At 46.1% G+C, this 288358-nt stretch overlaps 1 protein-coding gene and 2 long non-coding RNA genes across 5 annotated transcripts; 2 read left to right on the top strand and 1 right to left on the bottom strand.

Annotated features, from left to right (window-relative positions):
* Nucleotides 1-8332: 8332 nt before the first annotated feature.
* On the bottom strand, nucleotides 8333-54066 carry RGMA (repulsive guidance molecule BMP co-receptor a). Of its 2 annotated transcripts, none has more exons than XM_077871008.1 (4): nucleotides 53827-54066; nucleotides 36239-36354; nucleotides 18402-18916; nucleotides 8333-10631 (listed from the first exon to the last, which is right to left on the bottom strand). In XM_077871008.1, the coding sequence occupies exons 1-4, from the start codon at nucleotides 53838-53840 to the stop codon at nucleotides 9960-9962; spliced, it is 1317 nt and encodes a 438-aa protein (XP_077727134.1). In that variant the 5' UTR covers nucleotides 53841-54066; the 3' UTR covers nucleotides 8333-9959. The 2 variants fall into 2 exon arrangements, with proteins under 2 accessions (XP_077727134.1, XP_077727126.1); XM_077871000.1 differs by lacking the exon at nucleotides 53827-54066 and adding an exon at nucleotides 37084-38533 and having other exon boundaries at nucleotides 36239-36350.
* Nucleotides 47956-53828, top strand: LOC144297203 (uncharacterized). Its single transcript, XR_013364287.1, has 3 exons — nucleotides 47956-48253; nucleotides 50128-50190; nucleotides 51960-53828. It is a non-coding gene; the product is annotated as an uncharacterized LOC144297203 (long non-coding RNA).
* A 38432-nt stretch (nucleotides 54067-92498) lies between the features above and the next one.
* LOC144297181 (uncharacterized) lies at nucleotides 92499-279691 on the top strand. Of its 2 annotated transcripts, XR_013364262.1 has the most exons (4): nucleotides 92499-92646; nucleotides 94722-95013; nucleotides 244625-244705; nucleotides 279220-279691. It is a non-coding gene; the product is annotated as an uncharacterized LOC144297181 (long non-coding RNA). The 2 variants fall into 2 exon arrangements; XR_013364261.1 differs by lacking the exons at nucleotides 244625-244705; nucleotides 279220-279691 and adding an exon at nucleotides 98327-102165.
* Nucleotides 279692-288358: the final 8667 nt, after the last annotated feature.

Raw genomic sequence — 288358 nt, 5'->3', positions numbered from 1 at the left:
AGCTTCCCAAATGCTCCCTGGCATGCCAGATGATAACCGTTTGTTGGCCGGATCCAGGGAAGCTCCAGGGGCCTGCGGGGAGCTGACTGGAAGAACGGTGGTCTGCAGAGGCAGCTCACAAGCCCCTGTGGTACTATCCAGGGTGGTGGTGTCTGGGGGAGCCGAGCCGGGGCCGGTGGCTGGCTTCACGGCCCCAGCTGCCTCAGCCCAGGCCCTGGCCCAGGACTCCCTGTACCAGGCCCAAGGGTGAGGAGGCAGGAACGGGTGGAGGCAGTGGCGGCAGGTATAGAGCCGAGTGGGCTCACGCAGGAGGGACCTCAGTCCCAGCAGGAGCCGCGGGGCTCTCACAGCAGCTGGGCCGAGATCGTGGGCTCTGGAAAGACCGTCTGCCTTCAAGTCAGGGTGCATCCCCGACTGCTGGGACCTGGCCACTTGTTAACCTCCGGAAGGGAAAGAGTCCCCCCCATACCTAATGGGGGAGCAGGGCCGGGCACATGCTAACGATGAGGCCAGGTGAGCCATCTGTACTGCGGCTGCCCGCTCAAGGCTACTGGGCCTCGCTGTGGCCAGGCCAAAGCCTGGTGACCTGTGCTGAGGTCAAGCCCCCACCCTGACCCTCCCTGCCCTGGAGAACCTGGAGATGAAGCCTCTGTGGGCCTCCTTGGCTCCTTCTGGGGCCACCTCTTCCCACGTTGTGGAATGCTGCTCCATCACCCACCACAGGGCCCATTTGCCTCCTCTGAACCCCATCCCACATGTCACCATGTCCTCACAGCCCTAGAGTGCTCGGTGCTTCCCTCACGTCCTCTCTGACGCCTGCTGTGACAGCGGGCGCACATAGTCATCAGATTAGCTAATTCCCACTCGACTGTGCCCTGGAAACCACTCAGTGTTTCCCAAACTTGAGGCCGACAGATGTATGATGGGGAGGAGAAGTCTTAGAGATATCTGGAAGAATTTAAAATTTTTCTGTTTTCATTTTTATGAACACTTTAAAGAAGTAACCTATGCAAATCCTGGATCATTTGGAATGGTGAGAAGGTGAAAAGAACCCAGGGCTTTCAGGTCGTCTACTAGGTGCCAAGGGGTCAGTGCTTCTTACCCAGGTGGACAGGGGGGCACATGGTGACAGGTTTCACAGAGTCCAAAGAGTGAAAAGTAAAGGGGACCGGGATCACTCCCTGGCACCAGTGACAGGAGCCTGGACAACCCCTTTCATCACACAGTTTTGTGGTTTTTTTTTTTTTTTAATTAAAAAAAAAATTATGAGAGACACAGAGACACAGGCAGAGGGAGAAGCAGGCTCCCTTTGGGGAGCCTGATGCAGGATTCGATCCCAGGACCCCAGGATCATGCCCTGAACCGAAGGCAGATGTTTAACCACTGAGCAACCCAGGTGCCCTCAGTTTTGTGGTTTTTGTTTGGCCTTAATTAGTAACCATGTCTGGGTTTCATAGTTGAAAGGAGCTATAATTACAACTTATTACAATTGAGAATTTATACCTAGCCTCATGAATTATAAGAACTCCAGCCATGGAGGGAGGGCCTGGAGAAATATTGGCCCCTGGGAGGGGTCTGTATGTCAGGTATGTTTGGATACTCTGAGCTATTTGTGGCCGAGACCTGAGAGTAAATGAAGCTGCCCATGGGATGCGCCTGTGAGCAGAGGCCACCATGTGCAGACGGCTACTGGGTGTCAGGCTCCGGGCCCGGGCCTTTACTGTATTGTAATAATCTCCTCCTCATGAAAATGCCAGGAGGTAGGATATATCCCCTTTCTCGGTTGAGGATCGTGAGGCCTCGAGACTTTAGGTAACGAGCCGAGCCGAGATCACATATCTAGGGAGTGGAGCGACTCACACTCCACCCCAGCTCCTCCCACCTCTCAAGGCCAGCTTGTCACTGCCTCCTTCCATGGCTCCTCTGCTGTCACCCAAGTAGAGTCATCTTATTCCCACAAACTCTCATCCTTCCCCTCATTGTGGATGAACAGGCTCAGAAGCCGCGTGTGACTGGCTCAAGGACCGAGAACCAGCAAGTGGGGACGGCCAGCATGCCATCCCCCAGGTCCTTCTGCCTCCCTTCCCCTGCTCTGCTCACAGCAAACTAACCTGGGCGCTGTCTGCCTCTCACTCCAAGAAGTTGGTCCCAGGGAGGCAGGCACGGTCATCTCCTGGGGTCACCGCTTTCTCCCCAACAATGAGTCAGTGCCTGACTCCTCCCAGGGTCTCTAGAATAAATAAACGGATTCCCCAACCCCAGACTGTGGTGGGACACATAGGGGATGCTCCTAAAAATGTTTGTGCAAGGAAGGGAGGGGAGAAAGGAAAGGAGGAAAGACTTCGCTGCTGTGTTAGACCATCAGAGTGGACACCCAGAGGGAGGAGGCCGTGGGCACTGGCCTTAGGGATTCATCCCCCGTCATTAGCAGGAACAAAAAGGTGTGTTAAGTCAACATGGTGGATGCCGTGGTTGTCCTGTGATGCCCAGGGGACAGGGGTCCTGGCCCTTACTTTGGCATTTGGTATCTGGTGGTCCAGGTCTGCAGCCTTGACCTGAAGGCCACCCAGGAGCTCTTTTGTGGATGGGGCCTGGGCTTTAAGCAACCTGAATTCCAGGAGGGAGGAATTGGAAGGGGGCACCACCATGATAAATCAGCACGGGGATCAAATACTTGGCAGGGTGCCGGACACATGGCAGGTGGCCAAAAAATGTAGCTGTCATGCTAGGGTGACTCCAGCCTCCATGTAAATGGGAGTGGAGTCTGTAGCAGCAGCTGGGTCATGTCTGGGATTGCTGAGAAGGCTTGTCTCCCACCTGGGGAAGCTGATGACCACCCCCAGACCATGGTGAGCCTGCCAAGAACCCACTGGCACCCTGGTGTCATCTCCTTCTAAAGCCCTAAGCCTCTCCGACTTCAGATCTCTCCCACCCTTCTTCTCTTTGCGGTCCAGGTGTGAAGTCCATCTGCTCACCTAGCATCTCAGCAGGGGTCTGGCCCCACTCCCTGCTCACCCAGGACCAGAACTCCTGATGGCCTCCACAGAGCCCCACCTGCACAAGCAGGTGACATGGGTGTGGATGTTCATCTTGAAATGAGCAACAGCATCTACTTTCAGAAGTGTCACAAAAATTGTCAAAGCATCTGTGAGACTCAAAGTCAGGTTTGGTGTACGTGGGTGCTCTGCAGGAGGATAGTGTGGGGGAGTGGTGTCATTGTTCCCTCCTGGTTGAGGTGGCTGGGGCTGAGAATGAGGCCGCATCTCACCCCTGCCATGCGGTCAGGAGGTCTGAGCACCACTTTAGACAAAGCAGACACATGAGGCCTGCCATGGGCTCTGGTTCCCAGGGGAGGGAGGAATGAGCTGAGCAGGAATGTGTTCGAATGTGGAAAAATCTGTGAGCCATCCCAGTGATCTTCTGGGCAGGTGATCCTGGCCTTGGGATCTAGGCTGTCTGGGATTGTGGCCCCACAGATTCAGGGGGTGGCAGTTCCTTGGGGACAGCGGGTGCCTCCATGGCATTAGAGGTCCTTAGATGGCTGGTGAGGGTGTGCGGGGTTCCCACTGACCCCTGGCCAGGACACCAAGCTTCTCCAGCCCAAGCTCTTCAATTATTTCAAGATTTTTTTTTTTTTTTTTATTTCAAGATTTTGACAAGTAAGGCCCATCAGACCCAAGAGATGTAATTTCTGGAGCATACCTAAGAGATGAACACATGGAACAAAATCAGGTCCCCACCCTTGGTGTCATGGGAGACACAGGTGTGGGAGACTAGCGGGTGGGACTCCCCAGATCTCAGTCCGCCTGGGAGCAAGCAGGGGCAGCGGCCTGCCTGGTGTGCTGGGGTTCCCCCCGGATGCTGGACCAGGCAGTGAGCCCACAAAGGCAGTGTGACCCGGGGCGGATGAGAAGGGACAAGGGAGTGGATGCTTGCTGGGGTGCAGGCCTGCTAGGGGCATGCTCCCTATTTCTTGCCCCGGTCTTCCCAGGCATCCCTGCAGGAGGGCTGCCGCCTTCACTGCACGGACAAGGATTCGGAAGTTCCCAGTCACACAGCCAGCAAGTGGCAGGTCCAGGAGTGAGCTGGGCCTCCTTGCAACTAGTAGCTGTGCCAGGGTTCCTTGCTATTCTTTGAATTTTCTGTTTTACAGTTTTAACACCCTTTTCATCATCAGGATCAGAACTTTGGTATTTGTGGTAAAGTCCTATCCTGGAAGCCCAGCTGTCTTTTCCTAAGCCTATGGCCTGCCCCGCCCCTGACCTGTGGGGCTCCTGAGATTCCGTGCTGGAGCGTGGCCTTGGGACTAGCCACCAAGTGACGGCCCCTAGATTTTCTGCCAATCTTACCAACCACGGCATTGCGACCAGCTTGTTCAATGGGAACACCTTCCCTTTGTTCTGGAAGTTCCTTTTATGAGCACTGTGCTCTGTAAACATTCGCTCCTTGAAAGTGTACATCATTTAATTTAAAAATTAAAGACAATCCAGGGACTCCTGGGTGCCTCAGTCTGAAGGGCACGCAGCTTTTGGTTTAGGTTCAGGTCGTGACCTCAGGGCCATGGGCTCAAGCCCTGCATCAGGTTCCTGGCTTAGCTCTTTGCAGGGAGCCTTCCTGAGATTCCATCTCTGCCTCAGCCTCTGCCTCTCCCTACCCTCGAAATAAATAAATGAAATCTTAAGAGAAAAATGAAAGACAGTTCAGCTGCATGTGTTTTCTAGTGGGGCCCAAAGTAAAATGTTCATTTTGGTGTCCCAAACCTGCCCCCCCAACAGTGGCTAAGTGGTGCCACAGTAAGGGTTAGTAAATACACACATATTGGAATCATGGTACTCTGTTCTTGAAGGGAATGGTCCCACAGAAAAAGCACAGGATACAGCACAACATAAGGGCACCTGTTACATATGAAGTGAGCAAAAACACACTAGCATTTTCTAATTGCATAATGAGGAAACCTGCATAGGTTAGAGGGCCTTTTATGCTCATTTAAAAGTCAGGCAAGTTGTCTGTAATGCATTTTTCAAATAATTTGGAGAGCACTGCAATCCACTGTAGGATATGCTGATTAGTGTTGTCTTTGTTGGCATTGACAGTCTTATGTGGTCACATACCAATATTTTTGCTGTAGCTTTTGAGTAAAAGAGATTTAAATGCATTTAGACAATACATATCGAAAACTGTTTACATACACTAAAGCACTCAGAGCACTCACACCCAGGTCTCCTGCTTGCCAAGCCCTGCCTGCAGTCCCCTCGTGTTATACCCCCAAGGGGGACATTCATGGCACCTCCAGCACCGCCCCCACCACCCCACGTCTGACTAGCTTCGTGCGGAGCCCCCAACTCCCTTTCTCCCTCACCTCACCAAGCCTGGAACAATGCCTTTATTTATTTATTTATTTATTTATTTATTTATTTATTTATTTATTTATAAAAATATTTTATCTATTTATTCTTGAGAGACACACAGGAAGGAGCAGAGACACAGGCAGAGGGAGAAGCAGGTTCCCTGCAGGGAGCCCGATGTGGGACTGGATCCCAGGACCCTGGGATCACACCCTGAGCCGAAGGCAGATGCTCAACCACTGAGCCCCCCAGGTGCCCTGGAACAATGCCTTTAAAACCCAAGCTGGACACTTTCTGCACCTGGTCAAAGCTGCAAATGGCTCCCTCTGGCAGCTAGAATAAAGCAGCAAGTCTCGCCTTACACACCTAGTTGAGGGCCTGCAGTGCTCCCTCCGGCCATTCTGCAGCCTCACCTGGACCCTGGGCGGTCCACCCAGTGCGGCCTGTCCCATGATTTTCTGCTGCCTCGCCAGCTGGGCTGCCGTTGGGCCAGGCTCTTTGCGCTCACTGCCCTCTCTGCACAGAAGGCTCTCCCCAGCTCTTTGCCTAGCTCGTCCCCCAAATCCATGCAGGTGATCTGGTCAGAGGTCTCCCTTGCTCCCTGCCCCCTGTGAAAGCTCCTCCCCACCCGCCTCCCATTCAGGTGGGTCTCTCTCAGATGAATCTGCTTCCCTTTCCTCTGTGGCGCTTGCCACCAGGGGATATCCTATTGTGTCACTGCCTATGGACTGGTCAGTCTGAGGACTCTGCTGTCTGCCTCCAGCGCAAGTGATCACGAAAGAATTATCGAATGAACATGTGAGGACACGCCACTGCAAGGGGAGGGGACTCATCCTTGTTGGCGGCCTCCCTGTCTGCTCGGGGGGCCCCCGTGCGAGGCCATTTATGAGCATTAGCTCATTGGAGTTCTGTAATGACCTCGGGAGGTAGGTACTCATAATTCTGTTTTACAAAAAAGAAATCTAAGCCTCCAAATATCCAAGGGAGACCACACAACTAGTGACAAGCAGAGCCAGGTTGGACGCCAAGCGGGCCTGTGGCCCGAGACCAAGTGCCACCATCCTGCTCTATGCGGCTCCCAGGCATCACTCTGAGACCCGGTCATGCCTGGCTTGATGGCATCTCTGCCCAGAGGTCCCCATGATGTTTTCACCCCAGAATTTGCCTCCTTCGTTATAAATGACCCTCCCTGATTTGTTTCTGGTTGCCCTTCCTCTCTTATGAATTTTGGTTCTCCACACTAAATCTCCAAGAGTTCTTGCCACACAGTGTGCAGGGGTGCAGTGAGGAGGGACGCACCCCCGTCTGCTAGTGCATTAACCTCCGGGCCGCCTGGCCTCCATCTCGCTGGCAGAGGAGGCCGCTCCAAACCCAGCCCGCGGTGCAAGATGAAGCCACTTCTTGGGGATCATTTTAGCTAAAGACTCTGTGTTCCATATTCATGATGAAATGCAAATTTCCATGTTCATGGGTAACCAGTAGCATGGTACTGGGAAAGAGTTCCAGCTGGTTAAATTTAGGGTCCTGAACAAATTCCAAACCAAGAATATTTTTTGGCAAGTGCCATAGCATTTTCATCTGATGGCAAGTGGGATTTTTTTTATTTTCAATCCTGTGCGCCCTGGCTTCTCAATAATCGGTTCTTCTGCGAGGGCCAAGTGCCAGTGGCTGTGCTGCCTCCATGGCGCCTCCCCTGTGAGTTATTCCATCCTGGCTGCTACAGAGAGAGAGAGCAAGAGAGCAAGAATGAGAGCAAGAGTGAGAGGTGCCTCTCGATCCTGACAGTTTGGGAAATGGGATAAGATGTGTACATATGTTCTGACTCCTTTCATCCCCTCCAGTCTGGTTCTTCCTCCCCATGCCCACAATGCCATGCTCTCTCTGGGAGCCTGTGTAAGAGCTGGGTTCTAGAAAGTTCTCCCTTCCTGCCTTTAACCTTCTCCTTTGGCTTAGACTGATTACATGCTCACCCTCTGGATTCCTCCGCTGGCTGGCCTTTCCGCTTACCTCCCTCCCAAGCTCCCAGAGTCTGTGTGACCCTCTCCCCCCTCATCCCGCCCACTGGCTCACTCAACCCCTTCTGGTCTGGGAAAACAGGGCTACCAGCCCCGGACACTCCCTGTGTGCCAGGCCCCTTTCCAAGCCCTTTATAAGACAAACTCATGGAATCTCCAAACAATCCTATGTGATAGGCACTCCCCACCTTATAGAGGAGGAATCAGAGGCTCAGAGACATTAAGTGACCTGCCCACGGTCACCGGGCTAGAGAAGGGGAGACCCCCGGGATGCGGCCTGACTTAATTAATGGTGCTGCTGTTCTGCTTCATGACATCTGGTGTTAAGAACAGGCACAGACAGGGCGAAACACACCCAGGTGTACGGCTAAGCCCCGCCCTGCTAAGGACCCTAGGCAAATCAGATCATCACGCCAAGTGTCTGTTTGTCTGTAAAATGGGCATGAATTTGTTCCTCTCTCATTGGGTGGTTTTAAACGATGAAATGTGAGGACAGCTAGCAGTGAACCTGGCGCCACGCAAGTCTTGGTCCTCTTTGCAGAGCCATCAGTGTGGCCCTGGGCTGTGTGAGCAAGGGGCCTGCATGGAGTGTGGGCAGCCACATGGCAGCATCCTGGATCTGAGTCCAGTCCACCCAACCTCTCACCCCACACCCCTGTTCATGTCCCTCTGCCACATGGCCATCTGTTCCTGAAACTGTTCCGGCTTAGTCAAGGCAAGAAAACTTGGGAGGCCTCAAGCCCCATAAGGAGAAAAAGCTGTTCTGGAGAAGTAGGAAGCTTGTGTTCAATGGCTTCACCCTCCACAAGCATCTGCGACGCCCCTTTTCACGGGCACGTGAGCACGCGTGCGTGAGTTGCATCCAGGTGCACACACTGTAGGTGGACTCCCACGACCGAAGCCTATTCTCCACCTTTCCAAAGGGGCCAGTCTAATCAGAAAGCAAATTCCAACACGCACTCCAAAAGAAAATAACAAAACAAAAAAACCCCAAACTTTACTTGCATTTAGCCGTTAATAAATAATTTACAATATGTACATGCGGTGACACTCGACACAGGTCGCAGACACAAGGACGCAGTGAGGAGTCCCCACTTCCAAGCAGAACGCGATCAAACACAACCAAAATAAAGTGCTTCACTTTTTACTTCCAACATAGGGACCATCTAAAAACCAGCAGGGCGGGCGGGGCCGCGCCTCCCACCTGCCGGCCCCTGCTGGGGCAGAGAGGGGACCTCTTGGAGGGGAGGCAGGGAGCCTCCTGGGCCAGTGTATGAGAGGTCCCTGGGGAACAGCAGGAGGGCTGCCAGGCTGGGGGGCCAGGTCGGTGTGGGGCTGTGGGAACCGCCCTCCTGGACCTTTGGGAGTGGAGCCCGAGCCGGCCTTGGCCCCTGGGCTCTCTGGAACAGCAGCAGAGGCAGGGCCTGGTTCAGGGCTCCTCGGTGGGGGCCAGGGCTCTGGGTGGCAAGCGTCTCCGGGCTGTGTGGCCACGGGCTGGAGGGCGGGGACTAGGGGGACGGGACCCTCCAGGGATGCTCAGGGTGGAGAAGCTCGCAGACCCTGCTCCTCCGCCTCCCCAGCGCGGACGTGGGTGGCCGGGCGGGGGGCGGGGCTTGGCGGGCAGGTGGGGAGGGGCGAGGATCAGGGCAGGCCAGCTGGCCCTGTCCGCCGCGTCTCCCGCCCGCGCCCTGCGGGCCCAGCTCCCTGCCCAAGGGCTCTTGCCACCTGCTGGAGAGAAGGGAACAGGGATCAAGGGCTAGAAACGAGGACGTGAGCTCCCGAGCACAGTGGACAACGGGGGGCCGGGGAGGCCCGTCCGGGGCCACGAGTGGCGTCGCTCAGACCTCGTGCTGACAGCACCGCGGCCCCTGGGGAGCCTGCGGCCCGGGCCCTAAGCGGGGACCCGCGCGCGGACACAGGCCGCCGGGCTGCGCGCGGCCGCTCTCCGGGCCCCGGCGGGCGCCACCTGCTGGTCAAAGGGGTTACAGCCCGCTGGAGGCGCCGAGCAGCCGCCGCCCCGACTCCCGGAGTCGTCCCAAAGCCCGAGGGGAAAGGAGGCCCTGCCTGGGTTGGGGGGGGGGGGGGTCCAGCCTCGCGGAGGCCTGGGCACCTCGGCCTAGTGTGTGCGAGTGTGCTCGTGTGAGTGTGTGTGTGCGTGTGGCGGGCGCGGGCAGCAGTCAGCTGGGCCTGATTCAGTGCATCGCTGGGGTGGGGGGGAGCTCGACTCTGATCGGTCCCAGGGTCTCCCAGTGTCTCCGGGGGTGGGGCGGGCGTGGGGGGCTCGGGCCTGAGGGGCTGTTTTGCACATTCACACTGGGGGCGGGTGGAGGGGAGCGGCTCCCCCCTCGCACAGCTCAACTGTCACGGACGGCACCGCACCGGGGCCCCCACCAGGCAGGGGGTGGGAGCGGGGGCTGGGGAGGTCACCCCGTCCACAGCTCCCAGCTCCCAGCTCCGCGGCCCGCCGGCCGGCGGCTCCCTCGGCCTCTGAGCTCCGCAGACGTGCAGGGCGCCCCCGGCCCCCGCCCCCTGCGGCCGCCTCCCCCCCCCCCGCCCCCCGCAGCCGCCCCGGGCTGGGGCCAGGAGCGCGCCCTCGGGCCTAGGCGGAGGCCACGGCCCGCAGCAAGGCGGGGAGCAGGGCTAGGAGCGCGAGGCTGCCCAGGCGCGGCCGGGGCGCGGCGGCCCGGCCCGGCGGCTCCCGCGTCCTCTCGTACAGGTGCAGCCTGTCCTTGTCGGAGTGCAGCATCTTGACGTCCTCCAGCGCGTAGTAGGCGGCCAGCGTGAAGTTGACGTCGCCGGTGGTGAGCAGGTCGAAGACGCAGGCCTGGTAGTAGAGGTCCTCCACCGGCAGCTTCTCCTTGCACTTGGCCGCCGCCGCCTCGTAGGGGAAGGTGTCCGCGGCGGCGGGCGCGGGGCTGCGGGCGCCGGGGCCCGGGAAGTCGATCTGCTGGTTGAGGGGGCAGCCCCGCAGGCAGAGGTAGAGGCCCTGGCCGTCGCGGTCCTCCACGGCGTGCACCACCTCCTCGGGCATGCGCACCGCGAACGTCAGGTAGCGGCCCACCTGGCGCACCACGATGGTGGTGCCGATGTACTTGGCCTGGATCTCCACGTGCTGGCCCGACACCTTCTCGGTGATCTTCAGGCTGTTGGCCCCGTGCTTGTCCCCGCCGTTCTTGGAGCCGTCGGCGAAGGCGGCCGGGAGCTCGTCCATCTCGGCCTGGTACACCTTCTGGTCCACACACTCCTGGAAGTTCTTGAAGATGATGGTGAGCTGGGGGGGGGGGGGGGGGGACGGAGACGGGGTTAGTGGTGCCGCAGGGCGCGTGCGGGGGCGCCGGACCGAGGAGCCCCCGCCGTGCCCCAAGCCCAAGCCGCCGGCCCGACCCGGTCACCTTTTGGTGCCACCGGCATTATGAAGCACTTAACATCCTTCTTTAAAGCAACGTGTTGGGATCCCCGGGTGGCGCAGCGGTTTGGCGCCTGCCTTTGGCCCAAGGCGCGATCCTGGAGACCCGGGATCGAATCCCACATCGGGCTCCCGGTGCATGGAGCCTGCTTCTCCCTCTGCCTCTCTCTCTCTCTCTCTCTCTGTGACTATCATAAAAAATAAATAAATAAATAAAGCAACGTGTTTTACTAGAGGACAAAGGGGGTTAAAGGAGAGAAGAACAGACCAAGAAACAAAACAGACTCTGAACTATGGAGAGCAGACTGACGACGACCAGACGGGAGTGGGGTGCGGGAATGGGGGGGACACGGGGAGGGGATGAAGATCATACTTGTGATGGGCACCGAGTGTGGTATAAAGTTGTCGAATCACTGTATTGCACGTCTGAGATTAAAATTACACCGTGTTGGGGGCGCCTGGGTGGCTCAGTGGGTTGAGCATCTGCCTTTGGCTCCAGGTGTGATCCTGCATCCCAAGATCAAGTCCCACATCCTTCTCTCCGTGGGGAGCCTGCTTCTCGCTCTGCCTATGTCTCTGACCCTCTCTCTGGGTCTCTCATGAATGAATGAATGAATGAATAAATAAATAAATAAATAAATCGTTTAAAAAAAATTACACCGTGTTGGAACGATACTGGAATTAAAAAACTTAGTTAAAACAAAACCAACTTGTTTTTAAAAAAAAGAGAAAACTGACTTAGGAGGGGAACTTTAGATCACTACCCTAAATAGAAAACCAGCTCATTTACTATATATAGAGGTGAACCATAAAAAGAAAAGCACAGCTAATTAAAAATAAAACTTCATTATCTATTGTAGTAGGCTGAGTAATGGCCTTCAAGATATCAGGCCCTAATGCCAGGAACCTGTGAAGGTTACCTTATAAGCAAAAGAGACTCTGCAGATGTGTTTAGGTTCAGGATACTGAGATGGAGAAGTTATCCTGGATTATTTGGGTGGGCCCTGCATACAAGCACACATGTCCTCCTAAGATGGAGCCAGAGAGAGGTTGGACCATCAAAGACGGAAGGCTCTTTCCATGGAGGCAGAGCCTGGAGGGGTATGACCATAGCCCAGGGATGCTGGCAACCACCAGAGGCTGGAAGAGCCCTGAACATACTCTCCTGGAAGCCAAAAGCACTGACCCTGTTAACACCTTCATGTTAGCCCTGAAAGACACAGTTTAGATTTCTCACCTCCAGAGCTACAAGAGAAGACATTTCTGCTTGTTTGAAACACTGACTTCGTGGTATTTGTTACAGGAGCAACAGGAAACTAATACGGTCCACAGCCATCTTTTTTTTTTTTTTTAATTTTATTTATTTATGATAGTCACACACAGAGAGAGAGAGAGAGAGGCAGAGACATAGGCAGAGGGAGAAGCAGGCTCCATGCACCAGGAGGCCGACGTGGGATTCGATCCCAGGTCTCCAGGATCACGCCCTGGGCCAAAGGCAGACGCCAAACCGCTGCGCCACCCAGGGATCCCGGTCCACAGCCATCTAACATGGGACTTACAGCTAAATGCCTTCAAAAGGACTGTAAGCCATTGGCTAAAGGTAACAGCAGGTGGAAGAGGAGATTTCGTGCCCCAGGAAAGAACAAGCAGGCAGAGGCCACTGTGGCAGGGCTGCCCTGAGGAGTCACCTGGCCAGGCCCTGGAGGGACGCAGGGGGGAGGAGAGGAGAAAGGCACCAGTCAGAGAAAGGAAGACAGGGGATGGAGATGGCGGGGGCTCCAGGCTGAGCACGCAGCCCTGGCCAGGGCAGGAACAGGGAGGCCTATTTCCGCTGGTGGCTGCAGCCGGGGGTGAGGGCCTGGGTGAGCTGCTTGAGGAGAAGCAAATGGCTGGGCGGCTCCACTAGTAACCATCCTCCTGTGAACCACAGACACAGGCACGGTTCCTGCATCTTCTAGTTCTGTGTGGTGCGGCAGGGGAGGATGACATTACCTCCCATTTAGAGTGGAGAAAATTTAGGCTCAGAGAGGCCAAGTGACTTGCCCAAGGTCACACAGCCAGCAAGAGGTAGAGCTGGGTTTCATTCTCCTGGTTTCCAGCCCCGGGGCGCTTCTTGGCCACAAGCCCACAGAGTGGGAGGCCTGGGAGAAGGATGGGAGACAAATAGCCTGGGGAGTAAGCATGCTTCCCCTTGTTATCCTGGGTGAAGTGCCAGGCTGCTTTCTCCCCCCATCATCATAACTAGGAAGACTGCATGGGCTGGAGACAGGAGTCACATTTGGGAGAGAAACAATACCCTCCTTCATTCCTCTTCCCAGGTACCAGCTTTTTACCACTGGTGGCTTTAAGGTCCCTGCCCCCTGAGCCAAGGGCAGCTGGGACCTGAACTCCAGCCCAAAGCCAGGGAGGGAGGCTGTCTCATGGGGCAAGTGGTGCCCAGGCCCTTTGGGGCTCCCCGGCACTGCCCCCACCCCCTGGGCCACCATTCCTAGAACTTCTCCCTGCCCCCAGGAGGGGAGAGGCCTAGCCAGCTGTCTAATGGGACCCCTGAAGGGTACCCCACGTCCTCAGAGAGTCTGCAGCCTGAGGCAGGTCCCAGATGTCCTGGCTGTGGCTGGATTTTGTGCCTGGGCACCCTGGGCGATGTGGCAGTTGGAGCAGCACAATGAAGGCCTGGGACAGTCCTCGGGGTAGAGAGGACTGGTGGTGCCACCAAGCACTAAAGGAGTTTCTGGCCAAAAGGCACAGGGTAAGACAAAGGCAAGGCCCAGGCCTGCTGGAGACTGCAAGTGGGTCCTGTAGGCAAAGGGAGCCCGGAGAGCCGTGAGGGACCCTCAGCTCAGGCCCAGGGTCCAGAAAGGCTGGGGCCCAGGGTGGGGTGCATGGCCAGGCCACAGGCCAGGCAGTGTGGCTGCAATTCAGGGGGCTGCAGGGGTGGCCAGGGGCACAGACAGGAGGACGAGGGGGTAGCAGGCAGGAAGAAGCCTCAGCCTGGAGCCTCAACCGTGGAGCTGAAGTTCTAGGCTGAGCAAACCAACAGGTCAGCGAGGGCCCGGCTGCAGGTGTCCAGGGCTGTCTCGTCACTGATCTCGGGTCCCTCCATGCTGGTAAAGTGTTGGGGTGCACGAGGGGACTGGACCTTCAGGGAGAAACTCCCCCTTTTCACCCTGATACTCAAAAAGCTGAGGATGAGAGACAGGCTGCAGCTGGGTTTTTGGGGACTCCAGGCTCTTCGGCCTTTGCAGGCCCCTTTCTCCATCAAAAATATTAAAACTACATTTTGCTGATTGCTTTGGTGCGAAGACTAATACAGTCGAGGTTGGATTACGCTGATTTTTTCCTTCTGACTTTAAAACAAATTAAGGTCTTTTCGTGGTTCCCTGGAAGTCTTGGGGTCCCTGGTGCTGTGCCCGTGGGGCCGCGTGAATGGTCAGGATGGACGGGGGCACATTCTGCTGTCCGCACGGGACACGAGGAGCTGGTGCTCCCAAGCTGGAAGCCGGGGACCCTGCCAGGAGCCTGGGGGTGCTACACGGGAGGCCCGGGCTGCACAGGGCAGCCTGGGCACTGGACTCCATTTCCCCATCCTTCCCTCTGGGGCCACCGCCTGGTCCCGGGCGGCCGGGCCCTTCTGGTTTGCTGTGGGATGTCACAGGTGGCCGCAGCCCCTCCATCCTGCCGCGACGCTGCCATCCCTGGCCTACAGAAATGGCCACTTATTAGTTCCACCTCCTGCTGCTCCCTTCTCTCCATCCCACAGCTCCCGCCCTGATGTGGAGGCTGCCTGCGGGGGGCGGGGGGGGGGTGCAGCCAGGGTGGTCTGGGCAGTGGGTGGTCCTGCCACTGGGGAGGGGGCGAGCGACGAGGGGCTCTGGTGTCCCTGCCTGGCGTGCTGGGGAGCGGGGCTGGGGGTGGGGGGTACTGCCTTCCAAGTGCATCAGTCTCCTGGAACAGGAAAGGCTGGTTTCCCTCTAACCGTCATCTCTCGTGGAGACAGGCTCCTGGAAGGCTGACAGCCTGCTAGACTCTTCTTGGCACCAGTGCCAGGGACTCAACCACAAGTAACAGCATGAAGGGGCCTGTCGAAAGCCGGGCGGCTGGCTGCCAGCACGGCCACGGGTGCGGCTGCCACTCCTGCCTTTGCCGCCCCCCGCCCCCCGCCCAGAGCGGCCTGAGGCCCAGCACCAGGGGCTGTATCTACACAAGGGGGCCAGAGTCCAAGACCCTTGTCCTCAAGGAGCTCACACTCCGGGAGTGGGGGTGACAGACCAAAGAGATGAGTCAGGCGGTGTGAACAGATGGGTGGTAATTTCTAGGCGGAACCAGCAAGGAGGTGGAGGAGGGGACGGCAGACACACGAATTCCTCTCCTCCCTGAGCCTCGGTCTTCCGATCTGTACAATGGGGTGCTCCCAGTACAGCTGGAAGGAGGGTGGTGGAGTGGGGGCTGAGCAAGAAGGAAGGCCCACGGCGGCGGGGAGCTGGCTAATGTTTCACCTTGGGCTGGAAAACACGACATCTTGCTCATCTATGAGGACAGAGGGCTGGGCTGGGCTGGATGATGCCGGTTTCATGGAAAAGGAGCTGAGGCCCCCTCGGGTGAGGAGGGGGGTACACAGGGCAGTGGGTTCAAGTGGCCAGAAGGGGCTGGCAGAGGGCTCTGGCGGGGAGGCACGAAAGCCCCTCAGAGGTAACAGCCTCCTGGCTTCTCGTGCTTCCCCCGAGGCTCCAGGCGGCTCCCCCACGCCTGGCCTGGCTCTGCTGTCTCTCCCCTGGTCTTCTGCTCCCAAGGACTTGGGAGGAAGCCCTCCCCAGTGCTCTGGGCAGAGCATCCTGCACCCACCACAAGCACACCCCTCTGCCTGCCTTCGTTCCCCATTATCAGCCTGGGAGCTGCCAGGAGGGCGGAAGCACCCAGCGCAGAGGCTGGCACAAAAGAGGTGTTTCGTAAATGTTTGTTGAATCAATGAATGAACAAAACCAACACACCTGCGCAGCAGAGGCCTAAAAGAACAGGTGTGGGCAGGCCAAGGGCTCTGGAAACCAGCCACTGGCGGTTCTCACCCGGGGAACCCAGGCTGCCCTGAGGCCGGAGACTGACTTGGCGACAGACCCACCCTGTCGCTGCTGGGTCTCCGGGGTCCAAGCCCCGTGCTGCCTCCTGGCCAATGGGGGTGTAAACGAAGGCCGCTGGGCAGGAAGGGGCTGGGTGGGTCAAACTCTGCAGCAGAGCCCCATGCTTTCTGGAACCTCCAGGCTGGGATGGGATGAGAGGGGCTCTCATCCCTGTGTGGGCACTTCTGCTGGCTGTGGCCCAGCAGCAAGCCTGGAGCAGAGTGGACATTGAAGAACACAGACAAGTGACTGGATCATTAACCCATTTGGTTTTGGGACAGTGTCGCTGGGCTCAGGGTCCCAGTGCATGCCAGTGAAGAGCTGAGGTTGGTATCCAGGGGTTCTAAGCTCAGGCACGTTGCCCCAGCCTGCAGGACCAGATGGGATGGGGCCTAAAGGCTCGATCCCCCTATCACCCCTGTACTCTTCTCCCCCTGGTCAGTGGGGGCAGCAGCCCAGCCCCGCTGGTCACAAGCCACACTACCTCTCAAGTCTGTGCTCTGCTCTGTTATCACATCTGCTGCTCACAGCACCCTGGGTGAAGAGGGGGCAGGGCTTCTAGAGTCCATGTCACTCTCATACCCTCAGACTTGTCTGTGTGCCCCTGCCAGGGTGGACAGGGAGGCGGGGTCCCCTCCCGCAGTATGTTTGCTGCTGGATTTAGAAGCTGCAGCCTCAGGCTCCCGGCATTCATTTATCTTGGCTCTAGGGAAGGAGGGAGGCGGGTAGGCTAAGGGCCCCAGGGAAGGCGGCTGGGTCTTTGACGTGGGCCCCCCTCATTCTGCGGAGGGCTGGGAGGGCGGACAGGGTGGAGAGCGTGCTGGCCATGATTCTGCTGCCCACTAGGCTTCATGGCCTGGTGCCAAGGGCCTGTAAGGGCGTCCATGGGGCCAAGACCCATTTGTTTCCTATCCTGCAGTGGGGCCCAGAAAGAGACCCTCTGGAGGCATGCAGGGCCACCAGGGCAGAGGGAGATGGCGGGGTTTTCCTGGCTGCCAGGTCACCTCACTGTCCTGCTCTGGGGTGTGGAGGGATAGGAAGGAACAGAAACAGCCTTGTGGACCAGTGTGGCGCTGCCCAATGTGCTGCCTTGCAACGTGCTTTTCCTAGGAAAACAGATGCACTGCCAACCCGGAAACCCAGGGGATCTGGTGGGCCAGACCCCGAGGAGGTCCATGCGTCCCCATCCTCTGCACCCTGAGAACCCACTGGCCTCCAGGGCTTGAGGCTGCACCCTCTGGCTGAGTCTGAGTATGAGGTCAAGGGAGACCCTCCTGGAAGTAAGTGATGGTGAGGGGAAGATGGGGATGTCCAAGAGCCTGGGCCACAGGCCACATCCGTGGCTGCCTCTGGCTATAGCCCCACGAGCAGGATTTGAGTCCTGCCACCCAGAGACTGAGGCCTTCTGGGGTCAGAAGATGACCGGCTCTCAGTGGCCCCTGGGGCTCCAGAAGGCAAATGAGAACATGCCCGTCTCCACAGCCACCCAGCCCAGGTCAAATGCTAGCTCAGCATTCCCAGCCCACTGCACTTTGGGTGGAGAGGCACAGCTCACTTTTGGGATGTGTCAAAGGGAGCTGCCCCAGCCAGGCAGGGCTGGCCCGAGGAAGGAGGGAAAAGCTGCATGGGTGGCCCCTCGGAGGCTCAGTAAGCTGCTTCTCTATCCTCACTTGCTCCATCTCCTTCTGCCCCCAGACACCACAGCCCGCCTGCCTTGGGCTGCAGCCTGTCAGTATAGGCAAAGAGAGGGCAGGATGGTACCCTGCAGCCTTGCTGGCCCCTTCAACATCCTACAGCCCTGGCATCTAAGCTGGTGTCCCTAACCCCTCCATGTGCCAGAATCACTGGGAACTTTAAAAAAAAAAAAAAAATCAACACATGCTGACCCCACCCAGAGACCTGGTGTTATACCAGCCTGTAGGGAGGCCCAGAATCACTATCCTCTAAAATCTATTCAGTTTGGGGTGTGTGGGTGGCTCAGATGGTTAAGCATCTGCCTTCAGCTCAGGTCATGATCCTGGGGCCCTGGGATCAAGCCCCACATTGGGCTCCCTGCTCAGCAGGGAGCCTGCTTCTCCTCCTTCTGCCTCCACTTCCCCTGCTCGTGCTCGCTCTCTCTGTTCAATAAATCAATACAATCTTTTAAAAAAGAAAAATAAAATCTGTTTAGTTTGTAAACGTACAGCCACGTGAGAACCCCCTGGATAGGACCGTCCCCTGCAGGGGCTGTCGAGTCCACTTGTCCACAGCGGATGGGGTTCGCCCTCCCTGAGGGAACGATGGAGACGTACCTGTAGAGAGGCTTCTCCTTTATCAAGTTTTAATACTGGAGTTCTACCAAAGACAGTTTGGAGGCAAGAAAAGAATATTCCAAAAGCTTGAAACTGAGTGCTCTGGCAAATGTTTCTAAAATTTGCGGACAATAGTCCCAGTAAGAAATCCACTTTACACCTGGCCCCAGCATTCGCACAGCGATGCAAGCACACATACGCGCATGCACACAACCCAAACTCACCCTTACCTTGCTGGTGGCGGTGGCGGCCGAGCCAGGCAGCACAGGTGTGTTGGTGACCTGCACGTTCAGGTAATTATTGTCGATGAGCGGCCAGGCGCCCTGCACCTTGCAGGTCTGGAAGCGGTCTGTGAAAGTCCTGAGGTGCGGGTCCCCGAAGAGGCCGCAGTGCGTGTAGTTGGGGGCCGCCGAGTGCTTGTGGAAGCTTTTCTCGTAGTGGCAGATCTCGGGGCTGTCGGAGCGCTCCTGGCTGTCGCTGGGCGGCGGGAGGGTGCGCAGGCGCGGCTGCGACGTGGGGCCATCCTTGGAGCAGTTGTACTGGCTCATGAGGTCCTCTATGCCATGGACGGCCGAGTGGTAGGCCAGGTCGCCCCGGCAGGTGCGGGCCGTGCGCCGCGTGCACAGGGCGTAGGTGCGCAGAGCGGCGCAGAACTCGGGGGCGTCGTCCGAGGCCGGGGAGTGGCTGCCCGCTGTGGCGCTCCAGAACTCAGAGTTGCACTTGAGGATCTTGCACGGGGACGTGGCTGTGGGGAGAGGAAGGGACACACGCTGTCAAGGGCAGCCAGCAGCCCAAGGCCTCCTGCCCCCGGGGGACATCTCGGCCCACGCTGCGGAGCTCCCCGAGTGGCACATTCACACCCTGATGGCCCGTAATCCCCGCAGGTGGGAGGGCTGGGCTGCACCTGCCCTTCCCAGCCTTCTGCTCAGGGTGACCCCCCAGTCGGCGTCGGGCACGCAGAGCCACCTGCTGCAAGGGCCAGGGGAGGCCCAGCCCACAGTTCCCAGCCTGTAAAGAGGACTGGTCAGTGTTTCTGGGCAGCAGGACTCTGGGAGCTGGGGAGCCACCCTTGGGTCTTTGACATCTGCTGACACTTTGACGGCTCTCCCCAAGTGTTTTGGCAAAAGCAACAGGCAGCAGCCTGGGAGTTAAGCCTCACTACTGGGTGACCTTGTACAAGTCACCAGACTTCTCTGTGCCTCATTAGATTTACCTCAAAAAATGGGTAATAGGGATGCCTGAATGGCTCAGCGGTTTAGCACCTGCCTTCGGTCCACGGCATGATCTTGGGGTCCCCGGATCGAGTCTCACATCGGGCTCCCTGCATGGAGCCTGCTTTTCCCTCTGCCTGTATCTCTGCCTCTCTCTCTCTCTCTGTTTCTCATGAATAAATAAAAATAAAATCTTAGAAAAAAAATGGCTAATAGTAGTATGGGCCTTATGAGGTTGGTCAAAATGTTTAAATAAAGGAGTAAGAATGGTACTGGCATAGAGAACAAGGTCAGTGCACACAGGTTAGTGTGATTACTCTATGAGCTTTGGTCACAGAAGGCCTGGTTCTGGTCTCCTTGTCTGCAGAGCAAGGGCAGCTTCCCCTTTGGTCACCATCACTCCATCCCTCCTCTGTCCTGCTCAGGGGAGGATGCTGGGAAGCAACTGAGAGCCATAACCTTGGATCTGCCTTAATTCGTGTTTTTTTTTTTTTTTTTTTTTTAAAGTCACTCACAAGCTTTGAGACATTAGTGACAATTAGCTACAAATGACCATGCCTGAAAACTGTGGCTCTGACACACCTGTATCTTGTACCTGGACACGTGGAACCTACCCCTTCCTGGCCCCCTAGATTCTTTTGCACCGTTCCTAGTGACTTCAGTGGCCAGGCATGCAGATGGGCAACAGGAAGGAAGGTTCTACACAGGTTCCAGGAGCAAAGGGGCTGGCTGGCCAACCAGCTGGGAGGCCTGGCCTCTGGGGTCATAGCCCAATGCTGGAATCATCAACAGGAGGATGGGGCTATTGCTCTAGGCACTCCTGATTGGGCCGCCAGCCTGGCTCACAAACCCTTGGAAAAGTCAGTTTGCTTCTCTGGTGCTGCCTCCTTTACCTTGAGTTTTACAAAATCAAGTTGCCAATAAAGCCAGGGACAGAAAGGGCAGACAGAGGGAAGAAACATCGGAGCAGCTGCCCTGAGCCTGGACACCTGGATGGCCTGTCTCTTAGAGATCTGCCTCCTCGACAGACACCTGCCTGGACCTGAAGCTGACCTGCCAGGTCACACACCTGGGCACGGGGGAGAGCCAGCACTTGTCCAAAAATTCACGCTCCTCCCCTAACTTCACCTGTATTTGTCACACTGCTGGCAAACCAGGTTGTTTCAGGTGGAATCTGGGTGGACATTTTTTTCTTTTGAGACATTACGTATTTGCTTAAATGTGTATTAGGAAAAATAAGGCAAATTTGATAGAAGAGTTACAGACTTCCCATTTTAATAGCTTTATTTTAAGTTGAAGAAGCGTGTTGACATAAGCAGATCTGGTTAGTCATCGGTGATAATTGCCACAAAGAGAAACCTGGGGTGAACGTGGGAAGAGCACTAGGTGAGACGCTCCCCCTGCCCGCACGGTCTCCCTCCCACAGAAGCGTGCTTCTAGGGGCAGGTGTCCCTGGAAAAGCAACTAAAAGATGCTCTGGCCCTTCTGTGTTCATATTTCACCAACCGACAGAAGACACCCAAGGCCCAACCCTCCTGTGGGTTGCAAAATGCTAATGTGACCCGTGTGGGAGAAGGAGGAGGAGTCCCTCAGGGTGAGGTGAAGTGAGGTGAGAGGGTAGGTGTGCGTGGACGGGGTGCTGTGCAGAGGAACAAGGTACAAAGGCACTGGCTGGGAGGGGCAGGGACTACCAACTCTCCCTCTCTGGTCGGTTGCCGCCCCCCCCCCCACCGCCCCCAGGCCGCTGCCCCCAGGCCGCTTGGGCGGCCTCACTAATTCCAGGTGCAAGGTGTGCAGACACGGGCCTGGGTGGAGTGGCAGCTACCTGGGCTCTGCCCACCAGCCTCGGGAGCCCTGCCTGCAGCCAGGCTCGGTGTACCCAAAGGGGCGAAAGGCCACCACCTGGCCCTTTACAGCTAGACCGCTGCCACCCTCGCAGGAGCTGTGCTGGCCTGGGCTCTGCCAAAGCTGACCTGGGACAGCAGAAAGCGAAGTCCCAGCTCCTTGCTCCGTCTCGGGCTGGTGCCTCAGTTGAGCCAGCCCCAGGGCCAGGCACCACTGGCCTTCCCACTCCCTGCGGGGCACAGCCAGGCTCGGCGTGGCTGCTTTTCTTCCCCAAAGTCTGGTGAAGAACCCGAAGCAGGATTTGCACCTGGCCTGTCAGACCTAAGAGTCCACGCCGTGGGCAGCTCCACGTCATTATACAATGAGCACATTCACGATTGCTTCTGCCAGCTGCTGAGGCTGCCTCTGTGGGACGGAGACCCTGCGGGGGTCTCACCTGGTGCTCTTCCCACATTCACCCTGGGTTTCTCTTTGTGGCAATTACTACCTATGATTAACCACATCTGCTTACGTCAGCACGCTTCTTCAACTTAAAGCTATTACAATGAGAAGTCTGTAACTCTGATATCAAATTTGCTTTATTTTCCTGAATACACATTTAAGTAAACATGGAACTTCTCAAAAGAAAAAAAGTCCAAGGGCACACCTCACCTCCACTGAGTGACCTGCAGCCTCTCCCTGAGGACCCTGGCTGCAAGAGTTCCCCACCAGCTGGGAGGCCTGTGGTCCCCGGGCTCTCCGGGGCCTGGCCCCCAGCAGACCAGCGCCCAGGGGCTGCTTTTCAGGGTAGGCAGGGGTCACGAAAGGGGCCTAGGGCAGGGCCAGCCTGCACACAGACAGTGGAGGGTATGCAGGGTGTTTTGCTCCTGACCCCCGTTTTTGGCTCTAGCCCCAACCATGGGTGACTCCCCAGGTGGTGAGAAGCATCTAATGTCTTCACAGCCTTAAAAGTGGCTCAGAGCAGTGTCCTGGCAGCAGAGCTCTCCAGTGTGTCTAGACTTCACAACCAAAATCCTACAGAGCTGCCCCAAAAAGGGGGTCCCTTGCGTGCTTTGAGGTCATCAAGTGGGATCTGCCAGCACAGGAGTGGCCCTTCAAAGGTCATTGTGCATACCGACCCCCTGGGCTGAGTCACCCGCCTCAGCAGGCCTGAGGCTCTGCATTTCTAGGCCCCCAAGGGAGGCCCACGCTGCTGGTTCCACAAGCCACGCCTTGGTAGAGTTGAGCCATTTTCTTTCCAATAGTCACAAAAGGGCCAAATTAGAACCTGCTGGAGCCCAGCCAGTGTGGAGTACGTGAATGGGGCATTTTCTCTGTAGTGGGAGGGTTGTAGAGGGACCAAACCCATCAGGGACACAGCTGCAACCCTGAGCAGCCCTCAGCCCTTGGAGAACTAGGCCTTTCATTTCTCAGTTCAAACTCCGAGGGGAATCCATTACTTGCGCTGCTCCCCCCCCCACCCCCGCCGCCCCAGCCTCCCAAGAGTGAACATGGCAGCTCTGTCCCTCACCCCCAGGGGACAAGTGAGGTCATTCTGGGGCTGCCCTTGCACCCAGGCAGGGTCCAGAGAGGGATGCACTCCTCTAGCCCCTCACTTCCCTGAAGTCCTGCTGATCCCATTTCTTGGCCATCTGGAGAATGTTCCTGATGCTATGACCCAGAACTAGGGATAGAACTGGACAGGTGTGAGGATGACATGGGTCAGATGGGGTGACAGGCAGTGGGCCCTGGAGAGAGAGTGTCTGATTCAAAGTCCCCTTCTTGTCCCCTACCAGTAGTTGTGTGAACTTGGCTCTGCCTCAGTTTCCTTATCTATGAACTGGGCGTAGCACCTGCCTTAGAGAGTTGCTAAGGATTGGATGAGAAGATGCACGTGGTCTGCCTGGGACACAGCGGGTGCTCAACAAATGGGGGCCCTCACAAAGATCTGAGGGCGATAAACACCCTCATCTATGACAGAAGAGGTTAGCAGTCACAGGCAGGGACAGGGGAGGGTCAGGAAGGGCACTGGACTGGGATGTGCTGTGTGTGCAGCTGCCTCAGTGCACCGACCACCCGCTCCTGCAGCGCACCTGGATCGATCCAGGACCATGACTGTCTTGGCACCACATTTCCCAAGGGCACCCGGGATAACCTCACCCACCACCTCACTCACCGTCTTTCACCGGGGAGGACACTGGTGGACTGAACACAATCCCTGTGTTGAAACCCCAACCCTTGCGTGAAGGTCCTTGGAAGTGGGGGAGGCTCTGGGAGATAAGGTTCAGATGAGGTCATGAGGTGGATCCCCTGTGATGGGATTAGTGTCCTTCTAGGAAGAGCCACCAGAGCGCCGGCTCACACTCGGCCACGTGGGGACACAGCAAGAAGGCGACTGTGTGCAAGCCAGGAAGAGAGCTGTCACCAGAGCCCAACCATCCTGGCACCCTCACTTTCAGCCTCGGGAACTAAAGGCCTTGCCCCATCTCTTTTCCCCCTCCCAGGCCCTCCCAAAACCCCCTGCAGAAGCCAGATCACTGCAGGTTCACTTGGCCAAGGGCCAGAAGACTGGGTGGACTGTTTCACCTGTTTCATTGTGCCCTCTCCCTAAAAGGACCTGTGGTCACGGAGGAGTGGCTCGGGCTGGGACGACTGTCAGGGCTCTTGAGTGGGGAGAGGGCATCAAGGAGGCGGTGAACCCAGCTCTGATCTCCTACTCGGTGCCCCTCCAACCCGCCGGCCCGTGTGACCCAGTCTCTCCCTCCGGCCACCCCTTCCTCCCTACTTTCCCAGGCACCCTCACAAGCCTCTTCCATCCACATTTCCGGGAAGATGGTAGAATCAGAAACTTTGGGTACCGAAGCACAATTTCAACAAGGTCGCCTTTGCTCTTCCTAACGAATAAAGGAACAGAGCTTGGGTTCCATGCTATAAAGAAAAATGAGAGCACTTGCAATTTCCCCACCCAGAGAGAACACCAGGTGAATTCAGTGTCAACAAGGCAGCTGGCGCCAGGTTTTGTGTCACCGGGCAATGGCACGCTGGAGATTCTCGGGAACTGGGGAACCTCACTTTGGGAGGCAGTGCTGACAGGGAAGGTTTAACGGTATGTGCTCTGGGGGTGGATGATTGAGGTCCAATTCCAGCCCTGTGCTCAGTAGCTGTGTGGGTACGAGGCAAATCCACTGGCCCCTCTGAGCTCAGGGTTGCTCTCTGTGCCACGGAGACACATCAGTACCTTCATCGGTACTTCAGGGACCAGCAGAGGTGATGCAAGCAAACCCTGAGAACAGAGGCACCCGGGTGGCTCAGTGGTTGAGCGTCTGCCTTTGGCTCAGGTCGTAATCCCAGGATCCTGGGATCGAGTCCCGCATCGGGCTCCCCGCAGGAAGCCTGCTTCTCCTTCTGTCTATGTCTCTGCCCCTCTCTCTGTGTTTCTCATGAATAAGTAAGCAAAAATCTTAAAAAATAAAAAACCCAGAACATTGGAAGGAAGCTCAGTGGAAACCCATTTTGTGTTATCAAGGTTTGCTTAAATAGTGATTCCTGGGACAGACTAAGCTGTACCTATCAGCTAATGTGTGCAGAGCACTTACTATGTGCAACACATTGTACGGGTATCCCCATTAACCCTATGACAGCCCTGGGACTATCTGTTACCCCCATTCAACAGACAGGCAAACTGAGGCCTAGTGGGCTTACATAGGCCCCTCCCCCCATGTGCTCTGATGGAGGGGGGAGGCAAACTACAGCTCTCAGGCTCCAGGCTGCTTACCCGTCCTCGTTCACCTCCTACTTCCGTTTGGACTTCCTGTGTGGACTGCAAACTACTTGAATGCCAAATCCTCACTGCTACTCTGAATGGGTGGGCAAGAATTTTTGTCTTCATCTGATAGGGGCACACACGTCTGGCTCCCACAGCCAACAAGGCTTTGAGGCTCTTTCTATGCCTTTCAAAGTGCGTGTATCATACCTTTCTTGGGACACCAGCTGAGGATGATCCAGGCCCTGAAATTCCCAAAAGCAAGATGTGTTTTCTCTGGCCATGCCAGGTCCTGACATGGGGCCATCACCACCCCTCTCTTCTCAGGGCAGTGGCCATCCTCTAAATGGACCATGAGCCCTTCTCTACAGAAAGGCCTGCATGGAGCCACCAGGGCCAAGTCCTACTGCAAAATGACCCCTCCCTGATTTGCCCCAAACCCCTGAGGGAGCCGGAGTCTTTCATATCCTCTGATAGTTTAAGGTTCCCCTCCAAGCCCTCCCACCACAGATGGATGAGCCAGACCTCAGGGTGCGTGGGGGGTGGAGGCCAGTGACTGGCTGGGACCAGACTTGAGGGCTCCCGTCCCCCCTTGTCTTCTCTCCAGGCAGTCTGGAGAGAAAGCCGGGAGAGGGGAAAACCCACCACCTCCTGGGCCTGTCTGCCTAAAGTGGTCACGCATGAGCTGTCATTTCCTGGGGGTCACAAGGAAGGGCTTCGGGCATGCCAGAGCTGGAGAGTCCCCACAGCTGGAGAGCCAAGAGGCCCATGATCCCCCCCTGCTGGAGTCATCCTGCCGCCCCATGTCTACTCCACTAAATCATGGGCTGGAGGCCACCCCAGGTCAGGAACCTGAATGTAACCTGGCCCAGCATCAAAAGGAAAGGCTCTTGGCTGTGGTGTCACCTGCCAAAGAAACCACAGAGGGGCTGATTTTTATGTACCGTATCTTAAAAAAAAAAAAAAAAAAAAAAAAAGAAAAGAAAAAAAAGCAAAGCACGAGACTTTAACTCCAGGCAGGAAACCTTGGACTTTTTCTGATGTGAACGTCCAAGGAAGGAAGCAAGGAGAGGGAAGGGGTAAGAGTTTGAAACAAATCTTACTGCAACTTATGCAGGGGGAGCCGCCCTTGGTGCTTTCGGGGTGACAGAAGGGCACAGCTGCCCCCTCCCTGCCTCGTTCTTGAAGATGGCAAAGTGGCCCCTTCCGGCCCTTTGGCGGATATGCCCAGAGCCAGGGGATCAGGAACCTGATTGGAAGTAAGTTCTCCTGAGCTCCATTTCCATCCTAGCCACTGTGTCCTTGGGCAGGGTGGCTCTGAGCCTCTGTTAAAGAAAGCCTCAGTACCTGGGGCCCCACCTCAGACATCCAGGGAAATGCAAAGGTGCCTCACAGAACTATGTTTCTTAGAAGCACATGATTTATGTCTGGTTTTGACCCGGGCCTCCTGAGACTTAAAACTTCAGGATTAGCTAGCAGGGGACAAACAGAGGGGAATCCAGAAGCGAAGATGGTGACTAGCTGGGACTCATGACAGAAAGCCCCTGTCACCGAAATGACCCATGAAGTAGGTGATGGCTTTAAGGGTGGGACATAGGCAATGCCTAGGTGGTGGGGTGGGCCCTCGGTGCTCAGGTGGGGGTACCCCAGGAAACACTGGACCCATCTGCTCCTGACTCCTGCAACTGGGGCCGGAACTCTTGGCCTCTGTGTGCAATCTACTTAATCAAGATCACTTTATCTAACAATCACTTTGTGACCAAACTATCTTGGCTCCTCAAGACGCGCCCAAGTTTTAGAACTTGGGATCTGAGGGACGCCAAGGGTCACTGGTCACCAGTTTCCACCTCCAGCTAGCCTCCAAGGCAGAAAACCTCCCTATAACATCCTAGACTGGGGGGCATCCGGCCTCCACCACCACCAGAAGTCTGCCAAGGCAGGCCTGGCCCTTGCTGCTCCAGGTATATCCCAGGGGTAACGGCTCTTCTCTAGAGCCACACAGAAAGATCTCACAGGTGACCACCCTGCAAATACTGAAGATGACCCCTCGGCTCCCGTGGGCCTCCCTGAAAGGTCTGTGACCTCCACTGACGCCCAGGCAGAGGGGTCACCTCCTGCCTGCAAATCCCCAGAGGTGGGGCCCCTCATCTTGCACACCCCACGCTCAAAGCATCTTAGCAGATTTGATGCCTTTTTAAAGCCCCCCCAACCAGTGCTCTGCTAGGTCTCTGGGGACTTTTGGGTGCTCCAGCCCCCCACATATGCAACATTGCACTTTTGGGGGGAGGTGGGCTCACAGTGCCTCTTTTGTGGGCTGAGACGTGCCCGCGAGAGAAATCTGCCTGACTTAATTCCTTTCAATAGCAACCCAGTGCCTCTTGGAAACAGCCAGCCGGGGGCAGGGAGCTCGGAGCATCAGCCGTACCCACCCGGGCAGGAGGAAAATATTTATGCACCAGCGCGGCGTTAGCTGCTTTCAGGGACCCCCTTTGAACTGTTAATCAAGCCCAATCTTTCGGAATAATAGCCTGATTATTACCGCCCTGTTTGCATAACAAAGAAGCCCAATAAAACTTATTTCACATCGCGCAGAGGGGGTGTGAAGGATCGCCCTGAGAAACGAGTCTCAGGAATGCGGCGAGCTGCTCCACAGTCAGAGCCCAGGAATAAAGACAATGCAATTTGCCACCAAGAAAAGCCCAATAGACCAATAAATTACCCGCGTGCAAAGGGATTAGATCGGGTTTCAGTGGCTGTGTGGGAGGGGTGGGGTGAGCCGGGACAGGGGAAAACCTGCCTTCTCTTAAAGGGGTAAAGGCTCCTTTTGAATCCAAGCCCCGTGGCTGCGTCGGTTTGGTCCAGCTCTGGGGCTACCAGGGTAACTGCCTGAAATCATTTCCTTGCTGAAAGTTCTGGAATCATGCTGCTTCTGCCACCAGCCTCCGTGGGTTTCTCTGCTCAGGTGGAGTCACCTACCAGACTTCTGGAAGGCAGAACAAACATGTTTCATTGGAATCCCAAGTCCCAAGAGAGATAGAAGCATGGAGGCCCGCCTGGGTGGCTCAGTGGTGGAGCATCTGCCTTTGGCTCAGGTCGTGATCCCGGGGTCCTGGGATCGAGTCCTCCATCAGGCTCCCTGCGGCGAGCCTACTTCACCCCGTCTAAGTCTCGGCCTCTTTCTGTGTCTCTCGTGAATGAATAAATAAAATCTTTAAAAAAAAAAGAAGCATGGAGGCAAGAGAAGGGATTTGGGACGTAGCCTTTCTGCCGGGTCTCAGGGCAAGTGCAATTTGGCAGGTGCACACCGGGAGGTTGGCTGGAGCTGACATGCTGGTTGGTAGCAAGTGTCGCGGAGCGCCCAAGTGCTTTCCTATGCTGCGTGTTTGGGGGGCCTGGGGGCTTTCCTCTGGTCCCCCAGTTCTGTTAGATTCCTCCACAAGGGGGCGCTGGCCCCAGGCTGTTTCTATCACGGTGCCCAAGTTACCCTCCTCAGACACCTGCCCGCCCCCCAGCTCCTCTTCCCTGTCCCCCAAGCCCCAAGGGTGGAATGGGCTTCCTGCAGTTTGTGTACCTCTGTGGTCCCTTGTGGACTTTTCGGTGCTCCCCAAAGCGCCCAACAATCCCCTGTATTAAAGTCCCTTGGTGGAAATACCCCAGCCAGTTTTGCTTTCTTGCCTGGACCTTGCCGTGCCAGCCTAAGGATTTCAGACTAGACGTGGCTGATCATGGGGAGCCCCCGGAAAATTTTTCAGTAAGTGCATGGCAGGAGCAGAATCCTATTTTTAGGAGGCGGTGGCTTTCGTCCGGGTGGAAGCAGTGAGAGCACACGCAGAATGGCTTAAAAGAGCAGTCACTACCCAGCCTCTGTGGAAAGGCATCCATCCACTGAAGCCCTGAGACCTCCTGTTCCCGTCCTGCACCCACTCTGGGCAGCAGGGGCACTGGGGCTTCCGTGTCATCATAAAACTCTATTGGGGGGCTTCTGAAGGAGGTAGGGAAGGCAGCACCAAGCCGGAGGGTCAGCCTGTCCCTGCAGCAGCAGGAACAGCAGGCCACTCCCCACCCTCCCCGTCCCCTAGCACGGAATCAAGGACAGGGCAGCCAATGGATCTGGTGCCAGTATGTGGCAAACCCTGGCCTGGGCAGGGTCCCGGAGTCTCCTTGAGTTAGGAGTTGCCCGGAAACTGCCTGTTTGTGCCTGTCCTGCAGGAACTGCACTAGATCACCCTGGCGTCAACATCCAGGTTAGCAGATGCCTGTAGGAACACACAACCTTTTCCAGGTGGGAGACTGGATATTCGGTCAGGTGCAGCCGACTCTACCTTACCTAACCTGCAAGAGGCCAGAGGTGATCATCTTTCCTAAAAAGCACTCCTGCCCTGTGCAGCCCAAGATCAATCCCAGGGAACCCACCTAGCCTGCCTTTCCCTTGAAGGCACAGGGACCTTTCTCGGAGCTTCCTCCAGGAGGTAGCCTCCAGGACAAAGAGCCGGGCAAGAGAAAGTTACAGAGACACTCTCAGCTGATCAAGGAAGGGGAGGTGGGTAGGCTGGGGAGCTGGGGGGTGAACCCACTGTCCAGTGAGGAAAGAGGTGGCCTGATGCCACCCACTGAGCTGAGGCAGGAGGCGCTGCCCCCCTCGTCACACCCAGCCAGGGCTGCTCTGCCCTGGCCACACATGCCAAGTTGCTGCAAGAAACCCCGCCGAGTGCCAAGAAACAGGGCACACCTTGGCTTGCCAAACTGGACACCCCCCCTCCCTCACACTGGAGCCATGCGGAGCCAAATCAGTGGCAAACAGGACATTGACAAGGCACCTGTGTTCACCTCGGGCCCCAGGCCCCTAGCAGGCCTGGCAGTCCGGTGGGTGAAGAGGGACCCATGCGGCCGAGGGCTGAGCCTGGAGCAAGATTCCATACCAAGAGCATCTTGCCTTAGGGTACAGAACTAAGCTACCCCGGATTCCACAAGGTCCACGAGGAGGGTGGTAATGGGCAAAGGCATCACTTTTCTGATATAAACAAAGCTTTCAGGTGAGCAATTTGTTCTCCGTGCTTTTGAGGCATAACCCCTTTTCCTGAGTCTAGGGCTTGGCTCTAGAAATGATAATTTTCCATCCTGGCTCTGCCTCCAGCAACCCTGGGCTCATCTGCTCAGCCGCTCCAGGTCCAAGTTCATTTGAAGTGGCTTTTTCTCCCTCACCGCCATCCGCAGGCCGGCCCCCCTCGCCGCCTGCCTCATGCAGTGGGAGGGCAAACGCACGCCAGCTGGGCACACGCCCGGCTGGCGCACACATGTGTGAGCCTGTGTTCATGGGACATTCCTTAGCATGGGGAGCTATAATGGGCTCCTTTCTGCAAGGACCTGGGTGCAGACGGATCACTTTAATAGGCGTCTCGGTATTCCGACTGCTTGGGTGAAATGGTGCATGAAATGAATAAATAAGCAAAACCCAAAAGACATAAATCTGACTTGGGAAAATTTGCACCATGACAGCCCTGCCAACTTGTTTTCCTGACCTATGGCTGGGTGGCATCTTCTTCTTTGAAATGCTCAGCCAGGGAGGGATAGGGAGCAGAGAGGGCCTTTGGGATGGGGGCAAACATGCTCTGTCTGCAGAAAATGTGGTCACTCTTCATTCTGCTATCTCCTATCTCTCCAAATTTTGTTCCTTGTTTTTTATTTTTTCCCCGCTTTAAAGCCTTATATGCCACATGGCACAAACTCTCATATGCCACAAAGCAAACTTAATGAGGATGTTTACTCAAAATCCGGTGTATGGGAAAGGGGGTGGTCCTGTGTTCTCCCCCTGGCTCTGTAACTACTTAGCTTTGTAACATCAGGGAACCTCTTTGACCCTCTGTATCCTCTTCAGGGCAGTGGGAGTGATGATGTTCGTGAAGAAGGTGTGGTGATCTCATGAGGTGTTGAATTTAAAGCATTTGGCAGAGCGCCTGGTATACTGTGTCTGCTCAATAAATGAAAAGAGCTTTCAAAATTATTGTTCCCCTTCAAATGATCAGATTTTGGAGAGAACAATATAAGGTATTATGTCTCAAAGGATGTGCATAATATTAGGTAGTGATGGCTGTCTACGGGAGGTGGGAATTTGAGTTATTTTCATTTACTTATTTATCCTTTTTGGGTTTTAGATGTAAAAAATGAGTATTGCTTTTATAACCAAAAGCAAGTTTAGAAAAAAGATTGGGGCAACTGGGGAAACCCCCCACCCCCTTGGTCTCCTGTCTCTTGAGAAAAAACAAAACAGAAATGCAAAAAGCCCAAGGGCCCTACAATTTCCAGATTGTGCCAGGTGTGTTCAGGGTGTGTAGCAAGGAGAAAGGTATGAAGAAACAGAAAATGGGCTCTTTCCTTATAAGCAGAACTAGTGATTGAGGAGAAGACAAAAACCCAAGACCCACAAAATAATGAACCTGGGAGGAAGCAGAGGTGTCTGCAGCCAAGGGAACAGGTGTCTAGGTCATTGGAGGGATGGAACTGGACTCCCACAAATGGCTCTGAACCTAGGCTTTGATCAAGCGGGCATTCCCATTCCAAACCAGGGAGTGGCACGAGCAAGGAAGGCCTGGAGGTGGCCCACAGGGAAGGTGTGGTGGGGTGGTGGCAGAGTTGGGGGTGGGGCAGCACTGACTTGGAGCCTGGGCATGTGCCAGAAGCCTGGGGAAAGTGGGTGGGGGGCAGAAGTCAGAGGGTCCTCCCCTTTTGGATGCTCCAAAGAGGACTATGAGGAGGCATGGGTTCCTGAGCAGGACTTTTAGGACAATTCATTTGGGGGTGTGCACGGGGGTTGGGGGACTGAGAGGCGGGTCCCAGGGCTGGTCAACTGTTTGTAGCCAGGAGACAATGGGAACAGACAGGAAGGGGTGTAAGAAAGAAGCCCAGCCCCAAGCAGCTGGATTGAATGGACAGGCCCGCCTCATGCTCAGGGCTTCACGGTTCTGGGCAGTCCCTAACAGACTCAAACCAGGCCCCTAGTCCTGGGGCCAGGATGGGGAGAATCTAAGGTGAGCAACAACCTTGGTGTGCCCAGGACTGAGAGGGTTTCCAAGGACACCAGACTTTCCAGCTTTAAAACTAGAAAAGTTGGGGGTATGCTAGGATGAATTGGTCACCCTAGAAGAAACAGTGCTTTCAGTTTTCCGCAGGTTGAATTGGGCCAAGCAGGAAAACGGCAAAGTAGCTAACCACTCAATGAAAACATAAAGTTGGGGTTCTCTGCCCAGTTCTGCGCAGGGCCTTGCATATTTCACTGAAGAGAGTTTTCGTAGGAACTGAATGACCCCCATTATATAAACTGGCCCCCACCTCATCCTCTTACCTCCAAAGGGTCCTGGGACCACCCTTCCTCTTCCCCATCTCACGGAGCATCCTCATCTGAGCCCATGGATCACCTGTCTCCACTTCTCCTTTGAGCTCTGGGGTGACTGCTAGCAATTGCTTAAACCTTACACACAGGTTTCCCTTCTTCACCCACAAGCCAGAGATCCTCTCCTTATTCTCTGCTCACGGGCTAAGGGGCAAGCCGTCCATAGGACTTTATGCGCTGCCCTCCCTGGGAGCTAAGGCCCTGCCCTGCAGACCCCTTGGTGTGTCACGTGCAGACCCACATGCTAGCTGGCTCTGCTGTCACCTGGCTCTTGCGACCAGACATCACTTCATTCTCTCCCTTTAGGACACCGAGTGCCATGGGGAGGACAAAAATGTGAGCAAACCAACTGGCTTGCACATTTCTAAATACCAGCTTTTTCTCATCTCTGCAATGACCCAGATGCGCTTGGACACCACAGAGAGCCTTGGTCTCCCCGAGCCTTAGCATCTCTCCTGAGGGCTAACATTTCTGTAACAGGCGCAGTTTCAAAGTTAAAGCAAAAGAAAGGAGTGGGGGGGAAAGACAGGCAGTAATGGTCCTCCCACCTAAGCATGCATCAGAACCCCCTAGAGGGCCTCGTGGAGTAGGGACTGCAGGTCCCACCCCAGAGCATGGGCTTCAGTAGGTCTGGCCTCAGCCCAGGACATATGTTTAGCCAGCTCCCAGGGGAGGCTGACGCTGCGGGTCCAGGGGCCACACTTTAAGAACCACTGCTAGAACACAGCATCCATATGATGTTAACGGGAGGCATGCCAGCGTATCTACAACCCTTTGGTGGGTTTCTCTTAGCAATCTGTTATTATTCAGTCACAATGCTTTCATTTTTTTTTTTTTTTTTTTTTTTTTTTCATTTTTTTTTCATTTTTTTTTTTTTTCACAATGCTTTCAAAGTTGAAGAAGTACCTATTAATTGTATTTTGAACAAGATGTTATTTGTGGAAGACTCCTCTAAGAAGTCTTTTTAGGCCTCCTCCCCAACCCCCCAAAACCAGCTAGACGTGGCCACTGGTCCATCCACATCCACTGTGGGCACAGCATCGTCCAAGCACACACCCTTGCGGTCTGGGGAACACTGCAGAGCCGTTTCCCATTCAGAGGCTGGGGATCTGCTGGCCGAGCTGGGAGGAAGGCCCCGAATGCCCATCACGGAGTCAGGAACACAGTAGGTGTGCCAGGGTGCCATATGCACTGAGTGAGTACATGTAAACACTCTCCAAAAACACAAACCCTCTCAGTCTACAGAGGTTAAGGCATCTTTCTTCACATCACCCGTTCCAACTTAATTTGCACTCCTATGGGTTTACTCCTGGCAGCCACTCAAGTTAACTAGCCCTGAACAAACCTATTCTTTCACTGGGCTGCTCTAGCCAGATTCCACTTGTCTTCAGCGGGAGAGGCTGAGGCCTTGCAGGGCTCCTGGGGGTCTCTACGGCTTGCACTTGGCCAATGCTCTGCGTTTTCTCCAACACCCACCTGGCGCTCCCCACTCTCCATCAGCCCCTGCCGCTTCTCTGCCACTGGGGTCTAAGAAGAGGACAGTCCATCTCTATGTGGCAAGAAGACAACCCACTTCATCTCTTCCTTAAGAAACTGTCTTTTGACCCTGATCTCTTGAGCATGCAGGGTTTTGGAGCTCCTCCCTTTTGGAGGTATTTGGTTTGGGGAGACTGGAAGCTCAGTTTTCAGTAAGGTGGGCAATTTTGACTAAATGCAGCTGTCAAGGCCTCATACTAGAAGAAACCCGAGCCAGTTGGCATGACAGTCCGGCGGCTATCCATTCCCTCTGCCAGGTTTTAGTTACCAGCCTTGAAGCCAAAAAACGAAATGGGCTTCTAGGAAACAAAAGTGATGGAATTCGCCCTGTGAATTATATAACCCACCAGCTTTCCTGGGACAGCGGGGGGAATACTTTAAAATAAAGTTCTTCAGATGGAGACATGAAATGAGCAACAAAGAAAACACCACCACCCCAGGGGCTGGCAGCCGCCCCTCTGCCAGCCCTCCTTTTCCTCTCCCCAATTCAAGAAGTTAACAAGTGCTGCCCCTTTAAGAGCGGGAAGGTGTTGTTTTAAGGGCCTCTAAGCCCCCCTTCTCAATTTCAGCTCAGAGCTGAGATCACATCCCCCAAGGCAGCCAAGGGACAAAAGCTATTTATCAACCCATCTGATAAAACTTCCAATGGGCCGGATCTTTATCTAGACCGAACCGAGACGCACACGCAGAGCAAAGTCCTGCTTCTCCAAAAGGTGGATTTCCTTTTAAGGAAGGCTGTCTTTTACATTTTCATTTTATTTTGTTGAGTTTTGGGAAGAGAATCAAATCAGCCTTTCGGGCGGACCGTTCGTTCTGTAGATGAGGAAACCGCCTTTTAAAAGGTGTGTGTGTGTGTGTGTGTGTGTGTGTGTGTGTGTGTGTGTGGTGGGAGGCGTAGGCCACCCTGCGGCGGGGCTCACTGTTTAGAGGTGTTCATATTACAGGCCGGGGGCGCGGGGGGCGCGGGGGGCGCGGGGCGCACGGGGCTCCGAGGGCTCGGTGGGTCGCTGACACCCCCGGCTTGTCCTCGGCCGGGGCCTCCCCGATGGACTCCAGGGCCGGGAGCAGGTCGCGGCTCTCCGGGACGCCCCGAGGGCGCGCAGCTGCCGAGGGAGCGGGGCTGGGGCGAGAAGGGAAACTGATCCCCGGCCGCCCGCCGCTGCCAGCTCGCGGCCAGGCCCAGCCCCGGGCTGCCCGGTTCCGCCAGTTCCCGAAACCCAGTTGGCTGCGAAGCAAAACAAACCAACCCCCTCCCGGTGTGACCGGGCTCCCTTCTGGCCGAGAGCCGGCGCGCGCGGGGCCGCGGATTCGCGTCCCGCCGCCGCGCAGCCCGGGGAGCTCGCGCCTCTGCAGAGGCACCTCCGCGCCCCGCAGCACACGGGCCGGCCCGGGTCCCGCCTCGCCACGGGGGCCGTTCGGCCCGTGACACTGGCTTTATTGGTACTCGTAGCAAGAGAAAAATGGGTATAAAGGGTTTAACTGGCCTTTCCAGGCTGTGAGTAGCATATGGCCAAAATAAAATAAAGTTTTATGAAACATTATAAAGAAAACAGACCGGGGATTTAAGTTTCGTGCCTCCCCCCTCCCCCCGAAAGGGAGGGGGGGAAAGTAAAGAAACTGGAGCGTTTGGGAAGGAACAAATGCTTCTCTGTGGAGCTGGTTTCCCTTCCCCCAACAAAAACAAGAGGTCCGGGCTCGGAGGAATTTGAAAGCAGCGATCTGCCAAAAACATTGTGAAAAACTATGGGGGATTCATTGGAAACAGATGGCTTTTTCAGCTTTAATTCTGAAATTCTCTCCCTTTCTGACACAATAAAAACAAACAGGGGGCGACGCGGAATGTTATCAAACAGGCACCCGAGCTCGCGTGAGCCGCGTGCGTGGGCTTCCCCGCGGGGGCGGGGGCGGGACGCGGCGGGGGCGGGGGCGGGGGCGGGGGCGGCTCCACCCCCGGGCACCCCAGGTCCGCACGGCCCTGGGCGAGTAGCCCGGGAAGTGCCCCCCGCCGCGAGTCCCCCCTCCCTCGGGGCCCCTAAGGGGCGCGTCCCCAGGACCCCCTTCCTCGGGCGCGTCCCCAGTCCCCCCTCCCTCGGGGCCTCTAAGGGGCGCGTCCCCAGGACCCCCGGGCGCCCGGCCCCTGCGACGCCCCCCGCCCCGGCTCCTTCCCCTCGCCCCCCGCCACCCCCCCCGGGTCCCCGCGGGCATCCGTCGCGCCGTCCGCGGGGCGCGGGAGAAACAAAGACCGGTGGGCGTGGGCGGCGGGGGCCGGGGGCCCGGGGCCCGGGCGGATCCAGGTGGACGCGCGCGGGGCCGGGGGCTGCGGCCGGGCCGCGGGCAGCGCCTTACCTGCCGGGAGGCTGCAGAGAAGGAAGGCGAGGGTCGGCCAGAATCCCAGGGCTGAACGTCCTGCCCCTCTCCCCATACCCATCCATCCAGCTCGGCCTGTGACCACTAGCCTCTCCCTGGAAGAAGAGTTTAGAAGAAAAGAAGAGGAAAATAAATCACGCTGCGGAGGAAGGGCAGCCTCGCTCCGCCGGCGGGAGCAGCGAGCCGGGAGGCTCGGTCCCCCTCGGCCGCGGGCGCCCGGCGCGCCCCCCCTCCCCGCGCCCCTCCCCGCGCGCCCCTCCCTCCCGGGGCCCCTCCAATGTCTGCGCGGCCCGCCCCCTCGCACTCGGGTTTCAGCGCGGCCCGCGGGGGGTGGGGGGGCCCAGCTGGGCGGGGACCGAGGCGGCGGGGTTCCGACGCGGGCCTCGGGGGACTCGGGAGCCCGGGCCCGGGGAGGGGCGCAGGGCGCGCCCCGGCTCCCCGGTCCCCGCGGCGGCCCAGGCGGAGGGGGCCCAGCGCCCCCCGCCCCCCGGACGGCCTGCAGAGGCCCCCAGAATCCAACCTGTAAACATCCAACCCGAGTAGAAACTGCGCCCGGAGACCGGCCCCGGGACCCCTTTCCACACCGACTGCGGTCCCGAAGCCGCCACCCCCGCCCCCGGGTTCGCTGCCCTGGCTCGGACGTGTCCCCAGGCAGGAGGCTGGAAAAGCCGCTTCGGAGATGCCCGGGGGTGTCGGGGTGGCCCGCTGGATCGCAGCAGCCAAGGCACCTCGCGGCTCCCTCCCCCGACACCCCAGGCCACCCACCCCGCCTGGGCTCCGAGCCTCCCGCACCCCCTTCAAGCGCCTCGCTGCTTCCCCAGTACTTGCCCGGGCTGCACTCCCGAGTTGGCGGCCTGTGAGCCTGACGGAGGCGGCAGGACGGCTGCCACCCCGGAGGAGGTGTGGACGCAGCGGTCTCTTCGGTGCGCCGGGGCCGGCCTCCTGGGGCTGCCACGGTAGGGCCACCAAGGCCGCTCTTGGGAGGGCATCAGGGTGGTGACTTCCCCTAACTTGGTCGCTTATTTTTCCAGGAGAAAAAGGTCTCCTCCCCAAGGTTGCCTAGGACCTGGGGCTCTTCTGCCGCTGTTGGGATATTTAAGAGACTGGCAACTTTCCCCAAGAAACATCTTTTGGATGGAACACAAATAGGCCAGAGCAAGTGTTTTGAGTCGAACCAATTCCTCCCTTGGCCCCCCCTCACCTCTCCTCCAAGCCGACTCATCTGGTTCTTTGGAAAAAAAACCTGAATTTTTATCCAATTTTGATGTTTCTCTTAAGCACTATCGCAGTCCTCACTTGCCGAAAGGCCACACAGGCTGCGAGGCTGTGCCTGCACTCAGGACTCCGCCTGCCAGGAGGGAGTGTTGCTCTGGAGGAGCAAGCTTTGGGCAAGGGGAAGAAAGCCCCAGTTCCCGTGAATTCACAACCCAGGCACTCGTACTTCTCAATCTGGCTTCTGCAAAAAAACAGGTGAGAAAGGGAGCTCACTGTTTCAGCCAGCTGTGCCATGGGGCAAAAGGAAGCTGTTGTTTCCTTGGGGCAAGATGCCACGAAGGCAACTGCTCGCCTGTAAAGTTGCACCCCCACATCTCCCCCAAAGAGTTAGGTCTGGGTGCAATGGGCTGTAATTACCATTCCCCCAAACTGGGGTTCATTTTAAGCCCCGATTTGCAAAATGCTAGCCCAGGGCTCTACTGGTATTTCTCTGGAGCGTGGCCCCATCCTTGGGCCAGACCTAGTGGTTTATTCTCCAGAACAGCCCTGGCCCGCTGAGGCAGGCACGGAGCCAGTCTGCACAGTGGTACCTTTGAGGTCCATCCGTCAATTCACACCATTTGCTGGACTGTGCCCTTCATAGTTAGTTCTGAAGCTTCTCACTAATGAGAGGGGATTCATCAGGATCCTCAGCAGCCCCCAACAATGAATCAACCACAGACACTGCTGTGGCATCTCCAGTGGGGAATGCGGCCCAGTGGGGAAGCCATGGAGGCTTCTGAAGACCTGAAAGCAGGCCTTTGCAATGCAGTCCTTGCCGGAGGTGGACCTCTGGAAGCAGGACTTGGAGCCTCTGTACCTCAATTTCTTCATCTGGAAGGGCAGACTGATAATATTGTCACTGCAAGACTGCAACAGTACAATTTGGGAGGGGCATTGACTGGGCCATGGGAATTCCCCAGAGTTCCTGCTACAGGATAGGGTGCCATTTTGTGAGGAGATCCAATTCTTAGGACATAAGAAATGATTTAAGAAAGGGACGCAGAAGGCTTTTTTTTTTTTTTCTCACTCACGAGGAGAGACGTGTGAGGCTGAATTTGGACACCATAAAAGTGGAGATTTGGCCTTTCTGTAGTTTAGACTATCAAGAGAAATCCAGCCCCTGCAAAAAAGCAGTATGGGGTTGTGTTGGCCTTGAGCAATCTGTCTATATGGGCCAAACCAACCAGCTTATTCCAACTCCACAGGTCTTTGCAATAAGAAATCTTGGAACACTGGGCTATGGAACTCAGCAGTCCATTCGCCAAAGAAACTCACTTAACTCAAGGTGTAGCTGACTTCATATAAACAGTTCGCGTTATAGAGGATGACCCTTATGGGTTCTCCTCCAGGCTGTACTCTGAGCCTCAGGTTAGAGATCTTCTCTCGCATGGTTCCAGCTCCCTTCCCCCCAACCCTGGCTGTTGGGCCCAGCACTGAACCTTGGACCCCTACCCCTACTCCTACCCCCTGACCCTCCCCCTTTAGGCAATGGGGCTGTGTGGTAGAGGGGCAGGGGGTTTCGGAAAGGCGAGGTTCTATATAAGGCTGAAGTCCTCCCAGGGGGTGACGGGTGTCAGAGACTCTAGCTTTCCTTGCCTCTGGGTACAAACAGGGTGCTCCCAAATCCAGGGCCTGAGTCATCAGTCAATAAATGTATAATCAGGACTATTGCATGGTAGTCTCTGGGAGGACGAAAGACCTAAATAAGACAGCTCCTAGCTTTGAACTGCCGGTAGAAACAGAGATTAGAGGAAGGTCAGGGAAGGCTTTTCCGAAAAGGTGGGATGTCTCTTGAGGATCTTTTGAAGGATGCATTTTTCAGTAAGAGTGACTGTAATAATGGCGAATATTACAATGTGCTCTCACATTATGTCAAGTGCTAGCTAAGTATGTTTTTAGACAACTTGAAGCTAAGGTAGGTTCTATGATCATCCCCATTTTACAGATGCGAAACTGAGGCTGAGTAAAGTTAAGGATTCACCCAATGACTGGCTGACAAGACTGGAGCTGAGCACACCAAGCACATGCCTGATGTGCAGTCCGGGGCCACTCATTCCAGTGATTGAAGTCTGCACTGGGCTTTAAGTCAAGGCTAGACAGGTGACCATCGCTTTCAATAAAGCAGAACACAGACTCTGACAGTGGAGACATCAGAACATAGGCGCCAGGGGCCTTCAGCCCAGACTCCCCACAGGACAGGCAGGGGGAGTGTTCCCAGTGTGGAAGAGTTGGGGGGGGGGGATGAGAGCCAGGGGAGGGGGGAGGAGGAGCAGGGCAAGGATTCCAGGCAGAAGGCGCAGTGAGTATAACACATCCCAAGGTGTGGCCTGCCTGTGGAGCTAGGAAAGCAGGAGGGTGGCTGTTGGAGATCAGGCCACAGGAAGACAGAGCAGGAGTTTGGGAAAGTGCATGGAGGGCCAGCAGTGCTCTGCTAGGGTGTCCATTCTTAGCACCTGGGAGCCCAACCAGAGATCTCAAGAACAGGAGGGATTTAGTCTTTGGGGACATCATTCTGAGGAAGTTTAGCAGGAACACTGCCCAGGACCCATTCCGGAGTGGCCGAATCTGAATCCCTGGGTAGGGCCTGGGCATCAGCATTTTTCATTAGCTCTCCCAGGTGACTAACAGGTAGGGATTTGCTAGGTTTAGAAGTCCTGCCACGCTTCATCAATCCTGGGTACATGTGAAGACTCAGGTTGAGTCTGTCAGTTTATCCTCTTGGACTTAATAGTCAAGGTGAGACAGATAACTTAATAAGCACTTCCGATAAAGCCGTGACTGGTGCATGACCCAAGTGGACCAATCAAGTCCTGAGACTTGCAGGGGGCGGGGGGGTGGGGGGCTGGCCTGGTCTCTGGTTCCTGCATAGGATAGGTCTGCAGGTAGCAACCTGAGGGAGAGTGTTGGCACCTGGAAGCTGTGTTGGTAGGGTCATACTGGTTTTACTAAAATTGCATTTTATCTGGTGAGCTTTTTCTGGGACTGGTGGAGATTTTCAGGGCTCCCTGCACCTCCTCCGAGCTCTGTGAGTACCCATTCCAGCTGTGGGAGCCAACAAAGTTCCTTATTCTGTTGAAACTGGCTTGATTTAGGATTCTCTCACATGTGTGCCCAGACTCCTGACAAGGAGGGAGCTAACGGTCCAACACTGGTCCCAAGAAATACTTTTACCAACCTCATGAGTGCGGGGGTATGTTGCCAACAGCTCCTAATCCATCAGTCGTTTACTGGTAAAATTGCTTGCACTTACTCTCATCACCTTAACCCCCAAATTTTTGCCTATATACCATGTTTTGAGGAACTTACTTGCTTCAATTTGCAACTGAGGGTGGGACCCAATCCTCTTTAATCGAAATAAAACTTAGTTTCAAATTCCTCTTTCAAACTTCAAGGGCTCCCGTGGGTTTGGCTGTCTCAGATTTGATGAACCAGGCCTTGTTCACTCTCTCCATAACTGTGTTGAGAAGCCGGAGCAGGTGTATTGCATTAGGAATATGCAGATTATGACCTGTGCGATGAGGGGGCACAAGCCCCCCACAAGGGGTCAGCAGGGGGTTCCCTCAGCATCCAAGCTCCTACTTTGGGCAAGCGAGACCCACAGGGTGGTTTTGACTGAAGGCGCAGTTTCGATAACCCACATAAGGGAACTGGAGTCACAAGCCTTCTTACTTACAGATCTCAGAAAGATCTCAGAAGGGGGGGCATGAAGTGAGCTAGGTGAGGGGCAGCCCTCCATCCCAGGATCCCAGGTCAAGAAAGAGCAGGAGACAGAGAGCGGGGTAGCAAGCACCTACTACTTGTAAGGCAGTGGGGGTGGAGGTCACTAACTTTTCTTGGGCTTAACTCTAAGGGTTAATTCAAAAGGTATCCTGGGAAAAGAAAAGCAGGAGCTACTGGAGGGAATGAACCCTAAACCTGAGTCCTGATCTAAATGTCCAGGCACTGGGTGCCAGCAGGGTTCTCACACTGTAAAATGCACAGGCAGCAACTTGGAAAAACTAAAGTTGTTTTTCTCATCATACTAACTTTTAAAAAAATATATTTTATTTGAGAGAGAGAGAGAAAGCATGAGCAGAGGGGAGGGGAGGGGCAGAGGGAGAAGGAGAAGAACACTCCCCGCTGAGCAGGGAGCCGATGCAGGAGCCCCATCCGAGGACCCTGAGCTCATGACCTGAGCTGAAGGCAGATGCTCAACCACCTGAGCCACCACCCAGGTGCCCCTTCATCATAGTAACTTGCAAGGTTTTATAGACTTTGACCATATCATCTTTTTGGCTTCATCTTTCCACTCTAAAGAACAAAGCATATGGTTTCACTCATATGTGGAATGTAAGAAATAATGAAAGGGACCATAAGGGAAGGGGGGAAGCTGGGTGGGGAAAAATTAGAGAGGGAGACAAACCATGAGAGACTCCTAACTCTGGGAAAAAACCAAAGGGTTGCAGAAGGGGAGGGGGGTCGGGGGATGGGGGTAACTGCATGACGGGCACTAAGTAGGGCAAGTGATGGGATGAGCACTGGGTGTTCTACTACGTGTCGGCAAACTGAATTTAAATAAAATAATAATAATAAAAAGAACAAAGCAGTCCAGCATCCCAGGAAAAGTCTTGTACCTGGCTGATTACTTTACTTACCCTTCTATGGTACCAAGGTGTTATTTTCCTAGGGGCAAGTCATAACACCGCCAGGTTTGGGTGGATCCCAGGGAGAATCCTATTTTTAGCTTAGCTTCCAATGCAGTTTCTGAAGGCTTTTTAGCACTTTCCGAACACTTGGTTGTGCACGGCCGTTAGCAAACAAACACTTTGCAAAGACCCCAAGATCCTGTCCCGGGCTGTAAACACGCTGGACAGAGTCCATTCTGTTACTAGTTGCACGATGTTCTCCGAAATGCACTGACGGAGACTTGTCCCCGCTAAAGCTTCAGTGTGCCCTTCCTTGCTAACTCATCAGCTTATCCTGCCAGTTATCCACTATTGGTCTGCCATCTGTCTCCAGACCCTTCATTTCAACCGCAGGCCTGGAAGCATCTGAGCATTCTCTCCTTCAGATGATCTACGGACATTTAAACTAAGTCTGGGAGTACCAGTGATCCTTGGGGATCCCCACTGTTTATAATTCTTCATCCAGAAAAGTACCTGTTTATGCTATCTTTTGTTTCCTGTCTCTAAGGACAGTTCCAATCCATGGCAATTTACCCCGCACATTCTAGAGCGACTCACTGTTGCAAATGATCCTTGGGGTGGAACTTTGTCAGGAGGAATTTTGAAAGTCTAAACATAATTCAGCCCTGGGTTTCTCCCTCGTCTCCAGGCCTGTTTCTCCCTCCTCAAAGAATGCTAATAGACTTCTCTGGTTTCATGTTCTCTTTTCAGAAAGTGTGTTGTGCTATGTCCAGTTAATTGGGACTTCAGAATGTGCTTGATGATATTACTTTTTAGTATCTATTCCACAGAGGGGCTGTGAAGAGTAACCCTTCCTAGATGGCTGGGCTCCCTTTGTGGCAGAGGATCCCAGGGTGTACACCCTTGGGTGCAGGCCCGGTGTGGAAGGCCAGTGCACATTCTGGCCACCAGGACATGGCTGCCATCTCTAATTACCCCTGCTCCCTTCCCTCCAGATGGCTGGGGGTAGGGGGCCGTAGAGTTTTCTTGACCTGTTTGTTTCCATGAGATTGAGGGAGAGGGCCTCTCCCTGCTTCTCTTCTTCCAGAGCATTTATGAGTCTTGTCCTTAGTGTGGCACAAAGAACCCCTTCCCTGTAGATTTCAGAAAGCCTTAACGTGCTCCTCTTTTGGCCTATGTTGTTCTCTTAGCTCTTGCCAAAGGTTTCCTTTGTCTCTGAGTACACCCTATTCCGTGAGGGATGCTTATTCTTAGTAATTGAAACGTGAGCTTTTATTCCAATATTTTAATGATGTTTTGAAACACAGATTTCCCTGGCATTCCTATAGCTCTCTGTAGAAACTGAAGAACTATCTCACTTTTTCTTTGAATTCTTTCATATGGATTTAAGACACATTAGCTGATTTTATTTACTCTTGACATGGCTTTAAATGTATGTGATCAGATCAATCCATTGTTTTGCCCCACAGAAGACAGATTTCTTTCCATTTATTTACTGCATTTCTGTTTTACTCATTCAACGAGCACTCACCGAGTTCTGGAGCACTCAGCTCCAGAGGTTTTGGGGGTTTGGGGGGTTCTCAGATGAGTAGCAGACAGTCCTCCCCCCCCTCCACCACCTGCCACCCCCTGGCAGCTCAGGGGAGCAGTCAGATGTCTGCTGTAGATTGACCCCTCAATGTAGATTGAGTCTATTGTCTCAATAGAGACAAATGACTTCCGCACCACATGCTCAGTACGTGTTTATGTGGTGTCTCGGGAACCCTACATTTACTCTCCATCGTTGTTACTGTAAATCAACCTGGAACTCTACAAAATTGATGAGTGTCTCAGAGTTGGGGTGCGGTGGGGAGTCTCTGTAACTTCTTTGACAAATGGGACCACTGACGGTGAAGACTGGTGACAACTACATTCTGTCAACCTCACACTGTCTGGAACACCTTCCATCAAAATTTCACCTGTCGGGATACTACATCAGACTGCCGCCTGGGTAAGCATTCCTGCTCATGAGTCCACTTCCAGGAACAGAGGCTGTTGACTCTCAGAGCCTGGTGAACTGGCTGGGCTTGGGACATCGGTATGAAGTACCCCCCACAGAACCTCTAGGAAACACACCCCTGATGGTGGGCATGGAAACATTCACTGTGCTGGGAAGATATAAAAGGGTTTGTTTGTTTTTTTAAAGGAAATGCCAGAGTAACAATTTTCTGCACTTTCCATGTCCTTCGGTCCAGCATCAAATTTCTTTCTTAAAAATGGAAAGAGTAATAGATGCACATGTTAAAAAAAGTCAACTTCTCATCAAGTGAAATTAGGTGACTCTCCCTGGAGGTAATAACTATTAAGAGTTTCATGTGCATCTCCCTAGACATTTCCATGGGCACATAGTCACATATAAAAAAGCAATCAATCTACCTCCGTAGCTATCATTTCACCCAAAATGATTAGCAACCTCCCAGTAGGCATTTCCTATTTTACTTTTCCTCTCTGTTAAATATTCCTGTGAACTCTTCCATCATGGTGGGAGCTAAGCAGTCAGAGAATTGAGCTCACAAAGGGGATTTACAGATGTACGGACAGATTTCATCCTTTCCTCTTCTTGGATTTCCATTCCTCTTGAAAGATGCTTATTCCATCCTCTCTCATTTGGAAGTCAGACCGCTTATGTTCACCCCCACTTACACCACAGAAGGTAGGTAAGCCGCCAGAGGTCACCTGGACGGCTTGGTGGCAGAGTGGGGTACGGGTGACTCCTGGCAGTCACGCTACCTCTGATGAGCTCACCAACTCCTTCCCAGGCACAGAGATGTCAGGTCTTCCCTCTGCCTCTACTAATCCTACTTCCCCTCCTGTGCTCATCCTCTTGCTCAGACTCCCTTGGTGATCCCTGCCTACAGAGGCTGGGCTGGAGCCCTCCTTCCTGCTTACCTGCTAACAGTTTCTGGGGTCGCATTTCCATGGTGTTTGGATCTGAGCATCCCCTCCCACCTTGTCTCACCTCCCTTCTTGACTTCTGAGTTTCTCAGTAAACTCTTGAGGCAGCCTACATTTTTTCTTTTGAGGCTTCTCACGTCTTTCCCTCTGGGGATTACAGACTAGCGTATAGTTGGAAGTTTCATATATTAAAGTGTCCCCTCACTTTTCTTGTGAGCCTCATGACTGTGACTCTGGAGCATACTTACCACCTGGTCTACAACTCACAAATTCTTCTGCCTACAAAGCCAGTATGAAAATGATAGCATCTGTGCATTGCTTAATTGTCAGTGTGCAGACTGAGACTTCTGAGACATTGCGGTGGATCTGGAGAAAGCAAGCGGCCCAGGCTTTGGGGCGGCTTCACCTCTGCATGCTCTGTCCTGTCTCTGGACCCTCAGCTCTGCACTCGGCAGAATCATGGCCCAGCTGCCCCCGGGGTCCCGGGAACCCCTGTTGGCTCTGTCACTAACTGGCTTTGCCCACACCTGACTCCAAGGAGCCATTCTGAGGCCTCATCTGGAACATTTCTGGGTTTTCCAGGTAAAAATGTGGCCAAGCTAGTAGGAAATGTTATTTGAAGAGTGACACTTTTATGTTTTAGTGTCACCATGAAATTCTTCAGCAAGGATCCTCGAGCAGTACCACTGTACACCTGAAACCATGGCTTAAAAACATTTAATAACCTTTTCTTTCTTTCCTTCTTTCTTTCTTTCTTTCTTTCTTTCTTTCTTTCTTTCTTTCTTTCTTTCTTCTTTCTTTCTTTCTTTCTTTCTTTCTTCTTCTTCTTCTTCTTCTTCTTCTTCTTCTTTTCTTCTTCTTCTATATTTATTTTATTTGAGAGAAAGAGAGAGAGTGGGGGGAAGGACGGAGGGAGAGAATCCCAAGCAGACTCCCTGCTGAGTGCAGAGACGCACATGGGACTCAGTCCCACGACCCCGAGAATATGACCTGGGCTGAAATCAAGAGCTGGATGCTTAATCAACTGAGCCACCCAGGGGCCCCAGTACCTTCTTGTTTTAAAGAAACTTTTGGGTACCCATACCAAGACACACCAGGTTCCTGTAATGGAGAACAGACCACCCAGTGTTTACTTCTCCCCATTCCAGTAAGTACTGGGGAGAAGAACCAGCTTGGAACCATTTATCCACCAAATGGCAACTGTTTGAACTGACAGTGAGTCTGTCTCTCTCAACCAGCAGAAGGCTGGAGGATTTGGATTAATGAACAATTTGGTGCCAAGCACAAATACCATAGACATTTAGCAATAGAAACAGATAACCAAGTTATTCATCAAATTCAAAACTGTTTAGAATGGCTAATGCAAAGCTGAAATAAAGAGGATCGCTGGCTGATGGGAGGTGGGGAAAAATGCCAGTGTAGAAACATGAACAAATGTGTCGCTTTATGGGACATCCTCCCCCCCCCCCCCGCATTGTTTTCTCTTTTAAATCTGTCAGAGGCTTCACTTGGACACGAGAGAGTCAACACAGCATGCCGGCTAAGAACACGCAGTCTGAACACCGGCTCTCCTTAAATCTCAGTTATCTCATCTGTAAAGTGGTGATATGCTTTAGCTCCCTCCAAGTATTACTAGGAGGATTAGATGAGTTATTATATGCCCACACTTTTGAGAACACATACTTGGCATAGAGTGAGTGCTGGTAAGTAGCTGACAATATTAGTTTTACATCACGGGCAAGAATTGGTGTTTGGATTAGAACATAGTGTCTATTGTGCACCAGATTCTGCTGGAGCCTTTGTCTGTGTGGGCACAGAGGGGAAATCTGCAGAATTCTCCAGGGACTCCTGGATACCCCTGACTCCTGCATGGGTTCTAAGTGCATTACCAGTGACACTCAAGTTCTCTTGAGTGGCCACTATGCGGCAGACTCCCATATAACTGTTGAGTTGTCTCAATTGTGTCATGGGAACAGCTGTCTTCATTTCATAAAGGAGGACATTGAAACTCTGGGAGATTAAGTGACTTGTTCAAGGTCACTAAAAAAAACAAAAACAAAAACAAGAACAAAAAACCAAGGGCAGGGAGAGCCTCACACCCTGGCCTTATGATGCTGAGTTTAGTGTTTTTCCCCACCAAACCAGCTGCTTCTCATCTTCATCTGGGGTTTACTTTTTTCTGTTAATCAAATAATATTTCCCACTTGTAGAATAGCTGGTTTTGTGTTTGAAATGAGAATATAGGCGTGGGGAATGTGCACCTGCTGGCTCAGTTGGTACAGTATGTGACTCTTGATCTCACGGCTGTGACGTTGAGCCCCACGTTGGAGTGTGGCCTACCTCAAAAACCAAAAAAGAATGAAAGAAATGAGGATGTATTTGGAGATAGCTGTTTTCCAGAAATAAACACAAATTTAAAAATGTTTTAAGAAAAGAACAACTTCCCTGAACAATCTCCTCCAGCCCCTTTAAGATTTAGGCAGTTGGAATAGTTATAGAATTCCTCTTCTTTCTTTGGGGTATTAAATGGTATTTTTAGGTCAAGTTTTCATAGAATGTTTACTTGGATGTAGCCTCTGAATGATGAAGTAAATATTACACAACAAGATGTTTAGGTAAAACTATCTGGAGTTATTAATTCATTGTTGTCTTTTCAAACCACAAGCCTTTCGAACCCTGTCTCAAATTCAAAACTAGTGTGCTTCTGCCCCTAGAGATTGGTCATTGCCTCAGAAAGGGAAGGCTTGGGTGTGCTTTATCCTCGTTGACTCCTGGCCCAGGCTCAGGAAAGGTAATATATTTCTAACTAGGCCTGAAGTAGATTCTGCCAATAGCATCCATTTACTCATAAAGAAATCAGACACTTGGGAGCTTAGAGATCGCAGCAGAGAAAAATAAAAGCAAGCTGAAACCCTCACAGCCGAGGAAAGGGTGGCAGCTGGCTTTACCTTACCATATGCTCTTGAGATACTTAAAGACACATTTTGAACTCAGTATTCTGAAATGTGAATATCAAACTGTTTGGCTGCACTGAAGGATGTGAAGCAACATAAATAATTAATGTCCCAGGAATCCCTTGTTCTGGAACAAAATGACCTGCCAAACGTAACAGTGAGGGGTTACTGGCAGGTCCGGACCCGCTGAGGGGAGGCCATTGTGAACCTCATAGTGCCTACAGGTAAGACTGGTCTCTAAACTCTACCTTTCTTGTTGCTTTGCCTCTCTTGCATAAATGGAAGCCAATCTGAGAAAATGTAGTATTTATTTATTATTATTATAAATATAATAAATTATAATAAATATAATAAATTATATTTATACTCTACCTCTTTCCATAATGGACATTAAATTAAATTTAACTGAAAGCATATTATATGCCCACACTTTCAAACAAACATTAATTCTTATTGTTTCCAAAGTACCAATTGTTTTGAGGAAACCCTACAGTGTTTATGATTCTGTGAAAGAGATATGCATTTCCATGTGTTTTTCTGTTATGAGACTCTGTCAAATTATCACTTGTTAAGGAGAGCACAGGGTGCTGGATGGTGAGCCATGGTTCAAGGGTAGACTACAGGAGAAACTGAAATAGAGAAGTTTATTATTAACAGATCCTAAAGGAAGAGCATGGCACACACTTGGAGGGACCCCATGGAGTCGGGGTCAAGGGAGAGTGCAGAGAGAGGCAGGACCGGGGCTCAAGCCTTTATTAGGGTCCACGGGTAGAGCGTTTGAGGGTTTCTGTGCTAAGGCCAGATTGGTCAATTCAAAACAAAAGAGTGGGTTTTTGGTGAGCCCCATGAGGGTCTTTTTTAAGAGGTGCATCAAGGGACAGCCCTGGGAGTCAGGGGAGACTCTTTATCACAAAGGCCATTGTGGAAGTCATTAGGACTTATATTTGCTTGGGACTCTGTGGCCGCTGTCTAGGGCATGCACTTGACCAAGGGGCTATGATCAATTTAAAATCCCCCCCCAAAAAAGGCTGCAGAGGTAGCAACACCATGGTGTAGCTTAAGCTCTCAGCAGCTCAAGGGAGACGTTCCTGTGAGAGCAGTCTCTTCTCCAGGATGCCAGCATTAGGAGCTGAAAATGCACACTGGCAGCAAATCTCAAAGTCCCTTTTGCCCAGCAGGTGTTTTCCCAGCAAGCCTCCCAGATTGCCAAGTAATATGGCATCCATCCCGTCAGGAGGTAACCAGCAACACCTTGTGATCGCAAAAGAGGATTAGACTTTGAGAGAGAGCATAGAACTTTGTGGAAGCACCTGGCACAATGAGGCATCGTGGTTTTTAAATAGCTAACTGGCTGGGCAGAGACACACCATGGCACAGATGAGCCAAATGTATAAAAGTAGAGTGCCTGTCCTGTGGCCGACGCCGCCTCTGACATGAATGTTTAGGGGGCCATAATGGTGAGCCTTTGTATGCTGGTGTGCTTCCACCTGAGCTCCTTTCAAAAAGTCACCAAGCAAGACAAAAGTCCTCACCGTGCCAAAAGAGGGTGAAAAAATTGTTTGGGCCCATCTTCAGAAGAATGGTGTGCTGAGAATAAAGAATAAATGGTACTGAGATGTTTCTTGAGGATGTGGCCAGGATCTCTGTGCTCAGGAGGGCAGAAGAGCTGAGCATTATCAGGAAAGAGGACAAATTGCTGCTATCAGCCAGGCAAGCTGCTGCAAAGACCTTGAGTAGGAGAGTTCCCGAGGATGGAAAAATAAAACCCAAGTTGCAGCCATGGGGGCTGGTAACCCCTAAACAATGCCTCCCAGATACAAATCAATACGTTTTAGGGCATTTTTACTCCTACCTGCTGATCTCTGCTCTGCCCTGTGGAGGCTGCAGAATCTATAGGAACTGGCCTTGATGTACCCGACAGGCGACGGAATCTTTTGTTTCCAAGTTTTTGCCAGATTTTTCAGACTCTGGCAAATCTAGTATCCCGATTCTAGAAAGTTCTTCATCTTGCAGCGCTGCTTTAAACAGACAATTGATAAACAAGAAATAAACTCACTGGACTCTTTGTTTTTTTTTTTTTTTTTTCCTGCATAAACAGGGTTTGCTACACTTTAATTCTTCACCCTCCTACTCTGGACGTGATAATAATTTTATAAGACAAGTAAGTACAGAGGGCATTTTTATATTCGTCAAAGTAGTTTAAAGTAAAATTTAAAGTGACTTTAAATTTTTTAAATGAGGCTATGAAAGGTATTTGCATTTGCTTTGTTAATTTCTGCCCCGGTTTCAAAATGCCTTCTCACTGCCCTTAGAATTAGAAAAAGTTTCACATGTCAGCAGGCATTCTTGCCTCAAGACCCCTCGGCTCTACTCATAGGGTCACACCTAGCTAAGAAACTGGGCATCCTTTTTATTTTATTTTATTTTATTTTATTTTATTTTATTTTATTTTATTTTATTTTATTTATTCATGAGAGAGAGAGAGAGGCAGAGGGAGAAGCAGGCTCCATGCAGGGAGCCCGATGTGGGACTCGATCCTGGGACTCCAGGATCACGCCCTGGGCCAAAGGCAGGCACTAAACCACTGAGCCACCCAGGGATCCCTGGGCATCCTTTTAAAACACGTTTATTCATCACCAAGGAAACTGACTTCGGCCTGACCTTGTATGCACAATCGAGTAAGGCAGTCCTTAGTTTTTCCACTGTCCTGTTCATTGCTCCTTCCTACCTCTATTGCTATGAAAGGATCGGAGGCTGAAATTACACTGTCATTTGGTCAAAAAGGAGTCTGTCCTTTGCATAGGGCTGGATACCAGACAGGTGGGGGAGCCTGGAGCCTCCCTTCTTCGGGGCAAATTTATGTTATGTCCTTCGAATGAATAAACAATGGCTGTTGTTTGAAAGGCAACACCATTCTCCTTAAAGAGCCACAGAAACACCCAGAGTCGCTTAAAAGTTATTTGAAATTACCTCTGGGATATTATAAGTCAGGTTCTAGAACAATGATCTTTATGGAGTGGTGCCTTGTTTTCATAGAACCAAGAGATTCAAATGAGCCTGCACTGGTTTCCAGTGATCCCAGATCGTTTATGCTCAGTTTCACTTGGGTACATCCCCGTCTCTTTTCCCTGGATGGTAGACTTCTCAAGAGATTGGTGATCCTACCACCTAAGGCATGACCACATTTGGGGGCCACACTTGGTAACAACAAGTGCTTTGAGTTTATTTTTTATTTATTAAAGATTGTATTTATTTATTCATGAGAGACACAGAGAGAGACAGAGAGAGAGGCAGAGACACAGGCAGAGGGAGAAGCAGGCTCCATGCAGGGAGCCTGACGTGGGACTCATCCTGGGACTCCAGGATCACGCCCTGGGCTGAAGGCGGCGCTAAACCGCTGAGCCACCTGGGCTGCCCAAGTGCTTTGAGTTTAATTCATTTGGTAGCAAGGTCAAAGGGGAAAGGCACTTTCGACTTGCAGAACCTGAGCTATCCTGCTCTGGACATGAGTGTCTTTAGAGAAATGGAAATGCCAGCACCTGTTCTGGTGAGCAGCAGTGTGACAGTGGCTTGAAAAAACTTCCTGTCTCAATGTTAGGGATGTTGAGTACCTATTCATTTTACTTTGCATCTTCTCATCTAAGAATTCCTGTATTTGGCCCATCCCAGGGTGGCCAAAGGGTCCTATCAAATAGGAGCTGTTCCTGGCTCCATTCTGTGTTATGACACACCCTGGGGGGAAAGCAGTCATGCCTTGTAAGGGGTTTCTAAGCAAAGGTCAGAGAATAAGTCATCCTTGAATAAGATGCCAGGTTACCGCAAGACCCTTTTTGTTACAAATCTGGTTATTAAATAGACACTTGCAGGGGTAGAGACAGCAACGGGGGAGGCAGATCCGCCACCCACCATTCCACATGTCTATATCCACAGATACCCAGGAGCTGTCTATCACCTGGGAGGGAAACGGTAGGCGTGAGGCTATTGTTAAAAGGAATCTGGGACCTCCCTCACCACCACCACCACCACCACAGCAAAGAGGACTGCAAGGGGGCAATGGTCTTCACCACAAGGGGACCACCATGCTGCTCTCCAAGGAACCAGCGTACCCCTTAGTACTGGGAGAATCCCCTCATTGCTAATATCATCCTGCCTGGAAGGTGGCAGCAAAAACCAGCCATGGAGACTGTGGAGTCCGCCTGGATGGGTGGGTGCCCCACCCAGAGCCTTTGTCCGCTCTGCTTGTCACCCAGCAAAGTCATCCCCCCTCATCTTTTACTGGGGACCCCCAGCCCTCATAGAGGGGGCTTGCCTGGCACCTGCTATGGCAGTGGAACATCAGGAGACCCTTTATATGTGTTTAAAATTTTTCATTTTGGTGTACTATCCTGTCCCTGCACAGATTGGCAGGAGGTCCTTTCCCAACTCGTCCTTCAGCTGCCCTTCACCGCAGATCTCTTTCCTAGGGGTCATGGCTCAAGATCTGCCTGAAAAATCACCCCTCTGTGATGCACTGGAGAAGAGAAAGAGGTCGATGCATCGTTTCTGTTTTTTTGTTTTGTTTTGTTTCTACAATAGATGGTCGAACGACGGGGATCCACTTAGCTGGCAGGTAACATTTCATGTTTTTGCTAGTGGACCCTAAAGCCAGATGGAGAAGGTGATGGATCTCCTGCCCCGCGGTACAACCTGCAGTGCTGTCCCTTGAGCTTGGCGCGCTGCGCTGGGGGTGTCGGGCCGCTCCCGCTCAACCAGACTGTGGAGACCCTCAGGACGACTCTTCCCAGGAGGCGCGCATCCCGCCTCTCTACCTGGGGCTGGAGTCTCCTCACTTTGAGAACACACAACTTCGTTGCCTAAAAGGGACGCGCGGCTCGCCATCCCCGCTAGATGGCGCGATTTCCCCTGCTCCGTCCGCGAGGCACCCGATTTATTAAATAAACACAATTCAACGCCTTCCGAAGCCACACCACATAATAGCAACTCGCAGGCTCCTATTAAAAATCTCAATCTGGGGGAACGGATTGTGCCTCCGAGCAAATCTAATGCAATTTCATTAACGGGATGCAACCAAGAATTGCAACCTAGCGTCCCTGCCCTCCCGTGGGCCCTCCCCCTACGTACACCTGTACCCCGGCTTCGGCCGGTTCCCTGGGGGAGCCACGGCGCGAGCCGGGCGTGGAACCGTGTCCGCGCCCCGCCCGCCACACCCTCGGGGCTCCGATCCGCGAGCACAGACCCAAGTCCCGGACCCTCCCGCGCTCCGGTGCGCCCGGTTCTAGGGACCGCTCGGACCCGAGTCCCGACCAAGCAGCGCCCAGGGCCCCGGGAGCAGGCGCTCGTCTCGCGACCGTGCTGCGGGGGCAGGCAGCCAGGCGGGAGCGGGAGGAGGGGACCCGGGGCAGCCGGGCCAATGGGGGTGCACGGCGGTCGGCCCTCCGCCCGCTCCGTCCCGCGGCGGAGAGGAGCAGACGCGCCGCAGGACCCGGGCTCCCCGCCCGCACGCGGCCCAGGAGACGCTCGCCGGCTCGGCCCAAGCACGCGCTGCCGGCGGCCCGCGGAGAGCAACGCAGGAAGAAAGAGCAAATACTAAACCACAGAAACTTTACTGCTGCCAAGAGCTAGAGCGATCGGGGCGCAGCAAAGCTCCGAGTCTGGGCAAGGCGGGCGCAAGGCGGGCGCAAGGCGGGAGCGAGACGCGGCGCGGGGCTGGCGGCTCAGCACTGCCGTGGCCCCGCGGGTGCCGGGGCGCCTCGGGGACGGCGGAGCCGGGTCCGCCCAGCTCCCGGCCCGCGCTTACCTTGGCGGCTGCATGGGCCCCTGCGGCCCGCGGGGGGTGGCGCTGGCGGGGCTGCGCGCGGAGAGGGGGTGCGGGGGCGCCGCTCGTGGGCCCCGGGGCGAGGTGGGAGGGGCTGGGCCGGCGCTGCTCCCCGCGCCCCGCGCCCCGGCCGGCTCAGCAGCGGCCCGGGGCGCGCCGCCTGCTCCCGGGCTGCATGCCTGCGAGCGCCTGGAGGAGCCGGCCCGGGAGCCAACGGCCCGCGCTTCCGCAGCCCAGAGGCTCGGGCGGCACAGCCCGCGCTCGGGAGACAACTGCGGAGCCGGGCAGCTCGGGCCAGCCCCCTCCCTCGCCCGGCCCCCGCCCGCCGCCGAGCGCGTCGCGAGCTTCGTTTGCGCGCGAGGGGAGGGGGCGGGCCGGGCGCCCCGGGCGCGGGCGGGGGGCGAGCGCGGGCGGGGCTGGGGGGCGGGGGCGGGGGCGGGGGTGGGGGTGGGGGCCGCGCTCTCGGGGCCCCGCCCCGCCGCGGCCGCACCCCCCGCACCCGCTCGGGTTGGGCGGCGGTTCACGCGCGGTAAAGTCAGGACCTGCCGAGATGCACCGGCAAGGCGGGCGCGGACCGCGAGCGCGGCGACCTCGGGGCGCCTCCAACTTTCCAAATTTCCCGCTGGGCTGCTGCGGAGGGCACGTTTTCCACCTTCAGTTCTGGGCTGGTCGATCTGGAGTTACTCTGAGCTTTCTGGAATGGACAGTTCCATCCAGAAGAAACAAACGCTTCTGCTCTCTGCGGAGAAGCACCTTTGTTCTGTTGAGATGTTAGTTTTGTTTATGATTTTTCTTGGAAATAACACACACGCACACATATGCATTAAATATATATGTGTATTGAATGTGTCATACACCAGTACGTCCTTGTGTACAATTCTACACAACCCAGGCGTGTGTAGAGTAAGAAGACCGTATCACATCCCCTCCCCATTGCAGCAGCTCCCCGGAGTAGCCTTGGGTCAGACTGTGATCCTCTGCGGTTCTTGCGAGTCCTTGCTTTTACGTGCAAGCGCACAGACTGCAAGTGGATTCTCACCGGCTTTTCAAGGCTTTTCAGAAGAATGTTTCACCGCGCAGCGCAGGCACACACATCAGCGAGGACAGCGGTAAATCCCCAGAAGCTTCGGGCATCCAGGAAAGATCCTCGCAGGGCAACAGTAAAAAGCCACCCAATCGCCATGTGCAAATCTGAAACCCCAGCTGGGGCGTGAAGTCAGCCTAAACACACAGCTCACGCCCAAATTGGCATTGCACGGTTAGAGAGATTTGCCAGTGCGTTTTAGACAGGGTTATGACCTTCCCGTTCTTACTGAAAACAAACTGTCTTGGATTTTGATATGATGAGAACTTGGATTTGCAAAATGAAGAGGTATCATCCACATTAAAACACGATCGTTATTTATGCTTGTGGTCTAGAAGGATGTGGTTTTAACTGAATATTCTGCGTTTTATTGGCCAAATGTATTGAAATAATCTATGGTGGGGATGTAAATAAAATCCATGTGATTTAACAGGAAGGGATTAGATATTGGGATGGCCGGTTTCTATAATTAGCCCTGACCTTGGGCAAGACATGGAGCTCTGCTGGGCCTTAGGTTCTTCAGGAATAAATGGAGTTGTACTAAGTGTGTATGTGTGTGCATGTGCCGGCACCCCCAGCTGGTGTGTGTGTGTGTATGGGGGGGGGGGCTCTAGACCTAAAAATGGGTGAATAATCTCTCCCCACATTCATATTTCAGCCCAACTCCAATATCTCTTCTTTAGGGAATGGCTCTCCCAGCACCCCATGCTTTTCCTGCCAAACACTGATCTCACTTCTCAGTAATGTATTCCTTAGGCTGACCTTTCCATAAGTGTAGGCCTCTCCCACCAGACTATAAGCACCGTGAGGGCAGGTCCTCATTGCATCCCCAGCGTCTGGCATGTAATAGCATCTACAAGAATCTCTGATTATCACCCAGATGGTGGATTTCTTATTGCTCTTCCAAATTGCTTGGTGTTGGCAAAAGATCTGTTAAGTGGAAATATCTTGTTTTAAAATGAAGCCTTTGGAGAGCACCCAGCAGGGTTTTCCCACGTTGGGGGACCAGCAGTTCACTGACTCGATGAGGACAGACAATTCTTAACTCAACCACAGGCAGTAGAGGCAGCCAATATTTACCTTGATGAGCGTGGGCTCCTATGGAGAAGACAACGAATATTAATGCTGCTCATTAAGTATTTGATTAAGTTGGAACTGTGCATAGGTAGTTGCAATACACACATGAGTGCTCAGAGGTAAATGAGACCATGGGGTGTGTTTAGGGTACAAATTAACAAATGTACATGCTTTCAACCAACAATCTAGCAGCATTCCTAATATAAAGCTCTGGGGAATGCTTGTCTTTCTTTACTGCAGAGGGCCTGAATTCTTTACAAATAGGAACAGGAGTGGATCCCTGGGTGGCTCAGCGGTTTGGCGCCTGCCTTTGGCCCAGCGTGCGATCCTGGAGTCCTGGGATCGAGTCCCACGTCGGGCTCCCGGCATGGAGCCTGCTTCTCCCTCCTCCTGTGTCTCTGCCTCTTTCTCTTTCTCTCTCTCTTTCTCTGTGTCTATCATAAATAAAAATAAATAAATAAATCTTAAAAAAAAAAGAAATAGGAACAGGAAATAGACTAACCTGGGTTCAAGTGTAAAAAAAAAGTAAGGCCATTGAGAAAAAAGGGGTGAGGGAACGAATGCCTAACGCAGTGCAAGAGCCATGTTCCTATTAGTTTCTCTATTGTCCTGTGCACAGACTTGCCAAGGGAAAGGTTACAATCTGGCCTCACATTTGTATAGGAAAATGGGAGAGCTGGGGCTTCCACCCTGTCTTGGCCACTCTTTCCTTTTCTCTCTCTCTCTGTTTCTGTTTTTTTGTCAGGAATATGTGCAGTGGCTGGATCCCTCTCCACACCCCTTCTGGAAGTCCTTACATTATGGGGCGAGCTTTCGCCTGGAGAGAAGGGCGCAGGGTCAGTGGGGCTGCTGGGCTCGAGCTGTAGGAGGAGGCATCACACCCAGTGCAGAGGGAGCCGGTACTACCAGGGTATGGGGCAGTTTGCTGTCTCTGGCTTCTTCAGATGAGGGGTGGTGCCTGCTGGCCAGGCATGCACCCTCAGAAGGTGGATTCCTGGTGGAACTGTTTGAGGAATTCTCCCAGCAGATGGCACAATGAGAAACCAATTGGCAGAACTCTTCACTTAGGGCTAGCAGTGGGGCTGTCCCTTTGGATTGGGGGAGGGGGATCACCCCATTATGTTTTCCTGGGTAAGTGCAGGTTCAAAAGTAAAAGACAGCTTAAAGGAGAAGCAGGTCAGAAGGTCTCAGAGTAGTCTGTTAAAGAAGGAGGGGCTGTCTTATGTCCCACACTTGGCCTCAGTGAGATGCCACAAGGGAATGGGTGCTGGAGACTTGCTTGTTTTGCACAGACAGAAAGAAGCTGCTCAGGCTGGAAGGCTCCCAGAGGCATTGTCTACTCTTACAAATCCGGCACGCTTGGTGTCAAGAAGCTCCTCCACAGCCGGTGTTGTGCTGGACCCTGTAGCAGGCATTTACTTAAGGAACATAGCCTCCACCCTTCAGGCATTTGCAGTCCGGTGGGAGGGCTGCATGGCATGGGCGAGGGGGGTTGTTGTGTGTGCCTGAGCATGGACATGTAGGAGTCGACACTGCAAGGTAGAGGGGAACAAGAAACAAAAAGAAAGTAAGTGCAAATACAAGGTCATGAGATTTAGGAGTTAGGTTGATTGCTAGTTGGAAGGAATACCTTGTGGAAGAGGTATCCCTTGAGATGGTCTCTGATAGATGGATCTGAGTTTCATGTGTGGGTAAATGGGAAAGAAGGTGAGTATTCCAGGCAGAGGAATCACATGAAAAAGGCATTGAGATGGCAAAAGGTGGGTAAGTTCAATAAGGAGTGATTAAATCTAGTTGGAATGTGGATACTGGAGAAGAGACGTGATAGAGAAGGGAGTTTAGGGCCATACTGTGGAGGACTTTGGTTGCAGAATGAGCAATAGGGAGCCAGCGAGGGTTATTGAGCAGATGCAGAATGATTCAGCTAAAGCTGCACTTTTGGTAGGTCAATAGAAGATGGTTTGGAAAAATAGGAGGTGTGAGGCCAGCAGAAGACCCTAATAATCTTGGCACAATGTTATCGAGAGTGTTAACTTAAGATGCTAAGGGGATATGGGAAAGTAGGGACTGATGGAAGACCCAGATGCTTCATTGGGAGACAGAGGGGTATCAAAGTGTCAGAGGGAGTAAGTGCTCATTACAGAGACCAGGAGGTCATGAGGAGAAGCTTGGAAGGAGTAGGGGTGGATGAACGTTGGACCAACCATCATAGTCTCAGCATGGGAGGGAGCCTCAAAAATGAAAACATTACTTGATTTTCCGTTTGATATTATGTCCATGTGTTGAAGCTAAAAACACAGTGCCTGTGCCCATCATAAAAAGAAGGCCTAATTAATTCACTGGCCTTCTTTCCTCTAGGCCAGTCATTTGCTGTCTAATGGTAATGGTCATAATCAACGCAAATGAAGGTTTTTTTTGTTTTGTTTTGTTTTTTGCTTTTTTTTTGGTTTAATTTTTGAATTTTTGTTAAAGAAGTGAATTATTAGCCTCAGGAATAAAAAGCAAATAAGGTAGTCCTTCACAGTCATTTATAAATTTGGACAACAGAAGAAGGTGACTGGAAAGCAGACTTTTCCATGAGGCCTTGACTGTGCTTTGCTGGCTGCTTTAGCCATGAGAATAGTTGGAAGGTTTAGACAGCCACAGTTGCAGGAGAACAGCTGGAATGTGGTCAGCGAGCATATCTACCCGCCCCACAACAGCACCCACAGAAGCCTGTCCTTGACAATTTAGAAACCTTGAGGCCAGCTGGCATGCTGTGTTCCTTCATGGTGACTTGGTGAAGAGGGCAGGCTTGCTGACTTCTTTATCTCGAGGCAGGATCGGCCTGGGTTTTGTTTTGCAGTCATTGACTGAGTGCCAAGCCTGCCAGAACATTCTCTATGTGTTTTAGGTGCTTCCTCAGTCCTCATAACACTCTATGGGGTGGGTATAAGTATCCATATTTTATAGGGAACTGAGGTTCAAAAAAGTTAAGCGAGTTGATGAGTGTATAGTAGAGTCAGGATTGGAATCCGCATCCATCTGAATCCCAAACCCAGTGCATTTCCCACTAAACATGTGGCCCCGTTTAAAAACTTACTGTCCTTTCCCTACCTTTCCTGATGGGCTTATGCCAGAAATGCCTACACTTGCCACTCTGGGGAACAAGCTTGTGCTCCACTACCTATAGCGCTGTCAAAGCTGGTGGAGTATGAATGTATGGTCACCTTCAGCCAAATGCACCCAGGGTCCACAGATTGTTCTCCTAGTGGACTTGGAGAGCTTTGTCAGTTTTGCGAACCACGGAGAAGTGTAGGGAGATCCTGGGCTTATTTCAGTATTCAGTGGAACTTACTATGAAGTAACTGAGTCATACATATTTCTGGGGATCTTAAAATTGGTCTCCAAATTTGGACCTTTTGGGAAGTAAGCTCACAGGCTGATATAAACAAATTCTAATAGTAATCAACTAGGGTTTTTGGCTTGCTCCCTGACTAACCCACCACATTTAAAAAGTAATTGATTCATTAACATATGAGACCCAGATCCCACAGACTGGCCTCTCTGGAACAAACTCAATTCAATAATTAACCCCCCCCCAAAAAAAAAAATCTTTTCCCAGCAGATTTAATATTAGATTGCATGATTTTAAAATTTTGCTCTATCAATTGTTAAACATTTAAAAGAAAGAATATAAAACTTAAAATATTTTTATAAATAATGGCATGTAAAACAAAATCTTTCACGCATGGTTACAGTCTTGTTGATTTTGGTTTTCAACTTAAACTCAGTTTTAATTTTTTTTTAAAGATTTTATTTATTTATTCATGGGAGACACAGAGAGAGAGAGGCAGGCAGAGACATAGGCAGAGGGAGAAGCAGGCTCCACACAGGGAACCCGATGCGGGACTCGATCCTGGGACCGTGGGATCACACCCTGAGCCGAAGGCAGATGCCCAACCACCGAGACACCCAGGCATCCCTAACTTTTAATTTTAATTTTTTAAAAAATATTTTATTTATTCATGAGAGAGAGAGAGGCAGAGAGGTAGAGACATAGGCAGAGGGAGAAGCAGGCTCCCTGTGGGGAGCCCAATGTGGGACTTGATCCCAGGACCGTAGGGTCACAATCTGAGCCAAAGGCAGATGCTCAACCATTGAGCTACCCAGATACTCCCTTAATTTTGAATTTTTTTAAAGATTTATTTTAGAGAGAGAGAGAGAGTGTGTGTGCAAATGGGGATGACGGACAGAGAGAATCTCAAGCAGACTCCCTGATGAGCCTGGAGCCCAACATGGGGCTTGATCTCATGACCCTGAGATCATGATCTGAGCCAAAGTTAAGAATCAGATGCCCAATCGACTGAGCTACCCAGGCGCCCCTAAACTGGGTTTTGAAGGTATTGACTCTAGTCCACAGACTACACAAATTCGACCATGGAACAGAGTGGGGAAACTCAAGCATCTATGTATTGTTTGGAGGTACTGTTTGAGGGGCTTAATTATTATTTAACAAAAGAAGCCACTGGTATTTAAAATATATGAATCAGGGATCCCTAGGTGGCGCAGTGGTTTAGCGCCTGCCTTTGGCCCAGGGCGCGATCCTGGAGACCCGGGATCGAATCCCACGTCGGGCTCCTGGTGCATGGAGCCTGCTTCTCCCTCTGCTTATGTCTCTGCCTCTCTCCGTCTCTCTCTGACTATCATAAATAAATAAAAATTAAAAAAAAAGAAAAAAATAAAATAAAATATATGAATCATGTTGAGGTGATGTATTAGTTAAAGCAAGGCTGCACTGCTGTACAAAGGGACCTGACAACAGTATGACTTGAAGATTAAAGTTGATATTTTTTCTCTCTCACATACCCAGGCCAGGTGAGCTTTGCAGACTTAGCACCACGTGGTCATTCAGGGATTCAGGTTCCTTCTGAGTCATTGTTCCACAATCTCTCCAAGGCCTTATTGTGATCGGCATAATTGAAGCTGGCTTACTGCCAAGCCTGGCTTGCAGCCTGTAGGAAGGGGAAAGAGTGCAGAGGAGCCACGGCTTCTGCTTGCATCATCATTGCTTCTAATGTTCCACTGGAGAAAGTTGTATGTCCACACCTAGCTGCAAGGGAAGCTGGGAAATTAATGTGGTTAGGCAGCCATTGTGCTCCTTCTGTGTTACAAAGAAGCTGAAATTTCGGGGCTTATCTAGCCATATTTGTTACTCAACTAGCATTTGGGTATATGTTGGTAATCCAGCATGGCAGAGAGGAGGGCATACTGACTCTGGACCCCGAAGACCTGGGCTTGAGTCTCTGCCACTCTGAACTGGGCGGGCTACCTCATCCCTCTGAGCTTTGCTTGTTTCCACTGCTGTGCCATCCTGAAGGGCTGCGGGAGGATTGTAACACAGCAGGTGCTTGATGGCCTCAGTTGAGCTAGCAAGGAATGAAAACTAGGTAGGTAGTTTGAGGAAAGGAGATTTAGTTTACAGTGCCAGTCATCCCACAGAACCCAGAGGCAGGAGGTACAGATGAACCTTGGCAGGAAAGGACTGGAAGTGGAGCTGGAGGCATCTGAGGGGAACCAGAAGAATGAAGGTGAAGTCTTCAGAATCATCCATCCATTAGCAAATACTGTTGGTACTAACTCCAGAATAAATTCTAATTGTGTTCATTTCTCTCCATTGCCATCTGCTATCCTGGTCCAAGCCACTCTTAAGCCTGGTGTGGATGATTACAGCTGCCCCAGTGACTGGTTTCCCTGCCTCCATTCTTGTGCTTTTATTTATTTATTATTTATTTTTTTAAAAGATTTTATTTATTCATTCATGAGAGACACACATACAGAGAGAGAGGCAGAGACACAGGCAGAGGGAGAAGCAGGCTCCATGCAGGGAGCCTGACGTGGGACTTGATCCCGGGTCTCCAGGATCAGGCCCTGGGCCAAAGGCAGGCGCTAAACTGCTGAGCCACCCAGGGATCCCCCATTCTTGTGCTTTTAAATCTATTTCTCACAGTGGCCAGAGTGAAGTTTAGTAACATTGATGCAATCATACTTCCTGTTTGAGACCTGGATTTCTTTCCATAGCACCTAGAATGACATCCCAGTTCCTTACTCTGGTTTACTAAACCCCACATGATCCAGCCCCTACCCCCTCTCTGGCCTCTTTGACCACCCTGCCTCTCTCTCACTTAGCTTTACCTACATGGTCTGGCTAGATCTAAACATGTCATCTAAAGCTTAGTCCTGCCTCGGGACCTTTGCACGAGCTGTTTTCTATGCCTGGACCACCCTACTTTATCCTTCTCTTATTCAGATTTCAGTTTAAAATTAGGAAACATCATTAGTATGTCAGCTACTTTAATTCCTTGCATAGCAGTTCTCACATTATAATTGTCTCACCAACTTATTTATTGTTATCCAATCCTCAGTCCCCATCATCCGAGTAAATGCAATCTTTATAAGAGTAGGAAATGATCCATCTTGATCTTTGATGCATTCTTCTTGCTTAGTAATATTTATTGATTGAAATGATGAGTTAACACAAAAGAATGTACATTTACTATTCTTTCTTTAAAAGATTATTTATATGAGACAGAGAGAGATCACAAATGGGAGGAGGAGCAGAAGGAGAGGGACAAATAGATTCCATGCTGAGAATAGAGCCAGACGCGGGGCTGATCTCACCACCCTGAGCTGAAATCAAGAATCGGATGCTCAAACGACTGAGCCACCCAGGTGCCCCAACACTTCCTATGCTTGAAACTCTTTTATAACTTAACAGTATATTTTAAACTGCTTTCCTTTTCAACAAATGAACAGCTACCATATCATGTAAGCTTCCCCTGTTCGATCACTTAGGTATACCAAAGCAGATTTAATCAACTCCTGCTGTTGGGATATTTAGAGACCATCCTTACATAAAGATATCTCTGGACATTTTTCTTTTTTTTATATGACATTTTTCATTATTTCCTAGAACACATTTATGCAGGTGAAGTATTGGAGGATATGCGGGTTCCTGAGGTTTGCCCTGTAAATTAAAACTGGCTTCCAGAAAAACAGCCATTGTTTCTGTTTCTCCTAAGGGGTGGGTTTCCTCAGAACTTAGGAAGCAAAATCTATTGTAACATTATTTTGCCAATTGGATGCACTAAAAGTGCACTCACTGTATCACTCACCAAATCTCACTGTGTCAATTCACATTTTTAAAAAGTTACTGGGATCCCTGGGTGGCGCAGCGGTTTAGCGCCTGCCTTTGGCCCAGGGCGCGATCCTGGAGACCCAGGATCGAATCCCACGTCAGGCTCCTGGTGCATGAAGCCTGCTTCTCCCTCTGCCTATGTCTCTGCCTCTCTCTCTCACTGTGTGCCTATCATAAATAAATAAAATTTAAAAATAAATAAATAAAAAGTTACCAACGGTGCTAAATATTTTAGATCTATTTGCTGGACCTTTGTATTTATGTCTTTTGTCTGTTTGATGGCCTGTCCACCCCCTTGTCCCCTTTTCAAAATGAGCTTCACCTCCATATGTTATTTCTTGGTGGTCAGTTTCCTCTTTCATCCTCAGAGGCACATATTCAGGTGAGAGAATATTGGCAGGAAGGAAGGAAATTGATTCTCGCCTTGCATGCCAGGCTCCCAAGAGGCCTCATCCTTCCTCCCATTAGAATTTAAATTGGTCAGGGCCCATGCTAGAAACGTGCATTTGTGAAGAAATTCAACTGTGACTAAGAGGCCAGTGTGATACAACTCTGGTCACAGGCACGTTCCCCTTTCAAAGGCTTCCAATCCCTTACAAATTGCTTTGGGATGACAGAGCCCTTCACCGCCTGCCTAGCACAGAGTTGGAGCATCAGGATCTTCATCAGAAAGAAGGCATCCATTTCTCCATTCTGTAGATCTGTGTCGAGCCAACTACACTGCAATCCGAGGGGTATCCATTGAGCACTGAAGTTTTGCAGACTGGTTGAAGTCTTGAGATGCCGTGCTGGGTCTTTGCGGGGCATTTGGAGCAACTTAGGCCTTATGGTAAGATGAAAGCAGGAGGCCTTCCTTCCACGGCTGACACCCGAGCCAGCCACACCACAGTGCTATGGCCAGGCCTCTGTCCCCATGGAAGTTAAAGCTTCAGGCGTACACCGGTCTGGGAAACCCACACTGTAGCGGTGCCCAACAACGGATGAGTAATGGCCACAACATTTTGGTCCTCAGTCTTTCATTTGTCTGCTTTTTCTCCAGGGAGGGGACGGCTTTCAGAGGAGTTGATTCCTTCTCATGGACATTTCCCAGAGAAGTTCACAAGAAAACACTGGGACCCTCAAACTGTCTAATCTTCGCTGAGAGATGATGGAGAGATAGGCTAGGTCCCCACACACAGCCAAGGGAGGGGAGACCCGAAGCTTCTACCCCAAGCCAAGGCTTCTGGAACAGTGGTTGGCTTTTCAGAAAGCTTGAGGTTCATTGTCAACTCACGGGCTGTGCTTTACTCTGGAGGGTTTCTCTTTCTCCATGTGTGTGCATGCACGTATGTGCCTGAGTTAAAGCACTCTTTCTTTAAAAATGTGCTAGTAGAAAGTAGTTGTTTCAAAAATATCCTTTCTTGGCACAATGAAGAGCTAGTGAATGTGTATTTTTCCTTTTTTTTTTTTCTTCTCAAAAGATCTGTGGGCTTCCAAATTAAATCATTGGATCTACTGATTTCATGGATAAGCTCTCCATGTAATCGTGCCTATGATGGTCTGTTTTAATGGGGAGCCCAGGGGACTTTTTGCAGTGAGCCCCAAAAGGATGACATCAACTCATTTCAGTTGCCAAAAAGGTCTTTTCCTCACCCACAGTGGGAGTGAGGCCTCCTGTGGCATCACTCTGAGGAGGCAGCAGTGCTCCCCACTTCTGGTGGGCCTCCTCTTGGCTCCTGGGCTGACACAGCTATGGGAGGTAGCACAGGGTGTGGGGGATGGTGGTGTGAGGTTCTCTGATCCCAGGCCTGAGAAGATTCCAGAAGGAAAACCAAGTAGGCAAAGTAAGAGCAGAATCTCCTCAATGACTGTTTCTCTTTCTTTCCTTCCCTACCTCCCAGCTTCCTCAGATGGCTTCATTTTAGGAATCTCAGGGCCTCCAGGGAAATTTTAGGCAGCGGAAGTTAACTGGCCTGTTTTTAAATAACCGGGGTCTGGACATTGGATTTTTAATTTTAGAAAACGCTGAAAATAAGGCAAAAAAATAAATATAAGTAAATCGAATCTTCCCGATTTTTCCCGTCGTTGGAAAAGCATGACAGAGCTGTCGGAGTCAGCTGGAAAACATACAGAACCAGTTAAATGGATGCAGAATGACGGCAGACAGGGGTCCCCTTGTCGCTCTCCGTGTCATCATCCTTGCTAATTCTCAGCGCGGAGACGTTAGGGGTGTTATTACGAGATAAGAGGCCGGTCTCATATTCCTGGGAGAACAATCCCCTTGGGTCTGCAGTAAGATCTTGGATGTGACCTATGGCTTCTGTGTCACAAAGGATCAGTGATTGCAATTCAGTAATAGAACAGGTCAAGCCCATTTTTTCTTCCCTCCCTCCCTCCCTCCCTCCCTCCTTCCCTCTCAAAGATAACCTCAATTTCTTTGGAATTATATTTAATCTTAGGAGATACGGGAGGCAAGGCTGGAATCCACAGTCACTGTGTTTCAGCCAACTTCCCCGTTTTCTGTGTTATACATCGATAGGCACCGCCTGGTGCTCCGTGGCGCTGAATCCTATGGAGACCCCATGGTTTGCTTTTCTGCCCGTCTTGGTGGCTTTGCTGGTTTTCATACTACAGAGCTGGGGGTGAAGGTAGGTGTGGGGGGCAGGTATATTTTGGAGATCAGAAGGTAATGTTACAGTCTTCGTAAAGGTAACAAAGGAGACCTCACAGCAGTGCAGAAAGCTCCTGGGATGCGTGGCTGGCAGCATCTTTCCCAGAGGGCTGGGGGCTGGCAGTGCATGCCTCGCAGAGGGGCGTCCAGGCACAACTCAGAGGGGTCAGCCCTGGGGCAGGTGGAGTTCTGCAAGGGGTAGACTGGGGAGGGAGATTCTCAAGTCCAACAGGAAGGTCTGCAGCCACCTGTTCCCTGCAGAGGAACAGGAAAGCCTGGGGGGCAGGTGAAGGGCAGGGAGTCTTCCAGGAAAGCAGGTGGAAGATTGCCTTCAGTGAAAGAATATCCAGGGGACATGGGAGTGCTTCAGAGCCGTGGAGACCCCCGGTGTCTGGGAAGACGAACTATCCCGAAGTCACGGCCGCTTCAGCTGATTAAACATTCTGCACACTTTTGTAGTTTGAGTGCTTTTAATATCCAAAAAATAGTCATAATGAAAAACTCTAAAATTAAATTCTTAAAATGATTTGTGAAAGTATAACCCAATCTACATATAACTGAAAAATAGCACTTAGGTGTGTGAGGTGTGTCATGTGCTCTGGGGAATGCTTGGTGTGTGTGTGTGGGTCCTCTGCCTCTGTCCCCAGATGCCCTGGGCCCACCGCCTGCCTACCAGGGCAACCAGTAGACTCGAAATTCAAAGACATCAGGCCCCTCCCCTGCTGGGTTCAGTGATGGAAATCGAGGAGCTTACAAATCCTTGTCTTCAGCCCAGATTCAGTCCTGATTTTGAACACTTACATCCAAATGCTCTGAGCTACATGGATATTTTGGAGGCAAAGCTCAACATTTCCAGACCAAATTCTATTCTGGATTTCTTCCTCTTCCTCAACAGGAAGTCACCTCCCCCTGTCCTGGTCAGTACGTTTGGCCCATTTTACTTCTGAAAGCCTTTTTGGAATCCCCCATGCCCACCTTTCTCTGTCCTTTGGCTGTCATGTACTGGCTCAGGCCCCCAGTGGCCATTATCAGGGACTATTGGAATCCCTTCCAAGAGCAACCTTTCGGAAGTGCCCATTTGCCACCCTACTCCTGTGCTTAACACCCTACCCCATGAAAAGATGGTCAACCTCCGTGGTCATTTGGGAAATGCACATCGGAATCACAAGGCACCACTACACACCTATCAGGATGGGTAACATAAAAATAGTGACATCACCAAATGCTGGTGAGAATGCAGCCAAGCTGGATCGCTCATACGTCGCGTTGGGGAATGTAGAATGGACCAGCTCTGAAAAACACACTCTGGAAAACCCTCTGGGAAATATTTGGGTAGTCTCTTAACAAACCAAACATGCTGGGGGGCGGGGGGCCAGGGTGGCTCAGTGAGTTAAATGTCTGCCTTCAGCTCAGGTCATGATCCCAGAATCCTGGGATCAAGCCCTGCATTGGGCTCCTGGCTCACTGGGGAGCCTGCTTCTCCCCATCCTTCGGCCCCCTCCCCTCTGCTTGTGCTCTCTCTCTCTCTCTCTCTCAAATAAATAAATAAAATCTTTAGTAAACAAATAAACAAACGTGCACTTACCAGAAAGCCCAGCAAATGCACTTCTGAGCATTTACCCTAGAAGAATAAAAACTCACGTTCACTCAGAAACCTATAAACAAACGTCGAGAACAGCTTTATTTGTAATAGCCCCAAATTGTCCTTCCATAGCCCAGGTGTCCTTCAAAAGGTGGTTAAAAAAACTGGGACACATCTGTGCCATGGAGCACCACCCAGGAATAGTAAGGAGCCAACCACTTAGACGTTTACCAGATTGGATGCACATCTCCAGGAAATTTAGCTGAGTGTAAAAGGCCAAGCCAAGAAGCTGTGTATGAATGAGATGAAGGTACAATTCCATTTACATACCATTCTTGAAATGATAACATTTTATAAATGGAGGACTGGGGTTTGGGATGGAGAGCAGGGTTGGAGGGGTGTGGGCATGATCACAAAAGGGCAGCATGAAGGGTCCCTGTAGCATTGAGATTGTTGCATAGCTTGACTGCGGGGGTGGATACCAGAACCTACATAGGTGATAAGATTGCATAGACGAACACATACACACATACACAAACACACACACAAGTAAAACTGGTGAATCCAAGTACGTTGATTTTATTAGTGTTAATATTCTGACTATGATATTGTACTAGAGTCTTGCAAAAAATTACCAGAGGAGAAACTTGGTAAAGTATAAGATTTTTTTTTTTTAATTTTTAAGTAATCTCTACACCTAATGTGGGGCTCGAACTCACAACGGAGATCAAGAGTTGTATGCTCTACTGACTGGAGCCAGCCAGGTGCCCCAGAAAATTTTCCATATTATTTCTTATAACTGTGAATCCATAATGATCTCAATTAAAAAATTGTTAAAATTTGAAAATGTACTGATATTAAAATTTATTTTGGTGTGGTGAAATATACATAACATGAAACTTATCACTGTAGCAGTTCAAAAATGTTCAGTCCTGGGGCATTGAGTACCTTCATGTTGTTGTGTAACCATCACCACTGTAAATCTCCAGAGTTTTTTCATCTTCCCTAACTCATACTCTGTGCCTATTAAATACTCATCTCCCATTCTCCCTTCCGCCATACATTTGAGAAAAACACCAAACCCTCTTGAGCATCTCATCACCCACAGAGCAAGCTTTGTCAGTGTCCTCGATCTGTCCACAGTCCTTTGAACCCTGTCTTGCCTCATCCCATCCTTGTTGGGATACCTCCTCTCCACCTTGCAGATTCTGTTTCAGGGTCCTTTTAAGGACCGGGGGGAGACCAATATGTTCACATAGTCATAGATTTTTGTAAATTTGCAAAAAATAATTTTTTTTTCACTGCAATCAGGAGTCTTGGGCATTTCTTGTCCATGTTCCCTGCTGCCCTTGACATGCCTAAAGTTGTTGACTACTTCCTTTGTTGAATCTGTTACATGTCTTCTTCTTCTTCCTCTTTTTTTTTTTTTAAAGATGTTATTTATTTATTCATAAGAGTCACAGAGAAAGAGTCAGAGACATAGAGGGAGAAACAGGCTCCCTGCGGGAAACCCGATACGGGACTCGATCCCAGGACCCTGGGATTATGACCTCACCCAAAGGCAGACACTCAACCACTGAGCCACCCAGATGTCTCTGTTACATGTCTTCTTTTCGGATTGGCCAAGTTTGGGTTTCTCTTTCAGGAGTTTAAGTGTCATGAGAATGTCTGCCCACGATGAAGCTGTTCGAGCTTTGCAGTATAGGATGTGTCAAGAGCCCTAAAAATATATTTTTGAAGACTTGGAAAAGGAGATTGAACATAAACGAAGGGCACAAAGCTTTCTCAAAACATTGACAAACCTTCAATATGCATTTTTCTTAGAATTTGGAAAGATGCTTTGGAACACTTCAGTAAAAGTGAGAAATCACAGACTTCTACTAATTTGGATGAAAGTAAATGTAGGGATCCCTGGGTGGCGCAGCGGTTTGGCGCCTGCCTTTGGCCCAGGGCGCGATCCTGGAGACCTGGGATCGAATCCCACATCAGGCTCCCGGTGCATGGAGCCTGCTTCTCCCTCTGCCTATGTCTCTGCCTCTCTCTCTTTCTCTGTGACTATCATAAATAAATAAAAATTAAAAAAAAATTAAAAAAAGTAAATGTATTGTGTCATCTTTATATTTATTAAAGAACTGGGAGCAACAAAAGTATAGAGAAACTGGATCCTTATGCTGCACACCCGAAACTAATGTAACATCATGTATCAACTCTACTCAAATGAACAAATAAAAAATGAAAATGCAAAACCAAGCCAAAAAAGAACTGAGAGCAAATTCAGGTAAACTTAATGGATTATATACAAAATATGATTAAAAAAATGAAATCAATAGAAATCATCCTGACATTAAAAATTTGTAAAACTTTAAAAAAGATATGTCAAAGGCAGAAATTCATTAAGAGAAAGATATTCTGTTTTTAATGGAAGTGATGACTAAATCCTCAGATTTTTTTAATAATCCAGTTAATAAGAGGAGTTAATCATTTGAACACACTGGGAAAAGATTTAAGTTTCTTGCTGATTTGCCTCAAAATACTGACATCAACAATGTAATTTAAACTTACAACACATTGTAATGAGGGAATCAACAACAAACTGGTTAATAACTTTCATCAATTCAGAGAATTTGAGGACTGCAAGATTAGTCACTGCCTAAGAATACTTGAAATATCCTGAAATCTCACAGCTCATATATAAACTTTTAGAGGTTTTCTCAGTTTTGACAAAAATCCTGAAATCTACATGACCACACCAGAAATTAGCGGGAAGTGCAAAGAATTTGTTCTAAACTGTTAAGAATAAAAATAAAATTTCGATCATCCATGTCAGAAGAAGGACTACATTATCCATTTTCTCTGTAAAAAAATAAAAATAATTGCATTGTCATAGGATGAGGCAGCCAAAGAGTGGGCAGGACAAATATATAGGGATAAAAGTATTGTAGAAGTGGATCCGAAAAATTATGAAAGAAGTAATTCTCTTTCTTTCTTTCTCTCTTTCTTTCTTTCTTTCTTTCTTTCTTTCTTTCTTTCTTTTTTTCTTTCTCTTTCTTTCTTTCTTTCTTTTTTTTTTCTTTCTTTCTTTCTTGATAGTGTAATATTTGTAGTAGTTGATCAACTTTTAAAAATTTACGGTGTGGTGTTTTCTTGTGCTAAGTGAATATTCATTTTGGCACCTATATTTGTGTTCCTAACTTTGTATTTTAAAGGACACTCCCCAGATTACATTAGTGTCAGGTCTCACAAAATCTGAATTTACCCACGCCCAACTTCTCTGCTCATGTGTCTTAGCTGCATAACTGCCAGGCACGTTCTAAGACTCCTGTCTCATATTGTCCCTCCTAACACATTAATAAAGCACAACCTGAAAGCCTTTGTATGTGCTTTTATTTTCCCTACTACAAACAGTATCATATGATGGACAAGAACATATACTCAGGCCCTTGCTGCCTGGGTTCAAATTCCAACAGCTGGCCTGATAGCTTTGTGACCTCAGGCAAATCCCCTATGTTCTACAGCTTACTATTTTCTTCTGGAAACCAGGGGCAATAGTTACATTCCTGAAAGTAGCATTGTGACTGTAGTGATTTTAAAAAGCCTGGCACATGTTGCCAGTACCTAGCAAGGTATTTGGCAGAAAACCTGGCATGCAGTAGGTGCTCAGTAAAGGTCGGGGGGCCTTGACTGTGTGGATTGGTTGCAGAGCAGCTGAGGCCCATGGCTTCACACGGTATGATCTTCAGTAAATTTCTCTCTCTAGTCCTGGATTTTGATGATATGAAAGAGTGGTTTCCAAATCAAATCTTCCTAGCTCCCCAAATCCTGTGGGTTAGTAAACATAAAATAATATGTGATTTTATTACTCACTAGAGTGAATATTCAGTGAAGCTCAATTTTAGTTCTCTTGACAATTTCTGGATTTTTGCTCTTGACTCTGATTCTTCAAATATTTTCTGTAAGGGAGCACGATATAAATAGCAACAACATCCCAACTCCAGACGTTGTGATTACAAGTTCATAGTAATCTTATTTTTAATAGTTGTCAGTCTTTAATATCCTTATTTCCCTCCCTTTTAGGAGTATCCATAGTAACTTGCATTTTTACAAATTTCTTGATTTGGGAGGTATGTGTTTATGATAGCTAATTTTGTGTGTCCTCTTGGCTAGGTTATGGTGTCCAGTTTGGCCGAACACTAGTCTAGATGTTGTTGCGAAGGTATTTTTTAGATATGCTTAACATTTGCATTCAGTTGACTTTAAAGAATGTGTCTTCCGTGATGTGAGTGGACCTCATCCGACCTCCTTTCCTTTCATCGAGAGGAAAGATGGTTTAGGGATAAGAAGCTTTGCCTCAATACTGAAACAGAGAAACCCTGCTTGAGTTTCCAGCCTGTTGGCCTGCCTGGTAAAATTTTTTGCTAGCCCTCACAATCATGTGAGCCAATTTCTTAAAATAAATCTCTGCTTGTATATATCCGGTTTCATTTCTCTGGAGGACCGTGACTATTGCAGCACTCAAACAGGTCAGCTCAAGACATATGAGGAGCACGCATCCACTCATCGATTCATCTAGGCAGTAATAATATACGTATGTAGCATTCTGAAGGGCTCTGGGCATGATTTGTAAAATATCACAGACCCCTACAGGATGGTTCCCTAAAAATGCCCTGTAGAATCTCATGAAGCAATAACGAAATAAGTATTATACAAGCTGGGAGACATACTGCAGGTTTGGTTAGACAAAGTCCCCCTTTCTAGGAACTCCAGAGTCTACGCTCCTCATGGTTAGAAGATGAGATGTTGAGCAGAATGTTCCAAAAATGATATCCTGACCCAGCATAGATGGACACATAGATGGCCACTACGCTAAGTGAAATCAACCAGTCGCAAAAGGACAAATACTGTATGATTCCATGTGCATGAGGTACCTGGAGTAGCCAAATACAACAGAGGGAGATAGGATGCCAGATGCCAGGGGGTGGGGGAAGGGAGAGTGGGGAGCAGTTTGGGAGGATGAGAAAGTTCTGGAGACAGATGGTGGTGAAGTTTGCACAACAGTGTGAACACACTTAATGCCACTGGACTGTATGCTTTGAAATGGCTAAAGTTGATAAATTAGGTAAAAATGGTAAATTGTATGTTATATGTATTTTATTACCAACCCCCTCCCCAAATTCGTTTTCTAGGGCAACGAATCTGGGAACTTAACATTGAGACTACTTCACCATCCCAAAAGCTTACTTTCCATTCTTTCACCCTAGCTTACCTTGCACCTGTCTCCCCAACATCACCATCTCAAGACATTCATTTAGACAGGAATGTGGCCATGACTAGGACAAACCCAATGGTGCCCAGAAGGACAAAAAAGTGCTGGAAGATGGAAAAGGTAAGTCAGGAGAGCTGGTGGAAGGCCTCCTTCAAGCCCCAGAGCCCCAGATCCTGTCTGGGGCAGGATCACAAGTAGTGCCTGGGGGAGGTGATCGCCAGACCTGCTTGGGTTTCTAAGACCACACTTCCCCATCAGCATAGGTGGGGCCCGGCCTTCTCTCTGCCACCTCCATCATCAGGCAGTCGAGATGACCATTCCTGGGGCGCCCCATTGTCACCTCCTTGGAGGACCAGAGGAAACCAGAGTTTGCAGCCTTCCTTCTGGGAGACAAAGTATGGTGGCCGTGAGAGATGGAAGGTTGAGAAGAAAAGGTAGGACAGGTTCCCAGGGACTTGCTGTCCTCTCAGCAGCCACACGCTGCTGGTTGGGGCTGCAGCCCCATTGTCCTACAGGCTTCTCACTTCTCCCAACTAGAAATGTTGCCCTTGCATCAACACAGTGGTTAAATACCTCTAAATAATTCATAGTTCTCTTGAGCTGGTGTTCTCTGCCTACTTCTGCTTTTCTGGTTGCTTTTGCTTGTCTTTTTCCTTTTTGATTCAAAGGTGGTATTAATAATTTATGAGCGAACGTGTGGTCACATACACTCATGCTGTCACGCGGAGGGAGAGGAGGCCCCCCTTTACTCTGCGTGTCAAAATCAATACAAGGGAAGTTAGAGCCTCCAACATCCAGCTCTTTCCTGCTCTTCTTGGAACAGAAAGGAGGGTCAAGTCTATGTATAGGTTTGGCCTGAATCAAGCTCAAGAGCTTTTTATTCTGTTCAGCAACGTTGACAGGCGCTGGGTCCCAGCAGACTTTAAATAGAGCAATCATACATTCTGTGACAAAGAGCACCGAGGGAGAGAAATTAGGAAACGGAAGATGGAATGTTATTTTTTTATTCAGCCAGGACTTCAAAAGATGAGGGAGTAAGGGAATCTAATAAGCTGGTACCAGGAGGAAGAGTGGCTGGAGAAGACTCTGGAATGTTTGGGGTCCTTGTTACTGAAGTATGTGGCCCCAGAAAAATGGGAAACAAAGCAGGCTGGGACCAGGCACAGGGGATCACTGATGAACATTTTAGGTGCACCAATAAGGGACATCCTAAGGAAAAGAGGAGCAGAACTGCATGTGCAGAATGCCCCATTTATAGAATGTCTGCGGGGACAGGTGAAAAAATGATAAAAGGGGTTGCACTGAAAAGGGCAGCAGGGACTGGAGACAGGACAGGCAGGAGATACACTTTTACCTAGAATGTTTCAGAATCTTAAATATTTGTGCCACTTGCATTTATTACTTCCTGCAAAAGCCAGGAAACAGAAAAATAAACACACAAGGACACGAATTGGGGGCAGATTTAAACAGGTTTTTTTTTCCCCCCTGGTCTGTATATGTTTTGATAAAATAAGAGTTTCAAAGACGTAAAGCATAGTTCCATAATGCTGCACCATATCAAATGACTTTACCTGTAGGTCAAAGATAGCAGAATATCGGTGATTTCACGTGGTCACATCCAGGATTTCTCAATCTTGGCATTGCTGACATTTCAATACCATTTCGTGGGGGTTGTCCTATGAGTTCTAGGATGTTGAGTGGCGTCCCTGGCCTTGACTCGCTAGGATGCTGGCCGCACCTCCCCACGTGTGACAATCTTTGATGTTTTCTATGTCTCCTGCAGGACTGGCCACACAATCTGTGGGGCCTGGTGCAAAACAGAAATGTGGGGCCTCTTGCATAAAAACTATTGAGAATTTCAAGATAGTGACAGCAGAGCATTAAGTCAAGTGTGGGGCTGGGGCCCTTCTATTTATGGTACCCCATTCGACTGTGCAACATATTCACCCACGAGGCTAACCCTGGTCTCCAGACATTGTCAAATTCGAGAACCACTGGTTTAATCGAATAGACTTTGGTCTACTTAGACACACACTCAGAGTCATAGAGAAAATCCTTCATTGTTTGTTTGGTTTTTTGGACCGTAAATGCACATTTATTATAAAATAATGTTTATTCCATGATAAGAGTAGAACAATAAAAGTGTGAGCTCCAAAAAGGTTTCAGAGCTTGGTCTCTGAGGACTGAGGTGAGAGGCTTTTGTGTCACTTCAGGAGCAGAGCATATGGGGAGCCTCCATGGTCCACACAAGATGCTCTGGCCTTGAGGATCAAAGAGAACTTGAGGACCGTAGGGAACTGGTTCTGACAAGGGCCGGGATAGGACAGCCTTGCTCCTCCCTGACACTGGAGTGAACAGTCTCTTAGACTGATGGTCCCGGTTAAGAAGATGATGCCTGGTGGTGTCATGCTCAGTTTGTTGCCCAAATGTCTGTGCTAAGGAAAAGCTGCACACTTTCAGGACAACTTGACCCATCAATTCTCTCTGGTGTGGATAAAGGCCAGAAGTATCTGTGGTCTCAGCCCACTGAGGGCTACTGGTTGAAATTTTTGTACTTCTAGTCCTGTCCATACTGGAAAGAGTAGTCAGGGTGAGCACCTCAAGCAGCAGCTCTGAAACACAGAAGAGCGAGATGCTGTTCAGAATGGCTTCCAGGCAGAGCACTTGGTTTGCAGCAGCAGATAATAGGAGGCCATTATGGCCGATGGGAAGGTCAAGGCCATGCTAACACCAAGTGGCATCTTTAATTGGCAGCCATTTCCCTTTGTATCAAAAGATAGTCGAAATACTTCAATTCCAAGGTAAAGAAGCATCACCACACCTCGTACTATATTGGCCGTTGGATATAGTAGCAGGAGAGCTTTATACAGAAATATGAAGAATTCCAGCAAGAAATGGGGTAGCATAATACCACCTGTTCAGAAAGAACAGGATTTCGAGTGGTGGGGGTGAACACCAGCCATTTCCCTCTGGAAACTCACCTCCTGGTGCCATCTTCAGTCCCCATGGAAACTACATAGGCCACTACAGTCTCTCCCAGAGCCTCTCTCTCCCTCTCTCTTTTTTTTAAAGAATAAAATTGGATGAAGTCTTAAGAAATGCAATAGAAGAACCTCAAGTACTAGAAAATTTGGATGGCAGTCAAATCTGGCCTGTTATCTGTTTTTGTAAATAAAGTTTTATTGAAACACAGCCATGTTCATTTGTTTACATACTGCCTGTGGCAGCTTTATCCTAAGATAGCAGGGTTGAGAAGTTCCAACAGAGACCATATGGACTGCAAAGCCTAAACTATTTATTATTTATCCTTTTATAGGAAAAGTTTGCTTACCCTGTGCTAAATGATTGGGTTTTCAACCTGTGATGATAGTGGTGGTAGAACAGATGGAAGTAGCTAGAAGCCCATGGATGTGTGATTCTCTAGCTCCCATTATCAATGTGAGCTAGGGCAGTTAGGGTTCTTGTTGCAGAGACAGTAAGAGAATTACTCTGGCTTAGGTAAGGGGAGGAGAGTTTATAGGAAGGATATCAGGGGTGCTCAGAATCGGTGGGTGGCTTAATTGATACATAAAGTCACATGGAACACAGGAGAAATAATGCCTTGCTTTCTTTTGGTGTCCAATTCCCTCACTCAGTTGGTTCTCAGAATACACAGGGGAGGAGAGGAAATGATCGGGATGGAACTATTTGCACGTTAGAGTTGCAGGCTGAGCAGATGTAGTAGGTCTAGGGTTAGTTTTTATTTTATCTGAACAGGTTCATTTCATTCCTAATAAATGTTCTTTTACATTTCCGCCCCCCCCCTCGCTTTTAAAAAATATTACATTTCTTGGAAGAAGCTTTGGCAAAAAACAATCGAAAGGAAGGAGGTCTGATGGAAATTCAAGTCGTTTTGCAGGAGTAATAATAATTATGTCGATAGGTTTCCTGCCTAAGCCTTCTCAGTGGGCAGTATTTGCAAATTAAACACACTATGAAATATTCAGCCCCTTGCCACATCTCAGTTGATTTGTATAATCCCCCTGCCCGGGCTCTGGGGTGAGTTATTCCCTAATTAATTATTAAATTCCCATCTGTACAGTGTGAACAGGATAATGAAATTCCAGCAGGCCCCAGGAAAAGCTGAGCACTGCCTTCTGGGGAAGGTTTCTGGCTTTCCCAGGTTTGGGTCCTTCTTCTAGCCAAGGGTCCCTTCCCCGTGCATCTCCCCCAAGGACTAATTGTAGATTTGGCTGGTGACCAAAGTAGTTCCGACCTTCCTATAACCCAGGATTCCATGATTCTGGTCTCAGCCCCATACCACCCACAGCTCGGCCACCAAGGAATCACCATATGGCTTTATAAGGACATTCTCAAACCCATCCTAGGCTTGCTTTATGGACAGCCCCTAAGGTTCATGGATATTCCCCTATTACTTCATTTTTGGGTGCATTTTTCCATGTGGCAAAAGATCAGTTTTTCTCTAGTTGTTCAGCAAGGAGTCTGAAAGCCATGACACCCTGCAGCTCTATGAAAAACAGACTCAGAGCACTTGCCGAAGGTTTGATGGGTGTGTTGGGTGTGTTGGGTAAAGGTTTGAGGCAGAGTAGCTGTGGGAGATGATGCTAAGGGCTGGGTGCAGGGCAATTGAGGGCTCAGGTTTAATTTGGGGCCCCCAAATTGCACTCACTCACCTGTAAACTGAGATTTCTAAGAGATTTCATTGTGATGTCCTCAGGCTGTTCTTGCTTGGGAGCTGTGTCAGTGGGTAGATTTTTTTTTTTTTTTTTTGTATTTAAAAACTAGCATTTTTGAGGCAGTTGGGTGACTCAGTTGGTTAAGTGTCTGCCTTTGGCTCAGGTCATGATCCCAGAGTCCTGGGATCGAGATGTGTGTCGGGCTCCCTGCTCAGCAGGGAGTCTGGTTCTCCCTATCCCCCCTGCTTGTGCTCTCTCTTTCAAATAAGTAAATAAAATCTTTTTTAAAAACTGGATAAATAAATCTTTAAAAAATGGATGACATTGACTAGTGAATGCTTTTTTTTTTTTTTTTTTTTTTTAGATTTTCTTTATTTATTTGAGAGACAGAAAGAGTGGCAGTGGAGGGAGAAGGAGAGAATCCTCAAGCAGACTCCACATTGAGTGTGGAGCTCTATGTGGGGGTTGATCTCACCACCCTGAGATCATGCCTTGAGCCAAAACCAAGAGTTGGGCGCTTAACTGAGCCACCCAGGCGCCTCTTCAATGTCATCTTTAGATACATGGAAGAGAATTATTCACAAAAATAGCTGACTTTTGACATTTCTTGGGGTCATATAGCCCAGTTCTCAAACTTTCCAGGTGCACAGAAATCACTTGGCAATTTTGTTAACGTGCAGACTCTGATGCAGTGAGTCTGGCTGAGGCCTAAGACCCCACATTCCTGGGAAACCCCCAGCTGCTGCTATTGCTGGTCCATGGACCACACATTGAGTAGCAAGAGGCGTTGAGGCAAGAGCATACTTGTAAAGAGAGAAGAAATCAGACTCACCAATGAAGGGAAAGAGCCAACATGTTAAGCTCATGTGTACCTTTTTGTAGCTTTTTAATTAAAGGCATGATTAGTAGGGATTAGAGCAAAGCCAGCATTAAACTTTTTTCTTCTGTTTATTGTAGTCCTTTTTTTTTTTTCATTTCAGCTAAGCCTGTGTTAAAATTTAGAAGTGGATGGAGAACTGCTCCTTGGGTCTGAGTTTATTGTTGACCTGATGTAATCGTGAACTCTGCTTTTTTGCAGGTTGGGTGTGATGTTTAGGAAATCTGTAACCTCTCTGACCTCTTTTGCCATCTGTAACATGGGGATAATCATAGCACCCATGGAGATTGTACAACTGGTGTCATTGGGGGTGGATTCTGGGATTGCTTTGACTTGGGTGCAACTCTTAGCTTTACTGTTTATTTTCTCCTTCTCTGGGCCTTGTTCATCCCATCTATAGGAGAGGACAGGCTGGGGCCTGTCTTAGAGGATTGTTGGGAAGATTCTATGAGGATTAGGCCCTAGGGCGTGGCAGGTGCTTGGTGATGGTAGGACTAGCAGAAGCCCGATTGGCCTGTGGAAACCTGAACTTACAGCTGGCCTAAGATGAAAATCCCTGCAGAGAGGCAAGGAGAAGGGAGTGCACTGAAGGTTTGGGAAGCCATTTGTTCTTTCATTTCACTTATGGAGTATTTGCCATTGAGTAAATACTGCGTGAGGTTCTGTAGGGCACTTGAAGAACCATTTGAAAAGGATTCTATAAAAAAGTTGTAGACTGATGGAAGCAAAAGAAAGGCCAAATCTGGGGTGTCTGGGTGGCTCAGTTGGTTAAACGTTTGTCTTCAGCTCAGGTCATAATCCCGGGGGCCTTGGAATGAGCTCCACATCCATTTCTCTGCTCTACGGGGAGCCTGCTTCTCTCTCCCCTGCCTGCCTGCTGCTCCCCCTGCTTGTGCTCTCTCTGTCAAATAAATAAATAAATAAATCTTAAAAAAAAAAAAAAAAAGAAATGCCAAATCAGACTCAAACTAAGGAAACAGTCTCCTTCTGGGACAAATCAGTCCATCTGACTGATCTATAGGCCCACTGGTTGATCACAATCATGAGGTTATTCGACTGTGAGCTTGAGGACACAGATATTGTGGGGGGTCAAGAGGATAAGTTGAAGTAGGGAGCTTGGTTGCCAAAGGTCCCCATTTGTGTGTTTGAATCCTCAGAAACTCTGGTTCTCCAAGAGAGATAGCCATCCAAGAGATGCAGGCAGCACGCTAGGAAACCTTGTGTTTCACCCCATTTTCTCCATGGCAAGATGGTGCCATGTGAATGGTGCTGGGATGGAATTAGATTCATTTGCATTGGTTGATCTGATGTCTGGGGAGTGGGTCCGGATCAGAGGTAAACTGGTGAACTATTGGCCACATTCAGCCTCCAGATGTATTTGGCCCTCAGGTTTTTTTTAAACATTTAAATGTTTATTGGCTGCCAACATTAAAAACACTGGAGATTTTATATTAAAGTTGAGATTTCTAACTAGAAAAATAAAATTAGTAATTCTGGGGCTGTGTTCCTGTGTAGTAGCAATCTGTCAGCTCTGAAGGAAGGATGAGCCCTTTAAGTGGGCATGCCTTCCTAGGTGGCTCACAGGCCCTGCTTGGCCTCTGTAGGCATTTTAATTTGTGACTATGTTGAGTTTGGGGCACCTCTGCCCATAACTTATCATCTAATCTTCTGTTTGAGGGCAAGGAAGCTATGTTCTAGATTTTTGCTTTCCTAATATCTTCATTTCCTTAAAGCCTTGTTACCTGCAGCCATGGCACAGTGAAAGGGACACCAGACTCCGAAGATCTGGGTGTGTGTATAGGTGTTGACCCTTACCAGCACTGGGCAGATACCATCTTTCCAAGTCTCAGCTTCCTTGTTTGTAAAGTGGAGGCTTATCATCATGACTAACCAGGTGGTAAGTGACAGATCTTTGTGAACTCTAGAGGGTGCTGGGGGTATAGAAAGCCTCTGTATATGGTGCCTCTAGGCTGGTGAGGAAGGTGGGACTGAGGCAGATAGGCATATAAAATCATAACTGCTATCATAGAGATGTTCATGGCAGGGCGTGGGGGGGAGGAGATGATTTAGCTTCAAGGTGAGAGGCAGTCAGATAGGGCTTCATGGAGGAGGTGATCAGCTGAATCTTGAAAGGAATATTTGGCTTTGCCAACATGAGACCAGGTCATCTAACGCTTCTAATAACTACAATGCACAAGCTTCTAAGAGGGACGATTAGGAAGCAATTCCAGAGCCACAGACTGCCCACTAGCTGTGGGCATAGGAGAGCTCTGGTCAACTTTCTGGAGAACCCCTCAGATATCCTGGTAGAAGCTGACCAGCTGAAGCTGGCTTGGAAGGTTCAAACTGATAGACTGACATTTCCCCCACCAAACCTCCTTTGTTCTTGGTGAGAAAGGAAAATGAGCATCTGGGAGAAAGTGCCTTTATGAGAAACTTCAGGCAATTGGTTGGTATGAGAGTCAAGACAGAGTTAAAAACAGGATTCTGACCTCTTCCAACTGGAACCATCACTGTGCATTGATGGCTGGAGAAAATAATGTAATCTGATTGTTCCATTGGGTCATTTCTGGGAATATGAAGACATTTTTCCAACACTGGAAGTCCGTGTGCATTGGGAGAGTATCTCGATGCTTTGTCCTGCATCCTCCCTTCCGTGGCCCCCTGCTCTGTCCACAGCAGACACTAGTTCCCCCTGAAACTCAACTTAATTAGATGTGACCCAGTTTTTGCTACATTGAACTCTGTTGGGGTTGAAGATGCATTTGGCTGCCCAAGAAAACCCCAGCCTGCTTCTCCTCACTGCATTGCATTTGGCAAATGTCTTCTGTAGAAGGAATGCTGAGAATTTCCCTTTTCATCATGTCAGATCATCTGGTTTGGGCTGGCCCTTCCCCAAGAGCCCAGTGGACACAGCTGGAGCAGGGCGGGGCCCAGGCGGATTGCTAAACTGGGAGCTGTGGCCTTCTCTTGGCTTGACGGCCACAGGGCTGACCAAGGCCAGTGTGACCAGCAGGCTTGGAGAGGGCACCCAGCCTGACACACAAGTGGAAGGAGGCTGGGCACAGGGAGGCCTCAGCCTGTGCCTCTGATCTAAACTTTAATCCTGAGATTATGACCTGTAAATTCCCCAAGAATGCCTCACCACTTGACTAGGAGATCTCTAAGAGAAGTTATTTCTACAGCGGAGGGTCCAGGTTTTGGGTGGCCTGGAGTTCTAACAATTTTTGGAGTTCTTTTTGAGAAAACAAATTAATTATGAATACAGAATTAAGTACAGGGGCCCCTTGTATGGGAGGGGCCGTATGCCTAAACCATGTTAATGTCACGGTGAATCTGCCTTTTCAATTTCCATTCTAATAGGGAGGAAATGCAGATATAATTGGAAGACACTTGGGATTGGGCTTTGGTTATTGACTTATGAACCTGTCCTTGCTAGCCCACTGTCAGTCCAGGGGAGCCCTGACAGGTGTGAGAGGGTGGGCATGAGGCCTGGAGAGTCTAGTACTTCTAGGGACATCCACGGGAGGTAGTCCATACTGGGGAAAGTCAAGGGGACCAGTCCCATGTCAGCCAACAAGGTCAACTAAAAGGCCAAGTGCAGAAGAGCAGGATGTTGTTCAGAGAGGCCAGACTTTTGTTGGCTAGATTTTGTACAATGGTTTAGAGGTCCAGAGTTATTTAAATCCAGGGCCTCACTGGCCTGGATTTAAATGTAGGCCCAGTGGCCTCTCTTTGCATAGGTGGCTAGAGCTTTTCTTCAGTTGTGGACATCAACTCCTGGAGGAATGCTTGCCTTTGAAAGCAAATAGTTTCCAATCCGGAGTCTGTTACTTCCCGGCGTTGAGCTTCATGTTTCTTCATCTCCAAGACTCCTATCATATATGTTTCTAAAGAGTTAGGATAAGCAAATAACTGACACAGATCAAGTCCAATTACTATAATATTAAGCACAATACGATTTCAATTATTTCAGTTTTCCTTAGAAACTAGATTAAATAGACACACAGTAGTAAGTGTATGCCACTTACGTGCTCCATCTAATAAGCATAAGACAGGACTCCATAAACAGAGACAATGCATGTTCTTGGGCCCACATGAGACATTTCCGTGGACTGATGGTATTCTAGGTCTCAAAACCTCAAGCCTTAAAAATACATATTGTACTGACTGTATTCCTTGCAACAGCCTTGTATTCCTTGTATTCATGGCATAAACTCAGCAATGTTGCCGAACTCGCTTATTGATCTACACTGTCAATACCCACAGTTCTTGAATACTCAATGTCAAATGAGAAAGTGAAGGGACAGAATAGAAATACAACTTGATACCAGTTATGTAAAATCTAAAACACAGTATTGTTTGTTTTTTTATTTTTTTATTTTTATTTTTTTATTTTTTTATTTTTTATTTTTATTTTTTATTTATTTATTTATTTATTTTTTTTTTTGTGTGTGTGTGTTTGTTTGTTTTTTTAAAGGAAATTTAGAAGAGCAAAAGCATGGAGAAATGGAAGGATTTACCCAACTATAGGTTAGTGTTTCAGAAGTTACCAAATTATATCAGAGATGTGTGTTTAGAAGATAAAAAGTCTGGGGCACCTGGAGGGCTCAGTGGTTGAGCATCTGCCTTTGGCTCAGGTCGTGATCCCAGGGTCCTGGGATTGGGTCCTGCCATCAGGCTCCCTTCAGGGAGCCTGCTTCTCCCTCTGCCTGTGTCTCTGCCTCTCTCTGTGTCTCTAATGAATAAATAAAATCTTAAAAAAAGATAAAGAGGTCTGAATTAAACGTGACCAGTCTATATATGTTAAATCTAGCCTGTGTCTATCTAGAAGGTTGCCTGATGTCTTACTTCATATCCCTTTATGCTCAGAAATTAAAAAGTAAAGGGGTCAATGTGGCATATCAGTGGTCTTGAGCAAGTGATAAGTTTTGTCTGGACCAGGCTTTAAGAGAGCATTCAATGAGCTAAGGTGGGTGAAAGTTCCCAGGGCAGGCACCTAGGGTGGTTCTGGACCCTCCTTTTCTGACTTTGTGTTCTGCAGCCTCTCACCTGTAGGGCACCTGCATTGGGGCCAGGCTCACTTCCCCGGCTCGCACAGCAGCAACAGAGCTGCTTCCACTGGTCTGCTCCCCCATGGGCTGTCTGGGTACCAGAAACATCAGAGACAACAACCAGCCTCAGAGGCTGGGGGAACTGGGCATTAGTCCACAGCTGAGCCCCCTGTCCCTGCTTCCAATGGGACAGTGAGACACTCTATTGCCCAGCCCCACATATCACCCCTGCTTGGCAGGTCTGGGAGAGATGGGCACTTCTAGTTGCCCTGTTCATCCTTTTGCTGGGCATAGTACTCCTTACTACTCACCCCGATCTCCCCCGGGCCAGTGGGCTTTCTTACCTTTTTAGGATAATTAGCAAACCTATTATACAATGAAAACATGGCTTGGTTTCCATGGTGATTTGCACATTCTGTCTCATGATGCTTTCTAAGGAGCCTATCTTAATCTCGTCAGCCCTATAGAGACTAGTCTCCACCGTATCTCATTACAGGGAAAGTTTCCTTAAGAAAACAATGTAATTCCTAATGCTTCTTCCACCAGGGCAAAAATCCCAAAGTACTGCATAATAACTAGAGTTAACAATTTTGTACTACATATATTTGAAATTTGCTTAGAGAGTAGATATTAAATGCTCTCAACACACACACACACACACACACACACACACATACGTATACACGATGCCAACTATTTGAGGTGATGGATGTGTTAACTGACTTTACTGTGGTGATCATTTCATGATCCAAATGTGTGTCAAATCATCACGTTTAACTTTATATCATTCCATGTGTCAATTATATCTCCATGAAGCTGGGAAAAAAAAATTGTACTTTGGAAGCAGAGATCTGTTGGGTTCAAATTCACTGATTTGCCTCTCTCTAATGCATCCCATAGTTGAGAGTAACTTGTTTCTGGTTGTGAGCTGGTGTTATCATCAGGAGATAGTAAACACTTAGCATCCATGCTGTGAAGCAGCTTGATGACACTGGGGATGTGTGTCTGTGTGACTGCTGCACGGATCTATGCATCAAAACCTTGAAACCTGTGTTCAGTGACTGGCAAGAAATCCACGAGGGATTTCAATCTCCTCAAATGGCAAGTTTTCAGATGGGCAAAGCACCAAGAAATATCAGGTTGGTGGGAACAAATCAGTTTGAGTCAGACTCAGTGGGATCCATGCAGTGTGGGCAACCTCTTAATGAATATAGGCTTGCACCATCCTGTGCATTATTTACCCAGCTGCGCCTATTACCATTTCAATAATTTAAGGCAATTTGTTACAGGGGTACCTTGATTGATGACAATCAATAAGCAAGAAGCCTAGAATCCAATCTCAACTGCATGAGGGCCCCAGCTGGTCATCTAGGGACACAACACCTCTCTCTTAACCCTTTCTGCTCCTGGAACATCTCCAAAGTGGTCTTACCAAGTGCCTGTTGAAGAGGCCTAGTGTCTTCCTGTCCAGCACTGGGATGCATTTGGCAGGTTCCTTTCATCATGCTACTCAGTGCGGTCCACAGATCAGTTGATTCCATTTTAGCATCAGTATCATCTGGCCCTTGTGAGGCCAGATGTAAATCCTGGGGCCCCACCCCAGAAGTACTGAGTTAGGAACTCTAGGATGGGGCCCAGGAAGCTGTGTCCTAATAAACCCTCTGGATGATTCTGATGCATGCTCACATTTGAGAACCCACTGGATGAGGGGAAAACTAGGTGTTAAGAGCAGAAAGTGTAAGTAGAATTCAGCTTTAATAGCCAGCAAGTCTACTTTCTCCTGGCCCCCAGAATTATGGGTGGCAAGGCACCCATCTTTTCCTCCTACAGCCAGCAAGCCTCGCCTGCACCTGCTCCCTGTGTGTCCAGTGCCATCTCCACCAGGGGAGGCCACCTCTCCCTGCCTCTGCCCCCCAGCCCACAGAGCACGGCGTCTCTTTCACACCCTGTGGGGAGAGTTCTGGTCTCGCACACATTGCAACTGCCAGAATTGACAGAAGTGACATTTATTATAAAACATGGATTTCATTTTATCCCATCTCCCCAACAACCAGCTGTGACATTCCTCTCCCCCTCCAGATAAATCTAGGAATAGAATGTGTTCAGCAAGTAGGTTTTGAAAGCAATATTTCTTGATTAGCCTCTGCCTTCCTGTGACAGAGGAGTGGCTCTTCAGTAATTGAATTAATAGTTGGCATTTCATCTATAATCACTTAGAACTAATCCGGATCTATACCCCTCCCCATCCCCACCCTGCCAATAGAACAAGAACAAGAGCCTCAGCGCACTTAAAAAATATATGACTGCTTTTGTGAGATGTAATTCACATAACATGCTATTTACCCTTAAAGTAGACAATTCAATGATTTTTTTTTTTTTTTTAGTATATTCCCAAAGTTGCGCAGCTATCACCACCGTCAATTCTAGAACATTTTCATTCCCCTCAAAGCACACCCTGGACCCTTTCATCATTCTCCCCACCGCCCCCTCCAATTCCCCTCTCCCCCACAGCCCCAGGTAGCCACGAATCCACCTTCTGTCTCTGTGGATTTAGCTATTGTAACATTTCAATTATTTCACGTAAATGGGCTTATGTAGTATCTGGTCTTCTGTAGCTGCTTGTTACGCTTTGCATAACGTCCATGGGGCAGGGGGAGCAGGCATCAGCCTTCATTCCTCGTGGTGGCCGAATCTCAGCCAGTTCTACTCCGCTACTCCCTCATCCTCGCCTTGTCACTCGTTGACTTGGAGTTCAGTTCCAGACGTGCGCATGCATACATTTATTTTATTTTTGAAAGAATCAATATTTATCATTAGTTTTAGCAACAGCACCTTCTCCCCTTCATCCCGCCCCTTCCCTCTCTCCTGCCTCCTCCCCCACTGTGGGGACCAGACTCTTACATTGAGTGATTATCGAGCCCTTTGGATCTTATGCCAGGCTCTGAGCTTAAGGAATCAGGATTTACTAGGTAATTTTTTTAAACCCTCCCCCGCTGGTGGACTTCGTGGTGGCCTTGCCTACAACACAGATCATAGCCCACAAGCCGCAGGCTCGTGTGAACCGACTGCTTCCTTGACACAGTTATGCTGACATCTCAAACTTCAGACATGACTAACAGAAGACTCTGATGGACCCCTTCCCCAAAACCATTCCTCCCTGCACTCGTTCTGTCCATCTTATACATAGCACCACTGTTCCCCTTGCTGCTCAAGTGAGGAGGCATTTCTGATGCTTTTAAAAAACTTATTGTTGAAGTATAGCTGACATACAATATTACCTTATTACCTAGCTTTAGGTGTACAACATAGCAATTGGACAACACTTCCTCTTGCACCTGATGCTTGTCCTCCTCTCACATCCCGCACTGCGTTCACTGGCATTCCCCAAAGGTGCACCTGAAATTCCTTCCCAAGCTGTGCATCTCCAGAGCCGCCCCCAGACTAACTTCCTTAGTTGCTGGATCTACAGTAACTCTTGCATCTACTATTGTCCTCCAACAACCCATTCTTTCCCTAACTGCCTGGTGGCACATTCAAAGTATAAACTAGGGGACTCCTGGGTGGCTCAGCAGGTTAAATGTCTACCTTTGGCTCAGGTCAGGTCTCAAGGTCTTGGGATGGGGTCCTGAGTTGGGCTCCCAGCTTAGGGGGAAGTCTGGTTCTCCCTCTCCCTTTGCCCCTTTCCCCACACGTGATCTCTCTCTCTCTCTCTCTCTCTCTCTCTCAAATAAGTAAATGAAATAAATAAAAAAAAAAAAGTATAAACCAGAGAAAGTCACTTTCTAGCTTAAGAGCCCCTGATGACCTCTGGTTGCCCCTAGAATGAAATCTATATTCCTCTCGGCTTTAGGCACCTCCTAGTTTTGTCCACTGTCTGCCACCACTCAGTAGAATCAAAGCAGGGACTCTTCTGACCCATGAGGCTCTGAGCCTCCAAGGCCTGCATGTAGTAGGAGCTTAGTAGCTATTGGTTGACTGATTGATCGGCTGGTTCTACTCCTGTCTCAGCCTCCCTGCTGCTCTCTCTGACCATCTGATTCTAAATTCACTGAAGGCCTTGGGTTTCCAGTGTTTTGAGCAAAGGCTGGTGGCATGTGGTGACTTCTGTAATGAATGCACTTATTTGAGAATATCATTTTAAAGTATGTGTGCTTTAGTTCAGCCCTACCTCTGGCTCTGCATTGGGTGTGGAACCTGCTTAATTCTCTCTGCCCCTCTCCATTCTCCCTCTGTTAAAAAAAAAAAAAAGGAAGAAGTGTAAACTGGTATGGATTTTTGGAAGGGAAGGTAAATAGTAGTCTGCAAAATTTCAAGTGCTCATATGCCTTAAGTCAGAATCCCAAATCTAGAAATCTATAAAACAATAATATTCACAGGAACACACAAGGATATATGGACAAGGATGTTTTTTTGTGGGCAATGCTTATAGAAGCAAAACATAGGGGAAAAAACCTAAGTGATTGTCATTAAAGGAATACTAAAGGCATATTAGAGGATGTAAATGCTTGTGGTTATATACACTGTATTCCATATATAATAAAGGTACTTATATATGATATATTTTATGGAATATTATGACTTCTTTAAAAAGCAAAAAAGAACATATAACTTTATATATATTTGTATAGAAAGATCAAGGCATTCTACTAAGTAAAAAATCAATATGTGGAATAATGATTCATTTTATGTTAACTTTATTTTTTTAAGATTTTATTTATTTATTCAAGAGAGAGGCAGAGACATAGGCAGAGGGAGAAGCAGGCTTGCTGCAGGGAGCCTGATGTGGGACTCTATCCCGGGACCTTGGGATCATGACATGAGCAAAAGGCAGACACTCAGCCACTCAGCCACCCAGGTGCTCCTTGTGTTAACTTTTAAAACAAACAAACAAAAAATCTATATAAATAATGTATGTTAATAAGCATAATTTTTTGGGAAGAACTGCATTCTATCATGTTGTTCTTTTCTGGTTTGTCAATTTTCTAGCCATGAATATTATTACTTTTGTTATTTTGAATATTATCAATAGATGGGAAGTAGGAAAAAAAAAGTATGTGTGCTTTATCATCATAAAGGATGATATGGATGAGGTATCACTTGGTGTTTTGGAATCTGTTGAGAAGCATGGATTCTTGCTCTTCTTCTCTTCCTTCATTTTCATCTGGGGACGAAGCTGTCTTGTGAGCTGGGGCTTCTGGGGTTTGAAGGCCACATCCTGGTGGCTTTTCCAGAGGTCAGGCTGGGGCTCTTGAACAGGCCATTCTGTAGATTACTTCCAGGTGAAGTGATCCTCTAGGAATGAAGTCAGGTCTTCAGGGTAAGTAGCCATTAACATTTCTGCATTTGAGAAGAACAGCAAGCATTAAATCATGTTTCTGGACAATAGAATAGAAGGAAAAAGACCTTAATAGTAGCATTCCCTGCACTCATAAATACTGAGCAGGGTTTCTAGGTGACCAGAGAGAATGAATGGGGATGGGAGGAGTTTTCTGGGGGGTATACTGGGCTTGCTGGGGGCTTGCATCATATTCTCTTCCCCTAAAGGGCAGGCTCCCCTGCTGTAAGCTTTTGGGGCACCTTCCTTCAGCCCGGCAATCTGAATTGCCCCAGGAGTTCTTGTTCACAGGGTCTATGCAAGTCTGGGGACCTAAAGACTGGAGGCATTTTAGGCCATTTCAGAGCCATCCTAAGAAGGGCAGCATTACTGATAAAGCAGAAACTCTCCTTCTGATCCTTAGTTGGAAGGGATTTTCTGAATGTTGCTTAGATGCTGGAGATCCACCCAGGGGTAAAGCACAGAGCTCACATTCCTAATGAGTGAGAGTGACCCAGAAGTGAAGGACCACAAGGCACACAGCAGTGTATGCCATGTTAGAGGAAGGCTTGAGTAATGGGGGACCCAGAGGGTGGAGTGACCAACACTGAAGGTGAGGACAAGTGTCAGGGAAGGTGGCCCAGAGAAGGGCTTTCTGGAGGAGCAGACAGCCTGAATGAGGGCTGCAAGCATGAAATGTCTTGGGGAACTGCAGGTATATCTATCCGACTGGACCACCAGGTTTGGAAGTATTGTTTATGCTAGCAGGTCAGCACAGGGCAGACTGGGGCTAGATTTGCATTTTAGAGAAGATCACACTGGCTAGAGGGCAAAAGGTGGGTTGGAGGGGAAATGAGGGATAAGTTGGAAGGCTGTGGTTCTAGCCCAGCTGTCGGGATGGAGAAAAGTGAGTGGCAGAGAGATGTCAAGCATCGAGCACACACAGGCTCTGGCGATGGCAGTTGGTCAAAGGAAGAGTTGAGAATGATTTTCATGAATATGCCTTGAGCTCACGTGTGGTTCAGTAGACTGAAACAGGAGACATGGATTGATGATCAGGTTTGTGGGGAAGATACTGAGTTTGGTTTTGCACAGACCGAGTCTGAGGTGTCTTCAGGTTATCTGAAAATGCTCTGAAGGTAGGGACCTGAAGTTTGGGGTTCAAAGATATTGTTACATCAGAGACATTCAGACCTGGGAACAGAGCTTCAGAGCAGAAATGGAATCCATGGTGGATGAGATTGTCAGGGAGGTTACAGATCAATGGACATGGAGCCTCATTGGACAATAGCATTTGCATTTAACATTTCTCACACACATTGCCCTTATGGTGTTGAAAGAGGCAGCAGCATCCCTTGTACCGAGGAGAGAAGCTGTCTCAGTGTCAGTAAGGGTCAGCCCCTGGACTTGCATGGAAACTTTGCTATGGGGTAAGATGCCTGTGTAAATTGGGCCATGGTTTCTGCGTAGATGGCTTAGGGTCTGAATTTGGTGTGTTTAGTATCAGAGCGGCTGTTTGTGGGTTCAACCTAAGCTGGGAGATTGTGGTGGCTCGAGCCCGTGGGATGCAGATAATTTGAAACAAAGCATTTAAAAAATATTTTATTTATTTATTTATTTATTCATGAAAGACACACACACAGAGAGGCAGAGACATAGGCAGAGGGAAAAGGAGGCTTCCTGCAGGGACCGTGATGTGGGACTTGATCCCAGGACCCTGGGATCACACCCTGAGGCAAAGGCAGAGATGCTCAATCACCTTGCTACCCAGGCATCCCTGAAACAAAGCATTTAAAACAAGGAAAATCTGTTTTATGTGCCACGTAGCCAACTCCTGTTTCTTTCCCAGGGTGGGAACTGCCCCTGTTCTCTTGGAGCAGGGAAGGGGGTAAGTTCCTCAATACTCAGGAAGAGGCACTGATGAGCTATTGATATGCTGGGATCCAGCAGTGTGTCAACAATCAATAGTTTTTCTCACAAGTTAAATGTCCCTCATCGACTCTGCCTCAGATGCCTCTGCTGGGAGTGACAGGTGTAGTGGGCAAACAGGGCTGTGCATGCAGCAGTCATGAAAAAAAAAAAAAACCACATTGAAAAAATGTTCCTGTTTGTTTTTGAGTGATTGTTTCATCCTGTCAGCCATCAGAGTCCAGGAAGACTGAGTTGGAGGGCTGGAAGAAGTGGCAATGTGGATCGTAAGAGGAGCGTGGCTGGATGAGGGCCCCAGGCACCTTTTGACAACAGCCCCTGGAGGATCCCCCCAATCCACAATGGCCTCGGAGGTAAGGTGCTGGGGACAAAGAGCTGGGAAGCTGCTTGGGTAAAGAAGGACACTTATTCCCCTCTAAGGGGCATATGACCTCTAAGCAAGGTCAGGGAGAGTCCAGCTGCTAGGAGGATTGGATTCATTGCCAACTCAAACTGGTTTAAGGGAAGGAAAGTAACGTTATTGGCTCCTATTACTGAGAAGCCCGGGGGCAGGCCAGCATCAGGCGTGATGGGATACAGATGCTCCAATGTACTGAGATGTCTCCCGTCATCTCTTTTCTCTTTCCTTTGTGTGACCCCCCTTGTGGGACAGGCTTTACTTATGCAGTGGCCACCAGCAGTTGTGGTTTCTTTCATGCAACCTAGCAATATCAGTTGGAAAAAAGTACTGGTTGACATCCCAGAACTGAATCTCATTTGGGTTAGAGGGCTGGATGCTCTGATTGATCTGGCTTGGGTAGGGTGTCTCCATGTTGAGATAGGGAGAGATGGAGATAGCCCTATCCCAATGATATGGAATGGGAATGGAAATGGTGGTGGTGGTGGTGATGGGGGGAGAATGTTCCTCCAAGAAATATTCTGAACCAGTTGAATCCGTAAAACAAAACAATAGGAGTCTTGCAATGAGGTAGAGCTTGGCAACAGAAGTTTTGGGTGGCATTATAATTCTGGGCAATCTCTCCATTCATGGTAGGGGCCTAGTATGATGAGAAGAGGAGACTGCCTGGGGCAGGTGGGGCCTCTGGGGCCCAGCTAGATTCCTGGGGTTCAGTCAGGACACTGGTTTTAGAAGAGCCTGTGATAGCCCGAAGGATGCCTGTGCACCTTCAGTGGGTAGGAGGAGGTCAAGTCTCAAGCCCAGACTCAGGACAAAGGCAGTGGATTTTAAACTTGCTGCCACAGAACCCTGTGGCTTGGCTTGGTGACATCTCAGGGTAGGAGTGGCTGCTCAGTGGGAAGGGGGGTGGATCTGGCAACTGTACCCAGCTTCATAAGAGGCTCTCATTTATTTTTATTTTTTATTTTTTAAACTTTGATATGACGAATTTAATTATCTATACACGTAACTAATTCAAAAGGTTGTATTACAGTTGTTAAAGCCTCAGGTTTATATATTTACATATCTTACATTCATATCCATGAAAATGCTGAAGGGCGAGGGGATGAGGAGGAGCAACCCTCGTTCAATGCGCACGGGAGTGGAAGAGGGTCCCTACACAGCTGAGAGGCTCTCGTTTATTTTATTTTATTTTTTTTTTAAAGAATATACTTTAAAGAAAAGGATTTTATTTATTTATTCATAGAGACACAGAGAGAGAGACAGAGACACAGGCAGAGGGAGAAGCAGGCTCCATGCAGGGAGCCCCATGCAGGACTTGATCCCAGTTCTCCAGGATCATACCCCCCGGCTGCAGGCAGCGCTAAACCGCCGCACCACCAGGGCTGCCTGAGAGGCTCTCATTTAAAAAAAGGATTTTGTTGTCCTAAAAGTCTCAGAAAAATCTATTGGACAAGGGTAGTAGGAAATCTGCCTCTCAGACGCCAGACCCAGGCCTGCCTACCTCACAGAAGTGGTGTCATATCACTGTCATAATGACAGGCTCAGGCTGTGGGATAGCTCCTGAAGGAGTAACCAGCTGAGAAGTAAGACGCCTGAGAGATGAACAGGGGCTGCAGCCATCTAAGGAGTGTCCCTAGCAGCGGGAGTGATGGTGCATGGCTGTGTGCCTGTGTTGGTGTCCTCTGTGCTCCCGGATACACATGTTGGAGAACAAATGCTGTAGGTGGCCTCTCCTAATTGCAGAGGATTTGACAAGAATGGTGATTTTGAGCCAGGAAGGTCAGGGAGGGAGTTAGAAATTGGGACCCCAACCCCATGGCACAGAAGATGCTTGTCCAATAGCTGTTTTTTTTTTTTAATTATTGTCATTGTTGTTATATTGTTATCTTACCTTTATTTATCTATTTTAAAAACATCAGAGGTGACTCTGAAAAACGATCCATCCATTTGTATATCCATTTATCCATCCAGCTACCCCTCCATTTCAAGTGTGTTTACCACCAGGCTAGGTCTTGGGCACATAGCGATGACATATTTGGGCCCCCAAGCCTGACCCTCCACCACCCAGAGGGGAGACCAACGTGTTAACAAACAGTTGCTGTGTGGTAAGATAAAGACAGTGATGATGGGGTTTAAAAACTGAGGGTTGCTGGAGAGGCGGTGAGTGGGGGAATGGGGTAACTGGGTGATGGGCATCAAGGAGGGCATATGATGTGATGAGCACTGGGTGTCATATGCAATTAATAAATTACTGAACACTACATCTGAAACAATGATGTACTAGATGTTGGCTAATTGAATTTAAATAAATACATTTAAAAAACCACCCTATCCTGGGAGTTTACCAAGCGAACCCATCTTACAACGTGAAGACTTGCAAAAAGCATCACATTTGAGTTCAGGCTAGCTGGAAGGAATGGGGGTAGGAAAGAGCCTCCTGGGTTTAGGGAATAGCAGTGCAAAATGGCTGAGGCCCCAGGAGGCAAACCTCACCAGAGAGCCTGAGTCCCTCTGCCAGGCTTTGGAGGGAAGAGGCTGAGGCTCACTTGTAAAATGCTTAGAAGTCAGGACTTCCTCCTGAAGTCCTTCCTTCACTTTCTTTCTCAGACAGTGGGGAGCCACTGAAGGTCTTGAAGCCAAGGAGTAGAACTGACTGGTAGAGAATAGGTTGTCTGGTGGCAGGAGGAGGGACTTGGGCAGAGAGTGTTGGCCTGGAAGCAGAGACAAGTCATGGGTTGATAGATAATGAAGACTGGTCTTTCAATAGGGGGAAGTGAGTCCTAGATTCCAGAGATGGTCAGGAAGGATGTGCAATAAATAAATGCCTTCAAAACCGAAAAGACAGAGGAGCAAACAGAGGGTTAGTGTTATTGAAGTCACTCAAGTGTGATCAACAGGGTATTACGATTGTCAACTCTACAGAGACTTCAGCTCCCATGGATGTTCCATAGCAAAGGGAAGTGCTCAGCTGCATCACTGATTTTTCCAAGCAGGCATTTGGGAATGCTTGCAGACTCCTGAGCCCCTCCATGACCTCCTGGAGGATGTAGGAAGATGCAGAGTCCTAAGGGGAGGGCTTGTGAGGTGGGTCTCCTTGAAGAGGGTCAAGAAGAGGTATGGGAGGACGGAGCTCTCCCTGTCTCAAGCCTGGCTGGAAAGGGCAGACCTCAGAGAGACGGGTGGAAAGTTCATTCTCCCCTGGATCTGAGGACACTGAGGACTGAGTTCTGAGTCCCGTCCCTGGAATTGTGGGGTGCAGGAGTGATGGCAGCTGGACAGCAGTGCCCAGACAACGTGACTAGGCCCTTCTCCCCTAACAGGCCTTGGCCAGGAGGGTCACCAACCAGACAGGACCCGGAGGAGGAGGGAAAGGCTGGACAAGGGGAAGAGGAAAGAAGGATCGTGCTTCCCTTCCTTCCTCCAGCCAGTCCAGCACAGGCAGGTGGGACAGGTGGCTCCGGGGCTGCTTGCTGACACGCGATTGACCAAAGCAGGTCACGTTAGGGGCAGGGCCTAGTCGCTCGTCGGCGGGCCGCACGGCTCTAAGTGCTGGCGGAGCGGGTCTATCTAGGAGGAGGGCACCTGGAATCTGCATTTTTTAAAAAGCTTTTATTTATTTATTCATGAGAGACACAGAGAGAGGCGGAGGAGTAGGCCCTTCTCTGGAGGCTAAGGTGGGACTCGATCCCAGGACCCCAGGATCATGCCCTGAGCCCAAAGCAGATACTTCGCCCCGGAGCCACCCAGGTGTCCCGGAATTTGCATTTTGAATGCGCTCCTCTGGTGCTTCTTAGGTTCACTGGTTTGGGGTCCAGTGCCAAGAGCAAAGTCAAGATTCTCTCTCGGCACATTCAAGACTCTCTCTGGAGCATCGTTCAGTCTCCTTCCCTGCAAATTAGAGCTCAATTCTTGCTCGGACATCTTGGGATCATGAAATGAGATAACGTGCATGAAATGCAGCGCCCGCGCAGTCGGACGTGTGGAAGGTACTACGTGATGGCAGCACCTCCATGCTGGTCATGGTGCTTGCAGTGTGCACGGCTCCTGGAAACACCAGCTCACAGAGTCTGTGGAGTAGACCTGCCGGTAGGTACCATTTGTGTCCTGGACTTGCGGGGTAAGCCACTTATGCATGTTGCTTCCCCAGGTGTGATTCAGTGTGATCTCTGTATTCCTGTCTGCCGAGGCTCTCTGAACCCTGGGTTTCCCCTCTGCTGGGGCACTACCTGGCTCATAAGCAGAGGCTTTTCCCTCCGACACAGCTCCAACTTCCAAAGTCATGCTGAGTCCTTTTTTTTTTTTTAAGATTTTATTTTATTATTCATGAGACACACACACACACACACACACAGAGAGAGAGAGAGAGAGAGAGAGGCAGAGACATAGGCAGAGGGAGAAGCAGGCGTCCTGGGAGGAGCCTGATGCGGCACTCCATCCCAGGACCCCAGGATCACAACCTGAGCCAAAGGCAGATGCTCAACTGCTGAGCCACCCAGGTGCCCCTCATGCTGAGTTCTGAGCACAGAAAGGACTCCTCTGAGCCTCACACTCAGTATCCAGGATGAACTGATGATTTGTGGCTAATCTTCCTTTTCCCCCTGTCCTGAGCCCCTATTCGTGCCCTGTCCTCTTCTCCTCTGCTCTGGCATCCAGGAGGCTGACCCCTAAGGACCATCTAGCCATGTCGTTTTGCCTACTGGATTCCAGCTGGGTAGCTGTATGTGCTTGCTCAGGCCGCTGTTAACGACCCACCCAGACCAGAAGGCTTAGACCATGGAGTGATTTTCTCCCACAGTTCTGGAGGCTGGAGATCTGAGATCCAGGTGTCCACTGAGTGGGCATCTACACAGTGTCTCTTGTTGGCCTACAGATGCTGCCTCTGTCTTCTCTTGTCTTCACATGGCCCCGCCCCCAGCCCCACTTGTATTCCTGTGTACAAATCTCCTCTTGCTATCAGGACGCCAGTCCTATTGCACTAGGGCCCACCCTAATGAACCCAGTTACCTTAATTACCTCTTTTGGCCCATCTCCAGACACAGTCCATTCTGCTGTGGTGCGGGTTAAGACTTTTACATATAAATTTTGCGGGAGAGGGGGGTAGGGTACAACTCAGCCCCCAGCAGTAGCCAATAGGAGCCATGGGCTGAGAACTGAGGGAGCAGGAGGGGCCCAGCCTGCTCTCCTCCCCTTCTGCACTTGCACCCAATGGGCAAAGGGAGTGTCTCTTCCTCCTCTGCTCCCCTCCCCCCCCACAGATGATAAGAGCGCCCCTCAGCCTGTCATTGGTATTTGCCTCTGGGTGCCTCAGCATCCCCAGTTTCTTCCCTAAACCCTAGCAGCATCTCTGAAAACCTCCCTCAGTAGTCTCTTGATCTGATCTACCGAGTTGGATTCTGTTTTCTGCTGAAGTACTGATGAAGTGCAGTTTGTTCATTCCTGATTTTTTTTCAGGATTACTTGTCTTCTTATCCCAGGCACCCAGATACATCACTCCCCTCTAACAGAGGGATCGGAACCAATGATCTTGTGATGCTGTGACAAACGCAATCCTAAAGGAGAGAGATTTGTTTCCTTTTCTAGTGTGAAGGAGGGCTTCCTGGAGGTGGCACTGCAGCTATAAGGAGTGGGTGGGTGGGGGAGCAGAGCTTGATGAGTGAAAAAGAGCCAGAGCCAGGAGCTTTCAAAGCAAATGCAGCTCTGCCCTTCCTGTGTCCACGGTGTCACCATCCACATGGTCACTGGGCTAGAAGCCTTGGCATGATCGTCAACCCTCCCTCTCCCCTCCCATGCCTGGTGTGTCCCCAAGTCTTCTTCTGACAGGTTCCTCCCTGGTTGGTCCTCTCTTCTGTGTCTTCTCTACCACTTCTGCATGGTAGCTGGCCTGTGGGGAGGGGCTGGTGGGGGATCTTGTCTAGCCATTGCATGACCCAAGAAAATGCAAAGAGATGAACCTTTTATGGGTACCTACTTGATGCCTCGCACTATGCTAGGTGGTTTAAGTATATTATGTTTAATTTTCATAACCTTCCCAGGAGGTAAGGCTGGGGACTCAGGGGTTAAGTAACCATGTGGTTCCCTCTGCTTTGAAGGTGTCTTTGAACTTTGACAGGGGTGGGGGAGAAAAGGAGGGGCCGGTGTCCCCGCTGCCCCATCTCTGGGACTGGACTAGTGAGTTCCTGGGGCTGAGGCATTGCTCCACTGCTTAGAAACAGGGCTTCCACAAGGAGTGCCACACCGAGTTCTCCAGAGCCAGCTGGGGACAAAACCTTGCAGGAGGCACGGAAGGTCCGTGAACAGAGGTTTTATTTCCCTAGGCCACTCTAGGTGCATTTTCAACCAGTGAGCTCCAGCAGGGAGACCGGAGCAGACTATATACATAAACACATACATATATTTGTCCTCACTGCTGGTGAAATTGAGAATATTTTTAGTGGATTTGAAAGCTTGGGAGACAGATCTCGTTCTTCAGTGCCCTGCTCATAGCAGGCACTCAATAAGCCTTTGTTGAATGTTGCTGAACATTACTCATTGGTACAAACGATCCTTCGGTGAGTGCCCACATTAGGGCATTTGATGAAGATCTCAGCCTGCCTGACCGTAAAAAGTAATCTTTACGATGCCATAAAAAGGAACATGGACAATAGCTCGAATGTCATTCATGAACACGATAAATATTTCCCTGAAGTTCCTCTGCCCATCAGGAAACCGCATCACCTGCACTTCCAAAACCAGTGGCCCGTTTCAGCTCTGTGTAAAACGCCAGCTTTTTATGGGAGCTGATTGGGTTTGCAATTAACCAAAGTGCACAATAATTGTGTCCACCTAGATTGATTTACAGGGCAGAGAGTGTGCTTTAGAGAGTTATGGAAGGGATGGTGGGCCATCAGGATTTTAAGCACTACCAAATGCAGTCACTTTGGCTTTAGAATACCAGTGGCTGCATGGATTTACAAAAGGGACACATCTACGCTGGGAGGTGTGGTTCCTTTTCCATCAGTCAGCCTGGCTTGCGGAGTGCCAGGCCTGGTGCAGAGTTGAGGAGACAACAGAGGTCCTACCCTTGGGGGCCCACAGGAGTGGGAGCAAAGTGTCATCAAGGCTTTGAGAGAGGCATGCCCAAGTCACTAGCAGAGAATGTGGAGGTAGCAACAAAATGCATCTTGAGCAGGCAAGGAGATGGCCAGAAAGACCGAAAGGCTGATTGAGGGGTTGCTGCAGAAAGCCGGGTGCTGGGGGCTGGAGGAAGGGAGGCTGGACTTGCTGAGAGTGGACGGGTAGCCAGGCGCTAGCTCAGAGTCTCTGACTGTAAAGGATCCTGCAGGGCACCGTCACCATTGACTTGGGAACTCTGGTGGCTTGATCCCTCCTAATTCTGGGCATGATCCTTTCATTACTTTAGGGGAAGTCTGAGTTGCTGATGACCCATAGGACCAATGGCAGCCTGTGCACCGAAGTGTCCCTGCAAAGTCAGGCTCCGTGGCCACTAACCAGAGCCATCACTTCCCAGGCACACGCAAAGTCCAGCTTCCTCCCAGCTGCTTCAGCTTCCTGAACGATCTCACCGTTCTACTGTGAAGAACAGAGAGAGACAAAGTTGTGCCGATCTTCCTCGGGTCCTTTGCAATCGAGTGTCACCTGGGCGCATGTTACCCTGCCTGGAGAAGCCTGAGGGGCCTGCGGGGAGGAGGTCTTCAGGGCCAAGCAGAGTCTCTTCCTTTTGTGCTGGAAGGTGGCCAGGGTCTGGTGGAGAGTTGTTTGTTGAAGGCTTTGAGGCCTGGCCTGGGGCTCTTATTTTCCCATGTGCTGATAAAGGAAGGGGGCCCCTGGGCCTCTCCGGGTCAAGCTTCTGATGTGGCCCAGGGGCTACTCAGCAGGGCATGGTGACCCTAGCTTCACTTCACAGAGGAGTGTTCCCAGCACCACTGGGTTTGGGCTCCTGTCCAGGCATGGGCATACTGGGTGGCCCTGCTGCCCATCTCTGGGGAGGAGGGCAAGTTTGCCTCCCAAACTTTTCCAAAGGCTTCCACTGCCTTCCCCTTGCCCCCACCATGCGCCATCTATCCCCGTGACCCCAAGCGAGCTTTTTTGGGATACCATATCCTACAAGCATATCAGAGTGAATATTTTAAATACACCGCCTCAGGTATGTGAGTTTGAGGTGATCTGAAGCCCCCACTATTTGCTGATGATGCCAGCTATGGCCTTGCCCTCCTCAGCTGGATTTAGCATTCAACAGCCAGCTGTAGGCCAGCCTGGTAGGCAGGAATCCTGGAACACTGGTGTTGGACAGACCACTGAGGCCATCCATTCTTTGGAAGCAGGTAATATGGCTTAGTATAAGACAATGGACTGACAGCTGATCTGTGCTGGGCTGCCCCAGTGGGTAGAAAATGTTCTCAAATGGAACTGAAATCTGTCTCCCTGAGGTTAGAAATCAGTGACTCTTGTTGTGGCATCTGAGAAATCCCAGAACAAGTCCATCCTTTCTTCCATCATTACTATTATCATTTATAGCTTACATTGGTATGGAGTCGATGGTTATGAAGGATACCTCTGTACATATGTGCTAAGGGCCTAAGTAAGTCTTCCCTGGGTGAAACATCACAGCTTCCTCCACACATTCCTTAAATGGCAAACGTTTCCTTTCTATACGAACCGCAGAGTCAGTTTTCATCTCAAAATGTTCTGTTTATAAAAGTGATGTATGCTCATAACGGAAATTAGGAAAACACAGACAATAAAAAAAAAAAAAAAAGAAAAAAGAAAAGAAAAAATAGGACCAGTTTGTTGGGCACTTCTTTCAGGCAGACTCTGGGATTGTCTGGACCCGCAGTGGCCTTCAGATCCCTCTGAGTTACCGATAGTCAGCCTGGTTTCATACTTTAATGTCAAATTCAGTTTAAATCCTGCTGCTTTGCCTTCTTCGGGACAGACTCCACTGGGGACCTCTGGCTCTTGGACCTACTACTCTCCCCCAGTGTCCCCTCCATTTCGAGGCAGCTCGTTCAGTGCATTGGGATGAGGAGCAGAGAGAAGACAGCAATCTTCCTTCTGTCATTTTAGTCCCTGTGTCTCTTTTTCCACCTGGCTGTCAGCGCTCCCTCTCTGGCAGGCATGAGAATCTTGGGCACACAGAGGAGTTATTCTGGGGGAGCCTGGGGAGCCCCTGCCCTCTCGGGGTGCAGGAGGTGCCTGTGTCCTTGTTGTGGCAAATGGAAGAGTGTGTGCACCCTACCGTGTCTCCCCAGGAGCTGCCACTGTCTTTTGTTGTACGGTTGAATTCAACGTGCTAATATTGAATTAGGGTTTAATTAGAGTCTTTGTGTCTTTATTTCTTACTGAAATTAATCCATTCACTTTGCCGCTATATCCCTTTTCTTTTTTTAAAGGTTTTGTTCTTAAGGCTGTGCTAGACTTATAAAATAAATTGGATTGTTTTCCATCTTTTTCTGTACTTTGGAACCCTTTACATAACGTGAGAATTATCTGTTCCATGAGCATTTGAAAGAACACCCTGTGACAAAAGTCTGACCCCAAAGCCTTTTAGGGGGAGGCAGTTTCTTTGAAATTGATTTGGTTTCTTCCATGCTTTTTGGTCATTGCAGATTTTTTTAAAACTTCTTTTTGAGACAAATTTAGTAATTTGTGTTTTCTCAGAAAATGATTCATTTTACTTAAGAGACTTTCAAATACATTAGCACGAAGTTGTACCACTGTATTCTCTTACAGCCAAAAAAACCTTCCTTCATATCTGTTATGACATCGTATTTCCCAGTCCCCTGTTTTGTGTATGATCTCTCTCACTCTTTTCTTTCTTTTTCAATCTGTATTAAGGTTTTCAGACATTTCTCTATTGAAATGCATGTTTGTAAAAGCTGGTCTTAGAATTTTTAATCATTTCTGCTGGCTGTTAATTTCCTTGATTTCTGCTTTATCTTTATCATACCCTCTCATCTACTCTCCTTGGACTTAGAAGTTCTCAAATTGAATGTTAAGTTTCTGTATTATTTTAATTAATGGAAACATTGAAATCTGTGGCTTTATTCTGACTACAATCTTGTTCCTTTCAATTGTCCCTGGCTTTCAGCCGCAAAGCTTGCACAGTCTTGTAGATTTTCCCCAGACTCAGCTAAGCCATTCCCCCTTCCCAGACTACCAGCAGGCCCTCACTCTTGAATCTGCATCATTTTAATGACCAGCTTTGGGTGGCTACTGCGGCACCTGGTAGGTGGCCTTGGGTGTACGTGAACTGCCTCTGCTGCCTCTACTTCTCCAGTTGGCTCCTCCTGCAAGGAGCATACTTTCACTTTCACTGTCCCGGATTCTGTAGCAATACTGGGTGGAACTAAATTCTCAGAAGGTGGCACACACTCTAGAAAATCCCATTGTGAGATGGAAATAGCATTTCCAATTAATGCCCCAGCCTGGCTTTAACCATTGCACAGACTGTTGCTAATGACCTAACTATATGACCAGGCACCCAGACATCTGGGATTAGACCATTACGATCATCACCCAATGGAGGCAATTGCCTATGGAAATGAATGCAAGGAACTGATCACAAACTTTATCTTTATGTTACTCATGTACACATTACACGTTACTCAGGTATGTGAAACAACTAACTGTACCCAGAGCTTCAGCATGTGAGACTACCGCCTCTACTCTAGCCCCCTGGATCCATGCTGGAATCCACTGGGGGAACAGAGCCCTCATCATGGACTGGGATGCTGAAGGAGAGGCCAGTGTTCCCCACAGAGGGGGCTTAGATGTCAACTTTGCCAGCATCTCTAGTGACAACTTCCAAGAGCCTGCTTGTCCGACTGACTCTGGCAACTGCATACACCCCCTTTCTTTCAAACAGGACACATTTAAAGAAGAACCATGCCCTTTTTGCTTTACTTTCTTTACCTACTTTGGCCTCAGGAGATAGATGGTAATTTATGTTATGTCATCTGAGGGTTCATATTGCTCAGATTCAGGACATCCGAATAGACATGAACTTGAAACTGACTTTGCCTTGGGTGATTCTGCAGTCCCCTCCCCAGTCCCTAAGATCACTTACTATGACAAAAGGTGGCACCTGGATCCTTATAGACTTTATCACTAGGAAGAAAGGAGAAACTGTCTGGCTCATCCCCTGAGCTAAGGAAGAGAGAACTTGATTAGAAAGATATGAGCATATTGTCCTGGGGAATTGTGTGAAGGGCTAATGGGGATCTATGAATAATTCTTGTTTTCCAGGCATGGATATGCACTGCCCCAAATGGCTTTGCCCCAGGCAAAGACTCAATGCCATCTGCTCATTAGTATGGCTATGTCCACCCTCCGTCTGACATCACTAAAGAAGCCACTAATCCGGGTGTCAGCCAGAGCCTATGGAGGAGCATGTAGTTAATAAATCTCCAAAAGCCCAGGAGTGGACAGAAGGGAGACATGTCTGCACAGCGGGAGACTCATTTCCTCATTTCCCTTTTGGCTGCATAGCCCGCTTGCTTTAGCAATGGCAGAAGCGCTGGAGCCAGCCTCTGAATTTCGGGTACTGTCTGCTTTCTCTTGCCACATAGTTCCCAAAGTACCTACCTGTAGCTGCCCATGGCCCCATGAATATGGGGAGCATGTGGGAGGGGTTTCTTTCCTCCTGGAGCTGTGGTCTTGGGACATGCAGTCTTCCCTTGATTGACCCAGGCTGGGGAGACAGTTTGTGGGATCCCCTGTGCTCCACCACTTCTCCTGTTCCTAAATTCCCCCCAAAGAACCCCATGTGATATCTGCACCACATGGTGCTAGTGTGCGTTGTTTGATTGTTGCTGCCACCCCTGCATACTGATTCTACTCTCGTCGCTGCCTTTCTGGGACTGTGAGGTTCAGTCTTGAATGGGTATATAATCTCTCACAGCAACAGCTCACAATTTACCATGCTTCTTGGAGCTTTATATGTATTAAGTCACTTAAGCAGATGGTTACAATTTTCTTTTCTCTGCATTTCCTTTCTTTTCTTCCTTTTTTTTTTTTTTTTCCTGTTTTTAAAGGACACAGAAGCACAGAGAGGTTAATTGTCCAAGGTCACACAGCTATAAGTGGGGAGGTCAGAATTTAAACTCAGGCTGTCTGCCTCTTCTAGAGCTTATGCTATTAGACTTTGTGCTGTTGATTTGCAGGTGGGCCGGAGGGAGGGTTTTGGGGGTAAAAACACAGTATTTTGGTTATCTTTGAAAACAGCACCCCAGAATCCAAGATTGTTGTTCTGTTTTCTGATCCCTAGGAAAGATCTCCTTACCTTATCTTAATCCACAAACTGCTTCTAGTGCAGGACAAAGTCCTCTGCCTGCCACCGATTGGGTCCCCAAGACACCCCCAACACACACTTCTTTCAAGATTTTAGTAGCAGGTCTGCTGTGCATTCCAGGCTCTTAGTGGTGCTATGGTTTCTGGATATTTTGTTGGCTTGTTTGCTTTTCTGTGGGTTCCTAGATACATAAGTGGTAAGTGGGGTGGGGCAGCTCCTGCAGATAGCACTGTTGCGTCCCTCCTGGGAGGCTGCTGAGCTGTAGGCTCTGTATTCACGTGGACTCCTTGCAGCTTGGCTCTGGCTAATGGATGCATCCCATGAGATGTGGAAGGAGAGGTTGACAGCATGATGCGTAGGCTGTGTTTGCACTTGCTTCTTCCTCATCGTGGAGGTGTTGGGCTTTCAATGATAGCCGCAGCAGAGGTCCCGGGGTCTAGCAGGTACATGGGAGCCCGAGTGGGGTGTGAGGTGGCCCTGGTGCCAGCAGCTGAGACAGTGGCCTCCTCCTTACCCGGCTTCTTAGTCATGACTGGGGCAGCGGCTGCTTGTCCGGAATGGTTCCTGGAAGCTCAGCCCTGGGCCTGCTCCTCCAGCCCCACCACCAGTTTCATAAGGACCCAACTCCTTTTCCATGTCAACTAGGTAGAGTGTGTCATGTTTTCTGCAACTTGTTGCTGATATATCATGATGGATCTGTTTGTTTTTAAACACTATTGGTTCAGACTGAGCACACGAGGAGCTAAAGCCCTCATATTTCTTTTCCCATGAGTATTCTCAGCATAGGGACCCTCTGTTCTGGGTGTGTTGTGATCAATATAACTCCCTTCCACTGGGCCCATCAACCCAGCGGCTGAGGTTCTCTTGAGTCCCCGTCTCTATGGGAAGCCTGCCACCTGCACTATTTTCACTGCCCAGGCCTTGTCCTGTCGCTCCATGATGCTGTCTCCCACTAGATTTCTGCAAGGATTTTCTTGGCTTGTTCTCCGCTCTTGGGCAGGAACAACTTAATCCCTCTAATACTGTGTTCACCATGGGACCCCGTTGGTATGTCTTTTCTCTTTGTCTCTCAAGTGACCTTGGAGAGACTCTTCCCTTCCTTTGGAGATTCACATGCACCCTCTTTCTCCAGAGGCTGCCCTGCAGAGCCTTGCTGATGCCAAGTGGACAGGACCTCGAATTATAGTTCTGTTTGCATTTTCCCTCAAAATTCTTTTTGGAAAAAGGTGAATTTTCTAACCCTGAGACCTGTGTGTGTGTGTGTGTGTGTGTGTGTGTGAAGTTTCACTATCATCATATAATTTTTCACACTGCAACTTATGATCCTTAAATAGGATATAAAATTGATTTAGCCTGTTGAACTGACATTGAATATAGAGTTCATTAGAAATAAGAAGAGTAAGTATTGTCTTGAGTATCTTTTGCTTTAGTTTTACTTGTGCATATGTGTAGTGTTCAGGGTTCCACCAGAGAAAGAGAACCAGTAGGAAATAGATCTAATTAGAGTCTATATCTGTATTTATGTGTAGAATATTTATACACACACAGATCTGGGTGCATGAATATATATGTATATATTATCTACAGATCTGTATATATGAGACAGAGAGAGAGAGAGAGAGAGAGAGAATGAAGGCTTTATTGGGAGGAATTTGTTTACGTGACTGTGGGGGCTGCCTAGGCAGATCCGTAGCACAGACCTGGAGGAAGAGTTGGCCAGACCTCTCAGGTCTTAAGCTGAAGCCTCTGTCTACAGGCGGAATTTTTTCTACTTTAGGTAAGCTTCAGCTCTGCTCGTAGAACCTTTCAACTGATCAGACCAGGCCCACGCAGATTATCTAAAATAGTCTGCCTTATTTAAAGTAAACTGATTATGGGCACCTGGGTGGCTCAGTCAGTTGGGCATCTGCCTTCAGCTCAGGTCATAATCTCAGGGTCCTGGGATCGAGTCCTGCACTGGGCTCCCTGCTCCATGGTGAGCCTGCTTCTCCCTCTGTCTCTGCCTCCCTCTTCCTCTCTGTCTCTCATGAATAAATAAAATCATTAAAAAATGATAAAGTAAACTGATTATAGTCTTTAATTACATCTCCAGAATGCATTCATGGCAATACTTAGCTTTGTGTTTGAATCTCTGGGGACTGTAGCCTAGACATATTGACGCATCAAAATGACCATCAGAATAAGTGTGAGTATATACTGGATGGTGATTAAAAGTGAATTTCTTGGTGTAAAACATAATTTGAAGATGCAGGGGGAAAATCATCACCTTCTCCCCCAAAGACAGAGGGCAGATACATTCAGATCTGCCCCCTTCCCTCTGTCACACACTCCAGGACTTTCAAGCCTTGGGAGAGAAGCACGTGGGCTGATGTTTATTTCAGCTGTGCTGGTCATGTCGGCCTACCCCTGAGGGCACGAGGTCAGCCACATGGAGTGAGGGCACCTGACACACAGGGAACTGCCTCCCTGGACTGTGGGCAAAGTGGAACTCAGTGAACACTCACATCCGAGCTCTAGGAAGGAGCCAAAGTGTGGTCGGTGCATGAAAGGAAAAATCTGATTCCTGTGTGTTCAGGGTGGATCCTGAAGTCCCAAGATTCTTAGTCTTGTAGAAGGAAATCGATGAGTAGTCCCTGGGTGGGGAAGTTTGCAGTCACACAAAACTTGCCAATCCTGGTATGTCAGAAAGGGAAGCATCACTAGGGAAGCAATTTGGGCACGATATCTATAGGATTGCTTCCCTTCCTGTGGTTTCTCATCTCCCCTGAGTTGTTTTATAAAGGAACAGCTTATTCATAGCTCCCAAGCCGAAGATACTTCTAAGGAAGGAATATATGACATCATGGATAAACACAGAAGTCCTAAGTTGTTAATGTATATAGTAGGAAAGGATCACAAGCAGGGGCTCTTTCGATTGTGTGTCTTCCTTAGGGACCAGTTCATCCTTCCGTAGCATCGGTGGCCAGGCAGCAGGCAAGGCGCCAGGGCCACGTGGCTGCCCGGGACCAGCCTGCCAATGTCCCACGAGGAGGCAGACAGGGAGGCAGAATCACAGCACAGTGCAGCCCTGAGCTCTGGGGAGGCGGGCACATGCTCAGGACGGAGGTGGCCCACGCCGGGCAGTGAGGGCGGGACACAGCGAACACCTGCCCGGGCCAGGCACTGTACTAGGTGCTGCCGGGGATTGAGTGGCAAGTAGGACAGAGATAAAGCTTAAGGTCCAGGTGGGGAGATGCTATGAGGCACCCAACTGATGGAAAGTGGCCCTGGTGCAGTCACACCCTCCCATGAGGCCATGCTTCGTGTCTAGCATGAGCCATCATGCCGAGGTTCCTAGTGTCACCTCGAATTCCCATTCTCTAGGGACCTACCAGTGCCCCCCAGACACTACCCTGATTAGGATCTTATCCGAGGGAGTAACAGTCCCCAGGTAACGTCTCCTGGTTAGGGACATTCCTCAGGTTTTCTTTGACAGTTGGTTCCTCAGGGTCCATGGGTTTAATTGATGAAGTTTGTGTGAACGAACCATTTCTGTGGGTTTTAGAAACACACCACTGATCTTTCTCTTCTTTGTCTCTCCAAAGAGCTTTCTTGGCCTATTGCATCTGAATACTTATTAGATTTTGCTTCTCAATCCTCCCTGCCCCCTGCCCCCCAACTGTCCTATTTATAACTTTCAGCTGTTGGCAGGTCTGCAGTGCTGGGCCTCTGGGGAGACATACGTAGGCCCAGATGCCTGTGAATTGTCTGGGAACACGGGTTGGGATGATGTAGACACCCAGGCCAGTCTTTTCTCTCAGAATTTATGGTGAAAACTTGGATTTGAGAGCCAGGGGTCTGTGATGGACAACAGTCCTGTGTCTGTAATGCAGGGAGGTGGGGAAGGCACATTCCATTTGTGCTGGAACTGGCTGAAAGCAGCTTTTCGACTCACCAGTTAGTCACTAACTTTCTAGCAAAAATTAGAGATCGTGGTTTCGGTTACAAGTTGCCTTAGCGAAAGCGACTTTGTTTTTTGAAATGCGAAGTGGGATGTTTGGGACAACATTTGAATAAGCGTTTTGGGCAAGAGTGTTTTCTGGACAGAAGATGGAATCAAAATTGGGTCATTTTGTGGCATGTAAACGGGTTGGTGAGAAATGTGCTTGGGCTGGGGGAGAGGGGAACAGTTAGCTTAGGGGAAGGGGAAACAGATGGATGTTTTGGGCTGGGTTTAGGTTTAAATCATCCACACTAGGCTGGCCTTGATTAGAGCATAAACACAGTAGTCTCCCCTGACCCCTGGTTTGCTTTCCATGTTCAGTCACCCGAGGTCAGGTGTGGTCTGGAAGCAGATGACCCGCCTTCTGACGTCAGAAGGTCACTAGTAGCCTAACCCTATGTCCCATTGCCTACGTCACTGTCCTCACTTCATCTCGCCATGTGGGCATTTTATTACCTCCCATCAGCCCAACAAGAAGAAGGGGGGGGGGAGTGCAGGGCAGTAAGATTTTTGAAAGAGAGAGAGAAAAGGCAGTATTCACATAACTTTTATTACAGTACATGGTTATGTTTGTTCTATTTTATTTTCCACTGTTGTTGTTAATCTCTTCCTGTGCCTAATTTATAAATTAAACTTTATGAAAGGTATGTATGTATAGGAAAAACATAGTGTCTATGGGGTTCATAGCATCCATGGTTTCAGGCACCCCCTAGGGGTCTTGGAACATGGCCCCTGCAGATAAGGGGGGTGCTACTGTAATTCCAGCGTGACTTCTGATTTGTTCCCAGGCATTCAGAAAGCTACCTGCTCATTGTCAAGGCCCAAAATAAACACCCTTTGAAGGGCACCTGGGTGGCTCAGTGGTTGAGTGTCTGCCTTTGGCTCAGGTTGTGTGGTCCCGGGGTCATGGGATCAAGTCCCGCATTGGGCTCCCCACAGGGAACCTGCTTCTCCCTCTGCCTGTGTCTCTGTGTCGCTCATGAATAAATAAATAAAATATTTAAAAAAATAAGCACCCTTTGAGGACTTGTCTCCAAAAGTCTGATTTCCCTCATCTGAAAAGGTGCTGGTAAAATCCTTCAAGTGTTTCATTCACAGTTCTAGCTGACAAGTCAATGTGAATCATGATTCTTTTTTTTGGACAATGAATGAAAAGATTCTAAGCAGCATTATTATCCTAACTTTGGGAATTTTTTTTTTTAAATTTCTGTTCTTGGGATTTATACTCAGGTTTGTTTTTTTTTGTTTTGTTTTTTTTGTTTTTGTTTTTTTCATTCCACAGAGTCTCAGATTGAAACATGTGTTTCTGATGCTCAGTATCTTGGCCCGTGAGGAGCCCACAGGGAAGCCTTTCTCCCCCAGATTTGTCTTTGGCTTTAGCACGTCAAAGCTAGTTGCTGTCAAAATCAGCAAAACCCCAGACCTCCAGTCTGGGAGAGCGGGGTGCGGAGTGTCGACTCATTTGGTGGGGAGCCCATGCACTACAGAGCAGCTTTAGTTCATAGATGGACCCGGGCAAAGTGGCTGAAGGTCAAAATATTGTATCCCAAAAGCCTTGTCAAAATGGACCTGTGTTTACTGGAAAGGGAGAAGCGGCAAAGTTTTATCTGCAATGGTATAGGGTCCCTGATGTGAACAAGAAAAGCATTTATTACTCCCTCTTTAGTGCTCTTTATTCATACAGCTTGGGTGAGTTTTCAACCCAGAGAGTCACAGCTAGTTTTTCTCTTCTGCTGGCTAATACTAGCCCCCAGAGTTCAGGGTGTATGTTTTAGGCCAATCCTCAGTTCCTAGCTGGTGAGTGAGGAATAGTTGACATTGACAGATGGTTGTTGAATGACTGAGTGAGTACATACATGATGGTTAATTTTATGTGCCAACTTGACGGGGATAAGGGATACCCAGATATCTTTTTTTAAAATTTTTATTTATTTATGAGATGCCCAGATATCTGGTAAGACATTTCTGGGTATGTTTGTGAGGGTGTTTCCAGAAGTGATTAGCATTAGTATCAGTAGAGTGAAGAAGATCACTATCACCAATGTAGGTGGGCATCATCCAATCCTTTGAAGACCTAAACAGAACAAAAAGGTGGAGGAAGGGTGAGTTTGCTCTCTCTACTCAGGCTAGGTCATCCATCTTCTCTTGCCCTTAGACATTGGTACTCTTGATTCTCTGACCTTCAGATTTGGGCTGAGTCTCATGCTATCTCTTCCCATCCCTTATTCCTGGGCATTTGGACTTGAACTTACACCATTGCTTCTTCCAGTTCTTAGGACTTTTGATTCTGACTGAAGTATACCACTAGCTTTCCTGGTTCTCCAGCTTGCAGATGGTAGATGATGGACCTTCTCAGCCTTCATAATGGCATGAACCAATTCCTATAATAAATATCCATTTGTCTATCCAATTAGTTGTGTTTCTCTGGAGAACTCAAATGGAGAGTCAATGATCTATCCCTGACCTGTGGGCCAAGGTCACTTTCATGCAGTTTTTCTCCCTTGGGACTTATCACAAACCAGAGAGGTTCTAAGTGGGCCAGGCTTCAAGGTGCCAAGGGCACAGACATGGGGGTTTCTAGGAGTGCACTGAGCGACATGTGCACTTCATCTTGACTTCATTAGTAAAAGGAGCTCATAGAAGATGATTTCACCAAATCCTAATACAGTGAGTTCTCTAAAGAGCTCATTAGCCATTTAATTTCTTTTTATAATATTCTTGTGAAGCAGAGAGAGAGAGAGAGAGAGAGAGAGGGAGGGAAATTATCCATCTATGCCCCGCAGTGGTGTATATGAGACAGTGGTGTTTGGCAAACCAGACAGGCAACCCTACCAGGCCAGCCTTCTCTTTCCATGGCAATCATGTTGCAATGCCTTGTCTACTCTGCTGAAATGAAATTCATAGTCTGTATTACCTATTTACCCGGATAATTAAAAAATATGGCTTTCACTGCCACCTGAAGGAGAAATAATGAGAAATATTTATAGGAGAATATTTTGTATTCAACAATGAAGTACAAAAGTTGCAGGAGACTGTAGCTTGTTTGTTTGAAATATAAGATAATATCCAACTAAATAATTTAGAAACTTTAATAATATTTGACCTTTTGAAGTAAGGGGTTAATATGTGTATTTGTGGACTTTCATAGGATTACTGTGAGTGTGGTTACTTCAGACTGTGGACCTGTTTCAAGTGTGTTTCCTGGTCATGGAGCTGCTGTGAATGGTGTTGCCAGAGGTGATAGCATTTTTCTAAAACATTTTAATGTTTTGGGATGCCTGGTGGCTCAGTGGTTGAACATCTGCCTTTGTTTGGCTCAGGTCATGATCCTGGGGTCCTGGGATCGAGTCCCGCATTGGGCTCCCCACGGGGAGCTTGCTTTTCCCTCTGCCTTTGTCTCTGCCTCTCTCATGAATAAATAAATAAAATCTTCTTAAAAAATAAAACATTTTTACGTCTTAACATTTTAGGTTGAAACATTTTAACATTTTCTAAAAAGTCTTAAAACACTTTTTATTTTTGGAAAACTGTCTAAAAAATGACCTTGTTTTTATATCTAAACTGGAGTTAGATTTTGTTTTAGACTTTTTAAATTTTTAAAAGATTTTATTGATTTATGAGAGACACAGAAAGAGAGAGAGAGAGAGAGGCAGAGACACAGGCAGAGAGAGAAGCAGGCTCCATGCAGGGAGCTTGATGTGGGACTTGATCCTGGGACTCCAGGATCACACCCTGGGCTGAAGGCGGCACTAAATTGCTGAGCCACCCAGGCTGCCCATAGACTTTAAAAATTTTTAAAAAAGCCATCTCTACACTTTGCATGCGGCTCACACTCACAACCCCAAGATCAAGAGTCACACGCTCCACTGACTGAGCCAGCCAGGTGCCTCTAAACTGGAGTTAGGTTTTAAGTTCAGATATTTTAAGTAGATTTTTTACTCACACAAATATCCATAAGTACATTTGAAAGTTGTGCAAAAACAGTCCCTGCACTGAAATCTTTAACATCTCAGTCTCCTGGCCACTAAATCATGGATGATAGAAAACCTCCCGCATTTCTAGCTCATCCCCTGGTAGGATTGTCTCCCCTGTTGAGAATATTTACTCTGGATGGGCACACAAAATGGTCTAGATTATGGATTCAGGATCATCTGGAAAAGAAAGCAATAAAATCTCCTGGTGAGAGAAAGTAGATGAAAAGGATGAAGAATGAACAAGCAGCAAATTGTGACGATTTTGATTGATGCACCATTATCAATTAGAATGCTTTGGGGGTACAAGCAAAAAAATTCACCTAGAGTCAGGATAAGCAATAAGGAAATGCATTAGCACATAGTAGGGGACACAGAAAGCAAAGTATTGACACCTGTGTGGTCGGCATATAGACTCTGGAGCCGGACTACCTGGGTTTGCACCCAGAGCCAGGATTCATTTAGCTAGTTGTACTGCCTTTGGCAAGTTTCCTGACTTTTCTCTTTTCTGTCATCTGTAAAACGGGCTCGGAATTGTAACTGCCTCATCAGGTTAAGTGAGTTCATATAGGTAAGAGTGCAGAATAGGTCTTGCTATCTGGTGCTATTATTTTTATATTATAATCAGCAGCAGCATCAAAGACAGTTGGCTTATTTAGAATCACTTTGATTTTAGCCTGGTAAGACCCAGAGCAGAATCCACCCCTAGTATATACCTAAAGTGAGACATAATACAGTGGTCTTCTAAGTTGCTAGATTTGCGGCAATTTGTTACACAGTGATAGGAAATGAATATAGATGTTTTCATGCTAAGGCTGTTCCTCAGGCGCTTGTAAGAGGGCTGCCAGGAGTTACAGGTGCCAAACGCACATCCAGGGGGAGAAAGAGTGACCCCTTTACTCTCTGATCTCCCTTAAGGACAAGAACACTTCCCCGGAAGTCCCCCCAAAACATCTTCTCTCCCAGCTCAGGGAAAGAGTTGAGTACATGTGCTTGCCCCTGAGCCAGCTGCCAGTGACAGGATGGGTCAGAGAAGATGACAAACCAAGACAAACAAATGGAAACAAACCAAGGTTTGTTATACAGTGTCAAGTCTTCAAATGAGACAACTAAAAATATACTTGAAATAAAAACCTTTTCTGTCTTTTTTTTTTCTGGAATTAATGCTATCCAAAAATAAACTCAGAAACATCGGGAAAAAAAAAGAAATAAAAAAAAATTGGCAGTGAAGTGATAAGATGAAAAACTGTCAGATATTTAAACCTCCTTGTGCATTCCCACATTCCCATTAGTGGTCCACTTTCCGGGCATACACAATGTACCCAAATCCCATGAAATATGGATCTTTGGATTTAATGGATGCTTAAGATGTTGAAGAAGGTCTGACAAAAACAGCTGCTTTGGGGGGGAGATCAGGGAGTAGGGGGAGAGATCAGGTTCCTGGCCAATTTTGTGTACGTGGCATTCTGAGGCACTTAGGAGATATTGAGGCAAAAATGTTCAGTGCACAGTTGGAAATATGAGTTATAAACTCAGTGGTGAATGTCAGAGATAGACTTGGAATCCCTATAGGGCTCTCTTTTCAGAGAGATTCTTTTTTGTGTGTGTGCTGACCCCCAGCTATGTCTGGGTTGGGGTATTGGCAGCTCTTGGGTAAAAGTACATCCTTTGTTTGAAAGGTTGCATAAAACAGATTCAAGATATCTTTTAGAAGTCATATATGTACCCAGGGTAAGGATATCCAATAATTTTGCAACAGCTAACATTTTTCTCTATTTCATACCTACCTTCAGGCCTGTGAACCAGTATTTTGTTTCTCACTGAGAGGAAGGTTTTGTTTCTAATAGAACAGGACAAAGTAGGTGCGGCTTGCAGATGATTCATGATATCTGTGTGCATCGTGTCTCGATCAGATTCCTGGCAAGGGGCATATGGCATATACCAAAAGGATGATTGGCAAGCTTTAGTGGAAGGAGTATTTAAGTGTGAGCAGTGCTGAGAGGAACCAGTTGGGAATGGTAAAGTACTCTGGGGTTGGCGGCAGCAGAAAGCTTTTAGCACCCAGAGGACATGGGTACCGGGACTAGAGTTCTAGCTGTAGGACACATGCAGGGTGCCGGACGGCAAATGCTCTGCTCTGACTTCTCTGATCTTTGACCTCTACTCTTAAGAAGATGTCCTTCGGAGTGATGCCATCTGCAGAGACCAGGCCCTGGGTATAGCACAGAAGGTGGATAGTGGGTTTGGAAGGGCCAGTGAAGACTGTCCAGCATAGTTTGTGCAAAACACATCTGTGCATACTCTTCTTTATGATTTTTTGACACAAAGACATTTATGGACTTTCTGTCTGTTCTCTATCTATCTATCTATCTATCTATCATCTGTATCTACCCACCCATCCACCTATATATTCATGTATTTATATATCATTTATATACATCCATCGTCTATGTATTTATATATACATATTATTGATATCTATATCCATCTATCCACTATCTATATCCACGTATCCTATATCTTTTTAAAAATGGTAGCTTTCTGAAATAAAAGTCACATAAAATTACCATAGAATTTTCCCTTTTAAAATGTGTACAATTAGGTGATTTTTAGTATATACATAGTTTTCTTGATTTTTTTTTTTTAAAGTAACAGATTGGTTCTATTTGTGGAAATAGAAGTATTCAGGTTAAGGAAGTTTTTTTTTATTTATTGTGGAAAAAATACACACACATATGATTTGCCATTTTAACTGTAAATGTACACAAAGAAGATTTTTAAAATCCTGCTGTGTGCCCTGAAGCATGCAGGCAGGGCAGGGAAACAAATGAAGTGGGGGATACAGCACCACAGCAGCGGTTCTGAAACTGAGCACAATGATCAGTTTTCACATTTCCAAATGTTGGCGGAAGCTCTGAGGTCTCTGTACATGGGACTGGTAACTGGTCGGACCATGTGCGCCTCCTCCGCATGCGAGTTCAACGATGCCCACACTGGTCTACACCCTGTTCGACCAGCCAGGTCCATGGATCTCATGCTGGCAGCAAGCAGTTTCCCATTACTTTCCACGTTCCTCAATGCTCATTCTGTCTGGGGGCTGGCGAGAACAGGGCTCACGCCAGCACTGATCCATGAATCACACTTCCAGTAACACCACACCAAAGACTTCCAGAGAATTTGCATCGATACAGTTTTCTTCCTTGTTCTCCTTCTTACGTACAGATTATTTTCTCCCAGATGGTTCCCAAGTGCCTTAGTCACTTCTTGGGCTCTGCTATGGCCCCGAGCTGCCCAGCAAAGCCACAGAAAGTTGCTTTTAGGAGGTAGGTCCTGAACCCTGATGGCCAGGGATGTAGAACTGGAGCTGGCCTGCAGCCGAAGCCTGCTCTGTGTCGACAGAGCCTGGCCCTCCTGCTCTGTGTTTCTCATCCGTGTAATCACTCATTCATTCTCAGATGCTCAGCAGGCTGCGAACTGGGGGAAGAAGCAGAGCAGGGAGCTTCCAGGCCCTAGGGCAGTAGTTAGAGGGCCGTGGTGAGATGAGGACAGCGGCCCAGTGCAAAATCGTACAATAATGGAGTACTGGAAAACCTTTATTGAGATGTAGTAGTCAAACCACAGTTGTTAAACGACCATAACTAGGTCTTAAATAATCAGTTCAGCTGGTCTCTATTTAATATAACAGCTGCCTATTAAACCTAAATTAAGTACAGAGTTAAATGTCTCTAGGATGCAGAAACCCCAAAGTGACTGCCAAACCCAGAACGAAACCTCTGGCTAGAACAGCTACGATCATGTCCGCCTGGTCTGGATGTGCTCTGGTTTGGAAAAAACAGGCGCCCCATCCCACTGCCCAGCTGTCTCTGCTTGAAGAATAATACTTCCCAGGGTTGGGGTGGGGTAGAGCACAGGCTTTGCAATACATTTCAGTCCTGATTATGTCCCATAAATTTTTTAGTTTCATAGACATTCTCAAATATGCCAGAAATATAGAAATGCCTCCAAAGAGCACTGAAAGGCCTCTGTGGCCTCGAATAAGCCAGAATGATAGTACGTTCTGTGCCTCGTCTCCCCTCCCATTCCGCTGCCACAGACAGGTTCCTATCTTCTGCTCAGACCGCAGTAAGAGACTTCCAGCCCCATAACCTCCTTCCAAACCACTCTGCACCCTGCTACTCTTCCTCCTTTCCCCCTCCCTCACTTTCTCCTTTCCTTCCTTCCAGAAATACTTCGCACCTACTATGCACTAACATTTGGGTTGCAATGCGGTAGCAGCGAGCTACTATTTCAGCGGAAGAGGGAGCCGTTGATGAGAATGCTCTAAGAGGCCATCTGACCTCTGACTCTGGTTTTTCTCCCCAGTCTCTTAGCCTCCAGGAATACAAGGCTCTGCTTCCCTCTCTACTCTCATTTCCTATGGCTTCCTCCTTCCTCCCTGGAGGACAGCCAGGCATGTCCACTTAGTTTTGTTTCTTGGGCTCCTCTTGGAGACTACCTGCATAGAAATTATCTGGGATGATAGCTAAAAATGCAAGTTCTCAGGTGTGTTCCCCCCCCCCATCCTCCGCACCCCATCCAGATATACAGAGCTGACTTTTGATGTCATTGTTGTCATTAGGCCAGAGAAGCAGGCTTTAATTTTTAATCAAGCTCCCAGGTGACTTTGCTGCATGCTAAGACCAGCGATCCCCAGTGCTTGCTGCATTTCAGTCTCCTTCTGCTTGGATGTGCCCCCTGTCTGCTAGATCTGCCTGGGGACTCCCATGTGTCAAGGTTCAACTCACTGCTACAATCTCTGTCTCTTTTCCTGACATCTCTCCCAGTGTCCTGCCCTGATTCCCTCCAGTGCACAGAACTGCAGAGATGGTGGGCAGAGGACCATTGAGGCTTTAATTCGTGCAGAGCTATGTTCTGCGGAAGAAGAGGAGTCCCGCCAGCCTGGATCCTCCCTGCAGCCCCAAGCCTTCCCTTAGGTGGGAAAGGCCCACTAGCATCTCCTTCGGTTCACAGTTGAGCAAGGCAAGTATGCGGTAATGAAGAGAAGTGGTTCAGATCCTGGCTCCTCCACTCTGTGGCATTGGCCATGTAGCCTCTTTGAACCTGTTTCTCCAAATGGGGATAACCCACTTGACTTCTAGGGTTGTCTTGAGGGATCAGGAATAGATGCCTATAAGGTGTTCTCCAAATGAATGCCTTCAGACTTGAAAGTAGACATGAGCCACCTGGATGTCTTGTGAAAGTGCTGCCTCTGATTCAGCAAGTCAGAGGCAAGGCCTGTGCTTCTGCCTCTCTGGCAGGTGACATCGTGCTGTTGCTGCGGGGACCCCACTTTGAGTAGCAGTGGCTCCAAAGGTTGGTTATTAGTAACCTATTGGTTATTGATATTAAAGGCAGTGGGTATATGAAAAAAGATAGTGAAGCTTGTCATTAAAATACAAAGAACCCAGTTTGGAAAGGGAAACCTAGAGAGGTCAGTTGGGCTCAGCCCAGGGGCCGACGTATGGCTTTCATTTCCTGCCAGTAAGGCACCTCCAGACGTGTGACTGTTGTGTCCTCTCTGCTCCCCTGGGGGAAGTGGGCTGAGAAAGTGGGAAAGGAACCTCTGTCTGCTGAAGACGGAGGACCCAGGACAGGGGTGCAGGGTGCAGGAGGCAGGATGCAGGGCTCAGCCATGCCACCCTCTGCATGCAGCTTTGCGCTTGTATGGAAACTCCGGAATGGCCCAGATTTAAGCACAGTAAGGAGGTATGGTTGAGAGTGCACTTACACCTTCATTTCCTTACTGCCCCTGTGCATCCTATGGCGATATTGCTCCTGCCCCCATTACACTGTGGAAACAGTTCCTACTAAAAGCATGAATGATCTGTCACTGTAAACACTGTGTTCTCTCTCTTGACAATTCCACAGTGTTGAGCAATGACGATCACTCCCTCTTGCTCGAAACACTCTCTTCATTTGACTATTGTGACACTTCCCCAATTTTGCAGGACTGCCCTCCTCTAATTGGCATTAAATGTTGGGAGTTCCTTAAGTGCTGGATTCTTGGTGCTATTGCCATCTCTATTTCTCTTAAACCGTGGGAGGTCTCCTTCATCCTACTGGTGTCTGGTACCATTTACATGAGGATGGCCCAGTCATTTGTATTTCAACTCAGACCCCTCTGTGGAAATCCTGACCAATCCCAACCACCTCTTGGTTCTAGTTCAGAATGTCCACAACCACAATTGTGATCTTTCTGCCTCAATCTATCCTTTTCCAAAATCAGTGACTGACCCCATTTCTATAGGTGGGCACCTACATGTCATCCTCAATGCTTCCATCTCGCTCACTTCCCACATCTTATGCATGCACACTCATGTTGATTTTTACTTCTTAAGTTTCTCTCAAATCTGTCCACTTCTCTTAATCTCCATCACCACCGCCTCACTAGGGCTGTGATTGTTATTTTGGTTTGAACATCACTTGGTTTCTCCTCTCCTGAAGGAGATTGGCCAAGTTAAATATCCTTCAAAGTCGAGGACCATGGATTTCATGGCCATGGATTTCATCATTTTTTCTATAAGGATAGTTTTATTAAGTATGGCAGGACACCATTCTTGTGGAATGGCTTGGACCAATTAGTCCAAACTTGGTTTTCTTTTGTGGGATGAGATCGGGGCTCTTCACTTACAATGAGTCCTAAGTTTAGGCATTGCTATTTCACATGGATGACCAGACTGCTAAGGATAGGAGTGAGAAATTAGCAGTGTTGGACATACAATCAGTTTTTCTTTCCACATTTTAATAGCGAATTCATTTGCTCTATAGACTAGATTGAACCCATGTTTTCTTTGTTCATCCATTTACTCACTTGGGAAGATCTATTTGAGGGAGTAATTCTTGTTTTGTTGAGAAGATAATGTAATCTGCAGTGATAGCTTTTCCACCTTTATGCTTGTGCTGAAGACTGCATGAGGGTAGGAATTATGAAGGGAGAATGGCGGAGTTCACTCTCATCCTTGGCTCTACCCCCGCTACCTGAGGGGCTTTACGTGGAACAGGCGTCATCACCTCCCAACTCAACTGTGTGGGCTGAAACCCTGGGTTTTCCTTAGCATTTTGTTATAAATGCTTGATCCAAGGCACAATTTTTAGTCTGTAGTTTCCTTTAACTTAGCTGGAGGGAAGAGTATAGTCTTTGTGGTCCAACCACTTGGTTTCAAATAGTAGTTGTGCCTCTTACTAGCTGTGCATTCTTGGATAAGTTACTTACCCTTTCTTTTCTGTCTCATCATATTACCTCCCTGTCAGTGTTGTGGTGAGGACTAAACAAGACAGTGTATATTGTGAAACTTCATAAGACCCTGTCCTTGGTGGCTCTTCTTTTTTAACAATGCTTTCTTTGTTTTTTCTTGCTTCTTCCTTCTCATTGCCCTTTCTTGGCATTCTGCTTCTTTCCGCCCCTTGGCTTTCCCGAAGCTTCTTCTATCCTTAATTTGTATCCAGCTCCCCACCCCCCCGCCACCCCATTCTACATGTCTATTTGGAGGTGATTTACTTTAATCTTGTGGTGTCAGCTCTGTTATTCCTCACCATGACCCTCCAATCTGGGCCTCCAGAGATGCATAGGGCAAAGTATAGGAGGAGGAGTGTGGAGTTACCATGCCCTCTCTGGGTGGGGTAGGGTGGGGGGGCACCAATCTCCCAGCACCTCCATGTGTTTAGCAACAGGGAAGCTCTCTAAACCTTTCAGTTCAGATTTTTCTTAATGGGGGCTTCATTACATGGCATGATTGATTAAATCATTGGTCATTAGTGATTAACTCAACCTTCAACCCCTTCTCTTGGGAGGCTAGAGGGTGAGGCTGGAAGTTCTGCCCCTCTAATCACATTGTTGATTTCCCTGGCCATCAGCCCCCTTCCTTCAAGAGTCACCTCCTAAGCATAAACTCAGGTGTGGTTGAAAGGGGCCTGTGAATAACAAAAGACATTCCTTGTACTCTTACCACTCAGGAATTCCAAGGGTTTTAGCAGTTCTGTCCAGGAACTGGGGATGAAAATCAAATATATATTTCTTTTTTTAATATATATATTTCTTAATGTATATCAATATCACACCTTCTTTTTGTATGCGAATTAAATAAAAACTCTTCACTATGACCTCCTATATGGTTTTATTCTATTGTCCTTTGTTGGTTGAGCATTGATAGATTCTATTGTTGAGTCATCCTAAGTGAAATAAGCAAATAGAGAAATTATTCTTTTCTCTAAAGAACAATGCCTTTCTGTCAAAAGTCAGAGCTTCCAAAGAGTTCACAACTGAGTACAGAGGCAAGAAATCACTGGCAATCAGAAGTCAAGGTTGCTTCTGAAAATGGATAGAGGCAGAGATAAATAGAACCATGGATAATGTCAACATGCCTCATCTCATAACTGATTTACATATCCAGTGAGTGAAGGGGATTCACAAAATTTCAGCTAGTGCTCTAATCCCTAATGTGAGAGTGAGAAGACTCTGAATTTTATCTTGGCTTTTCCTTGAACAAGCCACTTTTTACTCTTTGAACCTCAGTTTTTACCTTTATAACAAATTGGATTGGGCTAAATACTGGTGCTCCTAGGGGACATTTTGGAAATTACAGGAACACTTCAGATTGTCACTGTGATGGGGAATGGTTCTACTGGCATTTAGTGGGTACAGACCAGGGAGTGATGGTATCCTATAGTGTACAAGGCATCCTGAGCCATGTCCCAAACCCCTTTTCAAGTAGGTAAAAAAACTGGTTTGTGATCACCTGGGTCTCAACCCAACTCTGTTTTACATATAAGCTCACACCATTGTTTCATGGTTTTAATATGCACTGAATTTATGCAAGTAACATGTATATGGAAGAAGCATATACTTTGTTTGATTGTAGCTTTACCAAGAGTTGTTCACCATTTTGAAAAAATCATGTCTCTGATGCTCATGCTATTCTTAGTGTTTAGGGTTCAATATAGTATTCTAACTCTGCGCCTTGTAGGCGTTGAATTCTTGGTGAGTCTATATCTGTTGTTAGTATATTTATTTAGCTCTTACTTCAAAATGTCAACTAGAAAGAATGAATGTGGGTAATACATCAAAACTAGACATAAGCATCTGATTTATTCATTATGTCTTTTAAGTATATTTTTCATAAGCATTTGCATATTAAAATTCATCTTATCTTATTAGAAATTACTTTATTTCTCACTTATGTCATCTCTATTATGGGGCATTATATTTATTTATTTATTTTATTTTTTTCATTATATTTATTTTTAAAATTATGTGCTTGGGTCAGTTGTACATCTATGATTCCATTTAAGAATAGCAAGGGAGATATTTGCAAAATATTGACCACAAAAATGGAATGTTAGGTCTAACAGAAGTAGGAACCCTGGGTAGTTTTCAATCTGAATATTTTAGGAAATATTGCCATCAAGTAAGACAAATAAGACAAAAAGGAGTTCAACCTGAACTCCTAACGAAAGGGATGAGCTGCACGCTACCTAGAGATTGCTTATGCCCCTCGTAGGGGTAACTCCCCAGCCCCCCATTCAGACAAATACCAATTATTAATAGCCGTCTATCTATCTTCATCTCCAGTGGGGCTTGAGTCCACCCCCAAAATCTTGCCTGGCAACTGTTGCTAGGAAGATGCAGCCTCTCCAGCTGACCTTCCAAAGACTTGAAATCACAGCTGGTTGTTTCCTAGCTGCTGATGAGATCAAATTTGCTCAGACAAAGCAATGGAGAAACACATAAATGCACAAATAGCAACAATATGCAAAGGGGACTGAGGACAATATATAAGATGTGGTAAGTGGGAGCTGTTGGGCTATTGCCTTTCCTTCCTGGAGGCTCACGATGGAAAAAGGATCATTAAAAACCTATCCATTGTACTTTCTTGTTATTCCAGGGATAGAGGCACTACAACGCAATCTGCTATTCCAACCCCTTTCATGAAGTCTGTCTGCAATCCATGTCTTGCAGGCAGGCAGCATCCACATTTCACTCCTATTTTGGCTACTCCATTCTTTTGATACAGCTGAATAGTGATAATGATTAGGATAACGATAATAAGAGCCACTATTGGTTGATACTTGCTTTGTTCTTGGAATTGTCCTAAATGCTTTTCATGAATTCCCTCATTTGTTACTCATACAGCTCTTGGAGGGACATGTCACAAACTTACCTACTTTGTGCTCTATACTTTATTCACCAATTTTGATCATTCCGTCTGACACATACAGATAAACGACAGCGCATGCAGCAAGATTCATTCATTCATTCATTCATTCACCTACCACCTTATGTGGCCTAAGTGTATGTTTGCTGCCAAGCCTACTGGGAACTTGGGTGAGACCCCTCTTCCTCCCCCAGGGGACTGAGAGTCTGGTTTCGTACAGAATTGAGCTTTGGCTGCACACTCATTCGTGGAAGCACATAGCCTCTTTGAACCTGTTGGCTCTGTGAGTGGTGGGGTTGGGGGAAGTACCTGGGTGCACCCTACGGTTTGTGATAGGATGTTTGGCCATATAAGTGGTCATACAAAATGAGTTTATTGCTTATATTCTACCTTCTACCATGGCTCCCACCCCAGGATGCAGATCTTAGGATCAAGGGGTCAAACAAAAGGCACAGTGACAAAAGTCAGCACCCAACACTTGCTGGGTGCTGCTTGGGGCTATGCATTGAGTTTCATTTCACTGAACCTGCAGAATGCTGTAGGCTCAGCAGCATAGACCTTGAGCTTGGGGCTTGGGAAGAAGACTTCCGCAGTACCTGTTGTAACCTCTTTACACTCTACTTGGCCTCAGCTAGGCATTCAACCCTGGTTGCTGATTCTGCCATGAACTTTTAGCTTCTTTTCTTCTTCTCTTTCCATTTGCTTCTGGTTAAAAGGATTTAGGAGTAACAGAAGAGAAACAGAAAGCTCAGGTGCATGTGGCTGAGCCCCTGCCTACAGATATAGGGAGTTGCTTGACCAGACTGTGCAAAGGCCAGAGTCAGGTGCTGGAAGATACCATTCTAGGCAAATAATGCCCAATCAACTTGTCTAGTAGGACTTCGGCCTCCACTTACACCCATGCTGGACTCAGAGAGACTTGCTCTTTAGACCGAGCAGGACTGAGCTGCCCACCCATGTGGTGTAGGCTGTAGTGTTTATATTTTTCTTTTTTTTCTTTTGATATGGTTATTAAAAACTTTAAACAATTTTTATTTAAAATTTACATACAGTAAAATTAAATTTTTTGGTGTGCAATTTTGACCAATACCCCTATCAAGATAAAGAACAGTTCTATCACCCCCCATTGCCCAAAGTATCCTTCATGTCATCTTTTGTAGTTAATCCACCCCCCACTATACCCAGCACTTGACAACTATCCATACTCTGTCCCTATAGTTTTGCCTTTTCTATGTTGTAATATAAATGGAATCCTAAAATAACCTGTTGGGTGTGACTACTCTCACTTAGAAAATACATTTAAAATTCATCCATGTTGCTTTTGTCAAATGTCCCCTTCTTTTTTATTGCTGAATAGTATTCCATTGTATGGATATGTGACAGATCCCTTGTCTATCCTCCAGGTAAATGGCATTTGGGCTGTTTCCAGTTTTGAGGGATTACTGATAAACATTTAGGTATAGGTTTTTATGTGAACATACATTTTTTAATATACAAATATCTATGAGCAGGATTATTGGGTCATATGGTAAATATGATCAACTTTATAAGAAACTGCCGAACATTTCCAAAGAAGGCACAGGCTCATTTTGCATTCCCACCAACAAGGTATGAGAATTCCAGTTACCTCTTTTCCTCCCCAACACTTGGTATTGTCAGTTTAAAAAATATTGTTTCAGGGGCACCTGGCTGGCTCAGTTCATAGAGCATTTGATTCTTGATCTTGGGGCTGTAAGTTCAAACTCCATGTTCATTTACTGAATAATGAAATCTTCAAAATAGTTATTTAAGCTGTTCTGATAGGCATGGAATGGTATCTTATTATGGTTTTAGTTTGCATTTCTGTAATGACTAATGATGTTGACTATGTCTTCATGTCATTATTTGCAATCCATATATCTTCTTTGGTGAAGGGTCTTTAAATCTTTTACCCATTAAAAAATTGGGTTGTTTGTTTCCTTATTATTGGGTATCGAGAGTGTTAAAAAATATATTCTGGATTGGAGTCAGATATGTGATTTGCAAATATTCCTCCCTGCCCCCAGTCTGCCCTTGGAGTGCCATATGTGGCCATATCCACTTGAGATCTGTGGCCAGCTCTGGTCATGTGTCAGATGCAGTGTAGGGGAGCTGGCAGGTGCAGTGCTAGCTGGTGCCTGGAAAAGCAGAGGACTGAAGATATTTGGTGAACAGAACGATGATCACCCCACACACTGCTCATAATATTTTAGAGTCTGCTTACCAATAGTTCAGGAAGTTTCTCCCACATTCACCAGCGTTCCTCCTTAGTAGGGGTCAGCAGACTGCAGGCACAGGCCAAAACTGGCCTGCTGTCTGTTTTTCTTCAGCCTCTGAGCTAAGCATGCTTTTTACACATGAACATTTGAAATCAATTTGACAATTAGAAAAGCTGACTTTGAACCTCAGTTAAGCACAATGTTATTAGTCTGAAGAAAATTAAATTATTCTCACTAGTAGGCCTGTATTACAAAATAATCATACTCAATCATTCTTCCATGTTGAATTTGTCAATGAAGGTCTGTGGGTTTGCTCTCATTGAGATTAGTACTACATAGTATTCTTGATTTTGCTCTTGCCCCACAAAGCCGAAAATATTTACTCTCTGGCACTTGAAAGAAAATGCTGAATTCTATTAATAGAATGGCTTTTCAGAGCAGCATAATATTCTCTATATGTGCATATAGTAACATTCTTTGCTCATAATGTTCAACTGCATTGTTTCTAGATTTTTCCTATTTCGACGACACAGAGATATAGATCCTTGAACATATGTCACAAAGACAAGAATTTTTCATTTGTTTAGGATATTTTCCTAGAAGCAGAACTGCTGAATCAAAAGATGGTACATTTTGCAGAATTTGATTCAATATTTCTTTTTCTTTTTTTATTTCTTTTTTAAAAGATTTTATTTATTTACTTGAGAGAGAGAGAGAGCAGGATTGGGGGGCAGGCAGAGGGAGAGGGAGAAGCAGACTCCCCGTTGAGCAGGGAGCCCAGCATGGGTCTCTATCCCAGGACCCCAAGATCATGACCTGAGCCAAATGCAGATGCTTAGCTGACTGAGCCACCAAGGCGCCCCTCAATATTTAAGTAATCTACCAGAATGGTACCATTTCATATTCCTGCCTTCAGTGGATAAAGATATAAAGATATTTGTTTATGTATCTTTTTTCAGAACTGTTGGTATAATTCTGTAGTGTCGGTAGTCACTTGGTTGGTGATAAAATGGTTACTTATGGTCATTTTAATGTACCTTTTAAAGATTATTGATGAAGTAATGTATCATGTTATATGTTCTAGAGCCATTTGTACCTCTTCTTTTTTAATTATCTTCTTTAGGTGCTTTTTCTATTTTTCTCTGGGATAATCTTAAGTTCTTTATTCGGCATGCAGCAGTGCCCTGGAAAGTTGCCAAAAAATCATTTGCAGAGCTGAATTATATCCAGTCCAGATATTTTTCAGGGGAGCCATCGCATTTTCTGACTAAAGACAAACTGAGTCACTTTCCTCTGTTATGTTCTTCTGTACCTTTATTTTGTTTTATTTTATTTTATTTTATTTAAGAGAGAGAGACTGCAAGCACAAACAGGGGCAGAGGTAGAGGGAGAGAGAGAAGCAGGTTCCCCACTGAGCAGGGAGCCCAATGTGGGACTTGATCCCAGGACCCCAGAATCATGACCTGAGCAGACACTTAACTGACTGAGTCAACCAGGTGCCCCTCTGTGCCATGATTTTAAAAAAGACTGTCCTACTTGGTCAGTGGATGGACATCTACTGCTTAGCAAGAAGGCACAGGCTCTGTTTGCCTCACTGACCAAGACTTGGGGGTTGAAAACACAGCAGTAAGAACATAGAAAGGTGGTACAAAAAAATCTTCTGGTTTGGGATTCTTGAAGATTTTTTGGCTTGCAACCAGACCCAGCTTCTAACAGTGACAGTGGCAGGCACTGGTGGTTGGTGACAGGGAAGATTTTTGGGAACACCACCTGGCTATGAGAAGCTTAGGATAGTTCCCTATGGTTAGAGACACAATCCATCCATGTTTTCAAAAGTGGTGAGATAAAGATAGGGGATAGAAGTGAGGATCCCTGTTGCATTGCTGAGGACTCTCCAATGCTTTTAGGGGTCAAAGATCATTAGTGAGTTGAAGAAGGAAACCAAAGGACATCTGGATGGTTCATTCACTTAAGTGTCGGACTCCTGATTTCTGCTCAGGTCATGATCTCAGGGTTGTGGGATTGAGCCCCGAGTAAGGCTCTGTGCTGAATGTAGAGCCTGCTTAAGATTTTCTCTCTCTCTCTCTCTCTGCCCCTCCTCTCCAACTCTCTCTCTAAAAAAAGAAGGAAGTCAAGTGTCTTTGAGCCAGGCTGGCTCAACAGTAACCCGACCACCCTGTTACTAGGGAAGCCAGAGTCACTGCAGAGAAGTCTCTTGTTTATGTTTTGATCTTTAGGTGATCCAATTCATTCTCTTTTATGTTCCTTTGTGTTTAAGGCCATGCATGAGGAGAAGGCCTTTTCTGACATGCATCCTGGTCACCACTGATTTCTCGAATTAAATAAAAAAAAATTCCAGACAAAGGGGCACCTGGGTGGCTCAGTGGTTGAGAGTTTTCTTTCGGCTCAGTTCATGATCCCAGGGTCCTGGGATTGAGTCCTATATGGGGATACCCACAGGAGCCTGCTTCTCCTTCTTTCCTTTTTTTTTTTTTTAAGATTTTATTTATTTATTCATGAGAGACACAGAGAGAGAGAGAGAGAGAGAGAGAAAGAGAGGCAGAGACACAGGCAGAGGGAGAAGCAGGCTCCATGCAGGGAGCCCGACATGGGACTTGATCCCGAGTCTCCAGGACCAGGCCCTGGGCTGAAGGAGACGCCAAACCACTGAGCCACCTGGGCTGCCCCTTCTCTCTCTTTCCTATATCTCTGTCTCTCCTTCTGTGTCTCTCAGGAATAAATAAATAAAATCTTTTTAAAAGTTTCCAGGCAAAACGTCGACCTTTGTTTTGAGCTATGTCCCCATCAATGCAATTCTTAACCTGCAACATTAGGATTCTGAATTATAAACATGTCCTTGACACCAGTTAGCAGGTTCATCCCAGTTCCCTTGGGTTTGGTGACATGGAGGTATATGGAAAGAAGGCACATTGCTTTTAAGGTGCTCATAGTCATGTGTAGGGAACGTAGCTGAAGTAAGGCTTCCAGCACAGGATGAAAGGAGTCTAGAGATTTATGCCCAAGCTGTTCAGGCATCACTTAGAGGAAGTGGGAGAGGAGGCTGGTGGTAGAAGAAAGGCTTCCCAGAAAAGGGAAACGTGAATTGAGTTTTAAAAAAACCAAACTGACAGGTAAGGAGGGGGACAGGTGGAAAGTGTAGGTAGAGTGGAGAGTGGGTGTGGACTTTCAATGACTCAGTAACCAGCTAACCCAAGCATTTCACAAATTGTTATGGTGTTGCCCTCCATGCTATGTTACAACAATCTTTTCTAAATGAGACTCCGTTGAAATTGGTGGTGTTGCTCAGCCTTCTTGCTGCACCCTACCTCATACAAATTTCCTGGCTGGTGGCAATGGCATTTGTCAGAGAAGGGCACGGTAAATTAAAAAAAAGAAAAAAAAGAAAAATCCCTCCATTCCCAGTTTCCCTGGAAAGTTCCTCAGGAATAGACTGCCAGGCCCAGGACAATATACACATATGTGAGCAGAACGTTCGCTGGCCCACTGAAATCAATGCACAGAGGCTTCTGTTAATAACACTCAATCACAGGCCAGGATTCGCGGCAATGTATGGGCCTGCCTGACCCTCTTTCAGGGGAGTTCGTCACTGACCTCATTGCTACTTAAGTTTTCAGGAAGGGGCTTGAAGACAGAATGAGATTGGCTCTTGGACATTGCACTGGGACAGCTGGGAGCCACAGCTCTGCCCTGAAGGATGAAAGTTTGGTTATTCTAGAAAGATGCTTAAATGCCTCAGGAGAATAAAAAAAGGCTTATCTTTGCAGAGCTTTCAAACCAAGCCCTTCACCCGCATGGAGGCGCATGGAGATAAACTTCACATTTATCTCACATTTGCAGGTATAGAAATTGGGGCTTGAGGAGGGCTCATGATTTGCTACTAAGGAGCCAGGACCTGAACCCAGGCCTCTGGTTCTGGACCTGCTCTTTCCCCTCCTTGCATCAGACTCACTGAAATCTCCAAAGATGATATGTTTTCTGTAAAACTTGATGGGACAGTGTCTCTCCGGCTCATAAGAACTTTCAGTTCACTTAAGGGTAAAATGAGCTCTGGGTAAATATTGTCTTTTAAGGTTTGTCATTCAATTCAGAGGTAGAATTTAGTGATTCATCAGTTTCATATAACACTCAGTGCTCATTACATGAAGTGCCCTCCTTAATGCCCATCACCCAGTTACCCGCCCCCCTCCAGCGACCCTCAGTGTGTTTCCTAGAATTTAGTGTCTTTTATGGTTTGCCTCTCTCTCAATTTTCATCTTATTTTTCCTTCCCTTCATCTGTTCATCTATTTCATTTCTTAAATTCCATGTATGAGTGAAATCATATGGTATTTGTCTTTCTCTGATTGACTTATCTCACTTAGCATAATACCCTCTAGTTCCATCCACATAGTTTCAAATGGCAAGATTGCATTCTTTTTGATGGTTGAGTAATATTCCTGTGTGTGTGTGTGTGTGTGTGTGTGTGTGTGTCTGTGTACACATCATCTTCTTTAACCAGTCATTTGTTTATGGTAGACATCTGGGCTCTTTCCATAGTTTGGCTATTGTGAACATTGCTGCTCTAAACATTGGGGTGCATGTGCCCCTTCAAATCACTATGTTTGTATCCTTTGGATAAATACCTAGTAGTGCATTTGCTGGGTCATAGTTTAGCTCTATTTTGGACATTTTGAGGAACCTCCATAGTGTTTTCCAGAGTGGCTGCACCAGCTTACATTCCCACCAACAGGTTCCCTTTTCTCCACACCACTCCATTCTAGATACTTCTGTTCTAAATCCAACTTGGCTTTGCAATTAGGAGGCTTTCCTTGGTTCTTCCAGTTTGTCCTCTGAATGGGACAAACTGTAACTCTTCAGGGTAACTTCAGGGCAAGGCAAGAAGAAGTTCTTGTATTGAGAATATCTGTATTTTTGTCGTTCACTTTGGTTTCCCTGGTGCAAGATCTCAGGTACAACAGGAACCAAGAGATCAGGTCTTTGGAGCAGAAAGAAAGGTGGGGAGAAAGGTGGGGGAGCTGGTAAGGAAGCCAGGTTGTGGATGGGGGCAGGACACGGACAGGAGAAGAGCAGAGCCAGGCGAGAGAACGCGTGCATCTTTGCTCAGCTGGTCTCCTGGGTCCCACCCTGGAGCCTGGCTCAGTGATGCCAAGGGGAGGCAACTCATCTGCAGTGACCCAGAGAATGAGGCTGAGGGGCTGGGGATGCTGAACGGTGATTCTGGAAGCCTCCGAGAGAGAAGTGCATCTGGAGGGCAGGGGACTGTGGCTCACACAGTTGGCTTCTTAATGTGCAAGTAGGGTGTAGAAAGGAAAGGAACCAACAGGCAGGTTCCAGAACTACCACCCCCACTGACATGCTCTCCACCATCTCTCCCTCCACTAACAGCATCCTCATCCCCCCACCCACCGCGAACCACATCCAGCTCTGCCATGTTTATGGCTGCTGCTTCTGCCCCTGCCTCCAGCATGACCACTGCCAGCACCATCAGCACCAGGGTCTCCCCTGTCACTGTGGTCACCATTTCTTAGGTCCTGTAACAGGCCAAACACCATGCAAATGGCTTTCCAGGGACTTCATCCTCACAATACTCCTCCTCAGTGCGAGTTATTTGTCTTGTTTTACAGTGGAGGGGACTGAGGTTCAGAGAAGTTAAGTAATTTGTTCAAGGTCACATAGCAGAAAGCTGTAGAACCAGGATTTCAACCCGGGCCTGCAAGTTCTTCCAATGGGCAAGGCATGGCAGCTTGGAAAGATTCACTGTCAGGCACAAGGCACATTCTTGAGGCTTCCTTTATGTACTATTGAGCCACAGGATTTGGGTCTGAGGGGCTCCTGGTGGGCTCCAAGCCTGACAATCTGCTCTTCCTTCCTTTTTCTGACTTTCTCTCATACATTGTGGATCATATGGGTTTTCAGGTCAGAACAAATAAAAATGTTTTATGCCCCCTCTTTTTTGGAGCTTTGGATGTTGCTGTTTGCACACAGATCTGGGAGCAGATGGAGTCTGAGAGAGATCCCAGATGATAACTCAGTTGTGAAAGCTCTTTGAAAACCCCCACATAGCATAAATACCTCTGAGGATATGCGAGAAGGAGGAAACAGAGAGAGAGACAGAGAGAGAAACAGAGACACACACAGGGCCAGAGACAGAGACACACATCCAGAGATAGAAAGAGAGACAAGGAGAGAGAGAAAGAGCGAGAGTGAAAGAGAGCAAGAGCTCAAGCACATGGCTGATGGTACCATTCACTGTTTATGCTCTTGGGTCTAGTGGCGCCAGGACTACCCCTGGGTACCTGAGCCTGTGAAGTCCCTTGGTATACAGAAACAAAGCACTTAGCCCAGTGCCTGGCACCCAGTGATAGCTCAAAGGGCACCCATTCTTTGCACAAACAAAGCCCTGACTCTGCCTGGAGGGCACTGCTCCCTGCGACTCCTCACCCAGTTTTTGCCACCTCCCTGGAGGCTCCCTGGTGGCGGTAGCCACAGTGGCTCAGCACCCTCCGAGTGCCCGGCCTTCTCTTAGGGCGAACGGGACGTTGTCCCTCTGCAGGTCCGCGGTGATGTCAGAGTCAGGTGTGTCCACAAGGAGTCGAAGTGCGTTGCCTGGGGCTCAATGTGAACTTTGGGGACACCTGGGAGTGGGGAGTGGGAGGAGGAAGCATGCCCTGAAACTGTTATATCTTTTATTTTTTAAAAAAGATTTTATTTATTTATTCATGAGAGACGCGCAGAGAGAGGCAGAGACACAGGCAGAGGGAGAAGCAGGCTCTGGTGGGGAGCCCGATGCAGGACTCGATCCCGGGACTCTGGGATCACACCACTGAGCCACCCAGGTGCCCCCTGAAACCGTTATTTCAAGTCACTTCCCTGCTGCTTGTCGATGGCAGCTCAGAGCACTGGGCTGAAATCCCCCTGGTTCCGCTGAAATTGGAGCTGGGTTAGGGTTCTGAGCCACAATAAATCACCCGGGGAAGGGCTGTGCAGCTGCCTATTTGGACCTGGAGGAGAGGGCCCCAGCTGCCTGATTTTTCTGGAAGCATGTGGCTCTGAAGCCGCCGTGAGCGGTGGCGTGGAGACCTCGCTGCCCATACGTGGAGAAGGCACTGCCGGAGGGCTGCGTTTTCTGCTCTCCTCGCTCCGGATTTCCTGCGGGCCTTGTCTCTCACCTCCTGTTCCATCCATTACTCTTACTTCCTCCCCAGTCTGAGCTCTTTGGGGTGGCGGGTGGGGGGCCATGGGAGAAGGTGGTGGAGTTTAGAGGGGAGAACTGGAGTCGGCTTCTACCCCGCTTGCATCCGCGTGACTGGAGCAGAGCCTCATCTATAAAATGGGCACAATGGTAGCCTTTCTGCTGATCTCACAGCGCGGTTCGAAGGCCGGGAAGAAATATCAGGGTGGAGAGTGCTTCTCAAAGAGTAAAGCCCTATTCAAAAGTCAGGGGGTAATACTTCTGTTGTTTTTATGTGCGCTTGTTTTCGGGGGGGTGGGGGGGAGGCAGCAGCCATTGGTAGAAACAGTGCCAGTGGCTCTTCTGTATGACCTTGACCTCTATGACCTTGGCCAAATTATCTAGAACCTAGATACCTTCGCCAGTAACATTGGGAAATAGTACTGTCATTTTCAGTGCTTACGACCACATGCCGTCAGGATGCAAGGCAGGGTAGATGCAGGCTGGCATCAACCAGTGAACAAAAGCCACATTTGCAAGAGGGGCTGCTGCTCTCGGTGTGAGGGTGATCACGGGCTTTTAAACATTTGTTTATGTTGTACTTTCCAGATTTTCCGTAAAATTCCCATAAAGTGTTACCTTTACAATTGGAAGAGTTAACAATCAAATCTGTGTCTGTAGCTGCTTTCCTAGTCTCTTGCCTGCTTTTCAGGCACCCTTCCCCAGCTCATCCTGGAGTCAGCCTAGCCAGTTCTGCCTTGGGGTCACTTAGGGAGGCCCAGCAGAGGAGGATCCAGAGGGCCCTGGTGTCTGCCTGCTAGGAGCACCACCCTGCAGGAGTGGCCAGGCTCTCAGCTGAGCTCCTGCCTTGCAGCAGCATCTCATTGAATTTTGTCATCAGTCCCGGGGATGGGGGTAGGGTGGGGGGGTGAGGGTGAGGGGGTGTGGGGGAGTGGGCAGCCAGTTGCCACCAGCCCCACTGATTTTGCAGATGATGATATTGAGGCTCAGAGAGGTTAAGCAACTTCCCTAAGTCACACAGTCAATAAGGAACTGAGCAGGGATTTGAACCAGAAGGATTTGAACTCCATAAGGCCCAGCCCACCAGCAGGAACCTCTCAGGGGAGTGTTGCAGGAGAGATGCCTAGTGATTTGCACCAGGTGGAGGGAGTTTGTGAGGAAGGAGGGTGGAGGAAGGTCAAAGGCGGGAGCTTTTGAGGTGGGGAAGAACTACAGAACCCCCACTTTGATGATGCATCAGCAACACAATGTGTCTCCCCTCCTGGCTGCATGGAAGGAAAGTAGTCTAGTTTTCTGGGGAGGCAGGAGCAGGTGGGGGCTTAGCGGATCCTATAGCTTTGTGCCTTTCAAATCTCTTGCAGGAGAGAGTACCCACCGTTAGGGTAAAAATTTTATTAACAGATTAATATGTCTATATTTCCTGTCAGAAAGAGAATCTTATTGTTGAACCCAGAATGTGACAATGTGGTTTAGCTAATGAGTGGAAATGCAGAGCACAGATGTTGATGTGGAATGACCCAGATCCTACCTTCATGGGCAGCTCCCTGGGACGCCACCCCACACTGAGAATGGCTTGTCACATGTGAGCACGAGTGCTCTTCCTTGGGCTGGTTTGGTCCTTATGAGATGGGATGGGGGAGGCAGCAGGCATTACAGAATCCCCACCAGGCACCAGAGCCTTCCACAGGCTCTGCTACCCCATCCTGACAGAAGCCAAGCCATGGTGGCCATGCTGTCCTCACTCCCCTCCTGTAGCATCCCTTCTTTCTGGAGGAGGAAGGTTAGTGACATTTAAGACATAATGGCAGAGGATTTGAACCCACGGCTCTCTGGGCTCCAAACCACTTGGTGGTTCCATATCAGCTTGTTTCCCTAGGCAGGGCAGGCAGCCCCAGACAGGAGAAGTAGTCTTTCCAAAGTAAAAATAGTCCAAGGAGAGAAGTGAGCTGCCACCCGAAGCATGAAGCCATGAAGGAGCCACCGTTTCCTTTGACCACACGCCGGGGATGCGTTCCTCTCTCCCTGCTAGGACAGGGCACCACAGGAGTCTGCCTCTGATTGGGACGGGCCACGGCCTGGTAGAGACAGGACACATACCTGTGGTCTGGGGCTTCTCTCACACCCCAAGAAATGCCATTTGCAGATGGGGAAGACGGAGAAAATGTGAGAAGACAGGAAGGAGAAAAATCAACAGACATATGGCAGGCGTCCTGGGAGGTAGGGTCACAGCCCGAGGAGAGAAAATAGGGCCTCAACCACGGGTCAGGGCGTAAACACAGAGGCACCAAGGCCTGGTTTGTTGGAAGAAACCGCGCTGGGCTGGGTCCTGGAGAAGAGGTTTGCCATCTGTGCCATAGGAGCCTCAGAGGGATCCTGGCTGCTGAGAACCGGAGTTTCTGAGCTGAAAGCAAAGAAGAGTGAAACTTTCAGAGGGGGCCAGGCCCCCAGCGTCTCCCCATCACTGTGCTTCTTGGCTCTGGCCTCCTGCTGGGCGAAGCACAAGCCTCAGTGTGGGGGGAGCAGAGGCCTGTAAGAGGGTCAGGGGAGAACGTTCTGGCTGCGAGTGACCATAGGAAGAGCTCCACGGGGTCCTGACAACCAGAGGGCAGTGAGTGCCTCACGTCACCTCTTTCTTCTCTGCCTTCTCTAGTAAAAACAACACTGTTGATCTGCTGATACTTTGAGCTGCCCGTGTGGGTGTGGAGATGGCGTCTGGTGGCTTCTTCCTAGGCCTTGGGACTGGTGGACTGCCGTGTTGGGTGCTGTGTGGGGAGGGGACAAGAGGACCTTCTGGGGGCTCACTCAGCCCTGAGGTGACCGTCCCCCCAGGTGTGAAGAGATGTCTCCTGCTGTGGCTGGAAATGACCCTTCCCTGGTGAAGCTGTAGCCTCTCGGTCAGGAAGTGGGGGCTGAGGTGGGATGGATGATAATAACAGTAATCATCAGCATAATCCTCTTACTGCTCTCCTTACAGCCTGGGCTATAAGAGGTGTAAGAGGTGACAAGTGTGATTCTTCCCTGTGCGCCGAGAACCATGATTCCCACGTGTCAGGCTGATTATGCCCCCTCAAATTCAGGTGCTGAAATCCTAAGCCCCAGCTTCAGAGGAGGAGGCTTCATGGAGAAGACCAACTCAACTTTGGTTTTCTAAACGGTACAGTGGGAATGAGGATAGCTCTTTGTCAGAGCTGTTGGGAAGACAAATGAGGGCATCCATGTAAAATAGGCCCAAAGGATACATGTGGTGAATTTCACTATAATTTTTACTACGATTATTATTGATGTGTGCCAAGGGCCGGGGGTGGAGAACGGAGTGTGGGGGGAAAGGCATCAGGGAGGGGGCAGAGAGAAGCCCTGTTGGCCTGGGAAGGGCAGACCTCATATGGCCAGCCACGGAGAGTGGAGGGACAGGATTGGATTGTTATGGGCATCGGGAGGGTGGTGATTATGAATGTATTTCTTGTCGTGTGAACAGAACTTCTCTCAAGACCAGTTTTAAATACTCCTATCTGATCCAATTCCCCAGTGCCAGAGTCACCCATAAAGTCAGTAAGATCTCAAAAAGCAGTGAAAGAGGAAAGCCAGGCTCCGGGATTGGTAGTGTATAGGGGCAGATCTTTAACGTCTCCTCATTTGAGACTCATCTGCCATTTTATATGAGGGTCAGAGGGCCATGCAGCCCATTCATCACTGGGCTGGCCTTATACCAGTTCCTTCCTTCCTTCCTTCCTTCCTTCCTTCCTTCCTTCCTTCCTTCCTTCCTTCCTTCCATTCCTTCCTTCTCACTCCCTCCCTCCCTCCCTCTTTCTTCCTTCCATTCCTTCCTTCTTTCCTTCCTTCCTTCCTCTCTTCTCTCTCCTCCCTTCTCTCTTTTCCCTTTGTCCTCCCCTCCCCTCCCCTCCCTTCCCCTTCCTTCCTTCCATCTCTCACGGATATTTCTTAGTTCTTTTATGCCCTGGGCCTTTCAGCTGTGTGCTGGAGTTTGGACAGACAGATGTACAAGCTGGACACAGCTCCCTGTTTCAGGAGGCATTTATCTTACTTCGGTCTGTGGAGGAGCGTCCACCTGCCGTCTGGGTCCTCTGGCTGGGGGGATTCCCATACAGGGGCACGAGGAACAGAAAGTCTGTCTCACCCCCAGGCAACCCAGGCCCCAGGGCTGAGCTGCTGAACGTGCGCTCAGTAGGAGAATAATGTTCTCCGTGGGCACTCAGTGAGGAGCTGTGAAGAAGAGGCTGTGAAAAACGTAAAGGCAGGTCTGGGATGGTTGCCATCAATAACACTCAGGCTTTTAATCCTGCTTTAATCTTAATGACTGCTGTGACAAAAGTTGCATGATGCAAGCTAATAATAGTATCTAATGGGAGCAGTATAGTTTGTTATGGTAAGACCTCTTGCCAGAAGCTGTAGGAGACTAAGATCTTACAGTCTGGAAGGGCTGATGAAGCTCACCTTGGCCCTCTATCAGGGTCAGCAGATAAATATCAAGCATATCATTATTCTCATTCCTGCACCCATGGCTGGCAGCACTAATCAACCTGCCAATTCATGATCTCTCTCAGGAAAACCACCACCTGCTGAAATTACCACAAGGATCAAGAAAGCTGATTTATTGTCTTCCCCGGGTGCTAGGGGCTTGTCTTAGTCTCTTTGGGCTGCTACAACAAAGTATCACAGACCTGGCTTGCTTATAAATGGCAGAAATTTATTTTCCATGGTTATAGAGGCTGGGAAGTCCAAGATCAAATTGGTGGCATGGTTGTGTCCTGGCGAGAGCCCTCTTCCTCGTTCATAGCTCGCATCTTCTTGCTGTATTCTCACATGGTGGAAGGCACTAGGGAGGCTCTTTGGGATCTCTTATAGAAGAACACTAATTCCCTTCATGGGGGCTCCACCTTCATGACTGAAGCACCTCCTACCTCCCAAAGGCCTCATGTCCTCATATCATGGCATTGGGGGTTAGGATCTCAACATAGGAGTTTTGGGATATGCAAAGCTTCATGCAAAGCTTTATGCTAACCCAGACCCAAGGTCCCAGGACCTCATTTCTCAACAAGTCTATCAGGGGCCTGGGAACTCATTAAGATGCAGATTCCTGGGATTGACCCTGGAGCTATGGAATCAGAATCTTTGGGGTTGGGATCTCAGAATTTTCATTTCACAGAAGCTGCTCAGGTGACTCTTCTATACACCCTACTAACCACCACCCTAGGGATCAGGATTTCTACTAGGCTTTTTGGCTATGTGCTGGATGGCAGGTGCTGGGTGATGCCAGAGAGTCTTCTTGAGGCAAGAAGGTTACAAGGTTAGTTCTGGCAACACTTGTTCTCAGAGAATAGCTCTCATTCTTGCTGATCTAATAAATTGTTGACTCTTTACGGGTGTAAGGGGCAAGATCAAGTAGGAGTTAAGACCAGAGGCTCTGGCTGCCTTCTGTCCAGGTTCAAATTTCTGCCCTGCCACTCACTAGTGGTGAAGCCCTGGGCAGTTTCCTTAGTTCCTTTTGCCTCAGTATCCTCATCTGTAAAGTGAGAATGTCCACAGTACTCACCACAGGCTGTTATGGGGATTAGATGGATCAATACATGTGAAGCACTTTGTTATTTTTTTTTTATATATGAAACACTTTGAGTAGTATTCAACCTCACCTGAAAAGTGGTAGCACCTCTTTTTTTCCTCCTCCTCTTTTATTTATTGTAAGCAGAGAGGGAGGGGGAGGGGCAGAGGGAGAGGAGGAGAGAGTCTTAAGCGGACTCCATACTGAGCTTGGAGTCCAACATGGTGCTGGATCTCATGACCTGAGATCGTGACCTGGGCTGAAGCCAACAGTTGGGCGTTTAACAGACTGTGCTCCCTAGAACCCCTAGTGTTAGCTGTCTTTAAAATTATGAGAAGGAAAAAAAAAAAAATAAAAAAATAAAAAAAAATAAAAAAAAAATTATGAGAAGGAAAGGCCTTTTGTTTTCTCCATTCTCCAGCTTCCAGGAAACCTACCACATAAAGCAAAATGTGCCAAAGTTAATAGCTTACATGGTCAGTACATTCTTACCTATTTCTGGTCAAAAATACTGCTTAAGAAAACATCCTTAGGGGAAACGGAGAACAGGGAGCTCTAGACATGGTACGAACTCCCTTTACCTCAGTGGTTCTTAACCATAGTAGATTTCATCCACCCGTGGACATTTGGCTGGGTCTAGAGACATTTTTGGTTGTCACAGCTCACAAGGGTGAGAGATACTACTGGCTGGTAGTGGGTAGAGGCCAGGGATGCTGCTGAACATCCTGCAGTGCACAGGGCAGCCTCCATAGCAAAGAATTATCTGGAGCCTAATATCAATAGTGCCACAGGTGAGAAATCCCGCCACATCAACAGGAGGCAGTTTTTAGAGGGGAAAAGATGCAGGCTTTAGAGCCCATGAGTCAGGGGCTTACCTTCTGACTCTTCATGTGCCCACTGTGCTCCGGAAATAAGTTGCCACCCCCATGGACACTGCATTACCTATAGGAAATCATTAAGATTGCTACAGCCTGCTTTGAGGCATCACTGTAAGTGACGGGAGATAACAACGTACATACAATGCTAAACAGTGCTGAGCACGTGGAGCTCACTCAAGAAATTCCTCATTCCTTTCTTCAATGGCAAACAATTTCTTGTTCTCCCTTCCGTCTCTGACATCGGCAGGAAGATTCCTGGTGTGTGTGTCATCATTTATCTCATTTTTTAATTCTTTCATCATCATGAGGTGTTCTGCTAAATGCTGCCTAATTTTCTCACCTCCTCCTGTTGTGGACTTAGGTTCAGACCCTCAGGGCCAAGGAATGGGCAAAGAGAAAAACTCCTACTAGGACATTTATACACCTGTGTGTGCTTTCCGAATGGCAACCTCACCCTGCTGACACATCGTGATCTGGCCTTCCCTCTGGGCTTTCCACCTGCTTCTGTCTTTATGCATTCCTTTCAGTTATACAAGTTCTTGGTCTCCTGGCTTTCATAATGAAAACTTATCAACAATTATTGATAAGGAGATAGAAATTAAAAAAAAAAGTTCAAGAGACAAGTGTAAATGCAGAGGCACAAGAAAGCTATACTTAAAAGAAGAAAGACCCAGGGAAGCTTCTGGTAGGAAAGAGAAGAGAGCTAAATGAAGAGAGGAATATATAGGAAGTTCAAGGGCAACTTTGGGTGTCACTGACCAGCATTTGACATACACTGGAGAAGAGATGTAATGATGAGACAAGGGAGTCCTGTGGCTGGGCAGGAATGCTAGTCCACGCTGGGGACTCACGGCCAGTGGGGCTCTGAGGTCTTGCTCCCTGGCATGAAGCCGTAGGAGAGCATAGTCACCAGAGCTTGGGCTCTGTAATCAGATAGACCTTGATTGGATCCAGGCTTCACCACTAACTGCACTGAATAACCAAGGACAAATTATGTCCCCCTTCAAGACTCTAATTTTGCAAGGGCGAATATACAAAATTGGCAGTAGTAATGACATCTCTTCCTAGGAGTGCGTTGTAAAGTCATGCATATAAAACACTGACTATAGGGCTAAACCCATTGTAAATGCTCAATAAATATTGATGGTGAAGAAAATGATGGTGACATGAATGCCTACTCATAAGTATCCTCTCTGGTTGTCTTGTCTGGTTATATGTATATACACACACTCACGCAAGACTGCATGTACGTGAAAAGCTGAAACACATACAAATACATGTACACCTAGGCATGCATTTCCACGTACACATATAAGTATGTACACATATGTATATATTTTAGCCTTTCAGGCACATGCAGTTTTATCCTGGAGCTGGCTTATAGGCATCTCTTCTCACCTTTGGGGTTAGTGACATCATGTTGGTAGCTTGGTCATGGTGGGAGTATTTTATAGCACGGAAATTGTCAAACCCATACATCAAGTGTTCTTCCCCCCATAGAGAGCCAATTTACTGGTATACCACTGTGTACATGTCCTTTGCATCTCCAATTAGATTCTGAATTCCTTTAGGGCTCGGGATGTGGTGCACTCACCCTTTGATCCCCACAGGGCCTTGTGTGTGTCTTTTGTACAGTTGGCTTCAAAGGATAGAATGAGTCAATAGGAAGAAGGGTGAGTGCATGAAAGCAAAGGAGAGGATATAGCAGAAGTGGACTTCATAAAAGGGAAAGAAAGAGTGATTTCAGAAAAACTGGTAGATGAGCAGCCAGAAACGGAGTGAGGATCAAGAGGGGGAGCGTTTGAATGCATAACATGGTTTTGTGACAGGAAAGAAGGAATTTGGAGATTTAAAAAATCCAGAGAAAAAAATGAAATTTCAGCCAAGAGTGGGTGCCGCATGGCTTCAGACCACTGTTGGTAGTGCATCTTTTTTGAGTCATGTTCTTTGAGATGAGTGGCATTTGTTCAAAATGTTGAGACAATTAAGGAATTTTTCATAAGAGTGGAAAGTTGGAATCAATCTAATCTCCAAGAGGAAGGGATTGGTAAAGTAAATACAATACATTCATTTTATAAAATAATTCAAGGTCATAAAAAATGATGACAAGTCCCAGTAAAGTGCAGTCAGAGCAATGATAAGAAGCATCAAAAACTGGAATGATATTATTCATGATGTTAAAGCAGATTAAAAACAGTGTGTGTGAACATACTTTTGTGTCAATAAGTATGTCTGGAGGAGTGTACATTAGAACACTCAAGATAGTTACTTCTGGCAGGGTGATTTTTTTCTCCCCTTTTTGTTTATTGGAATTTTCTATTTTTTTCCAATGTATAATATTCTTTAATTAAAAAAATTTAAAATGTGTTTTTCGAACATGAGAGACTCCTAACTCTGGGAAACGAGCAAGGGGTAGTGGAAAGGGAGGTGGGGGGGGATGGGGTGACTGGGTGACGGGCACTGAGGTGGGCACTTGAAGGGATGAGCACTGGGTGTTATGCTATATGTTGGCAAATAGAACTCCAATAAAAAATATACAAAAAAAATAGAGAACAGCTGAAACCCTAAAAAAATTTGTTTTTCACTTTGCCTCCCATATATATATATATTTATTTTATTTATATGTGTAATAATACACACACTTATCTTTATTGACTTTCTTTTTTATTAACACACATATTCCCTTAATTTTACTAAAAGAAATTTAAAACATACATCCAAGGAGAGCCATTATGGTAATAAACCATATATATCCATTGTCCATCTTCCAAATTTAAAAACTTGGCCAATCATTTTTAAATTATAGGAATCTCTTATAGTCTTTCCATCTCTTCTTCTTCCTTATTAACTTTCAACGTCAGTAAGGCTTCCTTAAGATTGTTAGTCAAGTGACTAAGAAGAGATCTGTGGGCCAACAGAGGATTTTCTCTGACTTGAGAATTTATCTATATAAAATGTCTTATATTGATTTAACAAAACATAGTAGTAACTCTGGAACCCTTAGCAAATTGCTTTGATTGGGAAAAAGTCCCAATGTGGGACAGTCCCTAAACTGAGACTGTCCTAAAGAATTACTGAGTCTGCATCAGCACTGGGCATTTGATGGATGATGACTCCCCAGAGCAGCTGGAAAAGCTGGAGGCTTCCATCAGAATGACAAGACAGTTCCAGACACACCAGCCTGCTGACCTCCAGATCCCGGGACAGCTCCACCGGATTCAGTGTGTAATGGATGGCAGGTGTGAGAACACAGGCCAGAGTTCCCCGTGGCAGATCCTGATTCAAAATGGAAGAAGCATTTCTGCCCACAGGGAACTCGTTTAGTGGGAGGTAGACCAGTGAACTGTGATTTCCAGTAAACTGATTAGAGCCATGAATAAGCAGACACAACAGAGAGAGCCTAGTGGGTTTCTCAGTCTGTCTTCTAGCAGAACAATGGAAGAATGGGAATTTTCTTCATATTCCATTATTCTGAAAGGCAGAATGGGGTAGTAGCAAAGAGCCTGGGATCTGGAGCTGGAGGGAAGGTGTTTAAATTCTGGCTCTGTGTGCATCTTGAGTAGGTTACTTAAATATTCTCTACCTCAATTTATCAATCTGTGAAATGGACATAGTAAGAGTCCTGACGTCATAGGCTTTGTGAGGATCAAAGAACACAATGTTCATGAGGCACTTAGAGTAGTGCCTGGTACTCAGGAGGTGCCTTGGAAATGTTTGCTGTATGATTAATTCTTGAGCTTCTTCTCCCTTCCCCCACCATTCTCTTCTTTTTCCTTCCTCTCTTTCTATACCTTTCTGCCTCTTATCCTTCTCACCATGTTGATTCTATCATCACTAGATTAATCCCCACCTCTGAAAGAAAATTGAATCTTTCTCTGAGATTGTTTCTTTCCAGGATAGGAGGTCACCTTTTGATATTGGTGCTGGCAGGGCCAGGTTGCTTCTTCATGCAATTTGCCAAGTGATTTTACTAGCAAAATATTGACCTGTGAAGTCAACCCCTATTTATTTTCCTTAGCCCCTTGCATATGCTAGGCATGAGACTGTTTGCTCAACAGTATTTCATGCCATCACAGCCTCAGAGAGGTTTGGTGACCCAGTCGAGATCTAACAGGTATTGGTTCCTGCCGTTTGCAGTCATGGTGAGAGCTGGTGACACCTGGCTCTCTATGGGGCCAGATGACCTCCCTGCATTGCTGTGTGGACAAGCTCAAGGCTTTTTCTCTCAGAGCCCCTCAATGATGGCACAGTGGTGAGTGAGCATCCTGGCTTTCAGGGCTAGCCTATGTTGGTTTAGGGATTCACCAGCACATGAAGTAAGGAAAGAATATCCTCTTGAATTAGAAGAAGAATCTTTTTATTTTTTAACTGATCCATATATCATAAAAATAATCTAGCCAATGGAAACTCTATGTTGGCTATTAGATCATTTTTTAAAGATTTAAAAAATTTATTTACTCATGAGAAACACAGAGGCAGAGACATAGACAGAAGGAGAAGCAGGCTTCCTGCAGGGAGTCTGATGTGGGACTCGATCTCAGGATCCCCGGATCATTGAGCTGAGCTGAAGGCAGATGCTCAACCACTGAGCAACCCAGATGTCCCTTGGCTATTAAATTATTAACTAAGTGAAGGGGAATATTATGTGTGCTGGGTAGGTGGTGGGTGAGTGGGGATGTCATGGGGCAGTGAATGTGTGTGTGTGAGTGTGTGTGATGGGTTTACACCCTGGGGATACATGACTGGTGTTGGACCTAGGGATTATTTATCTGAACCCTAGGGACCTAGGGATTATTTATCTGAACCTGTGATGGATCCACAGGTTCAGATAAATTTCGTAATGTTGCTGATGATTTTGAGAGGGAGGGTTTGGCGGTGAAGAAGTGAAGAATTCCAGGAAAGGGATGCACCATAAGGTACACAGCCGTACTTTCCCCTTTCCTCTTCCCCTTCTTGTCTGTAACATTTCCTCTCATAAGTAGAAGAGGAAGGTCTGTATTCAGGTCCTAGAGACTCAGATCCTACCCTGAAAGGTTATTAGCAAAGCATTTACTGGCTGCTGTGACAGGAAGACGACGACAACAACAACAGCAAAAGGCCATTGTTACTGTATTTTTATAAAGCTTAGGAATTTATAAGGTATTTTTACATTTATCATTTGAGTCAACTATTAGGTGTTTTAAAAAAAGATGATCAGAGGGGCCTGGGTGGCTCAGTCGGTTAAGTGTCTACCTTTGGCTCAGGTTATAGTGCCAGAGACCTGGGATCCAGCCCTGTGTTGGACTCCCTGCTCAGTGGTGAGTCTGCTGCTCCCTCTCCCTCTGCTCCTACCCCTGCTTCTTCTCTCTCTCCCTCCCTCACTCTCTCTCAAATAAATAAATAAAATCTTAAAAAAAGAAAGATGTTTAGAAATGTGTCTTGCTCAAGATCATGTTCTCAGTAGGTGAAATAGCACGTGCAATTTAAATTTTGATGCACTCAGGCAAAACGCCTTCCCCAAAGGCTGCACCAATTTTCTCTCCCATATCCAGGGTACCAATGTTCTCATTTTCTTATACACTGGAAACAAGGTCTTTAAGTTCTGCTGATTTGATGGATTAAAAATATCTCCCCATTTTAAATGACATTTCTCCATTTACTGGTGAGATCGGTTGTCTTTTCATCTACTTATCACCTATTTATATTTATTTTTTTGAATATCATTTGGCCATTTTCCTATTGATGTGCTAAATTGATATACTTTCATGTGCCATTTAAATTCCCTTGTTGCTTCTTTTGTCATATATTTCTGAACTATTTTCTTAGAGGTTATCCTGGGCTTACCATTAACATCTTAATTTATAACAATGTAGTTCAGATTACTATCAGCTTAATGACAACTCTGTCTAAAAATTGTGCTCTGTAATGTCTTCATTCCTTTTTCCTCCTTATGCTACTATTACCACAAATTATATATACTATATGACCATCAATGGAGCACATTTATAATTACTTTTTAAATAAACTTTTTTATGCTACTATAATTTATAAACTTCTTATATGCTTTTATAAACTCTTAATATACTTTTACAATTTATAAAAACATTTATAATTTATTTACACAGTTGCCTCTTAAATCAGTAGTGGGAGAAAAAGGACTTGCAAACAAAAAATAAATTTATATTGTATTTGTATTTGCCTACATATGTGCTTTTATCAGTATTCTATATTTCTTCATGTGGATTTGAATTACTATTTGGTGTTCTTCCATTTGAGCCTGAAGAACTCTCTTTGTTATTTCATTTAGGGCAAGTCTGCTAATGAAGAATTCTCTTAATTGTTGTTTATCTAAGAATGTCTTAATTTCTCTTTGTTTTTTTTCCGATCAACCTCTGTGGCTTAATATAATGAAATCTCTATGGTGCAATATAATAAATGTTTACTTATTTTAGCATAATGAAAGTTAAAATTCCTATATGAATGTTTTGAGGAGGCAGCGCTCTCACTACCTAGGTTCCCTTGTGGTTCAGAGCCTTAGATTCTTTTGACCTTGGGGTTCTATGTCTTCTTAGGCTGCTTTGCCATTTTGCCTCAGGCTACAATAGAAGAAAGACCATAGAATTCCCACCTGGGTTGGATCTGTGTTACTTCTGCTCATCCTCAGTTTGCCCATGCTCAGGTGCATGGCCCCATCTGACCACATGGAGGAGTGGGCACTGTTGTCTGGTTGTGTGCCCAGAAGAAAGGAGAGAGAGTATGGTGACCAGCTGGCCAGCCTCTGCCTCTTATAGCAGTAAATAGAGGGTTTGTCTTTTATTCTCTTGTGTTGGCAATGATAGACTTACAGAGAAGGGATATCTGATGGTGCCTTTTTCTCTTTTATTTTTGAAGGATAATTTTCCCAGATAAAGAATTCTTGGTTGACAGTTTTTTTTTTTCCTTTCATCACTTTGGGTATCATTCCACTGTAGTCTGGCTTTGCTGGTTTCTGATGAGAAATCAGAGTTAATCTTATCGAGGGTCCCTTGTACATGATGAATCACTTTTATCTTTTGGGTTTCAAGATTTTTGTCTTTTTACTGCTTTATGAGTCTGAGTATGGATCTCTTTGAGTTTATTCCATATGGAGTTCACTGAGTTTCTTAGATACATAAATTAATGTTTTTCATCAAATTCGGGAAGCTTCCAGTAATTATTTATCCAAATATTCTTTCTACTTCTTTCTCTTCTTTCTTTCTGGGACTTTCATCATTCCTATGTTGTATGCTTGATAGTGTCCCATAGCTCTGTGAGGCTCTGTTTATTTGCCTTCACTTTTTTTTTTTCCTATTCCTTAGGTTGGATGAGTAGACATGACCTGTCTTCATGTTTGCTGATTCTTTTTTCTATCTGTTTAAATCTGATATTGACCCCTGTAGTGGATTTCCATTTTAGTTATTGTACTTTTCAAATCCAGAATTTCTATTTTATGGTTTTTGTCTCTTTTTTTAAAAACATATTTTATTTATTTATCTGTGAGAGTCACAGAGAGAGAGGCAGCAACTTAGGCAGAGGGAGAAGCAGGCTCCCTGTGGGGAGCCCAATGTGGAACTCAATCCCAGGACCCCAGGATCATGACCTGAGCCAAAGCATATGCTCAACCACTGAGCCCCCAGGTGTCCCTCTTTCTGTCTCTTAACTGATATTCTCTACTTGATGAGACACCATTAGCATGCTTTCTTTTAGTTTTTTAGACATAATTTCCCTTAACTCTTTGAATATTTTTAAAATAGCATATCTAAATCTTTGTCATGTTAGTCCAACATATAGACTGCCTCAGGGACAGTTTCTGTTTCTTTTCCCCTCTTGTGAATGGGCCATATTGTTTGTTTGTTGGTTGGTTGGCTGTTTTTCTAATTTAGTTTTGTTTTTGTTTTTTTGTAATTTGCACGTTTTGTAATTTTTGGCTAAAAACTGGACATTTAAAGTCATATAATGTGGCAATTTTGGAAATCAAATTCTCTCCCCTCCTTAGGATTTGTTATTTTTGCAACTTGTAATAGTAGTTGTTTGTTTATAAACTCTTCTGATACAAGTCTGTAAAGTCTGTTTTCTTTCTTACATGTGGCCACCAAAGTCTTGGACTCAGCTTAATGGTCAGATAATGGTTTGAATAGAGATTTCCATAAATACTTGGAATGAATAAACCTTCTGGTATTTACCCAAGGGCTCTCTGTGTGCATTGAGAGCATGCTTTAATACTCAGGCAGGACGTTTACCACCCTGTCTTCATCTTCTACTTGTGAAGAGCCTCAGGGCCAGCCAGAGGTGAGAGCATGCTTAGGTATTACTGGACATGTGCATGACTCCACAGGTATGTGCCCAATCCTATGCATGCATGTGGCCTTCCAGATTCCTAGGAATATATTAGGCTATTTCATAGTCCCTATTGACATCTTATTCCTCAGTTTTTCTGTTTAATTTTTTAAAATTGATTTTGGCCAGGTGGTTGTTTACTCCAACTGTTAATACTACCTTAGGCAACTATAATGTTAAAAAATTGCTGCTGATGTTTTTGATAAAAGCTTAGGGGAATTCTATTTTACTGGGCAAGCTCTGAGTCAAGTCAACTAAAGACAAACCCTGGGAGTGGGATTTACCAGGGAGGTATTAGATAGAACAAATTATGACAGTCTCTAGGAAAGGGCTTTGAGGAAGCTCCAATCTCATTCCATCTCTTCTAGTGGCTTGGGGCTACTGTGATTGCAGGCTGTTGGTCTTTAAGCCTGCAGCAGGGCTGGGGAGAGAAGGCTGGGAACAGGGCAAGTTGAAATGCTACATGGATCACCATTTGTACTGAGATTTAGCCATTTCTTCTTGAATAAACTCTCCATGGACTGTAAGCTGTAAGCCTTTGATATATTTTCAGAATTCCAAAAAAGTGGATTTTGATAATTTTTTGCCAGGTTTTCATATTTTTAATAGTGGAGAGGAAGTCCAGAGATCATCATTCCACAATTTCTGCTGATGTCTTTTCATATTAATTTTTAATTGTGTGTGTAGATATGAATAACTCTTATACAAGTACACACATTCACATGCATGCACATACATATGCAGAGATATATATTTTCTCCTAAGAACTGCCATAGCTGCACCTCATGAATTTTGATATGCTGTGTCTTCATTATAATTTCTTAATAAATAATTTTTAATTTTCTTAATTGTTTTAATTTTATCACTCTCCTCATCTGCTTCTAACTTCTCCTGTATAATAATGATCAAGGGGGTTTATTATTTCTCTTCTTGCATTATGCTTCAGTATTTATGTAGACTAAGTTACAAGTTTTATCCATTTACTTGTTAACCATTATTCCTTAAGCCCCACATCTTTCTGTTCTTTAATTATTTTTTCATCATTTTCAATATTCTTTTTTTAAAGATTCTATTTATTTATTAATGAGAGACACACACAGAGAGAGAGAGAGGCAGAGACACAGGCAGAGGGAGATGCGACTCCATACAGGGAGCCCAACGTGGGACTCAATCCCCGGTCTCCAGGATCATGCCCTGGGCTGAAGGCAGGCGCTAAACGGCTGAGCCACTGGGGCTGCCCCATTTTCAATATTCTTGAATAACTCTTTAGTAAGAGCCTGAATAAAAACATTCTGAATTAATGACTAAAAAAGGCTTTATTTTGTGGTATAGCCATTATTTTGCTGAATATATAATTCTAGGTTCAAAATAATTTTCTGTGATTTGGATGCTCTTTTCTTTCAAAGTCCAGTGTTGTTGAAGAAGAGTTTTATGTTGGTCTATTTCTTTTTTTTTAAAGGTTTATTTTATTTGAGAAAGAGAAAGAGAGAGAGAAAGCAAGAGCAGGGGGAAGGGGAAGGACAGGAGAAGAGGGAGAGCAAGAATTCTCAAGCAGGCTCCCCACTGAGTGCAGAGCTCTATGGGAGGTTCCATCCCAGGATTCTGAGATCATGATCTGAGCTGAAATCAAGAGTTAGATGCTTAACCAATAGAAATACCCCAGAGATCAATATTTTTAAATTATTTACTCTGTTGCTCTCAGGGGGTTATTTTAATCTGAATACTCAGGCTTTTCTTCCATTGAGCATTTTTTCCATTTCCTAATTTTTCTCTGCCCATTTCTATTTTTCCTCTCTGAGAACACAAGTTGGATTTTTCAGATAAACTCTCCAAGTGTTTTTCTCTTGTATTAAAAAATGTATGTTTTCTCTATGTACTAGGAAATTTTACTTTATTTTTTATTTATTATTTTTTTTTATTTTTTTGGAAATTTTACTTTAATCTTCATCCTTCACATGATTGTTCATCCTTCAGTGTCTAGGGATCTCATTTGCTTTCTATATTCCCAAAATTTCTTACTGTATTTAGTCTATGGATGGTGCCTTTCTATTTTCCAGAGCTTTTATGAATTTATTCTAAAACCAACAACAAAAAAATTAAAAAGCTGTTCTTTATGATTTAAAGAGATAAGAGCAAGAGTGTAAGTAGTTAATATCTTAAATCACCATTTTGATCACATCTCTTGCTTCTCTTCTTTCCCAAAGATAGTTTTGAGATGACATTTGCTTTTTTCATAGATTCTGAAAGTCATGTTCTCTGTGGAAATTTTGTAAGATTAAAAGAAACACAAGTGAGAAATAAACATTGCTATTAATCCCACCACCATTCTAAAGATAATATTAACATTTTCTTGTTTATCTTTCCAGTGTTTTATGCATATGAGAAAGTAGAACACTACTGTGCATTTGTTCTTGTAATGCGTTGTGTTTATGTTACATATATCGTGAATGTATTTACATACAAAACGTCTAAACATTATTTCTTAGTAAATGTATAGTATTACGTGTATGTACCAACATTTATTGACTCAATCCCTTCATTGTTGAAACATTTCTGTTTCATTAGTGCAACAATGTGCATCCTCATAGATAAATATTTGCACAAGTCAATGGCTATTTTCTTAGAATACATGCTGAAACCTCTTGCAGAGACTTTACCCTTATTATTCCAAAAGGATGTCCAGAGAAAGTCATATGAAATTATGATCCTATCAGCAATGAGGGCTGTGATTTAATATAAGAATTCCTTAACTTTGGTGGTAGATATGAGGAAGGAACACAACTTTACCCAGTACAATGCTTTCTAAGGCTGGTCAGTCACCAAAATCATCTGGGGTGCTTACTTAAACCACAGATTCTTGGACCCACCCTTGGAAATTCTGATTCACTAGGTCTAGTGCTGGCCCCAGGAATCTATATTTTTAACAGGCTCCCAGGTGATTCTAGTGATTAAATGAGTTTAGGAAACAGGATCTTATCCCCTGAAGAGCCAGGGGATGACGCAGGAGGGGCAGATGTTGGGGGGTGTCCTGGGTATTTCCCAGTAAGGGAGGCAGTGATGGTGAGAACAGAAAAAGGGCATTTTGAAAATAGGACTGACCCTTTTGGAGACAGTTCTGATGTGAAGAGCAAAAGTACAAACTCTCACTGAGGGCTTTTGGAGCATGTGACACTCAGGTGACCATGGATGTCATGTCACTGATTGGGGAATGAAGACAGCCCCAGAATTGAGACCTGGTTCCCATCAGCTCTGCAAAAGTGTGCCACGTGAGGTTGGAAACTCTCTTTCTATCTCTGGTTTGTAAATGGAAAGGGCTTCATCATATCATTTCAAGCAATGGGATCCCAATTTCACAATGATGGAGGGGTGGGCCAAGTAGGGGAAAGTCCAGGCTTTGCCCCAACACACCCTCCCTCAGAGCCACCGACTCTATCTGCTTTATACTGGAGTCATGTTTAAGATTTTATTTAAAACGATGTCTTTTGCTGCCAAAATGTCTGAGAATCTGCAGACTAGATGACCTTTCAGTTCTAAAAAGCCATATAATTTCGTGAACCAAGGTCCGAGGGAGGAGGAACAGTCCGGAACATGGGATTGAATGAATCAGAAGGGCAATCAAGAATGAACGTTCAATTTGCGGGGGAATGTCCCTCACTGCAGAGGACCCCAAAAGCCCAGAGAAATCATGGAGGTTCCTCTGCTAATCTTTTGGTCCTGTCTTGCCGGTTTCACTTTTTTCACCAGTGGAGTATGTCTGACCTTCTTTCTGCCTCCTTTCAAGCTGGGAATTTAAGGTGCTCTGCTGAATTCTGAGCAAACAAAGCTTCGGCTAACTTGCTGCTTTGATCTCTGAGAATTCATAGGAGCAAGAAGGGAGGAGAAGAGCCAGGGGCCCTGGAGGAATTAACTGTGAAAACCTGGCCAGGCTTTGTTGGACCGGGAAGCTGGGGTGGGGTGTCGGGTGTCTGGGGAACAGATGTGAGTTTGACTTGATCTCCTGCAGCTGCAGACAGAGGTTTGCCAGAGGTGAATGCGAGTTCCCGCAGCGGCCAAATTTCCTCTTGGTGTTGTCCACCAGTGGTCTACCCTCCCACCCGAGCTGGAGTTCAGTGCAGGATTTTTGCAATTTGATTCCCGCAACGAACAGGTTGGATGGAGAAAAGGTTTCTCTTGAGAAGCCAGGGATTTGATGGGGTTTATCTCTGTGTTATTATATTCATTTCTAAACATTCCAGAGAGGTGATGGAGGGACGGGGACCAGCCTTCCTTAGTAACCTTTTATTGCTTTCTGATCTCAATTAAGATGATGGGCAGGGCAAGGTGGGGCCGAGTGAGAATGAGGTGCTTCCTCCAGAGCAGCATGTCCCTGGGTTTGTGACTCAGGATGCTACTCCTGAGAGGTGCTCCAAAAGGTTCGCGGTCAAATCGGTTTAGGACATTTCGCATGTTGTGTTTTCTCCTCTGGGGAGTCACAAAAATGTGAATACCTAAGGCTCTGAAATGTTCCACAGTCAAAAGTATTCTTTGACTTTATCAAACCGAGAACTTCTCGAACTTAATTGGCCAGAGAGTCATAACCTCTTCTTGGTGGGGGAAGAGGGAGCAATGAATATAAAGTGGATCACACTTCAGGAAGGCCGGTCTACAGATCGGGCTAAGAGGCAGAGGATTTGGCTTAGTACCACCAGAGTGGGACTTCCTGAAGCATCTCCTTTTTTTTTTTTTTTTTTCCCATGGTAGCATCCTTTTTTTTTTTTTTTCTTTCCCATGGTGGCATCAACAATTCAGGAGTTCTTTCTTAGGAACTCACTATTCTGCATTATTCTAGATAGAATAGCTCTGCTTTCCATTTCATTTGAAGAAAATAAATCTATGAGCTGAAACAAGGTTGAGTCAAATTTTACATAGAGGAAGAAAAAATTCAGGGCTTAGAATGAGACAGTTTCTAATCCCCAGCTCCATATGGTCTTCCTCCCAAAGGAGCCGGAAGTAGCAAAAATGTGGCATCCTCTTGGCCACAGGAAATGTTCAGTAGTGGGTGGTTGACACATAAACCAATCAGACCCAAATAGGGCTTATCTCAGGACTTTTGTTTGAGCAACTTATAAATGAGCACCGTGTGTTTCACTGCACTTGGAGCTGTGAAGATGTGAGCCCATCGACACCCATCTGGCCACAAGACAAAGCCTGATGAAGGAACCAGCCAAGAGATGGAGAGTGGGTGCATCCCAACGAGTCATTTGAACGCCTGGATCCAGCCACACCTGAAGTCTATACTATTTGGTTTTGCCAATTTGAGTTGAATTTTCTATTATTGGAAATGTGAAGAGTCTTTACTGATAAGCTCCTCATCAGAGACCTTCTTGGAATTCAAAATCTGAGAGGACAAGAATTCATTTCCACACACTGCTTCATTTTATTCCCCCCTAAGAGTGGAGCAAGCAATATTTAAAAAAAATTAAGCTATGATAATAATCATGGATGAATAAGAACTCCTTTTTTATCTAGAAGTTACTTGAAAGTTTATCTGGTCCAAAGCCTCATCTGATCCCTCACCTACCTCTATCCACTATCTGCTATCTTCTACTCACTAGGAAGTTTTCTGGCTTCTGCTTAAATACTCTCAGGGTCGGACAGCCCAATTCTTCTTGATGAAACATCTGCCATTCTCAGGCAGCTCTAATCAGGCTCATTTGAATCTGTCTGCTTGTCATTTTACTTTTGGGGCTTCATTGGATGCAGACCTCCTCCATAGGAGAGGCTTCCAACTTTCTGCAAATAGTGGAGCCATCTTTCTGCCACAGCAAACACATCCCCAGCCTTACCCTATAGAGCCAGTTTTAGTCTTCCTCCCTGCTGCTCTGTGAACACACTCTACCTGGCTTAGAAGTTTGTTGGTTTCAACTTGGATTGCTTTTATGTATGATGTCTAACATGGTCCACATCCAGTGTAAAATATCCAGAAAAGTAAGAAGAAAATGAAATTTTTTTTGCTGACCTGCAGGGGATCACACTTGCAGCCGAGCTTCTGCGCCTTCCACCTCTAGGATTTAGACAGTGGGATGCTCAGGGCGCCAATCTGGCAGGGAAGAGAGGTCAAGGTGCTTATGTCCCCGATTCTTCCTGGTGATGTTGCCTGCGGCTGTTGTGCCCCTTGCTAGGTCACTGCTCCTTCTGGGACAGCCTACTCAACCCTTCTTTCTCTCCCTCTTGCCCATACTTCCTTCTGCCCTTGACCCTTTGCTATAAGCTCTGGGCTTCCGTGCTATCCTTTGCGGTCCCATGTTCCCACTTCTTTGTTCATAAACCATCTTCCAGTTGTTTTGAGTATGTCACCTACTGCCAGTGGGGAATTTGGCTGATAGAGTTATATTTTACAAATATGAAACATTCTTTGCAGGCTTGTTTATAATCTGCTCTGACTTTTTTTTTAACATTGAGAATTTATTTTATTTTATTATTTTTTAAAGATTTTATTTATTTATTCATGAGAGACAGAGAGAGAGAGAGGCAGAGACATAGGCAGAGGGAGAAGCAGGCTCCATGCAGGGAGCCCGACGTGGGACTCGATCCCGGGATTCCAGGATCATGCCCCGGGGTTGAAGGCAGGCGCTAAACCGCTGAGCCACCCAGGGATTCCCTGAGAATTTATTTTTTATTTCAACATTGAGGATTATAAATTTTTTTTTTCTCTAATTTTTTCTCCTATTAATTTGGAAGTGAATACTCTTATAGGTAAATCTTTGCATGCACTCACAATTACTTCCTTAGGATAATTTATAGAAATAAAATTTCTGGATTGTTAGAAATCAACATTTGAAAAACTTCTGCTCTAGGTTGCCAGCTTGCCCGCCAAAGAGTTTTATTACAACTTACAGTGTTTCCAGTGATGTGTAGGAGGATTTGTTTCTGCACTCTTTCTAACATTTAATATTATAGTAAAATAATACTATGTTTGCAGTGCAGTAGGCGGTCTGTGTTTCTTTTAAATATGGTACCTAGTAGTGAATATGCACACTAGAACAGAGAGGAACAAGATCATCACTTTCCTGGGCTCAATACATTTATTGGCATGGCCTAAGATGACAGTCACTATGATGGACTGAGTAATGATCCCTGGAGATGCTCTAATACCTGAAATCTGTGAATACATTACCTTGCATGTTAGAAGGGACTTTGTAGACGTGATTAAGTTAAGGAACTTGAAATGGAGGCAATTATCCTGGATTCTCCAAGCAGGTTCCACGCAGTCACAAGGGTCCTTATGAAAGATAAAAAGATGATGTGCCAGTGGAAGCAGAGAGAGGCTGATGGAAGCTGAGAGAGGCTTGAAGATGCTCTCTGCTGGCTTTGAGGCTGGAAGCACAGGTCATGGTAAAGAAGGCAGGTGGTCTCTCCATGCTGGAAAATGCAAGGAAGCAAACTCTTCCCACAGCCTCTAAAAGGTATGCAACCTGGCCAACACCTTGATTTTCAGCCTGTACCTCTAGAATAGTAAAAGAACAAATTTGTGTTGTTTTAATCCACTGAATTTGTGGCCATTTGTTGCAGCAGCAATAGCAAATTAATGCTGTCGCTTTTGTGTTTCTTGTTGGCTCATGGTGAGAAGAACATCTGAATCCAATGTTTTTGTTTTTGTTTTTGCTTTTTTTCAACACATTCTACTGCAAAGCCATATCAACCCTCTCTTCCATTGCACCCTTGGTTCTAGGACCTTGGTGTGAAACGACCTTTGTTTCGGTGTTTGAAGTTAGAGGCATCAGAGCCATCCCATACACACGATATTGGCACAGATGGCTGCAGGGAGCCAGGTAGAGTGTGTTTCGGGAAATGGATTCCAATCTCTCTACTACTGGAAGGAGGAGCCCTTGTCTGTAAAGCCTCTCAATTTTATTCCTAATTCATCTTTTCAAATCTATAATCTGAATTCCTTTCCCCCACTCTCATTCCTCTTCTCCATAATTTATTACTCTATTTGATCATCAGAATGAAACAAAATAATACAAACCTCAATACTTGTAGAAGGATTTTCTATTTCCAAGCACTCTCCTGTAAATGACCTCATTGAATTTTCCCAGCCCAGTGCTTAGCAACTAGTAGGTGTTCATTAATGACAATGCCCCTTTCCTGCAGAGAGACACATATTTACTCACAGGATATTCCTGTATATGACTCCAAGGCTCTTGGAATCAGTAAGAGCACCCATGTGCACACTCACACCCGGAAATACTGGCGCATACCTGTGAGTCTTCTCACTTGGATGTGCACATTACACGTCACTTCTCTGGGCTCAGTTAATATTTTAGGAGAGATCCCTTCTACAAAGACAGCCATCGCTTTTTGTAAGCCCTAGTACCGAAAGAGACGCAGCAAGTCCCTAATCTGTTGGTGACCTGAAAAAGGAAATCACGAAGTCTATCACCAGGACATGCACAGATCACATGTGCCCCCTGTGAGGGCTCAGGCTTAGCTTGGGTGAGTGTAGCCTGAGGCTGGCGGAGGCAGGAGCAGTCCGGCACCTGTGACCTTGGCCAGCTGCAATCTCAGCATCCCAGATGCTGAGCATTTCCAAACCTCCTCTCAGCTCCTGGAGCTTCTGACTTGAACTCAGAGCCCAGAGCTGACAATATAAATGAGAGGAGCCCTGGGAGCTGAATTTTCATCGTCTCTACCTAAAGCAATGCCTAAAAGCTACATTTTACTTAGCTTGTCTTGGGAATCTCTGAGATTTCCATACCTTTGAATTTAGGAAACTGGACATTCATTAATGATGGTTCCAGAGGGCTTAATCCAGACCTGGACCTCCCCATGAGCACTGAGGAAGGACCTGCTGATGGATGCCTTACGACACCCTGTCATATTCAATTTTCTGTTTTGAAACAGCTTTGCTAAGGATGTCAAGAACTCTGTTCTCCAGCTTTATTTTTATTGGAATAATCTGGGAATCAGATAATAATGCCGTTGGGTCCCCAGCAGCCTAGAAAGGCAGCAACCTGTGCATTTCTCATGAGCTACCCTTTGTGCGAGGCCTTGGCAAATAGACAGTGGGGGGGCCCACACCTATGTTCTATGTGCTTCCCCAGGGCTCCTTCACTGTGCGGGCTCTCCGCCAAGTCATGAGTTTTCAGAGGTGGAGAGGAGAGCAGCTTGCTGAATTTTCTGATACTCTTAACTGCTAAGCTGGCCAGACCTGTGGTCTGTTCAGAGAAGAGCCTTGCAGCTAAGTAAGAGCCAAGTACAACGGCTTTCTAACTAATAGGACTTTTTTTTTCGGAGAAGTTGTATGATGAAATGGAAAGAATTCAAAATTTGGGTTTGAAAGACCCTGAGTGCAACTGCTGTTCTCACCATGCTAGCTGTGTGATCTTGGGCAAGTGACTTTGTGCCTTAGTGTTCTCACCTGTGAAATGGGTATAATAAAAAAAAACCTCATAAGGTTGTTTGGAGCCTCAAATGAAAGACTGAATCTGAAAGCATGTGGTGTCTGAGTTTCGGCTTCTACTAAGGTTTGCTTTTTGCAGGTAGACATATCCTGCTTTGACCAATTACTCTATGGAGCATCTAGTTGAGTGCTCGCACATGATCTCTCAGTGGGATTTTACTGACTCAAGAAAATTCCAGATTAATGCAAAACTGAACTTAGGAGTTGATTATTTGGGCATGAGTGTTTTCCTTAAAGCTTCCCAGATGATTCTAAGTACAACCCCAGCTGGATGCTCTGAAAGATGACTTTGGGGCTAACTCATTGCAATGTGATGCTTGCTATTGGCTGAGGGACTCATGGAAACATGGGCAGGAATAAATTGGGAGAGAAGGCTCCTGGTACTTTGTTTTTTTAAAAACTCCTCTCTCAGAACTCCAAACTTTTGAGATTTAGATTTTTATTAGTATTCTTACCAGGTGTGAGAACCATATCCATAAGTGTCCCCTTGCTTTACTACTTTAGAAAAACAAAAGTAGCGTTTTGGTCACTATTAAGTTGTTGTGTTCTAATGGCTCTTCCGAAGAATGTGCTGTTGTTGTTTAATTTAAAAACACTTAGAGAAGCTTGCAGTACTGTGTTAATGTTTTTATCTGTACTTATTTGTCAATTGTGGGAGCCGAGTAGGATCTTGCATGCCAAAAATTATAGCACAGCTGTTTCTTACCAACCATATTGACATAATGGTGATCACTCTATCATGATTCACCACAGTTGATCAGCCTAATTGGTTTTAGCAACACGTCTGACCTAACTCCAGTTACATCACTGAGGCCAGGCTTGTTTGGGTGAGTTTCATGAAGATCTTTTGATTTCATGTCTGAATTTGCCAACTGGTTGTTTACATAAACCTGTCCTAATTTCGTAGTTGGGCATTTGTACTACTTTATCAGCTTACTCTCCTTATTTCCAGAAACTTAATGAATGATATTTGTTCATTTCACTTATTCAATCAACAAAACTATTGGGTGAAGCTACCCAGCCCCTGGCACCATGCTGAGTCTGATGAGCAATTAGGCTTCATTGTGCATGCCAACCCTGATTATTGATTGCATTGTGTTGAAAAGCATTCTGAATATCCTCCTCGGCTCAGTGGGGAAGAACATTGCAATCAATTAGTCATGTCTGCCATAGACATAGGAGGAGAGAACAGGGTCCCATGTGCAAGAAACTCAGGACAGAAATATAACTAGCATTTATTCCAGTAGAGTAGAATAAAAAAATTAGGAAATAATTTGATAAGCTGTATGAAATTGGTTTATAGAAAGTTCTGTAGCACACAGAGGAGGAAGCAATTGATATAGCCTCAGAGGGTGGATGCAATGGTGGTAGGGGATGAGGGGAATTTGAAGACGTTGTCACAAAGGTAATATTTCAAGGAGATCAGGAATTGTAGGAATTCAGTAGAAAATGGGGAAGAGCAGTCTTCGTGTGTGTGCTTTTTCATACTTTGATATGTTGCTATCAAAATAAGTGCAATTGATTAATGCTCTCAGTCAAGTTAGACACATCAAAAAGCATCGCACCTGATGTGAACAATCCAATCTGATGTCTGTTTATGAGAAATTCAAAGAACTTTGTGAATTCTGGTCCATTTTCATTGTCTTTTTTGTTTCCTTTTATTATATTGCTCTTCTTCTGCTCAAGTAACGAGGTTTATATATATAAACAGCACTGGGTGGCACCTCCTAGGCAATACATATGGGCTGAATCAATGAATGAATGCTTTTGTATTCATATTTGCATATTTCTAAGTAACTGAGATTCTACCTCATAGACAATTTTACATGAAAATTTAGATTCTGTGTATTTTCTACATCATAAATATTCTTTAACATAGTTTTTACTTATTATAACACAGTGACTAGTGAAGTTGCAGTAACGTGTTATGTAACCCCCTACCGCCTTCCTAGGTGCTTTCAATCCTTTGCTGTTTGAGTCTGTCATGAACCTTCTGTTCATAAGTTTTGCTTGTTTGTTTGTTCTCTATATTTCTGGAAGTGGTCTTGCTGGATCAAAAGGCATGAACAATTGAGTTCTGGTTCTACATGTCAGACTAGTGGCGCTTGGGGCACTTGGGTGGTTCAGTGGTTAAGCATCTGCCTTTGGCTCAGTGCATGATCCTGGGGTCCTGCGATCGAGTCCCACATCAGGCTCCCCACAGGGAGTCTGTTTCTCCCTCTGTTATATCTCTGCCTCTCTCTGTGTGTCTCTTATGAATGAATTATAAAATCTTTTTAAAAAATTAAAAAAAACCCAACTCTGTCCAAAGACCCCATTACTCAGTTTGCAGGTTTTGTCCCTGGGACCCCCAGAAAGATCCTGTTGGGATGGCAACAGTGGGGCACAGGGGGAGAGGGGATGGAGAAAGAAGGAAGCATTATTTTTTGGCTTAATTTTCTAGTTGAATTCTGTGTGCGTTAGGTCAGTCTCTCATGAATAAATAAATAAAATCTTTAAAAACAAAACACACAGAAAAACAAACTGTGGAGCTTTATTTTGAGGTGAGATTGCTTTTTTTCTTGTCATTTTGCCTACTGAGGGGCATGTTCTCAGTTTTGGGGAGGCACAGAGCACATGGAAACAGCTAAGGGATGTACAACCAGCCACTGGGTATACTGGGGCTGGTGACTAGGATGTGGGCCTTGGGGCCATGAGATGATGGACAAGCATGTAGAGGGGTAGGAGAGAATGAAACAGTGGGCTGGGAAGACCTAATGGTAGTCCATTGTGCCCACGGAGAAGTGGCTTTGGGGTGGAGATGGGTACCAGGCATCTTGAAAACAGCATGGATATGGATCAGCTCAGAATGCCTGGGTTCAAATCCTGCCCTCTCATTGACCAATGAGATCCTGAGCGAGGATACGAGCTGTGATCCTGAGTGAGGGATAATCTCTGTGAGCCCCAGTGTCCTCTCTGTGAGATGGCAGTCATCATGGCCCTGAGAACTGGGCATGGGAGAGGATTCCTTCATCATATTTGGCCCTGCCTGTCTGAATAAAAGCCCCAGTTACGCTTCCTATCTTAGTCCATTCTGGCTGCTCTAAAAAATGCCACAGACTGGGTGGTTCATAAACAACATAAACGTTTTGCTCACAGTTCTAGGGTCTGGATAGAATAGGTTTCTAGTATGGTGGGGTTCTGGTGACGGTCCTCTGCCAGGTTGGAAACTGCTGACTTCTTCCTGTGTCCTCATTCAGTGGAACAGATAGGGAGCTCTGTAGGGTTTCTTTCATAAGGGCACTAATCCCATTCATGAGGTCTTCATCCTCATGACCTAATCACTTCCCCAAAGTCCCACAACCCTAATACCATCACCTTGGGCATTAGGGTTTTATCATATGAATTTGGGGGGCACACCAACGTTCAGACCATCATGTTCCCTAACTAAGGAAGATCTATTTCCCAATTCTGTAGTTTAAAGATGAGTTTTAAGCCCGAATTCTTCATGTACTACATCTCTATATGTTAGTTGCAAATGCAAGCATCTCAGAAGAAAGGCCAAAGGTCCTGGATCCAGACTTCCTTGCTCTCTCCTTCTCTCTCTCCTGAGAGAGGACATGTTTCTACACCTCCTTTCAGTGTCCTCACAGGCTCATGAAAAGTGGGGTGTAGGAAAGGCTGTGGGTCTGGCCAGTGTTTGAATGATCAGCTTAAGGTCTGCAGGTGAACGTGGCCAATTGATCTCCCATGAGTCCCAGCATGTTAGGAGGCCTGGAGACGTGTTGATTACACTGGAAAACTGCTATTCTTAGTGGCAAGCTGTCATCCAGCCCTTTTGAAAAAGGAGAGAAACCACTCAGCCAGGATCTAAAAATACTTAGGGATTGACAACCAGCTCCAGCCAGCATTGGGCCTAGAGCCTGGTTTGGGGAAAACTGAGTAGACAAAGGTACTTACTTTGCTTATTAAAGCATATCAGTGGGACTTTGCAAGACCACAAAGGCCACAGCTTAAACAAGCAAACAAACAAAAAAACCCCAAACACTCTTCTGTATGGACTTTTAGTTATTATTTATCATAATTAAAAATAGCATTTGTAAATATCTTACAGTGATAATGATAATGAGAAAAGCTGCTTAGAGTATTTCCAATATGGTGGACGTTGTTTTTAAGTTATTATGCACATTATATGAGTGAACCCTACAGTATCTCTGTGGGGTGGGCAGTATTATTATGGCTATTTGCTGTGAGGAAAGTGGGTCTCTCTATTTAGCCTGAAGACAGAATCTAATACATGGAGTGATCTGGAATTGGCCTTCAATTTCCATCCCTCCTTTTTGGCAGGGGTGAGTTGCTTGATATTGTTTTCCTAGTTGTTCATAAACTGCTCCCTTTCAACATCTCCAGGGAAGACCTTGGTTGCTGGACCTCTCAGGAAAAATGCTTGGTGCTGACTTGACTTTGGGTGCCTTTGTGGAATTTATGCCTCATGGTCAGTTTAGCACAATGGTCTGGTTTAATGAGGGCTGTTTTGATTTGCATAGAAATGATGCTCCCTTTCCACTGGCCAAGAAGAAAGAGACAAATGTCAGCTCTGTTCATGTGGATTGGCTCAGTGTCAGAAGGTACCATTCTCTGTGAGTATGTTTATAGGCTTTATCATTATTTGAACCAATTAGTTTTCCCTTCCTGTATGCTAGGCCCCTAACATGGTGGAAGCCTCAAAAGTTTTAGGACTAAGCTGACATGGGTTCAATTCTAGCTCATTACTATGTCGGCATGTTCATGTCTGTCCTCATGCATTTCTATTTCAGAGATGTCTGGGAGGGACAGAGATAAGGAAGGCGTGGATCTCAGGCTGCCATCTTGAACTTCCCAATCCATCTATATTTGCTTGGCTCTGGTATTTTTTATTTATAATTTCTGCTTTATGGTTTTCTTGCTGCCACCTCAAATTCTTAGTGGAAATTGCTGGGCACCTTAAATAAATACTCCAACAAACACAAAAACGGCAACCATGGTTCCTGAGTTGAAATGGCTGCCTGCCACATCCATGCTTCTTTTCTGGCAGGAGGAGGGAGGGGGGAGGGAAGCAAGGGAGAAATACTTCAAGAATATTGATGATATTGGCAAGCCAAAGTCTCTAAGGAAGCCCCCTTCTCAGTGTCTCAGTGTGAATAAGAGCCAAGGAGATAACACACAAAACAAGATGAAGCCATTGAGTTGGTGAATGGCATCCTGTTTGGACTACCTTCTGCACAGCTGCATTTCTGCCTTTTCTGGGGTGTGGACAGAGCCTTTGTTGACAGTGGCTTCAGTTGGTTCACCCTGTGCTCTTTTGGATTATATTTTGGCTAGAGGAAATGGACTGAAACCCAAAGTACTCCATGGTCATTCTCTGCAAATCAGCCCAGATGAATTCTTCATCAGCCCCATCCCTCACTGGGAACCCATCAGCAGACCCTGAATAATTAAGATCAACCCATTAGGAAGGGGTTAGAGCTGAGAGGAGAGGACATACTTTCCTTGGGTCCAGCTACATCCGACACCACAGGGCTGCTCCTCTTTGGAATGCACATTTCTCCCTGAATTTCACCATCTGTAAATGCCTCTTCGGACAGGCTCTTATGTGCCTTGACCTCTTGCTTCTCAGAACTGTTAATAAACTAACTGCTTCAGAGGTGGGTTCCTAAGTGATGGCTCGGCCGAAGAGTACAGAGGTAGCCTAGCCTTTTCTTCTAGAAGAAAGAGAGGGCTATGGAGCAGACAAAGCCACCTCTCTGAAGTGTTGGCTAAAAGGGAAAGAAAGAATGCAGACATCTTTCATAACCCCCAGATGTGTCAGCCACCAGAGAAAAATGACTGTTTCTGGGTGACTTTCAAAGTTTCTTTCCTAAGAAGTAGGAGAAGATTTCCAAAATAAAGAAGAAGTGAATCTTAAATAGTTTAAGTATCCACTGACCTCTTTCTTGTAGCAACCTATAGGTCCAGAATATAAAAAGCACTCATTAATTCAGGACATTTAGGCAACTGATGGATGTTAGGATAGTTGGATATATGCACACAGTGATCATTCGGCATATCTGTTCTCTTAGCATCTTCAAGTGCTTTCTGTGGTGGGACATAAGACAAAGCCGATGGGGAAGAAATGCAGTGAGCTGGTGATGACTCTGGTACTTCTTATGGCATCCCTGGTTATGGTATTCCTCCTCCCCCTCCCCCCCTTTCCTACTCCTCCTTCCCCCTCCTCTTTCTTTTTGTCCTTTTGTTTTATTCAAATGCTCAACCTGCCTTCCTCCTTTCACTATACTTTCTGCCCCGTCTGCATCTTGAGGAGACATTTAAAATCAGATTCAAACATCTTGGAGAAAGTTGGTTTACACTTGGCACATTGTTGCTTCCTAGGTCTAAGACAAAAGAAAAGAAGGCTTTAAAATGTCATAAAATGTCTGGGAAGGTTTTCTGGATGTCAAGTAGCTATTTCCTCACACTATGTGAATGAGTTAAGTGTAGAAGAATCAGAAATAGACAGATTAAATTTCACTGAAACCCACATGTGTTGGTAAAATATGCTTGGGGCCAAACCTGATTTGGGATCAAAAGAGAATTCATACATGTTGGGGAAGATGGAAAAGTCCAGAGGCAGCTGGGTGTATCTGCTCATTCTTTACCAGGACTCTTGGGGTCACATGTCTTTCCTGGGATGACCAAAGCCAGGCCCTGTTAAAAAAAAAGGAATCACCCAGAATCACAGACCAGGAGAACTGAGGGACACTAGTGCCAGCCCTGTTCTAAACATGGTGCAAAGGAGAATAAGCCTGTGTCTGGGAACATTCTCGTCACATTGGCAGGACTAGCCCTGGGGCAGATGCATTCTTCCAAGTGTCCAGCCTAGTGCCATTAAATAGTTGAGGAATAGAGCCAGTCCTCAATGTTGTTATTCTGGGATCTCAGAGAATTCTTCTGGTGGCCCCACCATATGTGCAGAGCCCAAGCCAGGAGGAGCCTGGCAGTTGACCTTCATGCCTTTCTCTCTGCCTTCTCGCCCATTCCAGAAGCTATTGTCTGGTTGATTGTACTTCCCAAAGGCCCAAGGCGTCATCCCAGTTCCCATCCTCTCCACTACCACTCTTCTAGCTCAGGCCGCCATCATCTCTCACCAGACCACCAGCCCTCCCACCAACCTCACTTGCCTCTACCACATTTGCACATGCAATGAGCTTTCTACAACTCACACCAGCTCCTATCATCACCAACTTGAACCCCTTCAGGGGTTGCTTAGGTGCTTGCAAATTCCTTATATGATATGTATGAGCCTTCATGATTTGGCCCCTGCCTTCTTTTATATCTCTGGACAACCCATGCCTACCCCCTCCTCCCTGCTGCCTCCCGGTGCACCCCCACCCCCAAAATACTGCTATCATTTTGAACTCTGTTCAGCCACGCACTGGTTATGGGATCTTGGGGAAGTCAGTTAACCTCTGCATGCCTCAGTTTCCTCTTTGGTAAAGTAGAGATAATAGTAGCATCTGCCCAGAGTTGCTGTGGACAAAATAATTAACACAGTCTTCTTGATTTGATTAGAGCCAGCCAGGCATGGAGCATGCCACCTTTCCTGGCATCTTTGTGGGGTGTTTTTTTTTTTTTTTTTTTTTTTAGGATTTTATATATTTATTTGAGAGAGAGAGAGCACAAGCGGAGGGGAGGACAGAGGGAGAAGCAGACTCCCCACTGAGCAGGGAGCTCAATTCGGGGTTTGATGACCCTGAGCCAAAGGCAGATGCTTCACTGACTGAGCCACCCACGCATTTTTGTATGCACGAACTTTGTATCTTGAACTTCCTCCCACTTTCTCTCGCTCACTTCTGTTCGTTCTTGTGGTCTCAGCTAACCTGTCAATTCCATGAGAGGTAACCCCAGAAATCCACATCCACAACAGAGCCAGGATCCTGAGTGGCACAGTGATCACCGCTTCTGGAGAAAGCCACAGTCCACCTTCTGTCTTAATCGCCTGCATTCTAGTTGTCCCTACACCAGGCTGAAAGCTCTCTGAGGGCAGGGACCATTTCTCAGGCACCTCAATAATATTGTGGCCCCTCAATAAATAAATATTTGCTGACATAAAGAAAGAGCAGAACTGGCTGACAGGGAGAGACTGGGACCACCTTCAGATAGACATCGGTCGGCTTTGGGAAGGTCATTATTTCTTTTCATACATTCATAAATGGTTATTTTCTTGTAATGAGGCAAAGGAAAGACAAATTTGCCAAGCAGGCATTTTAGCAAAAGCCACTTTGATATCTAAAGATGTTCCCAGTCCTGGAACTTAGAATGACCTCACACTTTAAAATGTCATTGTCGGGTTGCCTGTGATGTTTCCTCTTTGACTCTTGCCTCCTACCCCACTACCACCATCCCCGCTCGCCCCCCACTTCCCATTTCCCGCCTCAGCCACTGTTCCTCCAGCGCACTTGAACTTTGGCTAGAAGGCCATGTTCCCTGCTCTCCAGTGGAGCCCCCGTGCTCCCCCCGGGGAGCAGCTGGGCCAATGCACTCTGCATTTAGATCTCATGCAGTTGTGACCAAACACAGGGTGGTAGCCCTGGGAGGAGGCAGCTTCTGTCACCCTGGGCCAGCTGTGGCCGCATTTGACATGGCTGAAGGATTCCGTCACCCGGCTGGCCGAGGGTCATTAAAATGCGTGGGCTTGCTGGGGGCTGGTATTGCCATATCTTGGCTGCTCACAGGGCCATGGAAAGAGTAGGGTGGGTGCTTGCCAGTGTGTCTGAATCTCCCGTGGTCCCAGGAGTTGGAGAGCAGAGGAGGGTATGTAATGCAGAGAGGTGCTTCTTGAGATTTTGCCCCTGGAACCTCCTCCTGGGAATATACAATCTCTTACCTTCCCTCATCCTGTAGGATTTACAAGAAAAACCTGTTCTGTCATTTTGGTGTGTTAGGTATTCTAAAAATTGCATTTAGGAATTTTTAAGCATTGTTTTCTCATCTCATAAGCGATGCAGGCTGTTTAATTTACTTTAAATTAATTATGGAAGAAATATGATTTGTCAACAGGCAGACTCACAAATTACATAGTTTATCATACTTGCTTGAGAAATACACGTTTAAAATGCAGATGGAAATTTAATTATGTATTAGCACTGAAAATAGGCAAAAGTGACTTTTGTGACCTCACGTGTGGACTTCCTACATTTTTTTAAAAATAGATTTTATTATTTATTTATTTATGTAGACTGAGCCTGAGCAGAGGAAGGGGCAGAGAAAGAGGGAGAGAGAGAGAGAATCCCAGGCAGATTCCCTGCTGAGCATGGAGCCCAACACGGGGCTCGATCCCAGGACCCTGAGATCAGGACCTGAGTCGGAATCAGGAGCCAGACGCTTAACTGACTGAGCCACCCAAGTGCCCCCGGCTTCCTGCATTTTGATTTTAAAAATCAACTGGTTAATTAGTGTGAACTTTGATTTTTATATCTAAGTGTTGGCATAAAGGAGGCAACTAGGCCATTTGCCATCATTTCTCTTTATTTACCCATTGCAGGAGTGGGTAGCTTCATTCCCAGTGAAGGAAGAAGCTAAAATGACCATATGGCTCAGTATGGTTTTCTCACTGTAATGCTGGCTTCTGAAATGCTGGAGCTAGCATGAAGGACTATGGAGAGTTTTGACAAGATAAATCAAATTTAGAGATTAAGTTCAGAGAACTGTAGGAGAAAATTGGCAGAATTATCATTTTTAGGCTCCCTGTGTGGAAGGCAGCTTCTAAGAGGGTTCATTCCCCTGGACTATGGGCCAGACTCCGTGACTTACTTCTAGTGAAGAAAGAGATGAGACCCCACTACCAAGGTCAGGTTGTAAAGGACTGTGACTTCTCTTTTGCCCCCTCTCTTTCTCTTTTCTTCCTTATTCATGCTGATGAAGCAATCTGCCATGTTGTGAGGAAGCCCTCTACCCCCCATCCTCCAGGGTGGCCCCCAGCCCTCATCTGTGAAGAACTGACACCCTGAGTCCAATATCCCATGAGCAGCTGGATCCTGCCCACAATTACAAAATGAGCTTGGAAGTGGATCCCTTCCCACTTGAGCCTTTCGATGACTGCAGCCCTGTTTGGGACCTTACCTGTAGCAGGTGACCCATGTAGAACAGAGAGGACTCAGCTAGGTTGGCCAGATTCCTGACTCTCAGAAATAATGGGGAACGATAAGCGTTTTGTTTTAATTCACTAAGGGTTTGGGGTAATTCATTATGCTGCAATAGATAATTAATACACCTTGTTACTTGTTGAATTTCAACATCACCATTCCTTATGTTTCCCATCTTTAATAGTGGATATACATTAAGGGGTACCTGGCAGCTTGCCTGGGCAGCTGAGCAGCAAATCACATGAGGGTCTGAAGCACGAATGTGTTCACCTGCTCTCTCAAACAATCACACTAAAAATGCACAGAGACTGTCACACAGTTTGTTTTAAAGAGAAAACCTGGTTATTTCCTTGCTTGACTTATTTTATTTTTAAAGACTTTATTTATTTATTTGAGAGAGAGAGAGAGAGAGAGGAAGCAAAAGAGGGGGAGTGGCAGAGGGAGAGGGAGAAGCAGGTTCCCCACTGAGCAGGGACTCTGATGACTTGGGGCTCCATCCCAGGACCCTGAGACCATGACCTGAGCAAAGGCAGACACTTAACCAACTGAGCCACCCAGACTCCCCTCCTTGCTTGATTAAAAAATGGTGCTATTCCAGGCACTCAGTGGAGTGCCTGCGTCTTCCTCTCCTTCTACCCTTCCCCCTGCTTGCCCTCTGTTTCATGCTCTTTCTCTGTCTCTCAAATAAAAAAAAATCTTTAAAAAAATAAAAAATCTTTAAAAAAAGTATGCCATTGCCAACTTTCATGCTGTGAACCCAGGCTGAGGGGGAAAAGAAGCATCCACCTGACAGCCAGGAAAAGACAGCATGGATGAGCCTAGGGGAGGTTTTATTTATTTATTTATTTATTTATATTTATTTATTTATTTATTTATTTATTTATTTATTTATTTATGATAGTCACACACACACACAGAGAGAGAGAGAGAGAGAGAGAGGGGCAGAGACATAGGCAGAGGGAGAAGCAGGCTCCATGCACTGGGAGCCCGACATGGGATTCGATCCCAGGTCTCCAGGATCACACCCTGGGCCAAAGGCAGGCGCCAAACCGCTGCGCCACCCAGGGATCCCTAGGGGAGGTTTTAATATAAGATCAGGACCAGCGGTGGCAAATATCCCCCCCTGGTCACTTTTGATTAGCAGAATTCAGTCACATGGCCACAAAATACTACAAGGGAAGTGGGGAAGTAATAGTCCAGGGTCAGACCCAGAAGGTGGAGGAGATAGGTGTTAGCAACACATAGCAGTACCTGCCAGAGTGATTAACTCTTAACTCTATTGCATGAAGTTTCATTGAGCACCTGTGATGTGCAGACACTATACACTAAGCACTACAGATATGGACGGTGGGGAAAAGTCTGGATCTCATTCTCAGAGACAGCAGAGTCTAGCTGGAGGAGTGAGTTGAGAAAAGGTGGTCTGGAAGTAAAGTCTTAGGCCAGCTTCCACCATCCCCATACAAAAAACAGCAGCTACAGAATGTCCTGTTCACGGGCTAAAGGGTACAAGTTAATCCCCAAAGCCCAAAGGAGGCCACAAAACTACTCATCTCAAGATTCTCTTTGTTGGAAGCTGTGCACATGACAAAACCTCTCCTAGCCCTGGTGGAATGTTTGCAACTGTGAACCTCCATGTGGCATATGTGGGAGGCGATCTGGCCAGTGTCCCCAAACTCCAGCAAACTCTACTTGCAGGAATAACAGTCTCCGAGGTAGTTTTCAACAGTTCTGCCAAGAATTGGGAAATCAGAATGGAAGCTAGCACAAACTCTTTGGAAATGTAACCTGGGACTACAGACTGAAGTAAAAAAAAATGCACAACCTGCCACCGAGCAGTGTTCTTCTGGCTGTGTGCCTCGGGGAATCTTTGATCCTGTACACCAACACATGAATGTTCATTTGCAGTGCTGTCTCGAATAGCGAAGAACTGGCGACATGACCAGCATCCCTCAATGGGAGAGCAAATTCTGCTACAGCTGCACAGTGGAATAGTATATGGTAGTGAGCATGTGTAAATTATAGCCTCATGCACCAACACTAGTAAATCTCTAAAATGCAATGCTGGGTGTGAAGAGCCAGTCATATAAGAATATATAAGGATGATTTCATTTATATAAAGTTCAAACAGACCCACGTGAACAATGTATTGCTTAAGTATGTGTGGGTAGGGCTGGCGATTCATGTTAGCACTCCCTTATGCTTGAGAATGTAAGAGGGCATGAGGGTGGCATGGGGAGATTAGGCCTGCATTACTCTGTCTCTGCCCGTTTCTGAACTTCTATCTGCAGAAGAATGAACTTTGTTGGTCATCCTCCTATTCCCCTTGCCAATCCCTGCATTACAGTATTGTCCCAGCCAAAGCTGGGAGACAGAGAGGAAGGGAGAGAGAAGAGATAGATAGATAGATAGATAGATGTGTGTGTGTGTGTGTAGGATAATATGGTTTGAGAATGGAAGAGAGATCCAGGTTTACTGGCCCCACCTACATGTTAAAGAACGCATATGTGGATTGGTCTTTTATTGAGCAATTACTGTGTCCCTCTCACTGTGCAAAGCAATTCCTCATATTTCCTCTCATTTCATCTTCATAGCAGCCCTGAAAATGCATATAGTTGTTCCCATTTTACAAATTAGTAATGTGAAGCTCTGGACTGGACAGTTAAGGGATTTACCCAAGGCCATTGTCATGGGGATGGGAACTTTGGTGTTCATGCTCAAAATATACAGGTGCAGAAGTTCAGGGACTGTGCTTGTAAAAATCTAACAAGGTATGACTTCATCTAAACCACTGACTCTTTGAATACTGCTCTCTTGCCCTAGCAAACCCCTTCCCCATTTTAATTTAAATATTTTTTTGCTCCAGGGTGCATCAATCAGAGTGCAAACAAAGCATTAGCAGCATTCTCCCTACATTGGTTTTGAGGCCCACGCCTTTAAGCAGGTGGCTTGGTGCTTGCAGATGTGGCCTAACTTGCACATCTGGCAAGCATTAGTTGGTGGGCAGAACATGCTATTACACAGCCCTAATGAAATTTGGGTCTGCTGCATTTTAATAAACCATTTAAGAAGCAAGATTCCTGGCATTTTGTTGGCAGTAAGGGCCTGGAAGAAATAGAAAAATTTCTACCATCATGATGGATTAGGTTATTTTCATCTTGTACAAAGTTACTCAGAGTTGAAAGGTTGGACAAGATAGCTCTTGATTTAATGAAACTTGTGTCTGACTAGTACATAAATTATGTAGTAGAGCAGCAGAAAAATCTGAGTGTGCTTTTATTAGCTCAGTCCTCATCATGGTTTAACTCAGACTAAAAGAAGCTTTTTTATCTTGCAGATATGTCAATGGCTACACAATTGAAACATTTCCTTGAAGGAATAGTCTAGTAGGAGACTGAGTTTTGGTAATGGGCATTATCTGCTTTGGTTTTTGCCCACTTTCATCCTGGCAATTGTACTGCTTTGTGTTGGGTTTATTAATCTATTAGTCCTGTCCCCTGCCATGCTTATATCCATGGGTCCTTTTTCCATATCTTATGGTTTATTTGTTTGGCTTGTGAGCCTGGGAATTGCTTTCCTCATGCTTCTATCCCATGCTTCTAGTCATATAGGAAGTGTAGAGTTTCCTTTCTCTCCACCAACCAGTGAGCTGGCTAATTTAAGCAGTGGGGGGAAAACTCAGTCAGATGGAGCCAATTGCATTCTTTTTCCTGGGAATTTGAGTTTAGAAGGTAATAGTAGTAAATAATGTAGTTCAAATATTCCTGGTTCTCTTCTGAACACATGGTAGGACTGCATGTCTTAGTTCCATTGTGGTGAGATAGAACCTCTCAATAGTTTTAACCAAAGAGTTGTGAGCAGAGGCTAAGTGGGTTATTCCAGGGACATACAAGACCCTCAGAAATCTTTTTCCCTTTGGCATGGCAACCTGCTGGAGCTCCATAGCATGGGTGATGAGTAGAGTCCCTGCCAATACACCATAGACAATAAAAAAGAGTAAGAAATTAAACTTTATGTTTCTAAAGCCTTTCAGATGGAATTGTTTGTTACTGCAGCGTAATCTAGTTTATAATAACTGATACACAGAGAGAAAAAGTATGAGTGAGCAAGAGAAAGAAGAGTGATTACAGAGTTCTTTGATGCCTCTGTGCTGGAATTATAATATATGAACTTGGGAGTTGTGGTTGTCTATTCCTACACTACAGAACTTTTGAGTCTGATTTCTTTCAATGAACATAATGCATTTGCAACTTACATAAGTTGCTGCATATATCAGTAGTTTGTTTCTTTTTATTTCTAATTTGGAATAAGTAGCAGAGGAAACTACCCCACAGGAAGCTCAGAATCTTAGCATTGTCAAATTTTCCACCCTAACCACTTGCAAACCCAAGATAACACTGATACTTTATCTTGCTGTTGATAGAATTTATAATTTTCTTTAAAAAACCAGGAGTCCAGAGGCTTCTGGGCAATCCATGGAGCATTGGACAGGATCTGTCATTTCCAGGAAGATTATGAGGATTAGTAAACATTGTAACTGTGTGTCTCAAACTGCAGTACATCTATTCATGTCAGGAGTTATCTGAAGCTCCCAGTGTATTTTCCAGGTGCACTTGACTTAAATATTTAGAATGAATGCTTAATAATTTTTTATTAAAAATTTTAATTTGACATGTAGAACATATATAGAAAAGTGTTAAATCATAAGTGTACATACCACTGAGTTTTCAAAAACTGAACATGCCCTTGTAACATAGCGCTCAGATGAAGAAACAGTTACTGCTCTCTCAAGAGAGACCACTACTCTGACTTCTGACACTGGAGCTTCGTTTTGCCTGTGTCTGTAGTTTATATGAATGAAATCACACATATGTACTCTTTAGTGTCCATTTGTTTCACTCAATGTTGATTGTGGGATTCGTCCATTTTTAAAAAAGATTTTATTAATTGATTTGAGAGTGAGAGAGAATGAGCGAGAAGGGACAGAGGGAGAGGGAGAAGCAGACTCCCTGCTGAGCAGAAAGCCAGATGCGGGACTTGATCCCAGGACTCCGGGACCATGACCTGAGCTGAAGGTAGACGCTTATGGACTGAGCCACCCGGGTGCCCTGTATTTGTCCATGTTTTGCGTGTAGCTGTAGTTTGTCTGTTCTTATTGTTTTATAGTATTCCATTGTCCACTCATGCACCTGTGGGTAGTTTCTGGGTTTTGGCTATGACACAGTGCTCCTCTAAACATTACAAAATTATATTCTTTTGGTGAAGATATGTAAGCATTTCTCTAGGTATCTATATCTAAGAGTAAGAATGCTGGGTTGTAGGGTGGGCATATACTCACCCTGAGTAACTATGACCAAACAGTTTTCCAAAGGGATATGTTTTCATTATTTAAAAAATTTACACACATTACAATTATATGGATGTACAACAGTTTGTTTATTCATTTACATAATGAGGGATACTTTGGTTGATAACTTTTGGTGATTATGAATAATGCTGTTACAAACATCTGTATTTTTGTGTGAATGTAAGTTTTCATTTCTTTAAGGTAAATGCCTAGGGAGTGGGATTGATGACATATATTCACCAAAAGAATATAAACATGTATTTAACTTTATAAGACATTATTTTCCAGAGTGGCCAAATACATCTCATTTCTACCAGCAATATATGATTTCAACTGCACCAAATCCTCATGAGCAATTGGTAGTGTTAGTATTTAACTTTAAAAAAATTTCAGCCATTATTTTAGTGTGAAATGGCATCTCATTGTACTAATTTGCATTTCCCTAATGACTAATGATTTTCAGTATCTTTTCATGTGCTTATTTTTTACTTGTTTGTCTTCTTTGGTGAGTAATATTCAAGTCTTTTGCCCATTTTTATATTTGATTGTTTCCTTATTATTGAATTTTGAGTTTTTAAATATATTCTGGATAGGATCTCTCTATCAGAAATATGTAGCATATTCTCTTACAGTATATAATTTGTATTTTCATTCTCTTAAGACTGCCTTGGAGGAAGTCCAATTTACCAATTCTTTTCTTTTCTTCATCGTGCTCTCGGAGTCAAATCTAAAAATTCTGTTTTACTCAAGGTCACAAAAATGTTCTGCTACATTTTCCTCCAAAGTTTTGTAATTTTATATCTCACATTTAATCTAATCCATTTTAGTGTATTTTTATATATAGAAGTCATAGGTCAAGGCTGGCTGGCTGGCTTTCTTTCTTTCTTCTTTCTTTTTTTCCCCTATGGATGTCCATGTGTATCAGGACCATTTGTTGAAAAAAGTATCCTTTCTTCTTTTTTTCATCTTTGTAAAAAAATCCACTGACTATATTTGTGTAGTTTTATTTTCTTTAAAGATTTTATTTATTCATGAGAGACAGAGAGACAGAGAGAGAGAGAGAGAGAGAGAGAAACACAGGCAGAGGGAGAAGCAGGCCCCATGCAGGGAGACTGACATGGGACTTGATCCCGGGTCTCCAGGATCACGCCCTGGGCTGAGGCAGCGCTAAACTGCTGAGCCACCCGGGCTACCCATATTTGTGTAGTTTTATATCTGTACTTTTCAGTCTGTTCCATTCATTTATATTTTACTAATTTTGCTAATGCACATTTTTTGGCTAATACATATCTTGATTACTATAGACACATAGTATCTTTTTATTTTTATTTTTTCTCATAGTAAATTTTTAAATTGGGTGGTGTGAATCCTCCAGGCTTGTTCTTTTTCCAAATCATTTTGACTATTCTAGCTCCTTTTCCTTTCCATATAAATTTTAGAATTGGCTTGTCTAAATGTATAAGAAAGTCCTTCTGGGATTTTGATTGTGGTTATATTAAATCTATAAGGTCAATTTGGGGAATATTGATAATTTCACTACTGAGTCTTCCCACCCGTGATATGACAAGACTTTCCATTTATTTACTTGACTTGGATTTCTTTCATCAGCATTTTTAAGTTTTTAGAATCCAGATTCTGTGCATATTGTTTTAGATGTATAGCTAAGTATTTCCTTTTTTTGAAGTATTGTGAATGGTTTTTAAAATTTTGGTTTCCAGTTCTTTGCTACTGTATAGAAATACCATTGTTTTATTTTGTGTTGACTTTGCATCTTGCAACCTTGATAAACTCAGTAGTTATGGGAGGCCTTTTGTAGATTCCCTGAAATTTCCTTTGCCAATCTGGTTGGGAGTGTATCAATTTTACTGAGCTTTTGAAAGAAATGGTGTTTGGTTTCATTGGTTTTCTATTTTGATTTTCTGTTTTCAGTATTGTTGGTTTTTGCTCTGTTTGTTATTTCCTTTCTTTTCTTACTTTGGGTCTATTTTGCTCTTCTTTATCTAAGTTTATAAGATGGAAGTTTAATAAGGTCAGGCCTTTCTTCTTTTTTAATAAATATATTACATAAAATTAATGCTATAATTTTCCCTGTTTGCACTGCTTTAACCGCATCTCTGAATTTTGATATATTGTAATTTCACTTTTAATTTAGTTGCTGATTCTCCTTGAGATTTCCTCTTTTGACTCAAGAATTACTTAGAAGTATTTTATTGAATTTCCAAGTATTTGGGGGATTTTTCTCATGTCTTTATGATATTGTTTCTACTTTATTTCCATTATGGTCAGAGAACATACTTTGTATGACTTGAAATAGTAAGAAGTACAGAGAGGTCCTAGATACTCCTTCCACAGCCTTCCCGTCACCAATGTCCAGCACCAGAGAGGTACATTTGCTACAATCAATTAGCATACATTGACCTGTCATTTTCACTAAAAGTTCATGGTTTACATTAGGGTTCCTTCTTGGTCCATTCTATGGGATTTGACAAATGTGTGACGCAATGTACCCACCATAGGCATACCACAATAGTTTCTATGTATATGAGTTTAGTTGCCAAACGCCCAAGTGCTAGTTGCACTACTTTGACCCTTCGCATTTATGTTCCTTCCAGGGACAAGTTCAGGACCTGAGTGATGACCTGAACCTTCATTCATTTCTCAAGGCCTTTGGTATGCTGTTTGAGGTTTGTCCACAGGGGCACAGTTAGAGATGGATGCAGAACTGTGTACACATCTTTTTGCGATCCATTTCTAAAAACTCCATCCTCCTCATGACTCCCCACAAACTCCCCTAGTCTCTGGATTCTCTTTCTTGCTCCTTGAGCCAGAAAGGTGAGATTCTAGCTTCCCAGCAGTTGTGCATTTCCTATGACTGGGTCTGGCCCCCGGGTGAAGCACCGAGAGGAAAGAGAGAAAGCACCATAATCAGGATTCCCTCTTACTTTTTCATTGTTCGCTAACCATAAAAGTAGGTGCCATTATGGCTGCTGCTGCCACCATCACTGAAATACAGATTTGGGACATTTGCCTGGGAGCAGCACACAGAGAGAAACAAATAAAAAAAGCAAACAAACAGTGGGCTTTCCTCATTCTGTTCTCTGGCCATAAAGAGGTGGCTTCTCTTGGGCTCTTTCCCCTCTGCCAATGCTGAGCTATTTTGGGATTTGACCTTTTTTCCAAGTATAAGCTGGGAGATATGGGAGCAAAGAAACAACCAGGGCACTCATTGCCATATCCATCTCTCGGAGTGTTTACTCTCCCTCCATCTGCCTGCTCACATTTCCTTTTTAGACTTCTCTGATGATTGCATCATGAATCCTGTCGGGGGTTCTTGGTTGTAATCATTGGGAGAGATAGTGAAGTGTGCATGCTCCATTTGACCAGCTCTAGAAGCTGGCTTCATAGTTGAACTGGAAAGGAATTTTAGACTTTATTTTCATACGAAAATATACGGAGTAAGACTACAAGATTGGCACGAACATTCCAGATAAAGCTTGAGACTTTGAGTACATTTAGCCTTGCAGGGGGTGTAGTCTCCTCTTCTTGGAGAGAAGACAAGCTGGAGAAAGGGTGCTGTCACTGGTACAGATCACAGGGCTCACCATGTGACCCACTGACCTTTCAGGGGCCTGTGGTCCCTCTTTCCCCATAAAGAATTTTCTTTGGAGATTCCCTGCTTCTCTCCCTTTGTGTGATGACTGGTCCTGTCAGAAATTTTACCTGATTGACTGGTCCCAGAAAATACCCCTGCCTGCATGGAACATGACATTTGCTGGGACCGCTCCCCTCTCCCGGCATAACCATCTGAGAGACAGGTGTCGGCACGAACTCCATCTCTCTGACATCTTTGCCCCAGGCAGGGAGAGGATCTCTTGCCATAACAGTGCATTCAAATGATGTTTTCAGGTGCGATTTCTTAGGGAACATATCATTTTGTTGTACAGATGCTTCTCGCCGAAAAGCAGGGAAGAGGTGGAGGATGCTAAGGGCTGACAGGTGCACCCTCAGGGCGGTAGCAGGAGTGACGGTACCTTGGTGACAGGTGACTTGGTGCTGAGACCTGGTGAGGGCAGAGGGAGAGGAAAGGACAGAGCAGAGGACACAGGGGAGATGAGGCGGCAGATGCCTCAGGGAAGCGGACACTTAGCGACCCAGTGAAACACAAAACAACATGGTGAATGCTTTGCCTTGTCCACCAGTTTCCGAGACAACTGGTGACTGGCCACCAGGGAGCCTCTACCACCCGATGACCTTCACGAAACCAACCCAGTGTACCTTGAAGCAGAATAGGCTTTTCAGGAGTGAAGACTTTCCTAGTTTTCATTCTCATCTTATTGCACATTTTTGAGGGGCTGGGGTGAGGTGAACGGACACCTGGATCTGTTCTCAGGCTACACTCAGCTTCTGGATATTACAGGAAAATCTTTGTCTCTCTTTTTCTTTTTTATGCCTGAAGTGCAGGGCTCAGAAAGACCCATGCCCTACTGCTGCTCCCAGACCCTCCCTCAGGAGGCAACGACACACAGCCACATGCACCTCAATTGCTCTGGTCGTTTGTGCGAGATGGCTATTCCTCAGCACCAGGGTTGTGATTTGAAATTGGATAATTTTAGGCGCTGGGCCTTTGGCTGCCTTTGGTATTTTGTGTTGTTTTGTGAACCCTCCAGGTGCGAGAATGTGAAGTTTGTCGCTGGTTTCTGTCTACAGCTTGCTCTACATCATCTTGCTGTTACTGTTCAAAAGCTGCTGTTTCTGTTCTTATCTCTAGATGTCAAATGATGCCTATCCCACAGCTCTCCATTTGTTGTGTCCTCCTCCTTTTCTCTGTCTTCATACCATCAGCATTCCTTCCATTTGTGTCATGTAGAAAGCCATGCACAGGGGAGGAGATAGCATTGGGAAGACAAGAGAAAGAAAAGTCAGCCCTTCTTTCATTCAATGCTTTAAAAAAAAAAAGATTTATTTATTTATTTGAGAGAGAGAGAGAGAGAGAGAGGTTGAGAACAAGCAGGGGGAGAAGGAGAAGCTGACTCCCCACTGAGCAGGAAGCCTGACGCAGGGCTCCATCCCAGGACCCTGATATCATGACCTGAGCTGAAGGCAGATGCTTAACCGATTGAGCCACCCAGGTATCTCTCAATACTTCTTGTTGTAGAAACACTTGTACCGAAAGTTTGCCAAGAAACAAAAATGGTGGAGGAGAGGCCAGGAGATGGGGAGGAGCTGGCTCCCCTGAACCAGATAAGAAGACAGTCAGCTATAGGAGGAGGAGAGGATGTGGGGTGTGAGGTTTAGAGGGAGACCAAGTTAGATGTGGTTGGCTGGGATGAGCCTGGGGGAAGCAGGACGGGGATGGAGGGATTTTCCATAGTCCACAATAGCCTCTCTTGTGAGGGGTGAGGTAGGGATTGGCTGGTTTGTGGCCCGGGAGTCTGGGCTTAGCAGTGGCCAGCAAGAAAAAGAAAAGATCACTCAGAGACCTTAAGTGAGAGTTTCTTAATCTTAGCTGAGCATTTGACTAATGTGGGGGATCAAAAACAATTCCTGGGCTCTACCCTGGACCTCTGCCATGCATTAGAATTATCTGGAGAGCTTGTTGAAATACAGATTCTAATAAATTAGGTCTCAGGTAGGGTCTGAAATGCTGTATGTCTAAGAAGCCCCGGTGATGCTGTTGCTACTCGTTCAAGGACTGTGCTTTGAGTAGCAAGGATCTAGAACAATTAAATCATAATCTCTTGGAGATGGATCCCAGCCATGGATGTTTTTAAAATTTCCCAGATTTTTAGGGTTGAGACCCATTGCCTGAAAGCCTAATAAAAGATAAGAATGCAGGAAGTTGGAGGGGCTGCCATGATTAAAGTTTGCCCTTCTGTGAGGACATGGCAGATCGTCTGAGAGTGAATTAGAAGGATCTGCAGGTTTGCTTGAAGAGTCACAGATAATTCATCATGGCAGATGGCATTGGCTTCTTTGGCAGAAGAGGTTCACTGTGTGGGCTCAGGGCAACCTCAGCTAAGTCCGTGTCAAGGACTTCTGAAATCAACATGTCTCTTGGTGGTGGGAGAGTGAGTCACAAATCTCCCCAAACTCTGAGTCCTCCTATTACTCTGGTTCTCTTTTAGAGATGACCCCAAAGGATTTTTTTTGAACTTCAAAGACTTTATTTTTAGAATTTATTTATTCATGAGACACACAGAGAGAGGCAGAGACATAGGCAGAGGGAGAAGCAGGCTTCCTGAAGGGAGCCTGATGCAGGACTCAATTCCAGGACCACAGGATCATGACCTGAGCCAAAGGCAGATGCTCAACCACTGAGCCACCTAGGTGACCCCAAAGACTTCACTTTAATCCTCAAAATGGCCTAGTCAGGTCTCTGTCCTATGTATAAAATGGAAGAAGAAACCGTATGTAGAACTATCAACCTGGAACTTAGACTCAAAGGAAAGTTGAAATAAAAACACTTTGGAAGGAAAGGAAGTAGACAATAACTGACCAGATGTGGCCTTTGGGGGTCAGTTGGTAGCCCATTGAATGTCCACCTAACTCCTTGGTCTGTCATCCATTTCTGGGCTTGTAACCCTATCATTATTCTTCAAGTAATTTAAACAACTGGCCTGAATATTATTTAATTTGCTGCATGGGCCTGATGTTGCTCCTCTAGAAGCCAGAATTTACCCACCCTCCCACCATATCCTCAGGCCCTATAATTCATTCTGATTTTGATTGCTCTGTCATTCTGTGAAGTTGGATAATAGGCCATTATTCTAGAAATTACCATTATATTTTATTAATAAGAGCCAGGAGAATTTATAGCAGTGAAATGTTGAAAGATTTCCAAGTGGAGCCCTCGTATCTCTTGTAAAATATGACTCCATGGGCCAGCGCATGTGATGTATGAAGACAGTGCAAGCTACCTTCCTACCTCCCTCCCTTAGTGGCCAGATCCTGGCTCTGGGGACCTTTGACTGAGCCCGGCTCAGCGCCTGCCGAAAGAGGACGTGTGTGGGATGGGAGTGTGACACGGAGGAATTAGTATGAAACTATGAGTGGCGTGGCCACTCTCATCTGCGGGTGAGGTCGTGGTCAAACTCCAAGCATGAGCCTATGAAGGAGAAGGCTATGCATATCTTCATAATTTTTTTAATAGCTTTTTAAATAGCTTTCCCCCAGATGATCAAAGAAAAATCTGCTTATTGTAACAGACATTTGGAAGGTAGTGAAAAGTGAAGAGTTGAAGACATGTACTATTCCGAGGCAACCACAAAGCTCACATTTTGGCATATTTCCCTCTCATTTTATATTCTTGCACAGTATTTTCTTTATATAGTTAAGTTCATTCTATCCACACAATTCTATATACTCTTCTGTTTCATATGGCATTGCACTTACCCAAATCATTAAAGAAAACTCTTCCTAAATATCATTTTAAAGGTTTATTTATTTATTTTGAGAGAGAGAGAAAGAAAAAGAGAGAGCAGTGGGGAGGCGCAGAGGGAGAGAGAGAGAGAGAATCTCCAGCAGACTCCACACTGAGCATAGAGACCAACACGGGGCTCCATCTCATGACCCTGAGATCATGACTGGAGCCAAAATCAAGAGTTGGATGCTTAATTGACTGAGCCACCCAGGTGCCCCCTAAATATCATTTTAGACAGCTGCATTAGTGTGCTATCATATGGTTAAGTAATGGTTTATTTACCCCTGTGTATAGTCACCACCTGTCAGTTGGGACCTGTTTTCCACTGGGGGATTCCCCTACAGCACTGTGCTTGGGGAAATTCCATCAGTCCTCTTGATCAGACTTCAGCTTTGTCTTTTGCTAGATTTGTGGCCAAATCCCCCGTGTAACTCTGGGTAAAATGGGAGTCATAATAATTTGCGATGCAGAGTTGCTATATCTTTGAAAGAAGATCATTGCCATAAAGTATCCACACTCAGCCAAGTACTCTTTAAATCAAATAAATCATTTGCCCCAGAACTTTGAGTGTCTTTGCACTTGGTGTTCCCTCTGTCTGGAATGCTTTTCCTCTGGAAATCTGTATAGAAATCTAGTTTGTGTCTTCATTGGAAAAGCTTCTCAGAACACCCAATAAACAGAGGTAATGTCCCCTCATTCCTAACTCTGCCTTATTCTTTGTCATAAGTCTTACCACCACTCTGCAGGTTTACCCAGTTATGGCCTGTGTCCCCACCCTAGAGGCAGAGTGCCATGATAGCCAGTTTTTTTTTTTTTAAGATTTTATTTATTTTTTTCATGAGAGACAGAGAGAGAGGCAGAGACATAAATGGAGAGAGAAGCAGGCTCCAATGCAGGACTCAATCCCAGGACCCCAGGATTACGACCTGAGCCGAAGGCAAATGCTCAACCACTGAGATCCCCAGATGCCCTGACAGCAGGGGTTTTGAGGACTTTTCTTATTGCTGTGTCCCTAGCATCTAGGATGCTGCCTACATGTAATAAGTGCTCAATAAACAGATGTGTAACAAATGAATAAGTTGCTTGGGTGCTGGGGATGAAAAGCGAAGTCTGGGCCTCAACTAGCCTTATCTCTGGGAATGTGACCCCCAAATTTGTTTTAAGAAACCCCATCCTGGAGATGTCTCTGCCCTCAGAAATCTGAGACCTCCCTTCTTGAATGACAGTGTAGCTCCATCCCCAGTTTCTTATTTATTTATTTATTTATTTATTTATTTATTTATTTATTTATTTGAGACACAGAGAGAGAGGCAGAGACATAGGCAGAGGGGGAAGCAGGCTCTCTGTGTGCAGCCTGATGTGGGACTTGATCCCAGGACCCCAGATCACACCCGAGCCAAAGGCAGGTGCTCCACCCCTGAGCCACCCAGGCATCCCTATCCCCAGCTTCTTTGACTGAAAGAACCTTCACGTACTCTGACTTCATGTTCCTGCTCTCCTTTCAAAACCTACTTGTCTCTAAGTAGGTAACAGTAATTAAAATGACAATAATAACATTCCTCACCTACAACGTGTTAAATATCTTGTCGTGTTTCCTACTCAGCTAATTTGCTGCAAAGATCGCAGTGACAAGATAGCCATGGCTTAGTGGTGAGGGGGACTCATGTGGGTTTTGTTCAGGGTGGTTACTCGGGATGGCCACGTTGTTTTGGCTCTCCAGAGGATAAAAATGTGAGGCCATCTTTTGTGTGACTTATGCAAACCTCTTCTCTTTCCTCTACTTGGCTCTCATTCCCTGACTGGCCCCTTCCTTCTTCCTCACACTTGGTACCAGCGCTACTTCCAGTGTGTTTTACTTTCTTGAATAGTCAGAAGAGCTAAGACTCCAGGCCCCCAGGCTGTGTGGACTCAGGCTCAGAGGTTAGGGCTGGGTTCAAACGGGAGGCCTGGTGCCCAGTGCTTGAGGGGACTTGCAGGGAGCTGAGCAGACCCAGGTCTTTTCGTTCCCAACTTCACAGCCTTGTGGCCTTTGCCTGCATTTATAAAAGAGGCACACTGTGAGAATGTTCCTCATAGCTTACCCTGAGGCTTGAGTCAGATCCAACAACTAGAAAGCTTCACTCTGTGTCTGCTCAGTGGAAACGTGTAATGAAAGAGAATGAGTCCTGTTTTCAAAAAGTGGTAACCCTAATTCTTCTTTCATCTTCTGGAAAAATCCGTCATGGAGCTTGTGTGGTTTCTGTGATTGCAAACATGTATGGCGGCCTTCTTGGGAATGAGCCTCGTGCTAGGTCCTGGGGGTACATGTCCTTGTTGCGGGACATGTTAGAATTTTTAATACAATGTATTATAACGTTATATTTCTATGGTTATAGTTTTTTAATACAGAGTTAAATCTTTCCATTTTTGGCTAACTGGGGAAGGACCCATCTGAATGATAGCATATTTCAGAGTAATCACTCTCATTACTTGACACATTATAGGAAATTCGATAAATGCAGATTTGAATTAAATTGAGCTTAATCTTCCTTAAATACATACTGGAGTTGAAACTAGGTTAACAAGTGTTATCTAATAAAGAGATCCTTGGTGAGAACCAGTTAAAATGACTATAATTAGTGATTGTTTATCATTGTCAATTTAAATCCTTGGTTATTCCTAAAGTACTTAGAGGGACTTAAAACATGTTTGCCCTCTTAAGAGGCTTTAGAAACATTTTCTCTACAATCTTGTTGACACAGTTAATTAACAGAACAATAGATACAAACGCTTTCTTCTCAGACTGTGCTGGGGTAAACCTGTCACAGCACAATTATTTCCAAAATTCCTGTGTGTGAAATGCAAGTGAGTGTGTATTGTACATGGTCTTGGTTTGGGTTTGTAATGAGCTGAAAAAACATTTACTTCATGTACTCCCCTGCCCCTGCCCCGGCCTCACCCCTACCCTCCCACCCAGGTCTACCCAGTGATTTTTATTCAAAATGTTTTAGTTATCTCATTTCTTTTCTATCGAATTGCTTTTACATGGCAATCTCCATCTTGAAATGAACCATTAACTAGGGAGCTATGATTATTTTTTTTTTTTTCGTGGCCTCTGTTCCTGACAAGGAAATCAGTTATGAGCTCAGATCTGTGGACTGGGATTTCAAAATATAAACAAACCTCACAGGCTGAAAATATTAATTATCTGGGTGGAACCAGCTGTAAATGATGCAAAATCTGTACCTTTTGTTTTCACACACCCGAATGTGCCTGAAGGATACGTGCAGATTTGTTCATAGCAGTTTGTTGATAGAAGCTGAAGGAAGAAGAAAGAATGGGGGAGAAGAGGGTTTTAAGTAGACTACAGGGCGTCTGAAAGTGAGACCCTGGAATCTTCTGGAAATCTCCAGGGTTGTGGGGAGGGCTGTGGTCTGCCTATTTCTCTCCAGGCAGCATTTCATGCTTGTCTTTTTTTTGGACCTGAGTGAGTCAGGTGTGCTGGGATAGAAGTCAGCCTGCCAGACCCCTTTGCCACTTGGCTGCCAATCTGTTGGGAGCCTTTGCCAGCCCCCTGGGGAGACCGAGCTTTGCCACGGCTGGGCTCTTTCTCTCAGCAGGGAGATGGGAGGAAGGAGGCCCTTCTTACAGCTTGGGAGAAACGCTGGATTTGAACTCTATAAATATAACCCTTTTATAAAAAGGAGGGGAAAAAAAAAAGGAAAGAAAAGAAAAATAGAGAAGATAGTTGTCAGATTAAAAGAGGATTTGAATTGACTTTGACTCTTCCTTGCCCCCAGTGCACCCAATGGCCAGGGAGGGAGCCTGAGCAGTGGTCCTCAAGTGTGGTCCCTGGATCAGCATCGTCTGGGATCTTGACAGTAATGCATATTACTTGGGCTGCTCCCCAGACGCTCCGGGGCTGAGGGCCAGTATCTGTGCTTACCAAGTCTCCCAGGTGGTGGGGATATAGTGGAAATGAACCCTTGGTTTAGAAGAGTTTTGATATTTGGGTTTGAATATTCTTCTGTTACACTCCAGCAGTGGGATCTTTATTTTATTTTATTATTTTAAAAAGATTTTATTTGTTTATTCAGGAGAGACACACACAGAGAGAGGCAGAGACACAGGCAGAGGGAGAAGCAGGCTCCCTGTGGGCAGCTTGATGGAGGACAGGATCCCAGGACCCTGGGATCATGACCTGAGCCGAAGGTAGATGCTCAACCACTGGGCCACCAAGGCGTCCTGGGATCTTTGTTTTAAAGTCTCAGCCTTCTCTCTACAAGGTGGAGGTGATGTTGACCATCCCTTAATTCAACAGATATGATTTGCACACCTACTAACCCCAGACAGTGTGCTCAATCTGGGGGCATGATCAAGCAAAGCCAGAAAGGACCTGAGATCAGAGAGCTTAGAGCCTGGTGGAAGAGACAGGTGTTGAACAAATCATCACAAAATAAAAGTATAAGGGCCAACTGCACTAAGTGTTCTGGAAGACAGAGTCACCAGCTCCAAGTTTGGAATGGGGCACGAGACATAGTTTGGTGGTTTGGAAAGACTTCCCTAGGACAGTGGGGTTTGAAGTGTCAGTTGAAGGATGGGAAGCTACTATGGGAGGAGAGAGTTTTGTGGGTGGGCTGAGTGGTGCAGGCAGGAGGAAGGCCATGTGTGAGATCCATGGGTGGGTGGGGAGAACACCACCAGGTAAGGAAACGGTGGTTCCCAAATTTGTCCTCCTAGAGTCACCCAGGGAACCTCAGAAATATTGATGCCTGCGCCACACCCCTAGAGATTGTGATTTTGTTAAATTTTAAATATTGGGGTCATTCTAACATGGGACATGTTTGGGAATCACTGAACAGGGAAGAAGATGAGAGCATGTGGAGCCCAGAATGGGGAAGAGGGGTGGAGAGGAAGCGTGGGGCTGCCAGGCTGTACCTCACGTGAAACATCTAATTTCTTCCTTCCTGAGGGCGGGGCTGGAGGGCTCTAAGCAGAAAGAAGACCCAAGAAGTTCTGTATGTGGGAGAGATCACTCCCTCTGGCACCTGGACAGAATATGAATGGATCCATTGGAGGAGGGGAGAGATGATGACAGATGTGAGATAATCGAGCCATCTCAGCAATGAGGACTAGCGATGGGGAATTCATGGTGGCCCTTGGTTCCTTACTTGCAGATATGTAAAGACTGGCAGAGGACCAAGTTTGGGGGAAATCACGCGTTTGGCTCTGCATATATTGAGTTGAGGGCAAGTGGCAGAAAAATGCAATAAACAGGGCTTAAACAAATAAAGGGTTTGTGTGTCTTATGTAACATGAGGGATGAGGTAGCAGGTCTAGGGCTGGAATGTTGGCTCCAAGACACCTTTACAAATTTAAAATCTTTGCACCTTTCTGCTCTGCCACCTTTGTGCTCAGGCTTGTGGCTTTGGGTCCCAGGTGCTGTACCCTCTAGCTCCTTATCCCCGCTGCAGGCAGGAAGAATCAGGAAGGGGAAAGTGGGGAAATAGAAGGCAGTGTCAGGGAAGCATGGGCTCTTCCCTACACCCTCTGCTGTGTCTTCTTGGCCATAACTGTGCTCATGGCCAACCCTTCTGGATAGGCAATGTGGGGAGCACACGGCACCCCAGACAAAAATCAAGGTTCTGTTCATAAGGGATGAAGGGGATGGATACTGAGTAAGTAGCACAGTGTATATACCTCAGATGCTTCTTCCAGTCAAGATGTTGGATAGATCGTCGCATATCTATTCCTCTAGCTCAAAGGCAGGTGAGGGATGAAGCATTTTATGGTCATGATGATAGGAATAGCTTTTGTGTCTTTCCAGTGAAAAAAGGAAGTTTTATTTGTGTGTGACTCCTGCTGTTACCTTAGTGAAGACTGTTGAAGATAAACAAATCAGTAATCCTGATGTAGTAAGCATCATTGTCTCGAGAATCATTTGATCCTTGGGCTTATATAAATGTCTGGCTACCTGACATTACTTGAATCTTACAGTAGAGGCAGTCATCAAAATAAATGTCTGAGTGTCTACAATGCTAAGCACTGCATTAAAGTTCTGAGCAGTGTCTGTGTGTGTGTGTGTGTGTGTGTGTGTGTGTGGTGTGTACCTGCACATGCTCACTCCTGGGTATATGTGGTAGACTATAAAAAATGGCCCCCAATGTCCCCTGTCCTGGCACGTGACCTGTTTGTGATATGACTTCCCTGATCCTCCCATCAAGGAGAGGAGTCTCTTTCTCCACCTATTGAATCGGACCTGGGTCACATGATTCTTTTTTAAAAAGATTTTATTTATTTATTCATGAGAGACACAGACAGAGGCAGAGACATAGGCAGAAGGAGAAGCAGACTCCCTTCAGGGAGCCTGATGTGGGACTTGATCCTGGAACTCCCAGGATCACGCCTTGAGTGGAAGACAGATGCTCAACCACTGAGCCACCCAGGCGTCCCTGGACCACGTGATATTGACAAATGTGATGTAGATAAAGGCTTACAAAACTGTGTATTGAGGCTTGCCCTCCTGTTGGAGATTCCTGGATCAGCCATGTGAACGAGTACAGGCCAGCCTGCCAGGTGTTGGGTTTGCTCATGTCACCCCAGTTAATATTAATCCAAAACCAGACCTGTAAATTGAGGTCATCCCTGGATCAGTCAGTCTTGGCCAAACCAGCCCATCCCAGAAAAATCATCCAATGTACACACAGAATCATTGAGGAACAATAAATGTTGTGTTAGCTGCTAATGGGGGTTGGGGGTGTCTTGTTACAGAGCAGAAGCTAAGTGATATATGAGTTTCTCATGAATATTTTCTTTTATTGCATTGTTACCACTAAGAGGCAATGTTTGGTAGAAGCTATGCATATGGGTTTAAGGGGCTTAACTCTCTGGGTTTGAAGTCTGGCTTACACATCTCCTAACTGTGTGACTTGTTAACTCTGTGCCCATTTTTCCTCATCTCTTGGGTGGAAAAGTAAGTCTTGACCTCTTAGGTTGCTGGGAGGATTAAGGGAGTTGATGGGGTGACAAGCCCCCTGCACTAGATCTGACTCCTTCAGACATTCCACAATGTCTAGCACATCACCACGCTGTGCTAGTCGTTAGTGGTGGCCTTGGTGTGTCCTGCTCAGTAGATACTCATGGTTGTATGGCTTTCTGTGACGCAGGGTTGATTCCAAGGTCAAGTTTTAAGTTCTAGGTTCTAAAGTTCAAAACTCTGTTCTCTTCCTTTCACACATTCACAATTTATCTTGGGGAGAGTGTTCAGTCATGGACAAGGACATCAAAGGTAGCTGATGAGGAAAAAGAAGTTGCAAAAGAGAAAGGAAGGCCCGATCTGTGGGACCCATAGAATTTTCCATTCCTCCAGCTACCCAGGAGTCAATGAAGGACAGAATAATGTGAGTCAGACTCCTTCAGCAAATGGATGAGGAAACACAGCCAAGGAGGTGAATGAAGTGTCTTACAGAGGATGCTGGCAACCCCAGCGCTGGCTCCCAGGTGCCCCTTCTCCCCAGCCTGGCGCATGCTGTCCCCGACCCCTCTGCCCCTTGCTGGGCCATACTCCCTTGACTAGGGCTCAAGGACAATGGATTGCAACTTTCTCCCCTTAAATTCCTAAAATCCATAAACCTTTATAGGCCATGAAGAATTATGCCGGGATCTGCAGGCAAAGTCTGGCTGGGAGTGGAGGGTGGGGGTGGGGGGGTGGGTAGAGCTAATCAATCAAGTATTGCCATTCTGCACATTTCACTTCCAATGTGGCTCTTGGAAGCAGCTTCCGACAGGCCAGGCCATTTTTGCCCATTCATTCCGTCCCATCTGGTGGGGCCTGAGGCCTTCTCTGTGCCCCCTGGTGTTTGTTCCTGTCCTCTGACATTTTTTGTCTTAAGATTTTATTTATTTATTTCCCACCCTCAAGGCACAACCGCCAATGGACCCCGGGGCCAAAGATGGATCCCCCCCACCCCCAGGACAGCCCTTTCCACAGTGTTCTCAGGCCTGACTGTGTGGGGCAGTCTGCTGGGGGGCGGGGTTCAAAAGATACAAGAGTCTGATCCCTCCTGGACCATTTAAAACAAATCCTTTGGGGCTGGGAGACCAGCTTCTGTATTCTTTGAAAGCTCCTCTGTTGGTATAAGATACTTGCATGTTTGAGAACCACTACCTTACATTCATACTTGAGGGCTCTTTAGATGAAATAAAAGTATTTATGGGAAGGCTTTTTTTTCCTGGATGATTATTATTATTATTATTATTATTATTATTATTATTATTATTGGTGCGATTGTATTTATTTATTCATGAGAGACATAGAGAGGCAGAGACACAGGCAGAGGGAGAAGCAGGCTCACTGTGGGGAGCCTGAAGTGGGACTCGATCCCAGGACCCCGGGATCACGACTTGAGCTAAAGGCAGGCACTCAGCCACTGAGCCACCCAAGCATCCCAGGACGGCTTTTAAAAAATATTAACATAAACATAAAGATGGTTTTGATTCCTATGGGATCATTTGGTTGGCAACCTTTGTTGAGCATGTACCAGCCAAACCCCAAAGATATAGAGGGGAACGGGACAGATGTGTCCCCAGCTCCTATGGCTCTTGGTCTGGTGGTGGACAGACACCTGGACAGGAAAGATTACCTGAATACATAATTAAAAGCTGTGACAAGAGGCAAGGATGAAAGACACAAGGTGCTAAAAGCAGAGTTCTGCTCCAGAGGGCTGGGCAGGTGTGGAGTGGGGTCAGGGGTCACGGCCAGGGAAACATTCCTCAGGGGCTGGGAGAGGAGGATGAAATGACCAGATGGAGGAAGTTGCTGAGGTGTTCCAGGCAGAGGACACTGTGTTGGAAACACCTGAGGGTCTAGAACACAAAAAGGGAGAGTGTTTGGGGATGAGGCCCAAGAGGAAGCCAGGATGAAGTTCCCCAGGCCCTTTTTGACACTATCCTGGCCTGCAGAAGGACTTTGGAGGATGTGCTGTCTGGGAAATTTACTCTGGCTGGAATAGGGAGAGCAGATGTGTGGGGACAGGAGTAGATGTTGCGGGGGACCTGCTTGGGGCAACTAGTCCAGGCATGAGGGAGTGATGTCTTAGGTCAGGACAGGAGAAGGAATTGGAAGCTCTTTAGGGGGTCAGATGGACTCTAGATTTGGAAGCAGACCAGGGAGTGGGACTGATGTCAGTCATGGCTTCCTGGGTGCAGAATCCTAGACGGGACGGGATGGGTACTGGTGCCACACGCTGAGGGAGGAACCCCTGGGGGGTGGGGTGGGCAGCAGAGTCGAGATGGAAAGGTGACCAAGGGCCTATCTATGACTCTTTACAAGGGCTTGTCTCTTTGTAGGGACTGATATGCATTAACTGCTCTTGTTGTTGGTAATAAGTGTATGAGGTTGGCCTTGGCCCAGCTCAGGGAGGCTGGAGGGATGGGTGATGGGTGAGAGCTGACCGTGTTGAGTTGGACTGGGGCTAGGCTCTCTTCTATGTGTGGTGCTTGTATGAATTTGGTTACCCTTCCTGACCGTGAGGAAGGTGTCTCTCTTACCCCGCACCCCCCCAACACACAAGTTACAGATGAGGACACTCAGGCACACAGAACCAGGACTTGGACCCCAACAGTCTGGCTCTAACAAGATGTTCCTAACTTCTATGTGGCGCTGCCTCTAAGTCAGGACAGCTGTTGTTCCTGAGCCCAGTCTGTTGTGGAGAATTTGGGGTCCCAGGGCAGCAAAGGAGGTCCGTCTCCTTGGGAAAAGCTGACGGACACGAAAAACCACAAGACGCTTGCTCACTTTTCCGATGACCTCACACCGAATGGAAGCGCATTGTGCTCTGTACAGAACAATTATTTCTGTCAGACAGGGATGGGTTAGCTGATAGAGGAATCCACGTTCCCTCCTCGATTTTCCCCGTGGTAGGCTTGGCCTTGTAATCCTGCCCTGCCCAGTAATTTAGAAGAATAGCAGTAATGATGACAACCAAAAGCCAGTTGGATCTGCAGGGAGAGTCCTAGGAGGCAAGCTATAATTATCCAAATTAGACTCTGAGGGGGACTTGGGTTTTACAACCTGATGATCTCTGCCACAGAAAGTACTGTTGCTAATGTCTCTTTTTGCTAAGGGTGTGGCTTGCAGCACCGTGCCTCATGGCTACCTTCCAGGTGATTCCTAAAACTGCTTTGTGTGCCAAAACCTAGTCAGGGAGTTCATTGTATCTTAGAATGGTGATGGTTGAGAGAGCAGCTTCTAGAAACTTCTGAGAGTTCCCATGGTTGTGAAGGACATATTTAGGTTTCCTCCTGAATTCTACTCCCATTTAGAAGCAAATAGTTATTGCATATCCTTATATCTTAAGTTAATTATTCCTTTAATATTCCCACAAAGTGACTATTTTTTCCCTCATTGGACAGCACATTTCTTTTTCTTTCTTTTTATTAAAGATTTTATTTATTTATTCATGAGAGATACAAGAGAGGCAGAGATGCAGGCAGAGGGAGAAGCAGGCTCCCCGCAGGGAGCCTGATGTGGGACTTGATCCCAGGATCTTGGGATCATGCCCTGAGCTGAAGGCAGACGCTCAACCACTGAGCCACCCAGGCGCCCCTGGAGAGCACATTTCTACAAAGTGATTTCTTTTCTAATGGTTTTTAATGCCCCTTTCTCAGGAGTTACCACTATGTCAGGACCAGGAGGGCAGCAGGGCAGCCTCATCTGCCTCCGTCCTGCTCATAAGCCTCCCCAGGGCTCACCCCAAATCAGCACCTCAGCAAAAATTCTAACTACCAACTGAAAACCGGAGTTGAACCTGGGCTTTGTAGTCTGGCAGGCTGGTGTTTAAGTCTAGGCTCTGCCTTGTTCATTGTACAGCGATGTGCAAGCTCCCTAACCATTAAAGACATGAACCGAGGACTTCTACCTCCCACGCCACACAAAGCCTGAACACCTGGCTTCCACCGGCAGTAGGTCGTTTCCCTAAAAGCGATCCCAGCCCCTGTGGTCATTTTTTTGCTCAAGAAAGTACAATACAATCACATCACAAAACTTTTTTTGTCCCAACCCACTTTGCTAAACCATCTCCAATAATTCTGCACTCACTCCCTTTCCATAATTTTCCATTTTCTCCATGGCCCCATGGTCCCTCCTTTGTTTCCCCTATTGCATGTCCCCAAAACCCTTTTTCTGTTCCATGTCTGTTGTTTCTATACATTTCCTTTACCTTTGTCTTAGCTGGAGTTAAGCTTGCTTTATACAGGAGTCTCTCTCCACTAGAGAAGTAGTGTGAATAAAATCTGTCTTATCGCTTTAATCATGTGTCTGGCACTGGTTTTCTTAGACAAAGGCTCAGCCTCTCAACCTGCAAAACAGAGATGTTAGTGTTGCCTCTTTTACTATACACTGCTCTCTGATTAGGATTATACGACAGTGACATGTCACAGGCCACTAGGATTGCCTCCCAAAGTGGAAACCATGTTTGTTGAATGTGCAAATATCAGTGGTGTACTGAGTAGGAAAAAAAAACCAACCCAACTATTCAAAAGAGAAAGTAATAGTTAAAAGAATCTTCACAATTTGCCTGCTAAGAAGAACGATGAGGGTATCTTTAAAATGTGGACATTGTATGCAAGGCTGACTTGTGGATGGATGTAGGGGCTTACGTAGCAGAAGGGGTGGAGGGTGCCTGGGTGGCTCAGTGGTTGAGTGTCTGCCTTTGGCTCAGGTCGTGATCCCGGGGTCCTGGGATCGAGTCCTGCATTGGGCTCCCTGCAGGGAGCCTGCTTCTCCCTCTACCTATGTCTCTGCCTCTCTCTCTATGTCTCTCATGAATAAATAAACAAAATCTTTAAAAAAAGAAAATGAAAAGAGGTGGAAAGGTTGAGATTAGGTTGTAAAGCAAGGGCCTTGCATACCAGAGTAATGTGCTTTGATTTCATCCTTGAGCCAACAGGAGAGCTGAAGGCACAGGGCAAGTTTTGCTTGTATATAGGACAGGACACTTGCAGTGGTGTAGGGGCAGCTGGGGTGTGGGGAGCAGATGGGGATATTAATAAAAATATTCTGAGGCACCCGAGTGGCTCAGTCAGTTAACCATCCTACTCTTGATTTTAGCACAGGTCGTGATCTCAGGGTCATGGGATTGAGCTCAGAACACGGAGTCTGCTTGAGATTCTCTCTCTCTTCTGCTCCTCCCTCCTGCTCACACTCTCTCTCTCAAATAAAGAAATAAATCTTTTTTAAAAAACAAGAGTCTGGTGGAAAGTACAAACCACAAGGCAAGAAAGAGATGGATTTGATTCCATCAAAGTGAGGTTCCTCTGGTCAAGTCGCCATGGATAAAGTTAACAGATGACAGAATGGGAGCTGTATCTGGGCTATGCAAGAAAATCTGCAAATCCACAGGAAAAAGATAACAACTTGTAACAAAATAGGAAAAGAATATGACAGCCAATTTTTAGAAGAATCCCCCCACTTCGGGTGATAAACATACAAAGAGGTACTTGCTATCATTAGAATTGGTTAGATGAAAAATCAAACAGCACAAGGTGTCCCTTTCTATCTCTATCAGAAAGTCGGATTAAGGCCTATGTGGTAGGACTGGGGAGTATGGGTGCCCCTGGGCGCCGTGGCAAGGAGGCTAGCTGGGAGAGTAAGCAGTAGTACGGGAGTACCGTGGGGCCAGCCTACACCTGGAGGTCGAACGAAGATGCTCGTTGCAGTGTTATTTGCTGTGTGTAGGGAGCACCCATCAAGCTGGAAGACCAGACTGGCCTCGTGCTGTGGATGCACATGAAGGACAAGGCCACAGTTAGAGGGGACAGAACAGGCACATACCAGCCCCACAGCTGGATCTTAAACTTAGTGACTATCTGGGATGCAAAACAAAACTTTGAGACCACTTACGATAAATAAAAATACGTATGTGCAAATACATATAGCTTTTAAGGAATATGTACAAAAGGCTATATATCAAACAGATTAAAATAGTTGCTCATGAGCAGGGAGGGGCAGAGGGGGGTGGGGAGTAGGGCTAAAGGGACATAAATCAGTAATAGGAGTGGACACTTGCGTGGGCCATGCTGATCACATTCCCTGGGCTGAGGAATGTGAACATTTCAGCACACCTGAGGTTCACACGAACAAAATAGATTGTGTTTTTGAGGGAAAGGGTTACTTTTTGTTCAATATGTGCTTTAGTGGGGCCTGACTGGGTGCCAGCATCAGCTTTGATTAATCGTGCCCTATAACGTTTATAGTGTTTTCAAAACTCTTACACATAGACCAGCACATTGAAGTGTTAGGACACTATGTAGGACTATATAAAGTAGTTGGGGGCTGGAGCTATTTTTAGAAAATGAGGAGACCAAGGCTTAGATGGGTAAAGGGACTTGCCTGGAGTTACACAGCTGGGAAGTGGCACACTCTGTGAGTCAGACCTAGGACTCTTGACCTGGGTGCTCCGTCTCAGGTCCCTGGGGAGCATGACTGCACCAAATGGGAGATCTTGGCTTCTTTGAGGAAATAAGAATGTAAAATGTCACTTGGCTGGGGTATATATATTTTTTTCATGTGTACTTTTCTGTTTCCACTGATTTCTTTTAATTTAGATTTTGTTTTTGTTGTTGAGGGAGAATTTTCTTATTCTCTAGACAATCCTAAATCAATAGCTGTTAGTTCCCACCAACATGGTGTAGTGAGCTTAATAGAACCAGTAGGAGATATTTTAAATTAAGAAGTATGTTTATTATTTTTTTTCTTATTTCAAAAATGATTTCTGCTCCAGTGACATCCTTCTTTATCCTCCTACCCAGGGATTATCACTGTTAAGTGACTTAAATTCTCCTAAACCCTGCTCCCCGCCAAAATTGAAAGTTGAATTTCCTTCTTCAGGAAAGTAGGAAAAGAAGTAAAATCTGTAAGTAGGTTAGAATCTTGGGAGTGGTATTTCTGAGAAGATAGGTCTGGTTTAGCCAAGTGGGAGGGTATGCCTCCTGAGGCTGGAGATTCAGAAATTGTTGATTTTGTCTTCACAAAGCAACTCTACATTTTTAGATGCAGCTGGGCTCTAAGACCGGAAGTTCGATTCCCTGGAGGGCAGGGCTCTCCATATCTTAGACATATGTGAAGCCAGAACAGTTGGGGAGGCTGAGAGTTTGCCTGAAGAGAATTGCAGTCTTCAGACTTGTTACAAATTTAGCTCAGCTTCTAAGAAGCATTCCCATCAAAGAGAGAGATTTCCTGGCTGCTGTCGGATTGGGTTCACTGTGGGATTTCTCATGTGCAGTTAACTAGGTATAGTTGTTTCTAGGCAGTGGGACCACAGATTTGCCTAAGATCTCTGTTTTGACGATTTGAGGACTGGTGACTTATGTGGTATTAGGAACATCTGTTGGCTTTGGATTTTGCCTGCCGAGCATCCGCACCCTATCTTTTCTGGTATTCATACCCTGTTTTTCTTCTGGTTTACCATCTGTACCAGGTTGATTGGTATCCCCCCATCCTCCACTCCCCATCACGTCTACTTGGAAACTCAGAATGTGACTTTATGTGGAGATAGGGTCTTTGCAGATGTAATTCATTAATATGAGGTCATACTGGGTTAGGGTGGGCTCTCCATCCAATGACAGGTGTTAGTGTGAGGCAGCCATGTGAAGACACAAGGGAAACAAATAGAATAAGATGGAGGTAGAGATTGGCTGGAAATGCAGAATCTAGGAGAAAGGCATGGAACAGATAGATCCTCCTCAGAGCTCCCACCAGGAACCAATCCTGCTGACACCTTGACTTTGGACTTCTGGCCTTCAGAAGTGTGAAAGAATAGATTCTGTTGTCCAAGCCACTCAGTTTGTGGTACTTTGCTATGACAGCTCTGGGACACTAATATACCACTGGGTCAGAGGACTGGGGGGCTGAGCTGCATCCTTGCCTCCAGAATGGCATGTAACACAGGACTGAACAGGGCATAGTAATTCCCTCAGGGACAGATGCATCACTTTATCTAGATCAATAAGAATCAGGTGTGGGAATTTTTCTAGATTATTCAGGAAAGAGGATCTCTTTTCCTTCCAGGTTTGTCAACCTAGAGCTCCTGGAGGTCTACTCAAGAATGAAGCTAGTACTGAGGAAAGCAGAATAAAGATGGAGACAAATTCAGGGCACTTGAGCACCTAGATCTGGCTATACCTGATTCCCACTAGACTGTTCAGTCAAGGCAGTTTTATTTTTTTATTTTTTTAAAATTTTTATTTATTTATGATAGTCACAGAGAGAGAGAGAGGCAGAGGCATAGGCAGAGGGAGAAGCAGGCTCCATGTACCGGGAGCCTGATGTGGGATTCGATCCCGGGTCTCCAGAATCGCGCCCTGGGCCAAAGGCAGGCGCCAAACCGCTGCGCCACCCAGGGATCCCAAGGCAGTTTTAATATCTTCAAAGGCCACTTTGAGCTGGAGTTCTTGTCACTTATAACCAAAGGATCCAGGCTAATAAGTATGATTTAGAGACAAGCATTCATGAACACGATCTTTAAATGACTTTCTATAAAAGACCTGGTTGACCCTGTTGGTTTGTTTTCACAGTTTCTTTGAGAAGATAGGAAAAGGAAAGCAATACAGGAAAAAGAAAACATTTATTGAGTGCCTCCTACCTGCTACGCCCTGTGTGAAGACCTTTAAAAGACTTAAAAAAAACCCAAAACACCCTAACAACAAAACCTACTTAAGACTTGTTGCTTATAAGTTACAGAGGCTTTTAGGTCTGTTTGGTTTTAAAACCCATGCTGTCACATGGCCTCTTGGAAGTAATATCACTGGGCTCTAAAGCCTCTTTGAACATCCTTGTGGGATCTTTTTTTTTTTTTTAAGATTTTATTTATTTATTCATGAAAGACACAGAGAGTGGCAGAGACATAGGCAGAGGGAGAAGCAGGCTCCCTGTGGGGAGCCTGATGCAGGACTCGATCCCAGGACCCCGGGATCATGACCTGAGCCAAAGGTAGACGCTCAACCACTGAGTCACCCAGGTGTCCCCCTTCTGGTATCTTTAGCTTCCTTTACTGAAGACAGAGCCTGGGGTTGTGCCCTGGCTCCTCCCCTCCCTCACTGGGGAGCTCCGGGTGCTCCCACCCTATGAGGCAGCTGCTGAATTTCATCCCATCTTGCAGATGAAGAAACAGAGGCTGAGTGAAATACTAGGCTCTGTGCCACCCAATCAGAAATGGTCAAGGGAAGTATTTAAAACTAGGTGTGCTGGGTCCTTGCTATTCAAAGGTGGTCTGTGGACCAGAACCTAAATGATGACGTGGAAGCTTATCACGCAGAACCTTGTCTCTGCCCCTCCCTTGTAGCCATTCTGATTCACTGCACCAAAGGCTCTAGGGGAGCCCTGCAGGTGAGAACACTCTATGCCCAGAAGGGCCAGCTTCCCCCAAAGCAGCTGGTCTGTATCAATGAAGGGAACAGAGTTTCCTCCTAGTGCCTAAGGCTAGCCCACTGCCAGCACAGCCCGGGCAGAGAACTGGCGAGCCCTCAGCCTCTCTCCATGTGGCTGGGAGAGTGGAGGCTTCTGCTGCCGAGCTGGCCATGCTGAAGGCCAACAGAACACCCTTTTCTCTTCCGCCACGGGTTCATCTCAGCCCACCTCGGCCTGTGTCCTCGCCACCTGGGTCCAGCTGGAGAGCCAGCTGCTTTTTGCGCCAGGGATTATGCCCAGAGAGCTTCCCACAGCAGCTCTGAGGATTCCTTGCTAAGCTGCTCTGGGAACAAAGGGCCTGCAGAATATCCCCAGGATGGAGGGGCGGGGGATAAAAGCAAGAGCCACATCTGTCACAAGGAACGTGGGAATAGCTCTTTGCCAGGAGAGATGGGAATACTCTGTCCCTGACTGGCTTTGGTACTCCACGGTTGAAATGCTTTCCTAGTCCACGGGGTCAATAGCTGCTGTTTGCCGAAGTCTACTGTGTAGGGGCTCTGGCCTCCAGATTGGCATGTGGGCAGCAGGCCACCTGAAGAGGTGCAGTATGGTGCTGGTATTCATCTGGCCTGGAACAGGTAGGGGACACTAGGTTAGAGCACTGATGTGATGGCCACACAGGCTGGGGTTCACACCCCGGACATCTGGCCCCAGTCTCTTGCTTCTTCTGTTCAGAGACATTATCTGATGTCATGGAGCAGCTGGGCAGCCAAGCAAAAAGGGCAGTTCCCTGGATAGTGACACTTTTGTGGATGACGAGGAGGGTCAAATAATTTTATTAAAGAAATCTGTGATCTATTTTTTTTTAAAAAAGATTTTATTTATATATTCATGAGAGACACACAGAGAGAAGCAGAGACATAGGCAGAGGGAGAAGTAGGCTCCCTGCAGGGAACCCAATGCAGAACTTAATCCCAGGACCCTGGGATCATTCCCTGAGCTGAAGGCAGATACTCAACCACTGAGCCACTCAGGCGTGTGATCTATTTCTAAGAAGCTTCCAGGAAAAGCTGTTCTTGTCAGGGGACCATGCTTCAGGAAGTGAGGGGACAGGCCAAAGCATGCATTTAACTGTATGGCCCTGGCAAAATTCACTTACCTCTCTGGGCCTTTCTTTCCTTGCTTGTCAGTTGGATGACAGTAATATCCCTGGGAGGGATCATGTTGTAGCTATTCCAAATGAACAGTGGCTCTCTTGTGCCCTAAATCTTTGGTTTTCAACCCTGGCTGCACACTCGGATCCTCTGTGGAAATCCAGAAACTACTGAGGCCTGGATCCCTCCTCCTAAAGACATTCTGATATAACTGTGCAAGGTGGTGTGAGCATGGAGATGGTTGAAGCTCCTTGGCGATTTCTCTCTCTCTCTCTCTCTTTTTAAAGGTTTTATTTATTTATTCATGAGAGACACACAGAGAGGCAGAGACACAGGCAGAGGGAGAAGCAGGCTCCATGCAGGGAGCCTGATGTGGGACTCGATCCCGGGACCCCAGGATCACACCCTGAGCCAAAGGCAGATGCTCAATTGCTGAGCCACCCAGGTATCCCTCCTTGGTGATTTCTTTTTTTTATTTTATTTTTATATTTATTTATTTATTTATTTATTTATTTATTTATTTATTTATTTATTTATTAGATTTATTTATTCATGAGAGAGACACACAGAGAGAGGCAGAGACACAGGCAGAGGGAGAAGCAGGCTCCATGCAGGGAGCCTGATGTGGGACTCGAACCTGGGACCCCAGGATCACACCCTGAGCCAAAGCCAGACGCTCAACTGCTGAGCCACCCAGGTATCCCTCCTTGGTGATTTCTATGTGCAGTTGAGAACCGCAGTTCCTAAGGCAGGTCTGGGGAAAGACATGGCAAAAATCCTCATCATTTTTGAAGGTTGGTTCTCCTCTAACCATGGCCTATGGATCTGTGCTGCTTGCAAGCTACTTGTAATTGGTTGGCAAGAGAACTGCAGACACTAAGTGTTAGGAGCTCCTGTGGCCTCTCCATACCTCCACACCATAAATTCTTAGGACTTAGCCCCAGCCTTTTGGAGCCAGAATCATTTGAATAAGATTTCCGGTGACTCATCTGCACATTAATGTTTGAAAAGTGCTGCTCTAAGTCATTTTCTTTTTTTTTTTTTTTTAAATTTTTTTTTTTTTTTATTTATGATAGTCACAGAGAGAGAGAGAGAGAGGCAGAGACACAGGCAGAGGGAGAAGCAGGCTCCATGCACCGGGAGCCCGACGTGGGATTCGATCCCGGGTCTCCAGGATCGCGCCCTGGGCCAAAGACAGGCGCCAAACCGCTGCGCCACCCAGGGATCCCCTCTAAGTCATTTTCCTGATGAATTAATTTAAATGGAGCCACCAGACAAATTATTTATTTATTTTTAAAGATTTATTTATTTATTTATTTATTTATTTATTTATTTATTTATTTTAGAGAGAGAGACAGAAGGCAAGGGTGGGGAGGGGCAGAGGGAGAGGGAGAGAGTCCTCAAGCAGATTCCCTGCTGAGTGCAGAAGCTGATGTGGGGCTCAATCCCAGGACCCTGCGATCATGACCTGAGCTGAAATCAAGAGTCAGGTGCTTAACTGACTGAGCCACCTGGGCACCCAGACAGATTTATATTTAAAGACTTCTGTTGACATAGGAATCTATACGTGTCCTACTTTAGGTTAAGGTTGGTGACCCTTCAAAACCTTGCTCAGTTATCTCCCTCTTGTTTGCCCCTCTCCTGATCCTCCCAGATAATCACTCTTTCCTCTTTGCTACTTCATCACAAACAAACTTCTTTTCTTTTTCATCACGTACAAACTTCTAATATTGCCTTATAAGCATCCGCTTACAGGCTAGTCTCCTTGATGGCAGAACTGCGTGGTCACCGTCTTGAACCACCTGCACCTGGTTCTCTGCCTGGTACAGTTAAGTCCTCAGAAAGTTTGTTGAGCTGAACTGATAGGTAGGGGAAAAAAAAACAAGCTTCATTTTTGCTTCTCTCATGGCCACAATGGGAGAAGCATAGAGAACATGTTGGCATGCTTTATTACTTTCAGAAGCTCATAATCTGGGTCCTACCGTAGCTGAATATTTGTTCATTTGCTGAGAGGGACATTCCTTTTTACCAGTCAGTGCTGGCTTTATACTCTTTCCGAGGGATAGCAGCCAATTCTCCCCACCTGCTTCCGTGCTGTGGGAACTCCTCTCCCAGTTATCACACGGAATGTGCATGCCTGTTCTCCCCACTTTTCCGTGCAAGGAACCAGTGGGTACTCTGGGCTGCTCACCCTAGCGTGAAAGCCATCTTGGGGTATACCTAATTCTAATGCAGGTGAAAAACAGCTTCAAATTTTCATGGAAAATGTGAGGCAAGAATAAAATTTAGGTATTTCTTTTAACCCTCAAAAATGTTTTTGTCTTCTTTTTTCTCTCTTGCTGTCTTTCTTTCTTTCTTTCCTCTGTGGGAGGTGTGCCAGATAGCATCTCTAACATTGACTAGAGTCTCTGCCACATTTGCAGGTTTAGAGGCCACTTCCTGTCGGGCTTTTGGACTAAAGGGTCAAGATTGAGGAGGAGACAGAGCTCTGGAGTAAAGAATATTGTTGTGTCTATGGAAACAACTCATTTTTCTTTCTTTCTCAGATGTTTTCATTCATCAACTATTACGGATTTCTGTGAATATTTATTAAACAATTATTATGTACCTGCTCGAGGGGTCAATTAGAAGGGGCTTCACACAGGGAGGGATACCGCAGTGGCGGCTTCAGTCAGGACCACAAGTTCACCAGGTGGAGGACTGGAAGGAAAGAGTTCCCAGCAGGGAGAACAGCTATGCGAAGCCTCAGAGGCATGAAATCCTATGGCTGTTGTACCAGATTTACGTTTAGCTGTCTAAAAGAGAAAACCAAGTAAGTGGCTTCAATTAAATGAAGGCTTACTTCTCTCTCATAAAGAAGCCCCAAAGCAGGCAGTTTAGGGATGATCTGGAGGCAACTTCTCGATCTCTGCTTTGGCCATCCTTGGCATGTGACTTCTATCCTCAAGGTCACAAGAAGGCTGCTGGAGCTCCAGCCAGGATGTCTATGTTCTAAGTGGAGAGAAAAGGAAGGGGAGAGGGGCAAAAATTATTCCTTCCATCTGAATCAGCCCCTTAGAGAAAGACTTCTCAGTCTCTGCCTAGAATCAAAGGAGGCAGTAGAATATAGTCTTTTCACTGAGCACATTGCAGCCTTGAATAAATCCCAAAGTCTGTTATTACAGAGGAAGAAGCAAATGGGTACTGGGTAGGCTGCCATGGTATGCCTGGAGGGACGTCAAGTTCTTGGTTCTTGATATTGCCAGAGCCTACGGTGCAGAGGGCATGTGGTGAGAGGAACATGGTGCTAGCTTGTCGGGCAGCAGGAGGTCGGGGCAATGGAAGGCACTGGCAAATCCTCATGGCTGAAGTGGGAAGAGAAAGTTCAGGGAAGTGACAGCTCTTGGACTGAGCCTGAAATGTGAACTTGCCTGGCACAGTCCATGGGACTGGAGTGCCCCAGTGTCCTCCCTCCCTCCATTCCCATCCCTGGCTGCCTCCTTTCCTCCCTCCTTCTTTCTCTTCTCTCTGCCATTCCCCACTTCACATTGCCTTCTTTCTTATCCTTTCCCCTCTCTCCTGGCAGGATCTGCAGGATTTGGGTAGGTCAGCAAGAGAAGAGGTGAAAACTTTGTAGCAAGAGATGGGGAGGAGCCCGAGGGCATGCCAGGAGGGCTATAGTGGGAGTTTCCATGGATAGAGAAAGCCTAGGATCCAGGCTAGAGATACTCACGTAGAAGTAGGGAACAGAGCAACGTCATTGGTCAGTGGAGTAACATGATAAATGCAGATTTAAGAAAAGTAAGTCTGTTGGGAATGGTGCCTTCTCTAAATGGCAATTTAATTTTATATTCTTGGCTTAGAGGGAAGAAACCACCATATAAAAGCTGCTAGTGCATCTTTAGGGAGTGATACTGCTGAGGACTTTGTGCCTAGCATCTCTCATTATCCCTGCATGAAATCCCAAAAGAGTCATTCATTTCTTGATGTAGAAATGGGAAAGAACAGCTTTCCTGGAGAAGTGCATGACTTTCTTTTCCATTAATGAAATTTACCTAACACTTCCTTTATATTGTGGATTCCAGGAATATCGAGGGAAGTGGCTGGATTGCTAGTGTTTCCTTTTTCTTCAGTTTGCATTTTCAATCTCTGCTAGTATTCAAATGCTTCATTGGATGTGTTTCTGTATGTGAAGCATGGCAGGAAACACAGTTATGTTTTAAACAGGTGAGAAGAGAGGCACATGCAGTGTAGCTGAGCAGATGGGTGCCAAGGAGTCCTGGCAGGGTGGGGACCCAGAGATGGTCATGGTCCAGGTGGGACATGGAGTGATCACATCAGAAGGAAAGTTTGGGTGAATCCCAGGGAAGTTGCAGAGAGCCCATAGCATGACACCTGGCTGTGTCAGTTTCACAAGGATGATGGTGGCAGGTGGCTAAGTACGTCCAGAGGTATGTGTATGCCAACTTGTATAGCTATTGATTTAGGGCCAGGATGGAGGCTTTAGGCACCCAAGCTAGGCTGTTTTTTGAATTCTTTTGATTTTTACCACTGGTATATTCTGTCTATAGCTACACTCTTTGAGAAGATATTTACTTCCATTTATTCTAAACTAATCCAAAAACTGCTTTGTTGGACAGTTATTGGTCACTGTATCACCTTCCAGGAAATATATGTACCAAAGAATGCTTGATGGGGACAATGCTTTGACCTAAAATAATGACAAAAATAATGGGGGTTTTGATACCATTGAAGTGTCTCTATCATGGCCATGGATACATGGAAAAAAAGCATTTTAGTCAAGTGAAGTTTCATGACCCCAGGACCAGATGAACTCACACCCACTCATGGTGTGTCTGATTGATTCTCCATTGCTAACACCAGCCCCACCTCCTGCTTGACTCCATCCTTCATGGACCCACCTAACCATCTAATCAGGCAACCAGTTACTTCAATGCATCTCCATTCAGGTCCAATGTTCAATGCTAAGAAATATAGAAAAAGAGTTTTATGTATTCTAGGGGCAGGGATTTGGTTTCTTCTAGTTCTGGGCCAGGTTTCCATTCTTATTCTGGCCACTCATCCATTCTTTCACCCCTTCACATAATTATTCACTTCTTATACATTTATTCAACACAGCAATACATTACCAAGCATCTCTGATGTGCCAGACTTTGGGCTGATGTTGGAGAGAAGAAAAGAGACATCATTTCTGTCTTCATGAAGCTCATGTTCTAGTCTAGCATTTTTCTATTATCATTTTTGAGTAAAGATAATTTACTGGGATGGTGTATGCATCATGGGACATTTAGCATCACTAGTCTCACCCTCTAAATGCTAGCAGCGTGCCCTCATCCCATTTTGACAACAAAAAATGCACCCACATGTTTCTGATCTTCATTGAGAGTCTGTTAAGATAAAGTGCGGTGGATTTTGTGATTGGCTCCTCAAATCTTCCTCCTTGTATTATTGTGGCTAGAAAGCTGCAAAGCAAGTTTCCCAGATTCCCTTGCACACAGAGTGTAATAGTTGGTAAAGCCTGTCATAATAAAATGCCACAAACTGGATGACTCAAACAATAAGAGTTGATTTTCTCTCAGTTCTGGAGGCTAGAAGAACAAGGTCTAGGAGTCAGCAGGTTTTCTTTCTTCTGTAGCCTGTAGATAGCTGTCTTCATGCCATGTCCCCACATGACCCTTTCCCTGAATGCACATATTCCTGGTGTCTTTTCTTCTTCTTCCATGAACACTGATCATATTGTATTAGGATCCTCCCCTTGTGACCTCACTGAATCTTTTTTTTTTTTTTTTTGAGAGAGAGAGAAAGAGAGATTTAGTTAGGTATAGGGGAGGGGAGAGGCAGAGGGAGAGAGAGAGAGAGAGAGAGAGAGAGAGAGAGAACTGCAGGCAGACTCTGAACTGAGCACAGAGTCCAATTCCGGGCTTGATCTCACAACCCTGAGATCATGACTTGAACCGAAACCAAGAATCAGACACTTACCCAACTCAGCCACCAGGCTCCCTGTGACCTCATTGAATCTTAATTACTACTTTAAAGGCTCTATCTTCATTTCTAGTCACGTTAGGGGTTAAGGCTTCAAACCTATGAATTTGGGGGGAGCACAATTTAGTCTATAACACTGAGGGAAGCATGCGACCTCACTTTGCCTGGCAGATGCTTCTGCTTGAGATCCGGATGCTGAAGTGAGCAAGGTGTCTGCGTGAACTTCTGCAGGTGTTCTGACGAGTATGGTGGTGGAGGTATCTATTCTAGGACCGCTGTGAGTTTTTAGATCCCGGCTAGTATTTTCAGGCATTGAATGGGGGATGGTAGTGGCAGTGCAGTTTCTCTAGAACAGACCCAGAGTGTGGTTGGGTGTTCCTCCTGGCTCTGTTACCCCTGTCATGCTGCATTCAATGTCATCTCAATCATATTCTTTCCCTCTGAAGATTCCATGCACTATTATATAAACCATCTTTTTGCTTAAACTAGTTAGAATAGTTTCTGTTGTTTGCAACTATGAAACTCTAGTACAAGGAAAAGATCCACAAATAGACCAAATAATAATGTAGAGTTCTGTCCAGGATTTTATGGGAACTTAGAAAAAAAAAATAACGTATCCTTTGAACTGTTATCCATTCATCTCCTAACATTTAACCCTACCTCCTACCACTTGGGTGCTGCTGTCTCTTCATTAAGAAGTTTCTTGCTAGATCTATCTAGTGATCCACTGATCCAAGAATGATACTCCAATTTAGGAACCCATAACTAGTGACTTTAGTAACTCATTAGCTAATCAACTAGTAAATCCATTTATTTATACATGAGAAGCTATTCCCATTACTGTGGTCTGAGACTTAGGACAACAGACGTCTAGAGAGAGCTCCACGTCTCTCTAGTTTCCTCACCTTAAGCTGGTGGCTTTTGCTCCATAGGTCACACTTTCCTCAATGGTAATATAAGAATCAAGCAATCCCAGAGGTCCTTCTCAGCATCACCATGCTATGTGACATAGCATTTCTCTAGTGGAAGCTAAAGCACATTTATCTGCATGTAGGGATGGCAGGAAAACTGCTGAGAGTGTGACCTGTAGTAAGAGTGGACGTCAATTCACTGTCTTAGAAGCACAAGTGTCTGGAGACTGCTCTGCTTTCTTGGTGAGGGAGAGTGAAGAAGAGAGAAGCCACAACTAAAAAGACCTTTCCAAAATGTGTTCTTCAGTGCACTCAGCCCCATGGATTCCATGGTGAACCAACATTGGGAAATTGCCATCCTGGATGTTCAGAGTGACTGCTGGTAGCTTGAGGCCCAAAGGAGACATGCAGTGAGGAAACCCATTTATCAATCATTTTCCAAATCTGTTTGACCATGATACCCTTTGTTTTCCCTATAGCACCAACTAGCATCCTGGGTAACCCCACTTTTGGGGCAACAGTGAACTGAGGTGATCTTGAAGTCTTTCAGACTAAGTATAGACCCTGAGAGGCCTTATTTGGGAGGATGAGTCCTATCTGTGGCTTCCCTTGCTTCTGACTAAACCAGGGCCCCTCAGTGTTCTCCGAAGCAGAAGGCAATGTTAGAGTCCCATATGTGTGGGGGCCACATGGTAGTGGTGAGTCATGAGGGCCCACATTTGAGGCATGACTTTTAGACATGAGTCATGGCCATATGGAAACCTTATTTACATCTACCTTCCTTTGGTCTCTAATCCTTTGTAATGCCCTGGTTTCATGATGTAACTTCAGGGGAATTAAGCTTGGACAGCAAAATGATGTAATTAATTTAACTCAGCTTCAATTAAAGTCTTCCGCTAGCATGACATCTGACCGTGTCAGTTTCACAGGCAATGGTAGCAGGTGGCTGGGCATGTCCAGACATGTGTATACGCGAACTGGGGGTGAAGTCTGCCACATGGGTTTCATCCGGGGGTTTAGCCTAGTCTCTGGTGTTGAGTGTGCAGGGCTTCCCTGAAGATACACTTTTCTAACAATTCTTGTGGTAGTAATAGCCCAGTTACTAACAAGAACCAGCAATCTGCAGCCCAGCTACTAATTTAGGACCAGTACGGATATTTTATGCCCCAGAGCCAGGCTGTTTTCTGAAGTCTTTTGAATCCCACAACTGGTCCTTTCTAGCTTCAGAAAGGAATCACCTTTTATTAATTCAAAAGTAATACAAGAAAAACAAAACCCTGTTTCTATGGACAGTTATTGGTTACTGTATCACCTTTCAGGGACCTTGCTAACCCTATGAAGAGGGTTTAGTGGGTGCAGTGCTTTAATCCAAAGGATGGTATAAATATTGGAGCTTGGGAGAGCACAATAGAGTATCCTCAAAGTTGTTGGTAAAAGTAAGCTATTTCTGTGACTTTTGGGGCCTCCAGCCCACACATTTTCTTATCTCTTTTGTCTTCAAATTTACAATGAAAGAACCTTCTGGAATAGAGAAACATCTCCTGATCCAGCCATCCCTGCTCTCTGTCCAGCTGGTTTCCCTTTGTCACCCCTGGCCATCTCCTTCCAAGTCTTCAGCCAGCCTGCCTCCTGTGGCTGCTGACCCTGTCTCTAGCTGGGGAGCTGGATAGCTCTGGTCTGGCTGGGGCCACACAGAGCTGGAGCTAACACCACCGAGGTTTGAGCTGGGTGTGTGTGTGTGTGTGTGTGTGTGCATGTCCTGCTTGCCCCCTGCTGTCTTTGAAGACTCAAAATGGCAAAAGCAGCATCAACTTGTAACCATGAGTTAAAGTGAGGGGCCCTGGGGCCAGCTCTGCCTTCTTGCCTGGCTGGCTGGGGACACTTTCTGGGTTGTACCAGAGGGCTCAGTGGGGGCATTCTGATCCATTCTTCCCTAGATATTGTAGCTTCACATCACCACCCCTCAGCATTATTCACTGGAGCCTACTTATTCCTTCTTTTTTTTTTTTTTTTAAGATTTTATTTATTTATCCAAGAGGGACACAGAAAGAGAGGCAGAGACACAGGCAGAGGGAGAAGCAGGCTTCCCGCAGGGAGCCTGATGTGGGACTCGATCCCAGGATCCCCAGGACCACACCCTGAGCCTAAGGCAGATGCTCAACCACTGAGCCACCCAGGTGTCCCTTATTCCTTCTTTTATAACTAACACCATCCATTTCTGAGCTTCCCAGAAAGCTAGGAGAATAGCTAATGAGAATCGCTAACTGGTACTGGGCCATGTTGGGCCAGGCCTGAAATTATCTGATGTTGATGTTCTCCTTAATTCAACAATCTGAGGAGGAGTCATTATCATCTCCAGTGTAAACATGGGGCAGTTGATGTCTCAGGAGGAGGCATACTTTAGCTATGGTGTCCCTGCTGATAAGCTGTGGAACGAGCCTTGCTCACTCAATGAACCATTTGTAGAACACCTACTCAGGCTGAGGCATGGAATGGGCTTCAGGGATAGAGACTGAGTACAAGCAAAGAGGGAACTTTAGTGGGAGAATAAGACCAAAGAATCAAGGATGGAAGAAAGCAAAATGAGCACTGGGTTGGAGAGCCCATGGGTGCAGCTCAGGGCCACGGGGGTGAGTCTGGGCAGGTGGGTGACCAGATTCCAGTTTAAGGAGACTCTTATGGGAAGGACAACAGCATAGCCCTGGAGGAGGAAGGAGGAGGAGTGAGAAAGCTATGAAGGAGGGCAGACGGGAGGACATGTGCAAAGAAACAAAAGTGGAGAGTGAGATAGGACATTCACAAAAGCACTGTGTCTCGTGCAGAGTGAATTCTGGCTAATGTTCATGCAGCAAATGAGCAGATGCCTGGCCAGATCTCTCATCCTATCTCCAGCTCCTCAGGGGCAGGATCTTTGAAGGGCATCAAAGAGGGGAAGGCACACTCAGATTTGGAGTTTGGAAAGATCACTGTGGCAGGATGGAGGAGAATGAGTGGGAGTGGCCAGGGAGGTAGCACAATCCAAATGAGTCTTTCTTCTCTTGCTGGCAAAAAGGACTGTGCTTTTCAAGAGTCCTCTTCACCAGAGTTCTAAAGTTGGAAGGAATTCAGGGATCTGTTGTGAAAAAAAATGGAAAGTTCTAGGACACCAAAAGTGATTTTCTGATTTTGGAATAGAAAATGTCACAGTAATGATGTAGAGAAAAGGGAACCCTTGCACACTGTTGGCGAGAATGTAATTTGGTATAGCCACTATGGAAAATGGTAAGGAGGCTCCTCCAAAAATTAAAAATAGAAATATCGTATGATCCAGCAATCTGCTTCTGGGAATCTATCTGAAGCAAATGAAAACACCAGCTCCAAAAGATATATGCACCCCTATGTTCGTTGCAAAATTATTTACAATAGCCAAGACATGGAAATAATAATCTAAGTGTCTACCAACAGATGGATGGATAAAGAAAATGTGAGATATATACATATATAAACATGTATATACACATGTGTACATATACATATATACACACATATGTATATGTCTCTAATGGAGTATTATCTAGCCATCAAGAGAAGGAAATCTTGCTATTAGTGACAATAATGATGGGCTTTGAGGTATTATGCTAAGTGAAATAAGTCAGACAGAGAAGTCTAAAACTAAACAAAACGAAACAAAAAACTGAGTCCATACGTACAGAAAACAGACTGGCGGTTGCCCGAGTTAGGGTCAGGGAAGGTGGATTGGGTGAAGGGGATCAAAAGGTACAATCTAGCTGTTATAAAATAAGTCGTGAGCTATAATGTACAGCACGGCAACTATAATTAATAATACTGTATTGCATATTTGAAAATAGCTAAGAGAGCAGATCTTAAAAATTCTCATCACAAAATAAAATGTTATGACCATACGTGGTGATGAATGTTAACTAGACTTACTGTGGTGACCATTTCACAATACATACAAATATTGAATTATTTTGTTGTACACTTGAAATTGGTTGACATTATATGTCACTTTTATCTCAAAAAGTGTGAATAGGGAGAAGAAACAGAAATGCTCTCCATATCTCATCCTTCAGTAAAGAGAAGTAATTAGTTTTGGAGTGTCCATTGGGCTGATAAAAAATCCCGAGACAGTATCTACATGACTAGCGCATTCCAAACGGTGGATTTCTGACATCTCATCATACTATATGGGTTTGGATTCAGGAGTTTACCAACCTGGAAAATGTTGCAGATTATGGACATGGTGGTTGGTTGTGGGGAGTAGAGCCACTGGGAGGCTCCAGGTGAAGGGCACTGACCCTTACACATCAAGGTGCATTAGGTCCTTGCTGTAGGGTTGGGAGCCTGGATTGGAATTAAGCCCGGGCTTTGGAGTCAGACCAACCAGAGTCTCTACATTCCTGCTTGCTAATCATGTGGTGTGGGCAAGGCCCTCAGCTTCTCTGAGTTTGTTTCTAATCTATGAAATGGAGATAAAATTAGTATCTTCTTTATAAGCAGTCATATGAGAAAGATATGAAATAGTGCTCATAGAACTTATGGTCCCTTATATTAATCAGGATTCTCCAGAGAAACAGAACCGATAGGAGATAGGTAGGTAGATAGACAGATAGACAGATAGATAGGAGAGGAAATTTGTTATGAGGGGGTAGGGGGGATTAGCCAGTCAGTTATGGAGACTGAGCCATCCCATGATCTGCTGTCTGAAAGCTGGAGAATGAACACAGCCAGTAGTGTAGTTCTCTGAAGGTCTAAGAACTAGGGAACCACTGTGAAAATTCTGGACTAGGAAGGCCCTGGATGCTGGAGAAAATGAATATTGGAGTTCTGAAAACAGAGAAAACTCCCTTTTTTCTGACTTCTTATTCTGTTTGCCCTCAGAATTGGATGGGTGAAGGTGGATCTTTTTCTCACAGTGTACTAATTTAAATGCTAATCTCTTTGGGAAACACCCTCTTGGACAGACACATCCAAAAATAATGTTTTACAAGCCAGTGGGGCATCCTGTAGCCCAGTCAAGTTGACACATAAAATAAATCATCACAAGTCCACCCGTTGTCAACTTGACAGCTATATATATCTCCTTAAACCATACTTACTCTTCAAATAAAGACAATAAAAAGATAAAAATTCCACTGTACGTGATACAACCATCCTGTGTATCACTAAAAGCACACTAATCCCTTGCTGGGAAGAGGAAGTAGAGTCCTCAAATAGTATTTACTCCTCTCCTGATAACCAGTACACCTGAATAGTATGATGTCAAATTAGCAATACTTAGATACTGATTTGAAGTCAGTGCAGCTTATGTTACATAATAAGGGAATAAGAGAGGAAAGAAAACGAAGATAGTTGCTTACTATATGTGTATACACCCACAAACATAGTCATGACAAAATAAAGAGGAAATATCCATAACAATTACAGTCATTGTCACCGTATAGCTGGCCAGGTAGTCACAGCTGGTATTTATCACTACCTTCTTCTCCTCCCCATCCCGTATTCCCTTTGCCCTCAGCAAGCACCTCACCTTGTGGTGGTTCTTTACTTAGTGGGGTGACCCAACCCTTCATTCCTGAGCATCTGGGCCTGGGTTGGGTTGTGTGGTTTTCCAATGACCTTAATCACAGGACATGGTAACATGATTCCCTGAGGGATCTCCTGTATTCAATAACTTCCTTACTCCATTAGGGGATAGCAGTCCAGTTCCCCCTTGGTGGTCAGGATCAATGATGCCAGCCAACAGACGCGTCCCTGCTGGCCTGTGGATTCAGAGGTGCAATGGGTGCAAAATGGCTCCGTGATAGTCTTAACTTCCAGTTCAATGGGATCAGTGTTGTATCTCCAGGTGGAAGCATTCTTCTGTCTGGAACTAAGATCCTTATGCCAGTACAACATCAAGTGGAGGGAACAAGAAGCCAAAATTTTGCTAGTGGGTCACTACGGATAATAGTGAGTGGTACCATTCTTACATCCGTTTCAGCTTCTCTGAGATTGTTTCTTATGTATAAAATGGAGATAAAATCAGTACTCACCTCAAAGATGGTGGCATGAGAAGGAAATTGAATAAAGCTCATAGGTCTAGCCTCTGGCCCATAGAAAGTGCTGGATGCATGTAAACCTTTAATATAGGCATGTCAGTGGAAAGTGGGGCTCAGAGGGGTTGAGGGCTTGACCCTGGTTTTGGGTTAAGTGGTAGAGGAGACTGGATGTGTCAAGAACAAGACAAAGGCACTTGGGGCCATGTGTCCTGAGTAGTGTTTGATTGCTGTGGTGGACAGCTTGGTGGTCCAGCTTCTTTTTTTTTATTTTTTAAATTTTTTTTATTTATTCATGATAGACATAGAGAGAGAGAGAGAGGCAGAGACACAGGCAGAGGGAGAAGCAGGCTCCATGCCGGTAACCCGACGTGGGACCCGATCCCGGGACTCGAGGATCGCATCCTGGGCCAAAGGCAGGCACTAAACTACTGAGCCACCCAGGGATCCCTGGTGGTCCAGCTTCTTCCTGCCATTCTTGTCTATCTCTTATGGATGCGATCATTCCTTTATTAATTGAGAGCTGACCTATTTACAAAAAAATAAAGAATTGGAGGTGACAAAGAGTTATGGGTGGAAAGACAATAAAATGATAAAGGAATGATGATATGAGAACAAGGACCAAGTGTTAGTAAGGGTAACTATCAAAATTCTTAACCAAGCAATTAGCTTTGAACTCTCAGAACTGAAGACAAAAGGGGTACACAGCAGTTTACCTCCACTTTGGGGGAGTTGTGTTTTAGGCTACTCAACATTTGAAGCCTTTAGGGAATTCTGTATCTCATGGGACCTGGAGGACCATAGAAATTGGAATGGCTCATACTCTCATCTCGGCTTCCTTTGCATGCTGAGAGCATTACACAATTAGACTCACCTACCCCTGGGCATGGCCCAGGAGCAACACTGTGACATGTAGCTATGATAAGATCAGGCTCTTATGCCTGCAGTTACAGGGGTGCTAGTGGCAGTGACAGGTGACCAGTGCTGGTAGGGCTGGTGGCAGAAGGCAGGTTGCTCTGGCTGACAGAGAGTGTCCCCCCCACCCCGACCCTCCTGCATCAAGACTGAGGGTGTTGATCCATTCACTCAATAGAGCTATTTATTTATTTATTTATTTATTTATTTATTTATTTTAATTATTTACTTATTTAAGAGAGAGAATGGGAGGGAGAGGGAGAGAGAATTTGAAGCTGACTCCATGATGCATGCAGAGCTTGACATGAGGCTGGATCCCACGACCTCGAGGTCATGACCTAAGCCTTAACCAACTGAGCCACCCATGCACCTCTCCACAGAGCTTTTATTCCTTCCGACTTTTAATTTTGAAAAATTTCAAATCCACAATGAAATTGGAAGAATACAACAGGTATCTTTATTCAGACCCCACAGTGCCGTGTTTCCACATTCAGTTTTAACATTTCATTATTTATTTATTTTTAAAGATTTTATTTATTTATTTATGAGAGACTTAGAGAGAGAGGCAGAGACATAGGCAGAGGGAGAAGCAGGCTCCATGCAGGGAGCCCAATGTGGGACTCGATCCTGGGACTCTGGGATCACACTCTGAGCCAAAGGCAGATGCTTAACTGCTAAACCACTCAGGCATCCTCAGTTTTAACATTTCAACATTTATGGGCACATACTCTCTCTCCACATACAAAACACATATGTTGAACCATTTGAAACTAGATTGCCCATATCACACTCCTCCCCCTCTAAATACTTCAGCATGTGTCTCCTAAGGACATTCTCTATGTACATAATCCCATTCCCACTCTTAAAAAAATTAACACTTCCCTAATATCATGTAATACCCAGAGCTTATTCAAATTTCTGCATTTCCCCAAAACGTCTCATGTCTTCACTTCTTTAATATTTGAACAGCCATGCCCCCCTTCCAGCCATTTTGTGTGTCTGGTGCATTTTTTCAAATACTTTTAATTGCAGATACTTTTGATAAGTTTTTTTTTTTTTCCTCAAACCAAGTCTCTTTCTGTCCTGACTTAAATCTGGTCTGGTCCACACAGCTCTCCTTACTCTCCACACACATGCACAGGAAGATGGTCTTCCCACACGCGCCAAAAGGAGTAGTGGCTCAGAGAATGGGCTTTGGAGTCAGACTTGGAAATGAGCCCCACCACTAACTGGTTGAGTTAGGGCAAGCTACTTAACCACTGGAGGATCAGCTTCCCAAACTGTGAAAACACAAAATAATAATAATCTCTGCTGAGTGGTTGGTTGGGAGGATTATTCAAGTTCATAGTTGCCAAGGGCACTGAACCATTGTCTGGATACACTGTAAGCACTGTGTAAGAGCTCTTCTCACTAATGCAACCTCTTCCCAGTAAGTTCTCCCAAGTCCTTGCTCTCTGGGTCACTAGTTTCCTTGGAAGGTAGCCCCTCATGAGAGACATTACTCTAAGACCTATTTTCCACTCTAGGATGATAGTACCAACTGTCTTCCTCATGAATGGTGGCTTAGAATTTTTATTAAGAAGGAAAAGCAGGTTGTTTTTTTATTTTAAATATTTTATTTATTTACTCATGAGAGACACACAGAGAGAGGCAGAGACATAGGCAGAGGGAGAAGCAGACTTCTCAAGGGGAGCCTGATGTGGGACCCAATCCCAGTACCCTGGGATCACGCTCTGAGCCGAAGGCAGGGGCTCAACCACTGAGCCATCCAGGCACCCCAGCAGATTCTGTAGAATGGTACACTTGGAAGGAACTTCCCCAACCTTTAAACATACCAGTAGCTATCATTTACTTAGTGTCTACCTTAGCCAGAGCCGGTGTTCCTATCTATACTCCTTGCTACCATTACAGAAAGTGGCCACGATCATCACCATTCTATACACTCAGAAACCCAGGCAATTAGTAAGTACTGGTGTTGGCATTAAAACTTCAATCTGGCTGCCAAGTAAAGTTCTTTCCAATAAACCATGTGACTCTCTGCCCAAGGGTGAGTGGGTTCTATTGCATTTGGCTAATTGCTCCCCAAATCATCTATTAAAAAGTGTGAATATAGCAGGGGATTTTCTCTGTAGACAGGAAAACTGAGACCTCATTAGCTTTAATTGGGGCAGCATCAGATCTTCTTTTAGAAAGAGACAGGAGAGGTAATTCCCAGGATAATACCGAGCTGGCTCTTTGGCCTGCATCATCCTAAATCTGGCACTTTGGAAGATCATGGTGACTAGTAATTGGGAGGGATTACTGTTGCCTGATGACACGTGGGTTTGCATGGAGACTTCTGAGTAAGGGGGAGAGGTTTTTTTTTTTTACCTATTGTATGTGCTGCTCATGTCACTTGACTCGATAGGAAATGAGATCAAGCAAGCCAAGGGCCTATGAGAGAGGCAGCTCTTCACGTGCACATAAAATGCAGGGGCACATCTGGACTAGCAGGTTTCAGACCTGAAGATGGCCTTCCCTTTGACCCAGTGTTTTCTCCCAGGAAAAGCAGAGGAAACACAGAAGTGTTCCGACAGGATATTTCTTTCCCTTTTTAAAAATGAGATTTAAATGAGAAATTTGTTACTTTGTAATAAGGTTGTTAGAAGTTAGGAAATTGGAAGTGATAGTGGCATTCACAGTCAACTGAGGCAAAAACGCTTTCTCTTTCAGAATGTTTTAAGTTTCTTTTTTATAAGTAAAATTATTCCCTCCCCTTGCTCCAATCCACTTTATATGGATACTCAGAATAAAAGCCTTTGACAGTGGGGCTGTCCTGCATGATATGAAATCAAAGACTGGAGCCCTGCTCCCTGCCTTCCTTTTCCAGAAGCCCTTACAATTCCTCCCTGGGATCCTATGGCTTTGTGGAACACAGTTTGGGAACTCCTGATATATTCTATTGTCTCTTTCTTTAAAAATGCAGATGGTAAACTAGTCATTTCAGTCTACATTTAAAAAATGATCTATTCCACATCTTTTTTTTTTATTCCACATCTTCTATGCTGAAGAATTCTAAGTAATATATGTAGATACACTGTGTGTTTTTTTTTTTTTTTTTTTGGTGCACTGTGCTCTTAATGAGGTGCGTCCTATCATCCCACTCCTGAAGTGTATGTTGTATGTGGTGATTTCTTTCCAAGGAGGAGAGGAAGAAAGAGTAACTTCACAGTAGAGAGACCTGACCAACATGACCTCAGCCAGGTGATCAAGGTCAACACCAACAGTGGTAAGTCATACTGGTCGGATCTACCCTTGGTGTGATTATCCCTCAACTGAGGGATAATCCACAAAATACCTGATCAGTATCTTTCGAATCCATCAAGATCATCATAAAGAAGGAAAATCTGGGAAACCGTCAGAGTCAGGGGGAGCCTCAGGAGACATGACAGCTCCGTGGGATGTGGTGATCTGGGTGAGCTCTCTGGACTGAAAGAGGACATGGGGCGCTCAGGTGGCTCGGTCGGTTAAGCATCCAACTCTTGATTTCTGCTCAAGTCATGATATCAGGGTTATGGGATCGAACCCCATGCTGGGCTCTGTGCTGGGCGTGCAGTCTGCATGAGAGTCTCTCTCCCTCTGCATCGCCCTTCTTTGCTCTCTACCTTAAAAAAAAAAAGGAGAATTGAGTGAGGGGGTATTCTGTACTATCATTGGCAATGAAAGAATATCCAAACCATTCTAACCTTAAATTTATTGAAAAAAAAGAGGTCCATTCCTTTTTTTTTAATTTTTTAATTTTTTAATTTTTATTTAATTTTATTTAATTTTATTTTTTTTATTTGTGTTCAATTTACCAACATACAGAATAACCCCCAGTGCCCGTCACCCAATCACTCCCACCCCCCGCCCTCCTCCCCTTCTACCACCGCTAGTTCATTTCCCAGAGTTAGCAGTCTTTACGTTCTGTCTCCCTTTCTGATATTTCCCACACATTTCTTCTCCCTTCCCTTATATTCCCTTTCACTATTATTTATATTCCCCACATGAATGAGAACATATAATGTTCGTCCTTCTCCGACTGACTTACTTCACTCAGCATAATACCCTCCAGTTCCATCCACGTTGAAGCAAATGGTGGGTATTTGTCATTTCTAATAGCTGAGGAATATTCCATTGTATACATAAACCACATCTTCTTTATCCATTCATCTTTCGATGGACACCGAAGCTCCTTCCACAGTTTGGCTATCGTGGACATTGCTGCTAGAAACATCGGGGTGCAGGTGTCCCGGCGTTTCATTGCATTTGTATCTTTGTGGTAAATCCCCAACAGTGCAATTGCTGGGTCGTAGGGCAGGTATATTTTTAACTCTTTGAGGAACCTCCACACAGTTTTCCAGAGTGGCTGCACCAGTTCACATTCCCACCAACAGTGCAAGAGGGTTCCCCTTTCTCCACATCCTCTCCAACATTTGTTGTTTCCTGCCTTGTTAATTTGCCCCATTCTCCCTGGTGTGAGGTGGTATCTCATTGTGGTTTTGATTTGTATTTCCCTGATGGCAAGTGATGCGGAGCATTTTCTCATATGCATGTTGGCCATGTCTATGTCTTCCTCTGTGAGATTTCTCTTCATGTCTTTTGCCCATTTCATGATTGCATTGTTTGTTTCTTTGGTGTTGAGTTTAATAAGTTCTTTATAGATCTTGGAAACTAGCCCTTTATCAGATACGTCATTTGCAAATATCTTCTCCCATCCTGTAAGTTGTCTTTTAGTTTTGTTGACTGTATCTTTTGCTGTGCAGAAGCTTCTTATCTTTTCTTTTTAATTTTTATTTATATTTATGATAGTCACAGAGAGAGAGAGAGAGGCAGAGACACAGGCAGAGGGAGAAGCAGGCTCCATGCACTGGGAGCCCGACGTGGGATTCGATCCCGGGTCTCCAGGATCGCGCCCTGGGCCAAAGGCAGGCGCCAAACCACTGCGCCACCCAGGGATCCCACAGAAGCTTCTTATCTTGATGAAGTCCCAATAGTTCATTTTTGCTTTTGTTTCTTTTGCCTTCGTGGATGTATCTTGCAAGAAGTTACTGTGGCTGAGTTCAAAAAGGGTGTTGCCTGTGTTCTTCTCTAGGATTTTGATGGAATCTTGTCTCACATTTAGATCTTTCATCCATTTTGAGTTTATCTGTGTGTCTGGTGCAAGAGAGTGGTCTAGTTTCATTCTTCTGCATGTGGATGTCCAATTTTCCCAGCACCATTTATTGAAGAGACTGTCTTTCTTCCAATGGATAGTGTTTCCTCCTTTATCGAATATTAGTTGACCATAAAGTTCAGGGTCCACTTCTGGGTTCTCTATTCTGTTCCATTGATCTATGTGTCTGTTTTTGTGCCAGTACCACACTGTCTTGATGACCACAGCTTTGTAGTACAACCTGAAATCTGGCATTGTGATGCCCCCAGATATGGTTTTCTTTTTTAAAATTCCCCTGGCTATTCGGGGTCTTTTCTGATTCCACACAAATCTTAAAATAATTTGTTCTAACTCTCTGAAGAAAGTCCATGGTATTTTGATAGGGATTGCATTAAACGTGTATATTGCCCTGGGTAACATTGACATTTTCACGATATTAATTCTGCCAATCCATGAGCATGGAATATTTTTCCATCTCTTTGTGTCTTCCTCAATTTCTTTCAGAAGTGTTCTATAGTTTTGAGGGTATAGATCCTTTACCTCTTTGGTTAGGTTTATTCCTAGGTATCTTATGCTTTTGGGTGCAATTGTAAATGGGATTGACTCCTTAATTTCTCTTTCTTCAGTCTCATTGTTAGTGTATAGAAATGCCACTGATTTCTGGGCATTGATTTTGTATCCTGCCACGCTACCGAATTGTTGTATGAGTTCTAGCAATCTTGGGGTGGAGACTTTTGGGTTTTCTATGTAGAGTATCATGTCATCGGCGAAGAGGGAGAGTTTGACTTCTTCTTTGCCAATTTGAATGCCTTTAATGTCTTTTTGTTGTCTGATTGCTGAGGCTAGGACTTCCAGTACTATGTTGAACAGCAGTGGTGAGAGTGGACATCCCTGTCTTGTTCCTGATCTTAGGGGAAAGGCTCCCAGTGCTTCCCCATTGAGAATGATATTTGCTGTGGGCTTTTTGTAGATGGCTTTTAAGATGTTGAGGAATGTTCCCTGTATCCCTACACTCTGAAGAGTTTTGATCAGAAATGGATGCTGTATTTTGTCAAATGCTTTCTCTACATCTAATGAGAGGATCATATGGTTCTTGGTTAAGAGGTCCATTCCATTACATAATATTTTCTACTGTAGGAGCGGGGTATTTTGATTCGGTCTAGTCCTTTCTGGTCATACAGGGAGGCTAAAGGGATTTAAAATAGCATGACAAGGGTCTAGACATTAACTTGTATAATCCATGTCTCACTTCACCAGCTTGGGGTACAGAATAAGGTCACATCTTTTTCAGCTTATGTGTTAATGGGCTCCCATCCCCCTCTGGCTGGCTGGAGAATCTTGTTGTCCCATGCTTGGCTACCTGCTGTCCTCCCCAGATGGGGGCCCTGCCTCCTCCAGCCCCTGAGAGAGCCTGGGAGAAGCACCCTGCCTGTGACATCTGTGTGGCTCAGCTTCAGGCCTGGGTCCCTAGTGACCTGAGTCCCTAATGCTCTGGGTCCCTAATTCCTGGGACTCCTCCAGTTACCCAGTTCTTCAGGCCGTGAAAACACAGGCAAGTCTCCCCACCCAGGGTCGTCAGGATTCCCGGTGGCGGTGAGGTCATGAAACCCCTCCAGCCTCAGTCATCAGAAAGCCTCGAGGACTGCAAAATGAAAATATTATCCTTTCCCCTTAATTTCAATCCTGCTCATTTCCCGCTCCAGCATAAGCGATATTCCTGCCCCTCCTTCCCCCAGGGGAGCACTTCACTAGATTTCCCTGCTATTTTTGTTCTGTCGTGGGTGGAGAAAGCCACTGCGGCCCGGTGGCTCTGTGACTTAGAGAGATGTGGCTCCATCTCTCTCAGAGGACCTGAGAGGAGGCATCAAGATGGGGCGCTCCTTGCTTAGAAGAGAAAGGACTTGGGTTCGGGGCCTGGTTCACCCAGCTCTGTGAGTTTATCATATTTCATCTTCCTGGACATCAGTTTTCTCATCTGCAAATTGGGGAGAGCACAGGAAGAATGGGAAGAATCAATTGTGGCTGTTAAGTGTGTTCTTTGCTGGAGTCCAGGTTCTGGGGCTCAGGGCTAAATTCCCTGGGTGGGGAGATGCCCACTGAGCCTCGGAGATCAGAGATCGTGGGGCGAAGCCAGCCTGGCTATGACCCCACCTTAACCCTAACACCCATTCCAAGGCTTTGTTGCTATTGTTCTCGGAAGTCCGCTTGGTAAAGAGCACTGTTCCTTAGATGCGCTGAGATCCTTTCCAAGGAACAAGGGGTCCCCTCCCCCACCAGAGAGCACATTCACTAGATGGGGTTAGAATTTACTTTTTTGTTTGCAAAATCCAAGTCTTTTCACTTTTCCCCTGCAAAGGGATGAAAAGGAATCCGGTGCCGGGCAAGTACCAAGGAAGATGAAAGCAGCTTTCCTGAGGTTCAATTCTTCCAGAAACAATCTTCCTCTTCCCTCCTCCCCCCTACTCCTCCCCAACTTTCAATAAGCCCAAGTGTATATTGTTTTTAAATGTCAAAGAGAAAAAGAAAAAAGAAAAAGAGAGAGGGAGGGGAAAACCCTCTTGCTCCTGAATGTCACATTCTGGGGAGAAAAGAAGGGAGAAAGAACATGTGGCAGAATTAAAGAGATGCAGATTCTTTTTTTTTTTTTTTTTGTCTCCTGGTCCCTATTCAGGTCTCTCCTTATCCCTCCCACTCCCCTCCCCGGGTCTCATTGAAATGTCAATGCAGAAGTTTGCAGCTGAAAGGGGGGGTCCCTGGTGGGAACAGACTGCCCTTCTAACCTGCAGGTCCGCTCTGTTCCCTTCTGCCCTCCTATTTGCTTTTGCCCTGCTTTTTCTCTTTCTTCCTGGAGGCTTTCTGCAGCAGATGTTGTTTGAGAAGGAGGAGGCGCAGCTGGGAGCACTGTGCCTGCCACCTGGGGGTGTGGAGGAGGCAGACTAGGACACCCTGGGCCCCTTCTTCCCCCGACCCGAGTTCCTCCAACTTCCAGCTGGCACTCAAAGACATCCTTTCCTGGGAGGGCAAAAGTGGGGGTTCATTTTCCCTCCTGGAACAGAAAGAATGGGCAGAGATGCTCTGCATACCCAGATACCTGGCGCCGTCTGGTCCTTTCTGCCCAGGCATGTTGGAGGTCGAGACACAGCAGAACAGTGATATGCTTTGTTGAAAATGTGTAAACTAAAGCTGAGATGCTTTACATTACTCAGAGTTGGTGAGGGTGTGGGGAATGGGTGTTTCTCTGAATTACTAGGGCGGAGTGGTGAGGTCGGTGTTCTGGTGATTGGGATCAGCAACCTTACAGAAAGTGCAGGTGCTAGACTGGGTAATTCCACTTCCAGGGATTTTTCCAAGAAAACTAATAAGTACGTGAGGAAAGAAAGCAGGGATATCTGTCCCAGGAGTGCTTACAACACAGCATGATTGAAAAACATCCTGCCTGACTTTCTCTCTGTAGGATTAAAAACAAAATGTTGGCACACCACTTAGTGGAATAGTATAGAGCCATTAAAAATGATCGTGTGGATTTATATTTGCTGATGTGGAAAGATAGCCACAGAAAAACGAAAGGAAATAATAACAGGTTATAAAATACTATGGGTAGTTCTTTCTTATTTCTTTATATCAAATGATAAAGGTGAGTAGAAAAAAGTCTGTAATGATTGGCACCCAGATTATATGCCTGGGGTGGTAGGATTATGGATGATATTTATCATCTTGATAATTTCTAGTGGTTTCTGATTTTTCAACATCCCTGATATAAGTGTTCTTGTTATAATCAGAAAAAAAAATAACAGTTATTTTTTCAAGTCTAAATGAACTTTTTCCCCTAAGGCACTGTAATCCTATTTTTTTCTTTATGTTGTACAAACAAAATTTTTTTTAGTAATTAAAATGCTTCCATTATAAGCCACAAGCAGAAATTCAGTGTTTTTGGCACCTCAGAAGCAAAGCAACAGGTAACTAATAGGTTGTAAAATACAGTAAAGTTTATAATTTTTTCTCTGATCACCTATTTAAACCTGATGGCTCATTAAGTAAAGAATGATCATTCTCTCTCCTGTGCTCCAAGCTAGACTATACCCACTTACCCAACTTCTAGCCGGTAGTCAGCCTTTCTGCTGATTTGCTTTACAACCACCTCCAAACTCCATAGTAGGATATATCACTCCATCTGTTTAAAAGGAGACTGACCTGGATAACCCAGGACACATGGACATTGCAGCCAAACATATCCTTTTTGAATATTGAGAGATTTCTATAAGCTTCCCAGCTTCTCCTACCCAACATTGCTTCCCAAATGCACTAAAAGTTATTTTTTGAATTTATGCAATTTTTGCTCTAAGAGTTAATACTCGGTCCCTTTCCTTACATGTCTCATAGTAAGGTAAGGTCTCTGCTTTGGATATCATATATCATGCAGGTCAAAGTCCTGACTCTTCTCTTCTAAATATAAATTGGTATTTCTGGGAAACATGCTGTCGGATTGACATGGCATTTCCAATTTGTGCTCAAGTGGGAGTGGCTAGAGGAAATAAGAGAAGAAATTCAAGCAAGGTCAGCACTCAGGATCTTAGCTGCCACCTTGGAACATTGGAGGCATGGCTTAAATAAATGGGGCTGACTCTTGGAGCCCATGCTCCTGCCAACCTTGAGCTGGGCAGTAGTTAAAGTGGTAAAAAACACATTCCATCACGGAACTCTTGCAATAGGGGGAGAGAGAATTCAGTCGAGAACAGGGCTCAGTTCTGAATACAGCGTGGGCAAGTGGGGATTTATAGTCAATGAGCAGAGCAGGGGTTAGTGGATGGAAAGTCACTGAGCAGAAATGTCAAGGTTAAGGAGGAATTCTTCCTGAAGGTGGGCCAGGATGATGAGATAGCTGCAGTGATCAGTTACCGAGGGTGCGGGATTTTGGCTAAACCGATTTACAGGTTTCTTGCTGGGCAATAGCAAGGCCAACACGGAGTCCAAAAGTCAAGGTCTAGATGAGAAGAAGATTGAGAGGAACCTGGCTAGAGTTTGATCAAGAAGAGCTTCTCTGTCAACCTTGCTGGTCTGGCCGTCTAAAGTTAACTTCTCATAGATGGTGAGAGAGGAGAGGGAGAAAGAAGAAAAGGGAAAGGCAGGTTGCATTTGTGCTTATTCTTCTGCTGGGGTGCATATCAGGGAGGGTTGTAGAACCATTTGGGTGACTTTAGCTGCCGTTGGCATGCAACTCTGCCCCCGTGCCAGCCATCACTTGCACAGAGCGGTATGTGTGCTTCAGCCCTTGCTGGGGCAATATTCCCTGAGGGCCACGGAATGGAAAGTGTAACCAAGGAAAAGTTCTTCATCTCTTGCAAGGATGCTGTGGGCTGTGACCCATTCAGGGCTCGGGATGATCCAAGGTCAACCAGCCTCCAGAGTGTCTCCCTGGTACCAGTACCAAGATTTGCCTGGTAATGCAGATACAGTTCGGTATGTGTGTAGTGGGGAGACAAGAGCTTGTGGTGGGAGAGTGAGGGGCTGCTGCTTCCCTGGCAAAGAATAGCTTTGGGGAAATGAAAAACAGCTGGGTAGGAAACAGCAAGGCGCTTCTATGGACGCTTTCACTTGTTAACACAGGCCATGCTAAGCAACAACTAGAAGGAGCCTTGGGCATCCGTATCTGGCCAGAGAACAATTCTTTGTCTTTCACCATAAATAAGGGACCTTTTTCTAGGACTGAGATGTATTCTTAAAATTTGTCTTTTGTTAGGGCTTTCAGTTGTCTTTTCTGATTCTCTGAGGTTCTTAGGTCTTTATAGTCCTGCAGATTGAGGAAAATCATAGTTGAAAAAAAAAAAAAACCCAACCCATTTCTAGTGATTGCAAAATATCTAGCTTCAGATCCTCAAACTTTGCCTGTCTTATGTTTTATTCGTTTTTCATATGGACTATAATACCTTTCTTAGGGGGTCCTGGGGTTCCTGTGGCTGATTATAAATGATGTGGTCCTGACTACCATTCTAACCCTATGTCATTTCCCCCAGCATCTCAAGCCACAGGCTTGTTCGCACCTTTGTACCTCTACACCTCTTCACTTTTCTGTCTGTTCACTCCCTGACTTGCTTACATCTCAAGCACTTCATCCTTCAATGGTTATCACAGATTGTGGTCTTCTTGGTGGGATGTGTCTGCCTCTCTTCACCCCTGCTGGAACTTATCATAGTCTCTGTTTTTTTGTTGGAAAGCTTTTCTGAAAATTGTCCTTCTCCTGGACTAGTCTCTGAACTTCTCAAGGATGTGGAATATTTATTGCCGAATGGATCAACAGATTATTTAAATGCAGTATGAATGGTAGCTGCTGTCTTTCTCTTTTTCTGCTTTTCTCCTGTCCCCATGCTAAAGAGTCCTTAATCCCCAGTGAAATAAAATGATGTGACCACATTCTCATAAAATGATTTGATCAGGAGTAGGTGGTCTGACTCCCTGTCTCCTGCTTCTAATAAAGCCCCTAGATCAGTGATCTCCAGAGTTCTTCAGGCGGAACGTTGGGAAGTTACTGTATTCTTTGATGGTGGTGGGACAATAGGAAATATTAATATACTTGTGTTCATTATGTAAACTAGAAATAACTGATTAAGGGAATATATGATGAATATAAAGCTATGTAAAATTGCACCCAAGGGCATGTATGTGTGTCTATAAGAAACAAGCAAAGAGCAAATTCACCAAAATCAAAGCCTTTGAATGAATCCTAAGTGTATTCCTCCAATTTTTAAAAATTAATATTTATATGCTGATTTTCTATTCATTTGATCTGTAAGTACTCATTAGTAAAGAAGCAAAAATAGGTGATGAGGGGCACCTGGGTGGCTCAGTGGTTGAGCGTCTGCTTTTGACTCAGGTCATGATCCTGGAGTCCTGGGATGGAGTCCTGCATCGGGCTCCCCTCAGGGAGCCTGCTTCTCCCTCTGCCTGTGTCTCTGCTTCTCTCTGTGTGTCTCTCATGAATAAATGAATAAAATCTTTTTTTAAAAAAATAGGTGCTAAGTCTTTAAGAAAAAAATTTTTGGAGGACAACTTAAAATCGAGAACATTCTATCCATTAATCATTACTCAATTCGGACAGCTTAATAGTCTTGCTTTGTGATGTGCTGGACACTGTGCGAAGGGCTTTGCATGGATTATTCCATTTATCCTCACTCCCTGCCCCCCACCCCCGATGAAATGGGCATTTTTCTTATTTTCATCATCCTGACGAAGAGGTGGAGAATTGGTGTTAAAGGTTTCAGAAAATAAAATGTCTTGCATATAAAATGAACACATGTCAAAGATTTTATTGAACTCATTAATTAATGAGAGAAGCAGTAAGAGGTTATAGTGGGTTCAAAGGAGAATCCACAGACCAGAGCACACACTGGCGGTCAGGAAGGCTGGAACACTTGTCAACTCGTCAATATCCATGGGGCAATAATCAATCAGTTGCCTTTCCACAGGACACATCTGCGGTTCAGTAGAAAACTTACAGTAATAAGCACAGGCTTGTCAAGTAGCTGTGAGTCAATGCAAGGCGTCCAGATGTAACTCAGGGGATACACCCAGTTAGTTATCTTTTTCTGTTCGCTCAAAGTCTTTCTCTGGTTTTCAGGGGGTTACAAAAAGGAAGAGATTAGTTTAAGGTCTCCTGGTGAGGATGCAAATCCCAGCAATCCAGAGTCTCAAAATTGTCCTGTTGCCACAAAAGTTTAAGAACAAATATTAACTTTTTTTTTTTTGTGAAGTTGTTATTCTGCTCGTTTGATTTCTCTCATGTACATATTCTTCTGCATAAAAACATTGCATTGTATATGTTTAAATTTTAGGAAATACAAGGAACTCGCAAGTATTGAGTTGTTAATGGGTGCCGCATATCATGGCAAGTGCCCGAAGTCCAAGATCTCACTTTATCTTAGCAACAGCCACATAAGGGATGTATTAGTAACCCTCATTTTACAAATGAGCAAATAGGTTGAGAGAGACTCTCAAAGTGGCAAGGCTAGCATTGTGGAGCTGTGATTCAAACCCATGCCCCTTCCAACCAAGGCCAAACCAAGGCCAAAACCCAACTTTTTTTGAGCTGAGTCAGTCACTTACTATTCTAACAGAAGGAATTTGCATCGTCCCATCTTTTGGAGGCTACATGGTTTGGTGTGGGGGTGTTGTGCTGTGGCCTGGGGGATGCTTCCAAAGAAGACAGCACTGAAAACAAACCACTTTTTTTTTTTTTTTTTGGTCCTCTGCTCAGGAGACCCAAATTTGTCTGTGTTCAGCAGTCTCAAAGTGACACATGTTCTGCGCCCAGCCCTGACTCATGCCAATCCTCAGATATCGAGTAGGACATTGATTTTGGAATGGCAGTGTGTTTTCTCAGCTGCACACAGGCTGGTTTAGCAGGACAAAGTAATTCTCTTAAGGCATTAGGAGTATTCTTAAAATGCTGTGGGCTGCTGAATTGACTGCACGACATCAGCTATAAGTTATCCCCCTTTCCCCACCAAGGAAATCATGCAGTATTTTCCAGCACTCACTATGCCATACCCTGGGGCTAACATTTATGAACCTGCACGTGGATACTTCCTTCGGGTTCTCCAAGCATGGCCCCTTCATCACCTTCACCGGAATGACCCGATGTTTGTATAAAATGCAGTTTTGTCAACAGCACTAGAGACTTAATGAATCAGAAACACAAGGAGGTGAGGGCTGAAAGTGTCTATTTTTAAGATCCATCCTAAGGGATTTTGGAGACCCCACAAGTATAAATTCTTGGGCTCTGGATTCGGACAGGCCTGAATGTGATACTGGCCACACTATGTGATACTGGGCAAGTTAATTCAGTGCTTGGAGACCTGCTTTTCTCATTTGAAAAATGGGGATAATTATAGTGGTGAAGAGTGAATGAGATAATCCACAGGAAGCATTTGGCACAGGGCCTGGCACCGGCTCTGTTCCCAGTAAGTGTCAGCTATTAATGTATTTCATTGATTCTAAGACGCTCTACACCCCCACCCCAATATTAACATCTCTGAAATCAGTCTGCTTCTTAAAATTGATGGCATGTCATGGTCTCAATGGTGGCATTTTTTCCTTCTTAGTGGTCTCTAAAACAATGGTGTATCTTACAATAGATGATGTCTCAGACCATGCAAATACAGAGTATCTAAGGGCTCCTGGGGGCACTGCGTTGTGATCACAAGGTCTCCTGGAGGAGTGCTGGAATTTGGGGAATCTCGGGTCTCTGTAAGCTCTGCTCATCTTCCCATTGGATCTTGAGCAGGAACAAGTCAAATGACAGCTGAATAAAAATGGCGGGCGGGTCCACCCTGCTCTGGAGGATCTCCCTGGTTTCAAATGGTCTTGTTCAGTCTCCCCTCTTGAGGTCATGTTTCCTTTTAGGACACTTGGAAGCAGGACAGTTTGAACTGGGTGGGGCTGGGCGGGTGGGGGCACTGCTCACCTGGTTCATCCCCTCCTTGTTTCCAAATCTGTCTTGTTGGATTTCTCTGGGCCTCTTGGCTTCCACAGCCCGCCTTTTCCTTTTCCTTTGGGTCCTCTTTTCAGAAAAGGATTTTTGAGACTGAACCCAGGGTGCCAAAGGAGCCAATAAAATCTAGACCACTGCTTGATCCAAGATAGCAAATCAGGGGGAAAGCAACTCCCCTCCTCCCAATGACCCCCTACTTTGCTCATGGTTCTCATGCTCTCATCTGTGTGATCAAAATGGGATTTGGCAGCACGATACTGGGGCAGTGGTGGTGGGGGAATGTTTGCTTGGTGTTGTCTATAAGGTGATCTATGCAAAGGAATAGGCTTGAGGAGTGGTTGGCTTCCTTAGAAAAAGTACCATCTGGGTTTGGATTTCATCTTTACTATTTAAAACCCTTTAGATGAGATCCCTCCCTGGGGTTTCCCAGGCCTGCCTAGGGGAGTCTGTCTTCAAGCTTCTCTTCCTTTCTTTTCCAAACCCTGGGACAAATGTTTGTTTTTCTCACATATTCATCGAGGCCCACGGCCTCCAGAAAGTATCCAGGGGCTCAGTAGTGGCATGGGAACCTGGTGCCTGCTTGGGGCGGGGGGTGTTTCACTGAGAACAGTGCTTGGCAGGCGCGCTTCCTGCCCCACACGGGCATTCACCATGGAAAGCTGGGGAGGGTGGTCTTGGCACATTTGCCAAGCCCACTGGAAGCCCTCAATTTTGAGAGGGAAAGGGACTTTCTCATGGCTTTTCCGCTCCAAGGGTATCAATCAGCCTCAGAGAAACACAAGCGAGGCAAGAAGTGGTTTCCTAGCAGGAACAGTGATTACAAAGGCCACCGGCCGGCTTTGTGTCTTTTGTTCCTGCTGGCGCCTTACTCAGAATTTCGGGGCCGCCCAAGTGCAGCCTTGGCTTGCGCGGGTCTGCGGATCCTGGGGGTCAGGCGGGAGACAGAGGACGGAAAGGGGGCCCCGCGAGCCCAGCTCCGCAGCCTGTGCTGCGGCTCTCTCCCTCTCTCCTGTCCGGTGGCCGGCTTTCCGCACATCTCTGGGCTGCTGATTCTTGGCGTGTCAACGCGGAACCTTCAGACCCTTCCCGCAGGGTTGTGAAATGTACATGGGTGTCACAGCAACCTGCAGGGCACTTAGCAGGGGGGCCCCCTAAACATCACTCTCTGCCTGCACTTGTACCTTCCTTCTTTCCTTGGAGGGTGGAATTCTTATCTCATGTCATTTACATGATTTTTGAAATGGTGGTGGAAGCAGGGGAGTGGAGGGGGATTTAAATAAGGAGGAAGAAAGTAAGTCATCCCCTACCCTCCCCCCCCACCTGTTTACACTTTGCTGGTATTATTGGGCAGAACGTGCACAGCTGTGGCTGGTTGCATTTCCTTGCCTGGAGCCGCTTCCCCTGGACCCCGCCCTGCTGGTCTGTTTTTTGCTCCGAGGAGCTGTGGGGTGTGGGGTTGAAGGCCCCTTGCCAAAGTGAAGAGTTTTATCTGGCTTCCTGACAACTGTGAGAAATCCTGATTGACAACAGGGCAGGATCCAGGCAGGGAGCTGGGAGGATGGCACAATGTGAAGAAGCCCTCAGGCGGGGGACAGGTCCCCGCGTGTGAGTTTTGAGAGGCATTATTGGTTTCAGATAGATTTCATTCCCATCTTAGAAAGGAGTGCTTCTTTAATATGGGGTCAAAAAATATCTAAGACTCTAATGAAGGGCAGGTGCTCCAAGGCAGAGAATGGTCTGTATAGAGACGATGACCCAACTGCTGGGTGGAATACGTGGACTTTGTGCTAATAACAGTAGGTGAATTTATAGCAAGAGCTGTGTGCTATGAATGGCTCTTGGAAGCCAGCAGCTTCTGGGGAAGAGGTGCAAAAGGGTTTCTAATATGCAAATGAACCTGGGTCTGAAGCCCCCAGGATACAAAAGTCACTTGAACCTCATTCATCATCTTTATACAGGTGAGTTCCTAGACTGATTTTGAGATTTCATCAGTGTGCAGATTAATTAAGCTATTAAAAGGTGATGCCGAAGCATGCACAGGCATCTTTGGCCTTCTCTGACAAGGAGCAAACTGCTCTGGGTCTAATTGTCAGAATAATTATTTTCTCCCCTGCAAACGACTGGCGGAAAATTCAGCACAGTGCACTGGTGTGCTTTTAATTATCCACAGGATCTGAGGATAGGGGGCTACATGGGATATATTTTTATGAACGATCTAGATTTGTATAGTGTAAAAATACCTATTAATCCCTCCCAGCTGGATTCATTTATTTTAAACAAATCACGGTGGCCGGATATAGGCTTGGGGCTTGGGGGTTCCGACGAGGGATATTTACCTTCATGGTATGTGTATTTCATCTTAATTTGCCTGAGTGATATAAAAAAAAAAATGTCAGCTTTTCTCAAACTGCACTCACTGCTGCAAGCCAGATTTGTGGTGGGCATTGTTGTCATAATTGACATTAACAAGACACTTCAAAATATAGGCCAAGGGCCAAAAGAGAGCAATTGAAGAAAATTAATCTGTTCTGTAGAAGCAAAAACCATTTGGACTAAGTATGTAAGGGGTATTTTAAACTGAAAACAACACAGGTGGCAAGCATTTATTAACTTGGTAAATTGTTGGTGGCTAGGTACTGGGGAATCTAGGGTAAAGTGTTGTCACGGGAACAGCTGGATAAGTATTTGTTCAAATGGCTGGGCATCCACAGTACAGAGTGCAATGAAAGGAGACCCAATGTGGATGGGCAGAGGTGTTTCTGGTTGACCCAGAAAATGGGTCCCTCAATGGTAGGAATTAACCAGAGGAAGTATGTGTGCACACACGTGTGTGTATGCATGGTCGTGGTGCTAGTGGTGTTGACATGGAAAGTGTATACTGGGATCCTGGGGTCGAAAGGTGATTACTACATGTATTAGTTTGGTAAGGCTTTCATAACAAAGTGCCACAGACAGGGTGGCTTAAACAGCAGATAGTTGCTGTCTCACTGGAGGCTAAAAATCTGAGATGACAGTGTTGCTAGCACTGGTTTCTTCTAAGGCTTCTCCCATTGGCTTGTAGATGCCATCTTCTCTGTCTTCACACAGACTTTCCTCTGTGCATGTCTGTGTCTACATTTTCTCGTCTTATAAGAACACCAGTCATATTGGATTAGGGCCCACCCTCATGGTCTTATTTTAACTTAATTACTTCTTAAAATATCTTATCTCCAAATATGGCTACATTCAGGGCTCCTTGGGGTTGAGACTTCAACATATGAATTTTGAGGGGGACACAAGTCAACCCATAACACTCTATGAGGAAACAGAATACAAACTTCTGAGATTCAAAATCAAATGCTATTAACAGATGTAATATGTGAGAGGGATTACAGAGTTTAAAGAAATTTAACCCTACCCACCATGAGTTATTATGAATGGGTTGCAAATTCCAGCTATAACAGAGAAACCGTGGAAGGGAGAAGAAACTGAGGTAATCTCCTGCTTACTGAGGGAAATGCAAACTTCGAAAGATTCATAAAATGAAAATCTTCCTGCTAAAAACTTAAAGGAATCGACGTGTACAACATTGCCAATGCACTAAATTGTTACTGAATTGTTTCCTTTAATTTTTAAAAAAGATTTTATTTATTTACTCATGAGAAACACAGAGGGGGGGAGGCAAAGACAGAGATGGAAGTAGGCTTCATGCAGGGAGCCCAATGTGGGACTATGGGATCACACCCTGAGCTAGAGGCAGATGCTTAACCACTGAGCCACCTGGGCATCCCTGAATTATTCCCTTTAAAATGATCATTTCATGTTGTGTGAATTTCACCTCAATAAATAAAAAAGAAAAACAAACACAAAACAAAGTTAAAGGCAGCCACTGATAGAATTTTTTTAAATTTAAATTCAATTAGTTAACATTAGATAGCACATTATAAGTTTTAGATGTAGAGTTCAATCATTCATCGTGGTAGAATTTTTTAAATGATGAATATAACGTTCACAACTCTAGAGTAGATTAAAAAACAAAACAAAACAAAATTGACCACAAAAGCAAATGAGAGCAAATAAATATAGCATGACAACCTCACAGCCAAAATGCACAAAATGATTTGACAGACACACGACAACTATGAGCTAAGATGATAAATATAAATGATTTACACTATTTACAAAGGCTTTCAAACTGTATTTAAAAAACCAGTGAGTGATACTCTGTTGACACGATATATCTATAATTCAAGACTGTGGTGAGATTGGAAATACAGTAACAAATGAAAGTTGGATAAGCAACACCGATTTAAAGAGAGCAGGATTGGCAACACTACTTTCACAAAAGTGATCCTTAAGGCAAGAAGCATTGAATGGGAAACAGAGTCAGAGTCATGTTATGTTGCTAAGTTGTACGTTCTACAATAGATGTACTTTTAGAGTGCGCACAGTATCCCAGTTACTATGCTGGGCACGCGTCATGCATTATTTCTTGAAAATCCTTTGAGGTATGTGCTGTTACTATCCTCATGTCAGATGAAGGGTAACCAGGATTAGAGCATTTCACAACTAATCGGAGATAGACTAGGAATCTGATCTCAGAGACTGATGCTTTGCCATCACAGCCCACTTCATGCACTCAGGAGCCTCACAGAATATGTATCAACCAAATGTTTAAAATAGAGGTTAATGGTAAAGTAGTATAATGCTTTTCACCATCTTTACCAACCTTTGTCAAGAGTGATTAAAACGTATGTGGCCACAAAGGAAATATCAGCAGATTCCAAATTGATTGTGGAAACTGTCCAGGCCACATTCTCTGACTCCAATGCGATAAAAATCGAAGCTACTAATAAAAACAAAACAAAAATATCCATCCAGCCAGCCACTTAAGAAATAAAACAATAAGACCTTCAAACCTCTCCAAAACTCAATCCTATTTTCTTAATAGTTTATTTGGAAATTAAAGGAAAAGGAATGCTTATATCAAAAACATATGAAATGTAGCTAAAGTTGTACTTAGAGGGCACATGATACCCACAAATGATTTCATTTTTTAAAAAGAAAGAATATAGAGAAATAGATGGCATACTCATCCCAGGAAAACAGGTAAGATAACAAGACTGCAAGTCAGTTGAAAAGAAAAGGAAATTCAATGAGAAATTCTGATTTAAAAAGGGGGGAGCTCCTCCCCCTACATCCAGTGTAATTGACTAATAAATCTAAGAGCTGGTCTTCTGGTTGAATTTCCGGAAAACTTGAGAAAACAAAAGAGAAACAGAAATTCAGAAAAATAAGCAGCTACAATCATAGATTTGGAGGAGGTTTTAAAATTGTAAGAGAATTAATACTATGGAAAAAATGGAAAATTTCAATGAAACGGATGATGGATATTTTGCTGGGAAAAATAAAAATTGATCTAAGAAAAACAAAACTTCAAACAAATCATTGTACTTGGAAGAAATGTAAAAATAAAGGATTTATTCTGAAATTTATCCTAGGGCCAGACAAGTTTCTGTTGCTATTTAAACTTTTAAGGAAGAGCTAATTTCTGTGCTGAAAAAAAAATCTCAAATAGGAAAATCATAAATGCATATTCTATATGATGTGGATGCAAAATTTGAAATCATGAAGGCTAAATTCAAAACTGGGATTTATGTAAAGAATTCAAGCAGTTTTGTATGTGGAAATTTTTCTCATTAGTTATGCCATGTGAGCTCAAACCAACCTGATATATCAATTAATGCTGAAACATGATTGATAAAACTCAGCATACACAGTTATGATCTTAAAACCCTAGTCCCATAAAATATACTAACATAAATAGCCAGCTTTGCCATATATATGTGGTCAAACAATAGGGAAAATGTATTAAAATAGCAACAAAAATCATAGGAGTAATACTATCAAGAAATGTGTGGAGCCTTTATATGAAAACTCCCAAATTTTATTAAGAAATAATAAAGGGGGCCCCTGGGTGGCTCAGTTGGTTGAGTGACTCTTGGTTTTGACTCAAGTCATGATCTCATAGTCCTGGGATGGAGCCCAGCATTGGGCTCTGCCCTTAGTAGGGATTCTGCTGGAGATTTTCTCTCTCCCTCTGCCACTGCCCCTCCCCCTTTCTCTCTTTTTCTTTCTCTCTCTCTCAAATAAATAAATCTTTAAACTAACAGATTATAAAGGACATTTAAATGATAAGGAGATCTATCATTTTACACGACTTAATGATGCCAAGAAATTGGTTTGTCCCAAGTTAACTATGGGCTTAATAAATATTGGTCACAATTCTCACTGTAATTTTTTTTTTTGGAGGAATTTGACAAATAAGTCTAAAGAAGTACATGGGCTGAGGAATATAGGAATAAAAAAAGGATGACCACTTATATAAAATGGTCGAACTAGGAGACCTGCTAGTGATAGGCTGAGTGGTTAGTCTTTAAACTCAAATCTGGGTAAGAGCTTAGTGTATAAGCAAGGACACATACTATAACGGGAAATAGATTGAATCTTTCAACAAATGGTATTGGTTCTTTGTGGGAAAAATCAAGTCAGAGTTGTTCCTTACTTCAAACACCAAAATAAATTCCAGATGGAATCAAGATTTAAATGCAAAAATATTCTGCTGCTTTTAGTAATCAAGCAATGCAAATTAAAATGAAATGTTAGTTTCTTTTTCTGTGATATTGGCAATGATTTTAAACACACACACACACACACACACACACAAACACTTGATTTTGTGAGAGTGTGGTGGGGAGGGCCCTTCACAGACTTCTGGTCTGAATTGAAAAGAATTCAGCTCTGCTGAAGAGGGATATTTATTAAAAATCTCTAAAAAAGTTCAAGCTCTGTAACCTACAGATTCTATGTCTTGGCATGTATCCCAAGGAAAAAGATAGATGATAGACAGGTAGATAGGTAGATAGATAGATATGGAGACAGAGATTTACCTACAACTATTTTTATTTTAGTCATATTTGTAATAAGGTCCAGTAACTGGGAATTTGTTAAATATCATATAGTCCCAAGGGTAAAATATTTATTTCTATTTTTTTTTTTAATTTTTATTTATTTATGATAGTCACAGAGAGAGAGAGAGAGAGAGGCAGAGACACAGGAAGAGGGAGAAGCAGGCTCCATGCACCGGGAGCCCGACGTGGGATTTGATCCCGGATCTCCAGGATCGCGCCCTGGGCCAAAGGCAGGCGCCAAACCGCTGCGCCACCCAGGGATCCCTTATTTCTATTTTTATAAATAAAAATTTTGAAGACTATGTAATGACACAATAAGATACTTATGACATAATGTTAAAAGGGATGGCACAGGCTCTATGTATCTATATAGGCATATATAAAACAAACTTAATTTTACTAAAAATATATAAAAGTATAAAAAATTGCAAATATGTACAGTGAAATATTAGCAGTGGTCATCTGGTGTGTGAGATTATAAAGATTTTTAGTGATCATATTTTTCAAATTTTCTAAATTGAAAATTCAGTAATTTTGTGAATAGAGAAACAATTATTAAAAAACATCAAGTCAAACAATAAAAAAGAGTTAAAGGTAAAGAAATGAAGTAAAAACAAGTGGAAGAGGGAGAAATAAATGTTTAACTCTTAAGGCATGCAGAATAATTTGAAGGTCAAAAAGAAGGAGAAAAATCATAAATACAGTTGTTCAGGGCAGCCCGGTGGCTCAGAGGTTTAGCATCGCCTTTGGCCCAGGGCGTGATCTTGGAGACCGGGGATCAAGTCCCACATCGGGCTCCCTCCATGGAGCCTGCTTCTCCCTCTGCCTGTGTCTGCCTCTCTCTCTCTCTCTCTCTGTCTCTCATGAATGAATAAATAAAATCTTAAAAATAAAATAAAATTGTTCATAATGTTTATAAATTAAAAGCTAATTGTCTGAAAATCTAGACCAAATTAAAAAGCTAGCACCAAGCTGAAAAAAAAATACCTGTGGCAAAATTGACAAGATTACAATAAATAAGAAAAAACAAACCCCAACTCACTTTTAAATATAGAAATGGTCAAATTATGTTAACAGATAATTTGATAGTAGAAAAAAATCAAAATCAAAATGTTTAGTATGCACAAGAAAAAAATGTTCCCAGAAATCAAAGAAACACATATTGAAACTAGATGGAAATATTATATCTACAAATATTTACAACATTGTATTGAGGATGAAAAGGTGGATGAACTATGTGGCTCAATTTATGAAAATATGAATTATAAAATGGATGGAAGGAAATATACCAGATATAATAACAATGGCTATTTCTAGTTAAGTGTATTAGAGGTTATTTTGAATTTCTTCTTTAATGAGGTCCTAATGGCTAGAACCTCTAATGAGGTTCTTACATAGCAAATATTACTTTATGAAGCAATTATGAACAAAGAATTTGGTCTTCTACAAATGTGTCCATGATCACTGTCTTTCATGGGAAAGACACCTCCTGAATTATGGACAGGCCTTCTAGAGAATAGAGCATCCACTCTTCTCACATGTCTATGCTGATTGAAATCTGCACCAACTGGGAACAAAGAATGGTTGACAAGCATTTACCACTGGCCTAAATTTTCGCTCTTCAACAGGGCTTCCTGACGTCCTTGCTGCTCAGTGGGGTTTCCCTGGGGGAACCGGGATGCAAAGGGAGCCCCACATGGACCTCCTCCACCTCTCCCTCCCTCTTGTTTCTTCCCTCCTCTCCATCCCTCCTCCAACTTCTTTCCCAGATCACCATCACTATGTGATGAGCACTGGGTGTTATACTCTAAGTTGGCAAATTGAATTTAAATTACAGAGAGAGAGAAAGATGAACATTAAAAAAATCTTTTAAAAAATGGGGTTCCTGAACTTTTAAAGAGAGGATCTGGAGCACCTACCGGTTTCTTTCCCCTTGGCAAGAATCTAAAATATCCCTAATGTGGATGTTTACTTTTTTCTTGGCCTCTTCTGGAAGCTTCACTTCTTCCCATCCTGTTATTCTACATCTCTGTTGGTAGAAATGAGCCGAGCCACTCACTGTTATGTATACGCATCAGTCCTAGCCCATGGAAACCCACTGAACAAACTTAATCCCTTTCCTCTTTCTTCTTTTTTAAAATCAATCCTTTATTTTAAAAATATTTTTTACTTATTTAATTGAGACAGAAAGAGGGAGAGAGAGAGAGCGAGAGCGCGAGCACAAGCAGGAGCAGAGGCAGACGGGGAGGGAGAAGCAGACTCCCCACTGAGCAGGGAGCCTGACATGGAGCTTGATTCCAGGACCCTGGGATCATGACCTGAGCTGAAGGCAGACTCTCAACGGACTGAGCCACCCAGGCACCCACCCCCCATTTCATGTTAGAACCTATTTATCATAGAAAAATACAGATAAACAAAAGGAAGAGAATAAGAACTAGTTGGAATCCAGCCATCCAAATATAACTCAGGTTAACATCTCTGGGTAGGCACACTTTCATGTTTGTACTTTGTACGATTCCACATAGGCTTTTCAAAAAATGAAGGAATGGAGAATATACTTTTTTTTTTTTTTTAATTAAATTCAAGGCGCACTTGGGTGGCTCAGTTGGTTGAGCATCTGCCTACAGCTCAGGTCATGATCCCAGGGTGCTGGTATCAAGCCCCAGGTTGGGCTCCCTGCTCAGTGGGAGAGTCTGCTTCTTCCTCTCCCTCTGCCACTCCCCCCAGCTCATGCTCTCTCTCTCTCCCCCTCTCTTGCTCTGCTATCTCTGTTTCTCTCTCAAATAAATAAATAAAATCTTTTTAAAAATTAAATTCAATTAACTAACATATATTATTAGTTTCAGAGGTAGAGTTCAGTGATGGTGAATATACTTGTTTAAACTTCATTTTTTTAAACTTGGCAATACACAGACATCTCCCACTAAACTTCAGTTATTGCCTAGTGAAAATCTGAAGTTCTGTATGAAAATGCTAATCAGGGTTCTATTCCTCATTACCTTCAAAGGGAAAAGTGGTACTGGTTATAGATCAGTGGCAAACTTTCAGTCTATCCCCAGGGCTGTTGTGAGGATCACTAACAACTATTGTGATAAGCATGAGTGATAGCTGAGTGAGATCAGTGCCCATTGGTAAGGTTTGGTTGGTTAAGGTTTGCCCTTGTTGCTTACACTTCTAAGGAAGAATGAGGCAAAATGCTTGCTCATCCATGGAGAGAGTCATGAGTTCTACAAGACCAAGCTGGTTTTCTCTAGCATGAAAGTGGGAAGTCTTGCCTTGTCCCTTCTTTTGTGACATGCCTTCCCCCAGCCCCTCAGGTGTTCACAGGTAAAAGTTTCCTCTCATCTTGCACAGATGGTTCTGAGCACAGGCTATGACTCCAGGGGCCGGCGTGTGTTAAGTCCAATATAAATGATAATAAATAATTTCCGAGTGTCTTGATAGTCCTCTCTATTATTGATACCTACTGAGAAAGGAGTATTGCTGCTAAGGAATGAGTAAAAGGAGGGGAATATTGCCACACTCATGTATTTCTGCAGTCCTGTGGATTTAGAAATTCTACTCGTAAAGCCCCGCTGTGATATTCAGTCAGAAAGTCAAGAAGAGCAGGAACCAGGCCTAGCAGGCTGGCAGGAAAGCCAGGTTCCCATGGGTTTTTATAACACGGGTGATAAACAATGCTGGCAGGCACCTGGCCCTCCTGGTGAAACACGCTTATTGTGTAAGCCGTGTGGGTGGTGGTGTGCTGTGAGAAGCAGCAGCTGCGGTGTGCTCGCATGGAATGCTCTTCCTGGCCAGGTCTGAGTCATCGCTTGAAACCATCTGAGGCTACCCAGGGGGACAAAAGGCACAAACTGTGGCACATGCTCAGCTAAGTCATTGCCACCAGCTGAAGTCCTATGAGTTTTAAGGAAGGGAGAGTCTGTGGGAGGGCCTGGCTGGTGGCTGGCTGGAAGGCCACTTGTCAGTCTGAGCATCAGAAGACATGTCACTCTCCTGGGAGCACATTGGGCCAATGCTTTGGGTGGGATCTAGCCTGATTTTTTTTTTAAAAGATTTATTTATTTATTCATGAGAGACAGAGAGAGAGAGAGGCAGAGACATAGGTAGAGGGAGAAGCAGTATCCCCACAGGGAGCCTGATCCAGGACTCGATCCCAGGACCCCGGACCATGACCTGAGCCAAAGGCAGATGCTCAACCATTGAGCCACCTAGGTGCCCCCTAACCTGATTTTTAAGGTGAAGTTTGCAAAGCTTGAGTTGAGACTTTAATGAATCATCTCTGTAGCTCTGGTTGGCCCGCTATATTACACGTTTTGTGTCCGTCCTGTTATAGAGGGTTGGCTCAAGGAGCAATGACTCTGCATCTGATGGTTGGAAAAGGCCCAAAGCAGCCATCAAGTGAGTCCGTTGGTCTCTGCACAGCCCTGCCCTCAGCATCCCAGCCAAATGTGCAGAGAGGACTTGCTTGGCAGTGATTCCCGACATTGGGCCCTAGGAGAACAATACTGAAGCCAAAGGCTACTGAGGGCTTGCTGGGTGCCGGGTACCCAGGCAGACATTAACATGAATGACAAATGTCTCACCATAGGATGTAGCATCAGACTGCTTCGATTCAGATCTGACTCTCCTGTTCACTGTTGGGTGATGGTGGGCATGTTGTGCCTCTGTTTCCTTTCCTGTGCAGTGTGTGTATTGTGTGTGTATGTGTGTAATAGGGGTAATCACATCACAGACTTGTCATTGGATTTAAATGGAATACACAAGGAGGATGCTTTGAATAGTGACCATAATGCCTTAAACACTGAGTCTTCTAGAACCTCATTCCAGCAACAATATGAGGGAGTGCCCGCCAGTGCTGTGACTCTCACGTGGTGGGTGAAGCTGCGACATGGGCAGCTCGTGCCCTGACCTAACATCAGGCATCTTGTAAGTGCTGGAAGCAGAATTTAAATCTGAGCAGTACAGCACTGTGTGAAAATAAGCCCCCGTCCTCTCTAGCCTAACTGAATTGAACTGATTTAACCTCGGTCATGCTTTCTATTATGATTGATGCTTAAATTCAGTATTTCTTACTATAATTTAAGACCTTTGTCACTCATCTTGCCCTTAATGGATTAAAAAAAAAAAAGGAGTCTGTTTGGGATTAATTATCCCATATTTTATTCTTGTGGAGAGTTTAATAAGGTTTAAACTTAACATTTCCTACCTCTGATACAGAGGGTTTGAGCTCTCTGAGCTGGTCTGGGAAGCAGACTTCTCCACTCGCAGCCACCTTGCCTACTACCTCCCCACTGTCTATCACTTTGCAGGAGAGAAATACCTGCCAGTAGCAAATGTGCTTGTGTGATACCTGGGGATGCCCCTTCCCACACAAATGCAACAGAGAGGGATTCCATAGGCAAGGTCCACCTAATTTGGCTTGCTACCTGATTTTTATCTGGTTCAACCTGATTCACTCAGGCTTGGGAAAGAGGGCTAGTCTTTGTGTATTTTATTGTGGTCTTTGGTCTTTTAGGGCCTTTCCCTCCTATCACAAGGCTCTTAGGTGTGTTTCTATACACCTGAGTTCTCTGTGTCAGACCTCAACTCAAATTTGGAGGCAGGTACTCCAAATCTGGGCTGACACTGAGCATGTAGGCAGGCACCTCACTATGTAGTGGCAAGGCTTCGGACACGCTAGCCTCCTTACCTCCAGCAGGACGATGCTGAGTCCCTTACAGGCAGTGGGAGTGTGTTAGGATCTCCCAGGATGACTCTAAAGTTCCTCTAGCTGGGAAAAAACCAGATGGCTATTTTTTCTCCATGCACATGATCTTGAGAATGTCCCCAGTCGAAACTTACTTACAGATTCTTCCTTCTGCAGCTGGAAAATTGATACTTGGTTTTGGCTGCATTTATCAAGATGCTAGAATTAATTAAATCTGCTCGTTCAGCATAGACCAGTCCTGTCAGCAGTCAGTGATGAGAGGCCCTTGGGAAGTCTCCGACCATGATGGGGGAGCAAGTAGAGGGGAAAGCACAACAGAGTGCTGACCCCCAAATTTGAGACCTGGGTTCTAGGTTCTTGCCAGTCACCTGTCAGATGTGTATTCTTGGTCAAGTCTGCTCATTGTCTTGGGCCTTGGCTGAACATGATGATTAATTAAAAAGGTCCTTTCCAGCTGTAAAAGGCCACACGTCTAGGATTTGGGAAGAACCACATTTTCCACTGGTCATGGTTTTTGAGACAGAGCTGGGTTCTAATCTAGCTTAGCCTCTCTCTGCTTTTGTGCCTCTGGGCTCTTGATGCTTCATCTTTCATGTGGGGATAGTGATGCTTATTTTGCAGAATTGTTGGAGGACCATGCTCATGCACAAAAAAGAATCTTGCACAGACTCAGCATATGGCAGACACCCAGTGCATTTGAGGGCTTCTGTTCCAGTGTGGTGTCCACCTGGCAACCCATTTGTATCTACAAATGCCCAGCAGCACAGGAGGCAGAGTGGCCAGTGGTGATAGAGACAAAGGCAACTTTAGAAAGAAAAAGAAAAGATTGTTCTCAGTGCCTTCCCATGGGACTCCTTAATCAAAGTTGGCCACTTTCTCCCACGTGTGCTGTTGTTGGGTAATTAGTGTCTCAGGCAAAGCCAAGGCCAGGGCACACTGAGTGCCTTTGTTTTAGTCTTGTAAATTTCAACACAGGTTGGAAGGAACAAAACCCCAATTCATTTGAGAGATACTCCAAATCTGGTTCCATGCACTGAGCCAAGGGAGAAACTGCCTGGCATCCCCAGGAGTGGATGTGGGGTTGGGCAGCTCTGGCAATAGAAGGACCTTGAGGACACTAAGAGATGCAGAAAGGTTGCCTTTTGACTATAATTGGCAGATGCTGGCCAGTGTCAGTGTCCTGACAATGTGGTCTGAACCCTGTTCTAAAATAGGCCCAAGTGCAATACTTTTTTTGGTTCCCCTGGACTCTTGCTATCTTTCAATCTGAATGCTTCGAGAGTCGTTGACTTGAATTTTACAAACACTGCAGGTCTGTTTCTCATGTCAATCCTGGAAGGTACAGAGCTGAATCTCACATCTTGATGGATGGGCAGGAATTTGCAAGGTGAAAGTGTTAGGTTGCAAAAGAGAGTTCTAGTAAAGACAGCAATGTATGAAAAATTCAGAAGTTTGGGACCTGTGAGGTGGCACATATGTATGAGGATGGCATTCTCTGTCCTCATGGATGGAATGAGCCAGTATGACTGGATCACAGATTGCAAGCAGAGGGGTAAGGAGGGAAGAAATTGCCTTCAGTATATGTGTTTGGCTGGATATCAAGTTGAGAGTCCCTGCTCAAGATGAGGCTGGACCACTGGGGTTCACAAATGCCTGGGATGCCCGACAAGCTGGTGAGTAGGTCCGTTCATTTCCATCCCCAATGGTTGGCTAGTGTTGATCACATAGTTCAGTTTGGTCTAATAAATGTGGAGGCAGGCTAGCTATGCACATTTGAAAAATTCATTTATCTGCATTCTCCCAGGACAGTGTCTAGAAGCATCCCACTCTTTTTTTCCTCTGGAAATAGTCATAGACCAACAGGGGGGCCAGACCAGCTGCTGTGCTTTCTATCTAGCAAGGAAGTAAGGGGAACAGGGCAGAGAATGGTTGGAAAATGTATGCAGAACCTCTGACTTAAGCCAACTCTCAAGATCGCTATTCTTTTGTAACTTCCAGGTATATGTGTCAATAAATTTCTGTGTTGTTTATGGCAATTTGACTTGAGTTTTCTATTATTTGCACCTGAAAATGTTTCCTGATAAGTGTGGTTTGGTAGATGTCTTTAGGGTTCCAGGAGAGATGTCCTGGACCAAAGGGACAGTTTCTTCTAGTCAAGGATATATATATTCTAACTGAGAAGATCCCTCCCTGTCACTCTTATGTAGGATGTTTCATTTCTCCCCTCAGAGCTTGGCATGGATAGGTTCCATGTTTGGTATAATCAGCTGTCTCTGGCCATACCCATGCTTCCCATTGAGACATGGGGTTTATGTTCCCTCTTTTTGAATCTGGATTGACTTTAATGATTTGGTTTTGATCAACACAATACAGTATAAATGATGCTAACCTCACTTCTGAGGTTAGGTCAGAAAAGGCAATGCAGCTTCCACTTTGTTCTTGGGATGCTTGCTCTGGGGGAAGCAGCTGCCATATAAGAAGTCCAGTTACCGGGATCCCTGGGTGGTGCAGCGGTTTGGCGCCTGCCTTTGGCCCAGGGCGCGATCCTGGAGACCCGGGATCGAATCCCACGTCGGGCTCCCGGTGCATGGAGCCTGCTTCTCCCTCTGCCTATGTCTCTGCCTCTCTCTCTCTCTCTCTCTCTCTCTCTCTCTCTCTGTGACTATCATAAATAAATAAGAATTAAAAAATAAAATCTTTAAAAAAAAAAAAAAAAAAAGAAGTCCAGTTACCTGAGGTGGCCATGCTGGAGGAGCCAGGCGTAGGTGCTTTGTTTGAAAGCCCCAGGTGAGCTCCCAATGGATGGCCTGCATCGACCACCAGCCATGTGAGTGAGCCATCTTGCATGTCCAGACCAGTGACGCTGGATTATGGTTATGTGATTGTAGCCCCCACACATCTAGCTGCAACAGCATGCAAATCCTCAAATGAGAACTGCCTGGCTGATCTTTACCTAAATTCCACAAAATTGTGAGCAAAATAAAATGATTGTTTTAAGATACTAAGTTTTTGGATAATTTGTTACAGCAAAGTAACCATAATATAAGCTGCTCATTATTTTGTTTTATTTTGCTTTTGATTTGTGTTATTAGCTTCTCAATAATTATGTGGAAAGGATTTCTTCTTTTCTCTCTCTCAGTGGTAGAAATACAGAGCATTAGCCCCAGAATTCCATCTTATTCCAGCTTCTCTTCATTGCAAAATAGAACAATGTAGAGTAAAACTTGCCAAATAGCTTAAGTAAGAAAGGAATATGTATTGGGACAATACAGAGTCTCCAGAGTCCCAAAGGCTAGTAGTTAGTCTGTTTCTTATCTTTGGGGAATGTCCTCCCACACTGCACCAAGGTTGGTCTGTGTGGCAGCCCTAATGGCATGTCATTCCAATGTTAGGGTATAACATGCTTTTGTTTTCGGCTCTCTCTCTTTCTCTTGGATCATCTACTCTGGGTGGGGGGGGAGCCGTGTCATCAGCAGCCCTCTGGAGAGGCCTGTCTGAAAGACAAGGCCTCCCACCAATGGCCACCTTGGAAGCGAATCCTCCTGCCCCAGTCAAGCCTTCAGATAACTGCTACCCAGTCCAACATCTTCATGGTAACCTCACAAGAGATCCAAAGCCACCCCCGCCCCCAGCTAAGCCCTTCTGAATTCCTGACCTTCAGAAAGCTGGGAGAGGTACAAAATGTTTTTATTTTCATTGCTCTGTTTTGGGGGATATTTTGTTATGCAGTCACAAGGTGCAGTGGATACAAAGTCTTACAACCCTTTCTGTCTGGCAAGGAAAAAGATATGGAAATCCCAAAAGGAGTTTCATCTGATGACTTTTATTCAGCTCCCAGTACAATTAAATGGTGGAGAAAATGAAATCTGTTACTTTCCTCACCTTGTCCTAGGTAGTGTTCTTCAACCCAATTGCATCCCCTTTACCCCCATACATGCTCTAGATAGAGAATTCCATTGCAGGCAGGTATGTGTTCCCACTCCCCATGTAGGGTATATATTGTTACATATTTTGGTACCTGTCTGTGTGTGTGGCTTTTTTTTTTTTTTTTTTTACAGGGGAAGTCATGGAATGAAAAACATTCATTTATTCTTTTTATGTGTCAAACAGCATGATAGATACTTTGTGTACTTTAAGGCAAAGAAAAAGGCAAATCAACCCCAAACCTGCTGATGATAGTCCTTTTGTCTTCTAAGGGCAAGGTGGTGATATAATTTATATCAGTGGGACACTGAACATATGTTTAGACATTGCTGGGGCAAGGAGAAAGTATGTCTGAAGCTCTGACAATTGTTCTGGGATCCTAAGGGTAAGACACATAGCAAGGGGCCTTTTGTTTAAGCAAAAGCATGGAGTCTATGACCTTGGAACTGTAGGTGTCAGAGTGGCAAACTAGATTGTTCTGCATCATATGGAAGTGAATATTGAACTTCTGGGGGCATCTTGTGGATGAAGGACTCCAGAAAACACAGAAGCAGGGAGATGTGAGGGGAATGGCAAGAAAGGATGGGTACCTATGGAGGGGTGGCTTGGCATGCAGAAGGTTTCGCACCTACAGGGAAGGTGGCCAGCGGGAGATTGCTGGTGGTGGGTCAGCCATGAGACTATGGAAATGAGAGAAGCTGGATGTTCATTTTAAAATTATTTGGGTTGGGACGCCTGGGTGGCTTAGCGGTTAAGCATCTGCCTTAGGTTCAGGGCGTGATGCTGGAGTCCCGGGGTCGAGTCCCACATCGGGCTCCCTGCATGTAGCCTATTTCTCCCTCTGTCTATGTCTCTGCTTCTCTCTCTCTCTCTCTCATGAATGAATGGATGAATGAATGAATAAATAAATAAATAAATAAATAAATAAATAAATAAATAAAACTTTAAAAAATTTATTTGGGTTGTAGCCATGTCTTCCCCTTCCCGTGGCCCCAAGCCAGTAGCGAAACCTGCTTCTCATACAATGCCTTCTGTGACTTTGTTCTGAGGGAGAGCTAGCTGAGCTACAAAGTCTTGATTGGCACAAAGCAGCAATAGCAGCTAAGGAAAGGAAAGATGAGCAAGATCAGAGTTTGGAAAGAGTTGGAATTTTAAGTCACAGTGACCAAGAGAATGAAAGGCTCTGAAACTATTGAAGAGGACATGGGACTTTGCCAGGACATGGGGTTGAATTTGAACCAATGTTATCTGAATCTCAGAGGTCAGGATGATCTCAGCTGATATGCTATTGGGTTTCAATGATACTGTTTCAATAAACGTGATCTCTGTTTTACAGATGAGGGAATCAAAGTATGGAGATGTTCATAAATTGTCCCAGGTCACAGCTCCTTAAGTGGTGGTCCTGGGCTGGAGTGTTTCAGTATTTGTGTGGGCAAAGTGGAGGACCTTATAGAGCTACCAATGCACATTGTCAAAGACTTACTTTCATGACGAAGGGTTGGGAGCCTTTCTTTTGTCAAGGGCCAGGCAGTAAGTGTTCTAGGCTTTGCAGACCATGCTATGCCCATTGCGTCTATTTGACTCCACTGCTGTAGCATGAAAGCAGCCTTAGACCACATGTGAATGCACGGTGTGGCTGTGTTCCTGTCAAACTTTATTTGTGGATATCAACATTGAATTTCATGTACTTTTCATGTGTTTTGAAACATTACTCTTTTTTTTTTTAAAGATTTTATTTATTCATGAGAGACAGAGAGAGAGAGAGAAAGAGAGAGAGAGAGAGGCAGAGACACAGGCAGAGGGAGAAGCAGGCTCCATGCAGGGAGCCTGATGTGGGACTCGATCCCAGGTCTCCAGGATCACGCCCTAGGCTGAAGGCAGGCGCTAAACCGCTGAGCCACCCAGGCTGCCCTGAAACATTACTCTTAAATTTTTTTTCAACCCTTCAAAAGGGTAAAAACTATTCTTCACTTGTGGTTCATACCAAACCAGGCAGTGGGTTGGATTTCACCCATAGACAGACCCTTACACTACACCATTTGGTTATTTATCAGTTTGTAAATGAATAGACAGATCAACAAGAGAGCTTTAGGGAGGAAAGAGGAATGATAAGTATTGACTAGATAACGAGTTAATTTTTCTTTATTTTTATTTTTATTTTTATTTTTATTTTTTTAAATTTTTTTTCTAGTTAATTTTTCTTATGAGATGTTTGCTGAAATTCACACAAGGTTCTTCCCAGGTATGTGAACACATTGTAGTCCCCACTCCTTTTAACCTATAGGTCTAAATGAAGCATCCGTTCCCTTGGACGATTTATACTTTCTCTCTTGATCTCATTTGCTCTGTATGTGTACGTGTGTGTACATACGTACGTGTGTGTGGGTCTGTATATGGGCATGTGTCTGTATACATGTGCACATATGTATGTGTCTTTGTGTCTGCATAGGTATGTATGTCTTTATGTGTGTGTATATATGTGTATGTGTATATGGATATGGAGGTAGGTGTATGGGTGCATGTATCTCTGTGTGTGTATGTGTATGTAGTGTGTATACATGTCTATATGCGTGTATGTGTGGTTGTGTGTACATTATGTAGGTGTGTGTGTTTAATTAGAAGCTGTGACTAAGTATGTTCAAAATTGCTTCTTCTTTTTTTTTTTTTTTTTAAAGCAGACTCCCTACTGAGTGTGAGGCCCTGCATGAAAACTCTCTGAAAACTCTCGGATTTCATAGAAACATAGCTGGTTTTTTAGGGGAGATTTTCTTGCTCTCTCCTGCCCCCTTGTTCTCTTCAATTCTGTGAAAATCCACTCCCCACCCCCACCTGCTTTGACCCTCCTCCTCCCTGATACTCTATTTCAAGTCTGGTGGGATTATCCTATCCAAAAGCATCCCAGGGAAAAACAGTCTGAATATCAAGGATAATAGAACAAGCCTTCAAGAGGTGAAGGGGTGTGTCACTGCGCTCTTTGTCTCGACCCTTAAAGCTGCATGCTTCAACCATCTCACCATGACAGGGATTTTCCTGTTTTCTGAAAAGCTGATGTAACACCCTCATGTTTTCCTTTTTTTTTCTTCCTTCTGGGAAAAAAATAAGAATTCATTTTCATTGGGATTAACAAATCTTTCTTCTCCTTTTATGTTGGCAACACGAGGTCTTAGCAGATCTCTGATCTGGTGCTGAATAAAAAATATAGCATTACAATGGAGCACCCAGGCTGGGGGCTTGAACCCAATTTGGATTATCATGCACAGCAGCTGGCATTCTGTAACTAATGGGGGTGGGTGTCTTTGGAGCTGGTCTGAGGGACAGTCCCCAGGGACCAAGCCCCACACACCCTGCCTATTGTTCCACTCTAATCTGGGGCCAGTCCTGGGGAGGCTGAGCCTACAATCAGATGCTTGGAGCACTGGGCTTGCTGCAAACTGTCAGCCCAGGTGGATATGAGGCTCTGTTGTGCAAAAACAGGATTGGCATTAAGCCAGGAGATTTAAGAAAGTTGGGGCATTGGTGAAGGCATTTAACCTCTCCAGTCTCAGTTTCTCTCTCGGTAAACTTGGGTAGATCTTTTAGACCCCAAGGCCTCACTAACCTAGAGGTACGGAAGGGATCATGGCTAGCCTGTGGGGTGGAAGGAGAAGGGTTGCCCCAGGGCTGGGGATATCACGGAGACTCCAAGGGCAGAGGAGAGAAATGATAAAGAGAAATGGGAGGTGGAGTGGGCTAGAGGGTGGGAGGTGGGGGGAAGGGGAGCATGGCCATCGTCTCTCAGAGAGCCACTTTTTCTCAGATGTTAGAAGCCACCTGTGTCAGAATGATTCAGGGTGATGGTTTACGATTATTTGGAGAGCTAGTTTAGAAATATGCCCATGGCAGGCAATAAGGCATTAAGGGGAGATAATAATTCCTACATTGAGGGGCGCCTGCCTGGCTGAGTCAGAGGAACACATGCCTCTTGATCTCAGGGTTGTGAGTTTGAGTCCCATGTTGGGTATAGAGATTGCTTAAATAAATACAAACTTAATAATAATATAATAATAAATAATAATTATTATTATTCATACATTGCAGGCCTGTTGTGAGAATCAGAGGACAGAGAACAGTGTGTCTGGTACAATGAAGACGGCGATGGCGATGCCAGCTCTTTTCTCGGTATCTTCTTACTGTGGTTCTACCTCCTTCATTCCCAATTCCACTTTATTTCTTAAAATCTGAAGGAAATCTGGGACGCCTAGGTCACTCAGTGGTTGAATGTCCTGCCAGCAGCTCAGATTGTGATCCCGAGGTCCTGGGATCAAGTCCTGTATCAGGCTCCCCACAGGGAGTCTGCTTTTCCCTCTGCCCGTGTCTCTTTCTCTCTCTCAGTGTCTCTCATGAATAAATAAATAAAATCTTAAAAAAAAAAAAAAAGAAAGAAAAAGGAAGACCTACCCCCAAATTCTGTCTTTATTGGTCAATAGCTGCAAGTGTATTTTCCCTAAATGGATGCAAGTAGAAAGTGGCCGTGCAGGTCTATTTCATTCTGAAATCCTGGGAAATACTGTTCATTTCATCAATATTTATTTTCTGTCTCCTTCAATGCTCAGCGTGCTGGGGGAATGAGTGCACTGATTGGAAGTTAAATGTGACATGATTATGGTCAAACTGGACAAAGACCCAACCACTGCATGCCAGCAGCCCCTGAACTCACTGCCCAGCTGCTGAGGAGAGGCGTGGGGCCTGGGACAGATGGGAAAAACCGAATCACCCTTGGAAGTCAGGTCATCTCCTAAAAAGGTTGATGACGTTTGTTCCAAATGTGCATAAGATACTGGTATTGGTTAGACCCACCCAACTCCTCCAGAGAGCCGGAGAGCTGCAGCCCACTGGAAGCCCAAAGTGGGCACAGTGCCATGAGCCCATGTTTGCCTTGGTCATCCAAGCACAAGTGGCCCCTGTGCTGTGTCCTGGGTTTCAGGCTGTGCTGTCAAGTGTTGGGAAGTGATGGTTACATGTAGGCCAATGGGATATCTCAAGAACACTCTGATTTCCAGCAGCAGAGTGGCCCGGCAGGCACAAACTGGGGGCCAGTGGCTTTGTCTGGTGGACCTTTATGACTTCCTTGGTTGGCACCCCCTGTAAATGTTTGAATGGATGGACTATTCAAACAGCTATACTCCCACTTGCTTGAGAAAGACTAAAATATAGGTCAGGAGTGGAAAGCTGAGTGTATAATGAGCATGTAAGTGTGTGTGTAGATATGGAGGGAATGAAGAGGCGGGCAAGCGCACCACCACTTTGACCAGGCCTGCTGTCAGCCCCGATGTGGCGTACAGTTTTTCTCACTAATCACCCTCAGCAAGCCTCCGTGTTGGGGGTTACATTGTGCATCTTCCAGGTGTGGAAGTAAGATTCAGGGAGATGAAGTGTGCTGCTCAGGTCATTCTAGCAAGTGGTGGAGCTGAGCCTCGACCCTGCCGTCATTAACACTGGCCACCTCCTCATCATACGGTGCTGATGGGCTCCGTGAGACAGGCCAGGGCCTGACAGCGTCCAGGGGGAAGAAACTGGGACATAATGTCTAGGAGGGCCTGAGCTGTATTCCTCCTGCCTGGTCTTAGGGGAGGAAGTGGGTATGGGGAGGGAAGCCACTGGGTGGGGTGTGTCTGGGAGACAGGGGTTTTGGGGAGGGCACAAAGCTCAAACTTTAGGCCCGTGTGTGAGCACTGCTGGGAGAATCAGGACATTGAGAGAGGAACACATTCAGCCTGCAACATAGAGGAAGGCTTTGGTGGCTGGAAATTTCCATGAATGCTTAGGCCTTAGTGTCTGGCATCAGAGGGAAATGGATTTTAGATCCCCTCCTCTCAGCCACACCTGTACCTCCTGGTTACTCCCCTTCTCCAGCCTCCTTTGAGTGAGACTCAGAATGGAAGGTCTTCAACCTGGAGCAAGTTAAATGAAAAGAGGCACGTCTGTAAAGCGCAAAGTGAAGCCTTTGCCCTTTCCTGTCTAAAATCCCGGTATCCATGACAACTGGACAGGGTGAAGAATATGGCTGTCTCCTCCCCATTTCATTAACTTGCAGTTGCTCCAGCAACTGAAGATCCCGGCCGGCCAGATTCTTGGGCCCTTCCTTGTTTCTCAGTCCCCTTTATGGTGGGGCCTCGTCGTCGGTGCCAGCTTTGCTTTGTCCTGCGTTGGAGAAGTCTGTGAGAACCAGGATGGGCAAAGTGTCAGGCTCTTGGTGCTGTTGAAAATCCTTTGAGATGGTTGAAGTCGCTGGAACAAAGGGGAAGGAGAACAAAAAGCCCTGAAATGCTTGGCCCCTGCCTCTCAGGGTCTTTATCATTCGAAACCCTGGGATTTGAGAGTGACTTGGCCTCTCCCAGGGATGGTTTGGCAGGGTTACAGACGCAGGGGGAGTTAGGACACTGGTTGGACAGCCAGCTCAGCAGAGAGAACTTCTCAGGCCCACAAAGCCTTGTTCATTTGCTTGGTGGTCTTTCTCTTCTTCCCTTCTTTGCCTCTCTTTCCTTCCCTCCCTCCCCCTCTCTTCTACCCTCCTTCCCTGGCATAGGCTACTGGTTAGTACTCTCCTACTTGCAGCAGCTCTATACAAAGAGGTAGAGCCTCATAATCTTTGAGCAAACAGTTCCTTCCAATGATTTGTCTTCAGGATATTTGCATAGAGAATCCTCTGGGATGCCTTGCAGTGTTGCTACATTTGTGAAACAATGGAAAAAGTAGCTGTGGCCAGAAATAAGATTGGTCAATTACATTAGGGCTTGTTTGTACAATGGATTGGTTTTTATTCATTCATTCATCCATTCATTCACTCACCCTGTGCTGGTTGCTGGAGATCAATGGGGCATCAAAAAAGATATGACCCCTGCCCCAGTAAAGCGAGAAGATATATAGTCAGAAAATGCAGAAAGAAATTCAGATGACAAATCATGACAAGTGCCATATGGAAAATGATGGGATGTGATAAGATACGAAGACAGGGTGTTATAGATGACACTTAATCTCATTCAGAGACAGGGGAAGATTTCTTTGAAAGTTAATGATCTCTGAACTGTGATCCAAAGGACAAGCCAAAGAAACATGGCGGATGGATGGAGTGAGGGAAACGCAGGCCAGGCAAAGGGACTGCCATGCCTCTTATAAGCTCCAGTTCCGGGAAGAGCATGGCATGTTCAGAAAGCAAAGAGGAAGTGGGCAGCAAGAATGGAGAGAGGGAGACCAGGGCAGGAGAAAAAGTCAGGGCCAGGGCCTGGAGGCCTTCTGGATTATCTCAGGAGTCTGCTCTCTACCCTAAAAGCAATGGGCAGTTTCAGTGTGGCCAGGAGTGAGAAGACAAGGGATTATAGGGCTGTGAGACAAAGTCAGATTTGCAAATAAATCCCTGTGGCTACAGCATGGTGCAAAGTTTATAGGAGGCTGAGGGGGTGTGCAGAGGCCAGTTAGGGGGTGGTTAGTTCAAGAGTGACAAGGGGCATTTGGACCGGTGGTGGGGATGGAGATTATAAGAGGTGGGTGGATTGGAGATATTTAGGAGGCAAAAGTGATGGGACATGGTGATGAATTGGATATTGTTGGGGGAAGGGGACAGACTAGGAGGGAATGAAGGGTCTGGAACTATGTATTAGGTTCTGAGGGCAGCTGTAACAAAACATCACAAATGGGGTGGCTTAAAACAACAGAAATGTGTTGTTTCACAATTCTGGAGGGCAGAAGTCCAAAATCAAGGTGTTGGCCAAGTTGGTTTCTGGTGAGATCTCTGAAGGAAAACCTGGTCCAGGCCTCTCTTCTAGCTTCTGGTGATTTGCTGCCAATCTTTGGCATTCTCTGCCTGTAGAAGCATCACCCAGATCACTGCCTTCATGTTTCCATGGCCCTCTTCCTGTGCCCAAATTTAAATGTATGTACCTCCATCTCCATGTCCCCCCCTCCTTTTAAGTTTTTTTTATTTATTTAAGAGAGAGAGAGATTGAGAGAGTGCATGAGCAGAGGGAGCAGCAAAGGGGAGGGAGGAGCAGACTCCCTGACAAGCAGGAAGCCCAACATGTGGCTCGACCCCAGGACCCTGGGATCATGATCTGAGCCAAAGACAGATGAGTAATGGACTGAGCCACCCAGGTGCCCCTCCATGCCCCTTTATAAATTGATGGTCACATTGGATCAAGGGCCTACCTAGTATGACCTACTCCAGAATGACCTCATCTGAACTAATCATACCTGCGATGACCCTGTTTCTAAATAAGGTCACATTCTGAGATATTGCGGGTTATGCATCAACATATCCTTTCTGAGGGGGACACGATTCAATCCATAACAGACTCCTTCTGGGCTTTGGACCATACTACCAGGTAGATGGTAGTGCTACTCTGTGAGAGTGGAGACACTGGATAGAAGCCACATTTTGGGGAGAAGTTGTGGAGTTGAGTCTTAGATCTTTTGAGTTTGAAGTACTTTTAACTCATTCATTTATCCTCAAGTGTTTAGTAAGTGGTACCAGGCACCAGGCTAAGTACTCGGGACATAGATACGAGCAAATCAAACTCCTGCCCTTGAGTTGCTCAGGATCTAGTGGGGATAGACTTTAAACACACAAACAAGTATAAAGTTGCAAGTGTACATGTGTTATGAGTGAGAAACTGAGAGACCACAACAGAGAGATTCAGCCCAGGAGGAGAGATTAAGAAAGGATTTCTTGAGAAAGAGATACTTAAAGAGAGGTGACTAGAAAAAAGGAGAGCAAGAATCTTCTAGATAGGGAGAACAGGTGAGTCTGAGCAGAAAGAGTATGAGGCATGGAAATGGCTAGTGCAGGGGATGCAGAGAAATGAAGCAGTGTAGGGTCTGGTGAGCATCTGCCAGGCTTTGCAGGGGCTGCGGAAGCCAGTTTGAAGGGCTTTATTTATCCTAAGAGCCTGGGGAGCCGCTAAAGCTTTGAGCCCTTCAAGGAATGGCATGCTTTAGCAGATGAAAAAGACCTTGCAGCCTGTAGTTTGGGGAGTGGCTAGGAGAAAGGTGCTGTGGGTGAGGGAAGACCAGTTAGGCTTACGAGTCCCTGGTAAGAGACAGAGAGGCAGTGGTAATGGAGACTGACCTAAGTAGACACATTCAGGAGATCTCTGGAAAAGAGATGTGAATGGACTGTAATCAACCGGACACGTCTGAAGGAGAGAAAAGCATGAGGCTGGCTTTTGGGTCTCCTGCATCTACGACTACAAGCAGAGGACACTGAATGATTGCCAGGCTCAGGGAGAAGTCGTGGGTTTGCTTTGGGAATGTGGGCTTTGAGGTACATCTGAGCCTTTCAGAAGAGGCTGGGAGGCTGCTGGATCTTTCCACCAAGAGCTTAGGGGAGAGTTTGGCCAGGTCGGGGAAGGTGGAACCCAAAGTAGATTCCGGAAGACCAAGTCAAGCTAGCAAAAGATGGCCTTCTCTATCATAGCAAAGGGAAGCATGAGAATGTGTGTGTGGCTGTGTGTGTGTGTGTGTGGGGGGGGAGGGTTGCAGGTTTAGTAACAGGAAAGTCAGGGAGTTTCTTCTTTCTGATGGTTTCTATTTTTTTCAGAGAAGGAAGAGGTGAAGCTGGTTGCTTCATGTGGGAAGAGAGGAGGTAGGATGGGAGGCTGGTGGGGGATTGGCAGAGAAGGTTTGAAAATGATGCAGGAGAAGAGTAAAATGGGGAAAAGTCTGCAATATATTAAATGCAAAACAAATTGCAAAATAGATTGTATGCCTGACTTCCATTTGGGGCAGAAAAAGTAGAATAGTAACACATATACACACTTCCTGATTAGTTGGACGACCAGTCATTTAGAATTCTTTGTGCTTTTCTGTACTTTCCAAATGTACTGAGATCCACACGTCTTGCTTCTGCAATCAGAAGAACTATTTTTGAAAAGGTTATGAGAATCCTTTGCCTTTATTCTTTTCCTTAAGAAGAGGCTTGGAGCTATTAACTTGAAAACTCCCTGTTAAACCTTTCATAAGCTTAAAACCACAAAACGCATTTGTTGACAAGAAATGTCCTTAGCTTAAGGTAGAAGAGCAGAGGCTGTGTTAATTGTAAGGAAGCATCATCTTTACCTGAAGTTTTACCTTCTCTGCCTGTTGGTCCATGATGGCAAAGTCTTGGCTTCCAGGTGCTGATCCTGTCAAGGGCATGAAAGCAGGGCAGCCCGAGGGCAGCAAGCAATCCTAGGCCTGCTCAGAGGGTGATGTTTCAAGCACCCCACTGGCATCTGTGATAACTCTGATGTCTTTGATTAGTAAGATAATTCCTTCAAAATTGTCCAGGTTCCCACTCATTATGTTCTTTGATGATATTCAGTAGTAGTAAGTTATTAAATATTGTAAACATTTTTTTCCTGGTTTTTAGTTTCAATACCTTTATGTCTTCAAATGAGTCAATTCATGGGTGTGGGGGAAAAATCCTTTGCTGTAGCTTGGCATATTGGCTGTGTGAGGATAAGGATAATGCTAAATGCAAGAGCAGAGATCCCCCCAACCCCCCCAATTTTGGTCCCACTTGAATTACTTAAAGCAATACAGGCAAGTTTAATAACTCGCCCAAGGTCACACGACAGAACTTAAAGTGCCAGCACTTTCAGTCCAGGAACACCTGCACTTTTCATCTCTTGTGTTGCCATCCAACGAGCTAGGACATCTCTGCAATGTTATTTCCTCCCTTCTTCCTCAGATGTGGGAGGGATATCTGTCTGTATTCTTGCTGCAGTGCGCACCTAACTGGGGATGTGGAGGTGGTGGCTATATTACATGTTATACATCAGATACCACGTTATATACATGGCTATGAAATGAGTCTTGTCCTAAGCAATGTCCATGAAATTACAGGTTAGCTGGGATACGCATCACTAATATGCATTACAATAAATACACAAACTGCCATTAACCATGTTTCCATTTGTACCACCCCAAATCGCCTCATGTGTGACATGCGTAGGGAGGCGAGGCATTAAATCTAGAGGCTGGGCCATGGGTGTACCCAGAGGGTGCTCTAGAGCCCTCCTCTGGGCAGGCACGCAGGCTCATTTTAGGCACAAGCTGCTTCTCTCAAAGAAGGCACAGGGTGGGTGGACCTCACAGAGGTTCTCCAGAGCAGCACAGGGTGACCAGGGAGCCCTGCTGGAAGGGCATCTCTAACTACACCTCCCTGGGCTGCCCCAGCCAAGCAGCAGAGGTGAAAAGAAGAGAAGAAGAGAAGATCCACTCTTCTTGAATGGCATGGGTAAAACAAAACAATGAGCTCTGTCATGAATGCCCTGGGTGGGAAGCGTCCTGGTGGAGGTAAAGCTTAGAATCGCATTTCTCCCTACAGAGGCCACAGGCAGACCCAGTCTGGATTGGCTTTGTCACTTGGTAGCTGTATGCCATTGGCTACAAATTTCCATAACCCCAGGATGCCTGGGTGGCTCAGTGGTTGAGCCTTTTATAAACTCAGGCCATGATCCTGGGGTCCTGGGATTGAGTCCACATTGGGCTCCCCACAGGAAGCGTGCTTCTCCCTCTGCCTCTGTCTCTACCTCTCTCTGTGTGTCTCTCATGAATAAATAAATAAAATCTTAAAAAAAAAAAACAGATTTCCAAAACCCCAATTTCCTAATAAGTTAGATGGGGCTAGAAACACCACATGTGCATGGTTCTGTGTCTAGCACTCCTGTCTCCGGACCCAGAATTTATTTGAAAGTAATGAAGAAGTGAGAATGAGTCAAATCATTCCACAACCCCGTGGTTTTATCCAACATTCTATGACCAAGTTAAAAAATGCTCACGCAGGAAGGTTTTCTGACTTTGGCAAGTGTGCTGACTGGGCTCACATTCTAGAGTGTTCCCATTTACAGAACACTTACCCGATGTCAGAGCTCTTTCCCTTAAGCCATCTCATAAAATAAGTCTATCATAGGAAGAATTCTTCTGTTGTTTACAAACCGCCCAGCCACAGACTAACCGCCCTCTTCCCACCCCTCCCAGTGGCACCTACTGCACAGGGACATTCATACCCAGGGTCCTATACACCAAATGAACACCAAGCCCCTCCCTCTTGCTCCTGTTTTCTCCAACTGAGTTACAAAGGGAGGCAGTGAAAGTATTGAAATGGGGGAAGGATGCCACTTGTCAGGTGGGTCCTAAAAGAATTCCAGGACCCAGGAGGAGGAGGGATTAGTGCAAGCTGGAAGCGCAGCCCCAGGGAGACAACTGTGTGCTGTCTATCACCCCACCTTGATGGATGGCATCTGATTCACTGCCTGCCCAGTCCCCGAGGCTCACCAGGGGCTGACATCTTCAGCAGCAAATCATGGAAGGTTCCTTGTTCCTTTCTTACAGGAAGCACGTGGGCCGAGAAATCCTTTGACAGTAAGGATGCGCTAAGCTGCTCTAATTTCTTTCCAAACATAATAGATGGGGGAAAATACAATTACTTGCCCGTATTTGATTTCGTACCTAACTGAACTAGAGTATTTGTAAGTAAGATCATTTTAAGTGGATCCAATAAATTATTAAAAGTTAGGGCCAGTGAAGTGATTTTGTGATCACTGGTAACTAGAACTACTTAACCAGGAGCTCCTGGGCTCCTCTTGGGAGGGTGTGAGATGGAAAAAAAAATCTTATTTTGTGTGAGGCTTAAATTCCTTTGGCCCCTGCGGCTAAGGAAACCTGGTGGACAGGAAATGGAAGTGGGGGCCTTTGGGGTTCCCTGAGTCGTAATAAGAGAGGGGGATCTTGCTGAGGGCTCCCGGTGCGCTGGGCTCTGGCCTCAGCACTTAGAAGGCAGGAAGGAGTTCACTGATTCTTAGGGCAGCCTCATAAAGAAGGTGCTATTACCCATTTTCCAGATGAGGAAACTGAGCTACATGGCAAGAAGATTGGACCCAGGCAGCCTGGCTCCATGCACCGGAACACTCTACGCTTTGCCCTTCTGTATCTAGTAGCTGGAAGGCAGGCAGTTTACATAGGAGAAAGGCTGGGTCTGAATCATGACTCAGGTGAAATGGCCAGAGGGTCTTGAATGCCACGTCCAACTGAGAACACAGGGACCTGGGCTTCTAGGCCATAGACAATGTTGCCTATACCGACACACAGTAGATTCTCAATAAATGTGAACTGAAATCAAACCGAATTACAGGAGCTGCATATCCTGTCTCCCCAGTTCACCCCAATTTTTCTTATTTCTTCGATTTTCTTCAACCAGGGAAACTTTAGAAAATGCGCTTTCCTTAAAAAAAAAGATCATCCAGGGGCACCTGGGTGGCTCAGTGGTTGAGCATCTGCCTTTGGCTCAGGGCGTGATCCCGGGGTCCAGGAATGAGTCCCGCATTGGGCTCCCCACAGGGAGCCTGCTTCTCCCTCTGCCTGTGTCTCTGCCCCCTCTCTCTCTGTGTTTCTCATGAATAAAGAGATAAAATCTTAAAAAAGAGAAAAATCATCTGGTTCGTGGAGAAAGACAGCTAGACATGTGGGAAGCACCCTTGCTGGGGTTTCAGTGGAAACCCCGAGGGGGGTTTGCTCAGAGGCTGGCACTGGGCACTGTGGCTGGTCTCCTGAGCTCATTGAAGGAGCTTCCTCCCCTCCACCACTGCCCATCCTGTCCTGACCCCCCCTCGCTATCCCTTCCACCTCGGGTGGAGCAGGAATATTTTTATGGTGAGGGGTGGTCTCACTGTGGCACTGCCCACAAAATACACAAGATTCCGGTGAGCAAATAGCCTGCCCAGCTATAGTCGACCCACCACCGGCCACAGGTATGCCAGCAGGAAGTCAGGGTGGTGGTGCTGGCCTCACAGGCATTCCAGAGGGGGGGCCGCTGCTGGCCACGTTACTTACAATCTTCTGTTTTCCCAGCGTCTCCATCCCCCCGTCACCCGGCTGTGGTCCAAGCATGGTCAGGGCAGCCTGAACCTGAGATGGAGCCGGGGCTCCAGTTGCCTTGTGCAAAGGTGAGCTGCGTTCCCGGCTACTCTCACCTTCCTGGTACATTCGGTGGATGCTTGGCCCATGAGTGCACGGACTATGTTCGGTTCTCTTTTCCTGGGTCTCAGGGAAAGAGGTGGGTGCCTTGGAGTGCTGACAACCCTCCCAGCAGAGAATTTCTTTCTCTTGCTTGCCCTCACTGTCATTGCTACCAGAATATGCCTCCTTCAAAAAGACAGCTTGTCTGAGAGTTAGGCTTTGATTTCTGAGCCCTGTAGACACAGACGTGCTGGAGCTGGGGCCCCTTGAGACATACCAGTTCCACCAGCGCTCATACCTGCAGGCTTGTAGCTGGGCCATCAGGCAGATTGGCCAATAGGAGGTGGACAAGTTTTGCACATTGGTCAGTACTCCTGGTGTCCAGCATTTGCATATTCCCACCTTAGCTTGAGCTTGGTCAGTCGTTCCCACAGCCTGTAGGACGAAGGTCAGCCTGCCACGTGTGGCATCCAAGCCCCTCAGTGCCCTGGCCTTGCTGAGCCCTCTTCTCCAGGGCTCCCTTCTCTCCTTACACCCCACGTTCCAGCTGTGCCGAGTGACACGCTGCTCTTCGACAGTGATCTAAGTAAGTGGCTCTGGGGCTCCACAGATGGGCTACCTCTGCTTGGATGCCCTTTCCTGGTTTCTTCTTCTCATTCACTTGTCTTCATCCTCAGGGCTGGCTTAGCCATCCCTCCATCTGAAAATCCATCCCTGACCTCACAGGCTAGATCTGCCCACTCCGCTTCCACTCTTGTGGGGCTTGTGGAGGTTGAGAGTCCTGAGAAAGTAGCATTAAGACATCAGACAGACCAGAGTTCAAATCCAAGCTCATGTCATCTTGGGCAAGTTATTAACCTCTTGGAGCCTTAGATCCAGCGTGTGTGAAATGAGGATATTAAGGGCGCCTGCCTTAGGGGGTTGTTTTGAGGATTAGGTGAGCTGAAGTACATCAAGTGCTGTAGTTGAACTGTGACCCTCCGAAGGTATGTCTACCTGGAACCTCAAGTTATCTTGAAGGTAGAGGACCTCAAGGTCTTTGCAACGGTAATTAAGGATCTCAAGATGAGATCACCTGGGATTTAGACTGGACCCTTGGCAGTCCAGTGGCAGGTTCCTTGTAGGAGCAAGGCAGAGGGAGATGTGAGACATATCAAGGGAAGGCCACATGAAGTCAGAGGTAGAGACGAGTGATGTAGCCACAAGTTAAGGCAGGCCTGGAGCCACCAGAAGCTGGGAGAGGCAAGAGGAAGGATCCCTCCCAGCACGGCCTTCCTCCTTCAGATGGAGCACGGCCCTGCTGACACCCTGATTTTGGACTTGTGGCCTCCAGAACCATGAGAGAATGCATTTCTGTGGTTTGAAGCCACTAGGTGTATGGCGATGTTACAGGAGCCCCATGGAACAGCATTTAGCATGCTCTATGGCGTGTTGTAATGCTCCAGCAGCAGGGCCTGCTTTTGTTACTACTGTTTTGAGGACCAGCGAAAGGGGCCCAGTGTGAAGGGCATCATGAGACAGAATTGTTTTGTTTCTGAATCGTTTTGAATCTTTGTTTGCCAGAGTTGGTTCCTTCTGAGAAAGAACTTTCTCCCAGCTTCTGGTGCCTCATTGGAGGTCTTTGCTGTTCCTTGGCTTATAGGGCATCACTGTTGGTCTCTGCCTTCATCTTTATGTAGCCTTTTCCTCAAGTGGGTGTCTGTCCAAATATAAGGACACTGTTCATATTGGATTGGGGGGCTCTCCTACCCCGGGATGGCCTCTTCTGAACCAATTACATCTGCAACAACCCTATTTCCAAATAAGGTCACATACTGAAGTGGGGACCCGGGTGGCATGGGAAGGGCTTCCACATAGGACTTTGGTATAGGGGAGGCTCACTTCAACTCATCATAGCTGATATAAAATTTTTTTTTGTGAACTGCATCATGTGCAAGGACTTGAACTTCAGGGATTTTGGTCTTGGTTTCTCCATTTTAGAAAGGACCTTTTTTTTTTTTTTTTTAGCCATGAAATCAACACCCTAGTTTCGGAGCTTTGGGCAAATCATAACTTAACGCAAAGGAACTCTGGGGATGTTGACAAAACTGGAAAAACAGATGTCTCTAGCCGACTAGAGATCAATCTGAGCCGAGCGGAAGCTTGGGAATTGCAGGTGAACAATCCATAAATAATTGGTCTTGGTTGTTCTTTCACTTGCTGTCTGCTCTAACTGCTTTAATTCACTGCTGATGCTTTTGGCAGACTTCATGGCCTGAGATTTCACAAGTGAACGCTCTCCGGATCGTGGCGAGGCAAAGAGATGATTTAAAAGAACCATATACATGCTCCTGACAAATTGTATGGGATTTCGGATTTCATCTTCCCTCCCTCTCAGCCCCCTTCCTTCCCTCTCTCCCTCCTTCCCTCCCTCCCTCCCTCCCAACCTTCCTTCCTTCCTTCCACTTTCAATTTTTGTTGTTTCTGGGCTCAATGGTTTGTGCCTGCCTTTGCTTGTTAATTGTTCTTTTGTGATTTTGTTTGTAGTAGTGGTTTGGGAATTCGCTGCCCAGCCTCCCCAGGGGAAGAGTGTTTCCCTTAACTCCAGTGATGGCCCGCCTGGAGGGGTTGCCTGTGGCCGTGGCAGCACGGAGCGCTTCCCGGCGGCGGCGGCCTCTGCTCCCGCTGGCACCTGGCCTCCCGCCTTCCCCTCTGAAGGCAGCTGCGAGCAGGGCTGAGGGACGCAGGGGGGCTGCTCCTGCCCTTCCTGACTCCCTCCCGACCCGCCCGGCCCCTGGGGGCGCGTTTCCGCGCTGGAATCTGGACAGCTTATCCCAGACAATCCAGTCCCTGCCAGAAAGGTATTGTCTCCCCAAAGGTTGTCTGTCTGCCTTTTTTCCTTTTTTTTTTTTTGGGGGGGGGGACAAAGGGACTTGCGGGAATTTTCAGTTTTTTTTAAAATATAGTTTATGTTTCAAATGGGAACACCTGTATCTCTTGTCAAAACAAAAGTTAAAAAAAAGAAAGAAAGAAAAGAAAAAAGAAAAGAAAAGAAAAAACACACTAAAAGAAAGCCCAAAGCCAAAAACACATGGATTGGCCTCCCTAAGATTTTCCATCTGTCCTGTCTCCCTATCCCCCTTTCCTTCCCCCCTTCCCCCAAATAAACCCTTTACAGACTTGAAATAAAACCCAGGTGAGGATCTCCAACTGACAATAGCTACCCCCTGATCTTACCCACTGGCATCAGCATGGAGGAAAAGCCGCACAGTGTTTGGAATCCATTGTTCCCAGAAGCTGAGCTTCTGGGGAGAAATAAAACGGTCTCAAGTTAGGATTTTGCTATTTCATTTTTCCAGTCTTGACTCCTCTTCCTCCTGTATCTTTGATTCGACATTTGCCTCCAAGGGACTGGAAGACTTTGTGATGCTCTTCTTGGGTTGGATCTGGTGACAGATCCAACTGGCTGGACTGAACTTGGAGCCCCCTGAAAATAGTGAGAGCCAGCCCAGCCCTGAGGTCAGCCCAGTGTGGATTCAGAAGTTCAGATTCATGTGTGGGGTTCTTCAAGTGCTCCCAGTAGTAGTGTGAATACCTGAAACAAGTCAACTTCTAACCCTTATGCCATGCCTCCCCAGCCCGAAGATCTGGGGAGGGGACAGTCTTATTATTTTTTTAATTAATTAATTAATTAATTAATTTATTTATTTATTTATTTTGAGGGGACAGTCTTAGAAGTGGTTCAGGTAAGGTGTGACTTTTATTCAGAATTATTATTTTTTTTAATTTAAAAAAATTCTTGTGAGTTTGGCACTCTGCTCACTGATATATCCATTTTGGTTTTAGGGGTAAGAGTGACCTTTTTTTTCCCACCGGATTTCAATTGCATGTCTCCCATGCAGACAGCCCTGTGTCTCCTAAGACCTGGAGATAGGCAGGTGTTTGGTGCTGACCAAGAGTTTGAATTATCATCAACTCTGGGCTGCTTCATGGAAGGGGCTCAAGAACCCTTTGGTAGCCCTCAGGATGTGTCAGATGCTCCTGTCTTGACATGCAATTCATGGGGCAGAGTGTTTGGTGAGGCTCCTGGTGGGTCCCCACCCCTGGGCACTGTAGACTCTTTTTCCTCAGACATAGGGGACAGTTCTGTGACTACCTGGCTTCATAGTGAAGACTCAGTCTACCTGGCCCTGAGTTTGCCTTGTTCTTCTTACCTCACTCTTGGAGTCTTGGAATAGGGTTCTTGAACTTGAAGAGCCTCTCCTCCCTCTAGCCAGCAGGCATCATTGAATATCTAAGGAGAGACTAGCAAGCTCCTGACCTTAGCTCCTCAAGAAAACCTAAGTGTTTGGTGATGATGTAAGCTCCTAGGGACAAATGGAGGATTGTCAAGGTCTTGGGAAGAGTAAGTTGTCTCTATGTATGTACTCCCCTAAATCTCTTACAGTTCAGGGGGCTGGAATGGTTTCCTTCTGTGAAGTAATACAATGAGTGGGGGGGGGAGTCACCACAGATTCGTAGACACCTGGTTGACTTACTGGGGTCACCATGAAACTAGAGGGAGAGAGGCACTCTGCCAGGAAATCTTGAACAAGCAACTCAGTGCAATCTTTTGTCCCGCCACCCCTCCCCCGCAAGTTCCAACCTTCCTTATAGGAAGATGCTTCAGGTTCCCACAAACTCCTTTCCAGACTCAGTTTCTTCCTTTTGCTTCCTCTATAATTCCTGCTTCTTCATGGAGACAGATTCCTCTTGCTGACTGAGTTATGATCTTTAAATTCTTCTTCCTTAGCCCACTTCATTTCTCCCCAAAATAATCATAAACAAAATGCTTCCAAATGCATGTCTCTCTCCAGTACCATTTATGTGTATATGTGTGTATGTATTTATTTTAAAGATTTTATTCATTTATTTGAAAGAGAGAGAGGGAGCACACGTAGGGGGAGGGGCAGAGGACAAAGGACAAGTAGATTCCCTGCTGAGCAGGGGCCACCCCCAATACCTAGCGGCCTAGATCCCAGGACCCAGAGATCATGACTTAAGTTGAAATCAGATGTTAGGGACACCTGGGTGGCTCAGTGGTTGGGCGTCTGCCTTTGGCTCAGGGCATGATCCCAGGGTCCCAGGATAGTCTCACATTGGGCTCCCTGCATGGTGTCCGCTTCTCTCTCTGCCTGTGTCACTGCTCTCTCTCTCTCTCTCTCTCTGTGACTCTCATGAATAAATAAATAAAACATCTTAAAAAAAAAAAAAAGAAATACTGGGATGCCTGGGTGGTTCAGCAGTTGAGTGTCTGCCTTCAGCTCAAGGTGTGATCCTGGAGTTCTGGGATCAAGTCCCACATCCGGCTCCCAGCATGGAGCCTACTTCTCCCTCTGCCTGTGTCTCTGCCTCTCTCTCTGTGTGTCTCTCATTCTTTTATGAATAAATAAATAAAATCTAAAAAAGAAAGAAAGAAAGAAAAAGAAAGAAAGAAAGAAAGAAAGAAAGAAAGAAAGAAAGAAAGAAAGAGAAAGAAAGGAAGGAAGGAAGGAAGGAAGGAAGGAAGGAAGGAAGGAAGGAAGGAAGGAAGGAATCAGATGCTAAGCTGCCTGAGCCACCCAGGCACCCCTCTCCATTGCCTTTTAAAAGATCTTCTCAAAAATCATATTTATGTAGAATTTCCCTCTCATTTAAGTACAATTGCCCCTTGAATGATGTGGGGGTTGAGGCACCGACCTCCATGCGGTAAAAAAATCCACATATAACTTTTCACTTCCCCAAAACTTAACTACTAATAGCCTACTATTGACTGGAAACCTTACTGATGCCACAACCATTGACTAACACATACTTTGTAGGTTATATACATTATATACTGTATTTTTACAATAAAGTAAGCCAGAGAAAAGAAAATGTTGGGAAAATCCTAAGGAAGAGAAAATACAGTTACAGTACTGTATTATATTTATAAAAAAATCTTCATATAGGTGGACCTGTGCAGTGCGAACCTGTGCTGTTCAAGGGTCAACTGTATAGCGCATTTTCTCCCCACATCAGTGCTACCCTCTGCTTGGTTTAGGGCTGATCCCTGGAGAATGTGCTAGCATACTAAGCGTACCTGTTTTGTCATTGCACAGACCTGAGTTCAGTCAGCCCTGCCATCACAGGGTTGAGAGGCTGAAGCTGTCTGAGGCTCAGCTGCTGATCAGAAAGTGGAGAACGATGTATCTCCCTCACAGAGACTTGAAAGATTAGGTAAAGGTGCTGACTATCTTTTCTTGAGTGATACCTGCTATGTACAAAGTTCAAAGCAATTGAAGATTCTCTACTCTCTTTGAAGGGTGATGCTTGCTAAATGTGTCATGCTTAGGCTTAGGATGGAAACAGACTGAAACCAAGAGTTCAAGGATTCAGCACATTTTACATTTTACAAAATCCAAACCCATTTATTTATTTTCGAAACACTCTGCTGCTGTTATCCAGTCTGAGTCATTATAACAGAAATGAAGAACCTCAGAGTGAGTACTGAAGAAAACATGTGATCTAGGTTTTAAAGCAATAGACTTAACCTGGGTGAAAAATCATGACTGGGTGCGTAACATTTGCTTTGTTCCACTCAGGGGTCTTACTTTCAATATTTCCATGAGTCTCTAAAATTTCTTCCTTCTCCAGTCTTCATGCTCTGCCAAAGACCTTAGTAACAATATACCTAAGTTAGAAAATTGTGAGGATTAAGTAAGAGTGGCAAACATTTAGCTGGCAACAAATATACCTCAAATTATTCCTCTAACTTGTTATAGAAGGGGAAGGGAACAGAATAGATTATGTTAAATGTATTTGAGGCTCTGATTTACCTTGATTTCCTTAGATCAGTGGTTCTCAACAGGGATGATTTTTACTCACAAGAGACATTTGGCAATATCTGGAGACTTTTTGATTGTCAAGACTTAGGGTTGGGAGGCACAGGGGAGGGAGGAATAATTGTGCATGTGTGCACACACTGTTGGCAGCTAGTCAGCAGTGCTAAACTTCCTTCAATGCACAGCCCCCACCTCAGAGAATTATCTGGTTCAAATGTCAATAGGGCTGAGGTGGAGAAACCCTGCCCTTTAGATGGATCCCGGTTTCCCTAGCCTACGTGTGTGAGGGGAAGGTTTTTCTTCAGTAAATTAGACTAGCCCTGAGTTTTGCAAGGCTATCTACCCATGATCTTTCAAGAAAATATATAGATCTTCATAAAAAGTTCTTGGGTCTTAGCATTTCAGCATTTTTATTATAATGGTGACAGAGTGGCCATGTTTTTAGGCTTTAGTAAAACAAAAAACAAAAAACAAAAAACAAAGAACCCAAGTTATTGCTGTAAAGTCTAACCTGTTTTCTGTGAACTTAAAAATGTTCTAAAATTAAAGTCTAACATGAATAAAATAGTGATTGTGGTCCATGGAGATTTGCGATTTGTCTCTGACTCTTTCCTACATGAAGAGTTACATAGTGAACACTACTGTATAATATACAAGAAAGTTGATGAGAGGAAATCCTACGAGTTTTCATCACAAGAAGTGTTTTTTCCCCCCTTTTTTTCTTTATTTTTATTTTATCTGTATGACAAGATGGATGTTGGGGATGTCTGGGTGGCTCAGTGGTTGAGTGCTGCCTTTGGCTTAGGTCATGATCCCAGGGTCCTGGGATCAAGTCCCTCATCAGGTTCCCCTCAGGGAACCTGCTTCTCCCTCTGCCTATGTCTCTGCCTCTCTCTCTGTGTCTCTCATGAATAAATAAATCTTTAAAAAAAAAAAAGATGGATGTTAGCTGAACCTATTGTGATGATCATTTCACAATATATGCAAATTAAACCATCATGCTGTATGCCTTCAACTATGCAGTGATCTCTGTCAATTCTAGCTCAATGAAACTGGAAAAGAAAAAGGCTATGGTCAAATGAGTTCCAGGAATAAAACTTATTTCTAATAAGATTCTTCAGATTCCTCACATCTTTTCTAACCATTGGATTAAACAAACAAAAAACAAACAAACAAAAAAAATCTCATTTTGATTTAATCAGATATGGGAATAAAACCCACAACTATCCTACTATTCAGGGGATTGCAAATCTTTAATATCCAGCACAAATTAAGATTCTGTGTCCTTAATCCTTTTGCTGTTCCCTTCCTCATTCTGTATTTACTACTTTGTTGATCACTTAATTAGTTGGATCTTAGTTTATTCATCAGAAAAATTAGGAGTCGGATAGACAACCTCCCTGGTTCCTCACAACACTGAGATTCTATGCTCTTGTGAAGAATTGTTGGGTGTGTATGTTTATCTGGGTTGGAGAAAAGACATATTTTGATTGGGGGTCACTGTGCGAGGTCTTGATAATAAACATGCTGGGTACTTGTGACCCCTAGGATCTAGGTCTCTGGGATTCAGAGGGTCCCCAAAGCTGTCAAGTTCCCTTTTTGCTTTTCCCAAATATCCACCAGGTCCCAATGGTTCAGTCTTCTCCAGCATCTTCTTTTTTCTTTTCTTATCCTGTGTCTGGGTTGTAAAGTATTGAGTGACCTGGGTCCCAGGTCCCTGTTTCTTGTGACTTTGGACAGGCAGGCTGTGAGGGAGCTCATGCCCCATCTTGACCCAGTGGATCCTGGTCCCAGGAGTTGGGGTAGGCTCAGAGGCTTTGGCTGTCAGCAGAGATGACTCCTGACTGGGCCCCTAGCTAAGCTTGGATTTCCTGTGAAGGATGGAGATAGGTGGTGGGGAGAAGCTCCCCACTCAAACTCCATTCTACCTCAACCGCATCTAACATCAGATCTGGGATCAGATCTAATCCCAATATACCAGAAGAGAGCTCTGGCAGATTGTAACAATAATTGTTCCTGTAAACCACACCTCTTCATATCCTCACCCTGTGTGGTTCCCCCACATCGTTCCAGGCTAGGCCAAATGGCTTGCCTTGGTCAATTGGACACTAATGGTCATGATGGAAGCAGAAGTGTGATAAACTTTTGCATTTGAAACTTGCTCTCTTAGACCACACAAAGAGAGAAACCCAGGAAACAGACAGTGTGAACAGTCAGACTGTGTGAACAGTCATGTGAGTTTAGCCACATTAGACCATCCCGCCCCAGCTGAGCTGCCAGATGGCTGTAGACGTGAATGATCCCCTGAAAGACCACAAAAGAACAGCTCTCCTAAGCCCAGCCCAAACTGCCAACCCACAAAATTAGAAGCAATAAGAAATATTTTGGGTGGCTCCCTGTAAATAAATGGATAACTTAAATTAGAGCTGATTGCTATTCAGCCCTTTGTATATGAGATCTGGAGGCCTGGGAAAATCAGCTCAGGCCTTTGTCATGCTCCCTTGTCTTCCCTATCAGCCTCTTCTTTGTTATGATTTATATACTCCTCTGTGCTCCCAGAAAGCTCTGGGCCCATTGCTCATTATACTGCATTCATTGTTCATTTCATTGCTTGTCCATTTCTTTCTTTGGCCTGATCACCTCAAGGACAAGGACTGTCTGCTTTACAATTTAGTATTTTCCGGGCCTGGAACAGAACTCAGTGGCACTCGATGGACAAATGGATAAAGAGGCCATGAAGCACAGCCATTTGTTCATATTACAGAAAACTTGTAGTGGCAGACATGGCCTTGATCCTTGAAGCCTTCCCAATGTACCAACTTGCTGTTGGCCCACCAAGTCAAGCTATCAGTATTTTGGAGCTAGTCATGATGGCTAATCAGGATTCTTTTAACTCTGATTCTCACCCAACCTTCATTCTGCTCAGTCTTTGCCAGCTCTTGACTTTTGAGTTTTTTGGGGCTTCCATCCTGATCTGGTGCTCCTGGCTCAGGTCATGGACTTCACCAATGACTTGCCATCTGGCTTCTGATCACTTGGGACCTCCAGAAGCCCGACACTGATTCTATCCTCTGTCCTCACTCTATCCCATTTCTCATCTCTCTTTGTCCCCTGACCTCTGCGATTTGGTGAGGGACTGTTAGGGGCAAAGTTCACTGGCAGTTGTGTTAAGTGGCTGAACCATGGGAAGAATAGTGACATTGAGACAAGGCACAAGGTGAAGGCTACTGTGTGCTCTGCTCTAGTCCTATTTATTTCTTTTTTATTTATCTTTTTCCTTCTCTGGAATGACAAAAATACTTAATTTTGTTAGGTGCTTTACTTGAATAGGAGCCTAAAATAATATCAGTATGGAAGAAAGTCCCAAGAAATGTTAAAACTAATAAATAGCCATAGACTTGTTTGATGTTTTATGTTTGAACTCCCCACTTTGGTGTTGTCTCTAAAGAGGGCGATGGTTTTGTATCCACCCAGGCTGAGAATGTTCAGGAGCTGATGGAATCCCTCTAGAACATTGAAGAATATGCATCTGGTCGCATTTATACTAATATAACCTATTATAATTTCTTCAGATGTTAAGTTTATAAAAATCTCATAAATTACTAATCTCTGGATCCATTATAAAATGCATGTGCAACTCTGCATAAAAAGACAGTAATTTATACACACGTGGATACACACACTCAAGGACATACATAAAAAATAAATCATGTCAACAAAGTAAACCAAGCCAAACAAATGTATTTTGCTTCAAACCTCAAAATTCTTTCAACTCGAGGCTTGTGGAATTAAAAGGAAGACAGGAGATTTAAAATATGTGTTTTTAGAGGAGAATCTTGTCTTTTAAATCAGCAACAAATTCTAATTTAACACTTGTTAGAATGTTAATTTTTCCATTGATCTTTAAGAAGACTGGTAGCAGCAGAGCTGGTATTTTAACTACCTTGCAGAAACCCAAAGCCCATTTTTAACTCCTATTACCTCCCAAAATTACAGTTAGCAATCTCTGGAAGATGTGTCATGTCTAGCCTGCTGCAAGGAGGAAATGTGCAGTTTGAGGAATAGGCACTAGGCTTTTAGAATAACCAAGTTTTAGACCAGTCCCTTGTCCTTGGGTAAGGCCCATGAAAATGCTGGTGTGATATCAGTGGCAGCGAGTACTCAAATTTGTCCACCCCAAATTCAGGGGACCCTCATCAGTGCAGGATGCTTCCTGGCAAGTGGCTGCTGAGGCAGGGATGTTACTTAGTTTCACTTGGGAATGGACATGATGTTGGTGGCACCTAGGCAGGAGTGGTTAAGTGGAGTACCTACCTTCCACCTACCTGCAGGAAGATGACCCCCTGGCCAAGTTTGGAAAATACCTGTAGGAGGTGGCATAGACTCTGCCCAGGTCCCTGGATAGACCCTTCATCCTCCACCCCAACCAGGAGCAAAGACACTGAAGTGTTACCAGAGTGAGGACTTTTTCCTGTTAAGCCCCCATTGTCATTTAGGGTTTTCTTTGTTACAACAGTTAACATTATCCTAACAAAAATATACTGTTCTTTGCATTTCTTTTAGGAGGCAAGGGTATAATACGAACTGAAATATAGTGGATAGAATAGCTGGAAAAAGGGGTGGGGTGCCTCTTCACTTCCCCAGAGGGAATATCTAGTTACCTAGTTAAGAAGAGCATATGGATGGCCAGACTTCATTTTAACTATGAGCCTGGAGCGAGAGGGGATGGAGTAGGGGACGGGTGGGGTTGAGGGGAGGCCTGAGTGGCAGGGGAGTGAGGTCTAGATTCTTCTCTTTTTCTCTATAGCCCGTTTGGCACACTTTCAATTATATGAGACTCTCTGGAGACAGAGGAGAGAACTGCAGATAAAGAGAAAAGTGAACAGAAGTAGACGTCTTTAAAATGTCTTGAAAATGAAGGAGCAGAGCTTTCCTGAACAAATGGCTTTTGGAGAGGCTTTGACCTCATGTCTGATTACTCTGACCAGACAAGGGTCTATTTGCCTTGCTTTATTTCTCCCCAAATCTTGGATCCTCTTCTCCAAAGAAAAAGATGAAAAGCACGTGTTTTTTTCCACTCCATAACATAAATCTTAAGTCACTTCCCTTATTCGTAGAAATATGCTTTCCTGGGCACTAAGGTGATTGAATATTGATTTGGTTAAAAATGGAGAATATCTTCGCTTAAACCCGGCTGTTCATCGTTCCCCTGGCTCTCCACCTAACTTCCATTACATTTTCTGAAAATCAATGGAGTTAAAAATGCCACCTATGGTTTACTGAATTTCATCTAAAGAATGAATAATAACAAGAAAGATTGTTTGGTCCCGTAACTGAGCAAATAGATATTTGGATATTTCATTTGGGGAGAAATAAAACTAGTTGTTTAAACATCACTTGATGAGAACATTCTGTTTTGCCACTGCGGTGGTAGAAAAGAACATATCTTTACTTGATAATGAAAAATACTGAGGATTACTTAAAGTAGTCTATTGAGGTAACTGCGTGAGATCTACAAAATTTTTGTGGGTAGCCATTGCTCCTTGTTAACAGTTAAGTGCTGCTCCCAGGTCTATTTCAGAGAATAGAGATGGGCAAGGTACGTTAATAGAAGTATATTTTGTATCATGCTGTGAATTTGTTAATGAAAATGGTACTTTATTCATTGATACAGAAAGAAATCTCTGAATTTTGACTCATTTCAGAGCAGAAAGTTCTTTGCTCTTAAGAGAGAGCAATGATTTCAGGATCCCTGGGTGGCTCAGCGGTTTAGTGCCTACCTTCAGCCCAGGGCCTGATCCTGGAGACCCGGGATCTAGTCCCACGTTGGGCTCCCTGCATGGAGCCTGCTTCTCCCTCTGCCTCTCTCTCTCTCTCTCTCTCTCTCTGTCTTTCACGAATAAATAAATAAAAATCTTAAAAAAAAAAAAAAAAAGAGAGAGACAGCAATGGGAAGCAGGCTTTTTCTCCTTAGACACCAATGAGAAACGTAAGGGTATAGGCAACCATCTTTCTACCATGAAGGGAAACTGGCCTTCAAAGGAACTAAAGAATGTCAATAGCAGAGAAGAGAATCCTCTGCAGGCAGGGTTTCACAATTTCAACCCTGTTGATGTTTTAGGCCAGGTAATTCTTTGTTTTTCAATCTGTTCTGTGCATTATAGGATATTCAGCAGCATCTCTGGCTTCTACCCAATAGATGCCAATAAGACTCCCCCCCCACCCAGCCTAGTCACAATGGTCAAAAATGTCTCTAGACGTTGCCAAATATACCCCGTGGGACAAAATTGCTCCAGTAGAAATAGAATGTGAATCACATATGTAATTAAAGATTTTCTTGGAGCCACATTAGAAAACTAAAATAAACAGGTAAAGTTAATTTAAATAACATATTTTAACTTCATTTATTCAAAATACAATTTCAACATGTAATAATATAAAGTTATTAATGATATTTTACTTTTCTGGGACAAAGTCTCTGTAGTCCAGTGAGTATTATACATTTAATAGAAACCTCAGTTTTCACTAGCCACATTGTAAGTGCTCAGTAGCCAAATGTGGACAGTGCAGCTTTAAAGCAACCATCACAGGAATTTGCCTTATCTTTGGACTTCTAGTTAATTGTGTTATTGAATTCCCTTTTTTTTTTAAAAGGCCAATTGGGGTGGTACTGTCTGTTGCTTCTGGTTGAAAATATCCTAAAACAAGCCCAGATGGCTCTTCCTGATAATTGAGCTATTAAAAAATTCAAGGTATGTTTGCTAGCATTTCTTTCTTTCTTCCTTCCTTCCTTCCTTCCTTCCTTCCTTCCTTCCTTCCTTTCTTTCTTTCTTTTTTTTCTTTTCTTTTCTTTAAGATTCAATTTATTTATTTGAGAGAAAGAGAGAGACAATGAAAGGAGGGGAGAGGCAGAAGCAGAGTCCCCGCTGAACAGGCAACCTGATGCGGGGCTCCATCCCAGGACCTTGAGCTCAGGACCTGAACCAAAGGCAGATGCTTAACTGGCCAAGCCACCCAGGGACTCTACTAGCATTTCTTCCTTATTATGCATTGGCCATTAGCGGGTTTTAGTGTTGTGTGCTGTCAAGGAGTTGTTTCTGCCCCGGAACCCGGGGCATCTGCCTGCATCCCCAGTGCTTGCAGACTCATGAAATCTTTCTTGTTCACAAACCATACTTGATTCTCTGCATTTTCTCGAGTCCTTTGGTCGTGGACTCTGTCTTCTGACTGCTAGGTCTTGGCTTGCGTCTTCCCCACATGCGGAAATTTTTTGCCTCCGAGCCTCTGCATGGGCTCTGCTCAGCATTATTTCTGGGCGTAAGGAGTGATAGCTGGACATATATGGGAGGTGGTACCTCTCAAAGTCTGAATGGGAAGAATCGAGGCCCCTTTGTTCACTGACTACCCCTGAAATCTCAGTACAACAAGAGGAGGTAGTTCTCGCAGCATCGTCAAAGTCAGAAACCAATGGGAACCTCACAAAGAAGTTTAAGGAGATTTTGTTTTTCAGAGGCAGCAGGCTTACCTAATCGAAAACACTTTTGGTTTGGAAACCAAAGTGTTTTAGGTGAGAAGTAGCAATTGTTAGGAAATAAAAAAGCAGTCTAATCCCCCGTTCCATTTTACAGAGGAGAAAACTAGAGTCTGAGAGGTTTGGTAATTTGCCTGTCTCTGCAGCATTAGGAACAGACTCAGGACCATAACCTGTTTCAGCTCACCAAGTGTGTCCATGTCACACCGCTGCCTCCTGTTTACTCAAATAAATTCTGTGTTCCTCCCCACGCTCAGGTGTTTTAAAAAACCAAAACCTTTTCTTCTGAAATCATTTTATACATACATAGGAGTTACAAAAATAGTACAGGTTCCATATCTTTTAGCGGGCTTCCCAATGATAAGATCTAACACAAGAGCACAATGATTCAAAACGTGACATTGACCTCAGATCTTATTCAGCTTTTACTAGTTCTTACATTAACTCCTTTATAAAAAAAATTTAGCGTGCATTCAATGAAATTTTACCACATTTGGATGGCCGCAACCACAATCAGGAAAGAGAACTGTTTGATCATCCCCCCAAAACCTCCTTGACCTCTGTATAGGCATAGCTTCCCCGGTTCAACCCCTACTGCTGATCTGTTCTTCAGTGATCATTAAACTTTCATCAGTTTGAGAATGTTATATAAAAGGACGACTATAGCAGGCTACCTTTTGAGACTGCGTTTTTTTCTGTTTTTTTTTTTATTTATTTATTTTTTTCTGTTTTTTTTTTTTTTTTTCCCTGAGCACAATGGCCCTGAGATCCATCCCAGTTGCTACCATGTATCAATGATCCGCTCCCCTTTGTTGCAGAAGAGCTTCCATTGTAAGGATGGGCCAGATTTTGTTTGACAGTTACCCATTGAAAGGCACCTGGCTTGTTTTTAGGTTTTGGCACCTTTCAAATTGACTTTTAATCATTTTCAAGGGTGGGAGGCTGAATTTTCAAAATTAGTTTCCTGCCACAACCCTTCGTTTGTAACAACCTTTATCTGCATGGTAGGGGAAAAAAGGAAAGAAAGAAACACTGGTTGCAAATCATTGATTCCCCCATTTGGGACATGTTAGTGATGAAATTAAGTTGACTGCAGGGGCTGGACCTCATACGCATGAAGAAATTGGTCATTGAGATCAGTGGTTCTTACAGAGGGTCCCTGGACCAGCGGCATCAGGGAACTGGTTAGAAACATACATTTTTGGGTTCCAACCCAGACCCACTGAATCTAAAACCCCTGGGGCTGGAGCCCAAGCAATCTGCTTTAACCTCCTGAGAACAGTTAGTTAAGCTAATAATAGCTGAGGGATTCCATGTTTTCACCAAAAGGGATGCTGGCTGGGTATACACAGCCTGATTCCATGGCAGTGTTTCCTCTGGGCTGGGTGGGCATGGTCTGGATGCCCTCTCTCTCTCTCTTTTGGCAAAAAGTGCCTAGTGGGTCCAAGTATTCAGGTATATTTTGGAATAACTTGTGTTTTAGTGTTTCTGCTTCCTCATTTAAACAATGTGGGAAGATGAACGTAATTTTAGACACAGTGGGGATGATCTGCCTATCAAAGGGAAGCTCGTGGAGAGGCCTACTTAGATCAGCAGGTATTTCTTTCCTTTTAAAAAACATTTTATTTATTTATTCATGAGAGACACAGAGAGTGAGGCAGAGACTAGGCAGAGGGAGAAGCAGGCTCCCCGCAGGGAGCCCAATGTGGGACTCGATCCCAGGATCCTGGGATCACGACCTGAGTTGTGAAGGCAGATGCTCAACTACTGAGCCACCTAGGTGCCCCGATCAGTGGATATTTCTCATTTGAAAAGATACGCTTGTAAATCGCACAAGGCTCTTGGGATCAATGGGTTTTTGAGCAGCAGATGTACCACGTTTAGGAGAAGTACTAGAATGAGCCCCATTCTGGTCTCTGGCATAATTGAGAAGCAGGAAAAGCTGCCTTTGTTGGCTTGCTTCTGCGTTTGATTAGCTTCTGGCCCTTGACTTCTTGCCGGATTCCTGAGAGCTTTTTGGTCTCCCTGCTGCCCTGCCTCACCTCTCCCAGAATTCATCAAAACTGGCTTTTTTTTTTTTTTTTTTTTTGGCAAGCTGTTTAGGCCTTCTTCTCTGCCAGGTGACACCTGATTAATTAGACAGGTGAATCCCTCAATTTTGTTATAAATTTGGCAGGTTATCCCAGAGACATGCTGTCACTTTGTTACATACTCCCTACTTTTCCTGGAATGAAGTCATTACAGGATGACAGTAAATGCCAGGTATTTTAGGCATGCTGTATGTAGGCAGCATATGGATGATATTCTTTGCATCGGAGTTACTTAAAATACTTCCAGTTACTAAGAGGGTGCCAACCGGTAAGGTTTGTCCTGTAAATAGTTCTTTTGAATGCCTAGGATTTGAGTGTGTGTGTGTGTGTGTATGTGTGTGCACGTGTACTGGGGGGGGGGGGGGGTGGGTAGTCCTGAACAGAGGGTAGGCATTTAGATGCTTTCCGCAGGATGTGAGGAGGCTGTTCATCGTCAGGTCTGATGTCTGGGGAGAAATTGTTTCAAGTAAGAGGATAAAGGCTCAGGTCAAATTAATCCTAATCATTTGTTTTCACTTTTTCCCCCAGTGCCTTCTGTCTGATTTTAATCACCATTCCTTTTGAATTCATTCTCCTCTGTTGAAAATAAAATGCTTATGATCTGGTGGTGCTTGCCACTTGGGTCCTACTCTGGAAGGTTCTCCTCCAAGCATTAAGGCAGGGGCTGCAGGGGAGGATGGTGACGTGTAAGGACCCTCGCCAGCTCGGGAATCCAGACGCACAGAGGGAGGAGGGACCATTGCCCTGGCTTTATCCTAACTCCCAAATAAACTTCTTAAAGAGACTTTTTGTCTGTTTGTGTGCCCCACTCTGCTCTGCCCCTTCCCTAGAGCACAGAGAATAGAAGGCACCAAACGATGGAGCTGCTTCATAGGACGGATTCTAATTTCTTTCTCTGAAGGCTGCCCTGAAATTCAAAGGAGCATTATTACTTCATCCAATTTAAAACTCTGCCTGCTGCTGAATGGCCAAGCACCTAATTTCACCTTTGGAGGCAAATGGGAAGCTTTTTGTGTTGAAAGACAGAAGAAGAGAAAAGAGGATTCTGGAGGATAATTGAATGGAAATCCCTTTAAGGTGCCAGAAAACAGCTTCCATCCAAAGGGATGAAATGAGGTCAAGCTATATTTGTTAAAAGTGTGGGGCATGAAAGCCTTAATTATTTCTTTGGAAAATCGTGTCTTGTAAAGACTTAAACAAAAGCTTCAAGAAGGTAGAAGCTGGGAGAAATTGCCCATGGCTTTAGAGGAGGTGGAACCAGAGGAAGGCAATTACTGGTGAACAATAGTATATTAGCAGGGATTATTCTTCCAGATTGGGGCCCCTGCATTGGGTTTAGGATGGGATCTAGTAAAAGAGATGGCCTGATGGTGTGCCTAGAAGTGGGAGGGAGAGAGGATGGGGTCGCCCTGACTGTGCAGGCTGGGCATGGGGCAGGGGAGCTGGGCTTACTGGCCAAGGAGGCAAAGAAATAGTCTTTACTTCTTTCTTATTTTTTTAAGATTTTTTTTTATTTGAGAAAGAGAGAGAGAGAGTGAGAAGGAGAGAGAGAGCATGAGTGGGGGAGGGACAGAGGGAGAGGAAGAAGCCGGTTCTCCGCTGAGCAAGGGGCTGGACGTGGGGCTCAAACCTAGGACCCCGGGATCATGACCTGAGCCGAAGGCAGATGCTTAACCCACTGAACCACTGAGGTGCCCCGAAATAGTTCTTACTTCTTATGCACTAAGGAAAACATTATTGCTCTTGGAGCAGAGTGGTGAGCTATTACAGTGAATGCTCTCTGGAGTCAGACAGATTGTGGGACCCAGGAAATTTAACAAAAATCCCCTACCCTGGACAAGCAGAGCAGGACTAACTCCATTTTGTGCTGCACCGGCCACCTCCTGTATCACCCCCACATGACCTGCTTATTGCTTAAGGCGCTGCCCCACCCTAGTCAGGCCTCTGGGCACACCCTTACCGGAAATCGGCTCGTGACAATGTAACCCTGCCTTGTGCCCGCCAAAACTGCGCCAATTCTGACCAGAGTGATAGGCCAGTTCAGATGGATACTATAGGGTAAAATGTCATTCATTTGGCCACCTGCGTGTGGACCGACATGTGTGGACCCACTTTTTTTTCTGCGTATGTTACAATCCCTTTGGCCACTGGCCCCTATAAAGCTGCTACTCCTCTCAGTCTCGGGGTCCAAGTCCCTGCTCCGCCGAGTCGGGTATACGTGGACCCAAGCTCGAGTTTGTAAATAAACCCTCGTGTGTTTGCATCGGTGTCGGCTCCTTCGTGGTTTCTCGGATTCGCAACCTTGGGCACAACAAGATGTGTTTTCAAATTGCTAGTCCTTCATTTACCATGATCTTAGGCACATTCCTTGTTGCTTGTGAAATAGGGGAAATATTACTTGCCATGGATGGTGAAAAAGCACTCAGGTAACGTGGGTCTGGTACATTATAGATGCCCCAGGGTGGCAGTCCTCGGGGTCATTTGTCACTCCTCTCCTTGGTTTGACTTCTGGGCGGGCTCCCTGCAAGCCCTATGGGTTCTTGCTCTTGAACTTACACTGAGTCACTGATGAAGCATGCCCCGTGTTCTTATCCTTGCGCTGCCCTTGGCAGTCTGCTGGCAAGGCTTGGGGGCAGCCACCCTCTTTCACCTCTCCCTCCAGACCCTTGGCTACCTATGTCTGGTTTCTCTGTGGGAGTTTGCTAACTACGGAAGGATCCATGATCACTCCCACAATTAGCAGCATCCTGGACTGAGTTTGCATTCCTGCCGCCCTTCAATTCCTTGGGTTCCAGGGCAGTGTCTTTCTCTAGGGAAGGAAGAGAGACAATAGTTTTGCATTGGCTAAAACAATTCATACTGTGCCTTTGGGTTGTTTCATGGCACGCAGAAGTCTGCTGTGAGGGTTCTAGTTTGTGTAGGTATTCTGCTCAGCAACCCAGCCAGGAACTCTTCCTGGCTTCTCATCAATCACTTTTCGTGGCAGGAACTGACAGCCCAGCCACACCTTCTCCATGTGCCTCCTTCTCTTATTGACTGACATGACAATTCTCAGGCCTGGGGTCCAGACAGTGTTTTGGGGTTTCCTGGTAACTCAGCTGGGGATTAACAGATCAGTGGGTAGAGGGGGGCAAGGAGCCCCTTCTCAAGGACCTGGGGGGCTTCTTTGAGAAGATTTCCTAGCCTTATTCCAAACAGGCACACCAGAAATTTAAGCAGGAAGGCAGGAAAGATTTCCCGAGCCTCTCTAAGAGTGGAGGATAAGCACAGCTTTTTATGGCACTGTTAACTCAGAGGCAAGAGCCTTGGCCTGGTTTGCTGCATGGGGCAGCATTTCTACAGTATATACAGGCTTTGCAGGCATCCATCTTCTTTGTCTACCCTTAGGAAGTCAAACAGAGTCCATTTTTTTTTTTTTTTTTTCTGACAAGAATTGGAAAGAAGTAACAACCTTGTCCTACTTTCCCAATTGACTCAGTAATGGAGGAATTCTGGGTATTTTGATTTTTTTGGGTCAGTTGAGGGGGCTGGACAGGGTATCAGAGATAAGAATGCAAAATCTCGTCCTAGTGGATACCCCGGGTTTTATAGGAATCAGGTGTTGGGCATCGTGTCAGAGGAAATGCAGGATATTAGAGCAGTACTAGCAGCTACTGGATTTTTTAGTTAAGTCCCTCCTTTGGATGCCCTAAGGATAGACATCTTCAATTCCTCGCCTTGTCCTTTTTACTAAATTGGCAGAAATCCCCTCCTGAGGTAGACATAAGTACTAGGTAAAAGAACAGTTTTGGTGAATTTTGGAACAACAGTATTCAGTATGGGATCTCACAGGCCTCTGGAGTGGGGCAGCCATTAAGAGCCACCATGACAATGGCCCCATTACTTTTCTCTTTCACCCTCTCTTGCCAAGGTATGGGTAACGTATTTGTACCAGTAAAATCTAGTAAAGTCAGATCATTATTGGTTACAGTCAGCAGAACCGACTACAGGAAATGCCTTTCTCTCTTTTTCCATCAATTTACTCGATAAGAATTTGAAAGCTGCTCACTAAAGACTTCTGAGTGATTCAGCTGTTATTTACAACCCTGGCCATAAAAATGTTGATGCCATTTTCATGGTCTTCAAGCTTGAGGTTAATTTGGATTTTGGTTGTTCATCTGGGGATGGCAATGGATTTGTGTTCACCATTGTATGGTGTCTCCATCAGCTCTGGCTGCTATAACAAAATACTGCAGAGTGGGGGCTGAAACAACAGACATTTACCTTCTCACAGTTCGGGAGGCTGGAAGCCCAAGATCAGTGTACCAACATGGTCAGGTTCTTGGTGAGAGTTTACTTCTTGACTTACAGATGGCCTTCTTGCTATGTTCCCACACAGTAGAAAGAGAGAGAGACACCTCTTTGGTGTCTCTTCCTCTTATAAGGGCACTAACCCTATTATGGGGACTCTGCCTTCATGACCTCATCTGAGCCTAATTACTTCCCAAAGGTCCTACCTCCAAATATCATCCCATTGAGAATAGAGCTTCAATATATGAATTTTGTGTGTGTGTGTGTGTGGGGGGGGGAATCCACAATGTGATTTCTACATGGTTTATTTGGCAACTCTCTCTGGGATGTAGGACGTAGATGAAAAATTCACTGGTTACCAAAATGAACTCTACAGTGGAATGGTAAACTTATAAATGGTAAGCCAGTTGTCTGCCATGCACGCATGAGTGAAAAACAAAGAGAGAGAGAAGAAAGAAGGGCAGAGATTTTATCCATTGCTATTGAGGAATGGGGAGATAGGCATGAAGCCACTGGTGGGATCACTGATTTGATCCACATAAGGAACCAAACTTCTGAGTTTACTCTTCTTAGCATCATCTTTAACCAATGGGCTTTTAAATGTTAGTGCATTTTAGGGTAGAAAGGCAAAGATATTTGAACAAATTATGTAGGAATTGCTAGGAATTGGCCTAGGGATATTGAATACATACAGGGCCATGTGACAGAAATAGCATTTGCCTTCAAGATGGAGGTGTGGATTCTTCATCAGCTTGACAACTTGTTGCTAACATGTCTTCATTCATGTAAGTGGGACAAGAAAGGTGGGCTCTGTTCTGAGAATTATATAAAGACAGAGGAGTGATACAGTGCAGTGATTCCAGAAGACTGTCAGCATGAATCTTGCTCTAATATGTGACAGTATTTTCTCTAGTTTGTGACAAGAGGGCAGAATAAGTGGTCAGGTTGTTATGTGATTGAGCTTAACTAACTCTAACCTCCCCTTGCATTTTCATTTCTCTCTTTTTAAAAAGATTTTATTTATTTGTTCATAAGGTATGCAGAGGAAGAAGCAGGCTCTTTTCAGGGACCCCAATCTGGGACTTGATCCCAGGACCCTGGGATCACACCCTGAGCCAAAGACAGATGCTTAGCCACTGAGCCACCTACACTTTCATTTCGGATGACATACTTCCTCTGATGCACTTTGGTTGCCAAAATCAAATCTGCACACACCAAGATTCAAATAGCCCAAGCCTGAGATTCGAAAACTCTTGTTATGCTCCCTCACTCTTACTCCCCCTCATACCTTAGTCTGTAGGAAGGGAGTGAACACACACACACACACACACACACACACACACACACACACACACTCCTTTCTTGGTTAAGGGCAGTATTATGTTAGTTCACCTTTTTTTTTTTACATTGTTTTCAAATCATTGCAGGTACCAAGAAAGAAACCACAACTGATGACAGCAAACTATTGAGTGACTGAGAGTCAGCAATGCATGTAATAAGTGAAGAAAAGCAGTGCAAGTCAGAGAGAGAAAGAGAGAGAGAGAGAGAGAGAGGTGGGGGAGAGGGGTCGGGAGGTGGTCTTGCTACTGAAGTGTCATCTTCCTTTTAGTTAGACCAAAGTGCTTTACCTTTTCTTTGCTTTTCTACTTTTGGAAAAAAAATATAGGGGTATTTGGGTGACTCAGTTGGTTAAGTGTCTGCCTTCGGCTCAGGTCATTATCTTGGGCTCCTGGGATCAAACCCCTCATCGGGCTCTCTGCTCAGAGGGGACTGCTTCTCCCCCTCCAACTCCCCCCACCACTCATAGTGTCTCTCTAATAAATAAATAAAATCTTTCTAAAAATTCAGTTAAAAAAAGAAAAATATGTATGACATAATTACAGAAGAAACATCCATGTTTTATGTTTCATAATTTATGCAGATGATTTATTACAGTTTTGAACACTCTATTACACATTCAACAGTTGTGAAATTCTTGTTTTTCCCTGAATGGGAGAATGGGAGGTTGGGGGATTAGAACACTTACCATCTCAGACTTGCTCCATGCTATCTATGTTCCTAGTTTCTGGGCATTGAGGAGCAGGGTTGCTTGTCGGGGACAAGCAGCTCAGCTTCCTAGTTTATGGGTTGTTGAACCAATGATTCTCCTGTGGTGGGATGCCCAGGAGCCCTGCATCATTCCCTGATTTCCCTGGCAATCTGCTTTCTCTTTGAGCCATGGCTGCTTGGCTGACTGTGACTAGGGCAGGGAACCTTGGTTAGCACCAAGGAGGAGAGAGGGCATAGAGCCCTTCAACACTTACGTCTGGACCCTGGAAAGAGTGGCAGGTCTGAAGAGGAGGGTAGAGGCCCATGTGTTGCACCATAAAATTCTAGGAACGCTCCATCTGCACTGCAGGCCTGAGAATACCCAGCGTGACAATGTATATAACATTTCTGGCTTATGCTTCTTAATACCAGTCTATAAAAATAACAGTCCAACTGGATGAGATCATGGCAAGGTTGTGCGGGGCCATATGCCGTGGGCCGAGTTGGTGCTGATGGATATTTGGAGGCTTATGCTCTGGCACTTGTTGATTTGGGAGGAAGAAGAAATCAGAGGGTGGGCATGGGGCCCGGAAATAGGAGAAAGAGAATGAGGAAGAGGATGAGCCTATCTTAGCAGAAGAGAAACCCATCAATTAAAACATAATGAGGAAGGGGTGGGGAAGATTACCACTTATGGAGCATCTATCATGTGTCAGAGAATGTTTATGTTGATGTTTTGTCTCATTTAATCTTCTGTACAACATGAGTCAGACTGTGGTAAGCCCCATTTTCTGAAGGAGGTAAAATGAATTTAGATATAAGTAAGTTTATCTGAGACTTGGCTCATGCCTAGAAGCGGGGGGCGGGGGGGGGTGGGTAGAGACAATATGAGCCCAGGGCTTTATGACTCCAAGGTTGTGATCACTGTTATGCTACAGGTTATTCACTTTGGCGTGAAGTCAGTTTTGTGGTGAATAAAAATCTCCAATTAGAGTCTAGATGGCTGGTTGGGAACTCTTTTAGCTGATTCTAGTCTACAGAACTGAGCAGTTGGCTTGGGATCTTGTGGATGAAGGATGAAGTTTTTCTCTCCTTTCCAGGCTTGGGTGATATGGAATGAGCTGTATGGACAAATATGGTTGTTGTTGGGTCAGGCTGTTGGGAATGAGTGGACGGTGACCAGGACCATTGATCAGACCCTGAGAAAACACCTCAGCTTCCTCAGGGGTAGTTCAGACAGACACATCTCTGACAGATGGACGTGTGTGGACTACTCATCAGGCTTGTTGTGGGCAGAAGATCCATTTGGCATTGTTTTGGAGGGACTCCTTCCTCTGGACAAAACTCCAAGTAATTTTAAAATTTGGTCCTGTTGCATCTCGTATTATATTCCAATAAAAATATAGCAGCTCCCGAACATCTTCTGCAGATGCTTTATAAGCCTGATGCTTTTTGATTTTCACAAGCACCACATCAGGAACATGGAATAGGCTCCATTTTCTGGAAAAGAAAACAGAGGCTCAAAAGTGATAAGAAAGCTGTCCTCAGGAATACTATGATAAGCTGTTGGTTTATGATTTAATCCCATCTGCTTGATTTTGGAAACACTGTCCGTCCCATCCCAAGAGAGACCAGGGAGGATCCTGTCTCCTTAAGTACATCGAGTGTGCCTTGGTTAAGACAGGGCTCAAGATCACATTTGTCACCAACTTAGTAAATTACATAAAGAATTTATTTAAAAAATCTTGCACAATCCAGCTGTTCAATGGCACTTACTTAAATTGGAAACAAACATTTTTTTTATCTCTTCATTGAAAGTGGCTCACATTTTTTAAAAAACAAAATAATATATTTCATAACATACTGTTGAGGTATAATTCACATACCATACAATTCTCCCATTGAAAGTGTCTAATTTAGTGGTTTTTCATACATTCACAGAGGTGTACTGCCCGACGTGGAGCTCGATCCCACGACCCTGAGATCAAGACCTGAGCTGAAACCAAGAATCTGCCGTTCAACTGACTGAGCCACCCAGGTGCCCCAGACATTACATTTTTAATCAGAGAAAAGAGATTAACATTAAACAAAGCTGAGAGAAAGAGGACCTCTCCCTTTCTAGTCTTTGTGTACTCAAGACACAGAGCAACATAGTCACAATCAACCTGCACATATTGTTTTATGTCTGCTTTTTTAAAGTGACATTTCCCATCTTGTTACTTTGCATTTATAGTGTCCCGGGGATATTCCCTTACACTGACAAGCAATAATTTACTAACTCACCCCTTTTTGCTGAGCCATTAGGCCTTTTTTTTCTATCATAAATAATGTGGCAGTGAACATCTTTGCACATAAAGCTTATTTCCCCTGTTGAATATATTTCTTGGGGTTGGATTCCCGAGAGTGTGTTACTGAGTCAAAGGGTATCAACCTTTTACATCCCTCTCTCTCTTCTCTCGTGCTTATTCCTAAAGAGGTGACTCTGTTTCACAAAATTAAAAAAACCCTATAATATATGTATCATAGACATACAATATATATATCTTATGCATATAGAACATTATACATAAACAGTCACTTAATCCTGCCAAGATTTTACTTTCATTATATAAATTGGAGACAGGCAAAAATCTGTAAGGTCAAATATCATCCATTTCTTGAGAACCAAGAAAGACTGTCCTTTATGCCTCCCACCTGGTGTCTTAACTTCACCATTTCTCTTAGAAAATTATTCCCATGGAAAATGATTCCCTCAACCCCCTGACCTTTTATTGGTTGCTGTCAGCCTGGGGCAGCACTTTGTTTCTAGCTGTTCTTAAAAGCTACTTGTCCAGCTTAACCCTTTGAAGGCTGGCAGGGGTGAACAGGGCTGGAGGATGGGAGTGGGGAGGGTGAATTTACACATCTGTACCCTCAGGCCTTCAGGTCAGAGTGAGCTACCCTTGACACAGGGGCGGCTGAGAAAATTAGAGCATCCCCAACTTGTTCTGTTGCAAATAGCAACAATTTGAGAAGCTCTAATGGGGGTCGAACTTTAATGTCCATACAAAAGGAGCTATGAGTAGTGAAAGCAATGCTGAATTACTGAGAGGAACTTTTTAGAGCTCGAGTGTGAGTGTATTCACCCCAGATGTCTCATCTCCCCAGAAACAACAATTTTGAATTTCAGGATTTTTGGCATTCTTAGATGCCACCTAAGGCCGTCTAGAATCCTACTGGATTCATGAAATTCTGTATTAGTGAGGGTGCTTTTGGCTGTAAGCTACAGTAGATCCAAATCAAATTAGCTTAAAAGATAATAGGAATTTTCATGTAATTGGAGGGTCCAGAGATAGAGTTGATGCCCAACAAAGCTTGATCCGGGAGCTCAGCATGGTACCGGGACTGGATATTTTTTCTTCTCCTTTGCTTTCCATGGCACTCAGATAGCCTGCTTCACGGTCTGCCCCAAAGACACTCACCACTTCCTTTTCTTGTTTCCTGGATGTCTTATCTTTTCTTCCATCTTGCCACCTAATTGGGGGTGTCCTGTGTGCTATGTGACATGAGTTTATCACAGTAGCAGTCAGATTCCTCTTTCTGGACAGAAAAGGACCCCTGAAGCTGAGCCTGAGCAGATCTCAGGCTGGGCACAGCACAGGTGGAGGGACAGCAGACAGTCAGTCTTTGAGGGGCAGCCAGATGGGGAATCCAGTGCCTGGTTCCAGGAAAAGGGAGGCTGAGGGCCGGGGCAGGAGGCAGCAGCCAGAGGATGGAGGCCTTGGTGCTAATTCTGGAGAACCAGCATTAGGGTGGCCTTAAGGTAGGTTCTAGAACAACTCCCTGTGTCTCAGGGATATGGTGCATATCTGCAGCCTGGAGAGGGAGCCCTTCTGACCGGAGCTACCCTCGCTTCCTCTGGAAGCCTGCGATTATGCCTAAAGGAACATGAGGCCCTGGAGGCCAAGAGAGAGAGTCAGGGCTTCTCCACCGGACTCTCCTGCCAGTGGCTGTGTGATCTGGGGAAGGCGCTTTCCCTTCCTAGACCTGAGATTCTCTGGGGGTTTGGAGGCCCGTTTGCTGAGAACTCTCGGAGTTCTGCAATCTGAAAGCCTCTTCTGAGGAGTTAATTGTTAACTCAAGTGTAAACTGTTGATGGCAGTAGGTGTGACCCCCTCCTGGGTTATTTGCATTTTATAATGCACTCCTAGGAGACCAAAATTCTTTGAAGACCCTGAAAGAATGGAGTCTTAATGGTGGCATAAAGGGTGTGTGTGTGTGTGTGTGTGTGTGTGTGTGTGTGAACGAGGGTGGGGAGGGAGAGTTAAGAGATGGTTTTGTTTAAAATTCCTCACATCTCAGATCTGTCCCAGCTATATTGAAGGATCAAGTTTTCATGACTCATCTGTGATGTTCAGACCTAGGGGCACTCCTGGTGGGATGTGCAGCAACTGTTTAAAATATTTTACTGAACTGCAATAATTCTGTAGGAGCTAACTGAAGCATCAGGGATTGAGTCAGGGCGATCGTCATGACGGTCAATTCGGGATTCCGGGGGTGTGGAATTACCAGGTGAGGGCCTGTAGGTGATGCCCCAAGTCTCTTCAGCAGTACGAGGTCGCCCTGTGAGCCAGGGCTGGCCGTCATTGGTTCTCTCCTTTCCTACCCCTTAGCTTCACCAGAGGGCCCCACATGTGTTCAACACCAGAACATAAGCACCCCCAGGCCAAGCCTGGTCTCGCTGGTTTGCTGCTGGGACCTAGCGCCTGGCAGTGCTCAGTTGAAAGCTGCTGCTACTACCTGCTTCACAGGTGAGACATGGGAGCCCCCAGGAAGTTCCTTCAGCTGGAGAGTGGTCTGTGCAGGCAGCTCCCTGAGCTGGAGGCCGGAAGGCCTCCCTCCCAGGCAGGTGGTCACAGGACAGGCCGAGCTTGCCCTCTGCTGCTGAGTGAGGGGCCTGAACCAGGGCTTCCCTCCCCTCCAGCTGGTAGCTGCAGCCTGGCAGTGTCGCTGCTGGCCTTGGTGGGTTTTCAGGACAGCCTTTGAGAATGAGAGTAAACCACTTCACCTACCTCCCATCCCAGCACCTCCCACCTCGCTTTCTCTGAAATGAATAAAGTTGAGCTGGTCACTTCAAAGAAAAGGACTGAAGGTATGTCAGTGATATAACAATTCTTGCTTTCAAGCAAAAATGAGAATTTTGGAGAACTTGCATCCACCGTCGCGAGCTTGGTAGCTTCCAAGCTACCAAGTACTCTTGGTACTTCAAGAGTCTTCTGCGGAGATCGGTAGTGATATTGACAACGGTGTCTTTTTTGATACCGTAGAATGAGATATGTCAACATTTGGAAGATCTGTACAACTCTGTGAATTGATATTTTCCAAATGATCAATGAATGATGCTACAAGACCATGCACGGATAAAGATCCACTGCAAGTGTAAGACAGGCCAGTAAGATTTTACAGAACAGTGTACAGAAGCTCATCGCTATCATTTTGGATTCCACACTGCAAATAGCCTTTAAGAAGCTACTGTGTGTGAGCTGCGGTATGTTATCAAAGAAGAATATCTAAAATTATCAGCAAAGGCTATTAAAATACTACTTTCTTTCCCAACTACGTATCTTCATATATATATATTCAAACAAAACCATACATCACGACAGACAGAATGCTGTATCCAACTGTCTTTTACTAAGTCACACGTTAGAAAGATTTGGAAAAATGAAAACACAGTTCTCTCTCCTCATTAAATCACTTGTTTTAGAAAGGATAGTTATTTCTCGTAAAAATGTTAATGTTTCTATATAATGAGTTTCTTATTGTTCTTTTTAAATGAGTTAAGAAATCTTTAAAAATGTCTTGTTTTATTTTCTAAAATGGTAAATATTGATGGATGTAACAAATGTAAACCAGACCTCTTAAGTTCTTTTTAAAAGCGTAACCAGCAGCTATCCTCCTGCTCACGATTTGTGAACTACTGATCTAGGGTACAAAGAACGCCCTCAAATCAATAATGAGATAGGATTCCAGCAGAAGAAATGGGCCAAGGATTCAAACAGGTAATTTATAGAAAAAGCCAAGAGGCATATGAAGAGTTGCTTGGCCTCATTATTAATCAGAAAAATACAAGCAAAATTGTGACATTACTTTTTTTTAATTGAAGTCGATTTGCCAACACATAGCATAACACCCAGTGCTCATCCCGTCAAGTGCCCCCCTCATTGCCTGTGACCCAGTCACCCCAACCCCTGCCCATCTCCCTTTCCACCACCCCTTGTTCGTTTCCCAGAGTTAGGTGTCTCTCATGTTTTGTCACCCTCACTGATATTTTCACTCATTTTCTCTCCTTTCCCCTTTATTCCCTTTCACTGTTTTTTATATTCCCCAAATGAATGAGACCATATAATGTTTGTCCTTTTCTGATTGACTTATTTCACTCAGCATAATACCCTCCAGGTCCATCCATGTGGAAACAAATGGTGGGTATTTGTCGTTTCTAATGGCTGAGGAATATTCCATTGTGTACATAAACCACATCTTCTTTATCCATTCATCTTTCGTTGGACACCGAGGCTCCTTCCACAGTTTGGCTATTGTGGACGTTGCTGCTATAAACATCGGGGTGCAGGTGTCCTGCCGTTTCACTGCATCTGTATCTTTGGGGTAAATCCCCAGCAGTTCAATTGCTGGGTCGTAGGGCAAATCTATTTTTAACTCTTTGAGGAACCTCCACACAGTTTTCCAGAGTGGCTGCACCAGTTCACATTCCCACCAACAGTGCAAGAGGGTTCCCCTTTCTCCACATCCTCTCCAACATTTGTTGTTTCCTGTCTTGTTAATTTTCCCCATTCTCACTGGTGTGAGGTGGTATCTCATTGTGGTTTTGATTTGTATTTCCCTGATGGCTAGTGATGTGGAACGTTTTCTCATGTGCTTGTTGGCCATGTCTATGTCTTCCTCTGTGAGATTTCTCTTCATGTCTTTTGCCCATTTCATGATTGGATTGTTTGTTTCTTTGCTGTTGAGTTTGTTAAGTTCTTTATAGATCTTGGATACTAGCCCTTTATCTGATATGTCATGTGCAAATATCTTCTCCCATTCTGTAGGTTGTCTTTTAGTTTTGTTGACTGTTTCTTTTGCTGTGCAGAAGCTTTTATCTTGATGAAGTCCCAATAATTCATTTTTGCTTTTGTTTCCCTTGCCTTCATGGATGTATCTTGCAAGAAGTTGCTGTGGCCAAGTTCAAAAAGGGTGTTGCCTGTGTTCTCCTCTAGGATTTTGATGGATTCTTGTCTCACATTTAGATCTTTCATCCATTTTGAGTTTATCTTTGTGTATGGTGAAAGAGATGGTCTAGTTTCATTCTTCTGCATGTGGCTGTCCAATTTTCCCAGCACCATTTATTGAAGAGACTGTCCTTTTTCCAGTGGCTAGTCTTTCCTGCTTGTCGAATATTAGTTGACCATAGAGTTGAGGGCCCATTTCTGGATTCTCTATTCTGTTCCATTGATCTATGTGTCTGTTTTTGTGCCAGTACCACACCGTCTTGATGATCACAGCTTTGTAGTACAATCTGAAATCCGGCAATGTGATACCCCTGGCTCTGGTTTTCTTTTTTAATATTCCCTTGGCTATTTGGGGTCTTTCCTAATTCCACACAAATTTTAAGATTATTTGTTCCAAGTCTCTGAAAAAGTCCACGGTGTTTTGATAGGGATTGCATTAAATGTGTAAATTGCCCTGGGTAGCATTGACATTTTCACAATATTAATTCTTCCAACCCATAAGCATGGAATATTTTTCCATCTCTTTGTGTCTTCCTCAATTTCTTTCAGAAGTTTTCTGTAGTTTTTAGGGTATAGATCTTTTACATCTTTGGTTAGGTTTATTCCTAAGTATCTTATGCTTTTGGGTGCAATTGTAAATGGGATTGACTCCTTAATTTCTCTTTCTTCAGCCTCATTGTTAGTGTATAGAAGTGCCACTGATTTCTGGGCATTGATTTTGTATCCTGCCACACTGCAAATTGCTGTATGAGTTCTAGCAATCTTGGGGTGGAGGCTTTTGGGTTTTCTATGTACAGTATCATGTCATCTGCAAAGAGGGAGAGTTTGACTTCTTTGCTAATTTGAATGCCTTTTCTTTTTGTTGTCTGATTGCTGAGGCTAGCACTTCTAGTACTATGTTGAATAGCAGTGGTGAGAGTAGACATCCCTGTCATGTTCTTGATCTTAGGGGAAAGGCTCCCAGTGCTTTCCCATCAAGGATGATTTGCTGGGGGTTTTTTGTAGATGGTATTTAAGATGCTGAGGAATGTTCCCTCTATCCCTACACTCTGAAGAGTTTTGATCAGGAATGGATGCTGTATTTAGTCAAATGGTTTCTCTGCATCTATTGAGAGGATCACATGGTTCTTGTTTTTTCTCTTGTTGATATGATCTATCACCTTGATTGCTTTACGAGTGTTGAACCAGCCTTGCATCCTGGGGATAAATCCCACTTGGTCATGGTGAATAATCTTCTTAATGTACCGTTGGGGTCATGGTGAATAATCTTCTTAATGTATTGTTCGATCCTATTGGCTAGTATCTTGTTGAGAATTTTTGCATCTGTGTTCATCAGGGATATTGGTCTATGATTCTTTTTAGTGGGGTCTTTGTCTGGTTTTGGAATTAAGGTGATGCTGGCCTCATAGAATGAGTTTGGAAGTACTCCATCCCTTTCTATCTTTCGGAACAGCTTTGTAGAATAGGTATTGTTTCTTTAAATGTTTGTTAGAATTCCCCTGGGAAGCCATCTGGGCCTGGACTTTTGTGTCTTGGGAGGTTTTTGATGACTGCTTCAATTTCCTCCCTGGTTATCAGCTTGTTCAGGTTTTCTAGTTCTTCTTGTTCCAGTTTTGGTAGTTTCTGGTTTTCCAGAAATGCGTCCATTTCTTCTAGATTGCCTAATTCATTGGCGAATAGCTGCTCATAATATGTCTTTAAAATGGTTTGTATTTCCTTGGTTTGGTTGTGATCTCCCCTTTTTCATTCATGAGTTTATTAATTAGAGTCTTTTCGCTTTTGTTTTTAATAAGGCTGGCTAATGATTTATCTATCTTATTCTTTCAAAGAACCAACGCCTGGTTTTGTTGATCTGTTCTACAGTTCTTCTGGTCTCTATTTCATTGATTTCTGTTCAAATCTTTATTAACTCTCTTCTTCTGCTGGGTGTAGGTTTTATTTGCTGTTCTTTCTCCAGTTCCTGTAGGTGCAAGGTTAGCTTGTGTATTTAAGTTTTTTTCCAGTTTTTTGAGGGATGCTTGTATTGTGATGTATTTCCCTCTCAGGACTGCTTTTGCTGTATCCCGAAGATTTTGAAGAGTTGTATCTTTGTTCTATTAATTTCCATGAATCGTTTCAATTCTTCTCTAATCTCCTGGTTGACCCTTTCATCTTTTAGCAGGATGGTCTTTAACCTCCACGTGTTTGAATTTCTTCCAAATTTCATCTTCTGATTGAATTCTAGTTTCAAAGCATTATGGCCTGAAAATATGCAGGTGACAATCCCAATCTTTTGGTATCAGTTAAGACCTGATTTGTGACCCAGTATGTGGTCTATTTTGGAGAATTTCCATGTGTACTTGAGAAGAATGTGCATTCAGTTGCATTTGGATGTAAAGTTCTGTAAATATCTGTGAAATCCATCTGGTCCAGTGTATCATTTAAAGCTCTTGTTTCTTTGGAGATGTTGTGCTTAGTAGATTTGTCATTTGTAGAAAGTGCTGTGTTGAAGTCTTCCAGTAATAGTGTATTATTATCTAAGTATGTCTTAACTTTGGTTATTAATTGATTGATATACTTGGCAGCTCCCACATTAGGGGCATAAGTATTCATGATTGTTAGGTGCTCTTGTTGGATAGAACCTTTAAGTATGATATAGTGTCCCTCTTCATCTCTTACTACACTCTCTGGGATAAACTTTAATTTATCTGATATGAGGATGGCTACCCCTGCTTTCTTTTGAGGACCATTTGGATGGTAAATGGTTCTCCAACCTTTTATTTTCAGGCTGTAGGTGTCCTTGGGTCTAAAATGAGTCTCTTGTAGACAGCAAATAGATGGGTCCTGCTTTTTTATCCAGTCTGAAACCCTGCATCTTTTGATGGGATCATTAAGCCCATTCACGTTCAGAGTTACTATTGAAAGATATGAGTTTAGTGTCATCATAATACCTATTCAGTCCCTGTTTTTGTGGATTATTTCTTTGGGCTTCCTCTTTCTTTTACAGAGCCCCCTTAACACTTCTTGCAGAGCTGGTTTGGTGGTCACATATTCTTTCAGTTTCTGCCTATTTTGGAAGTTCTTTATCTCTCCTTCTATTCTGAATGAGAGCCTTGCTGGATACAGTATTCTTGGCTGCATGTTCTTCTCATTTAGGACCCTGAATATATCCTGCCAGCCCTTTCTGGCCTGCCAGGTCTCTGTGGAGAGGTCTGCTATTAATCTAATAGTTCTCCCCATATAAGTTAGGGATCTCTTGTCTCTTGCTGCTTTAAGGATTTTCTCTTTATCTTTGGAGTTTGCAAGTTTCACTATTAAATGTTGAGGTGTTGAATGGTTTTTATTGATTTTAGGGGGGGGGGGATCTCTCTATCTCCTGGATCTGAATGCCTGTTTCCCTCCCCAAGTTAGGGAAGTTCTCAGCTATGATTTGTTCAAATATGCTTTCTGGTCCTCTGTCCTTTTTGGAGCCCTCTGGAACCCCAATTAAATGTAGATTTTTCCTTCTGAGGCTGTCATTTATTTCCCTTAACCTTTCCTCATCATCTTTTGTTTTTCTCTTATTTTCCTCAGTTTCCTTCCTTGCCATCAACTTGTCTTCAATGTCACTCATTCATTCTTCTACCTCATTAACCCTTGTTGTTAGGACCTCCAGTTTGGATTACATCTCATTTAATTGATTTTTAAATTTCGACCTGATTAGATCTAAATTCTGAACTCATGAAGTCTCTTGAATCCTTTATGCTTTTCTCCAGAGCCACCAAGAGCTTTATAATTGTGCTTCTGAATTGGCTTTCTGACACTGAATTGTAATCCAAATTCTGTAACTCTGT

The sequence above is a fragment of the Canis aureus genome, chromosome 2 (genome assembly GCF_053574225.1).
Source record: "Canis aureus isolate CA01 chromosome 2, VMU_Caureus_v.1.0, whole genome shotgun sequence".
NCBI lineage: Eukaryota > Metazoa > Chordata > Mammalia > Carnivora > Canidae > Canis > Canis aureus.
This window is presented reverse-complemented; position numbering and strand designations above follow the sequence as displayed.

Excerpts from the sequence above, each read along its gene's own strand:
- RGMA (XM_077871000.1), bottom strand. The coding sequence starts at position 37,248 with ATGCCCTCCCAAGAGCGGCCTTGGTGGCCCTACCGTGGCAGCCCCAGG. Across the intron at positions 18,917-36,238 it reads TCTCTGCAGCCTCCCGGCAG|CCACGTCCCCGTGCAAGATC; the intron begins GTAAGGCGCTGC and ends CTCTCCCCACAG. Across the intron at positions 10,632-18,401 it reads CCGCCACCGCCACCAGCAAG|CTCACCATCATCTTCAAGAA; the intron begins GTAAGGGTGAGT and ends CCCCCCCCCCAG.